Raw genomic sequence first — 245,789 nt, 5'->3', positions numbered from 1 at the left:
AGTTGCCTCACATTTTTATGCAATCGTTTTGTTCACCCCACTGAATTAAAGCTGAAAGTCTGCACTTCAACTGCATCTGACTTGTTTCTTTTAAAATTCATTGTGGTAATGTACAGAACCGAAATTAGAAAGAAGTTGTCTCTGTCCAAATATTTATGGACCTAACTGTGTGTGTATATATATATATATATATATATATATATATTTATATATATTATATATACACACACACATATACACTGCCTGGCCAAAAAAAAAGTCGCCACCAAAAAAAAAGGTCACACACACTAATATTTCGTTGGATCACCTTTAGCTTTGAATACGGCACACATTCGCTGTGGCATTGTTTCGATAAGCTTCTGCAATGTCACAAGATTTAGTTCCATCCAGTGTTGCATTGATGATGGTAGAGTCTGACAGCTGTGCAAAGCCTTCTCCAGCACATCCCAAAGGATTCTCAATGGGGTTAAGACTCTGTGGTGGCCAATCCATGTGTGAAAATGATGTCTCATGCTCCCTGAACCACTCTTTCACAATTTGAGCCCAGTGAATCCTGGCATTGTCATCTTGGAATATGCCTGTGCCATCAGGGAAGAAAAAAATCCATTGATGGAATAACCTGGTCATTCAATATATTAAGGTAGTCAGCTGACCTCATTCTTGGAGCACATACTGTTGCTGAACCTAGACCTGACCAACTGCAGCAACCCCAGATCATAGCACTGCCCCCACAGGCTTGTACAGTAGGCACTAGAACTGATGGGTGCATCACTTCATCTGCCTCTCTTCTTACCCTGATGCACCCATCACTCTGGAACAGGGTAAATCTGGACTCATCAGACCACATGACCATCTTCCATTGCTCCAGAGTCCAATCTTTATGCTCCCTAGCAAATTGAAGCCTTTTTTTCCGGTTTGCCCCACTGATTAGAGGTTTTCTTACGGCTACACAGCTGTTCAGTCCCAATCCCTTGAGTTCCCTTCGCATTGTGCGTGTGTAAATGCTCTTACTTTCACTATTAAACATAGACCTGAGTTCTACTGTTGTTTTTCTTCGATTTGATTTCACCAAACGTTTAAGTGATCGCCGATCACGATCATTCAGGATTTTCCGGCCACATTTCTTCCTCGAAGACGATGGGTCCCCACTTTGCACCAGTTCGGGTTAAATAACTTGTTGCCAGCTGAAAGATAATCGCCCATGCAGTAATTATCCAATAGGAGGCTCGTACCTATTTGCTTAGTTAAATCCAGGTGGTGACATTTTTTTTGTCAGGCAGTGTATACACACACACACGAATGAATGTCTGCAGGCAACAGTGAGGCACAGTAGGTTTGAGGTTGCATTTCTGCAAATGGAGTTGGTGATGTCATCAAAATCAATGCCTCCTCACTACTGAGAAGAGCAGACAGATTCTTATCCTTCATATAATACCATCAGGGAAGCTTGACAATGACCCCAAACACATGACCAAAATCATAACCTATCTGCAGTGAAATTGAAAACTGGGATTCCTGCATTAGATAGATGTCCCCAACAAAACCTTGAATTCAGTGTCATCCAGCCACTTTGGAATTTTTTGTGGAGACAGAAGAATGACAGTCAAAGTCTGTATTGGAACTGTGGCAAGTTGTGCAATGAGCTTGCAGCAACCGGCCATGTGGGGACCTTCAGATCCTTCATCACAGTGGACCTTAAGAGAATTGCTGCTACTTAAACGATAAAGGGTGCTCACACCTAATATTGATTCAATTTACATTTTTTCCATTTATTGCATTTTCTAGGAAGTTTGTTTATTATATAAAAAATTCATGGCATTGTTTTTGAAAGCACTGAATAATGGGTACTAACAACTCAAAACATGAATTCTGGGATTCCCATATTATTGTAGAAGGCCTGAGGCCTTCTGCCTAGGGCTCTTCCTGATGGTCCTGTATGTTAAGGTTTCATTGTTCATATAAAGTCACAGGCATAGCCTGTCCTTCCCATTATCCCAATAGGAGTCCATAAATAACGTTGCCTGATATTGCATTGGACAACATTTAACCAGTATAATTATTGTCTCCCTTGGCCCAGACATTGAGACACACACTAGTAATCTCTGGCGTCCTCAACAGTCTTCATATGCCTATTGCCCCAATAGTAATTTCAACATAGTGAACTTTTCATTGCTAAAAACTTATTTTACAATGTAAAATCGCAGTAATGTTTTCTGTTTGTCTGGTAGTTCTCTTTTGGTCAAAGTATTGTCCACTATTTGTTTTACTCTTCCATTAGTCACAGCATATTCTTCAATTAAGCAAATTAACTATATATTCTGTTTTTTTATATTAAGAAATGTTAGAAATGTAACAGTTGTTCTTTCCTCTTGTGCCCTGTCATAATTTCACTCAATATTCAGGAAAGAAAAAGAAAGAAGAAAATTGTAGAAATTAAACTCCAACTGGGGCCATGAATTAATTTAGTCTTTAATAAATCTCACAGTCAACAACAGAGATATTATGTTGGCATCAAGCACTTTAGCATCACGAAGCACCAGCTGAGCTGCTGTCTGCACTAGTGTGATACGTCCTGCAAGTTTACCAGGCATGACACAGCAAGCACCTTGTGACTGAGCTTCATAAAATCAAGATCACAGTACAACTTAACAGTAATATCTGTATAAACTAAGAAGACCTATATTTGTTTTGGGGATGCTTTTGGTATTATGACTTTTTAAAAGATGGAGCTGTGAACCTTTAACACCTGAACTCTACTCTAGAATCAAACGGACACTTGGGAGGAATAAGTTGTAATAGTGCTGTATCTGGAGATATGATGTTCTCATGGCCACAGACAAGAGATATTTTTTGTTGATAGGATTAAACAAGAAATGGGAATGGCAGACTGAATTATTTGCAATTCTTTCATTCCCAAAAAGTGGTAGCTTTTAAAAAGATTTACCAACCCCTTAAATATCTCCAATAATTTAGAAAAAAACCCATGTGTAGCATATACTTCAGTCTTCAAATCATTATTTAAACACTACAGTGGCTTGTTACTACTGAAAATTAAAATCTAAAGACATTCAAACAGTGTAACACTAACTATCAAAAACAACAAGTAACAACATTTTACGCTTAACTTGAATTTATTTAAGAAAACCTAGACCCAAGGCTCTCATGTCTAGATTCAACATCCTCACATGGTAAGGTTTTTTATTTAGCAGAAGACCACCCAACAAAATACCAATATGCATGTATAATATAATTTATGTATAGTTTTTAACAATATGTATATACACAATGCTACTAATAATTGCAACAGTTGTTCTCTCTTTAACATTAAATCATTCTAACTGCATTACTAATTTTTTTTTCAATTGACAGACACATATCATCATCTTTGAGCACATAATTCTTTTTATAAATAGGTTGGCTATATGAATGTTCTTCCTTCACAATAACGCGTAAACACCTTAACCTAATTATAACATGTTTTAGGCTTATCAAAATTTGCATACATATGTAAAATATAAATTTACCTAATACATTGAAATGATCATATATTAATAATAGAATGGTGTATACACAGAGCCTCCCAAGGTAATTTCCTATTATTCTGAAGTATAAGAATATTTTATTATCTCAAAAAAAAGCATAAAAAAATGAAATATTTTGACCACATCTTTCAAAGTACATGTAAACTACACAGATAGAATGCATTTATGGAAAAGAATTGGGCAGATAAATCTTTGGCATAATTTATTATATTTTTCCTCTAACTTTGCTAAGATTGTGTTAGTAAACAGATACAAATCAAAACACCTGTCTCAACAAAGAAGTAAGAAATTCAGTTGCTTAATTATTTAAATATGGAAGATAATGAAATATGCTGTAAAATATTATACATTATACAAATACTCAACAAGTGTAAGTTTAAAAAATACACTTTTTTCAAAATGCAAGAAATTTTGTTTTTAAGTGCTTAACTTCTTGCAGCCTTGCATTACATGTAGCATCAAAGAAGTAAGAGGCAAAGATGCTCAGAGATTTGTATTTGTATTTGTTTATTAGTCAAATTTTTGAATTGGGTTTCTGTGTTCCCCTGAGAGACCCATCAGTATAAAAAATACAAATTGTCCTGAACTGGTTCAATCATCATTGTAGTGTTCATAAGTATATCCATAGAGATTGTTTACATTGGATCAGAAAAATAAATGAATGTAAAACAGGGGATGCTTTTTGAATTTAGAATAAAGATGATTCGGCTTCCCCCATTTTTCACATGACATTATAAATAATAATATAAATATGAATGTTATACTGTATGTGAGATTTGACACATACCTAACATTAGACACACTCTGTATGCAACACTAAAATCTAGCCATTTCCAAATTTCAGATTTTGTGGACAACACAGAAAGAAGGAGAAGATACAGCTCCTTGTCTGAAATAAGCATTATTTGACACGCCGTATTGTGCATGGTGTAAACTAACTGTATTGCCTCTAAAGATATTTCAGCATTATTTGACACGCCGTATTGTGCATGGTGTAAACTAACTGTGTTGCCTCTAAAGATATGTTTGTTCAAGAAAATCATTTTGACATTCAGTATTAGTTAAAACTGCACTATTAACTTGTTTTTTATATTCAGAATGCAATGCAGACAACAGCATGACACATGCATTAAATAATTAAAAATAACTGAATTCCTTCACTGCATACCTCACTGCTAAGCAATGGAATGATAAGCTGGGTCTGATTTTAACTTCCTGAAGAGTAAAATCAGGCTTTTATTTTTCGCGTTCCTTTAGATTAAAGCCACAAATGTAAAAAACGTTTATCTTTTAAGCAGGACTGACGTCAAAAGCAAATGCCACATTTTTTACTCATACTTCCACAGTTTACTTTCTTGAATGTTCCCAACACCTATTTATTCATTATTTATGAGTACTGTATTTTATACTTCAAGAAAGTAAAATCCTATTGCTTTACTAATGTCAGATTATCTTGCCAGTAAATACGATACACATATTCCCTGCTATAGTATAATCAAAGAGGTGCAAAAATATGTTAGCTTATGCTGTTCACAAAAATCTTTTTTTGTTACTGTTTTGCAGGCAGATCTAAGTTCTGTAGTACATGAAGATACTGCTCCTTCTTGCCCCTGTTAATAAAGACTTGTTTAAAAATCACTTTAACACCAGACATGGTTTTCTTTCACCTAATGTCAGTTACAATCATTTTTCAAAGGATAAACTTTTTGCAAGCTGTTTCCATCAAGACAAAAAATATTCTATTAAGCAAACTTGTTTACAAAAAGAGACTGCATAGCCTTTGCTATCAAACTAGAGGCCCCAAGCAAATGGAGGGCTCATCTTATACGTCAGATAAAAAATGGGACATCTTGGAACCTTATGCCCATCTCTCATGAAGTGGCAGTGCAACTTGATATGGGCAATTAAAATAAACTTTTCCTCATTGTACTAACTGAACATATTTATATTATGGGTGGATTATTTTAAAAACTTCAAAAAGTACAAAATATTACTTCTGTGTTATACTAATTACTTTTAATTACTTTAAAAATAGCTATCACATATAATGGCTAAGATGACTGTCCAGAAAATACTTGAAACTTTGAATTTTAGAGGTTAATAACAAAATGTGTAGCACAGTTACATTGTTTTGCTTTTTGTGTGCCGTAAATGTTATACTTTAAGACATAACAAAATTGTAACTTTGTGGGAGTCCATGCAACACTGATTTTCCAAGAAGTAGTATGGCCTTGGTATACTTTGATTATTTAATAAATAGATCATGTATTGATTAACTTTGTAATACAACGGCAATATGCTAGAAATAAGATTAATGCTGTAATTTTAAAATTAGGAAAGTTTATACATTTTACATTCAAGTATACCCTCCTGTGAAAGAAAATTCTTTAATAAGGTAGATAATCTGTATAATTTAAAGCTTTTATCATGGTTGAAGTCTCATAAAAATCATAAACAGAAATATTAGATGCAAAGGGAGTGTCACAGGTCAGCTTAAATTATAAAATAATCAGAAAATGGGCAGCAACTGCTTTTAATATACCCTTTCAATGAGCAGTTTTGGCTGACATGGGTTTAAATATAATTTTTCTTCAGCCTTTGTCATGTAGAAAATTACCTGGATGATACTGAATTTTGTGAATCTGAAATTGCAAATCCTTTAAAATACCCCTGAAAGGATAAAATATAGTAGCTTTAGCTCCAGGCATTTTTTTCTTTTTCTATTGTACAAAATATTAAGCATTATGCAAATACTGAAAAAATATTAAAAACTCAGGCAGCATTTATATATATCAATAGTAACTTAGAGAATGTGATCTCATCTTTTCCTGATATTATTAAGCATTTAGTGTAATTTTTCTTTCAAATTTAGCATCTAAATGATTAGATCAAAAACCAATTTCTTTATATCAGTAAGAAAACAATCACATACAGGAGTTTTTGGATTAAGGCATACTATTACTGACTTGCAATTCACTGTATTAAAAATAGATATAACATTATGATAAAAAAATCCAATGAAAAAAATATGTTCAAATATCTTCTCTGTCAAAAGTGTTACAGCCTAATGCTAAGTATAATGTACACAGCTTTTCACCAGCATTTATAAGCAAAAGCCTTCCAATCCAATGATTGCTATAAGATGAGGAACCAATAAGGAATTGCCACAATGTCAGTATATCTAACTTATTGATGAATCTTATTTAATCTTAAATCACTGAAGAAACCATTTCTTTGTGCACATGGATGAAATAACAAGCAATAAATCCCTCCAAGGCTCTTTCCTCATTGCAGGATGTTTCTCTACATAGTAGTAAATTGGCCGAGGGCCTGCCTCAGCTTCTCAGCAATCTAGAAAGGAAGAGAAAAACAATAAGCTTCCATGTAATGACAGATGAACTAAAACTCTTTATCATGTATTCTCTATACTTTCACTGAGTGGCTGAGGGTGTCCCACCAGAGATTCATCAGAGTGATGCTGCCTTGCAATGTGCTGAGGAGCACATGGTCCCATGAAGCAGTCTCCTGCTGTTCTATCTATTTATACTAGCCTTCCCTGTCATCTGTTGCAATATTTAATTATAACACTTGCTAAACGTCAATATTGTGTATTGCCAAAGCTCTGAAAATGGCCCCTACAGTCAATCCAGTTAGATATTTCTTTAAAATATGAGGATAATACAAAATGAATACTTACAAATCACAATCCATACTGATGCATGCTTACTATAAAGCAAAAAAGGTAAATGGAACACTTTCTAAATGTATGCACTCTTTGATAAGAACATAAGGAAATGGGGAATTTAAGAGCCTAATAATTTTCAGTTACAGATGTGGCTAAGTAAATAAAACATGAAGTTAAATATACTGATTAACTAAGATCACTTAAATGGTTTATTACTTTTCTGAAAAAAAAGCATAAAATAAAACAGAGCAAAATAAAAGTGGCTACAGGTTTTGGTTCCAACCCTGTTCCTTAATTAGTAAACAATGCTTATCAATAACAGATCTTATTTAATTTCATGGCTTGTTCCTGTTTTAACTCTGTTATGTCAGTTGTTTCTTATCTTATAGATATTTTTCTTTAGCAATAAGTGCTTTATCAGCAATAACTGACATCTCATTAGGCAATTGAGTTGGAACAAAAACCGGCAGCCACTATAGCTGTTCAGTACCGATGTTGCTCAGCACTGCACTATAAAACTGTGGAAAGCAGGATGAATGTAAGGAAAGAACAACCATTGAAAAAGGACAGAAAACATCTTCACACACACACACATACTCACACAAACTCAATGAAGAACCCATAAAAATATGCAAACACAACAAGAATGTGCAAACCCAACAGACTGTAACTAGGCCAAAATTACTACTCAGGTCCTTAGAGTTTGAGGAAGTGATTGTGAAGAGTTTGATTTCTGAAATAAATTAAAGACTCCTGATGTTAACAGTAGCCAAGGAGCAATAGCCTTACAGTAACACACTTGGCTTTCAATAGTAAGGTAAGTGAGTTTAGACCATACAGTTTATAATCACTGTATATATATATTGGGGTTAAACCATCCTGGCCACTAAACTATCATAACAGTATAGCACATATTTTAGCAGTGTGAGTAATTACAACACATGTCTATAAAATAGAAACATTACACTCATTCTCACTGCTTTACACTTTCATTTCATTAAAGAAGCCATCTGTATTTAACACCCATTAGCCAAATAAGTTATTAATCTATAATAACCCTACCATTAGTCAAATACGTTTTAGCACTTGACCAAAATAAGCACTATTTGAAAATGCTTGTAAAGAGCATTTTTAAGAATCTAAAATCATGTTTTATTTCTAACAAAAATTAGATGTTAGAGGTTTTTTCATGTTTTCCTGTGTAAACATGACTAAATAAAGAAACCTAACCTAACCTAACCGTTGCTGTATAAAGTAGTATTTACATTTCCCATCTGCCTGCTGTTTTTTTATTAATTTGTTACAGAAACACAAGAAAATATTAAGTTAAAGTTAAAATTACATGCTGAGAAATTAGCAAACACAGAAATTACTAAAACACATAAAATATTAATTTTATTTTTATTGTGTAGTAAAAGAATTGATTAAATATAAATCCTGATTTTAAAATAAAAAAAACAAGTCTGTAAAATGAAGCATACTCACCATTTCATAAAATTTAACCTGCTGCTCCAAATAGAGCTGCATCACTCTGTTATAGTCGTAAATGCGATTACTATGGAAGTGATTCATCTCCGCTAAAATTGAAACAAGAGGTTAAGATGACTCTTCTTATAATTTTTCATTCTCAAATAAAAGTTAATAATAAGTATGAGTACTGGAAAATGTTGGTTGATAAAATGGATTACAAAATGTATTAATAAGGAAATACACATTCTTTACAATGTAGTATTGAATTTTATTTTAAATATAAATTATGTTTAATTATAACATATGCTGATACCAGCATTTTCAGTGAAAGGAAAAAAAAGAATAAATTGTGCTTGAAAGGTTATTTTAACTTGGCTAATATGGATACTTATAAAGAAACATAATTAAGAAGTAATTTCAGGGATATAATAAATATCATGAATTAATAATAACAGTATTACTCACATTAGACTGGGCAATGAAATTATGTTCTATTTGGCAAGATATTCATTATTGATTAGTTTAACTTTCACATAATTATAACAATGAAAACCAAGAAATAAAAAGTTAGTAAACTCAATTATGAATTTAAATTAAACAGCTAAGCTTTTAAAAGTCTGCAGATGGAGGTATGTGTAAAGGATTTAGAAAAGGTTATTTTTTTTGTTAATATCTTTATTGATTTTAATTAAACACAGATAATATTCTATACAGTCAAGTCAAATTTAACAAATCAAAGTAAAATTCAACCCCCACCCAAGAGAAATAGAGGTTAGCCAGCAACCAAAGCTACTTTATAAAATGAACAAGAAAAGCAGGGTGTTCTTTTCCCCGAAATGGAAGCTTATTCTAAAATGTTATTGATTAGATCCTGCCATATTTTAAAAAAGTTTTGAATACATCCCTTAAGTGAGTAGTACAGAACATCAGTTACCCACTGACTGTGGGGGGTGGGATTCTTCCACTTGAGCAAGATAAGTGTACAGTAATCCCTCGCTATATCGCGCTTCGCCTTTCACGGCTTCACTCCATCGCGGATTTTATATGTAAGCATATTTAAATATATATCGCGGATTTTTCGCTGCTTCGCGGGTTTCTGAGGACAATGGGTCTTTTAATTTCTGGTACATGCTTCCTCAGTTGGTTTGCCCAGTTAATTTCATACAAGGGACGCTATTGGCAGATGGCTGAGAAGCTACCCAGCTTACTTTTCTCTGTCTCTTGCGCTGACTTTCTCTGATCCTGACGTAGGGGGATTGAGCAGGAGGGCTGTTCGCACACCTAGACGATACGGACGCTCGTCTAAAAATGCTGAAAGATTATCTTCACGTTGCTGTCTTTTGTGCAGCTGCTTCCTGAAACGACATGCTGAACGGTGCTTCGCATACTTAAAAGCACGAAGGGCACGTATTGATTTTTTTATCTGTCTCTCTCTATCTCTCTCTCTCTCTCTGCTCCTGACGGAGGGGGTGTGAGCTGCCGCCTTCAACAGCTTTGTGCCGCGGTGCTTCGCATACTTAAAAGCCAAACAGCCCTATTGATTTGTTTGCTCCTTTGAAGAGGAAGATATGTTTGCATTCTTTTAATTGTGAGACTGAACTGTCATCTCTGTCTTGTCATGGAGCACAGTTTAAACTTTTGAAAAAGAGACAAATGTTTGTTTGCAGTGTTTGAATAACGTTCCTGTCTCTCTACAACCTCCTGTGTTTCTGCGCAAATCTGTGACCCAAGCATGACAATATAAAAATAACCATATAAACATATGGTTTCTACTTCGCGGATTTTCTTATTTCGCGGGTGGCTCTGGAACGCAACCCCCGCGATGGAGGAGGGATTACTGTACATACTAATAGTGCAGTAAAGGAAATTACTTTTTTTTTTGTCTTTCTCCACTTTAAGGTGTTTGGGAGTACACCAAATACAGCTGTTAATGGGTTAGAAGTGATTGTGACACCAAAGCTGTCTGAAAGGCATGCAAAGATTTTTGTCCAAAATGTTGTTAATTTGGTGCATGTCCAGAACATGTGGCCCAGTGAGGCTGGAACTAGATTGCAATGTTCACAGGTTGAATCTTGCCCTGGAAACATTTTGGACAATTTTAAACAACATAAATGTGCTCGATATGGTGCTCAAGTGTTTTCTGTGCATGGCTGCCTTCCACTTCTTTACTGAAATATTGTGACAGATTCTTTTCCCAATGAACTCTAGGGTCTTTGAAAGGAAGAGACTTTAAAATATGTTTATAAATTGTAGAGATGCTATCGGAGTCTCAAGACTGATCAATAATTCTTCTGTAATAGAACAAGGTGGAAGGTAAGGAACTTGGGCAGGTTCTGTTTAGCAAAGTTTCTAGCTTGAAAGTAGTGGAGAAATTCATGTGAAATTGCAACTGAAGTGTAATTGTTCGTAGGACATTATTCCTGGACATTTTCCAGACATTGAGTGTATATGTTTGAGAAGATAGAAAAAGGTGGTTATTATGTAGAGGTGTAATAGATAAAAGCTTTTCTGTCTTAAAGTGTTTCCTACATTGGTTCCATATTCTGAGAGTATGAAGGGTAATTGGATTTTTAGTGTAACGACGGTAGTTTGTAGTAAATGGAGCATAGAGCTGGGAATATAAAGAAATACTGCAGGATTTGATTTCTATTGCAGACCAGGCTTGTGGATATTCATCAATTTGTGTCAATGTCCAGGTCTTTATAGCTTGTATATTTGCTGCCCAGTGATAAAATTGAAAGTTAGGTAGTGCCATGTCCCCTTCTGCTTTAGGTCATTGTAGAGCCACCCTTTGGATGCATGTTTCGATTTCCAAATAAATGGAAGTTATGATTGAATCTAATTTCTTAAAACAATATAATAGGAAAGCTTCAGGGAGATCCATCTGTCCTTCCTGTCTAGGATTCAAGGACACCACTTCTGCCTTTACTTACCTCTCCTAACAACAACAATCACAACCACAGTGTCTGGCTCTACAATTCATGCTTGCTAACCATTGAGCTTTGTCAAACTTATTTTTTTATATTTCACACTTCACTGTACAAAGCAAACATGATTTTGTCCGCAATTTCCTGTCCAGGACATCACCTCAGCTACAGTTGTCCATTCATGCTAGTGCCATAGTGTCATCGAATGTCAAACAAAACCATTAAAGCATTTTTTAGATTTCGTGGTATTTAGTTTTTCTGTTGTGGGGGATATGGGGAGACTGAGGGGTTGGATGGTGATTGATCCCTAAATATTGATATATCAAAATGTCATTTTTTAGAGGTTACCTATCGACCTAGATGTATCATCTTGCCAAATACCAGCTTCTTAACTAAACAGGAAATAGCGATTTGTTGATGAGTGAGTGAGTGAAAAAGACAGTCATCTTTGCAATATATATTTATAGCTATATTGCTCTGAATCATTCTTTGCACACAAAAGACACAAGCTCAGCTGAAATGAGTACCTTGTAGAGCATAGGACATTGTGCTCAAACGTTTAGCCATGGCCATCTTCTCTTGCTGAGTTATTTTATTTGCAGCAATCAGTTTATCACCTTCTTTAACTTTTTCTATTGCTGCCTGTTGGCAAGATAAATGGATGATGCAGAATTAAATGTGAGGTAAAATGTACATGAATAGCATTTATGACATTACATAAAATACCTTCAAAATTTAAGATTACATTTCACAGTGCTCTGTAGTATAAATCACACAAATACATTCATATAACTGTATAGCTACTTTGACAACACACAGTATATGGGGCTTCATAGCAATAAAGGTACCTGTACTTACTAACCCTATGAAACATATTTAAGTCAACATTTCAACATTAGAATGTACAATCATTTAAGAATTGTTGTGTACAGAAAACAGCGAAATTCTTACTTATGGGCCTGACCAACATGCAACATGTCACCAGAACTATTTGTTCTCAGTGTCCTATAATCCCTGAGAACTTCGTCCTTGAGCCTTGGAATAGAATCTCTGTGTAGATGGAATTGCTTCAAAATCCACCCTGCACATACAGTCAAAGTAAAACCCCTAGGAATTATCTATATTTATATTTATATCTAATTCTCATATAAAACATGGTCGTATCTTCATATCAGTCACAATAATGAACAAACACAGTCTCCTATAACTAAAGATACACAGATTTTCAGAGAAGTTTTGACCATATTGAATAAATCATTCAAACTGTGAAACTGAAGGTTGGAAAAAGTAAGTGAACCCTAAGTTAATGACTTTTTAAAAAGCTCATTGCAGTCAGAATTTAGCACATCTGGAGTCCATTTAATGAAATGAGTTCAGAGGTATGGCCTAGAATTACTTTGATTGATAAAAAACACTATAAAGTTTGAGTTTTTGACAAGAAGCATATCCAGATGGGAATTACGCCTCGCACAAAAGAGCTGTCTGAAGAGCTAAGATCGAGAATTGTTAATCTACATAAGGGTGGAAACGGTTACAAAGTCATCTCAAAGATTTTTGATATTCATCAGTCTACTGTTAGGCAAGTTGTCTATAAATGGAGACAATATGGTATTCTGCCTAGAAGTGGGCTCCCTGCCAAGTTGACCCCAAGAGCACAATGCAAAGTCAGCAATGAGGTAAAGAAGAACCCTAGAGTGACAGGTAAAGGACTTGAAGAAGTCATTAGAACTGGCTAACATCTCTGTTCATGAGTCAACTATACGCAAAACATTGAACAAGAAAGGAGTCCATGGCAGGACACCAAGAAGGAAGCCACTGTTAACAAAAAATAACATTGCTGAACGCCTGAAGTTTGCAAAACAGCACTTGGACACTCCACAACGGTACTGGGAAAATGTTTTGTGGAGTGATGAAACCAAAATTGAACTATTTGGGAGGAACAAGCAGAACTTCATTTGGTGTAAAAAAGGCACTGCATATCAACATCAAAACATCATCCGTACAGTAAAGTAAAGTATGGTGGAGGGAACATCATGATTTGGGCCTGCTTTGCTGTACGAGGGCCTGGTCAGCTTGCCATCATTGAGGGGAAAATGAATTCACAAGGTGAATAAGGTGAGGGTGTCTGTCTGTCAACTTAATCTCAGAAGAGGCTGGGTGATGCAACAGGACAATGACCCCAAACATCACAGCAAATTCACAGCACAATGGCTTCAGAAGAACAAACTCCGCCTTTTGGAGTGGCCCAGTCAGAGCCCAGATCTCAATCCTATTGAGATGCTGTGGAATGACTTGAAGAGAGCCATACACAGAAGACAACCAAAGAATATGGAAGAGTTAAGGCATTTCTACAGGGAAGAATGGGCTAAAATTCCCCCCGCACGATGTGCAGGTCTGATTTGCAGTTACAGGAAGTGCCTGGTTGAGGTCATTGCTGCCAAAGGAGGGTCAACCAGTTATTAAATCCCAAGGTTCACTTACTTTTTCCACCACCACTGTGAACGTTGAATGCGTTTATAAAATAAAGACATGAAAGAGTAGAATTTTTTGTGTGTCATTGGCTTAAGCTCATTGTGTATATCAGTACTTGTGACTTAGATGAAGATCAGATCACTTTTTATGACCAATTCATCCAGTAAACCAGATTATTTCAAAGAGTTCACATACTTTTTACTTTGACTGTAAGTATATTAGAAGGCCCAAAGAGGCTCAGGAAGATCTGTAACTATGACATGCATTTATTAATACTTATTAGCCCTAATGGATTATTTCCTCTATAATCTATATACCCTGGAATTTCACAGTTTACCTTAGCTTAATAAATGTATACAGTACCATTTATTCATATTGTTATTGTGGGCTTTAAAAGTGAATGTACATATCCAATGTAACAGACTGCTCAACAAGTGTCAGCATTTTATAGGCAGACAATGATGTATAAAGCATGCAAGCAGATACCAAAAGATTATGTGTGTGTAATTCTGAAGTAGAATGGGTAATTTCAGTTGCTTTGAACTTGTGGGCACCATACCATGCTGGGTATTTCATGCATGTTAGTGTCACTGCTGTAATTAAGAACAGGCCCCCAATTAAAAAAAAAAAACAGCCAAAGGTTTTCCTGTGATTGTAAATGGACTGTTGGTCAAGTGTAGGAGGGAAAACGAAAGGATGACACAATGACACTCACTCAAGAATAGAATAAAGAAAGCTGCTAGGAAACAATGACAAGAATGGTATTTTTGGACAGTGAGCATTAACAACTACAGGGCATCTGGAAAATATTCACAGCGCATCACTTTTTCAATATTTTGGTATGTTACAGTCTTATTCCAAAATGGATTAAATTCATTTTTTTCCTCAGAATTCTACACTCAACACCGCATAATGATAACGTGAAAAAAGTTTACTTGAGATTTTTGCAGATTTATTAAAAATAAAAAAAACTGAGAAATCACATGTACATAAGTATTCACAGCCTTTGCTCAATACTTTGTCGATGCACCTTTGGCAGCAATTACAGCCTCAAGTCTTTTTGAATATGATGCCACAAGCTTGGCACACCTATCCTTGGCCAGTTTCGCCCATTCCTCTTTGCAGCACCTCTCAAGCTCCATCAGGTTGGATGGGAAGCATCGATGCACAGCCATTTTAAGACCTCTCCAGAGATGTTCAATTGGATTCAAGTCTGGGCTCTGGCTGGACCACTCAAGGACATTCACAGAGTTGTCCTGAAGCCACTCCTTTGATATCTTGGCTGTGTGCTTAGAGTTGTTGTCCTGCTGAAAGATGAACCGTCACCCAAGTCTGAGGTCAAGAGTGCTCTGGGGCAGTTTTTCATCCAGGATGTCTCTGTACATTGCTGCAGTCATCTTTCCCTTTATCCTGACTAGTCTCCCATTCCCTGCCGCTGAAAAACATCCCCACAGCATGATGCTGCCACCACCATGCTTCACTGTAGGGATGGTATTGGCCTGGTGATGAGCGGTGCCTGGTTTCCTTCAAACGTGACGCCTGGCATTCACACCAAAGAGTTCAATCTTTGACTCATCAGACCACAGAATTTTCTTTCTCATGGTCTGAGAGTTTTTCAGGTGCCTTTTGGCAAACTCCAGGCGGGCTGCCATGTGCCTTTTACTAAGGAATGGCTTCCTTCTGGCCACTCTACCATACAGGCCTGATTGGTGGATTGCTGCAGAGATGATTGTTCTTCTGGAAGGTTCTCCTCTCTCCACAGAGGACCTCTGGAGCTCTGACAGAGTGACCATCGGGTTCTTGGTCACCTCCCTGACTAAGGCCCTTCTCCCCCGATCACTCAGTTTAGACGGCCGGCCAGCTATAGGAGGAGTCCTGGTGGTTTCGAACTTCTTCCACTTACGTATGATGGAGGACACTGTGCTCATTGGGACCTTCAAAGCAGCAGAAATTTTTCTGTAACCTTCCCCAGATTTGTGCCTCGAGACAATCCTTTCTCGGAGGTCTACAGACAATTCCTCTGATTTCATGCTTGGTTTGTGCTCTGAAATGAACTGTCAACTGTGGGACCTTATATAGACAGGTGTGTGCCTTTCCAAATCATGTCCAATCAACTGAATTTACCACAGGTGGACTCCAATTAAGCTGCAGAAACATCTCAAGGATGATCAGGGGAAACAGGATGCACCTGAGCTCAATTTTGAGCTTCATGGCAAAGGCTGTGAATACTTATGTACATGTGTTTTCTCAATCTTTTTATTTTTAATAAATTTGCAAAAATCTCAAATAAACTTTTTCACGTTGTCATTATGGGGTGTTGTGTGTAGAATTCTGAGGAAAAAAATGAATTTAATCCATTTTGGAATAAGGCTGTAACATAACAAAATGTAGAAAAAGTGATGCGATGTGAATACTTTCCGGATGCACTGTAGATCACTTTCACCTCCAGCTACTGGACCCTGAATGATCCTGCAGGTCCTGTGGCTGGAGCAGACAGAGAGGTCTGCCACTGAAGGTCTGTAGTCAGAGCTTTCTTAAATTATCTGAAATGTTAATAGCTAATCATCTGCATGAGGTATTTAACAAGACTGGATCATACCTCTTAAGTGATCAGGAGAGCAAAGTTTTAATGCTTTAGGAGACAGCAGACCCTTTGAAATTTTAATCTCTCCTGTTCTTACCAATTATTTCTGCTCATAAAATACTTCCTGAATGGAAGCGACAGTAAACAAACAAAAAGCTGCTTGAGGAAGGTGTACTTTTATTGCTGTGTAAAAGCCCGGATGAAAAAAGGAGGGTTGAGGCGTGGGACCAGCAATCCCATCCTCGTAAAAACTTAGAACTGCTACAGAAACAGCAAGAGTTATCAAGCAAATAAACACAGAGCATAGGCACGAAGATGATGGCACATCTTCATTCATGATGGTCATGGATGAAAGCCGAAAGGAAGTTCCAGGCCTGATGAGTGTAGCCAATGATACTAAAATTGCGACTTGGAATGCTTGCACATTTAATCAAACAAGGCACCTGATGCAACTATTGCATGAGTTTGAGTAATATCACATCGATGTTTTATACTCATGTCATGAGGAGAAATGCATCCAAGGAGTAGTAATGGTGTTAAGTGCAGCTGTGGCCAAATCACTGGTCGGCTGGAACCCTATCTGCAGTCGTATCATCGCTGCCAGATTCCGCTCCAGACATGCCAAGACCACCGTTGTCCAGGTATATGCGCCAACTGAGGATGTGGCAGAAAAAGACAAGGATGCTTTCTATGACCAATTACAAGAAGTGTTCGACAAAATACCTAGCCACGATGTCAAACTACTTATTGGTGATATGAATACACAAACTGATACCTACAGAACAAGTGTCGAGCATGTGATAGGCCCACATGGGTCCACCAAATGCACAACCAACAATGGCAAACAGCTGTTGTTTTTTTGCAACATAAATAACCTATGTGTTATCCACACATACTTTGCGCATAAGACAATACATAAGACAACATGGTGCTCACCAAATGGTAACGTCAATAATGAAATTGACTATATTTGCTTCAATAAGCGATGGAGATCAGTGGTTCTCGACGTTGGAAGTATACCGTGGAGCAGATATACTGTATATACTCAGATCACTAGCTATCGGTGAGCCGACTTCGCCTCAGATTCAGGCAGAAATACAACCGGCAACCAATAAGGCCATTCGCCGTAGAGAAGCTAAAGGACAGATCCATTGCCACCCATTTTCAAATAGAGTTATCAAACCGTTTCCAGTCACTGCAACATGATAAGTCATGCGCCGTTGAACAGCAACGGACAGCGTTCAAAGCAGTAGTTACTAAAAGCGCCGAGATGACACTGGGTCGCCGGAGTGGGATACAAAGAGAATGATGGATCCGAGAAGAAACTTGGGCACTGATAGACAAGTGGAAAATGCTAAAAAACAAGTGGGACAAAGCAAAAATCTACTCCGTTAAAATGTCAGCAAGTGCAGAGTACACTGACTTAGACCGGCAAGTTAAGCGCAGTTGCTGCACAGACAAGAGAGCATGGATTGAGAAAAAAGCCTTGAAGCACAGGATGCTGCTGACAAAAATGACACAAGAACTTTGTATCATATTGTTCGAGAACTGACAGGTGCTTACAGCCATCACAGTGTACCGATCAAAAGTAAAACAGGAGAAGTCCTAAACAGCCAAGCCGAACAAGATGCCAGATGGATGGAACACTTCCGAGATGTCTTGAACCAATTGAACCCATCTGCAACCTTTACTTTCCCTGCAGACAATGATGTAGCTGAACTTGATATCAATCTTGGCAAAAATGAAACAACTGAAGTTGAAAAGGCACTCAAAGCACTAAAGAATAATAAAGTCCCTGGACTCGACTATTAACACCGAACATTTGAAATATGGGGGCAACTGTATGACGGAGCAATTGACGCTATACTAAATAAGTGTTGGCAGAACATGGGTGTTCCATACGACTGGAGAAATGGGGTCATCGTCAAACAACTGGCGAGGCATCACACTGTTATCAGTGCCTGGAAAGGTGTTTACCATCATGCTACTGCGCTGCCCGCAGGGCATGGTAGACCAGACCTTGAGAGAAGACAAGACAGGATTCAGACACGGCCACTCATGTTGTGATCAAATTTTTATACTTCGCAATGTCATTAAGCAGTGCATCTACAGGACATCACAACAAACCTTTATATGGAGGCCGCAAAGGTGGGTCTGGTTATCAACACGGACAAAAAAAAAAGTGATGGCAATCAAAGGCCATCACGTTGAACACTAAAGTACGACTGTACCAAGCTATCACTATCCCAATGGCAATCTACGCCAGTGAAACCTGGAAAGTTACGAATCAAATCACCAGGAAGCTAAATTTCTTCCATCATAAATGCCTAAGGCGAATTCTGGGTATCACCTATCGTGATCACATCACAAATGAGGAAGTACAAAGAAGAAGCATGATTGCTGCTTTATATTGTGATAAATTATCGAATGCGGCTTGCAGGCCACATATTACGGTTACCAGAAGACCAACACGGCAGCAATGCTATGAAATAGATACCACCACCAGGTGGAAAACGGAAGAAAGGCCGGCCTCGCATGACTTGGTGTCGAACCCTAAAGAAGATCTTACGAAACTTGATGTCAGTCTTGAAGAGGCCAAAATCACTGCCAACAATAGAGACAACTGGAGATCACTTGCTGCCCAATGCGCCGCAGGGCGCAGGAGGACCGAAGTCTAAGTAAGTAGGCAGTCTTGCCTTTCTACTGAAATGCTTCTTCCATCTTCTTGATATTGTGTGGCTGGGACTGAACCTTGCCTCTTATTAGGAGTTTCACAACTAGTGTAACCTTTCCCCCATCAGCTATGGGGGAAGATTGCACAGGCATCAGCTATGGGGGGGAAGATTTGCACAGAGACACAGGAGGTTGTAGAAAAAAAGGAACTTTATTCAAAGCACTGCAAACAAACATTTGTTTTTTTTTTCAAAAGTTTAAACGTGCTCCATGACAAGTCAGAGATGACAGTTCTGCCAGGAGCAGAGAATGTCTGAAAGAGAGATAAGGAGAAGCAAGCAATCAATTTAACAAACTAAGAGAAGCCCGTGCAGGCTTTTTAAGAAGGCGGAGTACCGCACGAGAGGCATATTATGCGGCAGAGCCGGCTAGAAGGGAAAGGAGGAATGTGATGGTAATCTGTCTGTGTTTCTTAGGGGTTTTCCCAGGGGCGTCTGTAACTTCTGGGGGTGCAATCAGCTTCGCAGCTCACAATATATACACAATTAAAAGCTGAAACTATATTCTTTGACAGTAGTTAAAACTTTTAATTGTGTGTCATATTTTCACTTTTGTCCAAAGAAAAAAATACCAATTTTGCTCAGTCTCTGTGGTAATTCATAAAAGATTTCAGTTAACACTTAACCACAGAAATTCTTTGGCACACAGTTCTTATTTGTGTTATTATTCTTAAGTTTGGCATTATTTTGAAGCAAATGAGACCGAAAAATTAAATGTGTCTGTCTGATACATTTAGCAGAATAGCTTTTCTAACCAGTTATATTATTTATCATTTAGGAGCCTAGCTAAAATAATGCATCTTTTAAGCAGTACTATTTGTAAATATGTCTGTGTCTAACATCAATATTTTGTCTTTATAAAAAAAAAAAAAAAGGGAGTGGGAGACTACTATTCAAAGAGAAAAAGTAAAAACTATAGACATAATAGCTCCAGATACTGTTTTTTTTTGTTTTAATAGTCTTAAAATACTTTTGAATGCAAAAATGCATAAATACCTTGTGGACTCCAATTGTATCAGGAAAGCAACCCAAGAGTCCTTTATACTCATTGTTGGTTTCCATTAAAAAGTGCAGATCTTTTTTGGGCTGTAAAGCAGATAAAAAAATGGTAAATACATGTTGAGAAATATTCCACCAATTTTTTATTTATTTATTAATTTTTATTGTAATCATTCCATACAAATAGATCAATTTATAACCAAACAAAACTGAAGACAAATCAAACCCCACCCCTGAGAAGGAGAGCTTAGCCAAAGGGGAATTGCTTAGGGCTTTTTAATAAGGCAGCAATAAACAAAAGAAAGGGAGAAATAAATATATATGTAAATAAGAGATGGAGAAGGGAATTAAATGCGGTAATAGTTATTTCTCAATTTCTAAAATAATATTGATTAGATCCTGCCAGGTTTTGAAAAAATTTTGTACAGATCCTCTAACTGAGAATTTGATTTTTTCCAATTTCAAATAATATAAAACATCAGTTTCCCATTGACTTATCAGAGGAGAGTTAGGATTCTTCCAATTTAACAGAATAAGTCTGTGTGCCAACCAATTTAACAGAATAAGTCTGCGTGCCAAAAGTGTAGTGAATGCAATCACCGTTTGCTTGTCCTTCTCCACTTCAAGCCCGTCTGGAAGAACACCGAACACAGCTGTTAATGGGTTAGGAGGGATTGTGATACCAAGGCTGTCTGAAAGGCACTTAAATATTTTGGTCCAAAATGATGTTAGTTTGGTGCAGGCCCAGAACATGTGACCCAGTGAGGCAGGAGCTTGGTTGCAGCGTTCGCAGGTTGGATCTTGCCCTGGAAACATTTTGGACAGTTTTAAGCGAGACAGATGAGCTCAATATATAATGTTTAGTTGAATAATTCTATGCTTTGCGCATATGGAGCTCGAGTGAATTCTCTGCTTTGCTACCTTCCACTCCTTTTTTGATATATTGATTAAGAGATCTTCTTCCCAATGTCCTCTTGGATCTTTGAAAGGTAGGAACTCTAATAGAATTTTATATAATGCGGAAATGGTGTTTAATTCCTCGAAATCGAGCAGTATTTTTTCCAGCATTGTGGGGGGTGCGAGGTGGGGGAAATCGGGCAATTTCTGTTTAACAAAATTTCTAATTTGAAGATAGTGAAAGAAATGTGTAGCTGGGAGGTTGAATTTTGAACGTAATTGTTCAAAAGATGTAAATATGTTGTCAATATAAAGATCTCTGAGCATTTTAATCCCAAATCTTTTCCAGGTATTAAAAACTGGATATGTTTGCGAGGGTTGAAATAGGTGGTTCTCTTGCAGAGGTGTCACCGATAAAAGATTTTCCATCTTAAAATGCTTTCTAATTTGGTTCCATATTCTGAGTGAGTAAAGCACAATTGGGTTATTAGTATATTTGCGATAACTTGAATTTATTGGAGAGCAGAGCATGGAGTATAAAGAAGTACTACAGGATTTTACTTCTATTGCGGACCAAGCCTGTGTATGTTCATTTATTTGTGTCCAGGTTTTTATGGCTTGTATGTTTGCTGCCCAGTAATAAAACTGAAAATTAGGTAAAGCTAATCCACCTTCTGCCTGAGGTCTTTGTAGGGTCGCTCTTCGGATACGCAGGTGTTTTGAGTTCCAAATGAATGAGGTTATTGTTGAATCTAACTGTTTAAAAAATGATTTATTGATATATATTGGAATGTTGTGAAATAAAAAAAGAAGTTTAGGAAGGATATTCATCTTAACAACGTTAATTCTTCCGGCTAGAGTGAGATGAAGGGTTGACCTTCTATTCAAGTCTTGCTTAATTTTTTCCATACAGACGGCAAAATTTTGTTGATAAAGACCTTTATGTTTACTTGTGATATTTACCCCTAGGTATTTAAACTGATCTGCTATGGTAAAAGGTAGGGTGTCCAGTCTAATATTGTATGCTTGTGAATTCACTGGAAAGAGTATACTTTTATTCAGATTAATTTTAAGACCAGATATCTTTTGAAATTCTGTTAGTGCTGTTAAAACTGCAGGGACAGTGTTTTCTGGGTCTGATATATATAAAACCATATCATCTGCATATAGAGAAATTTTCTGTTCCAGTCCTTCTCTGACAATCCCCTTTATCTGATAAGAATTTCAGTAGTGAACCGCCAGTGGTTCAATGGCGATTGCAAACAGCACCAATTTTGAAAGAATGTATCACATAGTGTTGCTTATATTAAACAAAAAGGTTTTAGAACCTTTCTTAAATTCACAGATTATGTCCACTTCAGTTCTTTAAAAGAAAGAAAATCAAAATGTTTAGAATTAACTGGAATAAAGTCATGATGCAACCCATAAAAAGCAAAAAACATATTTATTCCAATAATTATTTATTTTCTAATTATCACCACTAGTGTGGATTCTGAATGAAAAATACTGTGATTGTGTAACAAACCTAAAATTTCTTTTGAATCAAATAGTAGTATATACTGGTCCTGTCAGTGTGCAAGACAGGGTACAGCACATAGCATTTACAGATAAATACTCAAATTCAAAGCTAAAGTTACAAGTAAAAGAAAACCTTTTGCTATTCAACTCTCCACATACAAACGTGACAATTGTTTTTATCTAAATTATAACAGTATGGCAATCAATTTCCAGAAAATATAAGGAAAAATGAAAACCATTATCAAATTATGTAATAGCTACATCCAACTCTACACACCATCCTATCTCAAATAATGCATACAGGCCTGACTGCTTTATACTTTATATTTTTATTGTAAAATTGTGCCAATTCATGTGTTCATTCATTAGCAATCATTAGCTTTGGAAATTGATCCATTAATAACAAACTGAATGCACAAATGTTTGTGATTTTCTTTAAGTCAGTTTATTGTAAAACTAAGGCAATGCTTTAAGCAAGTGAACAAAAACTAAAAGCAATCAATTTTAAAAGTTAAATCATAAAATAATTATTAACTAAAGTATCTTAAGTAGCTCTGGTCACCAAAAAACTCACACCTGCTTATATACACAAGTTATGCTTTCATGAAGACAAAGCATTACAAGAGAAATTTACATTGTAAAGATTCAACAACTCGGCTATCTGTTATTCTTTTATCAGCTACTCCAATGTGTGTGCAAGTCTTTTTTAAGTTCATTGAGAAACTATAGTAATCACTGTTAGCAGTGAAGGAGACATGACCCTCTTCAGAAAAATTAGCAGAAGATGTCAGTTTGGCTTATTGTATTTTTTCAAAGTTAAACTTTTCTGTTAAAAATGTGTCAGAGCAATGTGGGTAAAATGTAAGTGCACTGGCATTGCCTAAATGAAACAGTGTGAATCTCTGTAAAAGATTATTATGAAAGTTAAGCAATCTGAATGTAAGATAGCACCCAGTAGGCCAAAGAAGACTTGCTCATACCAACAAGGTCAACCAGAACAGGTAGTGAATACGGAGTTGTCTTCTGGAAACTACAACCCCAATTCCAAAAAAAAGTAGAAATGTTGTATAAAATGTAAATATAAATAGAATGCAATGATGTGCAAATCTCACAAATCCATATTTTATTCACAATGGAACATAGAAAACATTAAATGTTGAAAGTGAGAAAATGTACCATTTTAAGAAAAGAATAAGCTTATTTTGAATTTGATGGCAGCAACACATCCCAAAAAAGTAGGGACAGGTCCACGTTTGGTACTCTGTAGCATGTCCTCTTCTTTTAACAACAGTCCATAAATGTCTGGGAACTGAGATCAATTGCTGGACTTTTGGGAGAGCAATGATGTCCCATTCTTGTCTCATGTAGGATTCTAGCTGCTTAACAGTCCTTGTTCTTCATTACATTTTTGTTTCATGATGCACCAAATGTTTTCAGATAGTGAAAGGTCTGGACTTCAGGCAGGCCAGTTCAGTACCCCCATGCTATTGTAATAGATGCAGTACGCGGTTTAGCATTGTCTTGCTGAAATATGCAAGGCCTTCCCTGAAAAAGATGTCGTCTGGATGGGAGCATATGTTAAAAATAAATGTCTATCTATACCTTTCAGCATTGATGGTGCCTTTTCAGATGTGCAAGCTGCCAATTCCATAGGCACTAATACACCCCCATACCATCAGAAATGCAGGATTTTGAACTGAGCACTGATAACAAGCTGGATGATCCTTCTCTTCTTTAGTCCACAGGACGTGGTGTCCATGTTTTCCAAAAAGAATTTCAAATTTCAATTCGTTTGACCCCAGAACAGTTTTCTACTTTGCCTCAGTCCATTTCAAATAAGCTTTGGCCCAGAGAACTTGCCAGCGTTTCAGGACTGTGTTCACATATATCTTCTTCTTTGCATATAGAGCTTTAATCTGCATTTGTGGATGGCAGGTTGAACTCTATTCAAAGACAATGATTTCTGGAAGTGTCCCTGTGCCAAGAAGTGAATTCCATAACAGAATCAGGCCTGTTTATAATGCAGTATCATCTGAGGGCCTGAGGATCATAAGCATCCAATATTGATTTTTGGCCTTGTCCCTTGTGTACAGAGATTTCTCTAGATTTTCATAATCTGTTGTTGATATTATGTACTGCAGAACTTAAGTCTTTTTTATGTTAAGGAACATTATAACATATTTTACGTTATATTACAATTTTACGTTGAGGAACATTATTCTGAAATTGTTCCACGATTTGTAGGCAATTTTTTGCAGAATGGCAAACCTCTGCCCATCTTTAGTTCTGAAAGACTCCATCTATCTAAATGCACTTTTTATACCCAATCATGTCACTGACCTATTAGCAATTAACTGAATTAGTTGCCAAATGTTCCCTCTGCTGTTTCTTTTTACCACTTACTTTTCCAGACTTTTATTGCCCCGGTCCCAACTATTTTTATATGTGTTGCTGCCATCAAATTCAAAATGAGCTAATATTTTTCATGAAATAGTCAAATGTATCATTCAACATTTGATATATTTCTATGTTCTATTGTGAATAAAATATGGGTTTATGAGATTTGCAAATCATTGTATTCTGTTTTTATTTAAATTTTACACAGTGTAACAACATTTTTGAAATGGGGTTATATAAGTAGATATTGTACATGTTCACAACTGTGTAACATGTGCATAAAAGTACAGAACTGTGGTAACAACATTTTTGAAATGGGGATTAGGCTTACTTCACCTTTAAAGGTCACACAAGAAGTATTCTGATCAGCAAAATTATGCTAAAAATGAAAAAACCCAAAAAGTGCTCCTAATCAACAGATTTGTATTCAGATGAATTTTCACAAATCGCAAATTTATAAATTATACATAAAGCACTTTTAAGAACATGCTGTTCCAAATATGTGTAGAGAAAATGACATACTTTTTAAAACTGATCGCAGCATTTTTAACTTTTAATATTAGTTCAAAGTATGCATTTTTTTTGTATTAGGTTTATTTATGATTTTACTGTAATTTACACAAAATCCCTACATTGATTGATAAGAAATAATAATAATAATGTGTTTTATTTATAGGGCACTTTACATTAGCAGTAAATCTCAAAGTGCTACATAAAAAATTTAAACAAAGGCAAAGAAAGATAAAAACAGAGATAAAACAACAATAATTATAGCATTCTTGTTAATAAGCTTTCCTAAATAGAAAAGTAGAATTCAGAAGAAATATTTGCTTTTAACCAAGCATAAAACACTTACCTGTTCAGCAACTAAGCCTGCTATTTCTTCATATGTTTTGCCAGCATATGTTAAGGCATCTGTTAGTGTGGCTTCGCCTTCAAAAGAAATTATTAAAACAATAATAAAAAGTCACATATTTATTTAAGAAGTTCTAATAAAATCAAATATTGGATATCATAATCGATTTTTCAGTATCTCATTTTATATTTATACAGGGATATTTTACAGACACTTCTGTAATATTTAATACTTATTTACGATTGTACAGAAATGGATAGTATCTAGTGTTGGGCGGTATACCGGTTCATACCGAAAAACGTTTTTTATTTTTTTATGATATGGATTTTTCTTATACCGCAACACCGGTTTAAATTGCCTAAACGACGTTCAGAACGTGGCGCAGTGGGAAACTGTTCAAGTGGGGACCTTTTTCACTGCTACACCGCTAAACACAGATTTGTTGCACTACGGCTCTTTTTCACTGCTACATCACCAAATAGTGGGCGGTAGCATAGGTATGCCGCGCGGTGAAAATGGACAGAGAGCCGAAAAAAAGCAGTCACATCTTGTTGCCTGGAGATGCTTCAGTTTTAAAGGTCAGATGTGTAAATACTGTTTCTATACTACTGGATAATACTGCAAGCCAAGTTGTACTTGTTTTATTTGTTTTAAATACAGTGTAATGTACCTGGGTACTGTGTAATAGTGTGACGACATTTTGACTTTATTCTTGACATTTCCACTTTAATCTTGACGCTTATGACGAGAATAAAGTGAACATATTGACTTTATTCTCGTAATTTGTCATTAAAGTAGAACATCGTAAACTAAGCTTCATCATAAAATGAATATTTAATTTACTAGATTTTCTCAAACCCTGTCATAAGTTATATAGCACATTAAATGCTTTGTGTTAAGCGATTCGTTCATAGATGGGCGCAACTCTGAATGGATGGCATAATTAAACATGTATAATGAAGATATTTTTAAAGTTCTGAACACTCCGTGGGCTAAGTTTATAACTAGTTTTAATTTCACAAAGACGTTTATTGTGTGGTGATTGGTTATGTGGTGAAAGAAAAAGGAAGGACAGGAACTGGGGTTTTGGTAGCCTACGTCAGATAGAGACAGCATGCATGCAATAAAGATAGCCCGCTCAGAAGAACATGCACTGAATTCTGTGTTCGTGTCTCCGACCAGCAGATCACAAACCCAACATTTACACAATATTTAAGTTAAACCTGTGCGATAGCTATTCATACATCCAGTTTTTTGGAGCCTCGTCACACCTGCCATAAAGTTCTCTACACTGAACATACACCTGGGGACCCCTTACTGCGAGGGAGCAGCACTACCGCCTCACTACCGTGCATGTGTAATACCTGCTTTAATGCATTTCATCATGAAAATGATATCAAGTATTTATCTTAGCATTCTAAATTTTCAGAAAGCAGGAATATCATGAAGTGAATGGATTCTGTATGGTGATCACTGTCTTCTCTTAGTGTGGAGGAAGTCAGTTTAAGAAGCGTAGCGATTAAGCACTGGGTCGGGGAACGTAACACAAAGCATTTAATGTGCTGCATTAATTTATGACGGGGTAAATTAAGTAATTGATTAAACATTGATTTTAGGAAGAAGTTTAGTTTACGACATTCTACTTTAATTATGAAGTAAACTATGAGAATAAAGTGGAAATGTCGACTTTAATCTAAACATAAACGGCGAGAATAAAGTGGAAATGTCGACTTTGTTCTCGACATATAGTTTGTTTTTTTCTTCACAGTATAGCTTAGCTTGAAGCAAGGTCCATATTAATGCAGTTTGCCTAAATGATGGTTCAATTGGTAAAGATGTCATCACCAAGTTGCACTTGTTGTATTTTATTTTAATTTGGTGAATACTGTGTAATGCACCTGGGCTTGAAGTCTTGAAGTAATAGTGCAACTATCAGTAATAATACTATTATTTACTTTATTGTTATTATTTATTAGTTTAAATATTATGCAGTTTAATGATGATAAAGTTGTTTAAAACGTCACTTTAACGTGTCAGTGGACAGAGATTGTTAACATTAACAGAAAGTGTAGTTGGTTTACAAAAAATATTTACTATTTATTCCTTTTCTAAGACATATTTGGTGCAATACAATTTTTGACAAGCACTTCTGGATATTTTACTAAGTCTAAATGCCTCTTTGTATGGTTGAAAATATGTTGTCAAAATTATAGTTTGTTTTTGCAAAATTTGTTCAATAAAAAGGTTCTATATTTTGACTGCATCTGTCATGCAATGTGATACCTTCTCCATTAGTGCCACCCCCTTGAAAACTATCACTTTATGGGGCAATGCAAAACTGTATTAATACTTGTGTGCACATTAAAATGTTTTTTTTTTTGTACAATGTACAATACTCTTGACAGTGGAATAGGTTATTCTTAGCCAGTAATTGCAGTGGAAAATGTGGTTAACATCCACTCATGCATGGGGAAAAAAATACCGTTGAATACCGTGAAACCGGGATAATTTAGAAAAATACCGTGATATAGAATTTTGGTCATACCGCCCACCCCTAATAGTATCTATAACTTAACTAACCTGGCGATGACAAAAACTGACTTATAACTTAACTAATTTAATGATGACAAAAAATATTGTTAAAGTATCATGATATAGCCCACATTAAGTGTGACCAGAGCCCAGACAGATATTTGGCAGAGTTAAAGATCCATGAGGAATAAGAAAAAGATGTCTTTATTAAGTTATGTAAGATAGCCATAACGGGATTCTGAGGCATGTGACATTATGCACATTTGATTGGCTATCTTGTCCTTATAATGAATGACTTTGATCAGAATGTTTGATTTTTTAAGTACCTCCATATTTCTTCCATTCTCAAGCTACAAACTAACTCTGTAACTATTAGTCCTGTGGTTTCCCTCCATTTCCAGGTTATATATGAATTGAAACAGGTTCTGTGGTGTATACTTACCTGTAATTATAAAGTAATGTAAATTCAGTTCATCCCGATTTGTTTGAGGAACATAATTAAACACTTAATATAGCAGTCTACAGTTTGAAAAAGTAAAAATTTTCCACTCCATGATAGGGATTGGAGACTGAATTGAATGGAACACCTCCACCCTGGTATGTGTGTGAGACTGTAGAATTGCTGAAGGATGACAGACTTGGAAGATTAGCATGTATATCAGATGGCTAGTCTAGACTATATTGCAACAAACACGCAAATGTTAATATTAATACTGGTGATAACAAATACATCGATGGGTAGCATAGTGTCACCAATTCATGATCAGCGATGAGTTTAATTTCTCACTTGAACAGAGTGAGAACCCATACCAAGTCTGTAGCAGGTCCAGACAAATCCAGAGTAAGGGTGCCTGCACAGACCATTGCCAATGAAGAAAATGTTTCCAATGATAGACTTCAAAGTTTGGGGAGTTACAGCATATGCCAGTATATCCCTTCACAATAAATAATCAAACTGAATATCCGTGGAGTATTCTTGCTCGTTATTGCCCTCAAATTCCTAAACCAAAATAATAATTTTCCACAATGACAATGCATGGCTACACACTGTTACCATAACTAGATAACCTCTGTGAAACATTGCTGCTACTAAGGGATTTTGCAAGGTACCATACAAATATAGGACACTGATATAAGACGCCTCGATTTTACCTCTGGCTTAGCCAAAAGCAGGGCTGCCACAAACAATTATTTTGTAAACAATTATTTATTAATTAACTGCTTAATCTAACAACTAATTTTGACCAAATAATTCAAGTAGGCATATGAACGTATGCTGTATTTTATAAGAGACTTTTAAAACATCAGGACAGGAAAAAAAACATCTTAAACAACTTCAACAAGAAGACAAACAAGATAAACTGTCAGACATAACATATTTAAGTAAAAAAGCCTAGAAGTAAAATATATTTTTGATTAATAATGGACTTATTAACATAAATTGAAAATACTGCTTTTGGGCTCTTTTCGACTCTAGTATTACAATGGATCAATTCTAATTTCATGTGTATTTTGTTAAATATCCATCTTAAATTGAGATAGACATCATGAATGTAGCTGCCAGGCATATTTGGCATAAAGCAGCTTAATAATGTTTGTAAATGTGGAATGATAAAAAATTTGAATCAATATCTTAAATAGTAATTGAACAAAAAGTCTTGGGATGAGGGCCTTTTGACCTAGTCAAAGGGAGGGGAAGAAGATTTCGTGACTACGCCTTAGTGCAACGAATATTTTTGTACTTGGATAAACAAGGCTAAATCGCCTTGATGAGTACTATCTGTGTGCGTTTCGGTGGATGGAAAATATGTTATGCAAACCAGCTGATGCTAAGAAACTGTATATATATACTGTATATATATATTTTTAAGTACAAGAGTTCTTTGTGTTAACCATATGAATGCATTAAGATTGTTAAGGTATGTGATGTGGGGAAGTTAAAAGATTATTAAGCATTAGAGCCTAGGTGTAGAAATGAAGGGTGGGTCAGCTCTTAGGAAATTATATTCTGTCTTAGTTAAAAAAAGAGAATTTACCCCACCAGTAAGGGAGGGCTGCTTGTGAAGCTGCAACTATAAAATAAGCTTGGCAGTAAGTGCGTGCGTGACAAAAAAAAGATATAAAAGCCTGCTGTGAAAAGAGGAAGGGGGGCTGTGACTAGAAACTGTCAGTGACACTAGCTGACAGGGGCTGCAATGGTCTCTCTGCTCACCAAGAATAAAGAAATTGCTTTTTTACTCTACATCTGCTGTCTGCCTGCTGTTTGCCTCGAACCTTCGTCCACATAAAGTATAAATCACACTGAAATGGTTTTGATGGAGAATGGCAACTTGAATCTCTTGAAGAGAAGACTGAGTTAAAACCAATAGAAGACTGACCAATATGCTAGACTTTTTCAGTCGCAAAGCATTAAATAATTATATGCTAAAATTTTGAGTAGCAGTTGATTTTTGGACTGCGAACTTTGACAATACAATTTATGTTTGAGTGAAAAAACATTGTAACCAATTAGTCTCACACATGTTGTTATTACATGCCGTCAGTAGCTATACATCACCACCTGTTGTAGCCACCTTCAGTTTGTATTGCTCATCAGATAAAAAGTAAGCCTATAAATACCTGCTGATGAATAAGCTCAACTGGCAACACAACTGATTTTTCTCCCACTGTGTTTATGTGGTTCTAAAAAGTAAATTGTAGTTGTGGTAATGTTGCAGTATTCACAAGGTCCACCTTTAGCACATGTTAAATACAGTAATCCCTCGCTATATCGCGCTTCGCCTTTCGCGGCTTCACTCCATCGCGGATTTTATATGTAAGCATATTTAAATATATATCGCAGATTTTTTGCTGGTTCGCAGATTTCTGCGGACAATGGGTCTTTTAATTTCTGGTACATGCTTCCTCAGTTGGTTTGCCCAGTTGATTTCATACAAGGGACGCTATTGGCAGATGGCTGAGAAGCTACCCGGCTTACTTTTCTGTCTCTCTTGCGCTGACTTTCTCTGATCCTGACGTAGGGGGATTGAGCAGGGGGGCTGTTCGCACACCTAGACGATAAGGACACTCGTCTAAAAATGCTGAAAGATTATCTTCACGTTGCTATCTTTTGTGCAGCTGCTTCCTGAAACGACATGCTGCACGGTGCTTCGCATACTTAAAAGCTCGAAGGGCACGTATTGATTTTTTTATCTATCTGTCTCTCTCTATCTCTCTCTCTCTCTGCTCCTGACGGAGGGGGTGTGACCTCTCCTTTGAAGAGGAAAATATGTTTGCATTCTTTTAATTGTGAGACGGAACTGTCATCTCTGTCTTGTCATGGAGCACAGTTTAAACTTTTGAAAAAGAGACAAATGTTTGTTTGCAGTGTTTGAATAACGTTCCTGTCTCTCTACAACCTCCTGTGTTTCTGCGCAAATCTGTGACCCAAGCATGACAATATAAAAATAACCATATAAACGTATGGTTTCTACTTCGCGGATTTTCTTATTTCGCGGGTGGCTCTGGAACGCAACCACCGCGATGGAGGAGGGATTACTGTACTTCGTTTTAGTTGCTGTCCTATTTACAAGTAGTACTTTACACAGAGGGAACAGGGAAAAGATAAAGAATATTTTCAAATGGTAATTTTATTTACTCTAATGGCTGAGTTATACTGTGTTTACATGTATTTACTTAGTAGATGTTTTTCTTTTTAATAATTATCACCAGTTTAATGGCTATTTTATGAGTTTACTAGGGGGCTCTGCCCCCTGCTCGCCAACCCCTGGTGTTGGGAATGACAAAGAGCGTGATGTATGAATGAGATATAGAATAGTGTGACAGTGTAGATGATGCAAATAGAAAGCAAACAATAAAGTGTGTGGCACAGTGTAAAGGTTTATTTGAAAATTTCTTTGTACACGCCGTTTAAGTGTAAAAGGTAATTCCAGGTAAGAACTTGTAAGGTCATTTAAGATGGTTATTGTTGTGATCAGAGTCAAGTTTGTCAGAGCTTAGAAAGAGTTGTGTCTTTCCAGGAAGTAATGGAATGACTTGGGTATGTTTTCCACATTAATATTTTTTGGACATAATATAGTGCGTCGTGTTAAAAGGGGCATTTGGTCTAATGAGATTGCTGTTCCAAATCTCTCTGTAACTAAGTCGTCGCAGATAAAGGCTTGAGGAATTGTAATAATATGTGGCTGAAGTCCATCTGTATTGGTGAGTGTACCATCTCTCAGTTGTAATAAGCAATTGTTATGATCTGGTTCTGGACATCGTATCTTTTTTACTAACTGTATCTTTTGAAAGCAATGCCAATTGTCTGCATATTTTAAGGTGCACTGAACAATAGCTGAGTGCATGGCATCTGGAAGAATAGCTAATCACTGTCTAAAATCTCCTCCTCATAAAAGTACCTTTCCTCCAAATCGAATATTATTATTCATAAACGTTTGTTTATGCCATTGAACATTCATCAATACACCACATTTTTTCAAGACGGATGTCACGTGCAGTGCCACCGTTAATGTTCATAGTGGATTCCGATTTGTAGGATCTAATGTAGTTGATAAAGATTTCACTTTCAGGTACATCGTCAGCTATAAGCTTCTGTAGATATTCAGTATATGAATGTAAAGAAGGCAGTCTAATTTGACCCTTTTGACAACAACGTGTAAATGTATAACTTGTATTGCCAGTTGTTTCTTCAGGGAAGTGAACTGAATGACAATGATTGCAAATGACATTCATTAATCCGAATGAATTTTCCTGGTGTATGTTTTCCTTGTGCCGTTTGAGAGGCGCGTTGTTGCATGTGTAGTATTTGGGACGTGTTGTTTTGGAGCTGTAATCGATTTGCCTGTGCTGTGTGAGAAGCCCGTTGTAGCCTTCGCTGCCATTAACGTATGTCTGAGACGGGAGGTGTTTCGTTTTGAATCCGTGCCTGTTGCGATGCAGCACTTTGATTGATAGTTTGCGTCATGTGGATCTAGGATGTAGATTTGTGCATAATAAATGAACTATTATAGGATCTAATGCAGTTCATAAAGTTTTTACTTTTAGGTACATCGTTAGTTAGAAGCTTTAGTTGAGCTTTGCGTTTTTGGAGTCGAGTCATTTTTTCTTTTAGAAATATGGATAAGTAATAAGGAGTATTGCACTCACTGTTAATATGGAGCCTTTTCTGCGGTTGAACGGTTAATAGTGCCTTATTGTAATGCGATCCACCTATGCTGCATAGCCGTCTGTTTTGTTGTTTCTTTCGTGTTCGTGTGTTTGTTCCTGTTATCCTTTCCTTTTCGTTTTGTACCCGTGTATTCATGACTTGTTTCTTTCTCAGCATGCGAAATATGGATAAGTAATAAGGAGGATCGCAGTCACTGTTAATATGTTTCCTTTTCTGCAGTTGAACGGTTAATAGTGCTTTATTGTAAGGAGATCCACCAATGCTGACACCTATGCTGTCTAGTGTGAAGGTGTTGATGTTCACTTTAGAATATGTGGCTTTGGGTGTCACTTCTTATGGATGTGTGTGTGTGTGTGTGTGTGTGGGGGGGGGGGGTGGTTGAGGATTGTTGTCGCGCGAGCGTCTTCTTTCTTTTTGTGTTCCTGTCTTGTTGAATCCCCCTCTTTGTGTGTGTCCCGTCCCTTGCTTGTAGGGTCTGTGGGGTGGTTTTGTGTTCTTTTTTTTGTGTTCCATGGGCTTGTTGAATCCCCCTCTTGGTGTGTGTCCCGTCCGGTGCCTGTAGGGGGGGGGGGGGGTGCCTTGCTGTTGTGCGCAAGCCTCTTTTTTTTTTTTTTTGGGTCTAGTCTCGTGTGCAATGTGTTTCGTGCTTTGCCTGCGTTTCCTCATTTCTCCATTTTTCCTGTGCTCACTCCTTTTTTCTGTGGTCTTGTCCGCCTCTCGCGGCCCCTCATCCGCCTCTCTCGCCCTCTTTTGTCCGCCTTTCTCGGCTCCTCAGCCGACTCTCGCGGACTCTTTTTGCGCCTGCGCAGTACGTCTTTTTGCAGCTACGGCCCATTGCCGGATGTGCCTGCGTCCATCATCCGGTTTAGCATTCTCGGTTAGTAATATGGATCCTTTTACTCTCCACAGTTTTGGGCATCCTTTGGAATGTGAGACACATTTTTATGTAAAAAGTTAATGTATTTTTCAATGTAATTCAATTAAAGCAATTACACAAAAGAATATGCTCTACATTTTTCAAATTACGTCCACTATGTGTCATACAGATTAGATGATCAAAGTAAAATCATAGTCAAAGTACCCATCTCTCCATCACCCTTCTATTCTTTACAGGGTTGTGGAGACCCTGTGCTATCTTGCAAGACTGAGCTCAAGGCAGACACTAGTCTGCACAGAATGTCAATAAAGGTAATTCAAGTCATTAAGTCTGGAAGTACATAAAAAAAATAATTAAGTCAAAGACCCAGTTAAAAACACAGCTCCACATTATCAAGACTGGTCTTGTCTGAAGGATATATTATTCTAACTCGCTGACTTTCCTTTTATTTTTTTTTTCTTTTGATGTACTTTATTAATTCCATGACTTTTGCGGGGCAGAGTGCAGGATCAACCATTGAACAGTGCCTCTAAAGCAATTTTCAGATTAAGGACCTTGCTCAAGGGCCCAACAGTGAAGGAGCCCTTCAGGCAGTAACGGGATTTGAAGCAGAAAAATTCAGCCTTGAAAGGATTAGGCACTGTAAAATTCCACTTCAGAAAATTGCTTCATGGGAGTCTATACCTTTGCCTTCTGTCTACATAGCATACACTACTGCTGGACAATTACTACCAATTTTATACTCATTATTGAAATGTAAATAATAATAAACCGAGACAATTTAAATTATTTTACCCTGGTAACCGCTGGTTGAAAAGACTGTTGAAAGACTCTGAAGTGCTTTTCCAATCTTCTGATATTCTTTAGGAAGTGCTGCAAAATAAATAAATAGAATACTATATGCTGTTGTAATCCTTTTAGAAAGCAGTAGTGATACAAGGTAAATGTCATCCCCTAAACCATATAACATTAGTAAATTAATGAAACCATACCACATTAGTAAATTAATGACAGAGGATGAAATGCTTAATTTAGAATTATCCATTCATATCAGACTTGTTTAATTCAGTTCAAGGATGAAGAGATGAGAGCCTATCCTGGCACTTTCAGACACAAAGCAGGACCAGGATAATTCGCAAGCCCCTCATAGGGCACACTTATGTACACTCTCCATAGGGGATATATTTAGAGATGCCAAGCAATTGGACATGCCCATGTTTGGCATGTGCAGGGAAAAACAGAGTATCTTGAGCAAATACTTATCAGGACATTGTTGTAGTACTAATATTGTCTCGTGTACAGAGTATAGTAAAATTGTTTATTACACAAGAAAGATTGAAAGATTACTCCCATCTCCTTGGTGTCTTAGTTGCATCTCTCATTAATTCCCTCCTTGCTCGGAGGCCTGGTGGATGGCCTTCTCTTGTCATGTTTGTAGAGGTGCCATAGTTTTTCCATTATCTTATGATGGACATAATGGTGTTCCATGGGATATTCAAAGTTGGAATATGTTTTTATAAAACAACCTTGCTCAATACTTCTCCACAATTTTGTCTCCGACATTTTTGGCGTCATACTTGGTCGTTCGTCTTACCCATTTTTCTTATGAAATACACACAAAAATGATCTCTTGGTACAAAATAAATAGTCTTGTTTGCACAAAAAGTCTGACAGTTTCACCAGTATAGCAGTAAATTACACACATCAGTTTAAGTTTGTAATCATAGATAGTATTCTGAAAAATCATGAATGGGAATATCCAATTCAATTCAATTCTTGCAAAGAACAATAAATCTGAAGAGTCAAGCATTCTACACAGTAAATACAACTGCAATTGGGAAATTAACATAAAATAATACATGTGAAATACAAATTCTAAAACACCAACAAATATACACATACATGCACACACACGTACATGCATATATGCAGTTTTTTTATTCCTATAATTTTTTCTTTTTTCCTTCTATTAATACTAGATTCTATCATTAAAACAGCAATGAAAAAAATGCCTCAAATGGCAGCAGTTCAACGGCTTACCCCCAGTACATCTTTTCCAGTGTTCTTGGCCCACATTAAGTAGATCTTTCACTCCATCATCCATTGATTTTGTAAATCGACTGAATAATTCACATTTCTGTTCCCTTGAATATAAACAAACCCTCTTAAGTACGTATATAATTACATAGAAGATTTTCAAGTTAAACAATATGTTGAAAATTCAAGATGGTGAAAGATGGTCTACATAATCAAAACTGTATACTACTCTTATCCACAGTTATCATGACTTACTCTAATAAATCAGTAGAGGGGCCTGGTTCTGCTTACTTTCCTCTTTCCTTTTCATTGTATCTCTTGAGCTGTTAGCCGATTTCATCTATAATTTTGAAAATCTTATTTTCCTCACAGTGCAACTCTAACAAGGACACACTAATACACATGTGTCCATAGACTTTCTAATCAACCTAACCTTATATGTATTTAGCATGTAGGAGTACTCAGAAATATGTGGAGAACACCCAATCTGAGAAAAGAACGTGTGAACTCCACACAAAAAGTGTCCTGTTGTGTTTGATAGGTAAACATTCATAACAAAATTTAGAAATGATTACCATTTAATACATGCTAACATCTAAAATAGGCTAATAAACTGAAAACTATATACCGGCTGTAAAGGGAATTGTAAGTTGACTGAAGTGAAGTGTGTAGTGGTAGAAACTAAAAAGGTCTGGGCATTTGGGGGGGGATGTACAGAGTTTCACTGAGAGAATAAAAGTACAGGGTTGAAAGAAAGTACTGGTGTGGGAACAGTAATTCAAGGTGTGAGAAGAAACAGGCTGTGGTGTTTTATGAATATGAAAGGCAAATGATAAATATTAATTTTTATTGTATAGATATTTGTATTTTTTCTACTGTTAGTGTTTTCACAAATATTTACTGCTCAGAAACATTTCTTCCTTTTTATAGTACTGTACATAATGAACATATCCATAATGGTCTGCGGAAGAGAATGAGAGAAAGTGTGGGACTATATATAAGATTAAAACAAAAGTGGTGGAATAGGTGACAGAGTCCAATCCTTAAGAATATCTAAGACCATGGAAAGCTGACAAAAGAAATTTGGTAATGCAACCTGGCACTTCAAATACACTTGGTGAAATATGGTTAAATCTGCTTTTATGTTTGTTTACATAAGAATCCCTAAACAATAGTATTATTGTACCAAACCTTAGATGGTGTTTGTGGATTGCCAAAAATTGTGTTTATTTCAGGAGGAAGCATTTTTTAATACTCTGATCATTGACTGTGGAGTTTGCAAGTTCTTCTCTGTACTTTTTCTGCAAGTAAACCTAAAGCTGTACAGGTTAGACAAACTCGAGACTGTAAACTGGGCCAATATGAGAATGTGTCTGTGTGTCTGTAAATGTAGCCTTCAGTGGCTTAATGTCCTTTGTTCCTGCCTTTGACCCAGCACTACCTGGGATACATTTTGCCTTCCTAAAATGTTAAAAATTGAATTAAGAGTGATGTAAATGGACAGGTGTAAGGATATTTGGAAACAAAACTATCTTTAGTAATTAATGCTCAGGTATAAAGGATTGTCAGAAAGTAACATGGCATAGTGTACTGGAGACATTACCTGCTCAAGCATGAAACATAAATACCATTTAGGAGATTTCCCTGACCTTAGGGAGATAAGTTAAATTATTTGGGGTAAAATAATTATATAAAGCACATTATTTTAAACTATTTTTGAAAAGCAGGAAAAAAATATACATACACTTCAATTGGATCTAGGTCCACTGCTTCAGGTTCGATTGTAGAAAATATCATAACTCCAACAGTTTCATCTTTTTCTGCTTTTCTTTTCCCCATTTTCCAGTCCTTTATGAAAATAAACATGCAGATATATGCTTAATATGCTGAGACAGTCTTTGGCTTGAGCTGAGTAATAAGACTAGTAAATCTATCAGTAATTATACATCGTGGTAGTATAACAGAATTATTATTATTAATAATAATGTCTGCAAAAGCTCAAGGCTTTCAGGCTCTGACAACTAATTAAAACAATGGTGAGGAAAACAACAAAAATATCACACCACATGGTATTTTAAGAAACATCATCTGAAGAAACATAATGAAAACTACAAATGAAGAGTGATTAATATAACAAAAATCTTAGCAAATAAGTCAATTATGATATACAGAAAATTATATTAGGAATAGGGAAATTAATATCTCCTACAAAAAATAAAACATTTAGTACACCCCAGCATCATCTTAGGTTGTTCTTAATCAGGGAAAATAGATTACATCATCAGGCATAACAAGGCAGCTATGTACCTGAACTAGAAAATCTACATTGATAATAATAAACAATAAACATTAATAAATACTTACAATTTTGTATTTTTACAAAAACAGCTTTAAAGGGTTTTTGTAAACTGAAATAGCTTGAATTATCTTGGAATTCATAAATTATTGCGGCAAAGATATAATTATGTTTTCACTTTTGTTTTTTGTTTAGATTTAAAGCAGCATTGATTTTTTAGTTATGGGACCAAAAAATGTCAGTGAATAAATTTAGTACACGTACACAGATAATGAATCAAGCAGCTCATGATTATCATATATGCTTTATAAATAATATACTATGTTAGGATTATTGCAGCCAACATCAATAATACAAAAAAAATATCCTCCTAACGACACCACTCATCAGAACATGTGTGCAATCCACGAAGTGGCACCTCAAGACAAAAATTTTGTTTAGCTTTATGGGATGAAAAATAAGGTAATGTATTCTAAGAGAGTAATAATAATAATAATAATAATAATAATAATAACATTTCTCCAAAGTGGTGCAAACATGTACTTCCCTTTAATATAAAAATAAATCCCTAAATTTCCATTAATTTTTTTAATCTGCTGACTCCATTTAACTCTTTTAGGGCTGATTTGTTTTCCTTTTCTCCCAGTGTTGAATATTTTTCCAAAAAACAAAATTTTCTGAAAAGTATACAAAGCAATAGTTTTCACATATATCAAAGTAAAACGTCTGTTGCTGTATGCAGTGCCTTATTTCAGCATGTTAGCCATCTCTTGGTACCATGACAGTGTCAGCAGCTGCCTCTACCCATGGATGTCGACTTCAATCATCATCTGCCCTCAACCTTGTTGTCAACAAAAGTCGACATCCGCCCAAAAAGAGTTAAGTGTTACAGGAAACATGGAATTTATATAGAGTTAGACAGAAAGCAACTCTGGCTAGGTCACCAGTCTGTTGCAAAGCATACTCATGCATAAACCAACACACTCTCATACTGGGTTGCAAATCAATCAAATATACATGTCTGCTAAATATCGGATGAAATCAAAATCAGTAACTGAAACGAGGCCTTTGAAAGAGTACTAAATGTGCTTTACAGTTTTGGTTAGAAATGTAGAGTATAAACAATTGCTAAAGAAAGTTCTGAGAAGATAGGCTATGTCACTTAGTATTTACTAAATATTTTTACATTAAGCTACACTGTTAAATAAATGTTATTTCTTTATGACTTCTTTTCACAGGTATATCTGTAACTTTGATCATACATGGGAAAAAAAGCACAATATGTACAATAGCTGCAGCAAATTGATAACTATGCATTCTTTGACTATCCTCACAGGAAAACCCCCACTGTGATTTTTGGTTTATGCTAAAAAAAAGGCTGGTAAGCATAAATACAGTATGATACATGATGGTACTACATTTAAAACAATAGCTGAAAGGCATGAACATCATATCCAATTTGGATATTTGACTGTTATGAGGTGACAGTCTAAACACAGACTTTCATGAATTATTATTTGTGACTTTTGTACTTCTCTTGGAACTTTGCTGCCAGGTAACAACTGCTGCTTGGTGGTAACCAGAAGGCTGTTTATGCTTAGTAGTTTTCAAATATTTAAAAAGGTTATTGACTATTTTGGGTCTCTTTCCTTAAGTCAACTTTTTGTTACTTACTCTAGCCTCACTTTATTTGTGTTAATCTTTTCATATAGTGTTATTGAATCTTTAGGTCACATTCGGGAATACCTCACTTTAATAAACAGCCAAAAGCATATCTCTTCTTTTATTGGGCCAGATGATCCCAACTTTGCAGTATGCTGATAGCATAACTATTGAGCAAAGATAGGAATTCTAGTTACAAAGCTGGAGGCATAAGACTGCACAAGCTGACAGTATTCTTTTACTTTGGAATAAGGAGCCATAAATGAAGGAAGGATGGAACTGCATTAATACTTTAGACTTAAATTCACAGATGTAATAGGTATAAGAAGAGGGGTCAAAGAGCAGTTGTAGGCAGTTGGAATTGTAACATTAATACATCAGGTTGCTGCATGCCTAGCAATGGCCAAAATTAATTATGAACACTGAGAACTTAGTTTTGATTCAGATTGTGAGAAATGTTGGCAACATTTTTGATAAATGTTGGTTCTACTGATTCTCCTGACAATAAAGATTTAATGGGGTGTTACATTTTATTTAAAGATTTGTTTAGCTCTGTGTTAGAGCTTAGGCTAATTGCCCCTAACATACATGTACCTCTTGGCCCTGTGAAGCTCCCAAAGGGCAAGGTCTCCAAACAGTACTACCTTCTTCTTCTTCTTTTGGGTAACAACAAACAGCATCCCACCTTACCCTAGAATGGTATTTCTGATGCGACCTGCATTTTATGTGGAATTGCTGGCTTACTGTAAACCCCCTAGGGTCTGTCTGTCTCTTACTTGCAGTCTGTTAGTGTTCCAGCTTGATACACTCCTCTTTAAAAATCTCTTCAACTTTTCCCCAGGCAGCCAAGACTTCTTTCACATTCTGGCAGCCATAAAATGGGTACCATTATAATAGAGGGATCCATTAAACTTTAGCAGTTCTTATTTTCCCAAAATCAAATGTTGTGGTGCTCTGTAGCTTTCTGACAGATCCCATTTGTGCTGCTTCTTGCCCTTTGACACTTCAGTTGTAATTATGCCCCTAGCAACCCCTTTCCAGAATGTTTACCTATCAGAAAAAATTTTAGCAGCAAAACACAATGCACATAATATAAAAGTTCTCTCTGGAAATTTCTGGATGATTTTAATTAACTTGTCTTATATTATTGCAGTGAACAATAAACTGATATAAAAAAGTTGTATGAAAAAAATATGAAGAACACACTGTACATTTTGGACATTCTGTACAAGTTTTTTTTAAATCTTTTATTGAATTTATTAAAAGCATGTAATGTTCCATACAATCAAGTCAAAGTTAACAAAACTACACAACTGTACTGGTTATTTTGATGCAAAGATTATAATAAACATTTTTACTGTTAAGTTTTTTTTTTTATATTTCCTGAGATTAGTTACTTATTTCTTTCTCTGCTATCTGCTTAATTATAATTTTAAACTTTAACATCTTGAATACAATATTTAACAAAAACAAAAAAATTGATCATATAAGGCAATAATGTTATGCATCTTAATTTCCTACCTTCTCATCACGGTAACTGAGAAACAGCTGAAAAACCTCACTGTTAGAAATAACAGGATGTCTGCACATCCTAGTCATCCAGCCTTGTAGCCTCTCCATACGCATCTTAATAAATTCCTCTTCAAAACGTCCTGTAGAGCAACAGGATATTTATATGTAAGTCTTAGTTATCTGCAGTGATGTGCCCATGGTCCACACCACAAAGATGGCAAAATTAAATACCTGGTTTAAGCACTATTTTATGACTAAAGGATACGGGAAGCAAACCTAAAACCTAATAAAAAGAGAGTTACTTTTTAACTGCCATGTGTCAATAGAATACCGTGCATTCAGAAAGTACTCAGACTCTTAAACTCTTTTGTAAATTGTGTTGTGTTGCCTTACGATAAAGTAGTTTAAAGTCATTTTTTTGAACATCAAGCAACACTCAATACCCTAAAATGACAAACCAAAAACAGGACAATTGAAATTTTTGAAAATGTGGTTCATGTGCATCCCTTTCTATTGATTATTGTCGAGATGTTTCTATACATTGTTTGGAGTCTGCTTGAGGTGAATTCATTTGATTTAACATGGAAGGGCAAAAATCAGTCTCAAATCTAGGTATCTATGTTAGTTTGCTAATACTATGTATCATAACCTGATCATGAATCACTTGTAAATTACGAGTATTGGAATGCAGGGGCTTTCTTAGTGTGCGTTTTTTGTATTGCACACTGTTCTTTTCTATTTCCTTATGATTCTTGTATAAGAACATGTATGTAGAACTAGCTCTTTAACCTTCTCCGATAGGGTGTTAATAAATAATGCAACTGGCACCACCAATGTAAATGCCAGGGTGGGGAAAACGTATTCTGATCAAAGAAAAAAAGAGATTGAAAAATGATCGATGAGGCCAATTTATTATGCTTGTTTAAATAATTACTGAAACGCTGAAGCTTTTGAATAAAATTCTGTATGTACTATAATCACTCATAAACAACTAGACAAAATGATTACCAATAAATATTTCAATAAGTGATGTTAGTGCCTATTAAATTATATACAGTATTTAAAAGAAACTTCATTGTGCTTATAATAAACATATTTGATGGATCTTCCCCATTATCAATTGTCCAACAGCTTATATGCAAAAATTTCATGTGCAATTTAAAATGGGCAATGAAGAGTACATATACTTGCATTTAAATAGACATTTTTAAAGCAAATGGTAATTTTGTTGCATGACCTCACCTGTGACTTGCTTGTCTGGCAATGACGGAATAGGAATTGCTGACCCATATTTGTCCAATAGCCGCTCATATAACCAATCAAAGTGCTTATATCGATGATTAACCGGCCTATTGGTTGTCTGTAAAAGAAATTATTCGTTTACTAAAACTATTCACTGCCTTTCAAATATATTAACATAAAAAGAAAAATTGCATGCTGCTATTATTAGTTGTATTACAGCTCTACTATTTTAAATAAATGTAGTAATGTATTAAAAATCATAAAACGCCTAAAGCATCATGCACTAATTAGAAATTAATTTCATAGAGGAAATACTGTTAGCAACATCGCCGATCACATTAACACAATCCCTTAACTTTTTATTGGGAATAGAGTCACATGATCTTTTAACACTCTTACATGGCCTGGCTTTTATAATGCTTAACAAATGTGCAGCAAGTATTAATCCTCACAGAAGCACATAAATCATGCAATAAAATAAAAGTCACTCAACTTAAAATTTAACTAAAAAAATACAATGGCATTTAAAAAGCACTCACTAATTCTACACTAACCTAGAGTTGCTAAAAACATCTTTTCACTTAATTCTACAAAACAGCAGTAAAATGTCATCTAAGCATGTGATATGTGTAATTGAAAAAGGGAGAAAGAAAAACATTTGAACACTTCAAGAATTACATGCAACTTTATCACTATGTCACCTATGATCAGATGAAGTGATTGTATTTAATATTAGCCATATGTCTAAAAGTAACTATTGTATTTAAACATGCCATTTATACTTGTGTTTTCAGTTTGTGGTATAATAACATGGAAAGAAGCTTTAACATATCAAAAAAATTAAATGGGCAAAAATACTTTTCTCTGGAATACTTACTAATGCAGTATATTGCATTTGTCATATTTGGAATTAACTCTGCATTATAATGAATCACATTTATCAAGATTCAAAAATTCTGCATTAACTTTATAGTATCTAATTAATATTCTTGAGTGTATTCTTTTTAATAAGTCCTAACTGATTGCATTTTATTAAAATAACTTTTTTTAATATTATAAAATTTAAACTCTCCTTTCTGAGTAAGAGACATATAAATACCACTTTATAGTGGAATATCAATTTTCACCTAGTACTAATGTAATTAAGAAATAAACTGCTACCGGGCAGTTTGTATAAAGGGTAATTGACATTTTACCCTGAGCAGAACTATAGGCTTATATTCCAATGCAAGACTGGAATTGGAGCTGGCAATAAAATGTTTAACATTTATTTACTCACCATCATATTTAAAAATTAAAATCATATATCCTTAATGTTTTTGTTTAAATTAACATAAGGTATCTTCTGCATTTAGAGTCTTAAAGGTAATACATTAATCATAGTGAAATGAGAATAAACACACTCTGAGAACTGTTTGCCAAGTGGGATCTGAATTAACAGTTAAACAGAAGAAAATCTGTCTCATAGACAGTAACAAGCATAGCATAAAACACAATACATGAGCTCCATTTTATTTCTGTACTAGTGTAATAGTCATTTTAATAAAATTAAATGTTTATGATAAAGATATATAATATATACTTACACTTGGGGTCACTTGATATTCAATGTAGCTTTTAAGACCATACATTTTAGAACCCTTTTTAGGGTCTGCTACAATACAGTCCAGCTGAGATTCAGGATAAGACCACAATGGACCAACTTCTCCAACCTGCAATTAAATGTTTTGTTCAATGTGATATATATCTTTACACACTTATACAGTACGCGCAGTATATACTACTTGCATGCAGATACTACTTGAATGGGAAGAATTTATTTTTAATGCACAATAAAAATGTGACATTAGCAATATGGTATCATAAAATACCAGCAGATGTTCTAACAGAAACATATATTTTGCAAAAATATATGACTAATACAAGCAACATGTTTAACACTGATTGGTACTTTTCCTTTAAATGTGTATGGTATAAAAGCTCAGACATTACTACCAAGTCTAAAAAAATGAATGTTTCTTTTTTAATAATAAAAATATATAAAGGAGGATGAGACTCTAAATTTTTTACTCTGATTCACCTTCTAAGCTAGTTTTAGTTTGCATCTAAAAAAAAATACCAAATTGTTTAAAAATACCAAAGCTGGAGGACAGTAAATTATATACTATTTTTTTCTTTCTATTGAATCCTCTAAGTAACTCTCCAATTAATAAATTATGATATTGTATTAAATCATTTAGTTTACTTTAATCAGAAAAACACATAATAGATTAAGAATGGTTCTTATAGATAAAACCCACTTGTGCTTTAGAGCCTATATTGTTAAGGGGTAAAACCTTTCACTTCTTAAGAATATCTAACTGTTGAGTGTGGTTAACATTATCCACCAACACTTTTTCATGTCTGTATGCTCCAAATAACAGGTTATTCACACATCATCATGATGCACATGATAACAAGTTATATGCCTGTTTTGTTGTATAATTTTAATTGCTTGGTATTTCACTTTGTTATTGTACTAAAAGAAATGCAAATGTCTTGTGCATATTTCTACATTCTTCTAAAATACAGAATTTAGCAATGAATAATCTTTCTAAAGAAAGATTATTTATTAGTCATATAATAACACCACATGTATCAACTGTATTATCTATAAAATATTTTACGTAATTTTCTAGAGATGTAGCTGTTACCATTGTGTGATAAGATCTATAGTCATTCATCATCTTTTTTTTAACTATTTCTTGCTTTTAATCTGTATTTTAGCACAAGATACAATTAATAATATAATAAGCTAGCAAAACACCAACTCTTATTGATCATTCAGTTCTTCATGGCTGGACATCTATTCTTTCACATTGATTACCTGGCGAACATACATTTTCCAGAGATCTGAATAGTTTTTAAATAGTTGATATTTTGGTTGAAAAAGTCTGCAAAGGATTCAAAAGGAATATGAAACAAGTTCTTTTCATACTGTTACTAATTTTAAAAAGCAAGATGCAATCAACTAAATTATAACATAAAAAGTAGTTAGTATGGTAAATAAAATTAATAACATTGTCTTACATAGATTGTTATTTTTTCTTTTGGTTTTGTTAACTGTTTTGCCAGAAGATATAGTTCAGGTCCAGATTTTGAAAATCCAGGAAGTCTGTAAAAAATGCATAATTAAAGCAAAACCAATTAATACAAAAATAAAATAATAATAGGGATTGATGTTCCAGTACTCATATTACAATAGAAAAAAAAATACATTGATAATGAACATAATACAGTACTGTATAGTTAATGTATTACAATTCAAAATAGCTTTGTGGAATGCATGACTTTTCATATACTTTTCTCGCCCTGAAAGCACAATGCAACTTTTGTTTTAAGTTCTGTACTAATTAAGTACATACTTTATAGAATATAAGATCACAAATAAGGAATGTAAAACTTATAAACCAAAACAGCACATTAATACAAAAAAGTAATCTAGCAAAGCATCAACCCATAAGATATAATATTACACGCAGTCAGACAGTATAAATCTTAACTTCCTTATACAACTGAACCTTAGCTTACATTTCATCCAGCACACAACTCTCAGACCACTTTGAACACAACTTAGAACATTTGTTGTTCTTTGGCTAAGAAGTACTAAGCAGGATGCACTGATACAATTTACAGGCCTTAGTTCTGAATGTATGGTGAGAAAACTAAATTTGAAGCATGGGCTATATCAACCTATTTCGGAATGCCAATAAAGAGGCTGAAAATCCTGATACATTTTTGCGATAGCTTACTGTTTGGAATAAAACAGTGAATCCTTGCATTTGGTCCATGGACAGCTAAGTTACATGAATCCCAAGAAGAGAATGGTGGAGGAAAAATGAAGATAGGAGGTATGAATAAAATAGAATAAACAAACAATGGAAAAATATAAATGACAAAAGTGTGGTTAAGCAGGTGAGCTAAGTAATAGTTTAAGTAATTTCCTTCTACAAGTGAGCCTTCTTCAGGTATAATGGGTTAAATCAAACAAAAACTATTTTACGGGAGGAACCCACTCAATAAAGTCATTTATAATGCTTTTTCAAGTTTCAAAATTACAGAAGCTGTTAAAAGCAACTGAAATGTTACTGGCTCCCAGTAAGTACACAGTGTTAAGAACCATTCAAAGGAGATGGGTATGCCTTTTATATGCATACTTTTAAAACAGATATTAATGAAGTACAGTATGTGTATCATATGTAGTTGTCTATCTCATCTGCTGAAGAAGTGCACAAATTTTCAAGTAAAGACTATATTTTAAGTATGACATTTTACTCCCTCGTGTGGCTATAAAGTATACTGTCATACAATTTGAAGCAAAACAATGATGAGCAAACTTTTTGTCTTGTGTATTCTCTAAAGAAACCTACTGTATATTATTGCCAATGAACCTAGTGATTTTCCTTTAAAACATCCTTTTACTTCACCAGTACTTTTTCAGAATTATTACTCACCTCTAATAATGGTAAGTTGCTGCAGGGAGCTATGGATACAATGATGACACAAATCACCCTTCACACTCCATTTTCTACCAGTAATCAAAGATATGGTATTTTCTAAGCTGGAAAGAATACTAAATTCTCCAATATTACAAATACACAATAATTACTTTGTGGCATGTGTATCTTTAATAAATGAAAAAAAAACAGTGTATTGTTTTCCTACAAGACAGAAGCATCTATTAAAAGACATTATAAACAAATGATACACCATAAATAGTTGTGGAACTAAATACCGTATAAAATGCTTTTACATGTGTTTTGTAGATGTTTTAAAATTAAATTCCTTTATAATTCCTAAACTAAGTAGATTTTTAAAGAGATGAAATTCTGTGCATATACACTTTGTGAAAAATGGCACATCTGTATGGCTTACTTGTTGAGAGCAATTTTCATTGAGGATGCTCCCCGATTAATACCACCAGCATCTCCTGACTCAGGGTCAACACTTGCTCCAGAAGGCTTACTATCATACCAGTCATCATCCCATTCATCATCATCAGCAGCCCCTAAAAGGATCACAATATAAGGTATTCTTTCAAAACTTACAGATTAAATACACAATAACAATCAAAACATTTTTTTCAATGAAAACAAAATGTAAAACATTTCTTTTTTCCCATATTAAAAATGTATAATTACTATAAGGAAAAGATTAAATATAAATGAGAGACTTGTACTCATGCATACTTATTGTCACTTTAAAAAGTAATACCATACAATAAAATCATTTCATTCATCATTCAAATAGTACTGAACCTCCTACACAAAAAACAAAAGCAACTATAGCTGGTCAATAAAGAATGGTTTGGAAAACAATTTAAAAAGTAATATATTTAGATTTAATCAAATTATTATTTTACCATGTAAGGCTTCTTTAATGTGTCTTTCCATTTTACTGATTATTAAATGGCATATAAAAACAGAGGATTCAGCCAGACAACCTCCCAATCAAGAAATGATAACTGTAGTACTTAAAAAAAACAACTCAATGCATATTAGAAAGAAAATAAGTAATACATAAACATTTTGATTGCTTTGTTAAAAAGCACAAATACAGTGGATTCACATTACTTCATTTTCAGCCACTTTATTGTATTGTATATTTAATTTTAAATAAATAAATTTGCCATTTCTGAACGTCAATCTGCACTCAATAACCCATAATGAAAATATTTCTCATTCATATAAGTAATCAGACCCTTAATGCAGTACTATGCAGAAGCCTCTTTGGTAGCACATACAGCTTATAGAGTTCTTGGGTAAGTTTCTACAAGTTCTGCATACCTGTATTTGGGCAGTTTATCCCATTCTTCCTGGTAGATTCTCTTAGGTCTTACTAGATTGGGGTGGGGGACATCTGTAAACTGTCATCTTCAGGGATCTCCACTGGCTGTTCTATGGAGTTTAAGTCTGGGCTTTAGCTGGACCACACAAGGACAGTCAGAGACTTATCCCAAGTCACTCCATATACACTGCCTGGCCAAAAAAAAAAGTCGCCACCAAAAAAAAAAGGTCACACACTCTAATATTTCGTTGGACTGCCTTTAGCTTTGATTACGGCACGCATTTGCTGTGGCATTGTTTCGATAAGCTTCTGCAATGTCACAAGATTTAGTTCCATCCAGTGTTGCATTAATTTTTCACCAAGATCTTGCATTGATGATGGTGCACTAGGCATGATGGGTGCATCACTTTATCTGCCTCTCTTCTTACCCTGATGCACCCATCACTCTGGAACAGGGTAAAAATCTGGACTCATCAGACCACATGACCTTCTTCCATTGCTCCAGAGTCCAATCTTTATGCTCCCTAGCAAATTGAAGCCTTTTTTTCCGGTTTGCCTCACTGATTAGTGGTTTTCTTATGGCTACACAGCTGTTCAGTCCCAATTCCTTGAGTTCCCTTCGCATTGTGCTTGTGGAAATGCTCTTACTTTCACTATTAAACATAGACCTGAGTTCTACTGTTGTTTTTCTTCGATTTGATTTCACCAAATGTTTAAGTGATCGCCGATCACGATCATTCAGGATTTTTTTCCGGTCACATTTCTTCTCGAAGACGATGGGTCCCCACTGTCCTTCCAGTTTTTAATAATGTGTTGGACAGTTCTTAACCCAATTTTAGTAGTTTCTGCAATCTCCTTAGATGTTTTCTCTGCATGATGCATGCCAATGATTTGACCCTTCTCAAACAGACTAAGATCTTTTCCACGACCACGAGATGTGTTTTTCGACATGGTTGTTTAAGAAATGAGAAGCAACTCATTGCACCAATTGGGGTTAAATAACTTGTTGCCAGCTGAAAGATAATCGCCCATGCAGTAATTATCCAATAGGAGGCTCGTACCTATTTGCTTAGTTAAATCCAGGTGGCGACTTTTTTTTTGGCCAGGCAGTGTATAAGCACTATATACTTCTGGTCACGGTTGTGCTGACAGGTGGTCATATGCATTCTAGCTCTGGTTTTCGTCAACAATCACTCTGTATTTGGCTAAAATCACCTTTCCCTTAATTCTGACCAGTCTCTCTATCCCTGCTGCTAAGAAAATCCCCCATAGCATGATGGTGCCACCACCAAGGAAAGGTATCAGGCAGGTGATAAGTTGTGCATAAACTCCCCCAAAAACAATGCTTGGCCTTCTGCACAGAGGATCTTTTAGAGTGACCATAGGGTTCATCGCCCTGTCCATGGCCCTTCTTGCCTGGTTACACAGTTGGGTTGAAATGCCAACATATGCAGTGTGAATCGAGGAACCTTGCATACACAGGTGTGTGCCTTTCTAAACTACAGCCAATACATTAATTTTGCCACAGGTGTACTTTAAATCAAACTGTAAATACATCTCAAGGATAATTAAAGCAAACAGGATGCATCTGTCCACAGCAAAACGACAGGTTTCAGGTTCGATTTTCATACATTTGCAAACCTTTCTGAAAACAAAACTGTTTTCACTTTGTCATGATGGGTTAATGAGTGTAGACTGATGGGTGAAAATAACAAATTTATCTTAATTTTTTTAATAATAAATAATACATTTATTTTGATTTAAAGTGTGCAGAAGTTTAAGGGGTCTGAATACTTTCAGAATCCACAGTAGATATGAGGTAGCTAAAATAGTATTCATAGACAATAGATTAGAACTCAAATTATGTCAAATTTTCAATTTTTTGTATTATTCTTAGATATTGCTTGTGGAGGGTCTATGATTAATTGTACTTAATATTTCTTACAAGTAAAATTTTTGAAAGAAGTTGTAGCAACCGCAAGATACGGGAACGCAATTCCTACATTTCACAACCCGAAATGGAAGTGGACGATATTTGAAGGATAAAATGGCATTACCATATTTGGTCCTCTGCCCCTCTTGTCCCTTATACATGCCCTTAAATAATTGGCAAAAAAATCACACGCAAAAGAAAGAAAGTGGGACTGATAAATATATTGAAATTTGCTGTTTACATTTACTGAGTGCTCATTAGTGAACCCCTTCCCCAGACGCCCTCCCCAGCGGCCAAATCCTAACCCCCGGTTTGACACAGACAATAAAAAAAATAAATAAATAAAAAAACTGCTCTCTGTGAACGCAAAAAGAAAGATTTAATGTAGTCCACATATTAGGAGAAAAACCCTGCAGTTCAGCTCCAACCGTATGGCAGGATGAAACACAACAGTCCTCTGGCGAAACGGCTTCTCCACGGACTATCACGAAGAAACGCAACTCATGAATCCGACTCACCAGACGGGAGCACCCGGAAGACACCAGTACCTGGCCTCTTCTCGGGGATTCGTCACCTGATTATTTCTTCGGGGTGGCCACCCACAAATAGCAGACGTCCCTGGCTGAAGTAAGATCCTGAATGATTCTTAGAGCATAGATAGTCGCCTCCTTGCCTTCTGCCTTTTCCTTCCTTTTTTTTTTTCTCTTCCTTGATCCGCCATTCCCCTTAAAAAGAAAAAGTTTCCCACCGAAACATCCTTTCCCCTCTCAGTTGTTATGGAAACATGATGCTGGCAACAGGCAGCTGGAATTTTTACTGGGCGGGATCCTCCCAGCACTGGGACGTCATCAAAAGTGCCTGTAGGGCTATTTACAAACACCCTCCCAGGCAACATTATAAAGTGACGGACAGTCCAGCAGGCCAACCCAACTGTCAAGTTATGTAGCCTTGCTACGAAGTACCGGATATTGGCTTGAACTCTGTGCTGAAGTGTAAAATGAAGGCTGTTGACAGCAATGGATAACAGGTCAGTAGCATCCTTAGCATTATGTTTACCCCTGTAAAACTGAGCCAAAAATATATTTATTCAACAAGAAATTGTGTACCAGAAGCATGCAAATACCAAAACGCCAACATAAATATAGTACGAAAGGTATGTCTAATGTCCACTGCTGTACTGATATAGATTTAGCACTCACCTTTCGTGTGATCATTTTTGAAGCAGTCGCCAATGGAAAGCCCAACATAGCAATCGGGACATTAGGAGCATGTTTGTTTGCACACTTTTCGAATAATATTTTTTTTGTTGCTTGCACGTGAGTGGGTAAAATGTCAGTGCCTGGTCCACATGAGCAAAAGGCCCCCTGTGTTGTTGTGGACTACTATTGTGTAAGGCTTGATAACTTCCAGATTACACAGATATTTGTCGTTGCATTGTGAACTGTGCTTAGGCGCTAACGTTTTTCATTTTCATTTTACTTTTTGTCTTGTACCACAGTAAACCTTCAGGCGAACAAATTCACTGGGCATATCACAGCAGTTCGGCCTTACTGTTCCATATGCATTAGTTTCACTATCCATGTCAAAGTTTGATAACTAATTTACATCGTCATCACTATTGCTTGTTTCATCGAAAGGTTCAGTTTTAGTTTGCTGAGAAACTGACTTTACAGCTTCTTGTTTGAAGGCTCTGGCCCACTCATGTATATTGATGAGTTGCCAGAGGGTGGCAAAATGCATAGAAATACTCATGTTTTTTGTTGAATAATGTTATTTCACCCACAAGATGGCAGCAGAAAACCGTTCAGACTGTTATTCAGGCTTAAAAATACATATCTCATCAAAACAGATTAAATTAAATAGGATTTGGGATTAATTTATGTAGAATTACGAACCTGACAGACAATTGTGGGTTAAAGGAGTCTACCAATAAATTTTTGTGTCAGGAAAATATTCAATTATTATAATAAGTAAATAACATACCTGTGAGGCTGGTTTTAGGGTTTATAAGAAGTACAAGGTTATTCCTTGAACACATAGCAACTTAAATAGCTCCTGTTTTCTTTGAGACATTTATAGAGAGGTTTAGTGATAGTTTACTTTTTTCTGGTATGTTTCACAAAGTTTATTTAAGTATCCATATATGACTGCAAGCAGCGGGAAAAGTTAGTTGGTGTTATAGAAACTGACATGATTCTGATTTCCCGTCTGTACACTTGACTCTATCCATCCATCCATCCTCTTCCGCTTATCCAAGATCGGGTTGCGGGGGCAGCAGCTTGAGCAGAGATGCCCAGACTTCCCTCTCCCCGGCCACTTCTTCTAGGTCTTCCGGGAGAATCCCAAGGTGTTCCCAGGCCAGCTGAGAGACATAGTCCCTCCAGCGTGTCCTGGGTCTTCCCCGGGGCCTCCTCACTTGACTCTATTAAAGTTTTAATATCTTGTGATGGGGATCTGTTTTGCTGACAGGAGCAAAGACTTGCTGCAGAAACAGAAGACCAGGGGTGGAGTTGGATGAGGTCTTATTTCAGCTACTAGAGTTACTGATCAAATATATTATGTGAAAGACGTTCACATATACATTTACTATGTCATATGTAAAACAAAGTTTTGCATTTTCAAGTAGTCAAATGAGAACCAAAAATGAGCAATATTAGAAACATGTCCAGGGTTACGCCCTGACTCCATCCCCTGCAATTAGATATGGGAGTAGTCTGATTGGATCAAATTCTACTTCCTAGATTTTCTGGTGCTGCAGTGAAGAATATTTCTCAGGAGCATGTATCAGATGAGTAATAAAGGAAAATATAAAAAATGTAAAATGTACAAGTTGAAATACCCCCTCATAAAGTAAATTTAAAACAGTAATGCAGAATTAAAAGTCTCTCACAATGTAACTATTATTAAACAATTTCAACTAAATTGCTCTGTTTAGAGCGGATTATTTTATGCAGACACACACATAGACAGACTGACATGCACAATGATGACAGCAGTTGCTTACAGCATGTAATAAGTGAAAAATCAAAAAAGATTGAGGTACTACAGAAATATATTTGCTCAGGCACAAATCTCAACGATTTAATAGCTTCATTCATGTAGTTGAAATAATTTTGATAAAAAGGTTATAAAAAGACTACTACCCATAACAGTTTAATGAAAATTTTCTAAATCTCGCTTGCTTTATTGCTGATGTTTTGTTGAAGAAAAGCTACAGATAATAATAATATATCGAGGTCCATTAACAAAGGACTTCAAGTGATCACAGTTCCAAAATATATGATAAAGCTTGTATTTAATAAAGCTTGTTTTTAATATTTTACTTGCTCAATTATTATTATTATGGGGCGGAGTGGTGGGTCTGAGGCTAAGGATCTGTGCTGGTATCCAGAAGGTTGCCGGTTCAAATCCCTGTCACTGCCAAAAGAGATCCTACTCTGCTGGGCCCTTGAGCAAGACCCTTAACCTGTAATTGCTCCAGGGGTGCTGTACAATGGCTGACCCTGCGCTCTGACCCCAAGGGGTATGCGAAAACTAACAAATTCCTAATACAATAAACTGTATAAGGCGAAATAAAGAACAAAAAAAAAAAATTAATGAAATACGTTGTGCAAATAAAACAGCAGTTTTATGTTTTGATCAGTAATGCACCGTTTATAGTGACATAGTGGCAAAGTGGTAGGCACTGTTGCCTCACAAATCCAGCATCTTGGGTTTGAAACACATGCCTGATTGTTGTATTTGTGGAGTATGCACAGTCTTAATATACAGTTAGGTCCATAAATATTTGGACAGAGACAACTTTTTTCTAATTTTGGTTCTGTACATTACCACAATGAATTTTAAATGAAACAACTCAGATGCAGTTGAAGTGCAGACTTTCAGCTTTAATTCATTGGGGTGAACAAAACGATTGCATAAAAATGTGAGGCAACTAAAGCATTTTTTTGACATAATCCCTTCATTTCAGGGGCTCAAAAGTAATTGGACAAATTAAATAACTGGAAAAAAAATGTTCATTTCTAATACTTGGTTGAAAACCCTTTGCTGGCAATGACAGCCTGAAGTCTTGAACTCATGGTATATGTTACTTCCATGATGTCATTGGTGTGACTATTGTGGTTATGTTATGTCTCCAAATGCCATTGCATAAACAAGAAAGCACAACGTAAGCAAAAATAAATTTTGTCCAATTAAACAGAAATATAAAATAAACAAGGGCAGCACAGTTAGCGCTGCTGCCTTGCAATAAGTAAACCAGGGTAAATGTCCTAGGTTCACCCGAGGTTAAGCACAGGACGAGTACAAGATGAGTAAAGTATATTATAGTATAAATAAATAAATAAATGATAGTAATACATTGAAATAGGTACTGATAAATAAATAATAACAACTAATAAGAAAAATAAGAATAGTAATAAATGTACTGCATATAAATAAACTATGAGAAGCAGATCTGTGGTGAGGCAGGCAGCACACAAGTTCACAGTATGGACAGCAGGGGGTAGAATCTGTTACAGAACACTAACAAAACTTTTTTAGATGCTATAAAACCTTCTGCCAGGTGGGAAGTGGGACAAAGAGACAGTGGGAGGGGTGGGAGCACTTGTTCACAATGCTGCAAGGTTTGTGGATGCAATGCTTGATAAAGATGTCCTTAATAAAGGGTTGAGAGGTCTCAATGCTGTGTGCACTATCCATTTTAGGAATTTGCCTTCAGAGACACTACAGTTCTCAAACCAAAGAGAGATGTGGCTGATCAGAACACTCTTGGTGGTGTCCCTGTAGAATGTAGAGAGAATTGAGACGGTAGGCTTGTCTTCCTCAGCTGCTGAAGAAAGTGGGGATGCTATTGCACAGTCTTGGCTATGGAGGTGGTGTTAATTCACCAGGTTAAGGTCAGCTGCCAGGTGCACACCAATGAATTTGGTGCAACTGGCCAATTCCACCACAAAGCCTTTTATGTGTAGTCCGGTATGGACAGCATAAGCCTTCTTGAAGTCAACAAACATCTTTGTCTTGTCCACAATAAGAGACAAATTGTTGCACTTGCAGCAGTCCGCCAATCATCATACATTCACTCTGTAAGCTGACTCATCCCCATTTCTGAGGTGTTGTCAGAAAACTTAATAATTGTGTTAGAACTATATGCAGCTGTAAAGTTGTGAGTCCGCAAAGTCAACAGAAGGGGGTTCAATGTGATGATGCTGGCGATAGTATTTCTGATGCAAAAAATCTCTCTGTCAGGAAGTCCAGGATGTAGTTGCGTAGGTATTTTTTGTAACCTAGCAGATTCTATCTATCTATCTATCTATCTATCTATCTATCTAGATAGATAGATAGATAGATAGATAGATAGATAGATAGATAGATAGATAGATAGATAGATAGATAGATAGATAGATAGATAGATAGATTCAACTTCCCTTCTGAGGAATGATGATGTCAGATGCGGAACTGAAGTCTATGAACAGCATTCTAGCGTAGTTTTTTCTTTTATCCAAATAGAACTGGGCCAGATGAAAAGTAGATGGTATGGCAACCTCAATGGAATAGTTCAGGCAAGTGGGAAACTGGAAGACTGTCATGCTTTCAGGTGGTCCAAAACTAGCCTCTTGAAGCACTTCATGATGACTGGTGGTATAGGGCGATAGTCATTGAGGCAAGAGATGAAGGACTTCTTCAGCATGAATATCGTGGGGGTAGTTTTGAAGCACTTTGGGACAACTGCCTGAATTTGGGAAATGTTTAAGATATCTATAATATCCATCAGCTAATTTTCACCTGGCACTTGGCCAGGTATGTTGCTGGTCCAGCAGCTTTGAGTTGATTTATATGCAACAAAATTCTTCTCACATAAGCTGTGGACAAACACAGCACTTGTTCCTACTGACGACGGATGAACCAGTTGTTTTGCAGAAATAGAACACATCTGTTGCTGCTGACTTACTTTAGACTCATACCTTATCTTATATATTTTATTTATCAATATTAAAATTATTAGTGCTACTGCTACTGCCTCATAGATCCAGGGTCCTAGGTTCAAATCCATAAAGAGTCTGCACATTTTACCCATGTAGAACTTTCTTGTATGTCTACCAAAGACATGAATATTGGGTTTGTTGTCCATTCCAAAACTGGATATGTGTGGGGATGAGCATCAGTGTGAACATGTGTGGTCACTGCAGTGCACTGAAACACTGTATGGTGATGTTTCCTGTCTTGCATCCCCATGCTACTAAGAAAGTTCCAACTGCCTAATACCCTAAATTGTATTATGAGTGCTAGGCTGTTGAAGATGGGGTGTCCCCTAACTTGTATTCACACACCCACTTTCACATACAGAACATTATAATGATGCACAGTCAGGTAACACTACCACTTTAAGCAAAGACTGTCAAAGACTTTTCTCTCTAACCACCATAAAACAATCCATTAGTTACACTAATTACAGACTCATTTTGAATACCCTTTTGCAACTTGTACAGTTTCCTAAGTGCATGACATTTCCAATTTTAAATTACACTTATCATGAGGCTGCCCAAACATTTAATGATGGTAATAGTAATGTTGGAGCATTGCAGTGTAGATAACAGTTATCTGTACATAAAATGCAAACATGTTAATGTTCATCTGATTTCCATAATAAAAGATTTAAATAAATATCAGATTGTTCTTAAAGTTATGACACATTGTTTAGTGTAAATATGCAAAAAATAACTAGTAACAACATGAAAATTGCACAATAATCCATGCAAATCCAGGCTACATGCAAAAATACACATAAAATCTTAATTTTTAGTATTTCAAAAAGCACATTGTTATTAAACTGCATTGCATACAAATAAAGTACCTGAGAACTCAGATAGATAAGGATATGGATAAATATCTTTAAAAAGAGAAAAACAAATCTGTCTAAATATCAGGATATAGAATTTTATAAAGCAATTCTTCAAGAATATATATATGCAATTTTTCATTCAACAGAAATATTTTATTTAATTTATACATGCAACAGAAAATTAGTTATTATAAACCAATATATTCTGTAGCACAATTCAAGGTTTTAAGAATAATACTGAGAATATACTGCAAATTGTGATGCATTATGATGACAAAAGCAAATTAAGCTTGGGTAATGAGGACATGTTGCTGCTTGGATGCCATAATTATCTGATCATTGACAAAAACAAATGCTATAAAATTACCTGTGAAAAATTAAATTTTATCACTAATTTTAAACATTTCAAAAATATTTTTAAATTATTTAGAAGTAACGCATTAACAGCATCTACCTGGGCCCTGGTATGCTTGTGGATGTCCATATTCAGTCGTTTTCCAGTTATTTGCTGGATTGACTTTTGGTGGTTCTGGTTTCTCTGGCTTTAGTCCCCAGCTATCAGCAGACTGCCCAGAAGCATCTGCATTCCATGTTGTCCAAGGATCATTGGTACAGTTTCCCTATATAACAGGTAAAATAGGCCATTAAAATGTTAATATGAATTACACCAATAAGATTCGTGTTTACGACATTTTAACACTGATGTCATGTACATTCAATCATCCATGCATGCAGAGAAGAAGCATTTCAGAAACACTGTTAACAAAGCTATTTCAATATGCTCTGAAGCTTCCTGCTACTGAGAACAAATACATAAATGTATAAATATGTTTGCTATCTAAAATTATACCATATGGATGAAATGCTCCATTTAAAATGTTAGTGTATTTGAGAATTATTCTTGTGTTTGTATGTACTGTACCCTGCAAAGGATTTGTATCATACCAAGCAGAAGTTTCAACCTTATATTTTTCCTGCCAGGATAAAGAAAAGATGTATTTTAAGAAAAGAACCAAACCTTTAAAAAACAGCTGGAAATATGACAATAAAAGACATATTTCAATAAAAAAATGAAAATATATTAAAAAGAGGAATCAAGATTGGTTATGGAGATCTTGATGTTTAAGCTAAAACTATGGGGCTCCGAGGTAGTCCCAATTATAGTGCAGAGGAAAATGCATTACTTTAATAAAGGACTTTGCAAGAGAAAACTACGTGAGAATGGTAGAAGCCAATAAAATGTAAGGCAATTACCTAATTATTACATGAGTTATTTTTAAGTAAGGCTAGAGTGTGCAGGAAACCAATATAACATCTCAAGAGAGATGAAAAGTAAAAGCTGACAGCAAAGGCAACAGATGTAAAATGAAAAATTAGTATCTGATTGTGAAAGTAAATCATTCATCTTACATTTCCAAAATATTGTATATATGACATTGATCAATCATTTGTATATACAAGACAAAACATTTACTGTCACTCTAAATCAGAGGTTCTCAGTGTCGGTCCTGGGGGCCCACTGTGGCTGCAGGTTTTTGTTCCAACCAGCTTCTATTTTTAATTGGACTCCTGGGCTAATTAAGCGAACTGTTATTTGTCAAATTCTGTGTTTTGGGAAAATGTAGAAATTAGAAAACTAAGTTTGGTATATTAAAATGTACCAAGCAGTTATATTGGAATAATGTATTTTGTTTTCTTTTTAACAATATTTTCATCTTGATTTTCATCCTGTTTTTTGCAGAGTGTTGTAATTGTTTAATTAATTCATTATTTTCTAATTAGTGGGTCTAATGCTGAAGTAGTTGCAGCCTTGTTGTTTGCCTGGCTGTCTGCTCCGCTGGTTGTCATTATTAGGATACAATGAAGGGAGCAAACTGCACAGAGAAAGGGCAAAATAGAATGAAATCAACAAAAGGTTGTTAAGCATTTAAATCTCTAGCAAAAGCAGAAATATTCCTAAATGTCTTATAAATGTAAAACATGCTGCGGTGCTTTCTTAATGAAGAATAAGTGAAGAGAAAAAAAAAAGTCTGCTAATTAATTGAGCTCAGTGTTATCAGATGTTGTCACTGATTAGGAATCTGGTTGGAACAAAAACATGAAGCCACAGTGGGTCCCCAGGACTGACATTGAGAACCCCTGCTCTAAATACATGGTTAAAAATACCCTGTCTTCCTGGATAATTTATTCAGCTTTCAAGTTTATGATACCCTGTACAAACAATTGGTAGCAGTTCACAATCTTAGACACCAATGCTTCCCCAGAGACTTGTGTGGGAAAACTCTGATAAACACTAAAGGGAGTTTTAAGAAGACTGCCTAATTACCTTATATGTCTAACATCAAAATAAACTGTAGGCTAGATATACTAACTATCTAGCTAGTTGTTTACCAAGATGCCTAGAAATGATCAGAAATGTTCTAGACCTTCAAAAGGAAGAGGACTAAGGAAAAAGATTGGCTCTACAATAAAAGAAACAAAACTTATCTTTTAAGGTGTTTTCACACCTAGTTTAATTTTTTTTTTTTTTTTTTTTTAAATTCTGGTACGATTTCCACGAAAGTTTGGTTTGTGTAAGTAGATGTCAACTCACCAACTACACTCTGGTGCAGACCAAAACAACCAGACCGAGACCCTTAGGAAAGGGTGGTCTTGGTGCCATTGTTAGCAAACCCAGCAGTGATTCATATAACTGTGTGCTGGAGTGGTCACACTATGCATCTGATGTCAGTAATTAGGGCATCTTATTCACAGCATAATGAGTTGAGGGTTAATATGAAGCATTAAAAACACACAAAAAAAAAAAAAAAGAAAAGAAAGAGAAAAGTAAATATACACATAGGTACAAATGTAAGATTATTTGCATAAAACAACTCACATAATTACTTGGACAATTAGAGCAACCCTAGCATTTGATTCTGGCTCATAGCCTCTCACAAAATCGGACAGACTGTGCCAAGTTACTGACCATGTTTTTTTTTTTTTTTGAAAAGTAAGGTTAAATTCTCTTGTGATTGAGTTGATTACAAGACATACTGAGGTGGTGAGAAACAAATAGCAATGCCTTGTTAGACTGATGTTCAAACTCTCTATAACCTTGCAACATGAAAGTGATGCATGCAGGTGGGGCATCCTCTATGCTCACACTAACTTTAATCATATTTGGTAAATGTTACTACAGTATTCTAAAATTAACATTATTACAAAAAATTTACAAGAATTAAGTCAGTAGGCATGTCAGTTGACATAAACAAAACTGAGGTTACGTTCATATGGTGGCTACTGGAGAATAAATACGCAGCATCATACAGTTAAATGAAATTCATCTACTGTAACAAAAGTGAAATACATTAGTGTATGTACTTGGCAGAGCTTGCCCTCTGTTGTACACCCGCCCATTTCAAATGTGTTCTTTTCGTACCATTCACTGTACCTGCAGAATTTTAAAGCAGTCTTCTAGTTATTCAATAATAGATGTTTTGCTTATAGAGTTTTCTTGGTAAATAAAGCAAATAATTATGGATGATGTACTAGTGTGCAAATGCAACTATTTTTGACCGTTCATGATTTTTTTTTCCTGGGAAAAAATGTTTCTGCCCAATTAAAGAATAGATATGTTTGGTTCACTTGAAAGTCTGCAGTTTGAAATACTACTAAACTAATTAGAAATTGAAACAAAGTAACAAATTATACCTTGATTTGGAACAAACCAAATGGACTGTGAAAATGCCTTTAAGGCAAGCCATCTATCATAATAAGCATGGAAAAGGCCCTATAAAAATTTTAGCATAACAAACACATACACAGGAAGTTTGGAATTTGATGACAGAGACTACCAATACAATTGGAATTATAATTAGGAACCACAAACACAGAAATAACACATTTAATGACTGCTGTAAGTTCTTATATCCCTCACAGTGTGAAGAAGGTGAAGCTCAATCCAAGAACTTTTTTTTTTTTTAATACAAATACTTCAGCATGATAATCACTCTGCAGAAGTGACTGATAAACCTGTGAAGCTCTCTGAAATTGTGGAGAGGGAAAGCATTTCAATTCCTTACATCTTTCATTATATAGATCCCTATATCGGCTTTAAATGTTCAAAAAATTACAATGATTAAAAAAAAATTTTATATTAGTGTAAGATCCAAAAAACAAATAAACAAATAAATTAGTTCAAGCAGTTCTTCTGAAAATGTGAATAACCAGCATGCTTGTAATGAGTCATGCTGGTATTGGTTTTACCTGATCAGGGGCTGCTACCGGAGGAATCAAATTTTCTGGAGCACCTGAATGTGCTACAGAGACAACAATATCCACCTTAAGGAAGGAAAAATGTGAGGATAATCTCTAAAAATTAACACAACATTGTAGCTAAAGAACTTTGAGAAATATGATTTCAAGTATGTTTATTACTATAATGTTTAATAGTAAGTATATATTACACAGACTTTTTTAAATTAAATGTCTTATGCTACATACATAGCCATATCATAGCAATAAGAGAACAAATTGTTTTATTTGAAACTAAAATATTTTTTTTATAAATTTTCAACACATCAGCAATACATGACATATCATTAGAGACAGGTGGAACTATACCATACATATTGAATTTACTTCATTCCTTTAAGGATTGTGCTGGTTTTCTGTTTAGAAAACATATGCGTATTAATTTATTTATTTAAGTTTTTCCATCTGTCAACAGTAAATCTATCAGCAGCACATACTGATTGAGCTGCTGATATCAATGAATAATAAAAAGTAAAACTAGGAAAATGGTAATTACCATACTTCTGCCTCTCATTCCCCAGCTAACCACACTGAAGAACACAAAACCTTATGAGATTTCATGACCGAGTTTTGATACAGGTGCAGGTAAATAAGAAAAAGAAAACTACAGTCAACATTGTTCCACACTGTGATCTAATCTACTACAGCCATACATTATGCAAAACCACTAAAAAGAAATTCAGGGAATTCTTTCCTGTGGTAAGTAAGAGATTAAACCAGCTGCTGTATAACATCTCAAGAAAAACGGGTTCCAGTTATGACGGAGGCCACTATCTATGTGGTTTTTGCACATTCTTTTTCTATGTGGGTTTGACTCTCTCATCCCAAAGATGTGCTTGTTAAATTATTTGTTGATTCTAACAAGTTGCCACCCTGACCAGGGTATGCTCCTCATCTGCCTGACCAGGGTATGCTCCTCATCTGCTGTTTATTACCTGTTCTCCACTTTTGGCTTTTTTTCTAAGGAAGCCGTGAACAAGTATCCCAAAAAGACTTAGGTTAAGCTTACTTGGCACAAAGAACTGAGTCATTTAAGAAATGCGAGGTGCTCAAATCAAAGCCACCCAATGTAAAAGCAATGTACTCATAGAGCTGAAACTAAGGGTTAACTGATAAATAACCCTCAACTGAATATATTATGAAAGCAAGACAGGATGTCTGAGTGAGACATTAAAACACTCACATCATAGAAGATACCATAGATAAAGAATGAAATAAGCACCATTACTACTTTATTATTACATTTCTAAAGCTAATACAGCATATAACCTAATGGTTACGATAAAAACAAAACTAAATTTATTGTATATGTTGTTTCTGGTAACTGGTGTTATTCAGAAAGCCATTAAAATACATGTGCCCCAGTTGTCTGTGTGACATCATAAATGTTATTTTTTATTTTATTTTTTTTAAAGAGTGTCTGAGCTGTGAGATTAGGGTGACCTTGACAATGTAAACCTTTGTAAGGATAGGGAGAGACATAGGGAGAAGGTATGCATTTCATTTAGTAGAATGGTGGAAATTGGACCAGGCTTCACACCCCAAATAGAGAGGGTGACATCAGGAATGTCTAGAGAGAGATAAGCGTTTTGTTTTTTTGTACGTTCCCATCTTCTGTTCATTCTATGGCTATGTATATGCTTTATTAGTTAATAAATGCACTCTTTTTTGCAATGTTAGCCTCTTCACAATATTCTGGGTTAGGTGATGATATGACATTACCTTCACATCAGTTTAAAAGCTTTTGATTGAAAATTTGATTGCATGAAAGCTGTAGGCACAATGGCCTTTTAGGACCAATATTGAGCACTTCTCCCCTCAAGTCTGAAGATAAAATGAAGGGAAAGTTCACTAGGCCAAGCAAGAAAAAACAAAAGGTGTTTCAAAAGATTTGAATGCATATAAAAGGATCTGTATGGTATGAATGTTAGAGAGCTTACAATTTGTTCCTTCATGTACTTAATTTTTTTCCTCTAAAATACAAGCATCAAAACAACCTTTAATATACAGGTATATCTGTAATTTTACTCAAAACAGACAAGGTCATTTTATTATTATTAAATTCTTTGCACAAAATTAAGTACACAGTACCTGATTTGAAGGAAATGCATTGCTTTCACTTGTTGTGGAAAATGCATCAAATCCTAATAAGTCTACTGAAGCACTTCCAGTAGGGGCTGGACTCACAATAATCTATAAAGAAAAGATAAGACATGGAAACAGCTGTGATGAAAAACAGATACTATCAAGTATACTTGGGGTATGTTGATGTTACTCAGCTGAAAACAACTTTACTCAAAATGAGTAGGATTTAATGCTCTACTTACCCATTTCTAGTACAACTGACTTGTGGTTCTTGTGTGTCACATTAAGAAGTACAATTTATGTAGAAAGAATATGAATGGATTTCACTGCTTTAGTGATCAGCACCACTTAAAGAAAACATTTCTAAAGTACACTGCCATTATCCAATTGGCTTAGGTTGGCCTTACTCAAAATGAATAGATTTTAAAAAATATATTTGGAAAAATATATCAATATGCAGCTACTTTAAGTTGATTCATTACAAAATGAGCGTGTTTGTAGGCTTTATGCATATAGTACAACTGACATAATCTGTTTGGACATCATAATAACTAGGTTAATTTATTTAAAAAGCTTTAAAAACCAAATGAATTTCTTTGATATAGAATCACCAACCATGTTGCCACATAGCAATGTTATGGTTTCCTGAATGTCTGAGCAGTTGTGGGTTATTTTTGGTGGCAAATAATGCCAAATATTGCTCTATTAGCCTAGGTTTTGTTACTTTTCATTACAGGTCCTTCTTTTTGTAAAGGTACTGCAGAGTTTTATACATACCTACTTGTCTAATGGCAGAGAAAGATAAAGACTGGAAACAATAATACTTTAAAAGCCAAAAATTTGGTTGGTTTTACATGCATTTCTTTTCGATAATCTGGCAAATCAGCTGTGTTGATAGGATGCTTTCTATGTTAAATATCCTGGTGTAACTGGTCACTTGATAATATCATTTAATAACGATGTGGTTATTGTGGTTAGAGAGCAGATGACTTGCCAGTTTAATTAAAATGTGAAAATGATTTTTGGTTTCACTTAATTAATAGGAAATTATCTTGTAATAGAATAGTGTGCAAAAAACATATTTAAATTTTGTTAATATTTAGTAATTTGGCTTAACCCTTCATCTTAACCCTTAACGTCTTCGGTGAAATTTGACCAAGTATTATGTTTGAAATCTGTAAATGCGCCATAAATTTCATCATTTCTGGATAAAACATTGTGTCCTTTCCTACATTTCCCCTAATTAATGAAAATTTAAAAATTTATATTTGCGCAGCAATGTGAAAAGCAGGTATTGTATAGAATGCCTAGAAAATCGATAGAATGCATGACATTTTTAGGCAAAGCATGAAATGTCTGTTTTACTTTAACATGCCATATACTTTCCCAAGACATTGTATATATTACCTAGGCATTACACAGAACGACAAAAACTATTTAGACAAAGTATGAAAACTGAGTCATGAAAAGGACTTTATTGAAAAAAGGTATATGGAAATGAAAAAAGAAATACAAAATATAGCTTAAACAAGACACGGCTGCACACTGTTTTGTATGAAGTTCCACATTGTATTTTATTTCCCATTCTCTCAGCTGATAAACTAATATTAACTACTGATAGAACATAGATATTGCATATATTTAATTTTATCATAAAAATATTTTGCAAAATTGCATAATTATACAGTGCACCTATGAAAATAATTAGAGGAAACATTGGTCACTAATTTGCCTTTTAGCATTACATAGAATGCCTAGAAAATGTTTGAAATTTTAATCTAATTTTTTTTTTTTTTAATCGTTTCTTATTTTGACATCCATTTTCACATTAGGCATTCTACACAATGTTTTTAGCTTGAGTCAGTTTTGACCCACTGTTGACTTTAATGGATTTTCCTCTGCATTAAGGGTAGTATTTCTGTTCACAATCTAAAAAAACATCCTAAATGTCATCTTTATGTGCAGAAATGTGAAAGCTTGTAGAAAATCCTAATGTCACATTTTTGTACTACTGCTACACATTTTGAACCCTGCAATGTTTCTTGGGTGAGTTTTGATTCACTATAGACCTTACTGGATTTTACTCTAAATTTACAGTAGTTTGTCTGCCACCTATGTACAAAACATTCTGCAAGTAGTATTTTCAGGTCAAAAATTATAAGGATTTCAATAAGGCCACCCAACTTTGCAAAAAGCAAAAAAAAAAAAAAACAAATGGCACACTTCTGTACAACTGCTACACATTTTGAACACTGACATGTCTTTTTGGTCAATTGTGACCCACCATTGATTTTATTGGATTTTCTGTTGCATTACTGACTTTTCACAGCTAGTATTGATCACTGAAATTCCCAAAGTGTTTTTTGATGGAGGAAAAAAGTGCAAAGCATCTACACAGATAAATGGGAAACAAAAAAGACATTCTTGCTGCACCCAGAGCCACAACATCAGACTATGTAACAAGCCAGCCCTGTGCTGCCCCAAGACTAAAACTCTGTAAGCACAATGACCTACATTGTATTTACTTACTGCTAGTTTGTAGCCATTTGTTGTACTGTATTTTGTTTTTGGTAATCATTCCATTTGTATCATTTGTTGTTTTAGTCAGGGTGGAACAGTGACTAGTGCTGCCTCACTGCTCAGATCATATTTTTGGCCACAGTAATCAGTCCAGCATAGTTGGAAAACATTTCCCTAGCTTTCAGGGCCACTTAAAAGACCATTGCACCATTATACTCCACTCATAACTAGTTCAGTTCTTTCTTCCCCATTGACATCAATGCCTTTTCTGAAGTTCAGCGAAGTTCCTGAACATTTCCATATTATTACTGAACTCATAGCAAAGCTAACTCTGTAAGGTTCACTCATCATTTTTCACAGCCCATAAAAATATTTAAAATATCATCTAGTGATGTATCACTAATACTATAGGTTAATATGCACAAACAATAAATTAGATTTAGAGTCAAAAATGACCCTTACGGTACAGCAATGAGTCAGCAGATAAGACATTAAAAGGTTAGCAAAACTGTTTCATTATTCACGGATGTCAGTTAAAATAAGTCTGTGTAACTCAAATAAGTTATGTTCACCTAATTCCTTCCATTTTGGTTAGAGTAACTCATTTGAACTGAGTTTAAATTATTTGATTAATTTATATGGATTTTTTTTTTTTTTTTTTTTTTTTTTTTCACAAAATTAAATGAAATTCCTGGTATTTAGAATTTTTTACTGATAACAGGCTCATAGGCATTGCTCAGATTTACAAACACAAAACAGTAAAACTAACATACAAAACCATTCAACATTAATACTGTATAAATAACTAAATCTAACTATTTCAATTTACATAAATAATGTCACACGTGCACTTGGGAGTCAACTTCAGGGCTTATTTAATGGCAATTCCACTCTAAGTCAAGGATTGGCACTGTTGCATAATGCCTCTCCTCTTCTTTCTCCAGCAGGCCTGACAACTGGTGATGGAAAGACAAATGACACCACTTCTGGTTCCGGTCCCCTTAGTCTGCCTCTTCCGCCTTACATGCCTCTTAACTGTCTCCACCACCATCTTGCTTTCAGTCTAGTTGTAGACTCATGTCGGTGAAGGCACATCTCAAATTACACATTAACTTTGTGTTTGTTATTTTGTTTCAATTATATGGGGTTTGCCCAAGGGTGACCCAAATCTTTATCTTTATCTTTTTATTCACAATAGAAATATGTAAACTTTGTCATTTCTAACAGAGGAGAAAAACAAAAACACCAATTAGCAGCTTTCTGGGCAATATTAATATTTGGGGGAGTCTTCAATTTATCTAAGTGAAATACTGGAAAGCTAAGCCTAACTGGTTCTTTTTTCCTCTTTCAGGGATCTTTCAATCTAGTAAAATATATAGCAGGATCCATGTGGTAACTGTGATATAACAACTATTTGATGGTCTGGTGTGGCATTAGACATCATTAATTGTAAAGGTTTTCAAAAACATTGACGGAATATGTAAACAACTGTACTTTGTACATATGATTTGTGAAAATGTTAGAATATTAAAAAACGCTTCATGCTACTTGCTATTAAAGGTATGATATAAAATAAAGTTCTCATGGCAGTGCAGCAGGTAGCATGGCCATGTCACAGTGCTTGAACAATGATTTAGTTCCTGGCTGGGTCTTCAGAGTAGATTTGAATCTTCTCCTATTTGTGTCAGTTAAGGTCCAGCACCCAAAAATACACTCTAAAGTTGATTAGTAACTGCAAAGTAAATTTCAAACAGAAAAAATATATATAAAACAAAAAACTGATTGAGGAAATACTAATTCATTCAACTCCACAAAAATCCTACTTATCTGCCCTCATTAATGATAGTATATGACATATAATAACAGTAAAAAAAACTGTAAATATATAACAAAATCCATTATAAGCTATAAGAAGAAGTGGGCAAAAGATTCTCCATGTTAATTAAAGAGACAGTCAGACAATAACAAGAAACACCTAAAATTATTTTTTTCTGACAATGGGGGCAAAACTGGCTATTAAACCCAGGGGTGTACTTATTTTTCTACAGCTGACAATTGCATTTCTGAATTTTGTTGAATAAATGACTGCATTAAATAATTTTCACTGTGTGGCAGATGCCCTGATTATGGAAGGACCAGGGGAGACAGTATTTTCAAGACCCTTTATCCCCTGGGTTGACAGAGGGTGGTCCCCTTGGTTTTCAGCGGGGCTACAGGTCCTGAGCATAGAAGCTGTCACCCACGTGCGCGTGGGAGGGAGGCAGCTAAAGGGCTTGAGTAAGGGCAATTCCGAGTTATACCAGGATGTGGCAGAGTGCACTGACTCTTTTTCTCCCTTTCCTGTAGACCATTCACTGGAGATCCCACCTGGCCCTCTTGACGTTACATCCAGGACCAAGCCTATGGAAGGAGACCTTGCCGGCTCCGGCCCCTGTGATGTCACGTCTGGGCTCGAACCTATGGCTAAAGACCTTCATGAGCCCGACCCCTTTGGTCTCACTTCCTGTCTCCCCCTTTAAAAGCCTCCACTTTTTCCCTATTCCCTCAGTTGTGTTTTGGACTCGGTTTTTGTGCACATCAGTGCTGTATTCATTTCAAAGACTTTGCAGCCAGAAAATCAATTATACGGGTGGCTGCCCCAAACCTTTCTATGATTCTGAGTCAAGTTTGTGACATTGGCGTAGTCGGCAGGGTGACATTGGCGTAGTCGGCAGGATGGAGAAGTCCCGGAAGAGAAGGTGACAGGACCTGTAATACACTCAGGTGGGAGCATACCTGGGCCGAGTTTTCAGGCAGGGAGAATGTCCCGTAGTTCAGAGTGACCCGGTACGAGCTCTACGCCCGGCACAATTTACTAGGCAACCTAGGTAGGCCAGGGAGTGTGTGGGAGGGGCTCACAGAATTGGGCTGCTCCGGAGGGGGGAGGCAAAAGGGGCTTATCATGCTCTCTCAGAGGAGAGTCCCCACCTCCCTGTGAAGCCAGAGCCCCGATTCCCACCTAGGGGTGCCCCAGACTGGCAGGTGACTAGAGTGAGAAAGTGGAGGTTCGACCCAGAGTGGCTGACCCCTTAACAAGCCTGGTCCTTATGGGCAAAGGTTGGGCACTGGCTATGGCCACAGAAGAACAAGCCCTCCCATGTAATAGAGCAGGTGGCCTGCTCCTGAAAACACTACCCCCTGGCTTCACCCAGCCGGTCTGGGGTAAACAATTCCAAAATATGGCAGAGCTCATACAGAGACACAAAGGACGGCCTCACAATCTGGGGCAGCCGAACTGTCCCTTAGTCATACTCAACTGGAGTACGTCCCAAAACCTAGCCCTCCCCTGTACAACCCAGAGCTTGTGCTGACATCCCTGGAGTCGCGGGTGCGCAAACCACCTGGGAGCAAGCAGGAATGCAGATGGAGGGGGAGGAGGGGTTGGTGTGCTCTGATTAACCTGTTGGCGGTCCCACACACAGGCATGGTGATCGTAAACGGGTACAAAACTACTGCTTTGTTTGATTCCGGCAGCAACATTTGTTGCCCGCAGATTTGTGCTACCGTGACAGTGGTTAAAATTTAAGACCAGTATAACCTGTGTCCACGGAGAAATCCGCTGGTACAGGTCCGTCTGTTGTGTCATCAGTTACAGAGGATTGGTTCAGAAATTAACCGTGGCGGTCCTCCTAGATCCTCCACACCCGGTGATACTAGAGCGGGACTGGTCTAAAATTATAAGTGGTGAGACACATACCACTCCTGGGGCTAACTTGGGCCTAGTTATAGACAGGGATGAGCCATCTCAAGCTGCCTCCACGCCGTATAACCAGCCGGCAGAGAGAGACGAAGCGGTCCCCCTGAGTGATGTGGCAACTCCCGTACGCGTGCCGATATGTCATCCACCAGCGCCGAGATGGAACGGGGGGAAACCACTCCCCTTGAGATCGGCCCAGACCCTCTCTCCCTTTTGAGGTTTCAATTTAGAGAGACGCTGGCTTCTTTTAAAAGGGAGCAGTGGAATGACGATTCCCTGAAGTTTGCCAAAACTGCAGTGTTCCTAGTCAATGGCCAGTGCACTAACCAGTCGATGCCACAGGGTCCTCACTTTTTGTTAGAGAATGACCTTCTGTATCGCATAGCTAAGCATCATGGGCAGGAGAGACAGCTACTGCTAATCCTGTGGACCTTCTGGCAGCAGGTCTGTGAGTTAGCACACGGCCACCTCCGCTTCTACTGGCTGGGAATCAATGAGGAGGTTTGTCGCTTTTGCACTTCCTGCCCGGTGTGTCAATTGCGAAAAATTCCTAGAAAGGACTGTGTGCCTCTCGTTCCTATTCCCCTAATTGATGTTCCCTTCCACAGAATTGGGGTTGATTTAGTCGGACCTCTAGAGCCCTCAGCCTGAGGACACAAGTACATTTTAGTCCTAGTGGATCATGCTACCAAATATCCCGAAGCTGTTCCATTGCGCTCAGCCACTTCCAAAGCCATCGCACGGGAATTACTAGGGGTCTTTGCGTGCGTTGGCATCCCCAAGGAAGTCTTGACGGACCAGGGGACGCCTTTTACCTCTGAGACGTTCAAGGAGACTGCCAAGTTACTTAAAATAAAGCATGTAAAGACCACGGTACATCATCCTCAAACCGACAGTTTGGTAGAGAGGTTCAATCAAACTCTCAAACAAATGCTGCGTAAGGTGGTCAGTGAGGATGGAAGGAACTGGGATCAGCTCCTCCCCCTCATCCTTTTTGCCTTCGGGAAGTCCCACAAGCCTACATGGGGTTCTCCCCTTTTGAATTATTGTATGGCGACAACCCCGGGGCATATTAGATATCTTAAAAGAAGGATGGGAAGAAGAGGCTCTTCCCTCTACAAATATATTGGAATATATCGCGCAATTACGCGATAGATTTGGTAAAATTCGGCCCCTCCTTAAAAGTCACATGGAAGAGGCTCAAGCAGCACAGGTCCGATATTATGACCGTGGCATGTCTCTCTGGGAGTTCCGCCCGGGAGATCGGGTCATGGTCCTAGTACCTACCTCCCACTCTAAGTTGCTTGCCCATTGGCAAGGTCCCTACGAAGTTAAAAAGAGGAAAGGACTCGTCGACTATTTGGTGAATCAACTCAATCGTCGGCCGAGGGAGCGGGTTTATCATGTAAACCTGCTGAAACTGTGGAAGGACAGGGATCCCGATCCCTCCTCCGGTCAGCCCCATTACTCTTTGTTCACACGGTTAGCCTTAACTTTGGTGCGGATTTAAGTCCCAGACAACGACAGGAGCTGGAAACAGTTATCCTGTCTGTCCTGGAGGTAGTGAGTGAAAACCCCGGAAGGACCTCTCTGGTTGAGCACGACATTGTGACAGAACCCGGGGTTATAGTCCGAGAACATCCGTATCGTCTTCCCGAGGCAAAAAGGGCTGAAGTAGAGCTTGAGATCAAACACATGCTGGAACTAGGTGTAATCGAGGAAAGTCATAGTACCTGGTCCAGTCCTATTGCATTGGTCGCTAAGCCTGACGGGAGTTGGAGGTTTTGCAATGACTTCCGTCAGCTTAATCAATTCTCCCAATTCGATGCTTTCCAATGCCACGAGTGGACGACCTCCTCGAGAGGCTTGGACAGGCTCAATATTTGACCACACTGGACATGACAAAGAGGTACTGGCAGGTTCCTTTAACAGACTCTGCGAAGGTTAACACCACGTTTAGCACCCCTAGTGGACACTGGCATATCGTGTCCTTCCATTTGGGTTACACGGGGCTCCAGCAACCTTCCAGCGTCTGGTGAACAAAGTGTTGACTGATTTGACAAAGAAGAGGGCCCCAAACATTGTGGTATGGACTGAAAAGACAGGCGCTGCATTTAGTGACTTGAAGCAGGCCCTTACGTCCGCACCTATTTTGAAAGCACCAAACTTTTCTTTACCTTTCATCCTCCAGACGGACACTTCGGACACAGGCCTGGGGGCCGTGCTGAACCAAAGTGTCAATGGTGTGGAACACCCCATCATGTTCCTGCGCCGGAAACTGTTGGACCGGGAGACCAGGTATGCGGTGGTGGAGAGAGAGGCTTTGGCGATTAAATGGGCGATTACTCAGCTGAGGTACTACCTGTTGGGCTGGGAATTCACCCTTGTCACGGACCATGCACCTTTACACTAGATGGCCCTGCACAAGGAGTCGAATCCACGGGTCACCAGGTGGTTTCTTGACCTCCAGCCATACAAGTTTTTGCTTGTTCATCGTCGGGGCACTCTTCAGGGCTGATGCCCTTTCTCGGGTTCACAATCTCTCGGTCAGGGTCGCCCGTCCCAACGGGTCTGGGCTGAGGGGGGGGCCTTGTCACACACAGGCTCGAACCTATGGCTGAAGACCTTCATGAGCCCGACCCCTTTGGTCTCACTTCCTGTCTCCCCCTTTAAAAGCCTCCACCTTTTTCCTATTCCCTCGGTTCTGTTTTAGACTCGGTTTTGTGCACATCAGTGCTGTATTTATTTGAACAACTTTGCAGCCAGGAAATCAATTATACGGGTGGCTGCCCCAAACCTTTCTATGACTCTGAGTCAAGTTTGTGACAAAGCTATACCCTGTTGGGGTCCGTGGCCACCGCCAGGAGGCGCATGGACATTTTCAGGGCCCTATTTAACAGCACTTCCATCACACCTGGAAGTGCTGCCAGAAGAAGCTCACTGGGCACATGGAGTCCTTCCGAATGCCCTATAAAAAGGGGCCAGTCACCAGCAGTCAAAAACCAGAGTCGGAAGGAAGAGGACAAAGCCTAAGGAAGAGTGGAGGTGAAGGACTGGTGGCAAAAGGGACTGTGTTGTGTTCTGTGTCTTGCATGCTATGGGAAGCAACACTGTGTAAACAAACCGTATGCTGTGTGGCAATTTGTGTCCTGCCTGTTTGTGTTGGGATTAGGGTGGCTGTATGTGCCCTGAGCTTCACAACAGTTATTTGTTAAATTAAATCACCTTTCTCCATCAATATTGTTGAAATGAAGGTCAGATATCCATTTTTTATATATATTCTTACTTTTCACAGCATTACACTTCCACCAAGTTTCTCCATTCTGAACTTCCAGGTGCACAAAATTACAATATGCAAGCTTTCGAGGCAACTCAGGCCCCTTCTTCAGGCAAGATGTAAGATTACATCTTGCCTGAAGAAGGGGCCTGAGTTGCCTCGAAAGCTTGCATATTGTAATCTTTTTAGTTAGCCAATAAAAGGTGTCATTTTGCTTGGCTTTTCTCTACATTCATAATGGCTAACACGGTACAACACCCTAGTACTACAGGTGCACAAGAAAATTTACATACTGTATAAGCAAACTATTGGTGAGCATGTAACATAGCTTCTCCTTGTACACCTGGAATATAAGCACACTGAAAGTAACTGAATAAATTTCAGACACAATACATGCTGTTATAACAAAATGTAAATATAAATATAGCTTAAAATATACACTCAAGGTGGTATGAATTTATATTATTTATATATAATTATACAATAAAAATTAATTATTTACCTCCACATAGTCTTCAGGAACCAGCCCAACCTCACCCTTGTTGTTTTTGGCTTCTAACCATCCACCACCAATTTCCTAAAAGTTAAAAGAAAATTTGATTAATCTAACTTTCAGCTCTGTATAATTAATGTGAACATCTAAATTAAATCAAGCAATTTGAGAATGTCATATTCTTGGAGTAATCCTTTCAGTTTTCTTCATAATGCTAGAAGTTACTTTGATGCAATAGTTCCCACCCAGTGTTATACATACCCTTAGCCATTTCACATTCTTGTTCAGTTACACTACAAACATAAATACATACTCTTAATTAGACAAATCAGGTGCTAATGGTGGAATGGAGAAAAAGGTTGAGATTACTGAATTATTTTATGCTACTATGACCTCTCTTTATTTATTACTTTTAGCCAGATATGTGGCTTAGTGTGAAATATGAGAGAATAAACATCCACCTAGTTCCAAACAAATTGTGATCTGCATGTACCATTACAGGGTTACGACGGCTAAAGTAAGTGAAGAATAAACCCTGAATGACAAATATGTCCCACTCAGGACATACTCGCACACATCCATATTCCTTCATACCATAATCACTTCATTACTTAAAAAGCCTAACTTTATAATAAGACAGAAAAATGAAGTAATCAAGAAAACTTTTCTCATTTGTGTTTGGCTGGTTTTAAATTGAAAATTGGGTCAACTGAGTTCAGAAAATGAATGGATGGGTTCTGAGTACAGTTAGAAAACAAAGTTAAAAATAAAGTTTTGGAAAGCTATGAGAAATTGAATCATGTTAATACTATTAGTACTAATAAGTAGGACTTCAAGGTACAATATATAAGAAAAGAGAGAAAAAACTACATCTCCCACAGCAAAATTGCAACTGATTTTCTTTCCCTCTTATTCATTCTGTTATCAATAACACTGCTGCTTCAGACTATAACAAATTTTGTATAAATGATTATCAGAAGAACATTTTGGGAAAAATACAGTTGAAAAATACACTTGAAAGCCCAAAGATCAGACTTTGCTTCTTATTATTAGGTCTGGCTATCATGCTAAGTAGGATGATTTATACTGATTTCATATTGTAATCCTATTGCATGATAACCCAAGGAGGTCTATATCTCTGCAGCTCTTTAAATTGTTTTTTTCCTATAATTCTGCTATATATTTTCCTTTGAAACATTGTACAAACAATAATTTATTGATCTGAAGATGCCTTTCCTCATAGCCTGTGAAGCTGACAGTTTCAGCTGGACACACAGGAGCTTCTATAACATTTTTTCTATTCCATTTTAAGACAACATGTTGTTACAAATCAAAAGGTAGCAGGCAGAAGCATCAAAACACATCAACACACATTGATCAGTGAGATTAAAACACAGACCTTCATACATATCAAATAAGTCACTTCACTTTATACATTTAAAGTTGGTGAAAAAATGAATAATTATTAAACAGATGAATGTTGTTTCCTTCTTCCCCAAACCAAATGCAAACACAGCTGCTCTCAATTTTTTCCGATTGTTAATGTGTTGACTATTCTTTCTTTATAAGCCTCAGGAAATGAGTCAGACCTGCTTTTTGAATTCTCATGACTTCTGAACTAAAGTAACCAGTAACGCTGCAACCTTTTAACACAGTTTTAAAAACATATGAACATTTTGTGATATTTAGAAAATGGGTAACATATAAAACTGCTTTGAAAATCCCATTTATTATTATGAGCTAGGCTTAGACTGCACATCTACAGTAAACAGTCCCCTCCAAAAGTAATTGGAACAGAAAGGCCAATTAATTTGTTTTTGCTGTGCACCGCATGAGATCAAAAGATGAATATGAGAAGAGAGTTTAGAGATTCAGCTTTTATTCTCTGGCATTTACATCTAGATATGTTAAACAACATAGAACACTGCACATTTTGCATCAAACCCCCCAGTTTTTCAAGTGAAAAAAGTACTGGAACATAATGTTTTCAACTAAATTAAAGTAAAAAATACTTAATATTTGGTTGCATATCCCTTGCAAGTAATAACTGCATCAAGCCTATGACCCATAGCCTCCAACAGATTTCTTGTTTCTTCACTTATGCCTTTTCTGGCTTTTACCACAGTATCTTTTAGTTGTCTGTTTTGCGGAGTTTCTTCCTTCAGTCTTCTCTTCAGGAGGTAAAATGCATGTACAGTTGGGTTAAGATCTGGTGATTGACTTGGCCAGTCCAAAACCTTCCATTTTTCCCTCAGATGAAGTCCTTTCTTGAGGTGAAAGTGTGTTTTGGATCTTTGTTTTACTGCATAATTAAGTTCTTCCTGATTAGTTTGGATGCATTTTTCTGTAAAATGGCAGACAACATGCTTCTGTAGACTTCTGAGTTCATTCTGCTACTAACATCATGAGCCACATCATCAATAAAAATGATTGAATCTGTTCCAGAAGCAGCCTTGCAAAGCCCAGGCCATGACACAACCTCCACCATGCTTCATAGATGAGCTTGTATGGTTAGGATCAGGAACAGATCCCTTCTTTCTCCATGCTTTGGCTTTGCCATTACTTTTGTAGAGGTCAATATTTGTCTTATCAGTCCATAAAATGCTGTTCCAGAACTATTGTAGTTCATCTCTGTACTTTTTGCAAATTCTAATCTATTTTTCTGCTTTTTACTGATGAGTGGTTTGTATCTTGAAGTATAGCCTTGATATATTGTTGTTTTGTACAACAACAACATTTCTTTATATAGCACGTTTTAATACAAATGGTGTAGCTCAAAGTGCTTTACAAGATGAAGAAAGAAAAGTTTATAAAAATTAAAAATAACATTAGGCAATACTAAATAACAAAGAATAAAATAAGTAATGTCCGATGGCCAGGAGGACAAAAAAATTCCAGAGGGATGGAGAAAAAAACAAAATCTGCAGGGGTTCCAAGGTCAAGAGCCTGCCCAGCCCCTATTGGACATTTTACCTAACATAAATGATCTAAATAGTTCTCATGGTTTTCAGGCTTCACGTAAAAGAATTAGATGTTGATGGTCATGTGGACATCTGAAGTATACCACCTTCAATCTATCAATATCGGGATTACATAGTGTCTTGATCAGGTGGTGGTGGCGCAGATTGCCACCACAGAAAAAACAGAAAAAGAACAGCAGAAAAATAGCAGTAGACAAGTAAGTGGGTAACACTGAAATCCATCAGTGTTTATTGTAAATGTTATACTTAACCATTGTCACACATGTGCACATAGCAGCCAGTCAAAGGGCTTAACTGAGGGTAAGATGTCAGCTCGAGGGTTGATAAAGTACACTAACCTCTCTTTTCCACAGATCAGCAGAAGGGAAACCCAATTAAACCAGCACCAACCTCTGCCCTCCTCTCAAGGCCAGACCATGCCCTCCTACTGACCTCACTTCCACTATTCCCGGCATGAAACCTCTTCCTGCACAACCTTTAGAAAAACCCACACCCTTTATTCCTCAGTTAGTCTATGGGGACTCAGTCTTTGGTGACTACTCCTTGCATTTATTCATGTTGCCTGTCAATATATACGGGGTGGATCCCTCAAACCTTTTTCCTTGTTTTGTCTTTTCATTACACCATTCTTACATTGTCAAATGACATATTCAAAAGTTTAGGTAGAGATGTGGAGTGCAGATCGGACATGTGCACATATTCCATGCCTGGTATCCCCTCAAGCCAAAATATAATAAAATTATTAAATGAAAATATAGACTATGCAAGATAAGTGTGAATTAAATTCATACGTGAAATACCTGTGTGTTAGACTGAATCATACAATAATCTGGCCAAAATTCCCATAATATCACTGTCTTGAAATCTATGAACCCAACTGTAAATACTATCATTTTTCTGATGGAAAACACCAAATAAGTAGTACACATTTAGTGGTCTGTTAGTATAGGAACACTGTTTTGTGCACACCAAGCACACTGAAACATGAGTTACCTAAGGTGGACTTTTCCATAGAGGTTTTTGCTATATTACTGCAAAGCAAGAATCTCTTATATATATATATATTTCTCTTCTGGTTTGTCCTGCTTCCCCTTCAAAACCAGTCCCACCCACACGCAGCCGACAAGGCATTTCTCAATTCCTATTCGTCCTATTCCATGTCATTCACTATACTGGCCTGCTGAGCGTAATACATCCAACAAGTACTCGAGGTGCTGCCATAACGGTACAGTAGCTTTATCACCTTTACGGGAGGTAACTGTGTCTTTACAACAGCTTCTTACACAGCAAACATCAGAAGCTAAAAAATATCATGAACACATTCGAGAATACAACTCTTCTCTAGCGTTTGCTTCCATGGGTGCACAGATAACTCAACCTCCTGGCCACGGATCATACTATTTTAAAATACATGGGCAAATTTATCACCAAATCTCTCCACCATACGCTAACACTTCTACCTATCCAGGATATGGACAGTTGTATGTTTTTGACACAGAGCAAGCTACTGAAGTATGCTTACAAAATAAAGCAAATTCTGCATGCAGTGAAAATGTACTTCTCCAGCTGGATTCCACGCTCAGAACCATCAACCGCCTCGCTAAATCATACAAACACATGCATGAAATCGCTCAGTCCAATCCAACAGCATCTGTATGAATGGTTTTCAAGGAAAACCCTAGGCAGGATTTATGACGATATAATGCCCAGACATGTCACACTGATGTTGCAGTGATTTTCGTCGGAGAAGATGGCGAAACGCCTGCCGAAAGGGACATTTGCATCTAATTCCATAGGCAACTCCTGTAAACATATTTCCATGCTCAATATGAATTGCGATCCTACGGTTTACCCACTTTTATTCTCTTACGGAGACATTGGCTAGCACAAAAATTTACAACATGTTCCCGATAAAAAAAACGGCAAGCGAATAAGGCTTACTCAATGCCAATTTTACGCGTACAGATTAGCAATGAGGAATACATTTTGTATTTTGCACTCCAGCGGCAAACTATTCCAACAGTACGTAGTAGATGCGTATGTTAAAACAGAGGGCGTGCGTCTCAACTATCTCAGATTGCATCAACATAATCTGCGCGTGGAACTATTAGACGCGCTGCAAGCAAACGCTGAAAATAACAACGTACGTGTACGCAAAATGATCATATTACTGTCCACATTTCCAGGAAGTCCAAGATACTGTACATGCAACAAAACTATCAGGATGCCATGGCCATAGTACGTAAATTCGGAAAGCCTGATTTATTTATCACTTTCACATGTAGTCCTGCTTGGCCGGAAATTCTACATGCACACTGTGTCTTTCAAGAAGTATTTATTTCTTCTTGATTTCTGAATTCCTTTCTAACCGTTTTCTGTTCGTATTCTTACACCGCCGTATGCTACGGCGGGCGTCGGATAGTTCAGCAATATTGCTTTAACACTTGACACCATATCTGCAAAGTTTCAATAGCATAGCTCAAGATATCTCTTTATTATTAAAAAAAAAAAAAAAAAAACTTTCGTAGAGACGAGACTTTTTCCCGGGGACGAGACGTGATCTTCTGAAGAGAGACAGAGACACTTTCATTTCCCGCGAGACGGACAAGTCACGTCATACTTACAACCTTCAGAAGCAAGTCCCGTGATACACATGCGGAGCAGGTTAGAGATAATGGAAGTAGGAAAATTCGAAAGTCTCAAAAAATGAGAGTAAAGATCGCATTAGCACAAACAAACTGAATATATTACTCTGGGAAATAACGGAACATCGAAAAGAAATCGAATATTCATGTGCTGTACAGGCTTTTAAATGTTTGAAGCGCCGCACGAAATGCAGATCACGTGGCACACAGCAGCAGCAAGCCAGCGGCTGCAGAAGGAGCAAAGAAGAGGTTTCAGAGGAGCAGCCACGTCTCCTTGGGATACGTTCAGCCCCCCTCTTCATAACGGCGCCTACCGTTTTGGAAGGGGTAGGCAAGCAAATTGCAGATCACGCGTGGTGGCAACGGCAGTAGCACGCCAGCAACTTCTTGAGCAAAGAGGAGTTAAATAAAACAATGTATCTGTTTCCCATTGTACCACCATTTACGAGGGGATTCAGAGAAGCGGCCACTGGCAGGGGGCGAAGCCCCCTAGTACATACTATACACAAAGATGGCACTGCCACAATTTATAAGTTAATAGGATCATTTTTATTAACAGTGATTAAAATATTTACTATATCATTATTTTTTATATAAATTGGAGAGTTTAAAGGACTTAATTTACATAGATAAGAAATGAGAGAAAGCAAAAAAAAAAACAGAACCAAAGAGTAATGCCATTTTTTCATTTAGGGTAAATGGGACACTGCCCTGGGCAGCACGGAGGCATAGTGGTAGCACTGCTGTCTCACAATAAGACCACCAGAATTCTCATTCTGTAGACTTCTGCATAGAGTCTGCATGTTTTCCACATGTCTGTGTGGGTTTCGCCAGGTGTTCCAGTTTCCTCCCATAGTCGGAGGACACGAAGGTAAGGTAAATTAGCCTTAGTGTCTGTGTGTGTGTGTGTTCAAACAGCGATGGACTGGTGGCCTGTCTAAATGTTGCTCCTGCATTGTGCCCAATGATTGCTGGGATTGTCTCTAGCCTCCCCACAACCCTGCCCTGGATAAGAGAGTTATGAACATACAAAGGATGGATGAAACACTGCCCCTATTTCACAGCAGATGGTGCTCTTGTGCAAAAATTAAGTAAGTAATAAACTCGCCTTAATAACTTAAATATTATTAAAATTTACACAGCAAGCACAGACATAATTACATTTTCCAATATATGTTCAATGCAATTTCTATTCTAGAAAAATATTTTTGGAGTATGTGAAATTTTCTTTGTCCTTGGCACTGTTAGTTTGTTTCTGGTTTGCTTGGACAGCAATGCCTGCAGCATTCTTGGCATAAATCATATGGTCAAAAGTATGTGGACAGCCTTCCAAATTAGTGAGTTCAGGTATTTTAGCCACACCCACTGATAACAGGTGCAAAAAATCAAGCACACAAATGTGTAATTTCTATTGACAAACATTGCCAGTGGAATGGGTCATACTTAAGAACTCAGTGACTTTAAACATGGCACTGTCATAACTTGAAACTTCAGTGCTGCTAGATATTTCTCAGTCAACTGTAAATGCTACTATTAGGAAGTGAAAGCGTATAGGAGCAACAACAGCTTAGCCATTGGTAGTCCATGCAAATTTACACTATTAAGTGTTGAAGCGCATAGCCAGTAAAAATTGTCTATACTCTGTTACATTACTCACAACAGAGTTCCATACTACTTCTGGAAACAACATACTATAACATTACAAATGTGCATTGGGAACTTCATTAAGATTCCATGGCTGAGCTGCTGCATACTTGCCCAAGATCACTATGCATAATGCCAAGCATTGGCTGGATGATGTAAAGCACATCACCATTGGACTCTGGAGCAGTGGAAACATTTTTCCTAGAGTGATGAATCACACTTCACTATGTGGAAGTCTGATGGATGAATCTGGGTCTGGTGGATGCCAGGAGAATGCTAACTTCCTGACTGCATAGAGTAAAGTTTGGTGGAGGAGAGATAATGGTGTGGGGCTGGTTTTTGGGGTTTGGGCCAGGTCTCTTGGTCCCAGTGGAAAGTACTGTTAATGCTTCAGAATACAATGACATTTTAGGCAATTGTGCACTTCCAACAGTTTGGGGAAGGCTCATTTCTGTTCCACCATTGCTGTCCATAAAGACGAGTTTGGTGTAGAGGAACTCAAGTGGCCTGCACAGACCCTGAACTCAACACTACTGAAAATCTTTGAGATGAATTGCAACTGTGATTGTGAGCCAGGTCTTTTCTTCTGATATAAGTACATGACCTGACAGATGTTCTTTTGGCTGAATTCCCACGGACACACTCTAAAGTCTTGAGGAAAACCTTTTCAGAAGAGTAGAGGCTGTTATAGTTGCATTGGAGGGGGCAACTTCATATTAATGGTCATGGCTTTGAAATGGGATATCCAACAAGCTCATATAGGTGTGATCTCCACAAACATTGGGCCATATAATGTACCTTTGCTCCCGTGTGCACATGAGCAGCCTGAACTTTACAGTCTACATTGGGGCCTGAAGGATAAGGCCATTTAAAGTCACTCACTGGTTGACTTTTTTATGATGCAATTGAAAGCGTGAGTGAACTTGTACATGTACACCTTACTATTTTAGAGTATTGTCATCCCTACCAAGAATAACTTTAGTTATGTACAGTTCAATTTAGCATTCTTCCTACTCAACAAAAATTGCAAATTTATAAATATTCATTTCAATATCTATTTTCAGTATTGAGTATCTGATGCTTATGTTTTGTTTTAATACTATATAATTTATAGGGTGTACTGTATGACAAAATAATATGACAACAGATCTTCATTTTGTGTGTTTTTGTTTATGCGTTTATTCAGCTGATATTTTATTATCACAATGACTGGTACCATAATATATTGTGAAATGCTGTATCTCCCACTCATTCCCAATGTGACCAATGTCCCACAGCTTATGCAGTAAAACTCCAATGATCTTTTCTCTGCTATGTTCCCTGCTTGCACATTTACACTGCCACCTCTGCTTTAGACTGCTCAGTTGGGGTCAGCAGCAACATCATCTGCCCGGTCTTCTTTCCATCTTTGTGAGATGAGCCAACCCCAGCCAGGATCCTTCGTGAGACTGGCAGATACCACATACCAATGTCAATGGATTTAAGCAGAGGTGTGTGTCTTGTAAGTTCTTTTAAGTGCCCAGTTCTCTCTCTTTCCTTCTTGTGAATACATATGCACAACCGCACTATGCGGCTCCATCCCTTCTGACAGCATCTCTCTCTCACCAGGTCCCTGTAGCCCCACCAGAATTTTCATCCCGTAAATGCAACTGTCAAAGAGGAAAGGGAGTGCAACACTGCATTATTTGCTCCCCACCAATTACATTTGCTTAAATCACGTCAACTTCTTACCTGATTAGTGATTGTGACAGTCTCTCCTTCCTTTACTGTCAGTTCATTGTTTCCAGGTTCTGCTGAAAAGTCATATAAAACTCGAGCCTGCAGAAATACAAAAAGCAAAGTAATACCAGATTATTTTCAATAAACAAAAAATAAATCTAGAAATGTATGTCTAATTATAATACTAGAAGGTTAGCCATGTAATCACAATGCTATCTATGCAGTGTTCAGCGTTCCAACAAAGGTTTCTTATAAATAAAGTAATGCAATTGCATTAAATATTAGTTTTATGTTCATTGCATCAACTCATAATTGATTTAATTAATTGATAATGATCTCTTAATTAATGATCAATTTATTAATTAATATTTACACTTTTTTATACTTCACTCTGCATGCTTATGAACTATTTCAACAATATACCATACTCCTTTTCACATATCAGTTTTTGCTTCAGCTGCATTTACATTATGTGATCAGAATAGTGTAATTATTATTGAGCTTGGTTTCTAAGTGACAAAAAATACAGATGGAAAAAAAAAATCAAATTTTACCAAACACCCAAAAACAATTAGCACAATAATATCTCAGTTAATTCACTATGAATTAAGTGTATTTTTAGAATTGAACATCAGAGGATTTTAAAAGTTACTTTAATTTCACTCAACACATATTTGAATTACACATCATTTTCCTGGAACATAACCGTAACATACAAGATGTTGTGGGTGTATTGAAAAATAATAACATACAGCCAAAGGAAAAAATGTGCAATGCGCAAAACAAGAAGAATGATGTCTGTTGAAGAATATATATCAAACAATTTGACTGCTATAAAAATTTATAAAATGTTGTCCTTTTGGTTAAAAACAGTTTTTAAACCTGTTGGTCTAAGCTTTAACAATTCAATAATGGCTGTCAGACCATTAGATGTTAGAATAATTTCTGCCTTATGTGTTTAGAATCCTGTATTATGATATGGTGTGGGACTTTAGAATCGCCTTTTGTAGTACTGAATACAACCCACCTAATAACCCAACAACCATAATGAACGAAATGAAGAATGCACTTGTAGAACTGATTCAAGTCATTATAGAATGATGAGCACTATGAGGGACAATTAGTACTGTACATACACTGAATTTATGGGCAGGCCAAGAGGTGGGGTATAAAGGAAAATGAAAGAGACAGGTTACCTGGAAGAAAACAGGCAATACTCCACTACAGTCCTAGACTTATTGCAAAGCAGGGGAGGACTAAGGATGACTAACTCTCTTTATAATGAAAGAGAATAAGGCCATGGTGGGCTTGGGAGATGGGCACAGTTAATTTTTTTTATTTACTTCTGTTTGTGTTTACTTGATTTGTTCACACCTCACTTTGAATAAAATTCACAGTATTTGTTTAGCATACTAAAAAAAGACGAATTGACATGATGAAGATGATGATGATAATGAGGCTTAGCCTTCAAGGCAGTATTCTGGGTAAGACAATCGTTACAATAGCCACTTTTTGTTACACATGAATAGACAGACTTCACACCTTAAATGAGGTCTGGGTATGGTAAAATTTGGCAAACCACATATGATGGGTGAGCAATTTAGCTCAGGCCAGATCAGCTTACAGCTGCTGCATGGAGTTGCCAAGTGGGCACTCAATACCTGCAAGGCAAATAAATGGTAGAAGTTAGTTGCTATGTAAGTATAATGCATGGATATGCAGAGTATATCTATTCAGATTCAGCCATGCCAATAGAAACTGGTTCCTAAGACACCAAATATTATGTCACTAACAAAGAATGAGCTCAAAAATCCTAGCTGGATCCCGTTCATAAGTTTAAACTAAAAATGAACAAGAGCATCTGTTTTTTTCAGAAATCACAACACTGGCATGCTACTCTAGAAGATACTTCAGTTTAAGCTGGGTTTGTCTTTCATCTCTAAAAAATCATCACAGAGGAGTAGAGGAAAACGTCTTAAATCACTTTTCTGCGGACTCTAGATATTGTAACAAAAGTTAAAGATATTTCTCAAAGGATAAAAAGGAAGTTAAATTCACAGCTTTCACCAACAGTGAGAATGGTATCAAGAAGTAAAAGATCATTTTCAGGAACAGGAAAACCTAGTGTGAATGTGCTTCTGTTAAGAGGCATTTCATGGTGGGAGTTGAGTCCAGCTCTGTGAATAGAGAAGACTAGGGCTATGAGGTTGTGTGTAACGATTAGACCTGGCAATAATTATGGAAAGCACTGGACACTGTTGAGATGTAACTGTCAATGTGCCTGTTGACTGTTTTGTGTAAAATGGGTATCCATAACGAGGATTGTGGATTTTGTTTTGGTTGTAGAAAATCTGACTAATTCTACATAACAGCAAGAACACTGGAGCATCTTCTCAACAGTGGTTTGTCAATCTGAAGGAAGTTTCTAACTGTGCACCCCCATGTATTTCATAAGACCTTATGCAACAGTATAGGATTCAAGGGATGCTATTGAGTGCCATTTGTTTCCTGCAACACTTTCACCTCTAAAAGGTGTGTATATTGCTCCACCAATGGTGCATTTTGTCTTCTCTCCTGTTCCCAATATTCAGATACAGACTAACACATAGCTTATCAGTAGATTATACTCTTTGGTGCGTAGATATTTGTATGAGTTTTGTGGATGGAATTGATCTGCCTGACAGAATGGAGCCATTCACAGTAAGGTGTAAAGCAGTCAGATCAAAACTTTCCTGTGGAAACTCCATGAGTGTTGTATTGGAGAGCAGTCAAGAAGCAAAAGAGTTAAATTCTCAGGTTAACTCCTTTAACCTCATGTTACCATTTTCTATTATGGTCATGAAAAGTGACAAGTAACAAAAAAAAAAAAAAAAAAGATTATTGTTATAACCATTCAGCTTGAGTGGACATCTTAATGGCTGCATCCTAACTCACTTAATTGGGAGCTAATTGGAAAGGTGTGTGTGCTTTATGTCTTTTTAAAATGAGCATATCTATTTCTGAAATAAAGTGAATTTTTATAATACAAACATCATTACAATTAATTTAAATGGAAAACATTTTTAAGCATTACTTGCCCTCAAAAATTACCCATATTTATTTTCAAATAATACCAAACTACATGGAAATTGACAAATTACATTATAATTATTTGTCATTAAAACAAACCCCAATAAGGTACTGCCCTGAATAAAATATTTAATAAAGAGCTTTACCTAAACTTTATAACTCATACTTTTGCACTTAAAGGCTTAAAGGTGTTAATAATGAAGACTGTGATGGCACATCACCAACATCCAGACCCGCACCTAAATCTGCAACAATATATGCTTGTGCTGTGGTGAGGTATACTGCGGAGAAAATCAGGTGTAAGCACTAGAGAGGCACATTTGAAAATCGTCTCAGGTTCTTTTTATAAACAAATTTTCATAAAGTAGTTGCTCCTAAAATGGGGGAAACCTGTATTTAAATAATTGTCAGAGAAAAACATTTGTTTTCTGGTTAAATATTGTAGTAAATAATGTTTCTAGCAAAATTTACTGGAGTAAAAGCAGCCATTTGTGAAAATTTAGTGAATTAAAAGTGAAAGTAGACAGAGAATTTTATACTCAAGTAAAGTAGAAGTATTCTCCAAACATATTCAGATACAGTAATGGAGTATTTCTCCTTCATTACTACAGAACACCCATAATTAATAAAGTCATAATGGCTCTATATGTGGAATTTCAGATAATTTACATACATTTTCTGTGTAGTATTTAAAAGGTAATTATATTTTTTAGAATTATTATACTGGAGAATTAATTAAATTATCAGACAACAATATGAGCTAAGACAGTTCATTCAACTAACTACCAAAATATAAACACCTCCACTGGCACACTACAAGATCCCAATAAATGTGAAATGTAGAATTCTTACAAGTTCCAAATATGAACATGAACTTTAAGGTTAGGCAATGTAGTCGATTGAAATTTCTTTTAGTGTTATATGTGTGAACATATCAATAATAAATAAATAACATTAATGGCAAAGTCTACAATATATGACACAATTAGAATATTATATACTGCAGTAAATCCACCTTAATAAAAGGGTACATGTCTGTATGTCTGTCTATGTGTCTATCTGGTTGCTATATGTCTGTAATTGCAAAAGACGGCACATCACAAACATGTTAAGTAATACAATGCATTGCATTTGTCATTCCACTAGATAGCACATCATAAATATAAACATTGCTTTACGAATACCAAACGAAAAGACATGTAACAGAGACATATGTATTGCATTTTTCATTCCAAAAGATGGAGCATCATAATCATTAACACCTGTTTTACAAATCCCATACTAAATGGCAGAAAACAGAGACATATGTATTGCATGGGACAATGCAAACACTACTTGGATTTCAACAAGTCATTGATTTGTAGCACAGCTAGTCTGATAAATATTCATACAAGTATTTCAACCCTATTAAAACTAGGATCACACGTTTAACTCCAATTGAGAGTTGCGGTTGAAAACTAATGTATACTAAATCTAGAATTCAGAAAATGGAGTAATCAAGGAAAATAGGAGTACAGTGTTTGCAAATATCAATGAATGCTTTATGTGCTCCCACCCCAGACAGTGTATATCCACATCAGCTAAAACAAACTGTAAGAGCCAAATCTTTCAAGTTATATCATATTAAACTTACCTTAGTTTTCCTTAATTTGAATAGATTGTAGCTTTCATGTAGGTAATGGAAGATTATCTTTACCCCCCTATTAGTTAACAATTTAATAGAATGTTCTTAATGCTCTGCTAAATTTCTGTATTTATACAACAGAGTAACCTCAGACTAAAGTTAGACAGCTAGAAAGAAACATGAACTGCTAGACAGAAAGGCATTAAAGGCATATAGTTTTCTGACCGTGGTATACGTATGAATGTATGTCAAACATAGGTCCTAGTGTATGTAATAACAGACAGAAATTTTAAGAAATGTAACCTAGTCACTTAAGCCTTAAATGGAACATTGCAGACAAGAACTTTTGTGTGTGTGTGTGTGTGTGTATTATCAACTTTGTTCTTTATTTTTTGTATTAACTGTTTGCTTTGAATTTCACTAAAACGTTTAAAGCGTACACACCTGGACTGTGGAGTTTTTTTTCTGTACAATGAGTGTTATTAACTGCTAGAAATCCTTTCTGGTAGTTGTATTTTATACTACTGAAAACCCCCGATAAGTGTAGCTACACAAAGCATTGCAATCAAAACGAAAGAAGGCTAATGTAGTTCAACTTAAAAATGGGCATATGAAGCATCACCAAATATTTTTGTTTATTTAACAAATTTACAGCATTTTGCTTGTGTAAAAAAGATTAATAATTAACAGAAAAAATAATATATTATTGCTCCACATACTATATGATAATGTATATTTTGATGTATTAAAGCAGTATTTTAAATCTCTTAATATTTTAAATATATCAATTACTGGTTGACAGCCATAACCAAAACATAAGCGCTCATCTCATACGAACACATCCAGTATTACATTTACATGATAGGTGCATGTGTATGATGTACTCCCAGACTTACTGTGGAGATTGATGATACTTGACATGCATTTTCATGATTAAAAAAAAATAAGTTGGGTGTTTTTCTTAATATGTTTAATAAATTTCACATTGTTGCCTATAGGGATATAATTTCTATAACTTTATCTTCATTCAAATAAAAAGGGAAAAATGCACAACAATATAGTGCATAATTGAACTGCATTATTTAATATTATTTAATCTGAGCCCCCTTGCAATTCACATACCTAGTAATCACCACTGAAAGCCACTGAAATGGAACTGCATCATCCTAAGCTCATCTGGGAAAACAAACAGCAGTGGTGTTTCTCTTTAAATTCATGCTGCCATTTGATCAGGCATCATAATGCTCTTCTCTCTTAAGCTGTATTAGTAAGGTCTGGCCAACATATTCTCAGTGTTGCTGTGGGGCCCCATGTCTTGACTCAAAGTAACCATTTATCTTTCAGCTTTGGACGTTTGTAAAAGAATTTTGCTACAAACATTGGTCAGTATTGAATATGTTTAACAAACCTTCTTTGCAGTAGTGTTCAAATGTTTCACCAGATAGTCTGCATCTTGGTCTTTTCTGGAGCCAATTCTGAGTGATAGAGTAATTGACTATGTGCTAACAAACAGCAAAATATTCTCCTCAAGTATCCATTTTTATTTACAGTTGAAAGTTTGTGCCCTACACAGGAAAAAAATATAAGTTTCAAAAGTCTAATTCTCAGTGTCTGGATTTTAAGAAGCCGATAACCCAGGGGTTTAACACCCTGGATAGGGACAAAATGTTTCTAATTTGTTTTGATAAGGAAAATTGTTGAAAACAACTTCAAGTGAAGTCAGACCTAATATAGGAAAAGGCTACACATTAAATCGCTTTGCAGCTCACCAGAATGCCAGTGCTGGAAGGAGGAGTATGTGGCAGTAATATAACTCTGTACTATCACTGTGAACTTCTCTTTTTATTATATTAAATTTTGCTCCTTGAAAAAATGTTTCACTAGGAGATTCAAATTTAAAAAAAAACAAACTTCATTTTATATATCACATTTAACAGTATACAAAGTCTTAAGGAACTTAACTGGGATAACAAAATTACAGTACAATATCAAATTTAAACACTAAGCAGTATAAAAATTGTAAATAAACTGACTGACATAGATTACAGCCCACCTAAAACGAATGACTTTGGACTGCTGGTTGAAACCGGAGCATCCAAAGAAAATCCAGATTATCTCAAATGTCTAATAGGTATATATGGTTTAAGCAAAGTAAGTAATAGTTTTGATAACAATTCAATATTTGACAGGAAGCCAGTGTATTTTTTAAACAGAAGAATTACAGAAAAAGTGAAAATTAACATCATTTATTTAAAGTAAAGCAAGAATGTTTGATTCCATTCATCCAAACACCAGAAAGACAGCAGGCACATGTATGCTTCTCAAAGTAACAGGTGACACATCTTTTCATAAGTGATGAGCCCTGTATTTTGCACATTTAAATATGCATAAGTATTAACGTGCTCTCAGTAATTAACATCAATCATTCTGTAATTAACATTAATCATTCCGTCACTTATTTTATTTAGCATTTAGCCCATGAGCATTTTTAATTTCACTAAAACCTAGGTGGTCAGTTTATTAGAAATACTACTTAGTGCATCTGGGTATACTTCTTTCAAGAGAGCAACACAGCACCACATATCAACAAGCTATGGACTCATGTTTTGCTTTTGGATTGAGTATTTTTGGCTAAAACATCAGCACAGCTGCATCCTCCTCTCTCCACCAGAATGAATAAGGAAAACATGTACATCTTCAGCCTCTCTTATGCTGAGACCAATCTCCCTTTATTTTAAAAAGCAGACAAGTAAAGACAGCTCAGCTCATACACATAATTTCAGTATTGCTAGTTTTTCAAATATAACTAATTTCCACTCATTAGATCAAGATAATACATACCTCATATTTCAATTCGCTACATAATAAGATTTTTCAATAACCTTATGCACTGCTATGGAGTTTGTATTTTTATATGCTTTTAATCATAGTATGTTTTCCAAATTTCTGTTTTAAAAGGGGCTTGGGCTTCAGTAAATTTTTTACTGCTGAGGCCACATTTAACCGATACTGAATGGAGGAAACAGCTAATTTTAGCTTTACTCTTTATGTAAGAGTGCATATCAGATTTGCTAATCTGTACTAAAATACCAAGGTAATCTGTTGCCCCATGAACCTGAAATGATAAAATTGTAACAAAAATATGTAAAACAGATGAACAGACATCATAAAAAATATGTCAGGAAAAAACTCTGAATGGAATGGCATGCCAGAACAACACAGACCACACTCAAGTGCTCCCATATTCACACACAGTGTTTCACCTAAGAGCTGGTAAGTAACTTAACAATCCATGGTTTGAAACCTCACAATGACTAAGGTGGAACATGTACATCCACTTACAGTCACATTACTCTCCAAATGCTGTGAAAACTCAATATCACTAGTTTGTCACCATATTTATGCATTATTCCTTAGAATAAAAATGTTTGCTGTTAGATACATAAATCATTACACTTTTAGAATTTGAGATTCAAGTTGGTAGCACTAATATGGAAATCAACTGCTATGTGTAATTTTAAATAAAACTTCAGAAAATAGGACCAATTGCCTTATAATTTTTTCTCTAAACGGATGCATGTGTTTTAGGTTTCAGTGTAGTTATCATCCATTTTTAATAATTCTTAAAACTGTCAGTAAAACTGAAAGTATTTAAATCATGAAGATACTTTAATTAAAAACAAAGAAAGGGAAATCCCATGTGCAAACATTTCCGAAATGAAATGAATACTGCCTCAGTTTACAGGCTCTGTCTCATAAACACAGCTTCACTTTGTTTCAATGAAAGAAGCTATTTATTCAGTTTTGGAACTGGTTTTATAAAGAAGGAATACATTTGAAAAAAATTACATGACAAAAAGTTTTTGTGGTCTTAAAAAATAATTTGTTATTTTTTTCTTCATTAAACACCATAAACTGCATAAAGATGAAATGATAAACATCTGCTGTGCCATAAAAAGCAAAAGAAATAAAAGGAAAGGCATTTTAAAAGAAAAATAATTTAATGTAACAAAATAATCCAAAGAATTTACAGTATATACAGTGGCAAGAGCTGTATCATCATTAAGAGTTTCACTCTATTCTGTACCCATGACAATAAATTTCAGTTTAAGCCACATTTACTGTATGGTGGTGTTATATTCATTGTCTCTGTTAATTTGGTTTTCAAAAATTAGTATTGTAGTATTGTCACTGGTCTGCAGAGAACAAGCAAGTATGTTTTCATTATACTACGAATGTGAATATATTACAATAAATTTGAAGTTGAACTATCATTGCAGTTTCATTGCAAAGGATCAGCTATAACTGGTACTGGCTATACAAATAATTGTCCACAGTGCAAAATGTGTGTTCTGCTATAATACCACCTCTTCTGCTCCCTTCATTACAACAGTAAAGATATTTATATCAGTAAGAATACCAACAGTTTTTATTTCACTATAAGGAATAGTGGCAAGAACATGAGCAGAAAATGCTAACAACAGAATCAAGTCTAGTAAACAAAGACCATTTAAAATAGAACTCAGGGTGGTTGACTAGCACAAAAACCCACCGGTCCAATGGGTTGAAGTAATGCTTCTCCATAAAGATGCAAATTAAGGCTTAATAAAAATTGCCTTCCATGTCTTTAGTATATAAGTAGTAGTTTACTAGTACAGTTAATTAATTTGTTCAATTACATACCCATATGGTTTTAGTGTGTAGACTGTATCACTTTGAAGGTGTAGAGGCTGAGCATGTGACCCTGAAGGCCTTAATGTTTTTATGTCATAGCGGCATAAAATAAACTAAACTCATGTGTGAAATGTTTATAGTGTGAATCAATCAGGTTGTGAGATGCCAGTCAGTGTATCTATTTGGTGACTTTGTTTGTGAGCATAATGATTTAAAAGTAATCTCCAAAGGAAAGAAAGACAGAAACTAATTGTCAAAAGAAGCTTAATGAAAGAATGAGGTGCCTCACTAAACATTGTGTATCATTGTAAACAATATCACAATGGAAACAAAGCTAAATAAAGTATAACTTTTATCATTTTTATATACTGAAAAAAGAGCAAATTTCACAGAGGAAGTTCTTTGGACTTAAAAATAAAACACAAGTGAATGGGTGCGGCCATGTCATATATTATTACCGTTATAATGTCACCGCATAGCAACATAAAAATGTTACTTGCGTTGTATGCTAGCAATGCAATGCATTTGGAAATAAAACAGGTTGGCAAACATGCCATAAAAAAGTGAATAAACAAGATAAGGGTAAAAATTCAAAAAACATAAACATTAATAACAAAATCATGACATTTGGAAAAAAGAAGAAAACAGACAACAATAAACATAAACAAAGGAAATGTTTCATATATTCATATATATTTTCTGTTAACAATCATATTACTTGGGACTCTAAACATTTTTATAATAGAAAGCTTTATCTGTTATACAATCACTTTAATGTGGGAAAGTGCTAAATCATTTTTTTTTTACTTTCTTTGCTATGTACGAGGTACGCTACAGACAATCCAAATCATGTTAATATAAGTGATGTTGAACCAACATTGATTATATTGAAAATTTCAGGAAATCACAACTTTTTCATCCATCCATCCATTTTCCAAACCAGCTTATCCTGAGCAGTGTCACAGGGAAGCTGAAACCTATCCCAGTAGGCAATAGGTACAAGGCAGGAACAATCTAGTACACAAACACACACAACATACTTTGTAAATGTTATTATGATTTTTTTTAAATATTAAAACTAATAGAACAATCACATGATAAATACTGGAATGACGACAAACGCAACTTTAAAAGAAAAAAAAAGTAAAGACTAGTATATAAGAGAATGCTAGAAAAATATATCTTCTATCTTCAGAACCAGGTTTATAAAGCATGACTTTGGACATTCAGTTCAGTTATTATAAGCTATTTAAAACTATGTGGTCCACTTTTTAAAATAATATATCAGAATGACTGAGATATTTGTAAAAGGTGGCTGGATATAAGAGGTCTTAGTAATTTAAGTATGTGTATAAACTAACATCCATCCATCCATTTTCCAACCCGCTGAATCCGAACACAGGGTCACGGGGGTCTGCTGGAGCCAATCCCAGCCAACACAGGGCACAAGGCAGGAACCAATCCCGGGCAGGGTGTCAACCCACCGCAGGACACACACAAACACACCAAGCACACACTAGGGCCAATTTAGAATCGCCAATCCACCTAACCTGCATGTCTTTGGACTGTGGGAGGAAACCGGAGCGCCCGGAGGAAACCCATGCAGACACGGGGAGAACATGCAAACTCCACGCAGGGAGGACCCGGGAAGCGAACCCAGGTCCCCAGGTCTCCCAACTGCGAGGCAGCAGCGCTACCCACTGCGCCAGCGTGCCGCTATAAACTAACAATTGGAAACAATTTGGTTAAACACTAACCGATTAAAAAAATGATGTTTGTGACATGGGGAATTTAACCATGTATGAATGAATATTGAAGTATGAATGAGAGATTAATGCACTATAATGGCAAGACATCTTACAGTGTATCTTGAGTTGCTTCACATGCAAGTGCAACAAGTGACAGTTTGATGAACTATAATAATGTTCTAAAATAATCATTAGAGGGAAACTCTTTTAAAGACAAGTACATTTTAAGTTACTCTTAATTTTTTAGTATTCAGAAATAATCAAGAGCAGAGAGAAGATGTATCTTCCAATGAGAGCAGGCACTTTTCTCAGTCTTCTTCTTTTTATAGCCGTGTTGTTCATCCATTTTTGGTGAATTACCTTGGTAATTTAAGATTTTCAATAAGGGAAAAAATCTGTCTTGTGATATTTGTCAGTGTATAAATCCTTCTGAATATAATGCAACTTTTATTATTTACTGTCAATTTTCAGATAAATTCTAGAGTAGATTGTTTCATTATACTTGTATGTAGGTTTACTTCTCTAGAGCTAACAAATTGACTGAAATGTAAAGATGCTGAATGAAACATCACTAAATATAAAAATATTTTCCTCTGAATTTTTGTACTAAACTAATACTTCATATTCATTAGCAACACATGGGATGTTTACAGTTCTTTATATTCAAAAATGTGTTTCTTTAAAATACTTCGTAAGATTTGAGGTTGCCTTCAAACTGAGTATCCTAAAGTACTATTTATGAACAAATGAATTGACCAACCATTACATATAATGAAAGATGGTTAATCTTGCTGATGATGATTTATGAATGGGGTAATTTATATAGGTAGGCTGCCTACTGTTAAGCTAAAACACTATACCTGCAATCCCAGTGAGAAACTTGTATGAGTGGTTCTCAGTGTGGCTTGAGTGGTCCACAAGCATGACTCAGGTGCAAGGTAACAGTGATCATATCAGAGTAAAGGGACTTTTAAAATTGCAAAGAAGCATATCTTCCAACTTTCTTGCAGATAGTCAGTAACTGTAGTGTTTTAATCTTTTCCACATGCCTATGCATGGCAAAAATATTCACAATGAGCCAACAGGACTAATGAAAATGAACATGCGAGAACTTTTTATCAATAAACAAAAAGATAATGTGTTTTAATATAAGCCTTTAAGTAAACAGTACACTGTTATAATACTAGTAGTATAAATTCATACCATGCCATACTCTACCAGTAACAGCAGTCTACATACGCATGCATGGTGCGCAATTTACTACACCAGGGGTCCTCAAGCTCAGTAACAGAGGCTCACAGTACCTGCAGATTTCTGTTTCAACACAATTAGTGCTTCTGAAGCAATCACACACCATTATTGTGTTTCATTCTAGCTACCTTGCTTTTAACATTCCCAACCCGTAATTGCTTCTTTCAGTCTTATACAGCTGGTTTTGTTGTGCTTAATTGATTCTTGTCTTCCAGCTTCCAATTAACAATTAGAAGCAAATGACAAAGGAACTAATGATCGATTTTCTAACACATTGTTTCTTAAGTTCATTCCTGGTTGTCTACTGCAGCTGCAAGCTTTTCCATAACCAATTTCTGCCTCTAAATAGACTCTGACCTTAATTATGTGAGCAGTTATATCCAAGTTTCTATGTTTCGGTGTCAATTCACAAATAACAAAATTGCTACATTTTTAGTGGAATTTAGCAAGCATTTATGTGGTTTGCCTCGGAATTATTAGTGCATATTATTTTGTTTTTTAGATATTTATCATCATCACCAGTTTTCATTCTGGTTTACCTGGTGTTTTGTTCTCTGGTTATTTAGGTTCTACTTTTTATTGCAACGCTAGCTTCTTGTCATTGTCAATGTCATTTTACAATTAAAGGTGCAAACTTCACAGAGTATAAAAATATGGTAAAAATACAAAAGATTTCTAAATTTTCTACAAATGTTGTACATTAGACTTTCTGAATGCAGAATAATAGAACGATAAAGGACCCTATAATGAAACAATTAGCTCACTTAGAGGTAAAACAAGTTACTAATAGTAAAAATAGTTGAAACAAAAACCTGCATGCACAGTGGTTCTCCAGGACTGATTAAAGAGAATCTGGTCTACCTATGCCCTGATTAAAATTTTGTGTGCTCATTGTAAAGTATTTGGATTAAAAAATATTTGGAAGGGAATGGAAGAGGAAAAACACTGAAGGGTTAAACACTACTAGGCTACCTGATATAAAAATGTACTATCATCATAGCCAAGTGGGCTTTCAAACACCTTTGGGCTTTATCAACACATATCATACATAGGGGTAAACATCACAAGTAAACATAAAGCTATTTTTTAACAAAATTTTGCTGTCTGCATGGAAAAACTTTAACAAGACATGCACAGCTGATCTACCCTCCATCTCACTTTAGCAGGTAGAATTAACACTGTCAAGATGAATATCCTTCCTAAACTTCTTTTGCTATTTCAAAGCATTGCCATATACATTAACAAATCATTTTTAAGAAATTAGATTTAATCATAACCTCATTTATTTGGAATTCAAAACATTCACGTATCCAAAGGGTGACCCTACAACGACCTAAAGCAGAAGGTGGCATGGCTCTACCTACCTTTCAATTTTATCACTGGGCGACAAATACTGTATACAAGCTATAAAAACCTGGACATTGACACAAATAGATGAACACACACAGGCTTAGTCTGCAACAGAAATGAAATATTGCAGTATTTCTTTATATTCCTTGCTTTGTGCCCCAGTAAATAGAAGCTATCATCAATATACTAACCAATTGTCGTTCATTCACTCAGAATATGGAACCCATGTAGGAAGTACTTCAAGATAGAGAAGCTTTTATTTGTGGCATCTCTACACGATATTCACCTTTTTCCACCCTCTCCAATGTACACAATTTTTAATGTTTGGAAAATGAATGGGATTAAATCACTTAGAGATTTGTACATATATAATGTCTTTGCATCCTATAAACAAATACACTCCAAATTTAGCTTCCAATCAACACATTTTTTCCACTATTTCCAAATTAGAAACTCTGCTAAACAAAATCTGCCCAATTTTACTCACGTAGCACCTATTTTATTCCAGAAGAAATATTGATCAGTCTTGACGACTCAGACAGCATTTCTATAATATACAAAAACATTTTAAGGTCCCTTCCTTTTAAAAATCCTAGAGTACAGTGGGAAATGGATCAGTTACTCAACATTTCAGAAAAGGAGTGTAAGGCAGCCATGTACAGAATTCATTTTAGCTCCATATGTGCAAAGCATACAATTATTCAACGTAAAATCTTTTATCGAGCACATCTATCTCGTTTAAAATTGTCTGAAATGTTAGAAAAACCTGCAAATGTTGCAATCAAACTCATTGGGCCATATGTTTTAGGCGTGCACCACATTAACATAATTCTGGACCAACATCTTTAAATTCCTATAAGACAGCTTTGGTTTCACAATCACTCCAAATCCATTCACAGCTGTGTTTGGTGTACCCCCCAGACAGGCTTCAAGTGGAGAAGGACAACCAAACTGTAATTGCCTTTACTTCACAATTAGCTCTGGAAGAAGCCTAGCCTACCTCTTTTAAGTCAGTAGGTAACTGATATATAGTAATCCCTCCTCCATCGTGGGGGTTGCGTTCCAGAGCCACCCGCGAAATAAGAAAATCCGCGAAGTAGAAACCATATGTTTATATGGTTATTTTTATATTGTCATGCTTGGGTCACAGATTTGCGCAGAAACACAGGAGGTTGTAGAGAGACAGGAACGTTATTCAAACACTGCAAACAAACATTTGTCTCTTTTTCAAAAGTTTAAACTGTGCTCCATGACAAGACAGAGATGACAGTTCAGTCTCACAATTAAAAGAATGCAAACATATCTTCCTCTAAAAGAATGCAAACATATCTTCCTCTTCAAAGGAGTGCGAGTCAGGAGCAGAGCATGTCAGAGAGAGAGAGAGACAGACAAAAGCAAACAAATCAATAGGGCTGTTTGGCTTTTAAGTATGCGAAGCACCGCGGCACAAAGCTGTTGAAGGTGGCAGCTCACACCCCCTCTGTCAGGAGCACAGAGAGAGAGAGAGAGATAGACAGATAAAAACAGTGAAAAATCAATACGTGCCCTTTGAGCTTTTAAGTATGCCAAGCACCGTGCAGCATGTCGCTTCAGGAAGCAGCTTGCACAGAAGGTAGCAACGTGAAGATAATCTTTCAGCATTTTTAGATGAGCGTCCGTATCGTCTAGGTGTACGAACAGCCCCCCTGCTCAATCCCCCTACGTCAGGATCAGAGAAACTCAGCGCAAGAGAGGGAGAAAAGTAAGTTGGGTAGCTTCTCAGCCATCTGCCAATAGCGTCCCTTGTATGAAATCAACTGGGCAAACCAACTGAGGAAGCATGTACAAGAAATTAAAAGATCCATTGTCCGCAGAAATCCGTGAACCAGCAAAAAATCCGTGATATATATTTAAATATGCTTACATATAAAATCCGCGATGGAGTGAAGCCGCGAAAGGCGAAGCGCGATATAGCGAGGTATTACTGTATTATTTGAAACTGGAAAAAAAAAATCTAATTTTCACTTAGAGGATCTGTTCTAAACTTTTTAAAAACCTGGCATATATAATATAAAAGCTTTTATATTGGGGAAAAGGATTCTCTGCCCTCTTTTCTACTCTGGCTGTTGGCCTTCCTCTCTTTCTCATGGGTGGATTTAGTTTTATTAAGTTTCACTAGTTTGTATGGCATGTTAATTGCTTTTAATAAATTCAATAAAAAAAAGTTAACCAAGTAACTGCGGTGACATGTCCCATAATGGTAAACATAACAATTAACTGACAATATTTTAGTTGAAACTCTGTGCACTTTCTCTTCAATACAGTTCAACTTTCATTGAGATATCTTGAAGAGGGTATACTGCATGTATTTTTGAAATATGAAAAACTTTCATGTAAATGCATTGCTGAGTTTACAAAAACTCCTGTCCTAAAACTGAGTAAGTCACACACACACAGATGCTGAAATTGGCAGGACTTCCCTCTGGAACAATGCCTACATGCAGTGGAACATTATGTCAGCATCCCTGATTGGTCAGGAAAACTTTCTCAACATATAAAATTAACCAGGAGCCCAGGAGGGGTCTTCTTTTGACTGACTGCCATGTGGAGTAAGGTTAACAGAATGAGCTTGGTGTTATCCTTAGTAAGCATTTCTTGTATTTATTTATATACAGAGTTTCCACTTATTTTTACTTAATTGTGCCTGTGATATTTTTTTACTTTTTTCTTTTAATAACTTATTTCTGTCCTCTTGATTTTTTTGTTTTGTGAAGAAGGATAAGAAAGAAGAGCTGTTGGTTCTTTTATGCTTTCAACACATGTTGACTAGAGTCACTGTCCGTATTATTAATAATTAACTATCACTAAGTTTTGTTTATTGTTGTAAATATAGCTTGTGTCATTCATTGCAGAAGGACTGTACTTCAAACATTGCAATAAAAAACTAACATAATTATTGAAAAAAATATAAAAATACTGAATATTCTTAAAGTTCTTAAGCACAAGATATCTGGAGAAGCAGCTTTTCGACACAATACCCCAAAAGTACTGTACGCCTTAAAATATTTGTGAAGCGGGGTCTTTGATATTTTTAAACAACAGCTCCAAACATATTTGCTTACTTTTGCTTTTAGTTGACTTTCTTGTTTTAATACTGTTCTCTTGTGCTTTGCATTCTTTTTTTCTTTTTAAGTTTGTTTAGAATTTTCAATTTTAATTGTTAAATTGTTATTTTTTTATTCAGCACATTGAGCAGCAAACTGTATGAAAGGTGCTAAATAAAAACATTTTTTATTTATTGTAACTATACTGTAAAAAGTCTCCAGTATAACAACAAATATACCAGTTGTCACACCGGCACACTATCAACACAATGTGTGCTAAGACACAAAACAAAAGTTTGTACATCTGGCACACGTATCAATTTCCTCATTCCCATAGGCAGTACTTAATAAGTAGTTTATAAATATCATTGAAATAATCTTCCATCCACAAGCGAAAGACAAACACAAACTTTACAACAAACTACCAGGCTTAAAACTACCTTTGTACCCACACAGTAAAAGAAGGAAACCAACCTCTGATATAACTAAATCCCACTGAAACAGTGATGAGAAAGAGTTATTTTTGAGTAAAAGATGGAAACAATCTTCCTACGTGTCAAAGTTTTTGCTCAGAAATCAACAATGCCACCTTTCTAAGAACTGCTTGAACAGAAAATATATGGCAAATTTGTTTTAACTGCATCTTTTTGGCCAAAAACGTCACACATATCTTGACCCTTTCTTCTTAAACTAGTGCTAGAACCCACACCTTTTATAGCACAAATTTTTCTTTTTTATCTATTGAAACAGCATTCATCTACTTTCACATCTATACATTTCTTATAGTGTTTAAAATTGTCCTGTTCAGTTTAAGGAGGACAGTTAATGAAGTTCATTGGATTCTACAGAAGATAGCCTGCTACGTTTCAGACTTTCCCAGCTTGACCCAAGCATTAAACCCTGAAAGACACTTTTAACGTTTACACTTTTATCAATATCTGCAAGTACAAATTCTCATTTTTCAATTGCACTGACTTGCAAGGTCCAGAGATTTAACAAATATTAGTGTGGAGATTACCACAAAATTAAAGATGAGAGATCCAATTAAAAAAGGAAACTCTTATGCAAATAATGCAAGGTTGATTAAAACTTTTGATTTTAAAAACACATGCATCAATTTAGAACAAGTGGGTTAGAGTATGTTGTAAAGCTATATTACCCATATACCTGGATTAATCAATGCTGAAAAGTTTGAATGGATACTCATTTATCAGGAAATGAATAAAGCACAGATTAATTCTTGGTCTACTCAATTTCATATCCATGTGTAACTAGATCTATATATATTTTTTAGTGTTTAGTTTATTGCTTTACCTTCTTACTACCCAAAAACTAAAAGTTAGCAAACAGAGTAGTGCAAAGTTATTAACAACACATTCACTTACCCAGTGAACCAACAAACAGTGTGCCACTTTTGTCACAGGTACATTCATACAAATACATGTACACATTTTCAACCAGTGTAGAGTTAACATGTAACCTATGGGCAATGTCTTTGTAATCGCAAAATAATTTATTTATAGAGCACATTAAAACAACATCAGTAATGCTGCAGCCAAAGTGCTTTACATTAAAACATACAAAGAACATAAATAAAATTATATTAAAAATGCTTTAAATCGTGTCTGTGTTATTCAGCCTTGACCACTCCCCTCCACAGTGCTTGCCCAATCATTACTCCTACTGCTCATATCCTCTCTCTGTACCACCCTGTGACACTCTTAAGTGCTGCTAACTCACCCTTCAACGTAGTCAGTTATAATGGCAAGGCAGAAAAGAAAATTATATATTCAAGAACGTTGAAATTTAGATAGCAATAGAAAAACAGCACCAAGGTAATGAACACTGAAAAAAAGAAAATGAACAAAAAGGAGTTGCATATAATAAAAATCAAATCATAAAAATCAAGAACAAAGAATCGTCCAATAAATGAGAAAGAGAAAAATATCCTGAACAATATGCAAACAGAAATGTAAAAAAGCAATGTTTATAGAATGTAAGTGTAAACGAGAAAGAGAAAAATATCCAGAACAATATGTAAACAGAAATGCAAAAAAACAATGTTTATAGAATGTGAGAGGATAAAGTAATTCTTAATATTGCTTTTGAAGAGGCATTAATGCAATTTAATTTTTTATTTACTTTTTATTACGTTATTTTTTTACATCTAATTTTTTACTTTTACTTTTTACTATGTTTTATTATTCATTGGTATTTAAAATAGGCAGTTGTAGCAAAATACTCAAGTAACTGATTTTCTATCTATAATAAATAAGGATGAAACCGTCTTCCTCCCGTGCTCAGCAAGAAGGTGAAAACAGCCCAGAGTTTCAGATTCTTGACCCATGTGGAACTTATGACCATTACACTGACTGTAATCTTCACTGTGACTTCATTTATTTTTTTACTTCATTTATTATTTAACTATTTATGCTTACATGTTTACCTTTTCGTTTACTCTGTGTATATTTGGAACTGTTAATAATAACTGTGCTTCTCATAGTTTAATGTTTACTACTTAGTTTATTAAGTACTCTTATATACTGTTATCTAAGGCATCAATAGGCTTCCCCAGACAATATTTAATTGTATTGTACAGTGATAATAAAGGCATCTTGCATCTTGGAACAAGAAGAAAGCTGGTGTTGCCAGTGCAAATAGTTTAAACAGCAAATACTGTACTATACAATTAATGCAAATGTCTAACAAACTATTCCAGGACATGTAAGGAAACAGATAACCTTTATTACAGTGCCTGAAAAATCTTGGCCGTATTATATGAGGGAGAATCAAAAAGTAAAGACAACATACGATTTAATACCGGTAACTGTGAACAAATGAACATAAAAGTTATATCATTTCTCCACATAGTCTCCCTGCAGGTCAATGCACTAGTTCACTAACTTCTTAATTCCTTGAGATGGTGGTTTTGGCTGCTCCCTAATCCAGGTCTGCACCACTTCTTTAATCTCATCATGAGAGGTGAGTCTGCAACCAGGTAGAGCCTTTTTAATTGGACTGAAGATGTGATAGTCTCTTGGTTGTAAGGGGGATGTGAAAGATGTTCAAACCGCAGCTGTAGCATTGCCTCCACCAATGTTTTTGCTGCAGACGTGTGTTGTCACAGAGCAGCAGCATTCCTCATCTTTTGCTTCAAACTGCAGGTTTCATTTTTTTCTCTAAGCATAGCACAGTATGTTGCAGTGGTCACTTATTGTCCACGTTCCTGAAAATACACCCTGAATAGGACCTACTTGTTCCAAAAGAAGACAATAATGATTTTCTTGATGGAGGGCTATCATTTGAATTTCTTCTTGACTGGAGAAGATGGGTGTTTCCACTGCATGATTTTTCTCTTGCTTTCCGGCTCACAGTATGCATGTATATTAATAAAGTTATTAATATTATTGCCTTCTTGTTTATCATGGTGATGTTTTGCATGTCAGTTATTCACGCAAGAATACATGTAAGAATTTCACTGCATTCTGTGCACATCTGACAATACTACTACTGCTACTAGGGGTGGGCGGTATGACCAAAATTCTATATCACAGTATTTTTCTAAATTATCCCAGTTTCACGGTATTCGACGGTATTTTTTTCCCCATGCATGAGTGGATGTTAACCACATTTTCCATTGCAATTACTGGCTAAGAATAACCTATTCCACTGTCAAGAGTATTGTACACTGTACAAAAAAAACATTTTAATGTGCACACAATTATTAATACAGTTTTGCATTGCCCCATAAAGTGATAGTTTTCAAGGGGGTGGCAGTAATGGAGAAGGTAACACATTGCATGACAGATGCAGTCAAAATATAGAACCTTTTTATTGAACAAATTTTGCAAAAACAAACTATAATTTTGACAACATATTTTCAACCATACAAAGAGGCATTTAGACTTAGTAAAATATCCAGAAGTGCTTGTCAAAAATTGTATTGCACCAAATATGTCTTAGAAAAGGAATAAATAGTAAATATTTTTGGTAAACCAACTACACTTTCTGTTAATGTTAACAATCTCTGTCCACTGACACATTAAAGTGACTTTTTAAACAACTTTATCATCATTAAACTGCATAATATTTAAACTAATAAATAATAACAATAAAATAAATAATAGTATTATTACTGATACTTGCACTATTACTTCAAGACTTCAAGCCCAGGTGCATTACACAGTATTCCCCAAATTAAAATAAAATAAAACAAGTGCAACTTGGTGATGACATCTTTACCAACTGAACCATCATTTAGGCAAACTGCATTAATATGGACCTTGCTTCAAGCTAAGCTATACTGGGAAGAAAAAAACAAACTATATGTCGAGAACAAAGTCAACATTTCCACTTTATTCTCGCCGTTTATGTCGAGATTAAAGTCGACATTTCCACTTTATTCTCATAGTTTACTTCATAATTAAAGTAGAATGTCGTAAACTAAACTTGTTCCTAAAATCAATGTTTAATCAATTACTTAATTTACCCCGTCATAAATTAATGCAGCACATTAAATGCTTTGTGTTACGTTCCCCGACCCAGTGGTTAATTACTATGCTTCTTAAACTGACTTCCTCCGCACTAAGAGAAGACAGCGATCACCATACAGAATCCATTCACTTCATGATATTCCTGCTTTCTGAAAATTTAGAATGCTACGATAAATACTTGATATCATTTTCATGATGAAATGCATTAAAGCAGGTATTACACATGCACAGTAGTGAGGCGGTAGTGCTGCTCCCTCGCAGTAAGGGGTCCCCAGGTGTATGTTCAGTGTAGAGAACTTTATGGCAGGTGTGACGAGGCTCCAAAAAACTGGATGTACGAATAGCTATCGCACAGGATTAACTTAAATATTGTGTAAATGTTGGGTTTGTGATCTGCTGGTCGGAGACACGAACACAGAATTCAATGCATGTTCTTCTGAGCGGGCTATCTTTATTGCATGCATGCTTTCTCTATCTGACGTAGGCTACCAAAACCCCAGTTCCTATCCTTCCTTTTTCTTTCACCACATAACCAATCACCACACGATAAACGTCTTTGTGAAATTAAAACTAGTTATAAACTTAGCCCATGGAGTGTTCAGAACTTTAAAAATATCTTCGTTATACATGTTTAATTATGCCATCCATTCAGAGTTGTGTCCATCTCTGAATGAGTCGCCAGCACATCGAAGAATGAATACAAGCAAAACATACACTAGCAGGGTCAATATAGCACAACAAAACCCCACATCCTACATGACTTTGAAAGGAAACTGAAGCGCCGAGTAAACCCACCAGAAAAACATGCAAATGCAAGGCAGGCACGCCGCCGTGCCCCCATATGATTAATGCATGCTTTAATGCATTTCACCATGAAAATTATATTAAGTATTTATCTTAGCATTCTAAATGTTCAGAGAGAAGAAGATCATGAAGTGAATGTATTCTGTGCGGCGATTGCTGCCGGCGCCTCCTCTTAGTGCAAGAAGAAGTCAGTTTAAGAATCACTTAACACAAAGCATTTAATGTGCTATATAACTTATGACAGGGTTTGAGAAAATCTAGTAAATTAAATATTCATTTTACGATGTTTAGTTTACGATGTTCTACTTTAATGACAAATTACGAGAATAAAGTCAACATGTCGACTTTAATCTTGACATAAACGGCGAGAATAAAGTCGACATGTCGTCACACACTTACACAGTACCCAGGTACATTACACTGTATTGAAAACAAATAAAACAAGTACAAGTTGGCTTGCAGTATTATCCAGTAGTATAGAAACAGTACTTACACATCTGACCTTTTAAAACTAAAGTATCTCCAGGCTCTCTGTCCATTTTCACCGCACAGCATTCCTATGCTACCGCCCACTATTTGGTGGTGTAGCAGTGAAAAAGAGCCCTAGTGCAACAAATCTGTGTTTAGCGGTGTAGCAGTGAAAAATTTCCCCACTTGAACAGTTTCCAGCTGCGCCACGTTCCAAACGTCGTTTAGGTAATTTAAACCGGTGTTGCGGTATAAGAAAAATCCATATCATAAAAAAAATAAAAAACGGTTTTCGGTATGAACCGGTATACCGCCCAGCACTAACTGCTACTATTATATATTAACTCTAGTGCAAACTAGTGAATGTGAAAAAAGTGCACTAAGAAAATTAGTTTGGAACTAAACACCGCATAATTATGTATTGATGGGTGAACACTTCCTGAAAGACACAGTTGTCCAAATGGGGTGGGTTTGAGGATACGACTGTAAGTGAATGAAAAGATGGAACTCTGGAGAGAGCAACATACAATTGTCCGTGACTGAAAACTGGAGGACCGCCACCGTGCCCTCACCTCCCAGAGTGAGGAACGGGGCTGGACAGCGGTCGGGCGCGGAGGGCGGAATGGGGGGAAAGGGGAAGGACGCCCAGAGTGGACGCCCTTTCCGCCTCTCCAGAGAAAGGGCGGGGAAGCAGGCCCGAGAGGTTTTGGGTCCTAACCGTCCAATGACGGGTCGGCACAACCGGTAATGATCCTTCCGCAAGTTCACCTATGGAATTATGACTTTTACTTCCTCTAGATTGTCAAGTTCGATCGTCTTCTCGGCGCTCTGCCAGAGGCCGCGAGCGACCACAGCAGGGCTGATCCGAGGACCTCACTAAACTATCCAATTGGTAGTAGTGACGGGCGGTGTGTACAAAGGGCAGGGAGTTAATCAGTGCAAGCTTATGACCCGCACTTACTGGGAATTCCTCGTTCGTGGGGAACAATTGCAAGCCCCGGTCCCCATCACGAATGGGGTTCAACGGCTTACCCACACGTCTCGGTGCCGGGTAGACACATGTTGATCCATTCAGTGTAGCGTGCGTGCAGCCCCGGACATCTAAAGGCATCACAGACCTGTTATTGCTCAATCTTACGTGGCTGAAAGCTTAGCAGCTGCGATAGTTTTACACTCCAGTACATTGCGATGAATGATGGTAACAGTCAGGGGGGCGGACAGGTCAGCAGGCATTCTTGTCCCATGGTCTTAGAGTTGGTGGGCGGGGCTCTGTGAGTTGGCGGGCGTGGCTATGTCGTGCGTATCCCATGGTTGTCTTGCGTGCCCTGGTCGGCTGCTTAGTGAATTATATCTATATATATATATTTATATATATATATATATATATATATATATATAGATACTGTAATATCTTAAAGACAGAAGGCAGATGACTTGATCAAAGTTTCAAGGTCAGTTGAGACTCTTGGTGATACAGAGTACAGTGAAGGCCACACAACTTCCATAAATAGGTGGTGTTTACAGCATTACATACAGCATGATGAGAAATGAAGGAAATCTGTATTATGGGTATTCATATTCTGTAACTTCAATTTTACAATTGAGCTGTTTCATTTTTCTATGTTATCCAATATTTATGTATAAAACTTAATTAAAATGGAATAATAATGGCTCTAAGAGTAGCATGAAATGAATAACTAAGAAGTTAACTGCATGGTAAAAAAGTTCAGACACAAAGGATACTGCTCTCACATGTTGTTCTAAGGTTAACATATTTTCTGTGTCACCTAATTCAACAAGTACTCACAGGTCGTCTTTCCTAACTATTATGCACAATGACTTGAGATTTCAGACATAAATGTTAATCTCAGTACTTTTTTCTTTTACAATCTCTTATACAATACTACTACCAATAACACAGGGTTTTCATGGATGTACACTCCGAGGGAAACATTTTTGAGTAGGAAAAATACTCACTATACTGACAGTTGCCAAGGGAAGAAGGACAGAAGTAAAACAAATTAATTTTTAAAATTAGGTCTAGGTCTGGTCAAAAGAAGAAAAAAGTGAGAAGAGAAGGAATAACAAACAAAACAAAAAATACTCAAAGTAAAGGTGTGCATTCTCACAGGACCGAATCCAATATATATATTTTGGGGGTTAAAATTCATGAGTAGTGAAGAGAGTCTGTAGTTTGAGAAAAAAAAACTTTCAGTTCCTTAGTTTGCTTCTTCATTTAATAACACCAAATACCAGTATCATCTGCAACAGAGAGAAGACAATTCTGGGATGCTGGCCTTTGTGGCAGAGTTAAAAAAGCAGTATCTGAAACTGGCAAATATAAAGAAAAAATTAAAATGGGTAAAAGAACATAGACATTGAAAGGAAGATGACTGGAAAAGCAAATTATGGTCGGCATCCTGGAATCATCTTTTTTCTGTTGCAGATGACGCAAGTATTTGCTGTATATTCAATGAAGAAGCTAACTGAGGACCTATACGACATGTACATCAACTGCTGAAGTTTAGATGTTTAGCAAAAAAGTTGAGGCTTGGTAAGTGAGCAATCTGGATTACATCCCAGTTGTCTATATATGTGTAAAAACGCTCATAATAAACTTCAAAGAATATAATAGAAACTTATTCCAACAACATGAAGAAAATTTAATTGTATTACAATGCAATTTTTATTACTTGGCAAAATCCACATCAACTGTGAACAGGCCCATCAAGCCTAAGCCACTGTGCGCAGTACATCTCCCTGTTTAACAATATTACCAGTAACAATAACACAAACTAAATATATGTTTCTTACATTGGGCTTTGACTCCAGAATTCCTGCTATTCTTGTTCTGAATATCTTTCTACCTGGCCCAAAATGACAAAAGTATGTGTAAGTTAAATACTCTTTGCAGCAACTAATCAATATACTTGCAAAAGTATTCTAAATCTTTATAAAGTAATAAAATCGTTTTGCAAAAAAGGCATCTTTTGTAAAAGTAGGTAGAAGGGGAAACTCAACTGGCAACTTTACGGTCTAAAGTCAACTGCATTCTGTAGAATACACTATTAACATAAGGGTTATTCCATTTTAATTCAAGTTAATCTTAAACTTTCAAAAGAGGTTTTGAATCACAATTTTTGATTTGATGAGACTTGAGATAAGAATTAAATTTATTTTCCAGAGCCAAGAAATATTTTTTATTGCTAAAAAATTTCCCATTGAAATAGAGGCACTTTTCTACATCTTGGTCAGTATAAAAATAATAATTTAGTGTTTTCTTTGAGTTGTATCATTTTCCTATTCAAACTATATGACTACCACTCATTGGAAAACAAATGAGTAATTTTTTAATGGCACCGTTCACATAAGTCTAGGTTTCTTTTTAAGGTCAAAAATAATCTTGCAGAACACATTTTTAATACTTTCATTATTAAAAACAATGGAGTAACAAGTCATTTTTTAAACTGAAATGCATATTCATGGGTACTACTTGTTTTTAAAAAACTGACTTGTTACTTAGTCCCTTTTATGAGACAATCACTCCAAAACTGTTCACATTTGTTAAAAAATGCAGGTTTTAAGGGGGGGGGTAAATATGTTTCAGCTAATTGCAAAGAAACACTGTAGTATGTTATTTTAGTGATTTGTTTTGTAAGTTCAGACCCTCATAGTTCCTAACTCCCATTGAATAACAGCAAAATGTTTGTTTCTTTGAAAGCATGTAAAGAGAGGTGAAGTTGGGGGGGCTTAGGTCTAGAAAAGGACTGGCAAACGATGGTAAAAGCTTCTTGCTGAAAAGTGATAGCACAGAAGATGTCGGTAAGCTTTTCTGCCCCATGAATCACCAACTCACCTCTTCCTAGTGTTTAACTGCATAGATAATGCAGTATATAAGATTATATAAACTGCCTTGTAATGATTCTAAACATAAAGCTTGACTGTACAGCTATAGCTTCATATCAGTTTTTGTTATTGATATCATAATTTTCCATAGCATTCTCAGACCTGGTTTATCCAATTAATGGTTGTGGGGAAACCATAGCCTATCCTTGTAGTGCTAGGCAACAAGGCCATAAAAGAGTTCTGTCCATTGCAAGGCCCAAACTATTTTGTATAATATTTAAATCAACTAGATAGATAGATAGATAGATAGATAAAGACAATAACTTTGTATAATGTTAACGTTTACCCCCGCCCAGGGTGGAATTGAAGAGTCGCATAGTGTGTGTGTGTGTTTGGGGGGGACGATCTCCTCAGTCTGTTAGTGGAGCAGGACAGTGACAGCAGTCTGTCACTGAAGGTGATCCTCTGTCTGGAGATGATACTGTTTAGTGGATGTAGTGGATTCTCCATGATTGACAGGAGCCTGCTCAGCACCCGTCACTCTGCCACAGATGTCAAACTGTCCAGCTCCGTGCCTACAATAGAGCCTGCCTTCCTATCCAGTTTGTCCAGGCGTGAGGCGTCCCTCTTCTTTATGCTGCCTCCCCAGCACACCACCGTGTAGAAAAGAGCGCTCGCCACAACCGTCTGATAGAACATCTGCAGCATCTTATTGCAGATGTTGAAGGATACCAGCCTTCAAAGGAAGTATAGTCAACTCTGTCCTCTCTTGCACAGAGCATCAGTATTGGCAGTCCAGTCCAATTTATCATCCAGCTGCACTCCCAGGTATTTATAGGTCTGCACACAGTCACCTCTGATGATCACAGGGTCCATGAGGGGCCTGGTCCTCCTAAAATCCACCACCAGCTCCTTGGTTTTGCTGGTGTTCAGTTGTAGGTGGTTTGAGTTGCACCATGTAACAAAGTCCTTGATTAGGTTCCTATACTCCTCCTCCTGCCCACTCCTGATGCAGCCCACGATAGCAGTGTCGTCAGCAAACTTTTGCACGTGGAAGGACTCCGAGCTGTATTGGAAGTCTGATGTATATAGGCTAAACAGGACTGGAGAAAGTACAGTCCCCTGCGGCGCTCCTGTGCTGCTGACCACTATGCCAGACCTACAGTTCCCGAGACGCATATACTGAGGTCTGTCTGTAAGATAGTCCACGATTCATGCCACCAGGTATGAATCTACTCCCATCTCTGTCAGCTTGTCCCTAAGGAGCAGAGGTTGGATGGTGTTGAAACTATTTCATACACTATCTCAAGCATGACACACGTATAGCACTAGGAATGCCCCTGTTTGGTTTTGGGCATTAATAATAAACTAGCCCAGTTTGAGGGATTTATTGCACCTAGATTGGACTACGGTCCCTTCTTAGTGTTAATTCACTATAAAATGTTATTGAGGATGTTAAATGTGGCTTTGTTATTAATTTATAGCTTGTGTTATAGTACTATGAGTGCATTTATTAAAGTTAACATATTTTATGTCTTGCACAAAATTTAGATGTTTCTACTTCAAAATTTATTCTTTCTTTTATTCTTGGTAGAAAACACATAGGTATAGTAATCTTTGTAACAAACACCTACCAGTTCCATCACAAAACACTATACCTGTCATGTTAAATGTCACTTCCTGACAGCTGTTTTACACTATCACTAAATCTACCCACATTAGACTCCTTAACTGTAGATTAAGTAATAATCTCAACGCATTTGTTCAACACACATGGTCCTTCACATATATGAAACACACTCCCAATTTTCTGCCTATTCTATGAGCTATTTATTTGCAATAATTACAACAATGACCGTTTCCAATGCAAAGTCAAGAGTTCTGCTTATTTCTTCATTATAAGCTCCCCTGTGCCCTTATTTTTAAATGCCCAATCAATAAGATTTTACATAAGTTTAATCAAGATTTGCATGACTGATAAAATTAAAAGAAGAAGCAACATGAATTATTTATAATTATAATTTATACGACATTTAGCTAGCACAATCTACCAGAACAGTGTTAATGAACCTTGGCATCGCTTCTACAGTATACATATCTAGGACTGTACTGGAGGGCTACAATGTGGCACCTTTCTTCTATTAAAAAAAATCATTTAGTGGCTCCACAACAGTGGTGGAAAATGGTAATAGATGAAGCCTTAGTACGTCTTTTACACTATTGTTATACTGTAAAAAAATGCATTAACCACTAGAGCCATGTGGGTGAAAGCATATGTCACCATAATCAAAAAAGTATTTCTTCACAAAACAATAGATGTGATCACTCAGAATCTTTGTACATAATAGCAATTTGATCTCAGAGTGAATCAGTGTACCTACCATATCTACATTACTAAACGAAGGTTGTATATATGCCAGAAGCAAGCCGTGCCGAAAGCGCACACGCAAAGCGTCTCAGCGCCCCAGCAAGCCGTGCCGAAAGCACACGCGCACAGCGCCTCAGTGCCCCAGAGTCAAACCCAGCGGCTTCACAGAGTCAGTAGGTGGCACCCAAACAACACAACACAACCTGTAAACTAAACTTGAGGTAAAGCGTGCACGCCAGGATGGGTGAAAACAATGAATGAAGGTGCCTACAATGCGCTTCTGAAACACCTGAACCAAAGGAGTCACGGTTCCAAAAAGAAACAGCTTTAGTGCAAATATATTTATTTAATTAAATGAAAACTTTCCCAGGACGCTCCCACCCTCCATGATTTTTCATCCCTCCAAAGATCGGAGGGAACAGAATGTGACTGCCATTCTTGGATTTGCGATTCTTTAGAGAATCAGGGCTTTACTGGTGTACCAAGAAATGCCACATTATAACATAATCTGCTTCTGCATTAGACAGTGTCATGCTTGCATGCTACGGGAGTCTCTGGAAGGCTTGTCTCCTGAAGTAAACTGGCAGATATATGAGGATGAGACGCAGCTACCAAACTCTTTTCCTCTTCCACTCTTAGAGTGGAGGATGACCTCCATCGAAGACAAGTAACATTCCTTCTGCTCACCCCTTCTGGTAACTCCACTATAAACTGGAAGTCAGCATTCATTTGTACAGTTACAAAGACCAGATCTGTGATGATGTTCAAATATTGCTGCAAGCACTAACATCCAATTATCTTTGCAGTCATTTCAAGTGCACCCTCCTGCAATATGCAAAATGGGGCACTGCAGTTCTGGGTACAACTGGATGTTGATAACACAATCACAGTTTCAGTCATTCTCATGGCTGATGCAGTGTTCATGTGCTATGGTGCAATTAACGTTGTACATGTCTTGCTCACACCTCTTCTAACATTATCTTGAACATATTATGCAAAAAAAGATCATGACATAGTTGGAAAAGCCATTGAAAGATCAAAGGCTGTTTAGATATGAAATTTTAAGTAATACAAGTGTTTGGTAAACAGCTTTATTAAACAGTATTTAATGAAAGTAAAGTATCATTAAAGTATTATTTTGATGAGCAGAAATGGATTAGATGGATTAGAATAGATTGGATTGGATTAGATTCAAAAAAGTGGGGAAAGACTGTAATGGGATACCAACTGCTTATCTTCTCAATGGCCTCACCTGATTTAACCATTTTTCCTTTGCACAGCAGTGATCTCAAAAATCTGTAAAGTGCACTGTATTGGCCATTCTCTTCATCACATTTTACTAGGTTAAAATATAGAATCTTAATGTATTTCATTGGGATTTTTTGTCATTGACCAACAAGACTAAATAGCCCCAAAGATTTGTTATGGTTCTGAACCTACATACTAGTGCTGGGCGGTATACCGGTTAAAAAAACGTTTTTTATTTTTTTTATGATATGGATTTTTCTTATACCGCAACAACGGTTTAAATTGCCTAAACGACGTTCAGAACGTGGCGCAGCGGGAAACTGTTCCAAGTGGGGACCTTTTTCACTGCTACACCGCTAAACACAGATTTGTTGCACTAGGGCTCTTTTTCACTGCTACACCACCAAATAGTGGGCGGTAGCATAGGTATGCCGCACGGTGAAAATGGACAGAGAGCATTCCAAAACTGAACTAAAAGTAAAGTTGAACAGAAGAACTTTTGCCGAAAAAAAGGAGTCACGTCCGTCGCCTGGAGATACTTCAGTTTTAAAAGGTCAGATGTGTAAATACTGTTTCTATACTACTGGATAATACTGCAAGCCAAGTTGTACTTGTTTTTGTACTTGCTAGTGTATGTTTTGCTCATATTCATCCTGCGATGTGCTGGCGACTCGTTCAGAGATGGCCGCAACTCTGAATGGATGGCATAATTAAACATGTATAACGAAGATATTTTTAAAGTTCTGAACACTCCGTCGGCTAAGTTAATAACTAGTTTTAATTTCACAAAGACGTTTATCGTATGGTGATTGGTAATGTGGAGAAAGAAAAAAGAAAGATAGGAACTGGGGTTTTGGTAGAGAGCAGGAATATCATGAAGTGAAGATTCTGTGCGGTGATTGCTGCAGGCGCCTGCTCTTAGTGTGGAGGAAGTCAGTTTAAGAAGCGTAGTGATTAACGACTGGGTTGGGGAACACTTAACACAAAGTATTTGATGTGCTGCATTAACTTATGACGGGGTTTGAGAAAATCTAGTAAATTAAACATTGATTTTAGGATGAAGTTTAGTTTACAACATTCTACTTTAATTATAAAATAAACTATGAGAATAAAGTGGAAATGTCGACTTTAATCTTGACATAAGCGTCAACATTAAAGTGGAAATGTCGAGAATAAAGTCAACATGTCGAATTTATTCTCGACATATAGTTTGTTTTTTTTCTTCCGTGTCCATATTTTTTTTTCTTCACAGTGGCCCTAATGCGCTTCCATAGGGCTATACCACAAACAGCATTATAAATGCAAGTTGCAGTTCTATTATTTATGTATATAGCTTAGCTTGAAGCAAGGTCCATATTAATGCAGTTTGCCTAAATGATGGTACAGTTGGTAAGATGTCATCACCAAGTTGCACTTGTTTTATTTTATTTTAATTTGGTGAATACTGTGTAATGCACCTGGGCTTGAAGCCTTGAAGTAATGGTGCAACTATCAGTAATACTATTATGTATTTTATTGTTATTATTTATTAGTTTAAATATTATGCAGTTTAATGATGGTAAAATTGTTTAAAAAGTCACTTTAACGTGTCAGTGGACAGAGATTGTTAACATTAACAGAAAGTGTAGTTGGTTTACAAAAAATATTTACTATTTATTCCTTTTCTAAGACGTGTTCAGTGCAATCCAACTTTTGACAAACACCTCTGGATATTTTACTAAGTCTAAATGCCTCTTTGGATGGTTGAAAATATGTTGTCAAAATCATAGTTTAAGCTTTTACAAAATTTGTTCAATTAAAAGGTTCTATATTTTGACTGCATCTGTCATGCAATGTGATTCCTTCTTTTTAGTGCCACCCCCTTGAAAACTATCACTTTATGGGGCCATGCAAACCTGGATTAATACTTGTGTGCACATTAAAATGTCTTTTTGTACGATGTACAATTCTCATAACAGTCTAAAGGGTTATTCTTAGCCAGTCTCCTGCAGTAATTGCAGTGGAAAATGTGGTTAACATCTACTCATGCATGGGGAAAAAAATACCGTCTAATACCGTGAAACCGGCAGAATTTAGAAAAATAAGGTGATATAGAAGTTTGGTCATACCGCCCACCTCTACTACATACTGTAGTCTGTTTCAGAGTTATAAGAAACTAAAAGCTCATTCCATACAGAAACTACCCCTGTATGTCATGCCAATCCACACTGCACAATATATTTAAACACAATCACCTACATTGTGTCTATTTAGAATCAGCAAAAGATGTAATAACCACAACTCTAGAATGTCACGCAAAACAAGGGTACGCAGTAAAAAAAACCATGAAAATACAGAGACAAGATAAAAAATTCCTTTGAGTACACAGTTAGAACACATGTCTTTTGAGCTGTGAGTCAATAACACCATCCACTGTGCCACCATGCTGACATTATGAAGAACTTCCTAAAATAATCCATCTATTTTCAGAACCATTTACTGCTGCTCTTTTTCAGAAAGCAGGGTTTATCTCAGCTAAATCAGGCACAAGACTATAACCAACAATGGTCTGGGTGCAAGTTCATAACACAGCACACACATACACTTGCATAGACTAATCAGCAGGTGGTAAGTAAGATAACATGACATTGTTGTAGTGGAGTTATCAAAGTATCAACAAAAAACTCACCCAACCTAAACAGATTATGAGAACTCCATACAGAAAGTGACTAGGCTAGCAACTGAACCATAGTTCCTGTATTTGTGTAACAGCAATGTTACTCTCAATTCTTCTAAAAAGAAAAAAAAGTACTTAAAAAGTAATTCATAGAATATAATAATAACTAGATTCTCAAGCAAGGAAAGTTTGGACGTGTGTTTAGGTGATTAACAAAGCTCAATACTGATTGTGTATATCTGTGAAGTTTATAAATAGATAGTAGAAATCCTGACTAATGATATCTGCAATGCTTTCTTGCAGCACATACCAGATATTCATTAAACGAGCAAAGAAAAGATTTGCATTAATTAGTTACCAGAATTAATCAATCTGCCAAGTATATATAGTGGAATTCTGCTGCTGACATTGCAGTCTGACTTCTGCAAACTATCTCATTGCAAATTACACTTTGAGCCTGGGATGACCTGAGAATCATTTAATTTTATACTCCCACATGCTCAAAACATTTTGCATCTCACTTAAAAACCACTTCTCCATTCTATATTTATGTTGTTCATAATTATTTTTTGATACTCAAGCTTTGACAGAAAATGTACATTATAAAGTAAGTAAAACTTGGTTAAGGATTTTATGTTAAACTGACTTTATTATTCTATTCACATTTTCAGTATGTATCCAAGTAACAATGAATTCTATCAATACAATAAATGCACTTTAGTTTACCTTCAGTACAGTACCATATTCCACAAAAAACATAAAATTAGTTAAAAACAGCGCATACAGACAGAGTCTCACTGCTTCTTCTACAATCTGGAGCTCTGGATGAATGCACAAGCTGAGACCACAGTGTCACATAAGCCTTGATGAAGATATTGCTATCATCATTAATTCTATATAGGAAAGAAGGAATGCAGGCAGGCAGATAGATATCATTTGCTTTTCTCAAAGGGCCTCTTAATCAGTGATATTATTACCAATGCTCTTCCACTTTCAGGTCATTCATTGATTTTATTCTTTCTTGAATTGCCAAGAGAATCGGATTCAGCGGGTTGGAAAATGGATGGATGGATGGATCTTTAAAAGCTCAGTCTGTAACCTATGAATATCAGACTATATTAAATCAGATACTATCAATTCTTCTGATAATAGTTTCAGTGATGCCCCTTTATTGTCCATCCAGGCTCTATCATCCTACTCATTGGAAAATGAACAGCTTGTATCTAAAATTTAATTGAACCTGCACTAAAATTTTAGATACCTATGTTACAGTTAGGGTCATATGGCAAGCTTTAAAGCATGCATGTGTTTAAATTATGAGGTTTAGTCTCTGAGAAGATGCTGTAGGAAAAGAAAACGGTTGTGGAAGAAGAATAGACTTCAGATGTCATGAGATATTTAAATAGCCGAATTTCAAAAATCTACCAACTTTGCCAGATCACAGTATTATGCTGCCATTATTGCTAAAACCTCACATAGTCTAACAGCTTTGGTTAACAAATTAGCATCTGAGTCTACTAATGTTAATTTTTTGTTGTGAAAAATATTTGACATCTCTGTAGATAAAGTTACTGAGATTTGTCTTGTCTTGACTTTTCCATTTATCCAGTCTTTGAGGAATTGAAATGTACATCTTCTTTGGATAGTTTTTGCTCTAGTGACACAGTGGTGTATCAGCAACTACAGTATTTACATTGTGTGGAATATGGCCGGCCGTTCATCCCGGCCAATACCCCTAAGCCGCCAGGTGGAGCCCTGCCTGCAACATAGAGGTGCCCCGAGTCCCATCAGGGAATCATGGACAGTGGAGGTTTTCATCACAGCCCTGCTGGATACCATGGGAACCTCCAGGGGACGCTGCAGGAAGGCCCAGAGACTTTTGTTTCACCTATAACCCGGAAGTGCATCTTAGTCATGGCGACAGAGCAAATGACACACTTCCGGGTTGAAGAAAAGGAGCTTTTATCTGACCCGGAAGTGTTCACGGTCACATGGACAGAGAGAGGTGAAACACTTCCGGGTCAAGGACTATAAAAGGACTGTGGGAAATCCCAGACGTTGAGCTGAGCTGGGTGGAAGGGTGGCAACGCGTCTGGGAGTGGAGGATTGATTATTGTATTGGTTATTATAGGGATTATTGTGTAGAGATTGTGTATTATATGAGTATAGTGGAGTGTAGAGTGCTTGGTGCACATTATTATTATAAAATAAAGTCATATTGGACTTTTATCTGGTGTCTGACGTCTGATCTGAGGGTTCAAGGGGTCGACAGTGCCTCTATCTGTTACAGACGATAATAACATGTTGTAGGATAAATTTCATTTGACTTTTAGGGCACATTACAGCATAGATTCTTCTATTGTAAAGGTGATCATTGATTTACTTCCTTATTACAGACTAGAAAATTAGGTGTTTTACTTCTTCTTGACCTGAGCTTGGCTTTTGATACAGTTAACTATTCTATTTTGCTGAGACTATGGCTGACATCCAGGATACAGTCCTGAAGTGGTTTATGTCATCTCTCTGGGAGTAAATGAGTAAAGTAACCAAAAAATTAAATAGACAATCATGATTAAATGAACCAAAAATTGAATTACCCCTCTATTAGGGTTGCTCCGATCGATTGGCTGGCAATCTAAATCGCCTGATTTTTACTAAAAAAGACTTGATCAGTGATTATTTAATTGGCCGATCACAAAAGCCGATCATTGCAGCGATTGCCCCAAGCTTTACTGTAATTTATTTGCCATGCTCCTTTAAGCAGTGTATTAAGTTAGTTGAGCCAGTGTGTGTCTTTTAATATTGTTTTTGTGTGGCAAACTTCCTGCAGTGTAAACAAAGACCAGCAGCAGAGGTTTGTTTTATCAGACAGCTTAGCCTTCACGTTAAAGAAAGTGGAGTAATCAACTGAGAAAAAGGAATCAGAGAATTCATGCTGTGCAATTTGGGAAACAGAAAGAAAAGCTACTTGAATTAAGCCCTTTTTATTTTGTTCTTTAATTAAAATGGACACAGTTTGGACAGTGAGCTTGTTTTAAGTTCAGCAGCTTACATTTTTAATTGGAAAAAGAAAAGATAAAGACAAATTTGAAATTGCTGCTTAGTAAACAATTGGCTTGTTAGCTTAAAAGCAAAATGTATCTTTTACTTATAAACTTGTTAAGCATATTAGTCTTGTTTCTTCTTGATAAACAACTTATGAACATTTGATAAATTTAAAGCTTTTTAAAGATTTATACTGTGTTTATTATATGATGCTGTGTGTCATACAGCATAAGTTTTGGTAATAAACAAGTACATAATTAAACTTGTAAACCATATTTATAATTACAACTCAAGAATTACGAATGTCTAGCTGATAAACTGAAGAAAAAACACACACCTTTATAAATAAAGTAAATGTACTCCCTCTGACCACTTTATTCGGTACACCTGACCTTTATAAATAAAGTAAATGTACTCCCTCTGACCACTTTATTCGGTACACCTGTTCAACTGCTCGTTAACTCAAATATCTAATCAGCCAATCACATGACAGCAACTTAATGCATTTAGGCATGCAGACATTGTCAAGTCAACCTGCTGAAGTTCAAACCGAGCATCAGAATGGGGAAGAAAGGTGATTTAAGTGACTTTGAATATAGCATGATTGTTGGTGCCAGATGGGCTGGTTTGAGTATTTCAGAAACTGCTGATCTACTGGGATTTTCAAACACAACCATCTCTAGGGTTTACAGAGAATGGTATGAAAACGTTAAATATTCAGTGAGCGGCAGTTCTCTGGACGAAAATGCCTTGTAGATGCTAGAGGTTAGAGGAGAATAGCCAGAATAGTTTGAACTCATAGAAAGGTAACTGTAACTCAAATAACCACTTGTTGCAACTGAGGTATGGAGAAGAGGATTTCTTAACACGTTGAACCTTAAAGCAGATGGGCTACAGCAGCAGGAGACCACATCAGGTGCCACACCTATCAGCTAAGACAGGCAACTGAGGCGACAGTTTGTATGGTCTTACCAAAATTGGACAATAGAAGATTGGGAAAGCATTGCCTGGTTTGATGATTTTCGATTTCCGGTAAAAGCACGCATATTAGGGCCACAGAGAAGAAAAAAAATAGCAACACAGTTAACAAAAAAAGGTCTATGCCTATGTCAAGATTAAAAGTGGAAATGTCGACTTTAATCTCAAAATTTCCACTTTAATCTCATAGTTTATTTTGTCATTAAGAACGTCGTAAACATCCTCTTAAAATCAATGTTTACTTAACTAGAGTTCCTCAGATCCTATCGTAACTAAAGTAGCACGTTAAATGTTTTGTATTCTATGTGTTCCCCAACCCAGTCGTTAATCACTATGTACTTCTTTAATGGGCTTTCTCTTACATTGACAGGAGCGTACAGGCAGTGATCGCCACACAGAATACATTACATTCATGATAATACACCTCTCTGAAAATTTTAGAATAATGAGATGTATACTTGATATCATTTCCATGAAGAAATGCATTAAAGCATGTATTAAACATGTGTGGGCACAGCGCAACAGTAGCGATGAACTGGTGCCCTGTCCAGGGATTGTTCCTGGCTCCCACAAGTTGCTTGCTGGGACTGCCAGCCCCATTTCTCTTCATGATTAAAGTACCAGCTTGTACAGTGTCATTGTCCTCCTTGCAGCATTCATTTGCATGAACTACATGCCATTTCCTCTGTACGATCACAGCTGAAGCAAAAACGTACACGCTACCAAAGAATAACCCACTCGCTAAAGCTATATTGCAAATAAATATCAAGAAAAAAAACATGCTTTGGTTCATTTTCTTTTTTGTATAGCATCATCAAATTTCAATTAAATCTGCCATGGCATTTTTGAGATTTTGGAGTACTCCGTTTTATCAGGGGTTTCCTCTAAATATTGATATATCAAAATGTTCTTTCTCAGCAGATAACCAGAGTCTTGGATGTACCATCCTGCCAAATTTCAGATTTTTAACCAAATAGGAAACAGTATTTTTGTTGGTGAGTAAGAGCATGAGTCAGCAGACGAGTTGGTCAATTTTGCATTGTAAATTATATATGTAAATAAAAAAATTCTTAGTGAAAATAGCCCTGTAACGTTTGCCATAAGGGAGGAGTAAGAAAAGTGGCTGGGCAGAATAGTCAAGGTATTTAATTATGCTGTTTGCCTTATTAATAAGGGTGGGATTTGGCAGAGACCTCTTGTTTCGAAATTATGATTTTTGCCTGCCAATATGTATTTGGATTTTAAAAGTATTGGCTATTGTTTATGTATTGTGATTCAACACTGCAATTTATTGCTAATTTTTTTTTTTTTTTTTTTTTGGAAAGAGAATTTCTCTCCAACTTAACATTTTCAAGTTATTGTAAATAATACAATTAAATATACATTTCAAATTAAAGTGTTTTTTGTTCTAATTAACAATGAAATGTATGGAATTAAGAAATTTCACACTGGCAATGCCATATCATGATTATCTTTCCACTGGGTTGTCATATCACTAATCAGCCTGTGTTGTAGAAGATTCAATAATTTCTTTTGCTGCAAAACTTGAAGGCCTTGGGGAATTTTGTGGAAAAGCCCAATGACGCATCTTATTCTTCCTAGTAGCCACGCAACATCCAATAGTTTGAGTGTGCACTGAGCAGCCAAGTTTAATTTGTGCACATAGCTTTTAATATGAGGAAAGACAACTATCTGTGTGTCAATATGTATAGTTGCATACGTTAGCATTGGCTCTTTTTCTTTAAGTATCCATTCCTCAGTGACATTTCCAAGTAACTCAGCCATGTTAGCCTCGGTATGACTTTCATGCATGACTAAGGATGGTAGGAGATTGGAGGATAAGCACCATCCTTCAGTTATATTATGTGATGTTCCTGCAACAAAACACTGTGTGGGTCTTGAACTCCATGAATCACAAGTCAGGGCAACCCTTTCTGTTTTACAAAAAAAACTGTTTTAATTCCGATTTAGCTTGATTATATATTTTGGAAACTGTTTTATCTGAGAAAAAGCATTGTGATGGAATAATTTATGTTGGCTTGACAGAATTAAACATGTTGAAGAATCCTGCATTCTCAACTATAGTTTAAGGACAAAGGTCCTTGCAAACAAAATATGCAATAGACTTTGTTATCCACTTTGCCTTATCACAACTACTGGGGAATTTATTTAAAGTTGTGTTCAGGCTTTGCTGTTTACCTGGCGCATCTGTGGACTTGGCACCATCAGAGTTCATCTCCAGGTGATGTAGGGCAAGATGCATGCATATATTAGTGGCAATACCTGTAGGTGGCACACGGGATGGACCTTACCTGGACAGGAGGCCCCGAGTGGACAGAAAGGCATCCCAGCCTAGAGAGGGAAGGGTGTCGCACCTGGACAAGGCTTCCCTAATGGATGGATGGACATCCCAGGCATTGGGGCAGGAAGTCCCAGATATGTGTGTACCACCTTTCCTAGCCGGTATAAAAAAGGAGGACAGGGAAGTTAATGGTCTCAAGTGGGGTGATTATTCCCTCCAGTTGTTAGATGGCAGTGGTCCTTGATATCAGTGCCCAATTTGGAACCAGCATGGAATGCCAGGAATTGTAGTCCAGCAGGTCAGCCCTCATGGGGTCCATGGGTGCTGCAAGGCGATGTAGTCCCTGTTATGTGGGACTTCCATGTGACCTGGAAGTACTTCCAATTAGCAATGGCCCTGGCACTGGAAGTATTCCTGGTCCTCAATAAAAAGGGACTGCACTGTCTTGTCCAGGTAAGTCGAAGCTAGGAGGACAACGAGCAACATTCAACTGGAGGAGAGCAGTGTGGTGGAGAGAAGAGAGGCGACTGGAAGATAGGTAACTTGTGCTTTGGTACTTTTTTTGGAGATATGTGTGAAGTAAACACCCATTGGTTTGAGCCTGGGACTGTCTTAGTGTTTGTGTTGAGGCTGGCGCTTTCTGGCGGTCCCTTGACTTCACATTCCACAATACTTGAGTTTACCATGACAACTTTTGCATATGGCCGTAGTCATTTCAATTTCTGCATTTCTCCAAATCCAAAAGGAGTCCAGGATTTAGATTTAAATTGCAATGGCACTGCATAAATCTGACAACAACCATCATTTTGCCCTGTTTTCACAGTGCGTGTTCCGTAAGGAAAATGTGACCATGTGCGGCAACCATATATGGACATTATTGCAGCAGCAGTATAAGTAAATGTATTAACTAAGTATTCTAATTACAATCACTAGATCAGTAAGCTGTTATAATGGCAGCAGCAAATACAGGGTTGCATGCAACTTACATTTAATTGTCTATACTAATTAATCACATAGTATAATTTATGCATGGTTGCACATGGTAATATTTTGTTGATTGAAATGTCAGCATTTTTTTCATTTAAAAAGCAATTTTTTATTCAGCCTGGTGATCCAATAATCGCCATACTTCAGAATCGTGATTTATAAATGAATCAATTTTTTCCCCCAACCCAACTTTTAAGGTTTCAAGCCTTGTGTATGTTCTGAATAGAAGGTAAGCTGGGGGCTGGAAATGTTCTGTGATGCCTTCACCACCCTCTGCAGGGCTTTACAATCTAGAACTGAATTAGTGTCATACCAGGATGTGATACAACCAATGAGGATGGACTCCACTGTGTACCTGTAGAAGTGCATGAGACAGATGGAGAAATGTGACCTTCTCTCAGACATCAGAAAAGCAGATGCACTGTTGACCCTTTTTGACAAGCGACTTCATCAGTCATAGTCACAAGAAATGGATAGCTGCTCACACTTTCAAAGGCATCCCCGTATTGTAGATGTCAGTATGGTCTGCCTTCTTAAGTCAATAACCAGCTCCTTAACTTTCCTGACATTGAGAATGAGACTATTGCCCTGGAACCACTAATTCAACAGATAAATCTTGTATTTCTAATCATTGTTGGCGATCAAGCATATGATGGGGATGTTATTAGCAAATTTAATAATGGAGCTGGAGCCATGTCTAGACACACAGTCAGAGGAGAGACCAAAAGTACAGAATTTAGCTCAGTACACTACCTGATGGAGTGTCTGCAGTGAAGGTCAGTGTGAAAGTTGTAATGCTGCCAAACCACACATGCTTTGTTCTGTTGGTTAGGGAGTCCAAAATCCAGTTGTAGATAGTGCCACAGAGTCTTAAACTGAAGTGCTTGGTGGTTAGTTTACTGGTATAACAATGGTAAATGCGAGCTGTAATCTATAAACTGGACTCTGGCCTAACAGTTTTAATTATCTTCATGTGCCAGGATGTTAAGAAGTATAAGAAATATAGAATCTTCTGTGGACTGGTTGTGATGATATGCAAACTGGAGGTGATCATAACCATCTGGAGCACTCTGTTTAATGTCTTCCAGGACCAGTTGCTCAAAGCACTTCATCATGTCATATTCTTGTCACTTGGAGAAACTACCTAGAGTATAATAAATAACTGTTCATGTACAAAATTCAATATAGACCACTAATATATGCAGATGACGAATATTTTATCTGGAGGTTTAATTTAACCCAAAGGCCATAATAAATTTACTGATTTAAATTGACACTGTATCACTAAAGTCAAAATAAATCTTCAGCTATTGCAAATGTATAAGGTTTAAATAAGTTTGTAAGCAGTAGGCCTTAATAAGAAAGAACTATTTTTTTTAGTTAGAAAAAAATGGTGTTAACAGAGTGAGAGGGAGAATTCGCCAAGATATATTTATTTTGCTTGCATAATCCGAAACCATACATGAAATTTTCTTAATTTTTACAAGTTTTAGGAAAGTACAGTAGGTCCAGTGTTCTCTTCCAGTGCAATTACACTAAGGTAAAGGTTTAGAAGGAAGTTTCATTTGAGAGGGTATAGGTCCAACCATGTAAGATAACCATTTATTTTTGATGCAAACTAGATTATAAGTAATTCTATATAGTAACCTTGCTTTGCTTCCAGGTATCCAGCTCCTAGTGAACCTATACCCTCTCAGATGAAACTTCCTTCTAAACCTTTACTTTAGTGTAACTGCATTGGAAGAGAACACTGGACCTACTGTACTTTCCTAAAACTTGTAAAAATCAAGAAAATTTCAAGTATGGTTTCTGATTATGCAAGCAAAATAAATATATCTTGGTGATTTCTCTCTCTCACTCAACATGTACCATCGCCTCATATGAAAGGCTAAAATACTCAGACTGGTTCCACAAAATGAATAAAATGTCCTTTATTCATTAAACTTTTGAAGGCTTCAGAAAACTGGGCAAACAACATGAGGATCACAATGCACAAGTGCAGAGCAGCAGAAATTCAGTTTTTGTTATGTACTGTAAGCTGTTTTGAGATTTTTGTACATATATAAAATGTCCCCTTTTTTATTTATTTTATTACAGTGTAGGCATGGATGAAAATTGGCTTGTACTGGTGATATACAAAAATAACACTGTAGGTGTTCTCGAATGAGCAGGGTACTATTAACAAATAAGGTAGTTTTAAACACACAAACTATGAAGGGTTAATTAAACCAGATTATGTTATAGTTTTATAAGAATATGTTCTATAAAGACGTTCCAGTTCCTCTATTTCTTAACTTAGCCTTGTGGTGACTTGACTCACTCTGCTGTCATAAAACTTTTTTTAATCTTCACATTGCCTTGCTTAACTTGGTATCATAAATTTGGGCACATTCCCACCAGTTCATATTCTCAAACAATAAAACAGACATACACTGAAATACCCAGAAATAGGTGACATTTTTGTAATTATGCCACATAATGTTTCTTTCTTCTCTAAAGCCAATGAGAAGTCAAGCAAATTAACACATTCTCTAAAGCCAAAAAAATAAATGATGAAACATACAAGATATGAATCAACACTGAATAGGTTGCCATTCCATAACAGGGCACAAACACACATAAAACCACATTAATTCAAACCAGGCCATTCATGAGAGATCATTCATCCTAACCAGCACTTCTTTAGCTTATCAGAAGAAACTAGAGTACCTGGACCAAACCTGAATGAACACTCAGTCTCCATTAATTAACCAGAATTTAATCTCAAGATTCTGGAGCTGAAAGGCAGCAGCATGAACCAGTGTGTCAAAATGCCATTCGATACAGATTTTTATATATACAGTATATAACAGAGTCACATAAAACACAAATACATGCACAAGCGCATGCACACACACAGACAGGAACACAACTATTTAAATATAGAGTAGTTCTGTGACATAGTTATTTGTAACTAACAAATCAGGTGGGGCTTAAAAAGAAAACTTTACAGAAACTTAGTAGGTAAACATTCTCCCATGAAAGGTGTCTGGACCCAGTAGCAATGGTTAAAAAATACAAAGAAAAATTGTTATGGAAGTAAAATGCTGAATTACTGTATATGCAGTAATGTTTGCACAGTTTTTCTAAGGAGGACAACAAAAAAGATATGCGAGTGTATGATGGGAAAAAATAAGGAGCATGTGCATCCAGTAAACCTCAAGCTTAATCAATACCTGTTACACGATAAGTGCAGAAAAACATGTTTTCAGTACTTTACTGAAGCATCAGTAATAACATCACTAATTTAACAAAGCATTATTTTATACAAAGTACACAGTGAACTACTGTAGATTGCTTAGAAGAATACAGTATTATTGTAAATACTATTGTCAGTTACAGAGCTGTGAATTTTGAACCAAAAAAGTCTTTGTCATATTTTCCAGAGCTAAGTGTTAACATTATATTCTTTTACAGCACACAGGAACCACATGCTGAGAAACAGCACACTCAAAGCCTATTTATTTATAGATTTAATGAATTTAAAACAGACCAAAATGAACAATAAAATAAAAATTGTACGAAGTTAAACCACAAATCTAGATGGATCAGAACAAACACAAATTAAATGCTAAATAAAAGCAAGCATGGAGATGTTAATACCAACATGTTCAGTATATTTAACATTAGAGCATAGACTAGTGAAGGTTGTTAGGCAATGTATAAAACAATACCTGAAGTAGTGTGAAAGAACAAAATTCAAAATACAGAAATGAGGAAAGGAGGGTGGCATATCTTTTTCCTTGCAACACAATATTCTAGGCATTATGTCCCAAGAAATCACCCCTTCACTGAGAGCCATTAATTTAACAACTTTTAAACACTCTCACAACCTCTTGGATGTTAAATTGGAACCTTTACAGTGCCTGTGGTCTTACATCTCAAAGTCAAACTGTAGAATCTCTTTCTATCTTCTATACCCAATTTTATTTTTCTCCTTAACATATGTCATTCCATAATCTGGCCCTAGTGTATCTGTCCTTGTCTGTGACAATTTACTTTACTATTCGCTTTAACATACAGTTAATAAATTACTTGTGGCTATAAATTTCACAGTTACTGTATATTTAGTTTTTGACAACACAATAAAAAGGAAGCTAAATAAAACTGATGGGAGTAAGCTGTAATGGTAAATGGAATATTCATATAAAAAAAAATCACCCACTTAGGCTGCATATGAAAATGTGGAACCATCCTGTCCAAATTGCACCGAATTATTAAAAAACACTGTTTTGTAAAAATGGACAGTTTGGAGAGTTTCAAGATTTTTACGGTAAGACGCGTAGGCCATCATTGGATCTTGATGGAAAATGAAAAATATTTTGGCCTTATCACATGGTTGTGAATATCACTAGGAACGTCTCAGATGTCATTGTTGAAAATATATGGTTGGCACCCTGCCCGGGATTGGTTCCTGCCTTGTGCCCTGTGTTGGCTGAGATTGGCTCCAGCAGACCCCCGTGAGCCTGTGTTCGGATTCAGCGGGTTGGAAAATGGATGGATGGATGAAAACATAAACGATTGACATACATGAAACCCTTAAAGGAAGTAATTTTCGAAAAAAAAAAAAAAAATATATATATATATATATATATATATATATATATATATATATATATATATATATATATTATATATATATGTGTGTGTGTGTCTTCATTTAAAATAAAGATTGTATGCTTTCAAGGAATTAAAAATTCTTAGACTCATACTACTGTAAACTGCGAAATCTCATTGACTTCCGTAATAATATTGGATCAATGGAGGTTTCTCAAACGTACAGAGCGATTACTGAGCACAATGACGTCTGTTCGATTTAAAAATCTACCTTTTCTACGCCGTCACGCAAATTTTGGAAACAACTTTCCAAGCCAAGTTTGCAAAAGGTTGTACGTCAGTCCACAAACACTCCTCGAAGTAAACTCGCATGACCGTAAAATACTGGCTAAGACAAGTGACAGAGGTTTTCTTAAGAGTTTAAATTGACCGGGATATCTAGCGGGGTGTATAATCAGAAAAATCTAAAATACAGACACAGCGAAAGGCGCAAGAAATGCATAATAAACTCGAATTATGAAATGTGAAAAGTCGTCTTCACCCTTTATGCTAAACTTTGTAAAACCGGACTTGAAATTATGCATCTTCTTCAGCTGATTCAACTATAATCCATATGAGTTGTGCCTGCTGTCAAACGTCTCACAGTAAAACAAAAATTAAAAACTACAAGTCCCATGAGCCTCTATGCCATAACCCTCAACAAGAGGGGGTCATAAAATTAAGTCACAAGACCATAGTAGATCAAAACATTAAAATAATGCAGTACAAACACACCGGTAGCTTAAATTCGATGTTTTTTTCTTAACGAGATCAATAAACAGCCAAATTAAATGTGCGTAGGACCCCACCTACACGCCCAACCAAGTCGCGCTGACACTCCTCGCTTTACTCGTTAAATTTTCCATATTTTCCCCTCACTTTTGCTGTCTAAATAGATTTTTTTTTCCTGGTTAAGGCAAAAAACTTAAAGTGCTAACGGTCAATACTTACCGTACTAGCCATGCTGTGGCATTTAAATCCAGTTTGTGGAAGTTTAATGCGCTTCAGTCCACATTCCCCTTTCAAGACTCTCGTGGGATGGAAAAAAAAAAACAGCGCAGAGTTCCCTTAGAAGAACTAATTTGAATAGATCAGTAAATCCAAAACGCCCTTTGACCCGAACTGCGGCGCAGCACACTTTAGGGAGCGTGGCGTGCCTCGCGGGCGGGCAGACGGAGTGACAATCTGGGGCTGTCGCTAGTGGCAGCCGCCTGGTGCTCGAGTTGGCAAGGCTAAGCAAAACCGGAAAGGTCCTGGAGTCTCGCCAGTAGGCAGCCTGCACACCGACTGAAGCAGACAGAGTCACTCCAGCTGTAAGTCACACGCTATTAGCGACTTCGACTTGTAGCAGTGCTGGTGTTTTGCACATTTTTGTGTCAGGAATTTCGTGTCACATAAATATTGATAAAATGAATGCTTACCTTTCACAGTTTCGTGTTTAAGAGGCAGTTTTTTTGAAATTTTATTACATCAAAATTGACTATTTTTATAATACCGAGTATTCTGAACTAAAGACAATACTTGAATAGTTGTTCCAAGTCGAATGTTTAACATTTCTCATCATAGTTTGCATAGCGTTTCATAGTAAACCTCGTCCAATCTTAACGTTTTCAAATTTAGTAATCCAGTTAAGGATAGATACAAAATCGAAAATAATTCTTCACAAGCCACGCCATTGCAAAGCACACCTACATCCACAGCAGTCACTCGTACTAGTCTAATCCATAATAAGCAGCCTAACGTTTCGTTGTTAGAAAAAAAGTGGAGAGAGCCAACTTAAACATGAAGAAAATGTACAGAATGCACATAGGTGGTGACTTGATCCAGGATCTGTGGTGTTTAGAGGCAATGGATACGTACCCCCCCCCCCCCACATGGCAATAATAATAATACTAATACCGATCATGCAAACCCTCACAACCGGTTAATAGATTTCATTTCAACTCCCCCACAACCCTGTAATTAAATAAACAAGTTTATTATTATAGAATAGTTACAGTATACTGTATGCCAATTGGTATTTTTGTTGGTGGTATGGTGATAGAGTGGTTAATACTGCTCCAAACAAAACAAACAACCTTTATATAGCACCTTTTTAATGGTGACCGCCATCCCAAGGTACTTTACAGGTATGGGTGGTATCCATAGTACAACTGTTTATTTTACAGTTTTTATATTTATAATTGGGACACAGGCAGATTAAAGGGATACTTCACCTGAAAAAGGTGTGTTTTATATATGTTATTTAGCCCATGTAGTTTGTACTGATGGCAGAGAAAAAAATGTAATGTCATGTTTTTATGCGGAATGGAGAGAAAAAAACATGGATATGATAGAGCCCATAGTGATAAATGCTAAACAGTTGCAAACATTGTGAAAATTGTCCATGGAATAAGAAAACACATTTCACATTACTTGTGTTGCCTAGTCCAGATAACCGTCATCCAATAATACACCCAAAACGTGAAAAACATGTAAATTTTTTGCTAAAATATTGTTAAATAGATACATACATACAGTACACATCATAAACTGGAAACCTAAGCTTGATGGGATTGCACTTTTGAATTGAAGACAGAACTCTTAACCAGTGAATGAGGGGGAGAGGCAGATGTTCAATTCAAAATCGCAGTATTATGGGAACTCGTTTTCCTGTTTATGATATGTGCTGATAATTCCAGGAGTATCGATTTAACAATATTTTATTAAAGAATGCATGTATTTTGTACGTTTTGGGCATATGACTGGATATCTGACGTGTAGATTAGGTGACATAAGTAACGCGAGATTGGATGTTTTTCAGATGGTTTGCTGCTGTACAGCATTGGACACCACTGAGTTTTATTACATCATAAACTTTTTTCTCTCCTTTCTGTATGAAAAGATGAGCATAAAAAAACTTCTACACCATCGCTATAACCAAATGGGGTAAGTAAGATATTAAAAAAAATTAATTTTGAATGGAGTTTTCCTTTAAGTAATTCACATAGGGTCACATAGTGAGTTGGAGACAAGAAATACCACTATTCCACACATCCTGAAATTCTATTAAACTCTCACCCACTGGCTGAATCATGTGCTAGTAAGTGTTTGTTTAAGGTCTGTATACTGCTGTAGATGGAGATGACAGGTTTTTAAATGGAAAGCAGTCAGAAGATGAGAGTTAAAATAAATAGGCAAGGGTCACAACAGTAAACTCAAAACGCCATCAAGGCTAAGTAAAAATGTAAATCATAGTTTAAAAAGCAAAGCTTTGAAGAAAAAAAATCAGAAAAACATAGCATAGAAATAAGAAAATATGAAAATGTTATGACAATTTATGCTTTTTTGCAACATTTCATTTCAGATATTGTCAGCTCAAAATGAATCCTGTCAGTTAGTGTGTGAGTGAACCTTGCAGTGGACTAGTTGGTGTATCCGGAATTGGTACCTACCTTTTGCCCAATGCTGCTGAGTCTCAGACTACTCTATATCTTTGAAATAAGTGGACTCTGAAAATGTATGGATTTTTGTTTGGTATACATGTGTTAACATTCATCATATAAAGTGCACTAGGGCATAAGTGAGCATCTTAATAGAATTGCAGATTTCTCAAACCATGTTTTCACTTTGTCATTGTGAGTTATTGAGTGTAGATTGATGGGCAAAAATGGCATATGCTTCCATTTAAAATTAAATCTGCAACCTACTGAAGTGTGCAGAAAATTAAGGGGTCTGAATACTTTATGAATTCACTGTGTACGGTTAGGTTATTTATTCTAATATTTGTATGTATATAATATATACATAGTAAGTATCCAGACAGCAAGTAACTATATAACATCATTATAATAAGCACAAATTAACACTAATAGAATAAAAATAACATGAATGACTTTCTTTTTAAACAGAACAGCATTTAGTGTAACCAACTTTAAAATGCAAAACTAGATTTGTTATACAATTAATTGTACAATTTTTTTTCAAGTAGTCCTATTGTACATTCTTCCAAAAGTCTTTCAATAATTGTAATAATTCTGTTTTGTGTAATAAACGATGCACATCCCAATGGGCATGAAAATAATAAGAGTAGCAAAGACGAAGAGTTTCATTGGGGAAAACAGGCGCTGTAATGTCAAAGCATGGGAGTCAATTTTTTAGCAATGTGATAGCAATGTTTCAAGTGATAAACTGAAATCAAAGTTGAGGATGAAACTAGATAGAAACTAAAAGCCCTTGCTAAATATTTGTTTGTTTCATAAATAGCTTAAGTCACAGTGTCTTTTTGGGCTTTTCCTTGTTGGTCAAAGTTCATACATTTTACAGTGCACACCATCCTCTTTTAAAGTGCAGTCATAGAAGTCTCATATACTGTACTTCTCAAGTGCATGATAAACAACAAGAAATAAAAATTAATAATATATCCATTTGGTTCCCTTCCATTCCATTTTCCAAACCTGCTTATCCAGAGAAAAGTCATGGGGAACATGGAGCCTATTCCTGCAAGCATTGGGTGCAAAGCAGGTTAAAATATCTTTGTTTATTATGTATTTAATTTTAAAAGTATTGTACGTTTAATCAGTTTGGCACTATTTAGCATTGTATATTTTTGCAGATTTTTTGTAAGTTCATTCTCCAGTTTATCCATTTTTTAACAATATTAATGTAAGCTGGTTTATAATTTTTTCACTGGTAGTTCACTTGTTATACTTTTAACTTTTTCATAAAAGACATACAAACTGATAGATAAACCTTAAACTTTCGATTTCTGGTTTTGCACCTCAGTAGCCTACATTTTTGTGACAAGATATTTGTATAGTATCTCTTGTGAATTTCCCCTTGGGATTAATAAAGTATCTATCTATCTACTATAGCTATAATAATGATCAACCCTGAATGTCGCTACACAATTCCCTCATGACAACATCTAAGTAATGAAAATGTAGTGTACTTATTACTTATGAAGCATATTGAATAAGTGGTGACCGTACAAATGTTCATCTATCCATTACCAGGTTTTCTAAATTTAGTTTCGGGTCACAAGCTACAGCTTGGTCATTTATAAACTTTTTAGTTCTTCAGTAGCTATGTTTGTAATATGTTTTTCTGTAGAATTCCATAAAAATAATTCTGCAAACTGCCTTTTGATCTTGGAGATGAGGCATGATTACACAGAGCTACATTCTAGTACAGTTTTCAGCTGGGGTTTCATCTTTCTATAAGTTATGTATTCTCTGTGTTCTCACATAGGTTTCGTCCAGAAAGTTTGCTTTCTTCCTGCAGTCCAGTGATATGCTGTTAGTCTGACTGTTGTACAGCATCTCTGTCATTATACACACTGCAGTGGGCTGACATTCTGTTCAGAACCAAATGAGGTTTTGCCAGTGATGCCACCAGATTATGCTGTAGCTCCAGTTGCTCTGTGCTGAATAAAGCAGGCTCAGGAAGTGAATAGATCTTTTGAAGGACGGACGTTCCAAATGACCTTGGATATCCAGTTATTTTTCTTTCACTTTTCTGTACTGTGCCTCCAATGTTCATTGTTAATGATTAAATGTATATGATCTTATTGCCTTTTTGGAATAATTTCAGACTGTAGTTACCTCTATCCCACTTCTAATAAAAAATGTAAAATATATTTTAGTAAAATAGGATGCAATATATAAAAATAATTTTATAAATGACATTATCAAGAATAAATACTAGTTATTTTCATCAGTGCATTTCAGGCCAAATCCAATTCCAAATGAATGTACTGTATTTTAAAGTACAAAATAATATTTTGAGATGTGCTAGTAGATAGAGAACAGGTAAGTAAAGCAGCATGCAAAGTCAAGAGGAAAATTTGAATGATTTCCAGTTGTACTTCTTAGCCAAAGGTCAGTGTACCCAGCCTAAAGCATTACTTAAAGTAAATGTCTTCACTCTATCGGCCTGTGATATGCATCCTATAAAGTGGTTAATTTTGCAGGTTTGTTCAAGACCACTTAATGACTTATTTGCATAGGATAGCTGTAAAACTACAGTAAAGCACTATATGCAAAATAATGCAAAATGAAGTAAAATCCAACCATGAACTTGTTTTTATTTTTCATTACTGACAAAGAGTCAGCACTTCGGTTTTATGTCTTATCTGAAGGAAGGCACCTTATTGACAGCACAGTGTCCCCGTCACTGCAGTGGGACACTGAGATCCATACACAGACCACGGAGTAAGCTCCCCTTCTTAGTCTTTCCAGCACCTCTTCCAACAACAATGCAAGCTATTCCTAGATTGTCTGCCCATCCAAGCACTGGCTGGGCCTAAACATGCTTAGCTTCAGCTGGGTTATCTTTTCTGAAGTGCATATTATGTAATGTGAAAGCAACATGTAACATTAATGCTGCCAGTGCTTCCACTGCCAGCTAAAATATCAGTTTTCTCTTTAACTTTATTATTTAATTTTCAAACTTTCTTTTAATAGGGAGCTTTTTGCTGATAAAGGCAGCTCAAATACAAGTCCTTGCTATATTCAGTAATACTGAAAGGGTTATTAAATACTGTAGATTTGACCAGGGGTCCATTTCTAACAGAATAAATACTGTTTGGGCCAGTTTGGACTGAACTGGGACAGGCACCCTAACCCCAGCTCCACTGTCATCCAGTCACCCATTCATTCACACCACACACACAAAGCCATTTGAAACTTGCCAATTTTATATCTATGCAAAATAAGGAATCATCAAGTATTTGTTGCACTGAATTAGTTCATGTTACAGGAAGTAACATTCACAATTCACACTGCATATTAACTATCACAACAAATTAGCTACCTAGAATGACTTAAGAGAAAAACTGATACCAATAATTATCATTTCATTGGTGAAGGGATTGAAAAAGTATGTTTTTAACATGATGACATTCCAACATATCAGCCAACATGCCTGAACTGCAGTGGAATGGTCCTTATAAATATGAGGCACCACTATTATCAGAAGCATGGTACTTTAAATGAATGTTATCCACCATAGTCTAAGGGCATGCACATGAGAACTGAAGCCTTGAAATCAAGAGGCAATGCCAGCATGAAAATTTTTCTCTTTCAACTACAAGGGTACTGTCTAAGGATAACAAAGTCTTCCCTGATGCAGCTGTATTAAACAACAACATTATAGGCATTTTGTAAGAGGCTCCTAACAATTATTAATGGATAAAGTTATTGGATATGTGAGACAGGTGACATGCACGTCCTGTTCGTGCTTTGATAGAAAATATCTAAAGTCAGGGTGATGGATGGTGGCAAGCAATCTCTAGCCACCGATCAATTAACAGACAATGCAGATGTGGTGCTACTGTGCATTTATGTTGATATTTCAATGGTGCTGAATTCAGAGGAACAGCTGCCATATGCTGGGAGCACAGTGTGCCTGAGCACCACCATTTTTTGCTCTAAGTACCACTTTTGAGTTGCTTATGTCCCTTAATTGTGTAGGGGAGCCCTCTCACTCCTTCATATCTTTCTAGGTGCTGACTTTAAAAACAAAGTAGCAAACATAGAGTGATTCTTTAATTATCTCACTGTGAATAATAGGGCATAGACTCCAAAATCTAAGTGGGAAAAGTGGGGTGAATTAATTGATTTGGTTATAAATTCTTTTCTGTGCATTGCATGCATTATTAATATGATATTAGCACCTGTCAGTTTCAAGCTGTGTGTGATTTTTATGCATGCCTTACATTTATAGATTTCCCATAATTAAACAAAATGTAATATGGTTGCACCTTCCTCTAACATTTACCTTCCTTAATGGGTTAAATGTATTGGAACATTCTGAGGCGTAGTGGAGGAAGAACTGAGACACAGATGCAAGAAACCATTTGTTATCTCTTTTCTGATGGGGACCCAGGCTAACTCCTGCTGTTGGCCTCAGGAGATGTTTGGCAAAGTACTTAAACTCCTCAGGAGGATTTCCATCTTCTTCCAATTTAACCTATCCAGCTAACCAGCAAAGTTTCTTACACATACATGGCTCTGCACCACCAGCATTTTCTCTTCTGCATGTTTCCTTACTGGTCAGATATGCAGCAATATTTATAAATGCCAATGCAAGATGAATGCACTATAGGTGGAATATCCACAAGTATTTTCAGGTTTAAGCTTAATTAATTTACTAAACACATAATACAGACTCAAAGTGAAAATAAAATCACCAGTAAGCTTTTATATATGAATATTGAGAAATTATTGTAAAAAATTGTTCCAAAATCACTAAACCAGTTGTTTTTATTCCTCCCATACTAGATGAAGCTAATGTAAATTGAATGACTGTTTATGCTACACCGAATTTGTGCAATTGAATTAAGTAAGTGAATGTTTTCAAAAACTAACAGAAAATTGTCCTTCCTTTGTGCACACTTCCCAATTGGCCACCAATTGACGATCCCAGGTCTATTGTATATATTTTTCAGGCTGAATTTTATTCTAATTACAGTACATGAAGGAGATGAGTGTACATTGTAGGTTTTTTTTCCTGCATTTTCATAGATAGTTGTTTTTGTCCATGCACAATTTGGTGTAGTAAATAGGCCAATTCCTGCCTCCAGCTAACTTTAACACCCTGAGCAAGTCATTTATCCTGCCTATGTATCACCTAAAAAAGACACTTGTAAACCTTAACCTAAAACAGTATACAGTATATCCAAAGATGTAAAGTGCCTTAACATAGTGCTTACTATAGAAAGGTGCTATTTAAAATTAAGATTGTTTGCCGAGAGTCACCCACATAAATTGAAAGTGAATATAATCAAATCAAAATTGGCTTAGGTTGAGTCTGAATTTGGGCATCATGTTCAGATGTATTAGCTGCCAAATGTTACTTATCCCTGTCTATGTAAAGCGCTTCGAATGTCTAAAAATTCACTATATAACTAATAGGTAATGGGAGCAATAGGTTCAAACCTGTATGGTTTAAAGTGCAGTAAGAAACAAATTATTAAATCACTTGTTGATTCCTGTTGAATTCTCTAGACACTCAAGGTTATCAGCATTATGTTCCAGCGGTGTTTTGTTGAGACTAAACACACAATGTAAAAATCCCAGTCTTCATATTAGAGATACATAGAAATGCTATAGTAGTGAGTTACGTATTCAGTTGCTGCTGACAAAAATGATGATTTTAAAAAGCTTAGAATTTGTTTTAAATACTCCAGTTGTCATTGCCTGATTATGGGAATTTTACTCACTGTTTTGTAAGAGAACTGATGTTTTTGTGGGGTTTACTTTGGACAATCAGGTTTCCACCCATATTCCAAAAAAGTCTTATTAGGTTAATTGGTGACTCAACATTGTACTGGTATTGGTAAGTATGGGTATGTTTAGGCTTATACCCTATGGCAGAGTAATGTTCTTGTAGGGTTTGTTTCTGCCTTGTTCCATGTCCTGCTTTGTCATGTTTCCTCAGCCACATCCTAAAAATATGCTTTTTAGTTGAATTGGCAATTCTAAATTTGCCCATTATGATTAAGTGTACATATGCATTAGTGTTCTCATCAGTAAACTGATTGTTGTCTTGATTCTGCTACCAGGAATGAGCTCCAGCTTATTGACAACCCAGCAATAGAGGAAAAAAGTACTGAATGGATGCGTAGGTCTCCAGGAACATAAAAGTCAAAGAGGTATGCACTGATGATTGAGTGAAAAAATAATGTTAAAAGGTCCAAACATTCACCTGTTTTATATTCTGTACCTGCTTTACTCTTAACAAGGTTATAGATTCTGTAAAATGATGTCTCAATATACTATAGCAGAGTGACATTATCTACATTTCCAAGAGGTTTATTAAAAGCATGATGGTTAATTGTAATTGTGGCATTTTGTTTAAAAGTATGTTTTATGACCAAAACTCTCAGGATTATTAGAGGATCACAGAGTTATAAAAATAGGCAAAATGAACCAAAAACAGCTGCTTAAATTGTCCTGTGTAAAAAGGTTATGTGCCCCTACATTCAAAAGCACTCTGTAGGTTGGGGTATCCTCTAAAATGCTATGCCCACTAGCTCAAATTAGCAACTAACATCTCATGGCCACAGATTATCCAAGAGTCCAAGGCAGTTTCTGGGCTATGTTTTCTTTAAGTTTAGAAATTTCCATTTGCCAATGTGAGGTTGTCACTTTATGCATATATAGCCTCTTTTGAGATTGTTCAATCTCCTGTACTATCTTAATGCTACCTATAACCTTAGCAATCCCATGCAAGACCACATGACAAATTAAGGCAAAACTGGATTTGTGCATTACATCAAAATTTGTAGCTTTCTCAAGCAAATACTATAAGTATCATATGTCAAAGATGCAAGTTCTAAAGTTGTTTACCTGCATTTCAGTTCTACATAGAAATTTAGAAGTTTTTCAGTGTTTATAAGTTGTGTCAACCTTCAAAAATAATGGGTTCATTTCATGAGGCAGGATGTGCATGAGATCTTATAGATGTGGCAAAACAGGCTTCAATGTACTGGCGGAGTGGAGATTGACTTTAAGATAATGGTGAAAAAGCGACCCTAGTAATATTTAAATACATATCTTCAGAAATACATTTATTTCACTTTTGTTTTGTTTTTATAATTCGATACTATGAGATAGTAAATATTATATAAAAGCTATTTTTTCATTTGTAAAAATTGGATATAATTGTTTTTAATGAGAATGTGTCTGTTAAAAAAGATGTTAGAAATGCCCAAAGGCAATTACTGCCAATTGATAAATTGCTGAAGTTTCTGAACAAATACTAAGGAAAGTAGTTGGTAAACACAATTGAGAAGCACAAGTATTAGAAGCTGGAATAGCAATGGCATTTCCATAAACCAGCAAAATGTGTAAAGATTAGAGGATTGTGTTTGACTAATATGCTATTTTTTTATGAAGGCAATGAAGACTTTCATATTTAGATAGTGTTTGACTTTGGTGTGCAACTATTGTTTTAGATGAAATTCCCACTGAGAGGGTTGTGGTTCAAATGATAAGAAACAAGGAGTCAAAGTGCTGTCTTGGATAGAAGCTGTAGTAGAGACTAATAATTTAGGTTGTCTAGGTTGCGCTAAATAATTTTAAGCAGATACATGAGCATTTTTCTAGCACTTTGGAGTATTGGTGAGCATTGATGTTCATGACAGTGTATTTGATTCCCAGCTTCCCTAGTTTGAATGAATGTGGTTGTATGATCAATAGGCACTTGATCCAGACTTGCTTTCCTCTTTATACCAGTAAGGCCTGAGAATGGATGCAGAAACCCAGTAATTGAAAAAATAGATTTATACAGTATTTGGATAGACTTCTTTAGAATTATCTGGATTCAGGCTTTTCACATCTTGACTTTCAAAGACTTTTATTAGCTTTGTGCCCCTGAGAGGAAACTTAGTTTAAACATATTTGTACTTAACGGCTGGCACTGGCTATAGTTGTCAGTTCCTCACAGTATTTAGTGAATTATACACTGCTAAACAATAAAATGCTAAAGAAATGGTATTTATTCAGGACTTCTGAAACAGGTATGTATAGTAATAAATCAATACAATACAGTAGTATTCTTCTGTATTTCTTCTGTTCATCTGTATCTTCAGTTTCCTTCCTTTGATATTAATTTCTGATAACATATACTGTGAAGTCTGGCAGCCCACTGTGAAAAACAAGTAAAGGGGGATGGGGCGTCAACTGCACCAGAAAGTAACAACGTTCTTGCTGTAGCAGGTTTCCTTTGGCTGGATGCCCACTAATGACAAGACCCTGTTAAGAGAATTTAAGTGTTATGGGTTTTTAGTGTGCAACCTCTGTCTTTAAGAGAAACATTGTGAAGAGTGAGATCAGATCTGTAGGGAGAGGAAATCTCATGTAGCAACTCAGCATTTAAGAGAAAGCAGAAAAGTTTGCATGAGCACAAGTCTAACAGAAAATGGTTTCAATAACTTCAGTGCATTCTACAGCTTTCGTATTTTGGTGGCATCTTGTGTAAATGCAATAAAAGGAGCCATAGTGAATGCAGCAGGAAAGTGAAGAGCATGTTAAGTGCCCTGAGGCCCATCTGCCAGTCCAGTGTGTAACATACTTCCTACATTGGCTGGCACAATACAAGTCTGTTGTTAATTTCTTATCTCTCAAATCCGTCTTTGAATTTTTGTAAAATGATAACCAAAAGGACCGTTAAAAGTATGATGTGAATATGGAAAACTGCAGCCCTCTTGTGGTAATTTATGACTATTACAATTTACTACATTTTGTTGTTTTTTATGTTGTCTCTTTAAAGAATGGAATTTTAAAAATTTCTGTAAATTGTAAATATCACTCATTATGATTTGAGTTTTCAGAATTCTGAAGTACTGATAAAATATGTCTTAAGTTTAAAGTAAAAAATGTTTGAATATATTGTTGACCATGTACAACAACAGAATCTATGGACATATGTTAGACAGCATATATAAACTCTGAATTAGCTGGAGTAATTAAATACTATATTTAGAGTTGTTAATGTAAAACTTTGCATCTTTAATGTCATTGAGTGCAAAAGGATATCATGACTGTAACCTAGAGATAGGGTTTTTAGTTACAAGATGAAAAACTTAACTTCTTTTATGAAATGACCGCTTTTTCACATAATAGTTATAATAAAAAATTATGTCAGACTTTTTAATTTTAGTAAGATTGCGTGACCAACAATAATGAAGTAAGAAACAATTAGCTTATTATTAAAACATTTTTTTAAAAAGTGCCTCAGTTGCATAAGGTGCATATACTTTGTAATAGAGGTTGTATTTTGTTCATATTTAACTAAACATAATTTAAATCATGTACACGTGTAATTTGCCTTCAACTATCAACAGAAGTCATTGTGAATGATATAAAAAGGAATCAGCTGTTTTTGTTGGATTTCCTTCAGTGTTTCTAGTTGAATCGTATAGATAAAATACTTGCTAATAAGAAACTAAAAAAACTGTCTGTGGAATCTTTTTGGTAAAAAGTTCAGATAAACAAAAGGACATAAAATAGGCAGGTATTACCAGCATTGAATATTTTAGAACATCGTTCGGAAATTGATAGCCAGTCAAGAAGAAATGAGGAAAGTTCCTAAGAGACCGAGAGTAGGTAGAAAGGAGCTGTGGGAACTGATGATAGCCATTGGACACACTCTGCATTTTACAACCCTTTTTATTTTCCACAAGTCTGATCTATGTTATAATGTGGCAAAAAATATATATTTCTCATGCAAAGAGAACATCTCTAGATGTACAAAGGCTATAAATGTTATAAAATTTGAAAAAAGTTTAAAACAAGACATATGCATTCTCCTAATACTATTTGGAAAATATCTTGCTGCCTAATGTGACTAGGGTAAGACTTAAAAACATGATTAACACAACACCAAAACACCTCATCACCCAAAGAACTCATTACTTATGGTCAAGCATGGTGCCTTGGGACTGCATCTCCTCTAAGATAACAGAGGATTTGGTTGGGATAGAGTTCTTGTCTTGTGTCTTGTGGTGGAAAACTGATGTTAAAGAAGAACTTCACCTTTCAACAAGATAATAAATTAATAGAAACATTATGCTGTTTAAGTCGCAGGACAGTGTCACAGTCACTATTGCTGTAGCATCACAGCTGTAGAGACCAGGGCTTGAATCCAAGCCTGGTCCCAAGGTGAAATCTGCCTGTTCTACAATGTTTGCATACATTTTTCACTAGGTACTCCTTCCCCATGTTACATTAATTGCCATCTCTTAAATTGTCCCAGTGTGGGTTGTGCATGTGTGTACTATACTTTGGACTAGTATCACATTCAGGTTTGGTTCATTGAACCTTATGCTCTGACTACCAAGAACCAAGGAATGAGACTGGAAAAATGATTTAAAGGATGATTTTAATTTTGGCATAGCTGTAAACAGTGGACTGAAAACAATGCAATCAGATACTTTTCATCTTTTGAGCCAATAATCATCTATTCTAGTTAATAATCTGTTATAATTTACTAGTCAGCTCCTAAAAGATGTCATTATTTGTGAACCTTGGTAAAAAAAGAAAAAAGCAGAGCCTGGGGACTGTGGGAAGTTGAGACTTAACTGTTCATAATAAAGGATCTATATATATAATTCACTAAGCTGACAGGGCAAGCAAGACAACCATGGGATACGTACGACATAGCCACGCCTGCCAACTCACAGAGACCCGCCCACCAACACTAAGACCATGGGATACGACAACAACTCACAGAGCCACACCCGCCTACAACTCACAGAGCCACGCCCACCAACTCTAACAATTCACTAAGTCCATGGCAAGCAAGATGCACGCAAGACAGAGCCCCGCCCACTAACAATTCGAGCGAGAGCAAAAGAATTTGCCAAGAATGTTTTCATTAATCAAGAACGAAGACGATCACATACCATCGTAGTACCGACCATAAACGATGACGACTGGCAATCCGGCGGCGTTATTTCCATGACCCGCCGGGCAGCCGACCGGGTAACCAAAGTCTTTGGGTTCCGGGGGGAGTATGGTTGCAAAGCTGAAACTTAAAGGAATTGACGGAAGGGCACCACCAGGTGTGGAGCCTTTCGCTTCATTTGACTCAACACAGGAAACCTCACCCAGCCCGGACACGGAGAGGATTGAGAGATTGATAGCTCTTTCTCCATTCTGTGGGTGGTGGTGTATGGCCGTTCTTATTTGGTGGAGCGATTTGTCTGGTTAATTCCGATAATGAACGAAACTCCCTACTGCTAAATAGTTACGCGACCCCCGAGCGGTCAGCATCCAACTTCTTAGAAGGACAAGTGGCGAGGAATTCCCAGGAAGTGTGGGTCATACGCTTGCACTGATTAAGTCCCTGTCCTTTATACACACCCCCGTCGCTACTACCATGGTTGGGTGACTTGGTGGATTATATATAGAAAAGCAGCCGGAACCGCAAAGAACACTGAAACGTCAATGTGGCTCAGAGGTGCATATGGACTGTAGCAGAGACGAATGCGACTGAAGTGGTATTTGGAAAATTAAACGTCAACGCGACTCACAGGTGCATGTGGACTGTACACAGATGAAAGCGATTCAGGTGAGGAGTTGGGGGGCGGGCACATGAGCGACACCCCCCGTCGCTACTACCATGGTCGGGTGACTTGGTGGATTATATATAGAAAAGCAGCCGGAACCGCAAAGAACAATGAAACTTCAATGTGGTTCAGAGGTGCGTGTGGACTGTAGCAGAGACAAAAGCGACTGAGGTGGTGTTTTGAAAATGAAACGTCAATGTGACTCACAGGTGCATGTGGACTGTACACAGAAGAAAGCGACTCAGGTGAGGAGTTGGGGGTGGGCACATGAGCAGGCAGTGCGTACTGAACGATGACTAAGAAATCGGCCGGAATGAACGATGACTAAGAAATCGTCCGGAATGACCGTCCTTACCCTCTCCCCCCGTTCCGCCCTCCGCGCCCGAGCGCCGTCCAGCCCCGTCCTTCGCTCTGGGAGGTGGAGGCGCAATGGCGGTCCTCCAGTTTTCAGTCACAGACAATTGTATGTTGCCCTCTCCAGAGTTCCATCTTTTCATTCACCTACAGTCGTATCCTCAAACCCACCCCATTTGGACAACTTTGTCGTTCAGGAAGTGTTCACCCATCAATACATAATTATGTGGCATATGCTACGCTGCGGGTTGGCTAGTATACTATATTAGTGGATTTTTTATTTGAAGCAAATATGAAGTATATACATTGGGAATTCACCAAATAGGAAGTATTAAAATCAAAGGGAGCACATAATCACATCCAGTTTGGTTCAGAAAGCAAACCAGAGGCTGCTGTTTAGGAAACAGTTAAAGAAGTTTAGAAAGTCACAGAGAGCAAAATTGTTTTGCAGGACTGACTTTTGTAACTGTGTAGTATGGGAGTGTCAATGCAAAGGACCAGTAGGAGACTGATATATGATGTGCACTTCTACTAAAATCATTGGATTAATTGGATTTATAGACTTATTGTAGTCTTTCATACTGAAATGTAAAACTTTCAAGAACTTAACCAACCCATCACAGTCTGTTATGCCCTGTTCACTCTCCTTCAATCAGATTTCATGCAACTGTTATTCTTAGTACAATAATATAATGTCAAGTCATTATCATTTATAGGTGATGAAAATCAATTCAGTGTTTCAAAATGATTCCAGGTGTTGCATTTTACCTTTTCATTTAATTTCTTGTAGTCATCTCTTTGACATCTTGTAAATCATTTTTGTAAAGCTACATTCTATGTGTGCAGATTTGCTGCACAAGTAAATGTTAATTATTTTTTGTTTTCTGCTAAAACCACTCAGTCATAACAGACTCCCCTAAATTGAGCAGGTTTACTGTCTCCTCAGAAATGAACTTCAGTCCTCCACAGGAAACATTGGTCTATATCTTCCAAACCAACGGTAATAAAGTTACTGGAATGCATCACACAGAAGGCACCCTTGCACTACTAAAAAATGTGTGATTTAGAATTTAAAATTTATGATATGGAATATTTATGTAAATGCATTTCATGAGAGAGTGAATCATGCTGGATGTTCTTCCCTGTTCTAAGACATTTTTTTAACAAAATTGCATCAACAAAGAAAAGTGTGTTGTTTATAAAGTTTAGTGAATTACCTTATTTGACAATGTGAGGGAAAATGTTTGAGATTAGGGGTTAGGATTAGGTGTGAAATTAATTACACTTTAAAAGTTTGAGAAGGAAAACTTTCCATATTCCTTAAGTCTATTGAAAAATTATGACAATATATTAATTCAATGACTAACCCACTTGGACATTCAGAGTATAAAGTGGTGGCTAAGACATTATACAAAAGGGATACCATGTTTTAAGGTTTAAATGAGCCAACATGGAAGCAGTTTTAGCATAACTTGAACTTTAAAAACTTATCAGGATGGACCACTTATATCCATGGGCCATTGTTTCATAACTCCATCTACTTCAATTCAGTTCTTTCTGCGAATCTTTTCTTCAGGTATTCAAGCTTTCTCTGAAAGTCCAAAGTCATGTTACATTATTTAAAGAGAGCAGTAGTGTATGTTAGGTGTCTATCTGATATCCAGTGGTGGCTTGGTTCCTGCCTTGCTTTCAGAATAGGCTCTGGGTTTTCTTATAATGGAAATATCATAAACTGATATTTTAACAGTTCTCCTGTCTTGATCTTGGTGCATCATTTGTATGGAAATTGTATGTTCTCAGTTTTGCAAAAATCTTTTCCCATTCTACAGTATAAATGTGGTACATAGGTGAATGCCAGTTGTACAGTATGTTTACACTCTATACTCTGTGTTAGGGTAGTGGTCTAGATCAGGGGTCCCCAACCACCGGTCCGCGACCCACTACCGGGCCGCGAGAGAACTGCCGGCAACGGAGACTCACTCAGACTTTTCAGAATGCTTGGCGGGCGGGGCTTTGCAGCGGCACAGAGAGAGGAGAAAGACCGAGGTGAGAAAGTATTACAACAAAGTATTTTTATGGTCCCGACAGTTTCCCCATATGACAGTCTATAGAGTCTATAGAAATCTCGTTACTACGAAGTACATTCAGCAGATACTTTCATTACAACGAAGTGACCTTGAAATGCTTGAATGAATCATCCCCAGAGCAGTTAGGTCTGTGGTCACAGCTCAGTCGTACACATTTACACAACGATCCCCAAACAGAAACATTGTAAAAAAATTAAAAAAAAATCTTTCTTTGAACTTTCCTCGTACTGTTTTTTTTTTTGATGTTTTTGTTTTCTGTGGTTTTCAGTGATACCTTTTTCTTATTGCTTGTCAACATTTGAAAAACATCCATTGGAATTTAACTCATTGTCACCCTCCCCTATAGAAACGGCAGACACGATAAAAAGATAACAGTGTTAATGTTTGTGATGTGCAGTCTGTTGGAATGACAAATGCAAGGCATATGTCTTTGTTATATGCAAAAAAAGAAGAAAAATCTCGGGTTGCAAACATATGCGAACTGCTTAATAACTTAATAATAATAGAAATGTTATGTAAATTGTGTATAAAACTGCGACCGGTCCGTGGAAAACTTGCATCTAATAAAGTGGTCCTTGATGTCAAAAAGATTGGGGACCACTGGTCTAGATGATACTAAAATGGAATAATGGGAACATCTCAGAACATCAATCTAAATTGCTTAAAATGATCTGGTAAGTAAGATCTCTGGAAGCCATCTTGTCTCTATTTTAAAACTGCTCTGCAATATTCAAGGGCTTGGTCTGGTTTCCTTTACACTGTTTCTGAAAATAGGACCAGTGAATGAAACTCCAAAATGTAAAATGACCACAATCAAGTGAGCCTCCAAATAAAAAAAATATGAAAAATCTTCTGATGTTTTCTTGCACTCCTACAAACTTACCTGTATCCTTAGCAATCTTTTCAGCAGCAGCAATATCCCCCAGTTTCAGCTGTTTTTTGGAAAACTTAACATTGAGTTTGAAAAATGAACAAATAAATTAATGATGCAGTCTAAACTCAAACATTCTCCTGTTTCATCTGTAGCTGGTTTTGATATACTTAGAGAAGGATGGACACAGTGACTATTAAGCTTCATCTCCTCTCTGAATTTGTACTATTCTGTTAAATAAATGGATTCGACTGAGTGGCTATCATGCTTCTCCCTGTCTGTGTTTTACATACGTCCCTGTGTAGGTTTTCCTTTTTATAGTCTGTTTTGGGTTTTTTTTCCTCCCACATCTCAGTGATGCTTGGAGTAAGTGAACAAATATTCATGCGTACAGTTAGTTAGTCCTGTATAACAGGGGCACCTTATCCTGAGCTCGCTTCTGCTGGCAAATAATGATAATATAAATATCAGAAAACGCTAAAACAAGTTTTAAATTGGTTTAAAAAATTGATGGATGTTCTTATACAGTCATTAACTTTGTAATGAGCAGACTTCATTATGAATTAAGTGTGAATCAGTAGCACACTTTTTCTGTATTTTATAAATAAGCTACTTTTTAGAAAAAGTGGACATTATTTCACACCATTGTTGCAATGCATCATAAAGACATGGATCTTTATTAATTCATTAAAATTTATACCAAATACATAATGATGTTCTTATTAGACAAGAAGAGTATCATAGGGCACGTACTAACCTCTGATTCTGAAATTGTACAGGGGTAGCATTCATCATTAAAAGTGTGGCTACAACCTGACTTACTGTAAAAGCCTCAAAATACTGGTGCCATAATATTAATTGATCTTTCTCTAGACAAAAAAAATTGTAAAGGCTTTGTCAGGTTAAATTCAGAAGCGTCAAGTACATTTAAAAAGAATGAGACATTTCTATCCATCCATTTTCTGAAGGAGCTTCTTCCAGTACAGGTTTGCCAGTCATCCCATCATAGGAGTAAAACAGAATTCAATGAGGGAGAAAACTTAGATGGACACAAAGAAATCCCACAAACTCCATACATAGTGAACTCAACCAAGGAACAGAACTGTCTTTGTGTCACTGGGAGTGAGCAGTGTTACCTTCTTGTACCACCACTGAAGAACTTTTATCTTTTTATAACTGAAATCATTTTTTTTTGTCTAAATATTCATTCATAGCTTCATCAAAGCTGTTAGCTATAGGTCATAGTGTTGGAGTTACTACATAATAATTGTATAGTGAAAGATAAACTTTAAAATGGAAGAAAATTAAACACTTTTGAAAAACTGACCTTTCACCGTTGATGTCAATGATCTCTGTCCTATACAATGCATGACTCACTGTCTGTTTCCAAAACAGGAAAAACATCTCAGACTGTCTGGAAATAGCTGGACAAGAGTTGATTAAGAAAGCCCCCAGGAGTTGAAGGAACTGTTTAAAGTGCAGCAGCAATACGGCTAAGTTACAGCAAATTCAAATTCAGTCTTAGATGTGGATTTCATTGCTCCTTTAATACTGTTTTTTAAAAGATACGAGCACAAATACAGCATTGGTAAATTTTATGATATATAAGAAATACACTTTTAACAAACCCCTTGTTTTGTCTTATTACTAGCTATAGTATAACCAGATCTTAATAAAAGCTTTTTTGTATTACGTAGTAGTAAGTGACTAATAGGTGTATTATAATATGCCCCTAAACACCTGTTCTAATAGGTTCCAAAACTGTCTAGGTGCATCATGGTAGCACAATGGTTAACAGTACAGTCTTTAATCGTTAACGACCTTCTCACTTTTTGTATGGAATTTGAATGCTTATGATTTTTTTCTCTGATGCCTTGGCCAACACATTTGACAATTATATTTATTTCCTTTTGATTTAGTATGAGCACAAAAGGTGTGATTGTTTCTGATCTTGCAATGCTTAAATGTTGTTCCTCACTTCCATTTAAAACGCTGTGTACCAAATATTTTAATAAACACTAGTAATGTGTGCACTGGTTTACATGCTGAAATTTTTATATTCTGTTTATAGTAAACATATGGCTAAATACTTGAGAAAAACTATATGCTTATTAGGCAAACTTTCAAGTTTGTCTATCTTATTGGTTCAGTAATGGACCCATTTATTCCATTTCAGGACCAATTCTGATGACACTGGATGAAATTCTGAAATAAACCTTAAAATAAGCATCAGTTCATCATAGAGCATGCTCACACATATACCCCATTTCACTTATAAAAGGACAAAGGACAATGAAAATACAGCATACCTAATACGGCTTTTGGAGTTTTTGTGTAGCTCTGTGAGAAATCGGGGTTCAAACTCCAACCTAGGCACCATATGTGTGAATATCAAATCTAGTGAAACAGTGATTAATGTATTAGCATGGATATTTTTAGAAACACAAAACACTACTAGTTGGATGCAGAAAAAGTTAAGCAATGAGGAGACTTAAACCATTGGCAGAGAAGTGAAAAAAATGGTCTCTACTGAAACAAAGAAGATACAACTCTACAAACAGCATCTCAAAATAATGAACACAAATCCACTACTGCCTTGCACCCTAAGTGCAACTGATTCATCATTCTACTTGCCAAATGAACTGTCAACAGCATCAACAAGTATACAAAATAAGTTAGAGAAATGAAACCAGGTGTCCACCAATGTAGTTACAAGTGATACCAGTGCACATTCAAAGCTCAGTCGTTTAATATTTTGAACACAGCGAGTGACAGGAAAATGGCATTGTGGGGCACAATGACATGTTCTCATGAAAATGTTTTCTTATTCACAATGTTGCTATTCATATTTCTTCAGTATTTAAATGCACTACCAATGCAATTTAGTTTCATGAAGACTTGTTTTAAAGTTTGATGAAACAATGACTTTACAAACAATGTAAAAGTTGCATGTTATTTAACTTACAGTGCATTCGGAAAGTATTCACAGTGCATCACTTTTTCCACATTTTGTTATGTTACAGCCTTATTCCAAAATGGATTAAATTCATTTTTTTCCTCAGAATTCTACACACAACACCCCATAATGACAATGTGAAAAAAGTTTACTTGAGGTTTTTGCAAATTTATTAAAAATAAAAAAATTGAGAAAGCACATGTACATAAGTATTCACAGCCTTTGCCATGAAGCTCAAAATTGAGCTCAGGTGCATCCTGTTTCCCCTGATCATCCTTGAGATGTTTCTGCAGCTTAATTGGAGTCCACCTGTGGTAAATTCAGTTGATTGAACATGATTTGGAAAGGCACACACCTGTCTATATAAGGTCCCACAGTTGACAGTTCATGTCAGAGCACAAACCAAGCATGAAGTCAAAGGAATTGTCCGTAGACCTCCGAGACAGGATTGTCTCGAGGCACAAATCTGGGGAAGGTTACAGAAGAATTTCTGCTGCTTTGAAGGTCCCAATGAGAACAGTGGCCTCCATCATCCGTAAGTGGAAGAAGTTCGAAACCACCAGGACTCTTCGTAGAGCTGGCCGGCCATCTAAACTGAGTGATCGGGGGAGAAGGGCCTTAGTCAGGGAGGTGACCAAGAACCCGATGGTCACTCTGTCAGAGCTCCAGAGGTCCTTTGTGGAGAGGGGAGAACCTTCCAGAAGGACAACCATCTCTGCAGCAATCCATCAATCAAGCCTGTATGGTAGAGTGGCCAGACGGAAGCCACTCCTTAGTAAAAGGAGTAGCAGCCCGCCTGGAGTTTGCCAAAAGGCACCTGAAGGACTCTCAGACCGTGAGAAAGAAAATTCTCTGGTCTGATGAGACAAAGATTGAACTCTTTGCTGTGAATGCCAGGCGTCACGTTTGGAGGAAACCAGGCGCTGCTCATCACCAGGCCAATACCATCCCTACAGTGAAGCATGGTGGTGGCAGCATCATGCTGTGGGGATGTTTTTCAGCGGCAGGAACTGGGAGACTAGTCAGGATAAAGGGAAAGATGACTGCAGCAATGTACAGAGACATCCTGGATGAGAACCTGCTCCAGAGTGCTCCTGACCTCAGACTGGGGCGACGGTTCATCTTTCAGCAGGACAACGACCCTAAGCACACAGCCAAGATATCAAAGGAGTGGCTTCAGGACAACTCTGTGAATGTCCTTGAGTGGCCCAGCCAGAGCCCAGATTTGAATCCGATTTGAACATCTCTGGAGAGATCTTAAAATGGCTGTGCACAGATGCTTTCCATCCAACCTGATGGAGCTTGAGAGGTGCTGCAAAGAGGAATGGGCGAAACTGGCCAAGGATAGGTGTGCCAAGCTTGTGGCATCATATTCAACAAGACTCGAGGCTGTAATTGCTGCCAAAGGTGCATCAACAAAGTATTGAGCAAAGGCTGTGAATACTTATGTACATGTGATTTCTCAGTTTTTTTATTTTTAATAAATTTGCAAAAACCTCAAGTAAACTTTTTTCACGTTGTCATTATGGGGTGTTGTGTGTAGAATTCTGAGGAAAAAAATGAATTTAATCCATTTTGGAATAAGGCTGTAACATAAAATGTGGAAAAAGTGATGCGCTGTGAATGCTTTCCGGATGCACTGTATCCTCCTCCGAATTCTGTAAATTATTTAAACTACAACATGAGCAAATACATACAGTTTCATCACTTGTACAAGAAAAATGTATTCCATTGAAACACTTTGAGGTTAGATGATTAATAATTTCTGCTGCATTAAGATACAGTACATTTCCATTAATGTGTTTATGTTAACTCCAGATTTAGTAAAACTATAAATTGCATCATGATAGCAGAGTCATTGCTGTAACTCAGATCCCAGCGTGCAGTACATTTAGTAAAGTTTTAGACAGACCGACAGCCCAGCTCTCTTCCTGTCCTCTAAAAGAAGGAAAAAAGAAACAAAAAGGAACTAAGGTATCAGCTGTAATAATACCCAGTTACACTGCACTGAATGTTGGGCTTCCCTGACAACTTAGGCATAGCATAAGGACAAACCATGGCAGGCACACTAGTTCAATAATTCAATGAAGGACACACTCACTTTGGTGATACTAACTCTGTTGTCCACTTTTTTGGGATTTGGGAGGAAACCAGAGTACACAAAGAAAATGATGAGACATGATAGACATGGGATGGATGTGCAAACTCCCTACACCTGGGAGGCAATAATGCAAACAACTGTGCCATCATCTGGGTTTGGTATTTTTTTATACAAAAGAAAGTGTAATTCTACAAAATCAAAGGGAATGCTAGGTGTTTAAAAGAATGTATCTGGGCATATACTGTATGTGATGCATCCAGAGTAAGGGTATACTCAATAAATTATATGCTGCACCTTTTTCAAAGAACACTTTAAAATGTTTGACTTGTATGTTTCATTCCAATCAGAGTTATAATTTAAAGTAAAACGTTAACATGAAATTTTGCCTATGCAAGTATGTACTGTAGATTGCACTATGATATTAGCTAATGATAATAATATCTATATATATAAAAGTCAATGTGTGTATGTATGTATGTTCCAGCATCACTGCCAAATGGCTGGAGTGATTTTCATGAAACTTGGTATAAATGTTTCTCATTGGTTGACTAAAAATACTGTAGGGGGAAGTCAACCCTAACCCACCCCCTTCTGGGTAGGGTGGGGGGGTGATCTTGCGGTCTTGTATGCATGGTATCATCCAGTTGACACTTAGAATCACCACCAGAGGGCGAACTGGGGGCGACTGCCAGCATTCTTTATGTTTGAGCACCACTGCTCCCCTGTTGCTTTTGAAATTAAATAGAGTTGGCCGGTTCCCAGCGTCATCTGGATGATAACATACATACAAGACCGCAAGACATGCACATTAGTGAGTCTTCATTGTTTGTTAATTTATTTTTATTTTTAAAGTTGTTTTATTTTAATTATATTTTTCTCAAACAATTAAAAAAAAACACTTTATTTTCCTCCTGGGCAACACTGGGTATTTCAGCTAGTTGGAAATAAAGGAAGTAAATAACTATTTCTGAAAGTAAACTTTTCATAAACATACAACATTGTAATATTGTGAAATCTAACCACTTCACAAATGCTGACATCAACTAAGATGTTAGTTTATATGAGTTTGTAATGTCCAGCTTGGAATCTACAGTATAATATAGGTTTTTGGAACATTTAAATGTGAAATTCAGTTTGACACCATCTATTCATTATCCCTGACTGCTGTTGTTAAACTGTTGTTTAAAATGAGGCGTGGGCAATGTTTGGTCCTGGAGGGCCACAGTGGCTCCAGATTTTTGTTGCTTAATTGGAAAACATTTCTTGACAATAACAAATAACATTAAACATTTTGGCTTGTTAGAGTTTTAATTCTGCCATGTCAGGTTTTTCTTATATCACAGATTTTTTTTTCCTTTTTTAGGAGATCATCCAAATGAATTGAAGCCTAAACTAAGTGAGTAATTTTCAGTCATTCACTTTTTTTCTTTAGTTCCCTTGTAAGTATTTTATGAAACCAAATAGTGCACAAATAATACACACAGGAGTAAATAGAAACAAGCTAGATGAAGAACTGCTGGTTCATTTGCCATTTGCATCTTATTACTAATAAGGAGCCATTAAAAGCAATGACTGCAAGCAACGTCAAGCAATAAAACTAAAATGAGGCAGAAAAATGTCACTTGAGCAATAAGTGCTGTATCAGCAATAATTAACTTCTCATTAAGCAATTAGTTTGGAACAAAAAATCTGCAGCCACTGCAACCATCCTAGTCCGATGTTTTTCACCACTGTTCAAAATGATATCAGTAAAATAAATTAATCTCCCACAAAAATAAAATATAAATATCTCTTATCTTTCTGCAGATATGTAACATGCAAACCTATTCAGCTCATTAAATCCCCCCCACAGCTGGGGACATGGTGGACTCATGGACCTGTGAGGGAGCAGCTATATCCACTACACCAACATGCTGTCCAGGAATTGTTTTATGAAAACAACATATAAGAGGATCAGATAACCTTAAATATTGTGAGATCTGTGAAAATAATGCTGTTATGTCTTAAAAATGTGATTTTTTTGCTCCATTGTTTTTTAGTTCTATACCAACATTCTAGGATGTACTATAATGAAAATAAAGTGCTAATGTTTTATTAAGCTATATAACCCACATTCAAAGCCAATTAAACCTTTCTGGTTTGCTCTTGTTAATTCACATTATTTGATGTACTTAATACCAGCCATATTTTTAATCACAGGAAACCAACCTTATAAATTTGAAAAAATAACTTGGCCTAAAATGAAAGACACACCTTTATTAAGATGGCTACTATCGGGGTAACATTCTGTTTTTTAACACCAGAGGTCAGGGTTGTACAGCTCAAATATCAACAATTTGAGTAATAGAACTTAGAAAGACATATAAATAGGGAAAATGCATATAACTACATTTCCAGAGCTATGTTTTTTTCATAATGGAATCATTCCTGGCATATTTGCATCTATTAAAATAGCAAAACATTCAATGATTTATGTGAAAAGGGAGTGAGTTAAGAAGGTTGTATTAATTGTATCTTTACTAGTATCCAATGTGCTAAAGCATATAAACCTGTACTTTTTTCCATCCATCATATTCACAAGAGTGGGAATCCATCCTAACAGCATCAAATTCACAGGACCCAACTTTGCATTGAATGTCAGTCCATTGTCAGATACACCCACCCAAACTTATATAGGGCCAGTTTAAATATGTCAATCAACCTAATGCAACATATTTGGTATGTGGAAGAAAACCCGGAGTGCTGGTAGAATTTGCAAAGTCCAAAAAGAGAGTGGGCTGGGATTCTGGAGCTGTGAGACAGCAGCTTTGACCACTGTACCCCTGTTTTTACCCAGAAACTCCTTCATTATTGTTAGTGTTACCAGGTCTTGGTTTTTAAAACTTTCTAAGAGCATTTTTATACTCTCTGTACTCTTATGAGAAGCATAAAATATAACAGTAAACCACAATTGTAAATACATGTGTATTGACTTCAGATTTTACTAAAAATCTTGTAATGGATGCATAAATTAGAAAGCAGGCCAGACAGGAGACAATTTGGTGATCATGCAGCTTGAGCTCATAGTTATATCCATCACAAATGTTGAAAACATTTTAAAGAGTCCCTTTATTTAAAAATCATTTTATATGTCTTCATTTTCCTAATATATTATAATGTACAGTACTATTTTCTTTTCTTGCACTTAGTTATAGTTAAAAACACACTCTTTTCTTTTCATCATGTGCCCTTGTTTTTGCAGACGGACTGAAGAAGGATGCTTCTGCTCTGCCAGTTTAGGACTACAAAATGACAAGACATGACCTGTAAAAGAAGCAAGGAAACAAGTAGCGTTATTTATTTCAAATTACTTTAAATTATTTATTTCACATTACCTTACAACAGATTCAGCTTATGAGTTGACTGCTCTTTAGTTACTATTTATTGTTTAGGTATACTATATACTTGTAAGACACAGAAATAACCAGAGATAAATACACTGTATTTCACTTGTAATCTTCATTTACTTTTCATAATTCTGGTTAACTCCAGAAATGTGTTTTTTAATGCTTCCCCTCATTTAGTTGTTCTTGTTATTTGTTTGTGCAAAATTGGTACCATATTGACAAACAAAAAGAGGTCCTTATTTGTGTTTTGTGGACATGGACACAAAATGCATGAGATTTGGATGCAGTAGCAGTGGGAGTATGTGTCACTCCAAGGATATGCTGTGCTTAGGATTCCTTTATATATAGTATTAAAAATGTACTGTTGAAGCTGGAGTATAGTTCACTCAGGAATATTCTCGCATTTCTTCCTTGATAGATTTAATGGTGAGCACTTTAGTTTAATTATGGGTTGGACTGCTCCAAAGCAAAAAGAGAGCATCATATTTTTGAGGCTAAAAAGAATTTGTCCATGTCTGTAATGGTCTATTAGAGAGCAAGTACCCTCGCTGATAAAGGCAAGACCTGTCCAAAAGAACCTGCATAGCCAATTCTTGGAAAGTGGTCTTAAGTAATACAAGAGTTGATGTCGATTTAATTTATTTTTCAAATCCATCTGTTCCAATGTAAGGTTACAGATACCTGCAGCCTGTGCTAGTAGCAATGGGTTAAAGGTAGAACTTAAACTTTGACAAGTGCCAGTTCATCACAGGGAACACTCACCCAGCCATATTAAAGTCAGCAATTACTATACTTTACCTAATGTGCATGTCTTTGAAAATAAAACTGTAGTAATAATAATAATAAATAAAATAATAATAAAACTGAGGAAAAGCAAATTCAGACATGTAAAGGAGGTGCTAACTCCTTATGCCCATTAATCTAGAATAAATTCCTTCCACCAGTCAACCCCTTCTCCATGTTTCTCCTCAAGGCCAAGTTTAACAACTCTTTAATGCCATAATCTATGACCACTTACATGTTCACTTCCAGTTCCTTTGGAAGCATTTCCAGGTCAGGAGCTCTCTGTATTGAGTACCAGACTAGAGATCTCTGTATTGACTTCAGGTATCCCTACAGTCCTTGCCATTATATCAGCCTTAAATGTTCAGGACACCATATAATCCTCCTGTTACTGATGTAGTGCCATTGGTACCTCTTAGTGCTTCACTCTCATCCTACACCGAAAGAATTAAATTACATTCCTGGGGCCTCATGCATAACGGCGTGCGTAGAACTCTCACTAAAACATGGCGTACAGACAAAGGTGGAAATGTCCGTATGCACAAAACCATGTGTAAGCCAGCTTCCACGCTCCATAAATCCTGGTCAGCGTGAAAAGTAATGCAGCAAACCCCAACTTCTCCCAGAATTTAGCATATTTTAAAATGCAAATAAATAAAAATATCACCTTGCCCCGGTCATTGTTTGGTTAAAAGACAATGGCAAAAGCACGTGAAAAAACAGAATTTCAGCAAAGTGGAGGCAAGGAAAACATACTATTTGTTGGCTTAAGCAGTTGCATAAACAACAAAAGGAAGCTAATCGAGTGATACAGAGTGGCGGAGACACTCAAAAGTTCAAGTTCAGAAAGTTGCACAGTGCCCGAAATAAAAAAGAAGTGGTCAGATATCAAAGTCACTGTGAAAATGCGAGTCGCACCCCACCATTTGAGTGTCATAACGAAGCATATTACAGTACAGAGGAAAGAAAAAAACAGGGACACAGTGAAAAAAGGTTAAAATGCCCACTTTAAACTCGTAGTTTATTTTATCATTAAAGTAGAACTTCGTAAACTTAATCATAAAATCAATATTAAATTTACTAAATTCAACCAATTGCCACAAAATAAACTTTTTAATCAATGTAAAACAATCTCTAAGTTCTTCAAAACCTTTAAGGAACATTGAAATGTCTTCGTAGTACATGTTTAATTATTCCATCCATCTATCCATCCAGAGAAGCACCAGTCCCAGCAAGCATACAGCACAAGGTAGGAACAATCCCTGGACAGGGCGCCATCTCATCGCTACCGCTGCACCACCGTGCCCACACGTTTAATTATTAACAGTATACATTATTTAAATGTAGTTAAAAATGTATCTGTATAATGTAATATACATACTTCAATGCATTTCATCTTAAAAATAATATCAACAGCTCTAAGAAGATAGCTCTTGGAAATCTAAATCCACTTAGAAGCCAGTCATCATCATCTGTAAATATGCGCTGTCTTCTATTGAGTTGAATTCCTTTATTGTTATTGTGTGGTACAGTGAGATTCGATATGCAAATCCTCCATAAACTTATTTTCCTACAAAATGCTAAAATAACAATAATAATAATAATGCGTTAAAAAACTATGAAAAATATACAATACAAAAGCATAAGTACAATATACATGTACATATAGTGCAGATAGTGCAAATGCTTCATAAAGTGACTCAGGTTGTGCAATGTTACAGTTGTAGTGCAAGTTTACAATGAGGTAATTGTAATTATAAGTACAAACAGTTCTACCGGGAGCACTTGATGGTCTGATTGAGGGTGTTTATAGCTCTTGGGATGAAACTGATTCTGAACCTCGAGGTTCGTGCAAGAAAGATTCTGAAGCATTTGCCAAATGAGAGAAGTTCAAATATACTGTGCACACAGCTGAGGCAGCAAGTGGTGCACTTAGAGTAACAACGCTATGGTATTTGGAATAGTTTGGCAATTCTATAGACCATTATATTGTTACAGGATGATTACAATCATGCCTTAAATTTGTAAAAGACATACGGTTAATTACAGTGTATTTGATAAAGCCATTTCAGGGCTGTGAATCTAAAAAAGAATGGGGAACCACACAGGAACAGTAGCAGTAGTTGAAACTTGTATACGCAATGGTTAAGGCTGGTGTGAGAATGTGAGTGGCTTTACGCCAAGTTTAGTTTTTATACATCTCGAAGTAAGCGTGGAAACAGGCATAATCAACATTTTTGTACGTGTACAACGTTTATACATGAGACCCTTTGTCCTTATAATTTAAATTTTTTTTTGGTAAAATAACATAACAAATTATAAACATAAACAAAGCTTAGAAAACACAGACAATAAGATTATTTTATTGATAAATAAAAATGTATTTACAATACCTGCATTTGTCCTGGTAGCTCGATTAAAGTACAGTCTGCAATGTCTATATTATCAGTCTTCTTGCACTGGGTTCTTCCTACTTCAGCATTAAAAATATATTCTATGCCATTCATAATCTGAAACATTTATTTGACAATAGATATGAAGTTATTGTCCCATATGTTTTTCTTTTACTTTTCCCCTAACAAACATCTTATAATTGCAATAGTTTAACAATAGTAAATGTAGTAATATTAGTGCTTTTTTGTAATATACACATTTAAAGTACATTTGTGATATATTTTGGCATTACTATATCCAACAAGCTTAATCCAACTTTGGATCTCTGTGGTTCTAAGTGTAGGATATATTAATTTATTTTACAATTACAATAATTTCCTTGATATGCATTATCAAATACTTACAGATTATTATATATTTTGTAAAATACAAACATGTTTTCCATGTGCTCCATTGCAGGAGAATGTCAGTAATGTAGTATGAATATTTAATGCTTTGTGTTATGAAGTTTTTTTTAATCTATCCTTCCTTCCATGCATCAGTGTTCTAAACCCAGCAGGACCGGGCATAAGGCTGAAACCATCTGTGCACAGGACACCACTTTATCACAGGGCACAATGGTACACACAATAAGCTGAATAACAATAACCAATTAACCTAACAGACATACAGTATATTTAGGATGTATCGTCTTAGAACCCAGAGACGTCCTGCAAAAATCCATACAGGCACTGATCCTGAAATGAACCTTTGTATCTGTTTATTATGGCACAAGGAGTAGCAACCTGTTATACATTGGCTAAACATGCAAGTAAGAATTTTACTGTATTCTGTACACTCTACTGCTGCTATACTGTCCATACAAAATATTTCATTTTTTGCCTTATTTCCAAACACTGAAACCGTTTTAGTATCTCACCCCCTAGTAGATGGCACTATTGTGCAAAAAATATTTTTGAAAATGTCTCTGTGCTTGGTACTGCTAGCCTATTTCTGGGTGTTCTTGACCTATCTTTGTTTATATGTGCATGAGTATCTGAACTTCTTTGTAACCAACTGAGTACTTTTCTGAATACAATTTTTTTAAATGAACCTGGGGTTATTATGATTATTATTTCACTGTAGTGCCTTAATATGGAATATGCTAAGATGCAATTGGCCATGAGTAAAACATTCCTGCTGTTGGTCAATTTTTGCTTTGGCAGATTGTCATTGCAAAACACAGTGTTACAGGAAATTGTATTCTTTTGAACTGAAACAACTAGTAAGAATAATGGAAACTATGGGTATAAACATAATTTCACATTGTAGCACATCTTGTAAAAATGGTAGCTTCAATAAGATCTGAAAAAAACACATTGATCTATAATCTTGTACCATTACAAAATTTTGGAGGGTTTAGATCAAAAACACTAAAAACTGAATCATGGTTTATTTTAACTTAATTTACTTGGTGCATACAATTTATTGAATATTTTAATAGGGGTACACAACCCAGCCACAGGGGATGCACAAACCAGTGTTTCTTCACGCCAGTCCCAAGCCCGGATAAATGGGGAGGGTTACGTCAGGAAGGGCATCCGGTGTAAAATGTTTCCAAATCAATGTCAGCTCAAGTTGGACGGTTGGGAGACAAAGTCAGAGATGCGAGATTGCTTTGGTTTGGACATGTGCAGATTACAGATGCTGAGTATATTGGGAGAAGGATGCTAAAGATAGAGCTGCCAGGTAAGAGTAAAAGAGGAAGGCCTAAGAGAAGGTTTATGGATGTGGTGAGAGACGACATGCAGGTGATAGGTGTAACAGAACAAGATCCAGAGGACAGAAAGATATGGAAACAAATGATCCACTGTGACGACCCCTAACTGGAGCAGCCAAAAGAAGAAGAAGAATAGGGGTGCATGATTATGCCAAAATTAATAACTGACAATTATTTACTTTGTTACTATAATTGTGATTATTAATTTCAATTAACAGTACGATTCAAATGCACCTTCTTTTGCCAGCTGTATATCTTGTATTTTGTTTACACACAGTACAGTACAAACATCATTGTGCAGAGAACTGCTTAAAAATGATTATGAAATTGTTAAATGGTGGAGTACTTGAAAGCAAAAATTTAATGTTTGACAATGCTTCTTTTTTATTTGTTACAACAGAAATACATCTTACTTAAAAATGTTGTGTCAATGTTTTGTTTAATACAGTGAATACAGTAAATTACCGATAAACAAAACTTTACAAAATAAAATTTAACTATAGCACAAACAATCCTCCTTATTTCTGAAATTAATGTTTCTTCTGAAAATCCAGATATTACTACCACTTACATTTCAAATATGTAAAATGTGAGAAAATGTTAAACATGGGAATGTTAATTTGGGGCTCTAATGTGTTAAATGCGTATATAAAAGCTGGCTATATTGAATGTGTATATAAAAATTAAAGTACATGATAAAGTCTAAGTAACAGTAACATAGAATTAAGAAGTTAATGTAGACAATCTGATAGTTTTGGTTAACCGGTATACAAAAGCATTAAGTGTAACAATATAAATATATAGCAAGCTCATCAAGTATTTAGATAGTAACACACTATTACATGCTGATACCAGACTCAGCCCTTGAGCAGTGGCTTCCCTGTGCTTGAGGAAAGTATTATAATGAAAGGCACATTCATTTAAAGAAGCAGCTTTGCAAGCATCTGCTTTTCATTGTATATTCCTCATTAGTGTAATGAACCGTTATATTCAAGCATGAATCCATAGTTCTGCTCAATCACAAATTGGTTGTGGTTGCATAAAGTCGAAATGACCTTTCTTAGCAGATATTTAGTGCCCTAGATGTACCATGCTTCCAAATATCTTTTTAACTAAACAGAAAAACAGTGTTTTTGTTGATGAGTGATATACTTGTAAATACAGATATGAAAGACTAACATTTTGTGTGGAACACAGAAGACTATCAGCAAGCTTTAGTTTAAATATAAAATTCAATTAAATCTATGAGTGCTGTATATAACAGGGTTAAAATATTTTGGTTTTTAGCCAGTGGGATCTCTGAATTTTTCAAACATCATAATAAAAGTAAAAAGCATCTGCAGGAGACATAATGTAGAAACATTGGATATCTGTTCTTTTTATGCATTCATATTTAGTTTACATTATATGTTATCTAAATATTATAGTCCTGTGCTACACATATGAGAGCATGACATGTCTGCTGGTGAATATGACTAATGTACTTGCATTGTGTTGGGCTACATTCACGTGTATTCAACACAGGAGTCTCTTTTAAAGTGATCAGACGTGCTTTAATCATTGAGTACACATTAAAAACATCATAGTCTGATATGTGACAAATTTGGCACATATGCCCCCACCCATTCACATATAAAGCACTAGAATAATGATAGATAGATCACATGGTCTGAACACACACTGGAATGAGTAAAAAGAAAAAAAATGAAAAAAATAAAACTTCTGACTTGGCAGTTACAGTCACAGTGAGGCACCTTTCATTCTCTTCTTCGCTACTACCTCCTGAGGTAGTTACCAGCCCAGCACACCACAATGTAGAAAATCACATTGGCCATCACAACATTATCGAATATGTGAAGGATCTCCTTACCCACAGTTAAGGAACACAGTCTCATAAGAAAAAAGAACATGATCTATACTTTCTTATATACCTGTACTTCCCCTGCGGTACAAGACCAGTCCAACCTGTCTCTGATGTGGTCCACCAGGTACTTGTAGAAGTGCACCATCTCTACTGTACATTCATTTCCCGAACAGTGACTTGCCTACATGCTGTTTGGTGCAGCGAAAATCAATAACCAGTTCATTGGTTTCACTGATGTTAAGTTGGAGACATTTTTTTCTGTATCAAGAAAGTTCTCCACCTGACTTCTATACATCTATATCTCATCCCTCTTATGGATACACCCCATAAGTGCAGAATCATCTGTGAATTCCTGCAAGTGGTGAAACCTGATATTATAGTTATATGTGCTGCTCACATCCACATCACTTACACAGTCCTTGAGCCTTACAAACTGCAGTATGCTGGACAGATAATCCATTTTTCAGGACTCCATGGGCTCATCTACCTACATATCTCTACGCATACCCCTTAACAGGGATGGCTGGATCGTATTGAAGGCACTGGAGAAATAACAAAAACATAATCCTCATAGTGCTGCCAGCTTTGTCCAGGCGAGAATATTCCTTGTGGAGCAGATACATAAGTTGTCCTCCTCTCCAAGCTTTGTCTAATCGCCAAACTGCAGTGGGTCCGGGTGGTCTACTCATAGTCCAGGACCAATCTCTTAAAGGTCTTCATGATGTGAGAAGTAAGTGCCACTGGACTGGAGTCATTAGGTCATTTGGCTCCTGCCTTCTTTGGAAAGAGGAAAAATGAACTTTAGGGAGAAACTGAAAAGGTGACAGAGGGTACCACAAAGTTGGCCATCACAGTCCTTAAAAACTCGACTCAGTATGGCCTGCGGCTTTTTCTATGTATAGCTTCCTCAGTTGTAGCCTCATTTGGTCTTCAGTTATGGATAGCCCATACTGATGGGTGGACTTGTCACTGCCCATTCCAGTTGAAGTGATAGGAGTTGTTTATGTAGTAGGGATTGTTTGGGGGTACTGGGCATTGAAAGAATGTGGCAGTATGAAGGAAAATCTATTAAAATATTGGTTTAGGTTTGTCCACATCCCATTCTAGTACCTGAGCCTGGATTGCCTGAGCCCAGTCTTTTCCAGACATCTTTCATGCTATTCTGATTGAGTTTATTTTCTATTTCTATTTTAACCTTGTAAACTTCCTTTCCTTCACTCAACTTTTTCTTTAGTACTTGCTGCACATTCTTTACAGGCTATTTGTAACCAGATTTAAAAACTTCCTTTTTCTCATTCTGGAGACTTTTTAGGTGCTTAGTAATCCAGGGATTTTTATTTGAAAAGAAGCACACTGTCTTTGAGGGTACCACAGTGTTGTTGCAAAAGGCAATATAGTCTGTGATGCAGTGACTGAGTCCTTCAATATCATCCCCTTGTGACTTGCACATCATTTCTTAGTCTGTCATTTGGAAGCAGTTATTCAGAGCCATTTCTGCTTTCAGGCACCACATCTTCACTATCTTGGTGGTAACATGCTGCCATCTAATAACAGACTTGTAGCTGGGAACAGCATTACTCAGAGTATGGTAAAATCTGCCCAAAGGTACCAGAAGTTGACACTTGAAGGCATCTTTAACATTTGAATAGAGTGGGTCTAGCTGGTTAGTTCCTCGAGTGGAAGTGACACAAACTGGCAGAAGTTTTTCATTGTTCCTTCCACAGACACATGTTTGAAGTCACCACATACAGTATTAGAAGTGCAAAGTCAGAATGACTTATCATTAAAGTGCTGGTGACAGAGTGAATCATTCCCTCTGCTTTTGTCCCCATTTGCAGAGGGAGGAGTATAAACATTAATAAGGATGATGTAACTTGTCTCCCTGGGCAATTAACATTGGAGAATTCTGACAGCCAGAATTTCACTGTCTGAATTACAAACTGTAGTATTAACTGCGATATGCTCTCTTTTACACCATTCCTTATTCAAGCAGATGTCCCAGTCTCCCTCCTGTTTTTTTCCACACCACATTGAGTCTCTGTCTGCTCAAATAAAATGAAATCCATCCGAATTAAAACAGTGTCAGGTATGTCAGGTTTAAGCTATCTCTCTGAAAAAACAAAATGTCATTGTACTTGTGTGCACCATGCCCCTTTAAGCAGACAGTTCATCCATCTTATTTGACAGCGATCGACAATTGCCTAATGGATGGCAGACCAGTTCTGTATCCTTTTCATCTTATTTTAATTCCTGTGCCAGCTTATCACTCTCTATGTCTTCGGACAAACAGTTCTTGTGGTATAGTTATATTGAGCTGCTTAGGCACTCACAATCAAAACACAGGTAGCTTATTATGGGAGTTTTTAATACACCCCACTTTTATTTTCTCCAGGTGTTGCAAACATAAGGTAGCCTTTGAATCCTGTTTGTAACCTTTCCCAAGTCTTGTCCGAAAGGCAGTTGAGAGAAGCAGGCACCTGGGTTTGCACTGAGTGTAGATCATTATCCGTTTAAAACCCATTTACCCGATTTCAAGTGGCATAGTGAGAGGCATAGCATACTTAATAAAGCAGTGAACATTGTTCAGTTAATCTATGCAGAACAACAAGGTATTTTGACAATATTCTCATTATGGTCAGCAAATGTACCCCTCAAATATAAATACTATGAGTTTTTGTTTTCTTTCTTTTGTGCATATAGATTGCAAATCTGGCTAGAGTAGTGACTTCATCCATGTGTGAAGCAGATCAGGTAGCAACCTGAATGTGAAACTGAGTATGTGTACAGTACACAAACATGAAAGTTCTGCGTAATGCTGCCACATATCTGTAACGACATGCTTTTTTTGCCTTGCAAAGCATAATGGGGCAGTGGGGTAAAAAATATTCATCTTTGCCAGCTACATGGCAAATTTCCAGGGAAATATTCAACAAGCAAGGTCACTAAAAAACACGGTATACTTGCTACAAAAAACGCTATAGCAGAGGTACTGCCTCAGTACCATACTGGAACAGTGTGAGTTTTTTTTTTAACAGTGGCTGGAGTGCCAGTCCTGCCACCAACCCCCAAGTTTTCCCTGTAAGTTGAAGAACCCACTTGCAGGGCTGGATGAAGGCTAAGGGCCTTGCTCAAGGGCTCAACTGAGTAGAGTTACTTCTGGCATTTACGGGGTACGAACCAGCAACCTTCGGATTGCCGGGGCAGATCCCTAGCCTCAGAGGCACCACAAAGTCAAAATAAACAATGAAAAAATATTTTACTATTAGTATTAATAAATACTCATTTATTGAATGTTTGAATAAAATAAGTAGATGGAGTGTATTGACATAGTGACGTTGTGATCTCCACGTCATGCGACTGGTAATATATGTAGCAACTGAGAACAGCATTGCCATTGCAACTCAAAGATAACCACAAAATGGCAGGTACAATTCAAAAACATAAAAAATGTGAAAAGTTCTTTAAAGAAAATAATTATGTAAAGAAGGTTAAAAACTTGGATTCACAACAATAGGTACTGCAGCAACTGAGGACTATAACCTAATTAGAGATCCTGCACCTCCCCACCTTTTTGATTACAGTAATCCCTCCTCCATCGCGGGGGTTGCGTTCCAGACCCCCCTGCGAAAGGTGAAAATCCGTGAAGTAGAAACCATATGTTTATATGGTTATTTTTATATTGTCATGCTTGGGTCACAGATTTGCGCAGAAACACAGGAGGATGTAGAGAGACAGGAACGTTATTCAAACACTGCAAACAAACATTTGTCTCTTTTTCAAAAGTTTAAACTGTGCTCCATGACAAGACAGAGATGACAGTTCCGTCTCACAATTAAAAGAATGCAAACATATCTTCCTCTTCAAAGGAGTGCGTGTCAGGAGCAGAGACTGTCATAAAGACAGAGGAAAGCAAACAAATCAATAGGGCTGTTTGGCTTTTAAGTATGCGAAGCACCGCGGCACAAAGCAGTTACAATGAAGGCAGCAGCTCACACCCCCTCCGTCAGGAGCAGAGAGAGAGACAGAGAAAAACAATTAAAAATCAATACGTGCCCTTCGAGCTTTTAAGAGAGCGAAGCACCGTGCAGCATGTCGCTTCAGGAAGCAGCTGCACAGAAGGTAGCAACGTGAAGATAATCTTTCAGCATTTTTAGATGAGCGTCCGTATCGTCTAGGTGTGCGAACAGCCCCCCTGCTCAATCCCCCTACGTCAGGATCAGAGAAAGTCAGAGCAAGAGTGAGAGAAAAGTAAGTTGGGTAGCTTCTCAGCCATCTGCCAATAGCGTCCCTTGTATGAAATCAACTGGGCAAACCAACTGAGGAAGCATGTACCAGAAATTAAAAGACCCATTGTCCGCAGAAATCCGCGAACCAGCAAAAAATCCGCGATATATATTTAAATATGCTTACATATAAAATCCGCGATAGAGTGAAGCCGCAAAAGGCGAAGTGCGACATAGCGAGGGATTACTGTACTATAACATAATTATACAAGAATGAAAAAGTACAATGGAAAAATAGTGACAATAGTTAAACAGCAAAGAACAATCCACTAAGTTACAACAAGAAAAGGACACTAAAGTAGAATCAGGGAGAGACCCTTGTGTAATTCTTACATTTAAATTCAGGCTGAAGTGTCATTATTTTAGCCTAGTGTACTCTTATTGGAACTGCTGATTAAACATTTCATATTGTAAAAACAATTGTTAAGATATTTGTCTAAAAATAAAAATATTGTGTCAATCACTAGCTGTTAGTCTATTGGTTTTCAGTATCCTAGTGTTGCATATGCAGAGGTTCAGCACCAATATCAGAAACAACATTGGAGCATTAAACTTTATATCACAATTAAGAACTTCTTGTAAAGAGACCCAGAATTAAGTGTTGACCCCAGTCACCCATAATTTGTACATTGTCAACTAGAGTTATTTCTTTTCTATCTGATGCCAGATAGCTAGAGTTTATGTTTACTGTTAATGTATTACCTTAATTACTACCAAATTCCATATTATTACCAGAAGTTCAGTAAATTATACAGGTAGATAATGCATTTATTCTAACAGATAATGCTTATCCCTGAAGCATTAGCCACAAAGTAGGGACCAATCCTAAAGGGAGCACCAGTCTATTCCAGGGGCTACATACTCACACAACCACAATATCAATGTGAATTTAAAGAGATATGTGCCATTAGGTATGTAAATGTTTTTACAGAAGGGAGAAGGCCCTGAGTTTGTCTTCAGAGGAGCTTTGTAAATATTCAAACAGAATTTTTTTACAGCTGTTTACATATATATATCCATCCATCCATTATCCAACCCGCTATATCCTAACTACAGGGTCACGGGAGTCTGCTGGAGCAAACCCCAGCCAACACAGGGCGCAAGGCAGGAAACAAACCCTGGGCAGGGCGCCAGCCCACCACAGGGCACACACACACTAGGGACAATTTAGAATCGACAATGCATCTAACATGCATGTCTTTGGACTGTGGGAGGAAACCAGAGTACCTGGAGGAAACCCACGCAGACACGGGAAGAACATGCAAACTCCACGCAGGGATGACCCGGGAAATGAACCTGGGTCTCCTAATTGCAAGGCAGCAGCACTACCCACTGCGCTACCATGCCGCCCTATATATATATATATATATATATATACATATACATATATTGTGAGGGATGGCCGGCAGTTTATCCCAGCCAACACCCCCAGGCTGCTAGAGGGAGTCCTCCCTGCAACATGGAGGTGCCCTGAATTCCCGCAGGGCATTATGGACAATGGAGTTCGGCTGCACAGCCCTGCTGGATACTGTGGGGGCCACCAGGGGACGCTGCAGGGAGGCACAAGTGTTTCTATTATAGCCCAGAAGTACTACCTCATCACGGGGATAGAAGAAATGAAGTACTTCCAGGCTGAAAAAAAAAAAGAGTTTTCATCTGACCTGGAAGTGCTATGGCATCACATGGACTGAAGGACAGAAGCACTTCCAGGTCAAGGACTATTTAAAGGACTGTGGGAAACCCAGCAGACTGAGCTGGAGTTGGGTGGGAGTATGACGGAGCTGCTGGGTGGAGAGGATTTATTGTTATTGCATTGCTTATTGATTTATTATTGAGTATTGTGGAGGTGGAGGTGCTTTGTGAATTGTTGTAATAAATTCATTATGACTTTTACCTGGTGTTTTGGTGTGCAGTCTGCAGGTTTGGAGGTGCGACACTGCCCCCTACTGTCATATATATATATATATATACACACATTGTCACAGGAGGCTGGGGGACAGACACAGCCGGGATGCCTGGAAGGACCGGGAGGTGGTTTATATGAGGGGGCAACCGCCCAGGATCGGGAGAGGAGCAAGGAGGCTCAAGCCCATTGGGGCCCGTGGCCAACGCCAGGGCGTGCCCCAAGCCTCAGAGAGCCCGGGAAACATGCACTTCCGCCACACCTGGGAAGGTGGAGGAAGGTCCTTCCTGGGATGCCCGGAGTGCTTCCGGGTGCCATGGCAGCACTTCCACCACACCAGGAAGTGCTGCCGGAAGAGTGTCACCTCTTGGCACCTGGAGCACACCCGAGTGAGAATAAAAATGGCCACCTCCTTACAATTAGGGAGCTAGAGTCGGGACTGGGAGAAGGACGAAGCTTCCGGGAGGAGAGGAAAGGCGGCCCACGGACATTTGGACGAGAGACCCGTGGAGAGGGTGATTGGTGCTGGAGGCACTGTGTGCTGTGTGGGACTTTTGTAGATAATAAACGTGCGTTTTATGGAAAGTGCTGGTGTTAGCCTGATGGTGTTCGGACCCAAGCTCACAACATATATATACATACACACATATATACGTGTTTTTTATATATATATATATATATTATTTTTGTTATAGTCCTTACATTGAAATGTTAAGGAACAACTGGTATATCTTAAATGAGTTTGTCTGATAATAAAAAATATTTAGAGAAAAAATTCTCAACTTAAAAATAACAACAAAACACTGCATTTCAAATATAGTATGTATGTTGATCCATCCATCCATTTTCCAACCCGCTGAATCTGAACGCAGGGTCACAGGGGTCTGCTGGAGCCAATCCCAGCCAACACAGGGCGCAAGGCAGGAACCAATCCCAGGCACGGCGCCAACCCACCACAGGACACACACACACCAAGCACACACTAGGGCCAATTTTAAAATTGTCAATCCACCTAACCTGCATGTCTTTGGATTGTGGGAGGAAACCCACGCAGACACGGGGAGAACATGCAAACTCCACGCAGGGAGGACCTGGGAAGTGAACCTGGGTTAACAAACTGCAAGGCAGCAGCGCTACCACTGCACCACCGTGCCGCCCATGTATGTTGATATATTTTTTAATTAATTCCTGTAAACTGTAGATGAATAAAAAATACTTGAAGTTTGACCCAAGATTAAAATGAAAGCCTGAAAGACACTTTCAGTTGTTCATCCTTCTTCCCCTATAAAATATTTGTACTTTTACCCTAAATATGAGGCAAAATGAAATGTGTTATGCTTCTTTTGTTGGCAACATTTTCATATTTAATAGCATGGTGAGCTGTTGTAAGATAAATAGTTATAACACTGATTTTGAATAAAATCCTCCCAGCCATTAATCTAAAAACATTTAAATTATCACTGGATTATGGTATACGCAACAATTGGTTATAAGATATTTGAAATCACCTGAAAACATAATAGCTGTTCATGTTACACACATGTATTAACATTTTTAGAATACCTGACTTTTAGCCCAACATACATATTGTAAGACACAGCAGCCCACACATCGTACTATGTATTTTTGAGTTTTTTGTCTGTTTGCAGAACTGGACAATCAATGAGCACCAGCGTCACGGGGCATATTTACAGTATGTACTCAAGGTGGGTCAAAGTAGAATTAATAGTTATACTACAATGATTATTTTTGCAATTTAACACAAATCTAGAGTACCTTGGACAATCACACACATTTGCATGTAGACTTCACACAACATTGTAATGTGAAATAAATATAATGAATAATAAGTATTTCACTGAGATTAGTGCTTTAATAGATTATCTAGACGCATATTTGATTTCCTGTAGTATTTATTTTCAATAGATTTAGTTTGTATTTAGCCACACATAGAGAGATATTTTAGCTTTTACTGGGAATGTTACCTGTTATATGATTTGTAAGACAAGGCCATTTTCAAAAGTAAGCCTCCAGAGAAATAATACAGGTATAATACGAGACAGAGTTGAAGGTCATGTACAACATATTTTATATAACCAAGAATTTGTCAGTGTACTTTGGTTACAAAGAAGATAAAGAAGAAGGAAAATATGGGACAAGTATATTATTTTTAACTCTTATAAACAATATTTTAATATGATGATAATATGAGCATCCACCACACCCTGTTGCTTGCTGGAAGTGTTTTAATGTAAGACTACAATTTAAAAAATGACATCCAGGATCTAGGTATACTTTCTTTGAACCTAGCCACCTTGTTATAACAGAAGAGCCAATAATTTGGCAATAGACAAAAAATGTGTCACATTCCTGTAGTACCAGAATCTCTTGTACTAATGATGATGTTATATATGTTATGTCTGTGGGTGCTTGTATGTGCAAAGACCAGCATTAAACGTCAGGTCAAGTGCTGTTTATCCGTAACGTTTCTGTGTGTATTTTGTTCCTTACCACTTATTTTGAGGAGTGTGTGTGTTTGTGTGCTTATAACTGGGAACAAAAGGGGACATACTTTCAGGAAAAAATACAAAAATCTGGTATCTCTTTAGATACGAGATTGAATTTGAATCCATATGTTGAAGGGCAGAAACATTTACATTTGTTGAAGTGTACACAGTTATTTCATTATACAAATTCAAATGCTGAACATAATGAATTAGTGAATTTAAGAATGTTTGTGGTTATTTTGTAGATTTATCATAAATGAATAATCATTAGTAGGAGGCAGGATAACAGGAGTAATCCCAAAAATGTGTTTGTGTGTGTGGGGGGGATGGATGTGTGGCGTTTGTGTGGATATGTAGGTGAACCCTGTAATAGAATAACATTGTTTTCATGACAGGGTAACTTAGTCCTGCCTATTGCTACCAGCATATCTTCCAGCAACCCATATTCAACTTACCAATCTTGAAATTGAATAAACAGATTCAGAAAACATTTAGTTAGCTAGTGATTAATAACTAGGAGAAGAAATATAGACTGGGTGTTAAGTTGCCTAAACCGGCTTACCTCACACACAGTATGGAAAGTATTCAAGTAGATACTGTAGTTTTGATGAGAAAGAGAAGTATTATTATTTAATGAAAATTATTTAATGAACATTTCTCTAACAAAATTCATTCTACCACCTCAAATCTTATTGTCAAAAATATTTAAAGAATGTGGAAGATTAAATAGCCACAGTACAGTTATTTTTAAGAGCCTAAAAAAGAAAAAACACAATTTAGAAGTCATTTACAATGTTTTGTTGTTTTACATTCCACCTAACTTTATGCAAAGTACCAAACTATCATTTAATGCAGGTGTTATGAAGTGCACCTTCTGTACATTCATTTGGGGTCTCCCTTAGGTTTTTTTTTTTAAATATAACATCATAGATGGCTGAAAACATCTGTGTAGTTACAGAATGTTCATTTTGATGTTACTGAATAGTTAATCAACCAGCTTTGCGACAAATTAATAGCTACAGTAAATTTCTCCAGGTGACCACCTGAGGTTTTATGCTGTACCTGCATGATAAACAAGTTGGTATTTACCTCTATCATCTGTGACTCATACGAGAGAACCTTGAAAAGATAGTCTTCCTTGTTCATAAAATTAAAGGATTCCAATGCATAGTTGAGAGAATTAACAATCTCACTGCTGCTCTGAGTATCCCGTTTTTTAATGTTGATAGGTCCAGAAGACACAGTCACTATCACAAAACAGAGAAGATAAAAGGACCTGCAGAAGGCCATTGCCAGGCTTCTACTGCATTAAATTAGTTATGTGTGAAGAAAGGGCCATATGCTGCCATTTATATAGTCATTAATCACTGGTGCCTATCTATTATGTATATTTACATTGCTGATTTCCTTTCTTAGAAAAATTGACAAAGGTCCAATGCTTGCAACATGAAACTTTATTTTCTTCTTCTTTCTGCAGTATAAATCTGAATAGACTTAGCTTTTTAGGTGGTATCTACAACCAGTCTAAGCAAACAATTTTATATGTACACTTTAAATATTTGCTTTTCATTTGGTACTTTCTATGATGATTGTGCATGTTGCTTTCAAATATTGATAACAAACGTTGCAAGGGACAAAAAAGTGAAATGGCAATTCATGTACAGTGATTACCAACAGCACTTTGTGAAACTGAGTCTGTGTATTCTACCACAAAGCAATGTAATCTGATTTGACTTCCTTGTAAAAATGGATCTCCTGGCAATTTTTGTACATATTTATTTAAAGGTCCGCTTGACAATAACCATAGTTACTGGTTTAGCCATTCATTTCTTGTACAGAAGAAACAAAATAGGACCTAACCTTGACCCATGGACAACCACAGTAGACTTCACCCCTGGATAAAGCTACCTTAACAACAAATATTTATTATTTTTAATTTATAGTCAGATACAACAAAGTACTGTACAATACCTCTTATACAAGATTGTTCTGGTTAAGCTGACAGAGAGAGTTTTAGTTCTCTTCATGAATGTCTCTATGTACTGGATGTCAATCTGCTGTAATTCAGTCCTGATGAGTATCTCCATTGTTTCCCCAGAAATAATAAGACCAGTTTTTGCTCTCTTTTTAACATTAACATTGTAGATGGCTAGAGTAAAAGTGTGCTTGGAGGAAAAGGAAATATTATCATTCTCTCTATACTCAATTTATTTAAGGGAGGTGGTCAGTGAAGCAGCATACAGTATCTGCAGAATGATACAGAAGGTTGAATCGCTGCCTCATGACTACTCAAAAATTATTTTTGGCAATTTTAACTACAGCTCTCTGAAAAAATAAACTCAGCATCATTTTTAACTTGTCAGTGTTACAGCAACATTAAAGGCACTTATGAATCTGGAGCCAGTCCCTCGTTGGGTTCATCAGATGAACTGTGTCTACCTAGTTATAAAATACTTTTTAAAAGGCCAATACCAGTAGTAAAACATTCATGACAGACATCGTAAGCATTATATTACATTCTGCAAGGATGTCATAATTCCAGTTACTGGAATTCCAGTTACAAACTATATTCTAACACCAAGCTATGGATTACCAAAGATTTAAAAGAACTACTAAACAGAAGAAACTAGGTATTTCAGCATGGAACTATAGCTAAACAGAAAGGTCTACACAAGGAGTTGAATCATGAAATAAAGTTAGCAATGTTTAAGAATAAAGACAGGATTGTCAGTGAACTACAGAGTGATAACCAGAGTTCATCGTGGCAGGAATGGCATAGTAAAAACAATATTCATGTATAATTGTAACGGGTTAAAGCTGACTGTCAGTTGGCTCAGAAATTCAGTTAATTACATTTAATGTTACAGACACAGGAGTTTGATTCAGAAATTATTCACCTAAAGACCAGACTCGGGACTTGAGACAGCCATTCTTTGACCAGTTTGATATTAAAGGAGACCCTTTAGCAAACAAATATAAAAAAAGCTCTGTCCCAGACAGAATAAATGGACATCTGCTTCACTCTTGGGCAAGTCTGTTCAAATTTCTAAAAATCCATGCAGACATGGTATGAATATGCAACCACCACATGTTTTGGCCTGTTCAACTACTGCCTCATACTGTAGGAAACCAAATGCAGCTCTGATCTGGACAAGCTAAATAATAACAAGCTAAATAATAAATCTTCACTGAAGTAAAATCATCCTTTTAAAATTCTGTAAATGTGTGGTTTCATCAAAGCACACATTTTCTTTTGTGGTGAATGGCAGTTCTTTAGTGCTTTGAAACTCTACAATTTGTTTGCTTTAATTTATGATTACTGCACTGTCTGGATTGAAACAGTACTACAAGGATTAGAAAACTGTATTTTTGAATGAAGAAAAACAACAGAAAACCTGGCCCAAAGTCTTAATTACCTTCCTCTTAAAACATGTGGGAAAATAGGCATGTGGCCTTTGTAAAAACTATTCTTCAAACAAATCTTTATTTGTTAATTATACGTTATTCATTCTTTCTTTTTCTTATCCCTCTTATTCCAGTGCAGGGCTGTGGGGAGCCAGAGCATATCCCAGAAGCACTGGGTTCAATGCAAACACTAATCCAGGATGGATTTCCAGTCTATCACCTGGGTGGTGGCCCACACCAACACTCACCCTGTAGGGTCAATATGGAATTACCAGTTAACCCATCACTAACATCTTTGGAAAATTAGAGATCCAAGAGAATGTTCAGGCTAGTTCAGGTAGAGCACACAAACTCCAAAATATATCAGTGATCGGACTGGTATTTGAAGCTAGTAGAATTAAGCTGTGTGAGAGAATTGCTAACCACTGTACCATCCTTGTTACTATACCCCTCCTGTTAAAAACGGAAAAATTCTAACTAGCATTCAAGACTTCGGAGGACAGGGCTGATAGAATGTTCAGGCTTCTGCCAATGTTAAGTTTATGTTGCCATCAGAAGGATTGGACGTGCTAATTGATAATATTCTTGACATAGTAAATTCGTCATTAGATACGGGTGTATTCCCAGACTGTCTCAAGACTGCTGTAGTTAAACCCCTGCTTAAGAAAAATAATACTGACCCCTCTGCTCTTGAAAATTTTAGACCCATCTCTAACCTGCGTTTCTTAAGTAAAATTCTAGAGAAGCAGTCATTATGCAGTTAAATGACCACCTCAATAAACATACTATTCTTGATAAATTTCAGTCAGGTTTTAGAACAAATCAAAGCACAGAAACTGCACTCGTTAAAGTAGTAAATGACTTGCGGGTAAATGCAGACAGAGGCCATTTATCTGTTCTCATCCTCCTAGATCTGAGTGCAGCATTTGACACCATTGATCATAATATTCTTAGAAATCGTCTTAGTCAATGGGTGGGCCTCTCTGGCAGCGTCTTAAATTGGTTTGAATCCTACCTGGCAGGGAGAAAATTCTTTGTTAGTTGTGGTAATTACAACTCAAGGACACATGATATCCAATATGGTGTTCCACAAGGCTCTATCCTGGGTCCGCTGCTCTTCTCAATCTATATGCTTCCGTTAGGTCAGATTATCTCAGAGCACAACGTGAGCTACCACAGCTATGCTGATGACACACAGCTGTATTTATCAATAGCACCTGATGACCCCGATTCTATTGATTCACTAACACAATGTCTGACTTGTATTTCAGAGTGGATGAATAGTAACTTTCTCAAGCTAAATAAAGAGAAAACTGAAATCTTAGTGATTGGCAATAATGGATACAATGAGACAATTAGAAATAAACTGGATATATTAGGATTAAAAGTCAAGATGGAGGTAAAAAGCTTAGGGGTAACTATTGACTGTAATCTGAATTTTAAATCGTATATTAATCAGATCACTAGGACAGCATTTTTTCACTTAAGAAACATAGCAAAAGTTAGACCTCTTATATCATTGAAAGATGCGGAGAAATTAGTTCACGCGTTTGTTTTCAGTCGACTAGATTACTGTAACGCACTCCTCTCAGGACTACCCAAAAAAGACATAAATCGTTTGCAACTAGTGCAGAATGCAGCTGCTAGAATCCTAACCAGGAAAAGAAAATCCGAGCACATTTCTCCAGTTTTGATGTCACTGCACTGGTTACCTGTGTCATTCAGGATTGACTTTAAAATTCTGCTTATGGTTTATAAAGCCTTAAATAATCTTGCCCCATCTTATATATCGGAATTTCTGACATCTTATATTCCAAATCGTAATCTCAGATCCTCAAATGAATATCTCCTTAGAATTCCGAGAGCAAAACTTAAAAGTGGTGAGGCGGCCTTCTGCTGTTACGCACCTAAAATCTGGAATAGCCTGCCAATAGGAATTCGCCAGACTAATACAGTGGAGCACTTAAAAAAACTGCTGAAAACACATTATTTTAACATGGCTTTCTCATAATTTCACTGTAATTTAATCCTGATACTTTGTATGTCCAATTCATAATAATAACTATTAATGGTGGCTCTAAAATCCGTACTAACCCTTACTCTCTCTTCTGTTTCTTTTTCCGGTGTCCTTTTGGTGGTGCCACCACCATCTACTCAAAGCAAGAAGTCTACATGTCCATCATCATCAAGTCCTTCCGTGAGAACCCTAGACACAAGAGGACTGTTTCATTTATGTTAGGTAGAATGCCCAGAGGGGACTGGGTGGTCTCATGGCCATGAACCCCTGCAGATTTTATTTTTTTCACCAGCCGTCTGGAGTTTTTTTTTTTTTTTCTGTCCACCCTGGCCATCGGACCTTACTCTTTTTTTATGTTAACTAATATTGTCTTATTTTAATTTCTTATGTTGTTATATATTTTTTTTATTTACTGTTCTTCATTATGTAAAGCACTTTGAGCTACATTTTTGTATGAAAATGTGCTATACAAATAAATGTTATTATTATTATTTATTATTATCACACTCAACTTCATAGGCCCCAGCATCCCTGAAATGGATTTGGTGCATTTTAATATTTATATTTGTAGCCTAACCATAATTAATGGTGATGTACCAGTATTTAGACCTAGAGCTGTCAAAAGTGCATTGTTTTTCAGTGAAGTGAAGAGAGCCTTCTAATGTACAGTGTCACACACATGCGATTAGAGGCAGCTAAAGGGCTTGAGTAATTATAATTCTACATCAGACCATGGGGCGGCGGAGTGTGCCGACTGTCTCACTCAGTTCATTGCAAACCATTCCCGGGAAACCCCGCTGGAGTACTGGCACCTCTGATGACATCACTTCCGGTTCCGATGGGGGTGTGTGTGTGCCTGGGGTTTGGGGGGACTGATGATGTCACTTCCGGTCTCGGCATAAATGATTTTACTTCCTCCAACGGCCTTTAATGCTGCCATCTTACCTCCACATATTCAGTTCTGTTTTGGACTCAGTCTTGTAAACAACTTTCTTCAATTCAACTTTTTGTAGCCAGGGCATATTATACGGGTGGCTGCCCTAAACCTTTGCAATAGTCTTGAGTCATTCTTGTGACAATAGGTACTCAATGAATTACTGCTGCTTTCTCATCTTGTGACTAGCTTAAGCTTAGCTAAATTTTATTGAATGTATGTAGTACATGGAAATAATGTTTCATAAAATACTGTTTTTCAGAATTCTTTACCTTAAAACTACAGCACCTATGAATTCATGGATATATACAGTAGTACATACTCAAGGCACACAACTATTTTAGCCAGATGAAAGGGTTAATGAGCCTCTCTCCACCAAAGTAATGATCCTTTCATCCACCATACATATTCATTAATAAATGGTAAAAAGGACATGGAGATTGCACAATGCAGACAAAACAGTTGCACACTTTCAGCATTGCACAGCTAGTGTTATGACATTCTATGAGTAATATTGGCTTTAGGCAAATACAAGCAACCTATGGGCCTCACAGTCTGGGAAATTATGTGTGGTGAACCTCAGCTTGTAACCCTGTGCATACTTATATTTGCCCCATGCAGAAAACAGAGAAAACACTCTCTTGAGAGTGAATTTCTATAATGATATCAATCTAATAAGTTGGCCCTGTGTGTGTGTGTGTCTGGGGAGTGTGTATGTTCACCCTGTAATGGACTGGCATCCTACCCTGGGGATTGTTCCTGCCTTATGCCATATGCTTGTTGGGACAGGCTGCAGCCCCCCCCACGGCCCTGCTCAGGATTAAGTGTGTTTAGAAAATGTTATAGTTTGATATCTCTCTATTATAAAAAAAAAAAAATCTTGGATGGCTTAGAAGGAGACAGTACGTGATTTTCAAGGAGACACTTTAATGTCCCGCGAGACAATGCAGTAAGACAAAAGCACAGCTGCTGCACAGGCTTTAAAATAATCGACACGCAGCGTGACAAGCAGAGCACACAGCTCGGCAGCAGCTGATCTGACCACATCTCCTTAGCGTGCACTCAGCCCCCCCTTCACAACGCGAGCGGCAGAGATGTGAAGTGCAGCACGCCCCAGGTTTGGGGGTGAGGGTGGGCGAGCAGGGGGCACAGCCCTCTAGTTTTCATTCATTTCTAAAGTGTATTTTTGGAACCAGAGATATCTTTTACTCTGGCAATACACTGAACTGAGCTCATGGTCAGTTTAAAGGTTAACATTCATGGGTACTCTCTCTCTCTCTCTCTCTCTCTCTCTCTCTCACTTTCTCTCTCTCTCTCTCTCTCTCTCTCCTGCTTCAGGTGGAGGAATGTTTTCTGTGTCTTCTAGTCTGGACTTAGAGTAGAAATATTCACTAGGCTTCCAGTCAGAGATTCCAATCCTTTATGTGCCACTCTAATATAAAACTGTTCAATTTGGATCTATATGATTATGTTTCAACTTATTAACAATTTTTTTTATAGACGAACCATCACAAGCAAGACTGAGGGCAGGGCAGAGGAGCAGGTTTAATGATGGCAACATTAATTACTTAGATGTGCCCTTTTACATATTAATTACTCTTTTTGTTGAACTTCAGCTGAGTATTCATAAAATACTCAGCTGAAGTTCAATAAAATTCAATTTTATTGTTACGTGTACATAGTACATTGAAATTCTTTCTTACAGGTATCCTCAGAACACTGACAACTATTGCTATTTTGAATATCTAAATAAGATATACAAAATGTTAGTTATGGTATGTTTCCTCCCACAGTCCAAAGACATGCAGGTTTGGTGGATTGGAGATTCTAAATTGGCCCTAGTGTGTGCTTGGTGTGTGGGTGTGTTTGTGTGTGTCCTGCGGTGGGTTGGCACCCTGCCCGGGATTGGTTCCTGCCTTGTGCCCTGTGTTGGCTGGGATTGGCTCCAGCAGACCCCTGTGACCCTGTGTTCGGATTCAGCAGGTTGGAAAATGGATGGATGGATGGATAGTTATGGTGTCAAACTTTTATGTAATTTTGTTTTCTTCTTATCCTAATGCTGTATCTGATTATGACAATACCCTGTGTAATTTGATTAAACCATAGAAACTACAGAGACTGTGTGGACTGCAGAAAGAAAATCAGTTCATAAGTCAAGAATGCAACTCTGATTTGATGGTTGTCAAACTTGTAGTCATTTACTAGCTGGAAGGCTGCATTTAATTTTGCGAACATTACCTAATGAAGGCTACTTAGCTGAAAGGTTGAGTTTCTAATCCTTTTATTTCATTAGCATTAAATAACCCTTTTCTCTTTTTGAAAACATTAAATCATTACTTGAAAATGATGCTTTGATTTTATGAGGGTTTGAACAATGTACAGCATTTTGTGGATCATGTGCTTCATCCTAAAGCTAGACGTACTTATTAAGGTTTTGGACCATCTGAGGAAATTTTTCTTCTTTCATTAAAAAAGGCAAATCAAGTATCTTAGAAAAGGAACAGTATCTTCAGTACAGAAAGGACACAATAGTTTGGCATATGGTCACTCTTACAGTTCCTGTGTATGAGGGTACCCACAAGGACAAATAGGAAATTACCATATACTGTATGTGGCACACATATAAAAAAGTGAGGTTTGAAAATGCAGTTTCGAATGCAGCAATGGCAATGTTAAGCTGTTGCTACTTTAAAAGGTAAACATATATTTGTTGTTAAAAGAGGCAGTTGATTTGGCCCACAATGCTGGTAAGAATTAAGAAAAGAATCAAAGGTTTTATGTTAAAATGTCTAAAAATAGTCACAGCAGAAGAAATAAAAAATATTTACAGGGAAATTAGAATGTCAGGAGTTTCAGCATGTATTTTCACACTTTTTTGTGCATTTTATTGTTTGTTTTAAATGTTTTTAATATTGTTTTGTGTGGCTCATAACCTTCATTTCCAAGAAGAGCACACCTTTGTGGCATCACAGGGGTATTGTCATGGGACATAAGCAGTATGGCCTTATCAGTTAACTGAGTGATGTGAAGGCAGATATTTTTAAGCATGTTTCAAACATGGTTAAAACAAATCTAAAATTAGCATGTCTTCATATTTTTTGGAATCACATGACATTTTTTTAACTCTAGGTGATTGAATTTTGAATTGAGTTTTTACATTGGTGTTTAGGTATATTGCTCACTAAATTTCCCTTGCAGTTTTTGAGTACACGTTTTTTTGAATTCCTGTTTGTTTTTTGTTCATGTTTATTTACTTTCCTTTTTTTTGCTCTTTAGGAATTAATTAATGATAGACAAACATTTGAATCTGAGTGATACATAATAATTAAATTAGATGTTGAGTGATCTATGAAAAGGGCAGCACGATGGCGCAGTGGGTAGCGCTGCTGCCTCGTAGTTGGGAGACCTGGGGACCTGGGTTCGCTTCCCGGGTCCTCCCTGCGTGGAGTTTGCATGTTCTCCCCATGTCTATGTCGGTTTCCTCCCACAGTCCAAAGACATGCAGATTAGGTGGATTGGTGATTCTAAATTGGCCCTAGTGTGTGCTTGGTGTGTGGGTGTGTTTGTGTGTGTCCTGTGGTGGGTTGGCACCCTGCCTGGGATTGGTTCCTGCCTTGTGCCTTGTGTTGGCTGGGATTGGCTCCAGCAGACCCCCGTTACCCTGTGTTCAGTTTCAGTGGGTTGGAAAATGGATGATCTATGAAAATGTCAAGTTTCAGTTCAACTTAATGTGAATTTTACTCCAGTGTAATACAGTGCCCTGCATGAGAATGGATGTTACATGTTGATTTCTACAGAGCATTGACTGCAATGCCAGCTGAAAAGCCATACTTTTAATACCTGTGGCCTAATTTGATCCTTCATTTTTGCTTCACTAAACTTCTTTTTATCATTACAAATGAAGGTTTAACACAGTTATCTAAGAAAAAACATATATTTAGTCTTGCATATCACTCTATAAAAATTGTCAAAAATCATAAACTGTTAAGAGAGTTTCTGTTTGTTAGTTTCTATAATTTTGAGTATGATCAAACATTGTGTTTAGGATTAGAGCAGCATGTTCATCACACATTTTGGTGTCCACTCCTACTGAACAACTGGTGATATCTTCTTATGCAATTAAATTCATTGACTAATGTGAGTCAGCAAGAGTACAATATAGCTAAATAATATATGACTCCATTAAAGAATTAGAGAATTTTGACAGGAACCCAGCTGAATACTAGTTAAGACTTGGTCTTGAAGAGGGCTCTGTTCTTTTCTCTCAGTCTTGAATCAGTCTCAAGTAATTTGGACTTGGTTTTCACTTAATCTCTGTCACTCTTAGACTTAGCCTTGACTAGATGAAGTCTTGGATATATTTTCAACTCAGCAAAGGTGGAGGTGCTGTTTGTAGCACTTCCTTATAGCATGACGTTCAACTCATGAGCCAGTAAGCATTGATATATTCAGCAACTTCTTAGCTTATAAACTGATTAATTCTTTTCTTGAGCGATAAAGGATAATTTTTTGACTATGACCCCCAAGTGCAAATAAGTGGTTTGCTGCTCCTCACAAGAGTACAATGTATTTTCAACATATAACACACTGGAGTATTTTGAACACTATGAAAGAAAACACTGTTTTCTTTTGCATTTCTAATTTATTACATTGGGTACAAGGCAGTAACCTTGAGTAGTCATTGCATAAAACAATGACAGGGAGACAAATCCATTTATTGATCTTTGTATGGCAGCAAACATTCACTACCTATGAATAGAATAGAATAGAATGCCTTTTATTGTCACTATACACATGTACAATGAGATTAAAAGCAGCTCCTCCAGTGCAGACATATATGTAGAGCACAACAAATAAATAAACGGTGCAAAAAGTTGCAAAAAAAAAAAAAAAGTTCTGTGACACTATATACATATGGAAAGAATAAATAACTATTGCACTATTGGGTTATTGCACATTAATTAAATATTGCACAATAATGATGATCATGTGCAGTGAGTAGTTGATGTTGGACCCTGAGAGTAGTGATATTGTACAGTATACAGATATTGCACAGTTATTATCAATATCATTTAGATATTGGATATTGCACAGTTGATGGATAGAAGGAAGCCCAGGGGTTGGGGGATTAAGACTGTGTAGTCAGTGCATGTGTGAGTTTAGAAAGGTTATGGCTTTTGGGAAAAAACTGTTCTTGAGTCTGTTTGTCCTTGTTGTGATGCACCTGTAGTGCCTCCCTGAAGGCAACAGGTCAAACAGATCAGAGCCAGGGTGGGAGCTGTCCTTGATGATGTTTTTTGCTCTGCTGTGGCAGCGGGAGGTGTAAATGTCCATCAGAGAGGGGAGAGGGCAGCCGATGATCTTCTGTGCTTCCTTTACTACTCGCTGAAGCCTCTCCCTGTCTGCCATGGTGCAGCTGCCGTACCATACTGTGATACAGTACGTCAGCAGGCTCTCGATGGACGAGTGGTAGAAGGTAAGTAGCAGGTTGGAGTCCAGGTTGTGCTTTCTGAGGACCCTCAGGAAGTCTAACCGCTGCTGAGCCTTCTTGATGACTGCTATGATTTTGTCTGTCCAGGAGATGTCAGCGGAGATAAGGACGCAGAGAAACCGGAAGGTATGGATCCTCTCCACACACTCGCCGTTGATGTAAAGGGGGGGCTAAGTCGGTGCTGTGCCTCCTGAAGTCGACAATGATCTCCTTGGTTTTCCTGGTGTTCAGAGCCAGATTGTTCTTTGAACACCAGGCTGCCAACTTCAGGACCTCCTCTCTGTAAGCTGCTTTGTCTCCCTTTGAGATGAGGCCAACCACTGTGGTGTCGTCAGCAAACTTGACGATGAAGTTGTTGTGGGCCGGACTGCAGTCGTGGGTGTAGAGACAGTACAGGAGGGGGCTCAGCACACAGCCTTGTGGGGTACCAGTGTTCAGTGTGCGAATGGAGGAGAGGTGGGGGCCAAGTCTTACAGTCTGGAGCTGGTTGGTAAGAAAGTCTTTTATCCAGACACATGTGAGAGGGGGGAGGCCAAGAGTGACCAGTTTGGTGATGAGAATGTCAGGAACGATTGTATTAAAAGCTGAGCTATAATCCACAGAGAGCATCCGGACGTAGCTCTGCTGCTGCTCCAGATGGCTCAGCACAGAGTGGAGAGCTACGACAATGGCGTCTTCTGTGGATCTGTTCGCACAATATGTGAATTGGTGGGGATCGAAGTCTTGGGGGAGATCGTCCTTGATTTGCTGGAGAACCAGTCTCTCGAAGCACTTCCTGATTACCGGAGTGAGGGCCACAGGGCGATAATCATTTAGGCTGGTGATGGGAGACTTCTTCGGCACTGGTATGATTGTGGCTGATTTTAGGCAAGACGGAATGACTGCCTGGGCTAGGGAGAGGTTGAAGATTTTGGTGAAGATAAGGGTGAGCTGGTGGGCACACACTCTGAGCACCCTACCAGGCACTCCATCTGGGCCGGGAGCCTTCTTGGGATTCACTGCCAGGAGCACCCATCTGACATCGTGCCCCTTTACAGTGAGTGGAGTGGTGCAGGAACCCGGTGTGGGTGGCAGCAGGGCTGGAGCAGGTGAGTGCTGCTGTTGTGATGATTCAAAGAGAGCAAAGAAGCAGTTTAGCTCCTCTGCTAGCGATGCACTCAGATCTCCTGTTGTTGCATCACAGCCTCTGTAGTTTGTGATGTTTTGTATTCCCTGCCACACCTCCCATGTATTGTGGCTGGACAGGTGGGACTCTATGCTCCTTTTATGGTCCGTCTTGGCTTTTTTAATTCTACTTTTCAAAGCGGCTCGGGCAGCCCTGTACAGAGCTCTGTCACCTGACCTGAAGGCAGTGTCGCGGGCTCTGAGGAGTGTACGGACCTGGCTGGTCATCCAGGGTTTCTGGTTTGGGAAAACCTGAATGTTTTTGTCCACAGTCACATTTCCGATGCAGAACCTGATATAGTCCAGTACCTATGCCGACGCTGGATAGCAGCTCCATACTCTGGTGTGTTCTATACTCTGTATGAATATTGGTGGTTATGGTCAGCTTGTAATCATGTTTTTTTCTTTTCCACATGAACTCCCATCATGATAATGTTTTAACAAAATACATGTGGATAAGATCTAAACAAGAATTATGTCAAGATGTATATAAATTAGCATGTTGTGTCATTTTCAAACCTGCTTAATCCAGACCAGGGTCACATGGAGCACTGGATCCTATCCCAGTTAGCATACACCACAAGGCAGAAACAAATCATGGACAGGGAGCTAGTCCATCGCAGGACAAACACTCACCCAAATTCCAAACACATACCAAGGCCATTTACCAATTTCTCAGTCACCTAACATGTATGCCTAACACACAGACACAGGCAGGACCTGTAAACGCCACACAGAGGAACCGAAATGTGTACACAGGTCTCCTTAATATGAGGCAGCTGCACTACAACTGTGCCGCCATGTATTAGGATGTATAAATAAATATACATCAAAAAATAAGAATTGTTTTATTGAAAATAGATAGATACTTTATTAATCCCCAAGGGGAAGTTCACATAATCCAGCAGCAGCATACTGATAAAAACAATATTAAATAAAGAGTGATTAAAAACACAGTGCAACTTAAAACATGCAAGGTGGAGAGTGCAAGGCAGGTATAACAGTCAATAACATTGTATAATGTTAACGTTCACCAAAGCCAAACCCCCCCGCGGTGGAATTGAAGAGTCACATAGTGTGGGGTTGGGGAACGATCTCCTCAGTCTATCAGTGGAACAGGACAGTGACAGCAGTCTGTCGCTGAAGCTGCTCCTCTGTCTGGAGGTGATGTCAAACTGTCCAGCTCCGTGCCTACCACACCACTTTGTCCAGGTATGAGGCGTCCCTCTTCTTTATGCTGCCTCCCCAGCACACCACCGTGTAGAAGTGGGCGCTCGCCACAACCGTCTGATAGAACATCTGCAGCATCTTATTGCAGATGTTGAAGGACGCCAGCCTTCTAAGGAAGTATAGTTGGCTCTGTCCTCTCTTACACAGAGCATCAGTATTGGCAATCCAGTCCAATTTATCATCCAGCTGCACTCCCAGGTATTTATAGGTCTGCACACAGTCACCTCTGATGATCACGGGGTCCATGAGGGGTCTGGGCCTCCTAAAATCCACCACTAGCTCCTTGGTTTTGCTGGTGTTCAGTTGTAGGTGGTTTGAGTTGCACCATTTAACAAAGTCCTTGATGAGGTTCCTATACTCCTCCTCCTGCCCACTCCTAATGCAGCCCATGATAGCAGTGTCGTCAGCAAACTTTTGCATGTGGCAGGACTCCGAGTTGTATTGGAAGTCTGATGTATATAGGCTGAACAGGACCGGAGAAAGTACAGTCCCCTGCGGCGCTCCTGTATATATCAGAATGGTCAAATTATTATTACAAGATAAATGCATTAGTCCTCAACTGACAAACACCTTTGATTTTTCATCAATAAAATGTCAAAACATTAATAATCATATTTTAACATTAGTAAGCTCTTTAATTTAAAGAGCCTGGGCTTCAGCTATGACTGATGACCAGAGTACTAAGCACATCCAGGTATATAAAAAGCACAGTTGTTTTAAATAAAACTTCAAAAAAATCCATCCCTCCCCTCATCTGTTTTTAAACTAACCTATTCCAGTTTTGGTTTATTCATAGCCAGACCCTATCTTGGCAGAATCAACAAGAATCAAAAATGAATGTAGCACTAGCCTTCAAACAAAATCAAAATAAAAAAAAAAACATACAATCACAAGGGAATTATTGTAAAATTGTAATTAATATGTATGTAGAAATGGAGTGTACAAAAAGAGCTGTCTTGTCTTGATAGAGTCCTAGGTGTCCCTATTTTCCCCTTTTATACTTATTATTATGTAGATTTTACCATACGGTACTGTAGTTCAGCCCTTCCCCCTGCCCTTTTATATCTGTAACCATCGGCAATTAGATAATGTAAAAGAACAGGCAGTAGTTACGTTACATACTTATTTATGTATTATAGATAATATACCCAAAAATTATAATAAGCAGAGTTAAAGTGAGTGTTAGCAAAATAATAATAGGACCTGTGTAATAATCAGTTCATCTCCCTTAGACTCCCAGTTGACTCACTGATTAGTCTTTGATTCAGTCTTGCCTGGCATGACCTTTGATCCAGTGTGGCCTTTGAATGGTGCCAGGGATGACTTGGTCTCCTTCATGAATGGGGAATAGTAGAGAGTGACTGCATGTCTTTATAAGCCTGCACATATTGTGACTCTGTAGCCCCTGACTCACCAATGACACACCTCAGACACAACCCCCTCCAAAGTTCAACTGCTTTTCATTGTCGGGGTGCAGCATTCTCCAATGAAACAACTCAGGCAGACTCAACCCATGTTTCAGTATTTTCTCTAGTTACAACCAAACATGAAAGAAAGGCTGTAATTAAGTCATAAAACTGGCCATCTCTGGTCAACTTTTGTCAATGAAAATCTGGGGGAAGCAAAAACTTACTTTACAGTTAGATAAGTAGACAATTTTTAAACATTTATATTGTTAGATATTAATAATAAAAAATATTATCAACCAATATGCTGTATATAGAGGTGGGCAATAGTAGGTTTACAGTTGTGAGTATGGGAGGCCGGTAATTTGAGCACTTACGGATTTGTACATACAGTATGTACACTGTGCCATTGTGATATTCTTTTGAGTTAAGCTATTGTAATAATCATAACCTGCATGTCTTTTTCAGCAACTGTAAACATACTTTGGCCAAGTATTATTCTATCTGTTACAAGAGCCTTATAAATAGCATTGATCGTTCATCTATGCACTTGATGTGAGGCAGAAAGAAATTCTTCATTAGAAGTCCGATACAGATACCTCCAAACACACTGAAATCTAACCAGTTTAGAATTGGCAGATATGTGGGGGGATAATGGAATGCTAATCACTGAATCACTGTGCTACATCAAATACCATTTTTAATAAAAATGCAAAAGTAACTTTTTTTAAGTATGTATAGAAATAACGGTATCACTTTTAATATGTAGTTCCCAAATTCATTAAATTTAAGAAGTTCAACTTCAGATGTAAATTTTATTATGACATGTGCATATCAAAATGAAATTTTTACTTCATTGTCTCTTACAGACTCTTGCCAACCAAATAGAACATCCTTGGTAGGAATGAAATTTATCTTGAAAGGGTCTGTAAACTTTAGTATTCTTTTGACTCCTTACATTTTCTTGACACAGTGAAGGGAATTTATGTTGCCAAGGAGAAGGAACCACAGGGACTTGAAATACTTTCATCTGTTTATCTTCAATCCAGAAATCTTCTGATATAGTTCTGTTATGTAATAACATTTGTGGAAGTGAGTGGTCCAGAGTAGTGCATTTTCATCCAACCTGTTACTAATGAATAGCCTCTCCAAATACCCTAAACGATCTGTACTATTGGACTGGATAATTGTGGTTCAATGATGATAATAAAGTGTAGAAGTAAAAATGACATTCTTGTCTTATAGCACAACTTACAGCAAAATAAATGTGAACGTATATAATACACATGAATTAAAGCTCCATGATTTGAATGTAACAGTTTGATCTAGGATATAATCTTAGGGCTAAACGCAGACACAGAGCAAATAAGTAGTCCCTTTACATTATCTTATGTTACTTCTTCTGTGCACAAACATAATACCTCAGGGTGTTCTAGCGTACATACAGTATATGCATATTACACTAAATAAAATTCACATATAAAAATAAATAAAGACTTCCTTAAATAAAAAAACCTAATCTGATTTTGTGAAATAACAAAAAGTATCCACTTCTTGTTCTTTAGGGAAATCTTTTGTGACATTGTCTCAAGTCTGAATCCCATCCCTAGCTGCCCTCTGTATGGGTCTCTGTTTTATTATCCCACCTCGTAAATACAGTATATGCTCATTAGATAAATTGAAAGTTTTATAATGGACTCTTTGTGACCATGATTGGCTGTTACCTGTGTTTGTTCCTTCTTTACACCCAATGATGTTGGATAGGCACTAACCCTAGTGACCCTAAACTGAATTAAATGGGTTTGACAACATTGACATGTTTATTTAATAGAATTTGGCTTGTGCTTTTACCATCATGCACAGGTATTATATTGCTTTTGATAATGTTAGTGGTTTATCTAATGCAGTTTTGAATAGTTCATAAGGTGTTCTTAAGAAGGCTATTCTCTCCAAACCCATTAACAGCTGTGTTTGGTGTACTCCTAGGCAGCCTTAAAGTGGAGAAGGACAAACAAACTGTAATTTCCTTTACTACACTTCTAGCATGTAGACTTATCTTGGTCAACTGGAAGAATTTCACCACACCACATGCCTTAAGTCAGTGAGTAACTGATGTTATATACTACTGTACTTCAAATTGGAAAAAATCAAATTCTCACTTAGAGAATCTGTTCAAAACTTTTTTTAAAATATGGCAGGATCTAATCAATAACATTTCACAATAAGCTTCCATTTCGGGGAAAAGGATACCCTTCTTTTCTTGTTCCTTTTATAGAGTAGCTTTGGTTGCTGGCTCCTCTCTGTTTCTCTTGGGTAGGGGTTAAATTTTGCTTTGCTTTTTTAAATTTGACTTGACTGTTTTGAATGTTGAATCTGCTTCTAATTAAAATCAATAAAAATAAAAAATCAAAAAGCCTGCTTTCATGTTATAATGAGCACAATTATGTCCAAATAACCTATTTTTTTATTTAGGTGAACAGTTTCTGATCTAGTAGCAATATTATTTTCAGTAATGGAGACAGTTATTACCCCTTGTTTATTTTGGTCTGCTAAAATCTTGAATGGTTTTTCAACTTATTTCTGATTTGAAAGGCATGACTTAAAATAATACTCATTCAGTAGTTTTGGCAGAAAACCTTTTTAATTTTTATTTTGTTCCAAGTTTCTGTTTTTGGCAGGCAATTTTTGGATTTGTGTTTTATTCCAATTTTCATGGTTCTGTTACTCTGTATAAGCAGTGTGGCAGGCGGCCGGGACGCCCCTTTGACACTCGATCCAGGGGAACACCCTTGGGCTACACCCTACGTTCCCCGGAACACTTGGTGGCAGCCCCCCTGGGTTGCATCAGGGCCACAATGGTGGAACACTGGAGCTCATCTCTGTTGGGCTCCATGGCCACCACCAGGGGGTGCTGCATGACTTAACGAGCCCATGTGGGCTGGTCTGCTGCCACACCCGGAAGTGCAGCCTGAAGCAAGTCAACGAGCACCTGGAGCACTTCTGGGGGTGCTATAAAAGGAGCCTGCAGCCACTACTCTGGGTGCCAGAGTCACGACGACGCTGCTGCCGCCGCCTGGGAGGAGTAGTGGAGGAAGATGAGTGTGGTTTGGGGTGATTTACTTTGTGTGTTGTTTTGGGACTGTGTTGGGCCTGTGGGACACAGGGAAGACGTGCCACACAGCTGAAGAAAAATAAAAACCCTTTTTCATTTATTTCTACACGTGCTTCCATTGTCAGTCTGTGTCGGGTCGACGCCTATATAGCACCTTTGCCACAGCAGTGTAACTGAAAATGTATAATATGTCAGTTTTTCTAAACCTATATATTTAAACTTAGGTAGACAAAGGTTATCGTGGCAGAATCTTGTGTAAGGTAATTACCAGTCCTGGTCAGTCCATCACAAAGTGCTCTACCACATTCAGTCACATTGGTCCAGTTTAGAGATAACAATACTGTAAACTTTACCTGTATGTCAATTTGAGAGGAAATTAACCTAATTATTAAACTGAAAAAACATAGGTTATTTTTCTGTGTGATTGTTAGGAGATTCCTTAATAATGTGTATTGTACACATTTAATAGACTTTAGATGCTAGCAGTTAGAAGTATCTAATTGTAGCCGATTTCCTTTTACTTCTTACTACCCATAATTTACACATTATACATTATTTTTGGTAAGATTCTGATTTAGCTGTCCAAAACCAATACAACATTATCTTCACACTTAGGGCAAAATAAACAGAATACAGTAGTCCTCTAATCCTGCCATGCATAATAGTCAATGCTGTATTAAACACACGTGTACTTAAGGCAGCATTGCTCCAGACAGACTGACAGCTGCTAGCCATGATGAAGTGAGTTTCTTGTTTGTTTCAGTTCAGATGACTATCAGTGAATAGAAGTTGTTTGTGCACATTTAGCCTGTGGAATTAATGGAATTCAAGCTCCTGGTCCTCTGCCATACAATCTGGCTTTTCAGAGTTCTCTACATGCCTTATATACTGACATGCTGTCCATTGACAAATGTAAACATAATTCATGCAGATGAAGCTTTGCAGATTCATTAGGCCAAAATGACAGGTGGTGCCCATCTGCTAAGCAAGCTGCATAGTTGTATAATGGCTAGTTGGGATATGATAAAAGCTTTCTGGGTATATATATATATATAATATATATTTTCCTCAAGCTCATCAATGCAAATCAGAAGGTACCTTCATGAACCTGTGAATGTGCATTCATGTTTATCCTGCTTCTAATTAACTTTCTATATAGATGGATACTTTATTAATCCCTAGGGGAAATGCACATACTCCAGCAGCAGCATACTGATAAAAAACAATATTAAATTAAAGAGTGATAAAAATGCAGGAAAAATAACCTGGTCCTGAAAAAATAAAACTGAAATTGCACATGCTTGAATCCAACATTTGGGTAAAACATTTTTTTTTAGTTTTAATATGTATTATGTCCAGTAAACACTGTACTTTCATATATTAAAACTATAGAATGGTTATTATATGCTCTACTGACAACCTGCTGTTGGCGTAACAGCAGATGGAACTTGTGCTTACATCTATTTATCTATGTATACCTGAATTGTTATTAGTCTTTAATTTAATATTGTTTTTTTATTGGTATGCTGCTGCTGGAGTATGTGAATTTCCCCTTGGGATTAATGAAGTATCTATCTATCTATCTATCTATCTATCTATCTATCTATCTATCTATCTATCTATCTATCTATCTATCTATTTCCACAATGCATAGAGCTAAAACCTGTAAGGTTTGGACCCTTTTTAATTGTAATATTTTCATATTGCTGATTTTTCCTCCTTTTGCATTTTACTCAGCAATTCTGCCCATGAGGCGCACCACCGGAGCTTTCACTTATGTGAATTAATACCTTTGAGAACTGGTCAACAAAGTCCATTAGGTTGCAGTATGTGAAAGCTTATACGTTATTATGTTAAATATGAGTGGTACATATCTGGTACAAGATGAGTTACAGTTGGAATGTTCTTGTTGATACTGAAGCCATGCTTTTGAATGTATTATAATGAAACCTTACAATGTGTGGAGCATGTTATGAAAAAATTTGTAAAATGCTGATTGAGGTGACTTTCTTGCTGTGGCATCATAAATGACCTTGACAGTCTAATGAATGATGAACCTGCATAACACTTTTGTGACTGAGTCTCACTTTCATTAATGAAGTTTGTATGGTAGTCATTACAATGTTATGAAAAATATTCAGGTTAAGATACCTGAAAAGATATTAGGTTAATGTACCATTCTACAGGAAGAACAAAGAGAACTGGAAAAATAAAAATAAAATATTAGTGAGGTAAGAACAGTGCTGGTGTTGCCTTTTGCTTAACTGTAGTTGAGTGAGCAGCCATCTTGTGGCAGAGACAAATGTGGACTGCTGTGGAGAGTCTTCTAGAGGAAACTATGGCGGAAGGGGCAGTTTGCAGAGTAGGCTTGGCAACTTGCAAAAATATATTTTTCGCATTTTTTCCATGTGTCAGTAAGGTCCCAACCCCCCAAGTACTCTGGTTTGTCTCCCACGTCCCAAACATGCATGTGTGAGATTAACAGACAACCTTAAAATGGTCCCAATAAATAAACATGAGTTTTCCTAAAATACACTGTAATCCTGTCCTGGGTTTGATCCTGTCTTAGGGAAGAGCCTGTAGTTCCCTGTGGTGCTAAATTATGTAATTGGACACTGTACAGCTCAGAATATATAGCTTTCATATTATGTTAATTGCTCGCCCAAGACTGGCTGGTGTGATTGACTGTCCTTGTGAATTTGCAGTTTGTTGGTTTCCCTGTCCTGATTCCATCTGCTGGGATATGCTCCAGCTTCCTACAGCCTTGTAATGAAAAAAGTAAGTTCAGAAAAATGGTATATACTGTAGATGTAGTGAAGAAGAGAACCTTTAAAGGCTGTCTGGAGGTTGGTCCTAGTCACTCTGAACAGTACCTTGGAATGTCTACAGCTCATATCAAAAACTCACCAAGTATCACCTGTGACAGCAGAAGGCACTGGTGGTTATGTAACTGGCAGATGGCTCATCCAAATTCCTCTAACTGTCATTGACTACTTACTTCAGGTTCACTTGTCTTCAATGAAAATCAAATCAAAGAACCAGACTGATGTCCAAAAAAAACAGAATAAGCTGTAATGGTATAATTTCAAATTGTGAAGAAAACCTCAGGTTTTGGGGATGACAAAGGCAACAAAAGAGATAAAGCTGTCAAGAGTTGTTGTTACTTGAATCCTTGTCCAAACTTCCTTCTTTTTTAATCCTTGAGTTTTTTGACTAATTCATTTTTTGAAGGCAGCATGTGTGATACAAGGTCTGTGGCAAAGTGCAGTTTTAAATAAGTAATTAAGTTCCGGAGTGCGCAGGCTCCGAACAGGTGCGAGTGTACGCTTGACAGCACTACTCAGAGGCTGATTGGGGTACTTGGATTTTCACACATTAACGTGCAAATGCAAGTGGGTCACTCAGGTCCCTCATTCATACCTCGGAGTAGACCGAGTACCACACCTGCACCCAATCAGCCAGTATAAAGCCAGCATGCACAGCAGACAAGGGTGGGGTGCGGTTGGTACAAAAAGGAGGGTAAAGAAAGATGGAGGTTAAATGAAAGAAGGACAGAGACGACAGTACCGGAAGATGCCAGAGGAGGCAGGCAGCCTGGTAGAGATACCCGAGAAGGAGCATGTGGCCGATGCTCAAGGGGGCTGGAGGGTCACTTCAGCTGAGAAGTTCACAGGAGCTGGAGTGATCCGATGCTCAGGAGGACTTTAGTGTAAGGCCGAAGAATGGCAGTGGGAGTCAGAGGAGCAAGGCTTGTGTAGTGCCCTGCTGGGAGCCTGTGATTGTAGCAGGGGCCTGAGCCAGTTAAAAGGTTGGGATGTGTCTGTCAGAAGGACATTTCCTCTGGGTGCAGGATCCCATTTAGGGTAAGCGGAGAAGACGTTGATATTGGAGAAGGATGAACCTGGGATTAGAGATTTTAGAACTGTTCCCTGTCATGTGTTTTAACCTTGTTTTTATGGATATATTTATTGGTTTTAATGGATTATTTATTGAAGATCATTTTTGCAATGCACTGTTTGGACACTATTTAGTTTTAATTAAAGTACTGAACACTTTTACACCAACCCCTTGCTGAATGTGTTAGCATTTGCCTGGCACATGACTGTCGATACTTGCAAGTTCAAGAGGCTTCCAGCAGTGACCTGGGAGTTTGTAGCCAACTCAAATTTCACATAATTGTGGTGAGGTAGTTAGAGAAGCTCTAAGCACCTAGGATCAATTTTCCTAATTCACTTTTTCCACAGAGTACTGGGAAGCCATACACATGGCTGTAAAGGGGGATATTGTGCAATTAAATAATTCTGAATGAGGGTGACACCCATGAAAGGACTTTCCACAATCAGTTGGATAGTGTTTGATTAATCAAAGGGGAAATATAGTCAGAGATCAAAAAGACCTCAGAGTTGTAAACCCCAAGGCAATAGAGGCCTTTTTTTAAAGTAAGGAATGGTACTATCTGGAATGTTTAAAAGCAGACTTAACTGGTGAGGAAAAGAGCCTGGAACAAAAACTGTGGGCCAGCCTCAAGACCACTCTGAACTATGATTACATATTGATGCCAGTTTGTCCTTTGTAAAGCTTTAGCAGAAAGGTAATGCTATTCCCACAGCAATCAAAATTTTAGAAAGGAAAACCGAAATTCGTAGTCAAAGTGCAAAAGAATGGAGAAACACCGAAAGAATCATCTGACACTAACTAGAAATTTCTCTTTTCTATAGTAAGGAACGTTTACTCACATACTGTATGTTTGATTCACCGTAGGAGGCTGAATGAACTGGGTGTAAGCATTTTTTGGTGGGAAAACTAATGATATCAAAGGGCTGTGCTGAATCTGGTCTTGTGAAGGCAATGGGACACACTTGCTAAAACAGCCTGCAGAAACATCAAAGGTATCAAAACAAGGGGTTAAGTAATTTTAACATTAGTAATATGAATCATAAATACAAAAATTTCATAACATAATGAAAGTAAATACAGTTCACAAAACTAAAGAATTAGTATAGCACAAAACAGTGAAAGTCTACCTCTTTATTGTTCGATTTGTGTAGAAGAAATGTTTGAAATGCAGGACTTCTTATATACATACACAATAAAAATGTACTTAAAAAGTCAAACTCCTGTATTTATATTATGGAACAACATAGACGTGTATCTAAACAAGGCTTGTGATCAACGGCCGGGGATTGTGCCCTGTCGGGAAGCCTGGGAGAGCAGGGGACCAAGAAAAGGGCAAGCCATTCCCCGGGACGGGAAAGGACAGCCACCCTAGGTTACATCAGGGCTACGAACATGGAGCTGTAATGCTCAAGTCTGTTGTGTTACGTGGCCACCACCAGGGGCCGCTGGGATAATTCCGGAACCATGGTCTGCAGCACTTCCGCCTCAAGTGCTGCCAGAAGAGGAGCCGGATTTAAAACGCAGCACTTCCACCACACCCGGGAGTGCTGCCGGGACTTAATTGAGGAACTCCTGGGGTACTTCCGGGTGTGGTATAAAAGGGGCTGCCTCACTCCACTCGGGGAGCTGGAGTCGGGTGGAAGCGGACGGAGCTTGCAGGAGAGGAGTGGAGGCGGTGAAGAAAAGGAAGGAAAGAAAGATAAAAGATAAGGACTGAGTTATTGAGAGTAATTGTGGTTGCATTGTGTGTTGCAGGAAAGTAAAATAAAACGTGTGTATTTGGGGTCATTCTGAGTCCGCCTGTCTGTGTCCGGAGATCAAACTCCACAGGATGCAAATTAAATGGTGCTAAGTTTTGACAGTTACAGACACTCTGTCTCTTACTGAATGGCAGTGGGCACAATGTTATTCAAGTCCTTATTGGTTGCCCTGAATTTAATGAATAAATACAAGTGTTATCATAATTAAGCAACCCTTCTTTGTGTTATCAACTATTTAAAAGAAAATCAAAAGATCAACATTTGCAATGTTACTAAACATTAGTGTGTCCACTCAGCCAGGACAAAGCTGATAGTCAACCATAGTCAGTATCATTAATATTACAAGTCTTACAAAATGTGACTTTTCTGTAAGGAGCCCAGAGCCACTGCTTCTTTTCTTAAGCAGATCCTTTGTTAAAGAATAAGTTTCGTATTTTTTAAATTTAAGTTGTTCTTCACATGTGTATATATTAATTTTTCACATAAAATTGTATTTTAAAGTGAAGTGTTTTTTATCAACTTTAAAAAATACCTTGCCTGTTCTTTACAATGGGGAATGAGTAAAATATGGGTTGCCTCTGACCCTGTGTGACTCGGAGTGAGGTGGAGACAGGTGACGTGCATGAAAGACCAAAAGGATGAAGCAGCTGGGAGCACCGAAAATCTGGGCGGAGTCATGAGAGTGGCTGCTGAAGAAATCAGCAAGGTCTTCTTAATCACCAACAATCAGCGTAAAGTGACTAATTCCATTCCTCCACCTCATTAAAATATTCTCCCTCACTGAAATAGATAGATAGATAGATAGATAGATAGATAGATAGATAGATAGATAGATAGATAGATAGATAGATAGATAGATAGATAGATAGATAGATAGATAGATAGATAGATAGATACTTTATTAATCCCAAGGGGAAATTCACATACTCCAGCAGCAGCATACTGATAAAAAACAATATTAAATTAAAGAGTAATAAATATGCAGGTAAAAACAGACAATAACTTTGTATAATGTTAACGTTTACCCCCCCAAGGTGGAATTGAAGAGTCGCATAGTTTGGGGGAGGAATGATCTCCTCAGTCTGTCAGTGGAGCAGGAAAGTGACAGCAGTCTGTCGCTGAAGCTGCTCTTCTGTCTAGAGATGACACTGTTTAGTGGATGCAGTGGATTCTCCATAATTGATAGGAGCCTGCTGAGCGCCCGTCTCTCTGTCACGGATGTCAAACTGTCCAGCTCTGTGCCTACAATAGAGCCTGCCTTCCTCACCAGTTTGTCCAGGCGTGAGGTGTCCTTCTTCTTTAATGCTGCCTCCCCAGCACACCACCGCGTAGAAGAGGGTGCTCGCCACAACTGTCTGATAGAACATCTGCAGCATCTTATTGCAGATGTTGAAGGACGCCAGCCTTCTAAGGAAGTATAGCCGGCTCTGTCCTCTCTTGCACAGAGAATCAGTATTGGCAGTCCAGTCCAATCTATCATCCAGCTGCACACCCAGGTATTTATAGGTCTGCACCCTTTGCACACAGTCACCTCTGATCACAGGGTCCATGAGGGGTCTGGGCCTCCTAAAATCCACCACCAGCTCCTTGGTTTTGCTGGTGTTCAGGTGTAGGTGGTTTGAGTCGCACCATTTAACAAAGTCCTTGATTAGGCTCCTATACTCCTCCTCCTGCCCACTCCTGATGCAGCCCACAGTAGCAGTGTCATCAGCGAACTTTTGGACGTGGCAGGACTCCGAGTTGTATTGGAAATCCGATGTATATAGGCTGAACAGGACCGGAGAAAGTACAGTCCCCTGTGGCGCTCCTGTGTTGCTGACCACAATGTCAGACATACATGGTTTATCAATCCAGTGGCAGCAGGAAATATTTTTGCGAAATAATGAAATAGGTTTTCCTATAGTGGAAGAATGTAAGTGATTGTTAATATGACTTTTTCAGTTATTAGTGCCTAGTTGTAGAACAGAGACAGCAATTCACATGTGAGTATAAACACTTGGTGTGGTGGCTCTGTGGCTAAAGATCTGTGTTGGTGTCTGGAAGGTTGCTGGTTCAAATCCTGTTACTGCCAGAAGGGATCCTACACCATTGGGACCTTAACCTGAAAATTGCTCCAGAGGTGCTGTACAGTGGCAGACCCTGTCATGTGAAAAAGACAGTTTCCCCTCAGGGAATAATAAAGTATATAAAAACAAAACTACTCAGAGACAATAACAGAGCTGGGGAATGACTTTCTGAGGTGAATCCATGAGCCCAGCCATGAAAGATGCCATGGAGAAAGATGAGCAGCAGAGTAAAGTGTACAGCCATTCTCCTTTTAAATGACTGAATGCCACAAATATACTTTGCTTTGTGATTTTTCCTTCTACATTATTTTGCAATATTATGTAATCTCAAAATGAGGAGCAATGCTATATACATTTCAGCTTAAAAAAATCAATGTATTCTGTAAACTTTAAGGCATTTTGTAATAATGGGACCTTTCACCTTCATTATAAAAAACAAAAGCAGGCTAGCTATTTGTTTAAATTAATAAAATATGCTTCACTTGTCATGTGTCAAATTAATATACACCTTGATTATAAAGAAATAACTTTGACTTGAACAATACTGAACTGTCCTTTAAGTAAAGCTTCATGAAAAGCAATGCTGGTGTGAAAACAGACATTCCTGTGATGGGACTGTAGCTGAGGCACTGAAGTGCTAGAATTGCAGTATGTTTCCATGTTCATGCCAAGGCCTTGGTTACTGGTGGTGATTGCTCAACAGATAATCTCTAAGCAGCTGCAAAGTAAACACACGTGTATGGGAGCTCAGATAAAATGTACCGTTTTGTTGAAAGCACTTTCTTATCAGACATTGTGCTTATTAAAAGTAGTGAAGAGTAGAAATTGGGTTCATGGTTGTGTCTAATTATATTCTATGCCATCTTATCATATGCAAGATAAAATAAACACTAACATTTTGAAACCTGATTATTCTAAATCAGGGTCATCAGAGGCCAGGGCCTATCCCAGCAGCTTAGGGAGCAAACAGTACACAGACTTGGGATGGGCTACTAGTCCAACGAGGTTAGAAGGGACTGAATTTTTAATATTTTTGCCATCCACTGGACCTCATGCCTGTAAGTGTCAGTGAAGTGGTGCATGAATATAATAAAACTTTTGCCAGAGAATGTGTTATATGGATGACTATCCTGAAAAATAAAATTTTCAATTTTTTGGGTGCTTAGTTTCTAGGTTACAGGTGCTGGTCATAAAATTAGAATATCATGACAAAGTTGATTTATTTCAGTAATTCCATTCAAAAAGTGAAACTTGTATATTAGATTCATTCATTACACACAGACTGATGTATTTCAAATGTTTATTTCTTTTAATGTTGATGATTATAACTGACAACTAATGAAAGTTCCAAATTCAGTATCTCGAAAAATTAGAATATCAATTCAGACCAATGCAAAAAAGGATTTTTAGAAATGTTGGCCAACTGAAAGGTATGAACATGAAAAGTATGAGCATGTACAGCACTCAATATTTAGTTGGGGCTCCTTTGGCCTGGATTACTGCAGGAATGCGGCGTGGCATGGAGTCGATCAGTCTGTGGCACTGCTCAGGTGTTATGAGAGCCCATGTTGCTCTGATAGTGGCCTTCAGCTCTTCTGAATTGTTGGGTCTGGCGTATTGCATCTTCCTCTTCACAATACCCCATAGATTTTCTATGGGGTTAAGGTCAGGCGAGTTTGCTGGCCAATCAAGAACAGGGATACCATGGTCCTTAAACCAGGTACTGGTAGCTTTGGCACTGTGTGCAGGTGCCAGGTCCTGTTGGAAATTGAAATCTGCATCTCCATAATGTTTGTCAGCAGCAGGAAGCATGAAGTGCTCTAAATCTTCCTGGTAGACGGCTGCGTTGACCTTGGACCTCAGAAAACACAATGGACCAACACCAGCAGATGACATGGCACCCCAAACCATCACTGACTGTGGAAACTTTACACTGGACCTCACACAATGTGGATTCTGTGCCTCTCCTCTCTTCCTCCAGACTCTGGGACCTTGATTTCCAAAGGAAATGCAAAATTTACTTTCATCAGAGAACATAACTTTGGACCACTCAGCAGCAGTCCAAAGGCGAGACGCTTCTGACGCTGTCTCTTGTTCAAGAGTGGCTTGACACAAGGAATGCGACAGCTGAAACCCATGTCTTGCATACGTCTGTGAGTGGTGGTTCTTGAAGCACTGACTCCAGCTGCAGTCCACTCTTTGTGAATCTCCCCCACATTTTTGAATGGGTTTTGTTTCACAATCCTCTCCAGGGTGCGGTTATCCCTATTGCTTGTACACTTTTTTCTACCACATCTTGTCCTTCCCTTCACCTCTCTATTAATGTGCTTGGACACAGAGCTCTGTGAACAGCCAGCCTCTTTAGCAATGACCTTTTGTGTCTTGCCCTCCTTGTGCAAGGTGTCAATGGTCGTCTTTTGGACAGCTGTCAAGTCAGCAGTCTTCCCCATGACTGTGTAGCCTACAGAACTAGACTGAGAGACCATTTCAAGGCTTTTGCAGGTGTTTTGAGTTAATTAGCTGATTAGAGTGTGGCACCAGGTGTCTTCAATATTGAACCTTTTCACAATATTCTAATTTTCCGAGATACTGAATTTGGGACTTTCATTAGTTGTCAGTTATAATCATCAACATTAAAAGAAATAAACATTTGAAATACATCAGTCTGTGTGTAATGAATGAATCTAATATACAAGTTTCACTTTTTGAATGGAATTACTGAAATAAATCAACTTTGTCATGATATTCTAATTTTATGACCAGCACCTGTACTTGTTACTTTTATGCCTATTGTAAACTACATCTTAGTGTGTCCTTTAACAATGGTGTTGAGTGGTAGCTTTGAACAGTTGTATCTAATGTAAGCCTAAAGTCCATTATAACTTTAAAATAGATATACTGTAACAGCATGGAACAAAACAATTTCTTTTCTCATTAATGTTGTATGAAACATGCAGCCATTGGCCAGAATTTGCAGAAGTCCTGGCACATATTGCTTAAACTAAGGGTTCCCAAGTGCAGTACTGGAGGGCCACAGGGTTTGGTTTCTTCCCAGATTATTTAATAATGAGACAGTTATTGTTGTTTAAGTAGTTATGGCTCAAACAACAACTTTAATGCTTCATTTTAATTAAGTTGTTAAGATACCCAGACATTCTCTGATTTTAGTTGCTTCTTATATTCTTTAACCAGCTACCAATCAGCAACAAGAAGCAAATGAGCAAGAAGGGAGCAGTTCACCATATGACTTGGCCCCATTTATACCTGTGTATATTACTCATGAAGAATCTATTCAAATAAAACATTTAGAAAGAAATGGAAGAGTAGGTCACTTCACCTGCCTGTGCTCCAATTGGAAAACCAGAAGAAATGCAACTAATCTTATAAATGTTGTAAGTCGTCTTGGGTAAAGGCATCAGCCAAATACTGTAAGTAAATATAAACAAAATAACACTTTTTATTGATTTTGTTGTTACATCTGCGTTTATATGTTGGTTTGGTAATCTCAGAATTATATCTTAACAACACTGTAAAATTTGTAGTAAAATTATTGCTTTGCAGCAGACCTTTGTGACTGAATTGTATCACAAACAGGTTAGAAAGGTTGCCAACTCAATTCTGTCAGACAGTAGCCCTCCTCAGTTTTGTAAATTTCAGCTTTGCCATCAGGCTGCATATTAAGGTTCCCATGGGTAAAGAGCAACAGATTTTATTTGTGGAGCTATAAGCCTTTTGAATTCTGTTAGTTATAGGGATGCTACTGATTTTTTGAAGCATTATGTTCTTTACTGGGGTGGTGCAGTGGTAGTGCTGTTGCCTTGCAGTAAGGAGACTAGGGTTCACGTCCTGGGTGGATTTTGCATGTCCTCCCCATTTCTACATGAGTTTCCTCCCACAGTCCAAAGACATGCAGAATAGGCGGATTGGCGACTTTAAATTGGCTCTGGTGTAGGTGTGTGTTTGCCTTGAGGTGGATTGGCACCCTCTCCAGGGTTTGTTCCTGCCTTGTGCCCTTTCTAGCTCAGATAGGCTCCAGTAAAACCCTGTCCCTCCCCAAACCTTTTTAGGACAAAACAGGTTAGAAAGTGACTGAAAAAAATCTTCTGTACTGATAAAAATAATTTTTCTTATTTGTACTAAAAAATCTACTGTACTGATAAAAGTAATTATTCTTATTTGTAGTAATCTTTAATATATGTACTGATAACACTAGTTGTTGTGTCTTGGCTCACATTCTTGTGTCTGTGAAACAAAGCTTTATGCTTTTTACTTTCTTGCTTTAAACAAATTTCCCTCTTGGATAAACCTTACCTTACATATCTGGTTTCTCAGCATTTTAAAACACTTTTATAACTCTAAGTCAAGGCATGTTCATACTCATAGTCCATTTGTTTTGTTCCAAGTCAGGGAATGATTTGCTACATTGCTTCAATTACTAGTTAGTTCGGTTGCATTTCATACTGCAGTACTGTACTTCTTTTATTTCTTTCAATATATATAACTGAGGGTTGACAACAGTTCTGTTTAAAATAATTATTTGGTTTATTTACAAGACACACTTCTAAGGGCAAAATGCCATTGAATAACTTGAAAATTACTTGGAAAAGTAAGTACTACTATACATGATATAAATAAGGGCACATTACCAACAACTGAGTGTAATGAGGGCATACACTGGCATGCTTCAGTTTTATTATTGTAGACATATCAGGTGAGTTTCATTATACTCTCCTTTTGCCACTAATATAAACATAACCTCAATATACCTTTTCTCAAATCACATCTACTGTCGTAACTCTTATAACTATTTGTTAATAATGTTCAGAATGTTTAAGAAACGTTTACTACATACTGTATATTAAAGTTAGTGTATCCACATCTCTCCCAAAAAGTGATTCAAGTTGAGAGGACACCAAACCTGTAGGCATCATTTTCAATGTGTATGGTCAGGAGGTTTGATCATCTGTCTGACAGGGCACTGCTGTTTGATTCTTACCTCCTGTATATGAGCTTTGATCAACCCAATAAGGCCTACATGTGAATTTTCTCTTTTGTGACAGACAGCCAGGGCCCATGCCTGGCGAGGAGGCCGTCTTAGTGAGAAGACCGAGGGAGCAGATGTACACAGGGCAGTTCCTGGGGCACTAGATGGCAACCCCCTGATCTTGGATTCCAACAGGACTCCATGGGAGTTGGAGTTTAGAAAAGCCCTGTTGGGTTTCATGGCAGCCACCAGGGGGAACTGCAGAGCCCTACTTTGGGCTTTCACCACATCTGGGAGTGATTCCAGTCCTCGCTAGCAAGCCACCTGGAGTTCTCCTGGGTGCAGTATAAAAGGAGCCGCCTGGCTTCACTGAAGAGCAAGATTTGGGAAGAAGAAGAAGAAGAAGAAGAAGAAGAAGAAGAAGAAGAAGAAGAAGAAGAAGAAGAAGAAGAAGAAGAAGAAGAAGAAGAAGAAGAAGAAGAAGAAGAAGAAGAAGAAGAAGAAGAAGAAGAAGAAGAAGAAGAAGAAGAAGAAGAAGAAGAAGAAGAAGAAGAAGAAGAAGAAGAAGAAGAAGAAGAAGAAGAAGAAGAAGAAGAAGAAGAAGAAGAAGAAGAAGAAGAAGAAGAAGAAGAAGAAGAAGAAGAAGAAGAAGAAGAAGAAGAAGAAGAAGAAGAAGAAGAAGAAGAAGAAGCAGCAGCAGCAGCAGAAGAAGAAGCTGAAGCTGCTGCTGCTTGTTGGAAGAAGAGGAAAGCAAAGTACTGTATATCGTGATATGCTTTATTCTACGGTGCTGCTGTGGGGAATGAGGGAAATGTATCAGAGGGCATGTATCAGATGCCTGGGTTGACCATTGTGTGAGTTTGTTTATGCAAATTGTGTTACATTTGTTGCTATGTGCATATATATAGATTTGGTTTGACACCGAGACCACCTTTTCCAAAGGGTCTCAACCCAGTTGTTTTGGTTTGCTTCAGGGTGTGACTGGCACGTATATATATCTACCTAAATAAACCAGACTTTCAGGGAAATTGCACCTAATGAACTAAATGTGAAAACACCTTTAAGGTGTTCACACTTGTGGTGTGGGACATCCCGAGACTTTGCAGGATCCCCCCCAAAGTTGCTGGATCTCTTGGCCAGCCTGTACACTAGTATTGTGAATACTGTGCAGAGTGGAAGCAGAACCTCTGTGTTTTTCCCAGTTGATTCTGGGTTTTGTCAGAGGTGTGTTTTTGATCCTACTCTGTTCAATGCTTGTATGGACTGGGTGTTGAGTAGAATCGTGGAGTACAGTAGCTGTGGAGCATCTGTTGGTGAAGAAAGATTCAATGATATTGACTTTGCTGACGATGCTGTGATCTTTGCGGTGTCAATGGAGGCTCTGATCGGGGCTTGAGAGAGATTGAGCAAGTAGTCTGACTGTCTGGGCTTGTGCATGACTTGAATAAAAAACAAGATTCAGGCCTTTAAAGACCCCTTGGACACAGCCATCAGCAGGAGGTTTACTTACCTCGACAGCAACATTCATGTCTCTGGTGACTCTTCCTATGAAGTCAATAGACGGATTGGGAGAGCATGGGGGGGGGGGGGGGGGGGGGGGGGGGGGGGGTCATGAGGTCACTGGAAAGCGGTGTGTGGCGCTCCTGATATCTCTACGAAAGGACAACGGTCCAAGTCTTTAGAGTCCTGGTGCTTTCTGTTTTGCTATATTGTTGCGAGACACGAACACTATCCAGTGACCTGATGCGAAGACTGGACTCCTTCTGTAATGTGCCTTTTCTCAAAATCCTGAATGATGATCCATGAATGAGTGGTTGCTCACGGAGTCCTGAATGAGGCACATTACTTAAATTGTGAGGGACCATCAGTTCCAGCCCTACAGCCTTGTGGCTCAATTCCCTGATGGTGATCTGGCACGCAGGATCCTCATTGTTGAAAACCTGAGTGGCTGGACCAGGCCTAGGGGACGCCCACGTGACACAGATAGGTGGTCATTTCCGGATGGTGGGACTGGAGTGTGTTTCTGTCTGGGCGGTTCTCAACTGGGATCATCCTGTGGTGGGTGCGGCAACACGCTGTACCAGTGCATGATCCCCAAACCAACACTTGTTGTCCTTTTGCTTTGTTCCTAAGCAGGGGACGTTTCATTACTTTGTTTCAATTTCTAGGTATTTCGGTTACATTTCACACTGCAAACTATCAATAAACATCCCGTGGGCATGTCATGGACATCTGTCATTGTGTAGAAAAATATCATGGCGGGCATTTGTGCACCACTGTTTTCCATAATTATTAACTGGAAGACTACTGGAAAATGCACTAACTTTATGTGCTGAAGAACATGTTTCAAATAGCCAAGTGTAAGACAAGCACTGCTGATGGCCTGCACTGATGTGCTTCAGGTTTAAATTAATCATGTAATTGAGGTGTATGATGTGTGTTTATTTTCCAGTAGGCATCATATGAACTTAACATCAGTTTAGTTTATTTCAAATCACATAACTACTGTCTTAACACTTGTACAGGTGTTTTTATTAATATTTATTTTGCAATGCTCGATTAACATTGACTACCATGTTGATTTTAGTGTGCTTATTGAGAAGAAACCCCACCTGCACTCATGGTGTATTCATAGTGTAAAATTTATACCTATATATATTTTTTTATTTTGTCAGCTGCTGATTGAGTGAGGAAATGTGCGTTGTTTTATGTGTACTTTGTTATATTTGTACTTGTGTGCATATTTATTTTACATTTGTATTATTTTTAATGCTCCATGTTAATTCTTGTCTCATTATGCCGTGAGTGAGATTCTACAGTTAATGACAGCAGTGTGACTACAACAGCACACGGGATGTCATAATGTACAGTATTTTGTGTAGTTAAACAGGATCACATTCAGATCTCATTTGAACCTTTTGAAGGTCTGCTTAGTACCGCACCGAAACCATCCTTACCAAAGGGTCTTGCATTGGTCCACATCAGAATGAGATTGGCGTTTTCACAACTACCTAACTGAGTTGGAATTTCAGGGAAATCATAGCAGAGTTTGAATAAAATGCACCAAACAAAATAAGTGTGAAAAAACCTTTAATCAAGAAAAAATCCTCTTGAATTAATAATGTGAGCTTTTATTTTGGTATCAGCTTTGTTGATTGCATGCTATGTTACAATTATGTCTTGTATAAATAAAGGCAGAGAAGATTATCTGTAAAGATTGTTCTAGGTGTAGCTAAAAATCACTTCTTGCAGCCTACTTGGTCAATACATCTCACACCTGCTGATTTTATTATTTTATAGTCAGAGTGTCAATACAAAAACAGATAAAGAACTGGATGGTGTAGAACTTTGATGAGCTGAAGTAGATATATATGTGTGGGTGTGTGCACTGTATGCAATTAGGATGGAGTAAAAAGATGGTCACAATTATTTGTTAATTACCTTCAAATCCACTTTTAAAAATGATAATCCACACATTTTCTGAATTTGCTTTATCCTGAGCAGGGTCACTGGGGAGCTGGACGTCAGAATATCACACAGCAGACACACACAGTCACACCACATGCACACACCAGGGGCAATTTAGCATCACTAATCCAGCTAAATCTGTATGTTTTTGGACCATGCGAGGAAACTGGAGCACCTGGAGGAAGCCCACATAAACCCTGGGAGAACATGCAAATTCCACACAGTGAGGACCCGGGACATGAACAGTGGCCTCCTTACTGCAAGGAAGCTGAGTTGCCACTGTGACTCCATACTGCCTAAAAATAATAAAACATACATAATATACAATCTTTTTTCAAATGGTGTATGATATAAACAAGCATCTTGCACAAAGAAGATTTGATGTTTTGTGGTGATCTGTATTATTTAAAATATACTTAATGTAGTGCAAAAAAAGATAAAGAATGTCAGGTCATTGTATTGATTTCCTATATGTCATATCACTTGTAATATAGAGACTGCTTTCTACTAGTAAATGAGCAGATAAACCCAAATATTTTAAAATAATGTATTTTATTATAGAAATGAACTTAATGAGTAATCGTAACCACTGCCATACTTGGTCAGTGAGCTGTTGTCTTATTTATTCTTCTTGTTTAGTACCACTGCTTTGTTTGTTAACTTTATACTGTATTGTTACCTTACATTTCTGCACCAGTGTATTAAATTTCTTTATTCCAATGAAAGGTTTGGTGACAAAATATTGAATTGTATTACTAAGTTACTGGAGTAACTAACTCGTCCGACCAGCACCGAAACACAAAGCACCAAACACCTACGCTATCACAAATCTTATTATGCAAATAAACATTTAACTGTACGTATGTGGACAAGTACATAAGAGGCCTCAGGGTTAGGGTTAGCCTTGCAAGGCTTTGCAATTATAAATATTTGAATGTTTGAAAACACAATTTGATCATTTTAATAAATACTAAAAGCCCTGTTTTAACAAAATGTGTCAGAATGCTTCCCTTTTTCTTAATTTAAAGCAGCTGTGAAGTCTGGTGTTTTGGGAAAATTGAAGGAAGAGGGATGTAAAAGTTGTTGGCTTCACTGACTGAATTTGAATTTATTAATCTTTGACTTGTTATGGCTGTCACTTGAGGGTTTACCTTGCCACCTATCAGGAGCATAGCCTGGAGAGTTGCTAAAATAAATGTTGAGAAACAGTGACATCTAGTAGAGGAAACCTATAAGAGCGTTCCAGCATGTAAGATTTAGACACTTTTTATTTTCCCCAATTTATACTTGACTCTTAGTTAGCTGGATGTTTTTTGTAGCTTGACTACAGTTGCTCATTAATGTAAGAATAATGGCCATATAAACCTATAATGCACCAAAACTTTAATTTATTTAACCAAAAAGGCACAACAAAGAAAAAGACATGTGGTAGCATGTGGCTGAACTCAAAGTGACACTTCAACAAGAAGTTACTGCACTTCAGTTACCTGATACATCATTTCATGCATATACTTGGACACATCGTCAATTATCAAACCTGGCGTCCCTGGGTGTTTCAGGTCTTTCAAACTATCACACACCCTCTTCCGGGCGACCTGACTGAGGTTGATCACAGCTCAGCCTGTGTCCAAGTGGCTTACTTCAACCCCACGGTTCCCCTCTCTTCAGGCAGAGCCATCGTGAGGTTTTTCTCTACAGCCTCCTCCATGTTATTCCTGAGGCTCTTGCCCTGATGATGCCAAGGGCTCCATAGGCCTTCCACAGGGTTTGCCCTGTGAAATCCCTGCAGCCCACCTCTACAGGCAAGCATCTTGTTCCTCACTTTCGTCTCCACCCTTGCTGCTGACAACCCTCAACCAGCACCTGTTTTTTTTTTGCCTTCTTCCTCTCTCAGGCCACCTCAATCCTCTCCTCCCATGGAGCCATAAACTCAACCAGCATGAGAAGTTTTGTGGCCTCAACCTTATAAGGATGTCGAGTCTCAGTGTGGTCTTGATGATATAGATGGTATTCTATGTTGCTTTTCTAAGTCAAATGACATCACCCAATCCTATGCTGTGTTTATCAGAACAGTCTCACTGCTCTCCCTCCTTGATAAATGTCACCACTTTGGTGGACATGCAGACACTTCTACTGGCATCTGTCCCCTTGCTGATCTCTCCTGCCACTGACCTGAGCACTTGATCATGTTTCCACCAGTATCAGTCCTCCCCCAGAGCCTTAGGGCAGCAGCTTAATATATGTTCCAACATTCCCTTCCCTGGACACAGGTAACAGGCAAGTGAATCTATCATACCCCATGAGGAAAGGTTAGATGGGCTTGGTAGGACATCATATACTCCCTGAATTAGGAACTTAATCCTATATGGGTCTTCCTCCCAGGTGATCTTCCGCTCCAAAACCTGCTCCCACCTCATCCATGCTCCTTGCTACTTCATGGCCTCTGTTCTGTCATTCCTTTCCTCCTCGATGGCTGCACAAAGGTCCCCCAACATGAACTCCCTTCTCTTTTTTTCCGTGGGCACTATCATACCTTCCTGTCACAACCCTCCCAAGCCCAGCTCTGCCCTGGGCTACTCTCCTCACTAGGACTTTTTTTGCTGAAGTCAGGCCTCTGCTTCTCTCACAGCTTTGGCTGTCTTCCACTTCTTCTCTCTCCTCACTGCAATCCCTGCACTGTCCACCTTTGGGTCACCTGAATCAGTATATTGCAGGTGCTCTTTCACCCTAGTGACCATAAACTCCTTCACTGAGCAAAAATGGAGTGTTAAGTTGTTGCTGCTGCAGTACAATGCAATGCTGCTCAAGCTGTGCGGCTGCCCTAACCACCTCCGAAGACAGCTGCAGACCAATTGCTCAAAGACTTCCAGTATCATAACAGGTACCTTGTAGATCGACAAGGGCCAAAGAATCCTTGGTAGAATCCCATGGTGGTAGATCCATGCCTTAAATTTTCTGGGAAGCCCAGACCTATCCACTGCCTTCAGCCATCCCTTCAGCTTATTGTTTGTGTCTTTGATGGCTTCCATAACTTTTAGGCTACAGTTAAACGCCTTGCTCAAAGTGCTTTAGATTAAAACATACAATGAACATAAATAGAAATAAATTACAATAAAACAAAATACAGCCAGCAGTGAGTTACAAAAGACAGAAGATGACTAAGAGCAGGGAAACCATCAGTATCAGTGAAGGTCACTGAAAGGTAAGTCTTCAATCTCATTTTAAACAGTTCAATTGAAGGTGACTCCTTAATGTAATGAGGTAAAGAGTTCCACAGATAAGGTGCATGTGACACATGGTGCCACTGCTCTACTGCCAAGTTGTTTGCTTGCCTATGGAAAGGTCATCTCTCATAAGGGAGTACTGGAATCACGGGGTAGAAGGGTTCTTTCATCAGATTGGCCAGCCCAGCACTGGCTCAGCTGTGGAATGGCCAGTAGGAGAGGAGGGAGTCAGGTGGTTGGCCAAGGTCTCTGACTCCTCAAATGTGATATCATCTACTTTTGCATTTTGCCTTGTAGTTTGTACTATTACTATTGTAATGTATTCCTGAGGTGGCAAGGATAGATTGGACATCTAGATCTGTGAAGAGAATTACTTGTATTCTGCATTGTGTATTGTGTGGTATTTACCCCATTTTATGACACCCATTGCACACTAAACCTTCTCCCTTGTTAGGGGTCTCTGAATTGCCTTTCCCAGGATTTCTTCTATTTTTTTCCCCTATAAAAGGTATCTTATCTTCTTAGGGGGACAAGCCCTGGGCTATCAAAAATCAGGGCCTATCAAAGCCTATTGCGGCACTCCTTGTGTGATTTTGGGCTAGACATAAAAATAAACCGTTGTTGTAGATACAGAGAAAGAGAGGGAAACAAAAACTCCACATTCAGCAACCCCCACAGAGAAAATAAACCTCTGGTGAGTCCATGGTAGGTTCTAAATCACACATTATTGGGCTCGTGAGACAGCAGCCGACGGACAGCTCAGGTTGAACAGGAAGGCAGCTGTCTGTGAGCACATCACATTCTAGTTGGAATAAATGCTTGAGTGGCAACAGCCTGTCCAGCAGAAAAATGGGCAGTTCTTTGACAAGCATTGACAGGACTCGTGAAAGTGGGAAGACACTCATAGGAATAAATAAACAAGTGTTAGTACTTGAGAAGGCACATTAGCAAAATCTAAAATAATAATACATAATTAGGTTCTTACTCCTCATCATCCATTCTTTTCAGTTTGATGGTGCCTAAAGTTCTTGTTGCAACATAGCCCCCCAGTTTTCCAAGTGGATCACTGGATACTACCATTGCTGCTGAGGAATAGTCCACCTCATTAAGAGTTCAGTGTGCTAGCTGAGCAGTCTTGTTTTTTAATTGTCTCTCACTCCACCAGTTTCATCAGCTGCACCGCCATCAATGGGACCTCTTCTTTTGTGTCAGGTTTCTAGTAACCAGGCTGTAGACGATGAGGCTAGTAGTGCCGGTTTTACCCAAAAATGTCTTTGTTGATTTGTTAAGATGTAGAGTGCCACAAGAAGCTAGTCTTGTCCTGAAAAATCACCCTGACCATCTTTCATAAGAGAGGAGAGACTGACGTTTGGACGGATGTCCTGCGGCCTCATGCATAACTCCGTGCATAGAATTCGCACTATAACATGACGTAAGCACAAAAGCGGAAATGTGCTTACGCACAAAAAAATCCAGATGCATAAATCTGTGCGAACGCCAGCTTCCGCGTTCTTCCGCTACATAAATCCCGGTCACTGTCAAAATTAACGCACGTGCCTGCTGTCCCGCCCCAACTCCTCCCAGAATTACGCCTCTTTAAATATGCAAATCAATATAAATAGCCCTTAAGCTCAGCATTCTGTGAAAATACAATGGCAAAAGTACGAGGGAAAAAAGAAGAATTTCAGCAAATACCAAGTGCAGGCAAAGAAAAACGTACTATTTGTTGGTTTAAACAGTGGTATAAACAACAAAAGAAAGTTGATCGAGTGACATAGCATGTCAGAGAAACTTGAAAGCTCAAGTTCACAAAGTCGCACAGTGCCTGAAATAAATAAGAAGTTGTCAGATATCAAAGTCACTGTGAAAAGGCGAGTCGTAGCCCACCGTCTGAGTGTCATATGAAAGCTCATTAGGCTACAGAGAAAAAAAATAGGCACACAGCGAGGAAAAAAAGCTTGAAATGTCAACTTTAGTCTTGAAATTTCCACTTTAATCATGTAGTTTATTTTGTCATTAAAGTAGAACATCATAAACTTCATCTTAAAATCATTTAATTTACTAGTTTCTCAAATCCCATCGTAACTAAAGTAGCACGTTAAATGCTTTGTTTTGTATTTGATCTTCTATGTGTGTGAATCACTACATGCTTCCGGGCTTTCTCTTCCTCCGACAGGACACAGAATCCATTACATTTGTGATATTACAGCTCTCTGAATAATTAAAATACTGAAATGTATACGTGATGTCACTTTCATGATGATAGGAGTTAAAGCATGTTATTAAACATGGGAACACGGTGGCGCAATGATTGTTCATGTCTCACGCAAGATAGTTGCTGCATCATGCACGATCTTCGATGAAATACTTTTTTACAGAAGTATTGTCTCTTTCAAACGTACTAACCTCCAATTCCTGTCCTTACTTTTCTTTCTCCAAATACCCAATCGCCACACAATCAGCTCTGTAATAGACTATAAGCCATCTGTAAGCTTAGAACGCTGATTCTTCAAAACTTAAGGAACATTGAAATATCTTCGTAATGTTTAATTAATCTATCCATCTATCCTTCCTGTGTCGCGCCAGCCACACCAAGAATACAGCGCGAGGCAGGAACAATCCGTGAACAAAGTTCCAGCTCCTTGCTAGCACTGTGGCACCGTGTAAAGTTAAAGTTTTATCTGTATAATATAATAAACATTTTGCTGCATTTCATCTTAAAAATGGTATCATCCTCATATGTAAATACACGCTTTATAAAGTGGCTCAGGTTGTGCAATATTATAACTATCGCAAGTTTACAGTGAGGTAATTGTACAGTTAACAGTTCTACAAGGAGCACTTGATGGTTGATTGAGTGCGTTGAGTTCTTGGGATGAAACTGTTTGTGAACCGCGAGGTCCGTACAGGAAAGACTCTGAAGCGTTTGTCGGATGAGAGCAGTTCAAATAGTGAACGGCTGAGGCAGTGTGTGCTTGATGCTGTATACCAATAATTCTTTCCCATCAGCTACTGTACACTACTAGTGATATAAATACTCCCAAGTGGTGCAGTGAGAATAATATGGAAAAAGATCCAATGTGGCAACACCTAACGGGAGCAGCTGAAAGAAGAAGGTGCAGGGAGAGTAACAATGCTAAAGCAGCTATTGTATTTAGAATAGTTTGACCATTCTGTGGACCATTATATTGTTACAGGTTAATTACAATCAGATGCATTAAACTAATAAACAATATGCGGTTAATTTCAGTGTATTTATAAAGCCGCATCAGGGATGTGGATATAAAAAAGGGTAACCACATAGGAACAGTAGCACTGCTTTGACACTGGGTGCTGCCAGTCTGCAAAACTGAGCAGAGAACTTACATACAACAGGGTATGAGCTACCGTGGAAATATGCGTGGCTTTACGCCAAGTTTAGGTTTTATACATCGTGGTTTGAACGTGGAAACGTTCTTATGCAACACTTTTGTGTGTACGCACCGTTTATACATGAGGCCCCTGGTGTTTTTATACCTCTCATCCTTTTGTCTGGGTAATATGAAGTGAAGCAGAATTCTGCAGGTTTGCCACTGTTGACTTTATTTGATACCCAAGCATTAGATTGCCAGCCCTTGCACCAATAGATTAGTCAACCTCTGTTTTGCTTATCCCTGGTGGAAAAGAACCATTTCTCGGATATTCTGGAGAATCTGTTTCGCAACCACTCAGAGTCCAAATAAATGTAGGAAATGGTGTATGGGCATGAGAAAAAGAAACTACCATATCAGTTCTGACTTTGGCATTGCTAGTAATTAAATAATTTGGGAAGGGCCCACTTTATTTTCCCTACCTTTCCCTGCAGGAGGGGTTTCCAGCCATTAGACTAATATTAAGGTAACTGAAGCACACTCATTTTCATAAACAGGATAATACAATTTATTAATAAAGACAAGGATTATAGGAATATGATAACTATGTATACTGACATAAAAGACAGAATGCAAGACAGATGAGACAAACGAACACATGACATAGAAGAGGCTGGTCATTCAGTAGCTAAAGTTTTTATTTACCTTGCCACAGATAAAATAGTTTTACACTAAGAAGTGTTTGAGCATCAGCTCCGATGCTGTGTGCAGTATTGTTGTTCAGGGTTCAAGTGGATAACTCTCCTTGCATTGGATTGCACTCTTTTTTTACTACAAGGTGTTTTATCCATGACATGGTACGCTGCTGTGGCTGTTGCATTTTTAAGCTCTCTCACAAACCACAGAATGAATTCACAGGACCTTTTTAGACATCGGATTGTAAACTGGCTCATCCACATAAGACAATCCCTTAGCTTTGAGACATATTTAACAAGATTAGAGTCTGCTGTAATCTGCTACTGGCAACGCCATTTAATTATATCAAGGGTCCCCTATTAACTGCCAGCCATGAAGCAGCTTATGTAAAGAAAACACCCAAGAGCTCTGGCAAATCTGTTCTTTTCGGAGGTAGTCAATAAGGCTCATTTATCCCCACAGAGCATCTCCATTTAAATGACAGTCCCAATAAAATGTAGCCCCATTCAAGGTCCTGAAATTTGACCATAAGTATAGAGTGGCACAAGAAGCAATCCCCTGCCCAAATGCTGTCTTTGTAGCATTTGCACTTTTCTTTTTCAGTGATTATCACAAGGAAGTGAAGTGAACAGAAGCTGTAAATTTTTTTAAATTTTTTTTTTTAAAATGTTATGTTCCCAGATAGTCCTGCGGTGGGTTGGCACCCTGCCCAGGATTGTTTCCTGCCTTGTGCCCTGTGTTGGCTGGGATTGGCTCCAGCAGACCCCCCATGACCCTGTGTTTGGATTCAGCGGGTTGGAAAATGGATGGATGGATGGATGTTCCCAGATATGTGCATTTTCACAAGAGACAATTGTTTTAAACTGTTTCAGACACATGTAGGTTATTGTGCTGCTCAACTTCTTAGAGGCTGTGGGCAGACAAAAACGTAATGCATTCCAACTTTAAAAAATAGCTCCAAGAATCTGATTTAATAATAATAATAAATAATAATGTTTCCATTTTTCACAATGATGCCTCAAACATGGAAGGCATGTTGTCATTAACCGAAACCTTTATGCTTCAGAATGGGTGTATTTGTTAAGTTTTAAGGCTTTTTCATTCACCAATGGACCCTAGTACCCTTCGGCCCCATTGTAAGCTGCAAGAATAGGCAAGGTATTTTTTTTTTTTTTTTTTTTTTTAAACTAATAAAAACACATACTCTATATACTTCACTTTAGAGCACAATTTTATGTAGCAAATTAAAACATGATTGTTAAGAAACAACTGAAAAATATAAAAGCTTATTATTAAAGGAGCATTAGACTCATTCTCAAAATACGTTAATGATTTTTCATAGCTTCACAAATGAAAGGGGAAAGAAACCAAAAATACAGAAGCAACACTCACTTCCTAGCAAACTATTTTCTTTTGTGTTCACACGCGACACATTCAACAAGAACAAGGCTCTCCTCTCACACAGCCACAGAGCTATTGTTCCTGTTGTCACACCTTGGCAGTAAACAGCCTGAATAAATACAAACTATTCAGTGTAGTCAACATATGCCACAATTAATGAGCAAAACTACCTTACCTCAAAACAGGTCTTTCTAACCTGAAAAATTCCAGAAAAAACTACCATTATGACACAAATTTAGCACATTTAGAAACTGATCACAAAATAGTAATAAAAAGAGTATAAATATGCTCATTGACCACTCAAGCGCAAGAAATTGTTAAAGGAGATGTAGTAACTGTACAGGTTGTTGTTTTGTATTCCACTACAACCAGGATTACTGTTTTGTCTATGGTGAATCAGACAGAAGTAAAATAGCGACCAAGAGATTTAAAAGGCACAGTAAAATACTAGTGAAGCCTAATTTCAATACACACACACCCACCTGTCAGGGCCACTCCTTTCAGCCCCAACTATAATGGGTAACAAAATCTATATTTACTGAAAATGGAGTAAGAATGGTAGCTAAAATGCAACAATTACTTTGCTGTTTAAATAATTTTAATTATCAGCTCCTACAATTTTAATATCCCTGTCACCCATGTATATCTTAGATCACGCAACAAAAATTAATTTCAAGTCTGTATAATGTAGCGTTTTATTCAGAGCACTGCAAGGGATACACTAATTCCATATTGCAATTACAGATTTTGTTTTACTATAAACACAGCAGAACATATTCCACTAACAAATAAAACTGCATTAACTTGTACGCACACCTCTCCAGGTGATAAATATGATAAATGTCCAATATTTTAGGAGGGGGTGGGGGAAGGTTCAAGAACACTTTCTAAATTAACACGTGCAACTCTGCTGTGAAACACCAAGTTTTACCACCATTAGTCCATAAACTAAAGTCTATGGCTGTTTGGAAATCCCTCTTCCATAGTTCATTTTGTTCCTCAAATGTGCTCACCAGCATCAAATTTCTGAAATATTGTCAATCTTTGTTCCCCATTAAAGCTTAGTCCGTTTCCATTTGTGCACTTCGTGACTCCTTGGATACCATTAGCCTCATCAGCTGCCCATGAAACTTTTCAATTCTTTTCACATCCTGGGCTTGGTCCGTTTTGTACTGCAAACACTGAGAAAACAAAAGAAAGTGATTTGGGGGAAAGAAATACAAAAAGAAAAATTTAACATGGTAAATAAGGGGTGGTGATGAACATGCCATTTCTGTTATTAGCTTGAGAAGAAAACAACCACTCTTACTAATTCCACCATCACCAAGTAATTCCTATGAGGGGGGAAAAAGTCTGATGGAGTACAAGTAATGGACCCATATTCAGTTCCTGTCAGAATTTGCTATGGTGGTCCCAATAATAAAGTATAGCATGGGGTTTTTTTTTTTTTTTTTTGAAAAAAGCACATTTTACAAGAAATAAATGTCCTTTACTATTGTATATATTGGAAAATGGTCTTCAGATTACAAGATGGGCTAAATGCTAGAAAGCAACCATATGTCCTAAAATTTAAACAAATTGAAATTTAATGTTTTACTTTCACATTTATAAAATTTCCTTAAACATTTGTGTATGAAAAAAGTACATTGGCAACAACATGATGAACAAACCATCTTTATGAACCCAGCATAAGTAGAATACCATCTGTTTTAACCATTTGGCAAGCTGAGGCCCCAGTGACTGGCACAGAAAACACAAGATGGCACAATAACTACAGAGTTGAAGGGTAAGCTACATACTCTTAAATTTATGGTAATGTGTCCAGGTACCCCAATACCTTACTTCAGGACCATTCACGGCTTCAAATGACTCCAAAAACCAAAAAAGTGTTTGTTGGCTTTCCTAAACAGCTACACACATATTTTTCTTCTTTCGGCTGCTCCCATAAGGGGTTGTCACAGCAGATCATGATCTTCCATATCGTCCGGTCTTCTGCATCTTGCTCTGTTACACCCACCACCTGCATGTCCTCTCTCAGCACATCCATAAATCTCTTAGGCCTTCCTCTTGCCTGGCAGCTCCATCGTTAACATCCTTTTCCCAATATACCCAGCCTCTCTCCTCTGCACATGTCTAAACCAACACAATCTTGCCTCTCTGTCCGTCTCCCAACCTGAGCTGACCCTCTAATGTACTCATTGCTAATCCTATCCATCCTCGTCACATCCAATGCAAATCTTAGCATCTTTAACTCTGCTACCTCCAGCTAAGTCTCCCACTTTCTGGTTAGTGCCATCCATCTCCAACCCATTAACATAGCTGGCCTCACTACCGTCCTGTAGAGCTTCCCTTTCACGCTTGCCAATACCCGTCTGTCACAAATTACTCCCGACACTCTTCTCCACCCATTCCACCCTGTCTGCACTCTCACAATCCCAAGTATTTAAAAACTCACCCACCTTCACCAACTACTCCCTGCATCCTCACCATTCCTCTGACCTCCCTCTCATTCACACACACACACACACACACACGATTATATGTACAGTGGTGTGAAAAACTATTTGCCCCCTTCCTGATTTCTTATTCTTTTGCATGTTTGTCACACAAAATGTTTCTGATCATCAAACACATTTAACCATTAGTCAAATAACACAAGTAAACACAAAATGCAGTTTGTAAATGGTGGTTTTTATTATTTAGGGAGAAAAAAAAATCCAAACCTACATGGCCCTGTGTGAAAAAGTAATTGCCCCCTGAACCTAATAACTGGTTGGGCCACCCTTAGCAGCAATAACTGCAATCAAGCGTTTGCGATAATTTGCAATGAGTCTTTTACAGCACTCGAGGAAATTTGGCCCACTCATCTTTGCAAAATTGTTGTAATACAGCTTTATTTGAGGGTTTTCTAGCATGAACCGCCTTTTTAAGGTCATGCCATAGCATCTCAATTGGATTCAGGTCAGGACTTTGACTAGGCCACTCCAAAGTCTTCATTTTGTTTTTCTTCAGCCATTCAGAGGTGGATTTGCTGGTGTGTTTTGGGTCATTGTCCTGTTGCAGCACCAAAGATCGCTTCAGCTTGAGTTGACGAACAGATGGCCGGACATTCTCCTTCAGGATTTTTTGGTAGACAGTAGAATTCATGGTTCCATCTATCACAGCAAGCCTTCCAGGTCCTGAAGCAGCAAAACAACCCCAGACCATCACACTACCACCACCATATTTTACTGTTGGTATGATGTTCTTTTTCTGAAATGCTGTGTTCCTTTTACGCCAGATGTAACGGGACATTTGCCTTCCAAAAAGTTCAACTTTTGTCTCATCAGTCCACAAGGTATTTTCCCCAAAAGTCTTGGCAATCATTGAGATGTTTCTTAGCAAAATTGAGACGATCCCTAATGTTCTTTTTGCTTAACAGTGGTTTGCGTCTTGGAAATCTGCCATGCAGGCCGTTTTTGCCCAGTCTCTTTCTTATGGTGGAGTCGTGAACACTGACCTTAATTGAGGCAAGTGAGGCCTGCAGTTCTTTAGACGTTGTCCTGGGGTCTTTTGTGACCTCTCGGATGAGTCGTCTCTGCACTCTTGGGGTAATTTTGGTCGGCCGGCCACTCCTGGGAAGGTTCACCACTGTTCCATGTTTTTGCCATTTGTGGATAATGGCTCTCACTGTGGTTCACTGGAGTTCCAAAGCTTTAGAAATGGCTTTATAACCTTTACCAGACTGATAGATCTCAATTACTTCTGTTCTCATTTGTTCCTGAATTTCTTTGGATCTTGGCATGATGTCTAGCTTTTGAGGTGCTTTTGGTCTACTTCTCTGTGTCAGGCAGCTCCTATTTAAGTGATTTCTTGATTGAAACAGGTGTGGCAGTAATCAGGCCTGGGGGTGGCTACGGAAATTGAACTCGGGTGTGATACACCACAGTTAGGTTATTTTTTAACAAGGGGGCAATTACTTTTTCACACAGGGCCATGTAGGTTTGGATTTTTTTTCTCCCTAAATAATAAAAACCATCATTTAAAAACTGCATTTTGTGTTTACTTGTGTTATTTGACTAATGGTTAAATGTGTTTGATGATCAGAAACAGTGTGTGTGACAAACATGCAAAAGAATAAGAAATCAGGAAGGGGGCAAATAGTTTTTCACACCACTGTAGCTGTTTAAGAATACATGTATAAATCTAATAAATACAGAAGGTCAATTATATTTACTCTCCTACTCCAATTGTTAATTGACAAAATGTGTACATTGTAGGCACAGACAACTATTGTATATTAGGGATTTGCCTGGAAGAGCTCCAATGAAACGGACAAATAAATAGCTTTATCCATTTCAAATTTCAACTGCTTTCTAGGTGTGGTTTTTGTCTGACAGAAGCCAAGCCTTACGCTCTTTCTGCTTTGTCCAGATTAGTCTATGTTTCGAGTACAAATACAGCCCAAGTCACAGCAACAGTCTGTAGTTTTCATTCCAGTGGCAGTTAAAGTGTGTGTGTGTGTATCTATACTAATAAAAGGCAAAGCCCTCACTGACTGACTGACTGACTCACTCACTGACTCACTCATCACTAATTCTCCAACTTCCCGTGTAGGTAGAAGGCTGAAATTTGGCAGGCTCATTCCTTACAGCTTACTTACAAAAGTTAGGCAGGTTTCATTTCGAAATTCTACGCGTAATGGTCATAACTGGAACATATTTTTTGTCCATACACTGTAATGGAGGCGGCGGAGTCACGTATCGCGTCATCACGCCTCCTACGTAATAACGTGAACTAAAAACAAGGAAGAGATTTACAGCACGAGTCAAATGCGGGAACGAAGGTAAATGACGTTAATTTTTGACTGTCTTTTAATACTGTGTAAGCATACATATTAACACATGTGCAAATAAACGTGTGCATTTACGGGGTGATTTCTCAGGCTTAAAAGCTCGCCTTTTACTAAAAAGGTAAATGCAAAACTATTTTCAATCACTTTAATGAAACGCTCCCGTTAAGGATTGCAATAACATATTCGCGAGATAAAAGAACGAAGTAGGGGGAAATGACGGAAGAGCAAAAAATTAAACAATTGAGAAGGGAGCGAGTGAAGCATTCAAGCATGTTCATAAGGGAAACAAAGCATGGTGTAAAACGTAAGTTTAAATTAAGTTTATAGAAACGCTCCCGCTGCGGATTGCAATAACATATTCGCGAGATAAAAGTTTAATGAGAAGACACGAGGTGTAAACGAACCACACGCCGTGGCGCAACGTTAGGGGCAACAGTTTCAACCATTCTATGATCTGCTTCTCGCAACTGAAAGACGGCACATGGCGGATGTTAGCCGACTTGCTGACCGCAACATTAGGGGCTTCAACTCTGGCGCTGACGCCACATCTCAGTGCCAACACTTTCCAGACTCTACTTAAAAGACACGCCCTCCTCACTGGACAGTTAAAAAGACCAATCAAACTAACGATGACATCAAGTATTACCCAATCAAAAGTAGGAAAGGAGGCATCTTCATAAAATGCGTGTGGGATGATTTGCATGAGACGCTGCTTTAAAAAAAATGATAAAAAAAATACGGGAGAAATCCCGTCCAGTATTGATTCAAAACGGGACGCGCAATTTCATTCTCAAATGCGGCACGATTCCGTATTTTAAAAGACGGGTGGCAACCCTACAGTGCCAGGTAACCACCCATACAATCAGATTGTGATTCAGACTAGGAATGCAATGAATGTAATTACCCCGATCTACATACAACGCGAAAGTCTTGCAACATTCAAAGATGATGGTTTGGGATAAGTACACCATACAACATAAAAGAGCTTATGAAGCCTTGAACCGAAAAAAGCAACATCTCAGAGATCGTAAAAAAAAAAAAAATAGGAGGTAATGTCGTTTTACTCGCTGTAGATTTTATTCAAACATTACCAGTTATTCCACGAGTGAGACCAGCAGATGAACTCAACGCGTGTTTAAAATCCATGCTTCTCCCACGCTCGGTTATATGTCGCGTGTTCTCGGGTAGGTACACCAAAAAATGTATACATTTAAGCATGTAATGGACAAACAAAAAATGAGGTATACCCGAGGGCACTGCAGTAGTACTTAATCTAACTTTACTTCTTAAATGTTAATGTTTTACTGTTTAATAATTTATACGCTTCTTATATGTTGTTCAAATTCTTTTATCAAAATACCAGTGACAGCGCAATGCACGATAACATGGAGTGAATACACCATACGCATCCGCCCACGGCCGCCCTGCTGTGCGCAGATAGGAGTTGATTCTACAATAAAATAAAATAAACATAAAGAGAGTAATACAATCATCACCCATAAAGCGGATAGTAGACGTGACTTACTATATGTGTACCAGATTTCAAGTCAATAGGTGAAACGGTTTGCGAGCTACAGGTGATTTAAAATCCTGGACAGACACACAAATTGCCACGGTAGCAAATTACAGAAGAAGATTTTACTGTTTAATAATTTATATTTATATGAAATGTGCTTCTTATATATTACTTCATATTCTCATGATAATGATGTTAATATTTATATTGATTTCTATGTTATTGAAACTGCATGTATGTGTGTGTGTGTGTGTATATATTATATATATATATATATATATATATATATATATATATATTATATACACATACATATACTAGCAAAATACCCGCGCTTCGCAGCAGAGAAGTAGTGTGTTAAAGAGGTTATGAAAAAAAAAAGGAAACATTTTAAAAATAACGTAACATGATTGTCAATGTAATTGTGTTGTCATTGTTATAAGTGTTGCTGTCTTTTATATATTATATATATATTATATATATATATATATATATATATATATATATATATATATATATAATATACACACACACACACACACAAACATTTATATACATATACATATATATACATATCTACATATACACATATCTACATATAAATACACACATATATACATACACACACAAGACTTATTGACTGAAACGGGCTTTCACGAAAACAGTTAGGGCTTTGCTACAGGATACACCCTCCACAAGTTAACCAAGTAAAAATAAAATATATATTTCTGTTTTATTTAAACCTTTTAAGTTCATATGCATAGCCCCATTTGGCTGTTTTATTTTTTTTTTCTTTCTTCAGTAATATTTAATCTCCTTAAAGAAAAAGAACATATCCATTTTACTTTTTTTGTATCTGTGTAGTAATATTTTAGTGTAAAAGAATAACCAGTATTTAAACCTTTTATGTTACTTTATACATTTTACACAATGTTGAAAAATTAATAAGAAAGCTACATATTTTGGCAGCTGCTGCTTTCATTTTCAATGAAATGAAAAAAGCTCTCCAAGAGAAAACCTCAATGAAGAAGAAACAGTTTGCACTATCTAAAAAGGAGAAACCCTCATTTATAAAAGTTTGCTGCAGATGACTTAACTGAAAATAAATGAATAGTTCCTATGTGTATAATACATATTTATCTATTTGACTTATGCCTTTATTCCACCAACTTAAAACATCTGAAGTACAATTTGTTACATTACTTTTGTTTTTTGCAGCACAGGCAGGTGAAGTGACTTCCTCAGGGTCACACAGTGGTGTCAGTACCAGGATTTGAACTGACAAGCTCCGGGTTTGCTGAAATATTACTGAAGAAAGAAAAAAAACGAAAATGGGCAAATAGGGCTATTCATACAAATGTCCATCCATCCATTATCCAACCTGCCATATCCTAAATACAGGAGCCAATAAGTAGATATTATATTATATATATATATATATATGTAGATATGTACATTTGTATATGTATATATATGTTTATGTGGATGTGTATATACGTATGTATATGTAGATATGTGTATATGTAGATATGTATATATGTTTATGTGTGTGTGTGTGTGTGTGTGCATATTATATATATATATATATATATATATATATATATATATATAAATAAATAAAAGACAGCAACACTCATAACAATGACAACACAATTACATTGACAATCATGTTACGTTATTTTTAAAATGTTTCCTTTTTTTTCATAACCTCTTTAACACATTACTTCTCCGCTGCGAAGCGCGGGTATTTTGCTAGTATATATATATATATATATATATATATATATATATATATATATATATATATATATATATATATATATATATTATATATATAAAAAACAAATTTTCTTAAACAATTGTCACAACAAATGGTATGGAAGATTAATACATACTTTAACAATAACAGCAATTTAACACTTTCCCAATATAAATTTCTCAAACACACATGTGGATACCAGATTTTTTTTTATTGCAATTGAAATATTTTAAGAGGTTATATAGAGGTATTAGTTATGGCTCCATTTTTTTTTTTAAAAAGAAACCTTTACTGAAACTATTAATGGGCAAACCTTCCATCTTTCTGACAGAGTGCATTCTCTCATTTTAAAAGCCCTTGCCACAAACATCTTGTATATCTACTTTCTGCACAAAACGCCTGGGAATTTATTCAAGCTGTGACTCAATGACTTCACAATCAAATGTTCTTACTTTTAAAGTCCTTTTAAATGACGTATGTGAGAAATGAAGGGATGCAATATTTTGTGTTTAAAAGTCAACTCAGCTGTGTCATCAATCGCAATCAATACATAAACAAGTCATTTATGTTACTTATGTGTTCTGAATAAAGCCATGTACAGCACAGCTTGACTTCCAATTTTCTCTAGATTACTTTACTTTATTTCCTCTACTGCAATATCATGAATCCAAAACTATTTTTTGTAGCCTTTTCTCCTTAAGTCATGGTTTTTCTCACTCCATTATATAGGGCGGTGACCTGTATTATACTCTTGTATTGGGTTGATTACCCACAAAAACAGTGGTAATCAGGTGAATTTTATAACTTATTTTTCCAAGTCTGAATGTGGTTTATAAATTTTAATAGTCCCTGAAGCTACAACCACCCCCTTCACTATAAAAACATATTGCCGGCTGTTACAAAAGCAAAATTAGCTACTAGGAAATATCAAATAATTGATGAACTTGTCTGGATTAGGCCAAATGCATTAGAATACCCAATGACAGAAACATAACACATTACTAGTTTATCGGGGGGGGGGGCATGGATTCGGGAGAGGAGACAATAAATACATCACTAAATGAAGTATAATATGTATACAACCTTTGACACATTTTCATATTATTCTTACTGTATCATTTCTGATGTCAATCTAGCACACCCTGTATGTCAGATGACCATCAAAAGCCAGGACTATGCCATCTATCAAAAGCAATACAGAATCTAACAGTTAAAAGTCACTGAGTAATATTCTGCTTTGGGATCCTGTATAAAACAGGAAAAGAAAAAAGGAAGTGTGTGCGCTTCAAGAGGAAAAACTAGGGCTGCACGATTTATCTTTTTTTTCTCATGATAACGATATTTATGACCCACGATCAGTTAATAAATATCGTCGCGATTTTACAGTATAAATATCAAACTGTTTTTTATGGGCTGAGTTTACGGATTGGACTGCATCACTATGACGTTACTGCATCTAGATTGCAAGCGCTTTCTGAAGCAGTAGTAGTCAATAGCAGCAATAACAGTCAGTCAGAATAAACATATGATGGCGGAGCAATGTGAGGAAGGTGCAGAAGTGCGATCGTTAGTTCCTAAAAAGGGGTCATACTCAGTTGTCTGGAACTATTTCGATTTCGAGGAATGTGATGTTGATCAGGTATGAGTCTTGTGCAAACTTTGCTCCTGTTCCGTCCAAACGTCCCAAGGTAACACAACAGACCTCATCAACCACCTTAAAAGCCACCACAAAGTACACTATCAAGAATTTCAATGACTGAAGGCACAAACAGCAACAACAAAAAATTACCAGCCATCCACAACACAGACAACAATATCAGGGACATTGTTCAACGCAATACCATATCTGCCTAGCTCGCAAAGACACTGGGAAATAACAGAGGCGATCACGTACCATATAGCCAAGGATATGTGTCCAATAACCACCGTAAGCAGTGAGGGGTTTAAAAAAATTATTGCAACACTTGATAAAAGATATAGCATTCCCTCACGCAACCATTTTTCCAATGTTGCGCTGCCCTCGCTGTATGCGAAATGCCGAAAAGAAATAGAAAGAGAAATTCTCAGGCTCAGCCTTGAATATTTTGCTGCCACGACTGACTTATGGTCAAGCAGAACTGCAGAACCGTATTTGAGCTTGACAGTTCATTTTATTGACAGCGAGTTTGAGATGAAAAGCAAGCTTTTGCAAACTTCGTTTTTCCCACAAGACCATACAGCGGAGTTTATTGCAGTCGGCCTCAAAGAAGCGATGTCCGCTTGGGGCTTGGTGGAAGAAAGACTTGTGTGCATCACAACGGACAATGCAGCTAATATGATTAGGACAGCATCTGTGAATAACTGGCCGAGGCTACACTGGTTTGGTCACAGACTTCATTTACCAAAGGAATAATCGTCATTATTAATCGTGATAAAAATTTTGAGCAAAATAATCGTGATAATCATTTTTTCTGTTATCGTGCAGCCCTAGGAAAAACAAAGCTTTAAAAATACAGGAGGAAAAGTAGAGGACAGGAAGAGGGACAGTTAGGAACAGCAATGGACAGAGGATACAGAATGGTCCACAGGAAGTGGGAAAAGCTTGCACTACAGCATAGGTGAAACTTCTTAAAAGTTTAGGTAAACACAGTACATTGACATGTTCTTGTTTGGTAGAAAGCCGAAAACCAGTCTGTTATAGTTGAATTAGGGTGTATGAAAGGTAAAAATATGCAAGCAATGGAAAAAAAAAAAAAAAAAAAAGTAAAGGATGTGGGAAGAGCTCCTGAAACATGAATCTGTAAGCCATTATGCACAGTGAATGACATTTACAGTAATCCCTCCTCCATCGCGGGGGTTGCGTTCCAGAGCCACCCGCGAAATAAGAAAATCCGCGAAGTAGAAACCATATGTTTATATTGTTATTTTTATATTGTCATGGTTGGGTCACAGATTTGCGCAGAAACACAGGAGGTTGTAGAGAGACAGGAACGTTATTCAAACACTGCAAACAAACATTTGTCTCTTTTTCAAAAGTTTAAACTGTGCTCCATGACAAGACAGAGATGACAGTTCTGTCTCACAATTAAAAGAATGCAAACATATCTTCCTCTTCAAAGGAGTGCGTGTCAGGAGCACAGACTGTCAGAAAGACAGAGGAAAGCAAACAAATCAATAGGGCTGTTTGGCTTTTAAGTATGCGAAGCACCGCTGGTATAAAGCTGTTGAAGGCGGCAGCTCACACCCCCTCCGTCAGGAGCAGGGAGAGAGAGAAAAAAACAAACAGTCAAAAATCAATACGTGCCCTTCGAGCTTTTAAGTATGCGAAGCACTGTGCAGCATGTCGCTTCAGGAAGCAGCTGCACAGAAGATAGCAACGTGAAGATAATCTCAGCATTTTTAGACGAGCGTCCTTATCGTCTAGGTGTGCGAACAGCCCCCCTGCTCACACCCCCTACTTCAGGATCAGAGAAAGTCAGCGCAAGAGAAAGAGAGAAAAGTAAGTTGGGTAGCTTCTCAGCCATCTGCCAATAGCGTCCCTTGTATGAAATCAACTGGGCAAACCAACTGAGGAAGCATGTACCAGAAATGAAAAGACCCGTTGTCCTCAGAAATCCGCGAACCAGCGAAAAATCCGCGATATATATTTAAATATGCTTACATATAAAATCCGCAATAGAGTGAAGCCGCGAAAGGCGAAGCGCGATATAGCGAGGGATCACTGTACTCAGTATTTATGTTACAGTAAAAATAACCCACATATAATGTTTAAGAAATATGAACTACTATTAGCCACAGGCCCTATACAACCAACAAAGAAAATTGTCATGCGACTTGGAATGTGAGGTCTTATAAAAATTTACCTCAGCCTCTACTGCAGTATTAGACTGTTTTTAACTGCATTTTGTAAAGTGCTTTAATTAAGCAGGCATTTTATGTACTCCACTAATACATGTAATTACATTCATTTATCAGTGTGACTTCCGAGATTGACTCATTGTTACAAAAATATGATATGCTCTTTGATATAAAAAAAAGGTTCAAGCTATCAAAACAGTTAACCAAGTTCTGAATGCACCCAAATGTTTCACCTTTTCTGAATTCAGTTTTTCTGAGTACTGAGAACGTTGTCCCGAAGCAAGGATAACTAATACTGTACTAGTCAAGTTTTGTATTGAGGAATTATTATAATATGTATATTTATGTAGTCTATGGCTGTCAAAACTAAACCTTACCATTTTAATCTACATGAAAAATATTCTTATTCAATTGTAAAAGTGTGTTTATTTTAGAAAAAAAAAAAAACCCCAAGCCTTGCGCTAATTCTGACATTGCATTACTCCAGGCAAAAAGTATGGTTTTGCTCCAGACCCTGTTCCATTTCTCTTTTGAACCCAAGATCCCCCATTTTGCCGTTTTATATTAAAACCATTAAGCATTCGTTGTAGCAAATAAAAGCACATTTCCTTTCTCATGATAAGAACATGAATGTCATGTTTTCATGGCAGCTTTAAATATCAACATTTTGAAGTGCATTTTTGGGGTCAAGAAAGCAAACTTCGATCAAAATGCATCTTTTGGAGGCTGCCGGCTTGACATAAATTCCTAAAACAAACGCAAAATGAAAAAGAACCATTAAAAGGTTACATGTACTGTATTATGCTTCTGTTGCATCTGCAAAAGGTGAGAGAATCCTAATTAGTTTAGGCATGTATGTTATTTTGTGACCACCAGCACACTACCCCACAAAGATATCAAAAAGGGCTGCTCCTTACACTTGCCAAACAAAAGATAGTGTATAAAGAAGAGGGAAAAATCTGGATCATTACAATGCAACATTTAGTACTTTCAACTTTGTGAAACAGACTAACCTTGCCATGACTTGCATAAAATATAGAAGGGCACCAATTTGTCTTTTGCACCCTCAGATCAGAATGGCACAGAGTAGAGGATAACCCGTCTAGAAACATACCCGACGAGGTAAGGTGGTGGTATCGTGGCAGCAGAGCCAGCACTAAGCTAAAAATGAAACGGCTTGCAAGAAAGTGGCGTTTTAAGCCTTCGGTGATTCTGGGAAATGTGAACTCAATCTCAAATAAGATCGACGAACTGGCTGCGCTGGTGAAAAATGTCAGAACCTACAGAGAATGCAGTTTGTTGTGATTTTGCGAAACGTGGCTAACTACCACCATCCCAGATGCTAATGTGGAGCTACCCGGGTTTAGCACAGTTAGAGCGGACAGAGATGCAAGTACCTGCGGGAAGCACAAAGGAGGAGGACTCGCTCTCTGTGTTAATACACAGTGGTGTAACTCTGGACATGTGAACGTCAAAGTCTCCACTTGCTGCAGGGACATCGAACTGTTGGCCGTAAGTTTGCGTCCCTATTACTTGCCCAGAGAGTTTGGACACGTAATTGTTGTTATTGTATACATCCCTCCTCGAGCGGACGTGGAGACAGCGAGTGACATCATCCATTCTGCTGCTGCTAAGTTACAAACACAGCACCCCGAGGCGCTTGTGCTAATCGCTGGAGAATTTAACCATGTGACGCTGGACAAAACATTACCTGCCTTCTCCCAGTATGTGGACTGTAACACCCGGGGAAATAAGACTATTGATTTACTGTATGCAAACGTTAAAGACGCATACAGCGCCACCCCGCTGCCTGTGCTTGGGAAAGCAGATCATAACCTGGTTCTGCTTCAGCCTCACTACAAACCAAGAGTGAGGGTCCTACCTACAACCACACGCTCATTCAGGAAGTGGTCCCCGGAGGCAGAAAAGGCTCTGAGAGAATGCTTTGGAACTACAGACTGGGATATCCTGCAGGGATCACATAGTGAGAACATTGAGGAGGTTGTTGACTGCACTACTGACTACATCAACTTCTGTATGGACACTGTAGTTCCAGTAAGAACTGTACGCTGCTATGCTAACAACAAGCCATGGATCACAAGTGATATCAAGGGCCTTTTGAACCAGAAGAAAAGGGCTTTTAAAGGCTGTGATCAGCATGAGCTCAAGCGCATGCAGAAGGAACTCCGAGTCCAGCTCAGGGCGGCAAAGAAGCAGTACAGAAGAAAGCTGGAGCAGAAGTTGCAGAATAACAGCATGAAGGAAGTGTGGGATGGGATGATCATCATCAATGGCTGCAGCTCAAAGCGGGGCGCCACCATCGAGAGAGCCGTGAAGAGAGCAAACCAAATGAACAACTTCAACAGGTTTGACCACCCTAACCCACTCTCACTCTCATCTTGGAGTACTGTACCCTCCACACATCCTTCTGCTGATACCAGCATAGGAGAGACATCCCCACCCACAATTACAACAGTGCAGGTGAGCAGAGAGCTGAGGAGACTTTGTGCCAGCAAAGCAGCAGGTCCAGATGGAGTATCGCCATGACTGCTGAAGGTCTGTGCATCGGAGCTGGAGGGTCCTCTACATCGCATCTTCAACCTGAGCCTGGAACAGGGGAGAGTCCCGAGGCTTTGGAAAACATTTTGCATCACCCCAGTCCCAAAGGTATCACGTCCTAGTGAGCTGAATGACTTCTGGCCTGTTGCTCTGACATCACATGTGATTAAGACCACGGAGAGGCTGCTGCTTCACCACCTGAGGCCACAGGTTCAACACGCCCTCGACCCTCTGCAGTTTGCATATCAGGAGAAGGTGGGAGCGGAGGATGCCATCATCTATATGCTACACCGATCCCTCTCCCACTTGGACAGAGGCAGTGGTGCTGTAAGAATTATGTTTCTAGACTTCTCTAGCGCCTTCAACACAATCCAACCTCTGCTCCTTAGGGACAAGCTGACAGAGATGGGAGTAGATTCATACCTAGTGGCATGGATCGTGGACTATCTTAAAGACAGACCTCAGTATGTGCGTCTTGGGAACTGCACGTCTGACATTGTGGTCAGCAACACAGGAGCGCCACAGGGGACTGTACTTTCTCCGGTCCTGTTCAGCCTATATACATCGGACTTCCAATACAACTTGGAGTCCTGCCACGTGCAAAAGTTCGCTGATGACACTGCTATTGTGGGCTGCATCAGGAGTGGGCAGGAGGAGCAGTATAGGGACCTAATCAACCACCTACACCTGAACACCAGCAAAACAAAGGAGCTGGTGGTGGATTTTAGAAGGCCCAGACCTCTCATGGACCCCGTGATCATCAGAGGTGACTGTGTGCAGATGGTGCAGACCTACAAGCGTAAAGTCTCTAACATCCATCAGCTTTGTGATGTCATCATGGAGGAATGGAAGAGGATTCCAGTGGCAACCTGTGAAGCTCTGGTGAACTCCATGCCCAAGAGAGTTAAGGCAGTGCTGGAAAAGAATGGTGGCCACACAAAATAGACACTTTGGGCACAATTTGGACATTTTTCACTTAGGGGTGTACTCACTTTTGTTGCCAGCAGTTTAGACATTAATGGCCGTGTGTGGAGTTATTTTGAGGGGACAGCAAATTTACACTGTTATACAAGCTGTACACTGGTGTAATGGAGTACATTGTATCAAAGTGTCATATCTTCAATGTTGTCCCATGAAAAGATAAAATATTTACAAAAATGTGAGTGGTGCACTCACTTTTGTGAGATACTATTTGGGGGGGTTTCGGGAATAGGTGACCTTTACAGAACATATACATATCATACCAAAACTTGAAAACAACTGGAGATTAACCATTCATTTTAAAAAATTACTCACCACTGCATCATCTGTCACTTTTAAACACAAGTTCCCATCACAATGTCGATACTTGAGTACAACTCGTACCTGTAAAAAGAAAAAAAATTAAATGCCAAATTAAACCAGGACACTACTTGTATAACATGTGCAGTCAATGAATGCACAACATGCAAGGCATTACACTGAAATGTAACTGGTACTGCGAGGACAAACGGCACAATGTAAACCGTTCAGTATAGCCAAGCTGCAGTTTACTATTCAGTATCTTATGCCAAGATGTGCGGAAATACAGAGAGACCACTGTTTTCTACCTGTGTCCTCTTTCAATACTGCCCTTAATCTGGACAATATCCAGAGGGAAACATTTGGCCAATGCTGCCTAACTTGAGGAAGAATGTATTTGTGGCCTTGGTGCATTGTTTATAGTTCAAAGATAAATTTATCTTATCTTTGAAAATTCACAGTAACTACATACATATCAAATTCTCATATGCTTTAGGCAGCCCCTTCCACATCCATGTGTGGTTCAGGCCATCAGTATTTTGCAGACTGCAGGAATGAAAAACAGGATAAACAAGTGTTATGCTCCACTACCATGCTTTGCTTTGAAATACAAGTAATGTTCTCTGCAGAAGACTGAAAAGAATTGGTTTGACAGCTGCATTAAACTTCAATTCAGAAAAGGCCTTTCACCTGGGAGATAGCCAATAATACACTGGTGTGGGACTCTGCTTCAGTTCAGAGACGAGCTGGTTTACAAAGATGAACAGATACTACCTAAGACAGCAGGCTAAGACTCACTCTGCACCCCTGAGTAAAGGCAGCTCTCCTCACAAAAAGGACTTTCATGTAACATCTGTTGATAACATATATTAGATTAGAACATAACATTTGCTCTCTGTGCTATTCTGAATCTGAAGAGACAACCCCGCTACCTGATTGAGATAACGGGATGTATGTCATCTACAAAAAGAGGTCAAACATCCTTTGCTGTTTGTGTTCCAAGGATAATGCTTGTTTAGAGATCCAGTAGGCCTTAGGATATTACAGTGCACCTTCTCTAGACTGTTGCCAGAACCTGGAAAACAGAATGGTATACCTACAGTAGCAAGCTCAATAGATGGCAAAAAGTAGATATGGTGTACATTCAGCCCACTCTAAGGAAGTATCTACCTTATAACTGTAGTAATAAAAACGGTATTTTAAATTTAGCACTCCATAAAAGTTCTAAGGAAATAAAATAAAGGTGTTTGGTGCTGTACAAATGGAAGATACAGTAAATGTTTCAGTGTTAAGGTTCATTTTGAAGAAAGATTAATATGAAAAATTGTTTGCAAGCACTGTCATGTTAAAATCAAGTATGCAAACTTTTTAAAATCTAGGACTGTCCTTCCAAATTTGGCCAGCATAACTGCTTGGATAATTTGAACTAAATTAGGAGAATGCCAACAAACTGGGCTAAAATCAAAGAAAAAGCAGACAAGTAAGAAAGCCAGCTGAAACCATTTGCCACATTTGGCTGTAATGCTTGCATGTTTCTGTGGAAGGTTTGTGTGCTCCAAACCGACTGAAAGTCTGCTTCAAGTGGGCATAAACTGTGGCAACAGTGCATGTACTCTTCTCCAGTTTGTGATCGTCTTGAAAGAATGTCAAAGACTGAGGAGCAACCAGTTTGGAGTCATAAAGGCCTTCATTCTTACATTCTTTGATGGTGTCCTCTTGCATGCACTGGAGTGAATTATATCAGCGTATGGTGCATTGGGGACAAATTTCAGCACCTATCCCGGCTGCAGTGGAACAACTGCCTCAGGCACATGTATTCAGGATTCTCTCCATAAGTCATAGTAGAGACAATCACAAGTACAGAGACTGTAGTGTTTTAAACACAGTTTTCTGGTCACTGTTTATACCTAACCTAAAATAGTCATGTAGTAACCACAAGAAAGAACAAAAGCAAAAATAGTTTCCAATACAGAATTGCCAGATTCACTTTCCATTAGAGCTCAGCAACAGGGGAACACCTTGGAAATGAACCCACTGGTAGGGGTGGGCGGTATGACCAAAATTCTATATCACGGTATTTTTCTAAATTATCACGGTTTCACGTTATTCAAATAACCTATTCCACTGTCATGAGCATTGTACAAAAAACATTTTAATGTGCACACAAGTATTAATACTGGTTTGCATGGTCCCATAAAGTGATAGTTTTCAAGGGGGTGGCAGTAATGAAGAGAAGGAATCACATTGCATGACAGATACAGTCAAAATATAGAACCTTTTTATTGGACAAATTTTGCAAACAACTTAAACTATAATTTTGACAACATTTTCAACCATTCAAAGAGGCATTAAGACTTAGTAAAATATCCAGAGAAGGTTTTCAAAAATTGTATTGCACTGAACATGTCTTAGAAAAGGAATAAATAGTAAATATTTTTTGTAAACAAACTACACTTTCTGTTAATGTTAACTCATCTCTGTCCACTGACATGTTAAAGTGACTTTTTAAACTGCATAATATTTAAACTAATAAATAATACTATTTATTTTATTATTATTACTGATAGTTGCACTATTACTTCAAGACTTCAAGCCCAGGTGCATTACATAGTATAGTATTCACCAAATTAAAATAAAACAAGTGCAACTTGGTGATGACATCTTTACCAACTGAACCATCATTTATGCAAACTGCAATAATATGGACCTTGCTTCAAGCTAAACTACAGTAATCCCTCCTCCATCGCGGGGGTTGCGTTCCAGAGCCACCCGCAAAATAAGAAAATCCGCGAAGTAGAAACCATATGTTTATATGGTTATTTTTATATTGTCATGCTTGGGCCACAGACTTGCACAGAAACACAGGAGGTTGTAGAGAGACAGGAACGTTATTCAAACACTGCAAACAAACATTTGTCTCTTTTTCAAAAGTTTAAACTGTGCTCCATGACAAGACAGAGATGACAGTTCTGTCTCACAATTAAAAGAATGCAAACATATCTTCCTCTTCAAAGGAGTGCGTGTCAGGAGCACAGAATGTCACATAGATAGAGAAAACAATCTCTAGCAAACAAATCAATAGGGCTGTTTGGCTTTTAAGTATGCAAAGCACCGTGGCACAAAGCTGTTGAAGGCGGCAGCTCACACCCCCTCCGTCAGGAGCAGGGAGAGAGAGACAGAGACAGTTTGTTTTTCAGTCAAAAATCAATACGTGCCCTTCGAGCTTTTAAGTATGCGAAGCACTGTGCAGCATGTCGTTTCAGGAAGCAGCTGCACAAAAGATAGCAACGTGAAGATAATCTTTCAGCATTTTTAGACGAGCGTCCGTATCGTCTAGGTGTGCGAACAGCCCCCCTGCTCAATCCCCATACGTCAGGATCACAGATAGTCAGCGCAAGAGAGAGAGAGAAATGTAAGCAATCTAGCTTCTCAGCCATCTGCCAATAGCATCCCTTGTATGAAATCAACTGGGCAAACCAACTGAGGAAGCATGTACCAGAAATTAAAAGACCTATTGTCCGCAGAAATCCGCGAACCAGCAAAAAATCCGCGATATATATTTAAATATGCTTACATATAAAATCCGCGATGGAGTGAAGCCGCGAAAGGCGAAGCGCGATATAGCGAGGGATCACTGTATATACATAAATAATAAAACTGCAACTTGCATTTATGATGCTATTTGTGGTACAGTATAGCCCTACGGAATCGTATTGGGGCCACGGTGGAAAAAAAAAAAAAAAGTCGAGAATAAAGTCGACATTTCCACTTTATCTATACATATTAATAAAAGGCAAAGCCCTCACTGACTGACTCACTCTTCACTAATTCTCCAACTTCCCGTGTAGGTGGAAGGCTGAAATTTGGCAGGCTCATTCCTTACAGCTTACTTACAAAAGTTAGGCAGGTTTTATTTCGAAATTCTACGCGTAATGGTCATAACTGGAACCTGTCGTTTGTCCATATACTCTAATGGAGGAGGCGGAGTCACGTATCGCGTCATCACGCCTCCTACGTAATCACGTGAACTAAAAACAAGGAAGAGATTTACAGCATGAGTCAAACGCGGGAACGAAGGTAAATGACGTTAATTTTTGACTGTCTTTTAATACTGTGTAAGCATACATATTAACACGTGCAATTAAACGTGTGCATTTACGGGGTGATTTCTCAGGCTTAAAAGCTCGCCTTTTACTAAAAAGGTAAATGCAAACTGTTTTCATTCTGAAGGGCACAAACCACGTTAGATTTCAGCCGTTAAACGCGCAAAAATGTCGGTACACCAGATAAATAAGCGCAACATATCAGTTGTATTGTATGCTTACAATACATATAGAAATGTGTTAATCGTTAACTAATATTATGGGATGGTGTTTTTCGACTCGCGCCTTGATTTAAACGATTGCATTTCTTGGTGGGTTTGCATAGCTTATTGTCAATATCTTTACACCTCTTTTTAAGACTTAATTTAAAAAGGTTTTCTTTTCTTCTTAATTAAAATTTAAAAGCAATACTTCACCGCTGCTAAACCCCTCTAGCGCTGACGTCCAAGGTTCGATTACTGTAAGCAAGTGCAGTGAGTGTGTACGCCTGATGAGCCAAGAATAAGGGGGAAAGACGTGTCGCGTACTCTTTTATTTGACAGTAAACTATTTTCAACCATTCTATGATCTGCTTCTCACAACTGAAGGCACCGTGGCTGATATTACCTCACTTGCTGGCCAACCATAAGTGTTACCTGGTAGGTAACCAGCCACTCACTTCACTCCCTTACGGGAATCGAACCTCGGACGTCAGCGCTACAGGCAAAGCCCCTAAAATTGCGCCACGGCGTGTGGTTTGTTTATTTGACAACATGTAGATCGGGGTAATTACATTCCGTGCCATGGCGTGTGGTTCGTTTATTTGACAACATGTAGATCGGGATAATTACATTCACAGCATTCGTAGTCTGATTCACAATCTGATTGTATGGGTGGTTACCTACCAGGTAACGCTTATAGTTGGCCAGCAAGTCAGGTCGAAGGCAGCTTCACAAAAAAACAGATCCTTAAACTGTTATTAGTATATTTTCCTTCAATTTAAAAAGGTTTTCTTTTCTTCTTAATAAAAACTTAAAAGCGGTACTTCGCCGGCGCAGACATATTCATGAGTGCAGGTACTTTGGAAAGAAAGCACCGTGTAAACCTAAAGTTTAAATTAAGTTCATAGACCTACAAAAGGTTGCCATTCATTTGAGGCAAGATTGCTTTTCTTCTGTACAACTATACGTTGCATTCTCAAGAGTGTGCTTGCACGGCTTCGGAGAGATATATATATATTATATGTATGTCTATATATAAATATGTAAGCTTATAAGTACTGCCTTACTTCTCTTTAAGAAAGGAAGATGTAATGATACTTGATTTAAACGATTCCATGTCTTCCTGGGTTTGCTTAGCTTATTGTCAATATCTTTACACCTTTTTTTAAGACTTATTGACTGAAACAGGCTTTCACGAAAAAAGTTAGGGCTTTGCTACAGGATACACCCTCCACAAGTTAAGCAAGTAAAAATAAAATATATATTTCTGTTTTATTTAAACCTTTTAAGTTCGTCTGCATAGCCCCATTTGGCTGTTTTATTTTTTTTTTTTTTCTTTCTTCAGTAATATTTAATCTCCTTAAAGAAAAAGAACATATCCATTTTACTTTTTTTGTATCTCTTTAGTAATATTTTAGTGTAAAAGGATAACCAGTATTTAAACCTTTTATGTTACTTTATAAATTTTACACAATGTTGAAAAATTAACAAGAAAGCTACATATTTTGGCAGCTGCTGCTTTCATTTTCAATTTAACTGAAAATAAATGAATAGTTCTTATGTGTATAATACATATTTATCTATTTTATTTATGCCTTTATTCCAGCAACTTGCAACATCTGAGGTACAATTTGTTACATTACTTTTGTTTTTTGCAGCACAGGCAGGTGAAGTGACTTCCTCAGGGTCACACAGTGGTGTCAGTACCAGGATATGAACTGGCAAGTTCCGGGTTTGCTGAAATATTACTGAAGAAAGAAAAAAAAACGAAAACGGGCAAATGGGGCTATGCATACAAATGTCCATCCATCCATTATCCAACCCGCTATATCCTAAATACAGGAGCCAACTCCTGCCAACACAGGGCACAAGGCAGGAAACAAACCCCGGGCAAGGTGCCAGCCCACCGCAGGGCGCACACACACACCCACACACCAGGGACAATTTAGAATCGCCAATGCACCTAACCTGCATATCTTTGGACTGTGGGAGGAAACCAGAGTACCCGGAGGAAACCCAGACAGACACGGGAAGAACATTCAAACTCCACGCAGGGAAGCGAACCCGGGTCTCCTAACTGGCACCTTTCAATGTGCCACCATGCCGCCTGCATACAAACTTAAAAGGTTTAAATAAAACAGAAATATATACCTTTATTTTTACTTCCTTAACTTAGGGCTTTGCTACAGGATACACCCTCCACAAGTTTTTTCATGAAAGCCCCTTTCAGTCTAAGCGCCTTAAAAACAGGTGTAAAGCTAAACTTGCAGCACCACTATTCAATTACACTTGCCTAATGCCTCTCCTAAGGGGACATACTGTAGGATCTAGGCATCAGTCAAAGCACCAATCACAGGCCCGATTATAAAGCGGGAAGCTGTGATTTGTCGTCTCCCTCCCATGTAACAATCACAGCCCGTGTTACAATGCACTATGTATGTATGTATGTATGTATATGTGTGTGTTTATGTATGTGCGTATATGTATGTGTGTATATATATATATATATATATATATATATATATATATATATATATATATATTTTTTTTTTACATAACCTCTTTAACACACTACTTCTCCGCTGCGAAGCGTGGGTATTTTGCTAGTTTTATAAGTAGAATGTTGTAAACAAAACTTCACCCTAGAATCAATGTTAAATTTACTAGATTTTCTCAAACCCCGTCATAAGTTAATGCAGCACATTAAATGCTTTGTGTTAAGTGTTCCCTGACCCAGTTGTTAATCATTATGTTTCTTAAACTGACTTCCTCCGCACTAAGAGGAGGCGCCAGCAGCAATCCATTCACTTCATGATATTCCTGCTCTCTGAAAATTTAGAATGCCAAGATAAATACTTGATATCATTTTCATGATGAAATGCATTAAAGCAGGTATTAAACATGCATGGTAGTGCAGCTCCCTCACAGTAAGGGGTCCCCAGGTGTATGTTCAGTGTAGAGAACTTTATGGCAGGTGTGACGAGGCTCGAAAAAACTGGATGTATGAATAAGTTAAACCTTTGCAATACCCAAATGTAAATGTTGGGTTTGTGATCTGGTGGTCGGAGACACGAACACAGAATTCAATGGATGTTCTTCTGAGTGGGCTTTCTTTATTGCACGCGTGCTATCTGTCCGACGTACCAAAACCCCATTTCCTATCCTCCCTTTTTCTTTCTCCACATAACCAATCACCACACGATAAACGTCTTTGTGAAATTAAAACTAGTTATAAAACTTAGCCCACGGAGTGTTCAGAACTTTAAAAATATCTTCGTTATATATGTTTAATTATGTCATCCATTCAGGGTTGCACCCATCCCAGTAAGCATTGTGTGAGAAGCAGGAGAAAATCCTGAACGAGTCGCCAGCACATCGCAGGGCGAATACGAGCAAAACATACACTAGCAGGGTCAATATAGCATAACAAAAACCCGCCATCCTACATGATTTTGAAAGGAAAAACTGAAGCACGCCGAGTAAACCCACCAGAAAAACATGCAAATTCAAGGCAGGGTACACCCGAGACACCCTTGCTGCGAGGCAGCAGTGCAACCTCCACGCCACTGTGCCCCCCAAATGATTAACACATGCTTTAATGCATTTCATCATGAAAATTATATCAAGTATTTATCTTAGCATTCTAAATGTTCAGAGAGCAGGAATATCACGAAGTGAATGTACAGTGCATCTGGAAAGTATTCACAGCGCATCACTTTTTCCACATTTTATGTTACAGCCTTACTCCAAAATGGATTAAATTCATTTTTTTCCTCAGAATTCTACACACAACACCCCATAATAACAATGTGAAAAAAAGTTTACTTGAGGTTTTTGCAAATTTATTAAAAATTTAAAAAACTGAGAAATCACATGTACACAAGTATTTACAGCCTTTGCTCAACACTTTGTCGATGCACCTTTGGCAGCAATTACAGCCTCAAGTCTTTTTGAATACGATGCCACAAGCTTGGCACACCTATCCTTGGCCAGTTTTGCCCATTCCTCTTTGCAGCTACTCTCAAGCTCTATCCATTTTAAGATCTCTCCAGAGATGTTCAATCGATTCAAGTCTGGGCTCTGGCTGGGACACTAAAGGACATTCACAGAGTTGTCCTGAAGCCACTCTTTTGATATCTTGGCTGTGTGCTTAGGGTCGTTGTCCTGCTGAAAGATGAACCGTTGCCCCAGTCTGAGGTCAAGAGCGCTCTGGAGCAGGTTTTCATCCAGGATGTCTCTGTACATTGCTGCAGTCATCTTTCCCTTTATCCTGACTAGTCTCCCAGTTCCTGCCGCTGAAAAACATCCCCACAGCATGATGCTGCCACCACCATGCTTCACTGTAGGGATGGTATTGGCCTGGTGATGAGCGGTGCATGGTTTTCTCCAAACGTGACGCCCGGCCTTCACACCAAAGAGTTCAATCTTTGTCTCATCAGACCAGAGAATTTTCTCTCTCATGGTCGGAGAGTCCTTCAGGTGCCTTTTGGCAAACTCCAGGCGGGCGGCCATGTGTCTTTTACTAAGAAGTGGCTTCCATCTGGCCACTCTACCATACAGGCCTGATTGGTGGATTGCTGCAGAGATGGCCGGCCAGCTCTAGGAAGAGTCCTGGTGGTTTCGAACTTCTTCCACTTACGGATGATGGAGGCCACTGTGCTCATTGGGACCTTCAAAGCAGCAGAAATTTTCCTGTAACCTTCCCCAGATTTGTGCCTCAAGACAATCCTGTCTCGGACGGCTACAGACAATTCCTTTGATTTCATGCTTGGTTTGGGCTCTGACATGAACTGTCTACTGTGGGACCTTATATAGACAGGTGTGTGCCGTTCCAAATCATGTCCAACCAACTGAATTTACCACAGGTGGACTCCAATTAAGCTGCAGAAACATCACAAGGATGATCAGGAGAAACAGGATGCACCTGAGCTCAATTTTGAGCTTCATGGCAAAGGCTGTGAATACTTATGTACATGTGCTTTCTCAATTTTTTTTTTATTTTTAATAAAATTTGCAAAAATCTCAAGTAAACTTTTTTCACGTTGTCATTATGGGGTGTTGTGTGTAGAATTCTGAGGAAAAAAAATGAATTTAATCCATTTTGGAATAAGGCTGTAACATAACAAAAGGTGGAAAAAGTGATGCGCTGTGAATACTTTCCGGATGCACTGTATTCTATGCGACAATCGCTGCGGCGCCTCCTCAGTACAAGAAGTCAGTTTAAGAAGCACGTACCGATTTAACATGGCTCGGGGAACACTTAACACAAAGCATTTAATGTGCTATATAACTTAAGACGGGGTTTGAGAAAATCTAGTAAATTAGTCAAACTAAACCCTTTAAGTCAATAACGGATACTTTTTAAAAAAAAAAAAAAAAAAACTTTGATGGAACTCTTGGATTACTCTGGAGAAAACATTAATGTACTGCCATAGACGCATTGAAGACAGAATTTGAATATCGCTCAACCACCCGCACTACCGTCCCAATTTTTTGTAACGAACATCAAGTAAAAGAAAGTTTACTTTTGCTGCCTTTATTATAAAGCCAAAACATAACACCTACAAAACAGATTTAAACAGTTATATTACCAACAAACCAGACAGTAAATTGTTATTTTATATTTGATTATCACCTTTGTCTTCTGGTACTCACGAGTGTATATGGATTCTTTTCGGTGTATATTAGGAGACAGGTAAAGACCTGCTCAGGCTCACAAAATGAATCGGGGGCGAGGACTGCACACGTAACCTTATTTAATGCACAATGGCCAAGCCACCATCACACACTGCATTTAGGGCTGACGACCTATTCGCTAGGAACACCCACGACATAATGTTCTCAGGTGCTCGTGCCGTGTTGATTAATTAAATGTTACCACATAGGTACGCGCAGTGTAAATATTTAGCTATGTGCTTAAAAAAGTTCTCCGGGGATGCTACGTGGAACACGCCTGTGCTATTTTTCTACACAAAGAAGGCAGAATTGCATCCCTCAGACCCAATTTAATTTCAAGAACACAAGCGGGAGAAGTGAAAGAAGCTCCCTAATGACTAGCAAACACGAAACATACGAGTAGACGCGTAAGCACGTTTAAACACTCCTTACCTTCATAGGATCTTTTAAATACAACTTTTCGGCTGCTCTTGTAAATTCGTCCCACGTTTGAAAAAAAGGCATGACTGAAAATGAAAGTTAAAAAAAAAACTAATTTTTAGAGACACTAAACTACACTATATGAAATGTAACATCTACTAGCTAAACACACATCAGCACTTAAGAAAGGTGGACGACACTACGCTTACCTTAATCAAAGATTTGGATTGGTCCGCGGAGTCTGGACCAATCACCGAACGCTTTATTCAATGGATCCTCGGCCAATCGCCTAAATGGAACTAGATGCCTACAATTGTGAGCGAGAGAGAGAAGAAGCGCAAGAACGCGGTCAAATGTAAGACTTTACGTAGCGCGCTATCTAGAGGACTGGAAGGTAACAATCCTTTTTCGAATTATATTCAGTATATTGTATGCATTTGCGACACTAACAATGTAATTTGCGGGTTTAGAAAATGGATGGATACTTAATTCAAAACAAAAAAAAAATCTTTTTTTTTTGCGTAGATTACATTTTAAATTCATTAGGTAGTAAAAGAAATATTTTATAAGGTAATTGTGTCGGTCCCCCTACCAAGATTGTATAGAGAGTTGATGTGAATGGCCACAAGTTTCAGCCACTTTGTTAATTAATTAATGCTGCGAATGGAAAATAAGTAATAAGACGCAAAGCGCGAACTAAAAGATAATCAGCTAGCTCAGGTGTCTCAAAGTCAGTCCCTGGATGTTAGAAAGAGGTAGAGTCTGTGGCAAAACTATTGTAAATAATGTGACCAGTAGACTTAAAAAGCTAAACAGACAGGCAGAGGTCAAAACCAGTAAAGATTACAAAATAAGCAAACTAAGTAGCTTTTAGGACAATGAAACAGTAATGGGGCGTTTGACACTGAGGCTTCAAAGCTTGTAACATCACTTTAATGAAACACTGTGTTGGATTGATGCTTGTGTATTGAAGATTTTACCGAAGTCTCATTACTGTCATGAACTAGAGGTTTTTATGCACAATAAGTCCTAAAAATGACTGAATATGCCTACAAGGTGGGTACTGTGAAACCCCACCTAGTCACAAAAGAGGCAAACATAGAACCTTTGTAATAAATATATATATATATATAATAATTTCTTTTTACAAAAATGCTCAGTGGTGCAAAATACGTTCTGAGGAACACAAAGGCACAGAAGGTAATGCCTTCAAAATAAGCAATCCCAAAAACAAACATGGTCGCAATACAAAATCCAAGAGAATAAAAAAAAAAAAAAAGCCAGAACATTCAATGAACTGCAAGAGAATGTGGGTTTTCCTCAGCCTTTATTGGGATGAGGGCAATCCTTTGACAGTGATGGCCCTGTCTTTTGGGGGACCACTAACAAAACATGTAATACATAGAAAAAGATACTTAAACATAAAGAAACTAAATAATGAACTTTGTTAACATAGAAAATTAAAAATAAAACGGACATGAAAGAGACTTTTGAACCTCAGTCAAGGGAGACCCTTAGCTTAAATATAGCAATTGTCACATGACTGATGACATATGAAGCTGAAAATGTCACTGAAGTGACAATAACGGCCTGACTGCTTCGAAGCTTTGCACAGTCTCTCATATTATAAAATGAAATTACCAATCATATTTTATACAGAGAAGATTTTGAAGTAAACATGGAGCCAATAAGTGTGAAACATGTTACCCATCAATAAAGTAAATACCATGCTGTACTATTCTTTTGTACTGTAACTTATAATGTGTCATTAATACTCTTAAAAGTAAGTACTGTATAGTTTTGGTTATTTACAGAATTTCTCACTCCCAGCCACCAGAGGACAAGATGCAGACAGATCTATGAGTATTGATATAAAGCCATAACATCCAGCAGTGTTTATCATGCTCTCAGATATTTCTTTTACTGTAATGTGTAAAACAGTCTGTACAATTCAGAATACTGTGACTATTACTGTTGTTTCATTGTTCTCACTTGTGTCCTGGCATTTTTCACCAACATTCTACTCGAACTGAGGCCTTGTCCACACATACCTGGATCATTTTTAAAACTGGAGTTTTTCTCCTTCGTTTTAAAAAAAAAAAAAAAAAAATCCCATCCACACACACGCACTGTTTTTTAAGAAAATCTCCATCCACATGAAAACACAAAAATCCACTGTCAAGAGCACGAAACAGGCATAGATAACAAAGAGAATGTCATTTAGATTAATATCCATTGCAATTTTTTTCTAAATGTGTGTTCAGCATGGTATTTGTGAAAATACAGGCGTCATGAACACTACCTGGCCATTTCACTATGACGTCAATAAATTAACTCTTACAATCACTGGTAGCTAATCAATGACTTTGTTAAATGGTGCGACTCAAACCACCTACACCTGAACACCAGCAAAACCAAAGAGCTGGTGGTGGATTTTAGGAGGCCCAGACCCCTCATGGACAGACCTATAAATACCTGGGAGTGCAGCTGGATGATAAATTAGACTGGACTGCCAATACTGATGCTCTGTGCAAGAAAGGACAGAGCCGACTGGTGAGGAAGGCAGGCTCTATTGTTGGCATGGAGCTAGACAGTTTGACATCTGTGGCAGAGCGACGGGCGCTCAGCAGGCTCCTATCAATTATGGAAAATCCATTGCATCCACTAAACAGTGTCATCTCTAGACAGAGGAGCAGCTTCAGCGACAGACTGCTGTCACTGTCCTGCTCCACTGACAGACTGAGGAGATCGTTCCTCCCCCAAACTATGTGACTCTTCAATTCCACCCGGGGGGGTAAACGTTAACATTTAACATTATACAAAGTTATTGTCTGTTTTTACCTGCATTATTATCAATCTTTAATATTGTTTTTTTTTTTTTTTTCATTAGTAAGGTGCTGCTGGAGTAAGTGAATTTCCCCTTGGGATTAATAAAGTATCTATCTATCTATCTATCTATCTATCTATCTATCTATCTATCTATCTATCTATCTATCTATCTATCTAGCTTGTATGTTAAGAGAAAATCTCCCCTTTCTGTTCAAATAATAATCCATGGAATTGGTGGATGGCTGTTTTTCTTCTACATGAGTCCTGGTGAAACCCTGCTACAAGTTCCTCTACTTTGGACTGAGTGACAAGTAATTGTAAATACACAGGGCCCAAGTGGACTGTAATTGCTTCACACAGTTGCTTAATTATTTTAGAAACCACCTTTCTTGACAACCCAAAGGCATTTGCCATCTTGCGTTATCTCCCCTCGTCTGCTAAATAGTAGAATGTGTAGGCAACAGGAGATCTCTGAGGCCGAGCAGGCTCTTAGAGAATGCTTTGGAACTACAGACTGGGATATCCTGCAGGGATCACATAGTGAGAACATTGAGGAGGTTGTTGACTGCACTACTGACTACATCAACTTCTGTATGGACATTGTAGTTCCAGTAAGAACTGTACGCTGCTATGCTAACAACAAGCCATGGATTACAAGTGACATCAAGGGCCTTTTGAACCAGAAGAAAAGGGCTTTTAAAAGCGGTGATCAGCATGAGCTCGAGCGCGTGCAGAAGGAACTCCGAGTCCAGCTCAGGGTGGCGAAGGAGCAGTACAGGAGAAAGCTGGAGTAGAAGTTGCAGAATAACAACATAAAGGAAGTGTGGGATGGGATGAAGATCTTCACTGGCTGCAGCTCGAAGCGGGGGTGCCACCATCGAGAGAGACGTGAAGAGAGCAAACCAAATGAACAACTTCTTCAACAGGTTTGACCACCCTAACCCACTCTCACTCTCACCTTGGAGTACTGTACCCTCCACACATCCTTCTGCTGATACCAGCATAGGAGAGACATCCCCACCCATAATTACAACAGCGTAAGTGAGCAGAGAGCTGAGGAGACTTCGTGCCAGCAAAGCAGCGGGTCCAGATGGAGTATCGCCACGGCTGCTGAAGGTCTGTGCATCGGAGCTGGGGGGTCCTCTACAGCACATCTTCAACCTGAGCCTGGAACAGGGGAGAGTCCCGAGGCTTTGGAAAACATCTTGCATCACCCCAGTCCCAAAGGTATCACGTCCTAGTGAGCTGAATGACTTCCGGCATGTTGCTCTGACATCACATGTGATGATGATAGTGACCATGGAGAGGCTGCTGGTTCAACACGCCCTTGACCCTCTGCAGTTTGCATATCAGGAGAAGGTGGGAGCAGAGGATGCCATCATCTATATGCTACACCGATCCCTCTCCCACTTAGACAGTGGCAGTGGTGCTGTAAGAATTATGTTTCTAGACTTCTCTAGCGCCTTCAACACAATCCAACCTCTGCTCCTTAGGGACAAGCTGACAGAGATGGGAGTTGATTCATACCTGGTGGCATGGATTGTGGACTATCTTAAAGACAGACCTCAGTATGTGCGTCTTGGGAACTGCACGTCTGACATTGTGGTCAGCAACACAGGAGCGCCACAGGGGACTGTACTTTCTCCGGTCCAGTTCAGCCTATATACATCGGACTTCCAATACAACTCGGAGTCCTGCCACGTCCAAAAGTTCGCTGATGACACTGCTACTGTGGGCTGCATCAGGAGTGGGCTGGAGGAGGAGTATAGGGACCTAATCAATGACTTTGTTAAATGGTGCGACACAAACCACCTACAACTGAACACCAGCAAAACCAAGGAGCTGGTGGTGGATTTTAGGAGGCCCAGATCCCTCATGGACCCCGTGATCATCAAAGGTGACTGTGTGCAGATGGTGCAGACCTATAAATATCTGGGAGTGCAGCTGGATGATAAATTAGACTGGACTGCCAATACTGATGCTCTGTGCAAGAAAGGACAGAGCCGACTATACTTCCTTAGAAGGCTGGCGTCCTTCAACATCTGCAATAAGATGCTGCAGATGTTCTATCAGACAGTTGTGGCGAGCGCCCTCTTCTGCACAGTGGTGTGCTGGGGAGGCAGCATTAAGAAGAAAGACACCTCACGCCTGGACAAACTAGTGATGAAGGCAGGCTCTATTGTTCCTCCCCCAAACTATGCGACTCTTCAATTCCACCCAGGGGGGTAAACGTTAACATTATACAAAGTTATTGTCTGTTTTTTACCTGCATTATTATCAATCTTTAATTTAATATTGTTTATTGTATCAGTATGCTGCTGCTGGAGAATGTGAATTTCCCCTTGGGATTAATAAAGTATCTATCTATCTGTCTCATTACAGTTGTCTTTCTTTCCATGTGCAGGTGAAGCAGTTCACTCATAGACAACAGTTTCTCGCCATTTTTCAGCAACAAACACTTCATTCTCAAAGTTATCCCACCAACTAGAGGTCCAACCAGGACTCGTCTAAAACCGGAGACGTTAGCGGCTGGGTCTGTGTTGTTGGAGTGTTTGATGTAGCAGTGACCTCCGTAGTGCATTCTGATGCCTCTGTTGCTCAATATAGTGATAAAGGAATTGTACGTTTAAATGTAAACATGTAAAAAGTCCTGCTAGTGTCCAGTTCCACAAGCGCATTCCCTAAACCCTGTTATGATTCTCATTGCCCCTTTTTGCAATTCTTCCCCAAACACTTAAAGAAAAATCCCCTCATGAAAAAGTTGGCATAAAATTATAAATCAGTGGTGGCTTATAATGCATTGTGGTGGCTAAGTACTGATGGATTCTTGTAGTT

At 37.5% G+C, this 245,789-nt stretch overlaps 3 protein-coding genes and 1 long non-coding RNA gene across 5 annotated transcripts; 1 reads left to right on the top strand and 3 right to left on the bottom strand.

The window, feature by feature from the left end:
* Nucleotides 1-3,112: 3,112 nt before the first annotated feature.
* LOC114647997 (sorting nexin-9-like) lies at nt 3,113-129,236 on the bottom strand. 2 transcript variants are annotated; one of them, XM_051925595.1, is made up of 19 exons: nt 128,984-129,236; nt 83,416-83,502; nt 74,424-74,498; nt 64,395-64,496; nt 62,256-62,330; nt 58,462-58,627; nt 48,322-48,454; nt 46,477-46,561; nt 44,994-45,119; nt 43,408-43,525; nt 42,175-42,305; nt 38,440-38,543; nt 36,699-36,802; nt 35,454-35,531; nt 26,080-26,156; nt 20,409-20,498; nt 12,152-12,266; nt 8,713-8,804; nt 3,113-6,893 (listed from the first exon to the last, which is right to left on the bottom strand). In XM_051925595.1, the coding sequence occupies exons 1-19, from the start codon at nt 128,993-128,995 to the stop codon at nt 6,846-6,848; spliced, it is 1,818 nt and encodes a 605-aa protein (XP_051781555.1). In that variant the 5' UTR covers nt 128,996-129,236; the 3' UTR covers nt 3,113-6,845. The 2 variants fall into 2 exon arrangements, with proteins under 2 accessions (XP_051781555.1, XP_028652599.1); XM_028796766.2 differs by lacking the exon at nt 62,256-62,330 and having other exon boundaries at nt 128,984-129,231.
* On the top strand, nt 129,212-153,969 carry LOC114648000 (uncharacterized). Its single transcript, XR_003715642.2, has 4 exons — nt 129,212-129,345; nt 137,577-137,666; nt 152,820-152,852; nt 153,263-153,969. It is a non-coding gene; the product is annotated as an uncharacterized LOC114648000 (long non-coding RNA).
* A 576-nt stretch (nt 153,970-154,545) lies between these two features.
* On the bottom strand, nt 154,546-171,643 carry LOC114647998 (cystatin-like). The gene is made up of 3 exons (XM_028796767.2): nt 171,425-171,643; nt 158,019-158,135; nt 154,546-154,759 (listed from the first exon to the last, which is right to left on the bottom strand). The coding sequence occupies exons 1-3, from the start codon at nt 171,623-171,625 to the stop codon at nt 154,676-154,678; spliced, it is 402 nt and encodes a 133-aa protein (XP_028652600.2). The 5' UTR covers nt 171,626-171,643; the 3' UTR covers nt 154,546-154,675.
* A 42,974-nt stretch (nt 171,644-214,617) lies between these two features.
* srp9 (signal recognition particle 9) lies at nt 214,618-240,321 on the bottom strand. The gene is made up of 3 exons (XM_028796765.2): nt 240,138-240,321; nt 229,742-229,810; nt 214,618-215,121 (listed from the first exon to the last, which is right to left on the bottom strand). The coding sequence occupies exons 1-3, from the start codon at nt 240,207-240,209 to the stop codon at nt 215,002-215,004; spliced, it is 261 nt and encodes an 86-aa protein (XP_028652598.1). The 5' UTR covers nt 240,210-240,321; the 3' UTR covers nt 214,618-215,001.
* Between the last annotated feature and the right edge of the window lie 5,468 nt (nt 240,322-245,789).

This window comes from Erpetoichthys calabaricus, chromosome 3, assembly GCF_900747795.2.
Source record: "Erpetoichthys calabaricus chromosome 3, fErpCal1.3, whole genome shotgun sequence".
NCBI classification, from domain to species: Eukaryota; Metazoa; Chordata; class Cladistia; order Polypteriformes; family Polypteridae; genus Erpetoichthys; species Erpetoichthys calabaricus.
The sequence above is the reverse complement of the archived record's forward strand: the minus strand, read 5'-3'. Positions and strand labels throughout refer to the sequence as shown.

What these genes read in the sequence shown, in the direction of transcription:
- LOC114647998 (XM_028796767.2), bottom strand. Translation starts at nt 171,625, where the DNA reads ATGGCCTTCTGCAGGTCCTTTTATCTTCTCTGTTTTGTGATAGTGACT. An exon ending in ATGAGTCACAGATGATAGAG is followed by an intron (nt 158,136 to 171,424) that starts GTAAATACCAAC and finishes TAAATGTTTCAG; the next exon opens with ATTATGAATGGCATAGAATA. An exon ending in AGCTACCAGGACAAATGCAG is followed by an intron (nt 154,760 to 158,018) that starts GTATTGTAAATA and finishes CTTCTTTTACAG; the next exon opens with GTCATGTCTTGTCATTTTGT.
- LOC114647997 (XM_051925595.1), bottom strand. An exon ending in ATGCATTTCCTTCAAATCAG is followed by an intron (nt 62,331 to 64,394) that starts GTACTGTGTACT and finishes TCCTTCCTTAAG; the next exon opens with GTGGATATTGTTGTCTCTGT. An exon ending in TCAGTTACCGTGATGAGAAG is followed by an intron (nt 38,544 to 42,174) that starts GTAGGAAATTAA and finishes ATTTTCATAAAG; the next exon opens with GACTGGAAAATGGGGAAAAG.
- srp9 (XM_028796765.2), bottom strand. Translation starts at nt 240,209, where the DNA reads ATGCCTTTTTTTCAAACGTGGGACGAATTTACAAGAGCAGCCGAAAAG. An exon ending in ATTTAAAAGATCCTATGAAG is followed by an intron (nt 229,811 to 240,137) that starts GTAAGGAGTGTT and finishes TTCTTTTTACAG; the next exon opens with GTACGAGTTGTACTCAAGTA. An exon ending in AAGTGACAGATGATGCAGTG is followed by an intron (nt 215,122 to 229,741) that starts GTGAGTAATTTT and finishes TTGTTTTCTCAG; the next exon opens with TGTTTGCAGTACAAAACGGA.